We start from the raw sequence: 288,358 nt of genomic DNA on the forward strand, positions 1-288,358 counted from the left end.
TAAAGAGAGGGAAATGCAAAAACAGTTTACAGTATAGGGTGATTACATTGATGACTTCGAGAAAATTACATTTCCTGGGTGATGATGCCTCATATTTTTTTTTTTTAAATGTGGGAAACAAGAGTGTGTCTTAGCTAGTGGCTATTCCTAACCAGATAGACTATTAGACAGTAACCGTAGATTGTACCATGGCTTAGGCACTTAGAAATGAATAGCATTTTATACTTGACGTCGCTAGATTGGGTATGGTAGGTAGGTACATCCACATGACTATGTATATGCTAACTGGGTCATCGCTGTAAACACATAAGTAGATGAAAATCCTATATTTGCATATAAAAGCTGTTCTCAACATGTGCTCATAACAATTGCTTTATCGTCTTCACATATAAATCTCGTGAGTTTGCTCTAGTGCATTGCTTAGCCAGTCAAGTGGTCTAAAGAATAGTGCAGGATTATGAAGGGTTGTAGGCCCGAGTCAGGTACAAGATTAGTAAGTCAGGTAGTGGTCATCGCTTCAGTGTTATGGGGTAAGTACTATTGTGAACAGGCTGGTCGAGTTATGTTCCTACCGTATGCCCATAATTGTCAGACCTTCACAGTGGCTGAGTTGAGCCATGTGGGCTGACCCGGTGTGGTGTGTCCTGTTCTGTGTACGGTAAGTCAGTGGCTAGTATGCACGGTGTGAGCATAGTCTGGACCTCTCGCTAATGATTCCGCAGGGTATACTTCTGTGTGGTTAACTCTAGTGATGTATTTCTGATGGTGCAAGTATGCTGTCAGCGGTCTAGCAAGATATCATAAAAGAGGGCACAGTATGCTTGGCATTAGTACTCATCAGATGTAGCCCTGCTGTTTAATGTCCACACCAGGCACAGCATGCACGGGTACGACAGTGGCATAGGATTAGGTCGCATCGGTCCCACATAGTGTTCGCTTTCCCGGTTCCTCTTGCGGGCGCTGTGGGCATGTGTGATAACGCCGGATTCCTTGCCATGGCTTCTCTGCGTTCGAGGGCCGCCCATCTTCGGCCTGAGGCCTTAATAGGTGCTCGTGCCCTCTTGCCATTGGACCCATCATCAGGACCGTGGGCCCAGGGTTCCACCGGTTCCCAAGCTTCTCCCTGGGTGTATGGCAAGCTGTGGGGGGGGGGTTTCCTCCCGGTGAGCGCCCAGCTCAGATGAAGGGTGAGCGGGCCTCCCCGCAGTAGTAGCCACGTGTGTGGCGGTTGCTGAGCGCCATATGCCAGGGGTGTCTCCGGGCTTGTGAACCTTATTACACCATGTGCAGGATTAGATGGTGGTTGTCGGTCTCCCTGTGCTCGAGATTGCTGGTCCTGCGCACATGGTCTCCGCCATCTTGTGATCGGGTCTCGGGTCTGCTTGTCATCGCTTCCACAGGGAGCTGCATAGCGTAATTTGGCTTCGCTTGGCTTGGACCGGGATCACCCCCCCGGTCCAGAGGGGGGGGAACAGGACTGGGCCCGCTTGTGATCCACGCATGTCGGGCTCCGTCGGGCAGGATAGTGTTGCGGCGGCCGTCCGCTTCACTCACCGCCAGCATGGGTCCCGCCTGTCGCAGCGGGCCCCAGCCTCCGAGGGACTTAAACTTTGAGAGCAAGCCTCTCCTCATCCTAGGTAGCCCGGTTCCATCGAGGATCGCAGGTAGGTGTCGGCAAATCTCCCCCAAAATCTCGGTATATAGGCTATTTGTGCCTCAGTTGCAGGAGCCGAGCTGTCTTGCGACCGCTCAGCTCGGCGGCCCGGCCCCGCCCCCAGAAATATATATTTAGGTAGACGTGACTAAACTATATAAAATAAAATCGTCAAATATCCTGCTTATCAGTATTTTCAAGGAATCTCATGGTATTTGTGGGAATGAAGATTTAAAAAAAACAAAAAAGTTATCAAAATGTAAAGATAACGTCTGTTTGTGGGCCATTGCCGTATGTGTTGTATATCAGGATTTATCTTTACAATGTACCCAGTGTGCTCAGAGCCTTGTCTCTTCTTGTTGTTCTTTGGTTGCTGGAATGCAGCCATAAAGTTTGACTGACAATCTTTGCAGTAAAATATGTGTGGATGGCTGTGTGCTGTTGTTACCAGTCATTCTACAGAGATGCAGAGGGGCAGAACAATGACCTTGAAGATAATTTGTTTTTCTACAGGGTGAAAACTAGTGCTGGAGCAAAGGGGCAGGTACGTGAGGTTTACATGATAAAACTAAATTTAGCAATTTTGCATAATTTACTAGTATTAGTATCAATAAGGGGGGGGGGACCTATTGATACTAATACTAGTAAATTCCCCCTTAAAAAGGGGACCCCTTATCGATATTTAGGGCCCCACCGCCGCTCAGGGGTTGGGGCCGGGGGGGAAGGACAATAGAGCCCCCTTATTGATATTTAGGGCCCTCAGCCGCCGCTCAGGGGTGGGGGCCAGGGGGGAAGACAATAGGTCCTCCCCCCTTATTCTAATTTAGGGCCCCCACCCACCACTCAGGGGCAGGGGTCAGGGGGGAGGACAATAGGTCCCCCCCCCTTATTCTAATTTAGGGCCCCCACCCACCGCTCAGGGGTGGTGGCCAGGGGGGAGGACAATAGGTCCCCCCCCTTTATTCTAACTTAGGGCCCCCACCCACCGCTCAGGGATGGGGGCCAGGGGGGAGGACAATAGGTCCCCCCTTATTGATATTTAGGGCCCCTACCCGCCGCTCAGGGGTGGGGGCCAGGGGGAGGAAAATAGGTCCCCCCCTTATTGATAATTAGGGCCCCCATCCACCGCTCAGGGTTGGTGGCCGGGGGGAGGACAATAGGTCCCCCCACATTAGTTTACTTTAGGGCCCCCACCTGCCGCTCAGGGGTGGGGAAATGTTTTTTTTGTTTGTTTTTTGTTTTTAACAGTGAGCAGCAGCTGGTGGTCCACAGGTAAGAATTAAAGAGGAGGGGCAGGCAATTCTGCAGGTTGTAACTCACATGTCCTCCATAAATGAAGGTTTAATTTTCAAACTCATAACAGAGCAGGAAATAAGAACTTAAAGATGAAATACACCACAATACAAGTCATTTAAAAATGAAAAAAAAAATTCAGGGTTTGATGTGTAAGTCACATGCAGGGAGGTGTGACAAGGACTGCACAAAAAATGTGATTTGACTCCTAAATTGTAGAGAATTGAGCAGTGAGACTGCTGGGGCATGACCTGTACACCAAAACTAGTTTATTGTTTTGCTGCTTAAAGAATTCCTTCATGTTTATTAGTGTCTTGCAGCAGGATGCATTATGGGAAGAAGGCAGGCCACCTGAGTCGGCTGTGTTATGCTCTGTGCAATGTTCTGCTGGGTAATCATGGGTCCTGGCATTCCTTGACATGTACCACCTACCTAGAGATTCTTGCAGACCACACACTTTATGGTGTGGTCTGATCGAGGTGGTGCGTTGCACTGGAACATCTATGAAAACATGTCAGTTTACTCAACTTACCCCAAGGCGAAAATTTGTAAGCTTTTCTCATCTCTCCTCCAGTCTCTTTTTCCACCTTTTAGTTTTGTTTAATTTTGTATTTCAAAGTCTGTCTTTTTTAAACCGTATTTCCACTTTCTTCCAGGTCTCATGTTTAGATTTAATTCTTGGTTTTTTTCTATTTATTTCTTAAAATAGCTGAAACATTTTACAATAGCAACAATGTTCCCACATTTTCTTTCAAGAAAAGAGAGGAATTTGTTCTAATAGTAAATAGTGGATATATTGAATATAAATGTAATTCTCCCCCCCCCCAGGTCCTCCATGTGTTTTTCCCCCCATTCCATGTGTCTCAATTCCCTCCCTAGCCCCTCCATGTCTCAATTCCCCCCAGTCCCTTCCATGTATCAATTTCCTCCCCCTACATTACCTTCCTCATGTCAATCCCCCCTCCCAGGTCTCATTCTCCCCCAAGCCCTCCATCATGTGTATCATTATCCCCTTCCATGTGTCTCAATCACCACCTTCAGCCCCTCCGTGATTCTCAGTTCCCCAACAAATCCCTTCCATGTGTCAATTCCCACCCCAGTCACTTGCATGTGTCAACCCCTCCCAGTCCCATCCATGTGTCAATCCCTCCCCACCTTTGTCCCTTCCATGTGTCATTCCCCCCCTTGTTCCTTCAATGTATCTCTCCCCCATTCCTCTCTGTGCCTGCTCTCCTAAATGTAGAGTGGCCAAGTGAACTGTAGTGCCTGGCCTGACAGGAAGTGCTCTCAGTCAGCAATTCCTGTTAGACTCTGCTTGGCCACACTACAAACTGTGATCGGCATATGGGGAAAGCTGTGCTGTGCACTCTCCTACTGCCGGACACCTGACGACCATGCGACCCCTGCGACCGTAGTAGGTACACCACTGATTCCACTAAGTGTAGGCTCAGCGATGTTTTTGACCAAAATGAGGCATCTTTGTCAAGCCTGAGTCAATGCATGCACATAAATAACCAATCAGTTGGACATAACTGACATACATGTCCAAAGGTGGAGTTACATAGTGATATGTGTGTATTAACCCCATATATAAGCATTTGAAAAACATGAATGCAAAGAAACCTAAATAAATAGCCAAAATAACAAAGAGAAAAACAACTGTCATTGCAAATGAGTTTACACATAACTAGAACTAAACTGTACTATGGTTACTACTTCTTAATTAGAAAAGTGTCCATGTTATAAGAAATACATCCTGCAGGTTTTACACAAATCACAAACTGAAGTTCCTTGTATTACACAATTCAACAAGCAGCACTGTCAAATAGCTGTGGCCGAAGTAACACAGTAACATGTTAATTGCAACAAAGGAACATACTACAAATAGATACAGTGCACAAACATACCCAAAAAGACAGGGAACCAGCAAAGGCCAGTAATAAATCTATAAAGAAAAGAGAAATAAACATTAATTAGACAAAATACATCACTCTAAGCACTATATGTAGGAAACCCTGACAATTCATCACAAGAATAGAGTTAAAGGAATACACAGGTGTAATCCTAACGCTATGTCCTTCTAAATAATTAGGTAACTGGTGACCTCTGCCAATCCAATGCTTTCCAAGAGAGCCTTGGGAGAGTAATTAGCATGCGTGGCAAAACAAAGCACCACGCCAATCAGTTGGCCATTTACGGAGTTTCACTCAGAGTGATAGCTATTAGAGGCGTTTAATCCCTGCAATGGGAACATTGCTGTTCCTGTAGAAGTGCAGTAATTTACAATGCAGGGTAAAAACAACAAGGACATGGCACCCAGATCGCTTCATTGAGATACAGTGTGTCCCTTTAAGGCAAACGCTCTAATTCAGGGCCGGCCTTAGGGCTGCGAGCTGTGCGGCCGCACAGGGCGCCATGGAGCAGGGGGCGCCGTGCGGCCGCACAGCCGGCCAGGATTAAAAAATATATATATATTTTTTTTTTTTTAAATTTGCGGCGGGGGCGGAGCTTACCGTGCGGCGGGCGGAGCTTACATGCGGTGGGGGCGGAGCTAAAAGCGCCGGAAAACTGCTGCAGGGGAAGCAGGAAGGAGTCCCTGCTTCCCCACCAAACAGTCACCAGGAGCTGCACTGCCTGAACAATGAACTCCACAGGTAACTGTGTGATTGTCAGGTGAGTGTGACTCTCTGCCTGTGTGTATTACTGTCTGTGTGTATGACTGCCTCTGTATGTCTGTGTGTATGACTGCCTCTGTGTGTCTGTGTGTATGACTGTCTGCCTGTGTGTGTGTGTATATGACTGTCTGCCACTGTGTGTATTACTGTCTGCCTCTGTGTGTGTGTCTGTGTGTATGACTGTCTGCCTCTGTGTGTATGACTGTCTGCCTCTGTGTGTATGACTGTCTGCCTGTGTGTGTCTATGTGTGTGTATATGACTGTCTGCCACTGTGTGTCTGTGTGTATTACTGTCTGCCTCTGTGTGTGTGTCTGTGTGTATGACTGTCTGCCTCTGTGTGTATGACTGTCTGCCTGTGTGTGTCTGTGTGTGTGTGTGTGTGTATGACTGTCTGCCTGTGTGTGTGTGTATATATGACTGTCTGCCACTGTGTGTCTGTGTGTATTACTGCCTGCCTCTGTGTGTGTGTCTGTGTGTATGACTGTCTGCCTCTGTGTGTATGACTGTCTGCCTCTGTGTGTATGACTGTCTGCCTCTGTGTGTCTGTGTGTGTGTGTGTATATGACTGTCTGCCGGTGTGTGTGTGTGTGTATATATGACTGTCTGCCGGTGTGTGTGTGTGTGTGTGTGTATATGACTGTCTGCCACTGTGTGTCTGTGTGTATTACTGTCTGCCTCTGTGTGTGTGTGTGTCTGTGTGTATTACTGTCTGCCTCTGTGTGTATGACTGTCTGCCTCTGTGTGTCTGTGTGTATGACTGTCTGCCTGTGTGTGTCTGTGTGTATGACTGTCTGCGTGTGTGTGTGTGTGTGTGTATATGACTGTCTGCCTCTGTGTGTGTCTGTGTGTGTGTCTGTGTGTATTACTGTCTGCCTCTGTGTGTGTGTCTGTGTGTATTACTGTCTGTGTGTGTCTGTGTGTATGACTGTGTGTATGTGTGTATGACTGTCTGCCTGTGTGTGTCTGTGTGTGACTGTCTGCCTTTGTGTGTCTGTGTGTGTGTGTGTATGACTGTCTGCCTGTGTGTGTGTGTGTGTGTGTGTATAACTGTCTGCTTGTGTGTGTGGATGTCTTCCTGTGTGTATGGCCGTCTGACTCTGTGTGTGTGTGTGTGTGTATCACATACAACCAATACACGCATATCACACATTGTTAATACACCCATTACAAATATCCCACATAGCATACATATCACACACATTACAGCATACATGGATGACGGGGGGGGGGCGCTGTGAAGATTTTTCGCACAGGGCGTCTAAATGCCTAAGGCCGGCCCTGCTCTAATTAACCCTTCACGTTCTAAACCATCAAGATCATGTATCTAAACTGCTTCATGTTTCTTTAAGTGGTAAAAAAGCAGAAGGTGACGCTCTCAGACTATCATTATCCATCCATTGTAAGTAAACGTGTGAACATTGTTGCCCTGGATCACAATGGGAAGCCATTGATAGTCTGAGGATATCATCTGACGCTCTCAGCCTACCTCGATCGCCCTTTCGCTACTCTAGCTAATTAGCCAATTAGGTCACCCCTCCTTTTGACACTGAAGGGCCGCCGCTCATGGGTCGCTCATGGGTCCCCTTTTGTCACTTAGAGGCCCCCACATGCCACTCGTGTGGGGGCCGGGTGGGACACTAAGCCCCAGTTTAGTTTAAAGGCCCACACTCGCAGTGCACGAGTGGGGGCTCGAGGCGGAATACTATGTCCCCCCTTTAATTAGTTTACTAGGTGCACTTTATCAGATTCGTCGGTGGTCTTTTTTTGGCGGGCTGCTCATGGATTAGTAGACATACCCCTACGGCATAGCGAGTAGGGGCATTAGGGAGATTTTTAATCTCCCTTTTTGCTAAGTCATTTTTACTTAGTATTGGTAAAGTTGGCTGAATTTTGGTCTTTCAGCTTTTTAGTAGATAGCTCCCCAATACTGTGGGAATTATGGGGCTATCTACTAAGATGCAGTCACAGCACGGATCGGAATTTAATTCGAATGAAATTCCACCCCGAACAAAATGCCAGAATTTCGTCCTTACCACGAATGGATAAACTGTACTCATTCAATGACAGGACGTTCGAATGGCGAATGAAGCAATGAGAGAGGAGTGAATATTGTGGGAAGATTTCTCTGACCACAGGAAATGGAGCTGACTTAAGCTCCTCCTTTGGTCAAAAAAGGTAAAACGTAGGAAAAATACATAAAACAAAGCAGTCCCTACTTTCTATTATCTTTTAAAGAAAACTAAATCAGATAGGAAGAAAAGAAGAACAGATTCTGAGAGAGGGAGATAAGAGGAATCATTAGGAGAAAGGTAAATTTGGCGACACAGTGCCGCTTTAAAGGGGATCTGTCTCTTCCAGGACTATCATGATTACTAATACCTATATTTAAAAAATATGATTTAAAAAAAAAATTAAATCTAGAAATTTACACATCTTTTCTCACTCCATCTTAGTTCTCTGTCAATCATTGTTATAATCTCTGTCCTTTGCACTTTGCAGTCAGCATAGAGAAAGTGTACAGAGAAGACGAGATAATTATCTTTTCTGTTTCTTTTCTTCATTGGCAATGTTTGCCCAGGCTTTGCCTTGTCCAGACTGGATTGCGATGTCATTTTCTAAATCTTTAAATACAAATACAAATTTAAGAGAAAATAGAGCAGCTCATGGGAAACCGGTTATAACAAGTTATAGATCATTCTCAATGTTTTGATAGATGGTGTAAATTCCAGAGACAAGACAGTTTCCCTTAAATTACACTTAAACAATGGGTTACTTACATCACTTTCCATTTGAAGGATGGTTAACCCAGCTAATACCATGTGTGACACCTGAATTCCTGAAAAAAAGTTAAATCCACTGCTAAAATCCTAGAAATCTGACTGTCTGAGGATTAGGCAATTTAACAACAGAGAGTAATTAACTGATAAATAAACTGAGTCAATTGTTTTGTGTTGGAAAAAAAAATCGGAAATAAAAATAGGTATAATTATTATTTATTGGCATAGGTACCAATTGTGTCTCTAGTTTAGTGTGAATTTACTGTGTGTTATATCAGTCTGTCATTTAATTAGGTGTAGTAGTATATATTGTGGGGACTGTTATTACATGTCTACATACTGTTGTATTGCCCTGCATGTTATATATTGAATGGGGGGTGTTATGACATGTCTACATACTGTAGTATTGTAGTTTTACATTGCCCTGTATGTTATATATTGAATGGGGGCTGTTATTTCATGTCTACATACTGTAGTACTGTAGTTTTACATTGCCCTGTATGTTATATATTGAATGGGGGCTGTTATTACATGTCTACATACTGTAGTATTGTAGTTTTACATTGCCCTGTATACTATATATTGAATGGGGCTATTATTACATGTCTACATACTGTTGTATTGCCCTGCATGTTATATATTGAATGGGGGCTGTTATGACATGTCTACATGCTATAGTATAGTAGTTTTACATTGCCCTGTATACTATATATTGAATGGGGCTATTATTACATGTCTACATACTGTTGTATTGCCCTGCATGTTATATATTGAATGGGGGCTGTTATTACATGTCTACATACTGTTGTATTGCCCTGCATGTTATATATTGAATGGGGGCTGTTATGACATGTCTACATGCTATAGTATAGTAGTTTTACATTGCCCTGTATGCTATATATTGAATGGGGGCTGTTATGACATGTCTACATGCTGTAGTATAGTAGTTTTACATTGCCCTGTATGCTATATATTGAATGGGGGCTGTTATGACATGTCTACATGCTGTTGTATTGTCCATGTTATATTGTTCTGTTATTCCCCTCTCTGCAATATGTTACTGCCTTGCTGATGAGCTGGGCTTACATTTCATCCTTCTGATGTCAGTACTAGAGTTCAGCAGCTGCACCTGTAGTCCAATCTCTCAGCTCCTTCATGCATATCAAGTATTTTGCCTCCACCTGCACAATATGAGCAGCCAGCCCGTCTGGGCACTGCAGGGTTAAACCCTCTACACTGAGCAATACGTGTTCTTACCACACTCTTATTGCCCCCTCCCCATACAACTCCTATATAAAGTGGCAGAGGGCAGAGAGAAGGGATTCTTACAGACATCTCACCCAGTGCTCACAGCTCAGCCATGGCTCCACTCCCTCTAACCAGAATCCTGCCTCCCAGCTTCCTAGCACATCTACTGCTATTCTCCCTAATATCACTTTCTGTGTGTGTGGAGTTCACAGAGGAAACGGGCAAACTGGGCAAGATCAACCTGCTTCAGAGAGGGGGCAACCAGTGGGCTATTGGTGAGTAGAATGTTGATATTGGGGATCTGTGGGTCACATCAGAAGGGGAGTGGGTCTGTGTGGTGGGCTAAAGGTTCAGCTCTACAAAGTCATCAAATGGTTGTGATAGGTCTCAGGTAAAAAGAAAAACAGTCAGTTTGGAACAAAAGGGACATCTTATTGTCACCCAGATTAGGGACATGTGTAATGTGAATGAGGAGGATTGTAAAAACTCTTTTTGGAATGTTCAGTGGGATTAAAGAATCCTTAAAAGAATATGTCGAAGACTAATTGGATTATCAGGTTAGTAAACACCTTAAATCGCACTGCTGCTACCAATTTCCCTTTTACCCCAGCGAGAATTAGCAGATCCATCCTGTATCCTGGACAAGCATCAATTAAAGGTTGTTGGCTTTATGTAGAATTCTTATAAGGTGCAAATAAAATCATTTCATTATACAAAGAAGTTTCCCAAAGACACTGCCCGATTAGTAGATTGAGTTTGATCTTGCAGCATATGAATACCATAGACATGCTACTCGTTTCAACTGAAATAATGAAATATGAAGATGTGATATGTGTTCAAGAATGCTATGTGGTTCTATCAATACTTTAACCCCAGCAGTAATACTGTATTCAAATATTTTGTTACAGAGACAAGTGACCAGGTTTCATTTGAGGTTTCATTTAGTCCCCTCTGACGCACGTCACTCATAAAATGTGTTAAAATGTCGCTTCCTAGTGAAAGTAAGGAGGTCCAGTGAAAGCCAAACAAAAAAATGATTAATCGCTCAAATAAATGAAGAAAGTGAGCTAAAGACAGCTAGAAATAGCAGAAAATATGGACTTATTCCAATATCAAATAACAGACTAGCCCACCTTTAACCTAAGGAGTCCAGTTTGTTGTCCAGGATGTATCCCCATATATTAACACATTGCTTAACCTATGGAACGGGTCATTCTGATGTACGAACATTGCCCCAAATAATTTATAAAAAAAAATGCATCATACATTTTAATGACTGATTGATTATAATCTAATGTATACATAACACCACTAGACAAGTGTTAAAATGACCTAATCTATCATGGCCAAGTATCAGACACTTTATATGTAGAACTTACTTCAAGTCAGATTATCTCTCTCTCTCTCTCTCTCTCTCTCTCTCTCTCTCTCTCTTTATATAAAAGTTGTCATATTTAGTGTGTATGTGTTTGATGCAGTGTGAAACGAATAGGTACAGGATTTTATTCAGATTTTTATTTTTCGCCTATTTGTTATGTTTACAAGATTTTATATAGTCATATTTATGTTGAAATATTCACTCAGGTCTACGACCAGGGAACATCTCTAAATTGCTTTCGTCATGTTAGTAATTATTATACACATTAGAGAATAGTACATAAAAAATGCTATTGATTTTACATGTAATCAATATTTTAAAATTGAAAGACAGGGCAACAATATTGATTGCCCTACAGACTTGATCAGTTTCCTTACAACATATTGTAGTTTATTTAACAAATCATGGTGTTATTGGTGTTTTATATGGTGTGTACTCATGTAGTGACACAGAGGTGAGAAGCCATGTTAATCACTGCAAACACTAAATTCAAATACATTAAATGAAGGGGATGCTACTGCATTATTTATTGCACCTGTATAACAATGTCCGGTACTGTGAGAATTAACCAGCTATAATTATGTGGATTTGTATATAATGTTAGGGATGTGCATGGCAAAATTATTCGGTTCGGTTCGGCATTTCAAAATTCGGGACTTTGGCAATTCGGCCATTCGGAAGCATCCGAATGTCCGAAATTCATCCAAATTTCCATTCGGACCGAACCAAATTGCACACGTCTATATAATGTTAATTTTTAGAGTAATTTCATTATTATAGAAGATGTTTCACACTTTATATTTCTCTTTCAACTGTTAGCACAAAATATACAATTATTTTGACATATAAAAAAAATTCTCATATAAAAAAGGGTAAGAGCTTATATGATGATATATCTATAAATTCCATATCATTTTTTAAACCAATAGTGAAGTTCTTTTTGTATCTGTATTAGGCTAGTAATGCAAAATTAATATAAAAGTGTATTGCGATATATATTAATGTGTTTATTGGACTATAAAGAAGTATGAAATAACATGCATTTAGGAAAATTTCCTTTTATCAAGTCTAAAAGAATTAGATAAAGAGAGCAAATCCTGAAAATATTTTTTCCGAAAAAAAGGAAATTACAAGAGTATTCAATACTTTATATTAATGTATCGATATATTAAGGTATTAAGTAATCCCAATCATACAGGAGATATAAATTTTATATGTGCTCGGCAGGTCTGCAATAATTCAATTACGCTAACACTTAAAAATAATGGTGTTTAAATGTTTTGTGTGTTTAATTAACAAATGTTTTTCAACATCAAAGTTATATTTGGCGGTGCAGAGATACAGATTATCTAGTAACCAATGTGCAAAATCATGAACTATAGATGAAGAGATAAAATAATAATAATCATTATTGCACCTATGGTTTGCCTTTCATCTGGAGATTTCTGATGTACAATCTGTTTTTGCGCTATAGGGCAAGTTAGTAAATTAAATATACATGATTTTTTTTTCTTTTGTGTGTGTCAGATTTTCATTCAAGGGCTGGAAGTCTGAACCCAATGGAGAAAGGAGTCCAGGGAGATTGCATTTTGGGTCCAGAGTGAACCAATATTTCTGTGTCTTAAAGGGATGTTCACTAAAGTAGGAATTGTTGGGGATTCACAGTAAATTTTAAATTTAAGGGCAAAGTAATGTAACTGCAAGCCTAGATTTTTTTTTTTTTTACGGTTCAGCTAGTTTTGCTTTGAATGTGAAATTTACATTGGATTCACAACAATTCTCACTTTGGTAGAAAACCTTATTGGTGTTGAATGCGGTCCGACAATGATATCCTCTTAAAAGAACGCCTTAGCTTTAGGAATTCTAAACTGTATTCCTAACACTATAGTGTCTCTCTGCCTTAAAGTTATCGTCTACCCATTCCCCCCACTTACCACTTTTGGCCCCGTCTCTGCCTCCTCCGACATTACTGTGTACTGTGAATTTAACGTGCATGCGCTGCGTTTACCAATGCGAGCATTAGGCCTCTCTCATAGGAAAGCGTTGACTCAATGGTTTCCTATGGAGCTTTTCAAGATTCTGGACGTTCTCATGCAAAGCGTGAGGAGGTCTATCATCATTTCACAGAGTTAAACTTCATGAAATCGCAGGAAGTGCCTCTAGTAGCTGAAGGAAGACAACCACTAGAGGCAGTCTTAACTCTGAAATGTAAACATTGCAGTTTCTCTAAAATATATGCAGACAAGAATGATAGGCTCCTAATTGGTGGAGCCTCTTCCTGGGAGGGAGGAACCTCTCAGCTTTTTTAAGACCTCTGAAGCAGCTGTTTAATAACTCATCTATATAAAGTAAATTCCTGCACATTGTGTTCATTTAAAGTTATAGATCATGGCTAGGCAACCTTCGGAACCCCAGTTGTCGTGGACTACATCTCCCATGATGCTTTGCCAGTATCATGGCTGTAAGAGTATTATGGGAGATGTAGTTCACAACATCTAGAGATCCTGCCTAATGTTGCTTGTGTTGTTCATGTACATCAGTCCTGGCATCTTACTATAGCAGTAACCACACAGCTGATATAAATTGACAACAATTTACTTTTAAATGAAGTACTACATAATTACAATTTTATCCATATATTATGCAGTAAGCTTACTTAAAAATGTACAGCTAAAAGCTATTTCCATTAGATATTTTTTTCTGGCAGCAGCCGTGCAAGACCTCTTACAATCCCCAAATCTGCCAACTTTGGGGTTGGGCCAACTAGAGGTGGCCTGTCTTTCCTGTGCCCGGGGTGAGAGGCTGTCCATACACCAAACACAGCAGAATCACTTGTGTATGGCCTTTAAAGACATGTAAATTGTAGCAAGTTTACGGTGTGAGTGTACTAGGTATTGGGGCTGGCTTGCATACTGGTGGAGAAATCTGTTCCTATAGGGTGAAGACAAGAGTAGGAGCAGCTTTACATTTGTTTTGTTTTTTTGTTTTGTTTTTTTATATATTCTTTATTTTTCGTGCTGACAGGTTTCAAAAGAACATGAGTGGCTTGCGCAGAAGCCTATTCTGTGGTTCAACGATAGGGATGAATGTATGCAATACAGTGTTATTGGTGCATTTTTTTTTTTTTTTTTTTTTTTTAAATTCTTTATTTTTAGACGTGCAATGTTGGATACAAGTTTTGTCAAGATGTATTGCACTTTTTTCTTTTATAAACATAGAACTAGCTTTTCGCAGAAAGCTTAAACACATCAAGGTAATAAAAACATGCAGTTTGTCAGTGCAGTAGTCTGAATGCGTTGAGCATTTAACGATGTAGTTGGTACATAGGAGCATTGATATGACATAATTGGCCTAACATCCATTTGCTAGCCGTTCCTCCAGCGTGGTTATAACAAAGTGAATGCTACTAGCAAGTGTGTGTGACAAGGAAGGGAAAAATCTCCGAGTCGTATTCGCTTTCTTTTCCTGTGTAAATGAATGTGAGTAACGCATATATATAAAACCAGTAATGCTTATCTACGCTGTTTTCCGGACTCAATATTTATGTAGTGTCATAAGCTGAGCACGCCGCTGCCTTCCAGGGCGTGTATGGTTTATTCTGGGTACGGGTACGTTAGTGTCTGCTTTTGTAAGGGCGTTAGTGACCATAAGTGCGGATGGAGAAATTAAGAGTCAGGTTGTGTGATACCATGCTAGAGTGGCTGCACTCGTGTTGGTAAGTCTATTTGCTGGGTTACGTGCCAATTGAGTTACCTGGTGGTCGCGTGTTTATATGCTGTGTGGTGGCTCATGTAACTTTACCTAGCTGTACCTTTGGTGTGTAAGGATTGGGTGTCAGGTTACCCGTTGTTCGGGCAGGCCTGTCTACGGATCATTAACATTTACATAACATTTACATAACATTTACAGAGACCGTGCGCTTATCACAATTTCAAGCAACATTTCTGAGGAGGAATTGCACATAACGTTGGCAATAAACGACTGTATATAACTGCTGCATATACCAGATACGAAAAACAATTGCATAAAATGTATGCTAAGTATAATTGTCTATAACTGGTGCATAGTGTGGTTGCATAAGGTATATACCTATAGAGGTTGCCCAGGCCATATGTACCCAGTATTTGTCTATAACGGTTGGCTAGTGTTTGTATTGAAACCCTTGCTTTTACCTGTCACTTAAGGTCGTTGCATGTGTGATTCGTATTGATCGTGTGCACATAGTGGTTACTTATAGTGAGTGTGCTGGGAGTCTGCATAAAATAATGACATGTTTCGATTGCGCTGAATTGATGAATCTGGAGTTTGTATATAATGTGTGTAGAGACCGTTGTCTCTTGATGTATGCCTGCGGTAGTCGTGTGAACCGTTTGTGTGCATTGTTTGCATGTCACGGAGTACCGTGGTGGTCTAGTGTCGCTAGGGTAAGCCGGGATAGAACTACTTACATGCAATGACAAATAGTTTACCAGTGGTTAGCCAAATATAAAAGAAATCTATAACGTTAAAAACAACAGTATTGAACCTCTGAATAAGTCCTAAAGAACTTGTAGGCTGCGAGTGCGAGGAGCGGGCAGCCGCACACCCAATTACGTTAGCCAGGGCTGTGCTGGGGTGGAAGTTCAGTGCGCCTTTGGCCGGAGGAAGAAGTCGGAGGCCAGGTATGTCTTTTTAGACAGAGTTCGTTCCGGACCTGGTCTGGAGTATCATATAAAACGGGCAGCGTGGCGGGCAGTTCCGCCCAAGTCCGGCGTTGGCGAGTCCAATGCGGTAAAGAATTCAAGATGTGGCCGCTGCATAGGCCCCAGTGGCTCTCTGTCTGGGTTGGAATTCCGCTGCATGTACGGGGTCCAGGCCTCGAGAGGAAGGAGGTGCCTCTTGTTCCAAGGAGTCCGAGGGGAGGTCCAGGCCTCTTAATGCTGCTGCAGCTTCTTGTAGGTCGTGTATGACATGTGTTATGTCCCCTTTGGCAATAAGCAGTGTGTTGGCTGGGCCCCATCGGTACTGCAGTTGATGTGTGCGCAGTAAGGTGGTGAACGGTTTCAGCGACCGCCTCCATGCTAGCGTTCCACCAGAGAGGTCTGCATAAAAGGAGAGTTCCATCCCCTCGAAATGATAGGTTGGCTGGCCTCTGGAGGCTGCTAGTACCGCGGCTTTATCTCTGCGGTTCATGAACTGAATCACCAAGTCTCCGGTGGCTGAAGCTGGTGCCTTTGCTGGTTTCTGCAAGCGAAATATGCCCGTTAGTTGGGTCGCTTTGGCCATTTTGGGGGTCAAAAGTGTCGTTAGGAGCCGCCTGGTGAAATGTGGAAGTTCAGCTTCCGTAATGTCTACCGCTACTCCCCTGACTTTCAAGTTGTTCTGGCGCCGTTTATCTTCCTGGGCGTTGAGCTTGCGTTCCGCGAGGAGACTCTGTTGCTTAAGCTCCTGGACCGCTCGTTGCAGCTCTTTGATTTGGGCCGCCTGGGTGTTGGAAGTACTTTCCACTGCTCCCAGTCTGCTGGACAATCCGCGTAGGTCGCCACGAATTGCGGCCACCTCTGTTGAGATTTTCTGGTGGTGGTCCGCCATTAGCTTGCTAATTGCCTCCATCGTGACCGGCGTGGAAGTTGCTGTAGGCGGTGGGGGTGCCTGTCGTGCCGGCGATTGCCTCTGTGGTACCGGTAGGTACTCCCCCTCCGTTTCATCCGACATTTCGTCGTCGAAGTCCGAACAGCCGCCGTGCAGGGATGCCATGTTGGGGCCTGGTGCGTTCAGGGCCTGCTTCCAGAGATCTCCGATGCTCATGCCCGGCCGGGGTTTGTCGGGCTTTTGTTTTTTAGTCTTACGGCCCATGTGGTTCAGATGAGGTAAGTGGTCCCTCCGGTGAATGTCTGAGGTGGCGTAACCCCTTTTCTCGGTTGTTTTTCGATTGTTTTTTAGTTTTTGTCCCGGAGCTCTGCGGCCATGCGTCCGATCGCTTCAGTGGTTAGACTCCGCCCCCCCATTGGTGCATTTTTGAGTTGCATATCCTGTGACCTGCGCAGAGGCCGGTTAAGGTATCTATTACTGCGGTATCTGTCAGCTTTTTCCTTTTTTATATTTTCAGATACAGTGTAACATTGCATAACATAATAAACCATATTAAAATAAAATAAAACAAAGTAGGTCAAAAACACGAGTGAGAGTTCGCTATCCAGGTTCTGTCATTTCTGTTTGTCTTTAGATGTCAAATTGTTCCCATGTGGCCCAGACTTTCCGGAACGTGTTGGTGGTATTTCTCACCTGAGCTGTCATTTTATCCATTAAGTAGTTGTCCCAAATTTTTGTCTTAACCAGGGTGAGTGGGGGTGTTTCTGGGTTTATCCAGTGTTGCGCTATCGCTCTTCGAGCGGCTAGGTAGAGCATATTTAGAAGTCTTTGGTCGTGTTTGTGGAGCCCGTCCGTGGGTCTTGAGAGGAGGCATGCCCATGGGTCCGGTGTCAGTTGTCATTCTAAAATTTGTGAGCACAAGTCTACTATCTTTCCCCAGTATTCCTGTATCTTAGGGCATTGCCACCACATGTGGATGTATGTGCCCCTCTATCGGCACAGTCGCCAGCAGGTGTCTGTAGGACTCTGTTTCATATGAAATCGTTTCACTGGGGTGGTATACCACTGTAGCATTATTTTGAAAGCTTGTTCCTGCAGTGTTATGCAGATGGACACCTTTGCATTTGCCTCCCATATGTCCTGCCAGTCTGTCCCCTCCAATGTTTCCCCCAGGTCACCTCCCATCTATCCGTGTATGTTTGAGCTCCCCATGTTCCCGATGCTGTGCATATGTGGTTATATAATTGTGAGATTAGTTTCGCTGGCATTTTTTATTTCAGGCATATTTGTTCAAAGAAGGTTAGGGGTTTTGCCACGGCTGTTTTAACCTCTTTTGTTTGCGTGAAATCTCGTAGCTGTATGTATCGGGAGAAGTCGCGGGTTTGTAGCGGGGCGAGGGATTGTAGGTGCTCATATGAGACTAAGTGGTTGTCCATGTAGAGGTGTGTATATCTCTGTAAGCCTGTTGCTTCTATGCCTTTGAAGTCTTGTGCCCTTATTCCTGGGGGGGAATGCCCTATTGCGCAGTACCGGTGTCATTGGTGAGGGGATGTCCGCTATTTTATATTTCTGTGCAAATTGGTCCCATATGCTAATGGAGTTGAGAATGGCTGGACACCTGGTCCTCAGGAGCACTCTGTGTTCCCTTGGCGTCCAAATGTGAAACTGCGGGAGGTCCGCACCTGTCATTAGTGCTTCAATGTCCACCCATCTACGTTGTTCTATGGGGCAGTGCCAATGTGCTATTTGGGCTATCTGTGCCGCTACGTAGTAGTGGTGGAGGTGCGGCAAGCCCAGTCCCCCCCCTCCATTTCGGATTGTAAAGTGTGGCTCTGGCTATCCTAGGTCTTTTCCGCTGCCATACAAACCCGTCCGCTGCTCTCTGTATGTCCTTTAAGTCGCTTTTGGTGACTTTAATTGGGAGCTCTTGAAATAGGAATATCAGTCTGAGTAAGATATTAATTTTTATCGAATGTATGCGGCCTAGCCAGGAGATGGGTTTATCTGTCCAATTTTCCAAATCGGATTTTAGTTTTGCGAATAGGGGTGTATAATTTAGATGGAACAGTGTGTTGGTGTCTGCCGTTAGCTTCACTCCCAGGTACGTGAGAGCTTCCATGTTAATTTTGATTTGGTGCGTGTGCCAGATATGTTGTAGGTCTTGGTCGGTCATGTGGAAAGGTAGTGCTATGGATTTGGTGAGGTTGATCTTGTATCCTGACACGTCCCCATATTGTTTTTTTTTCTTTTCTTTTTTGAGTTAAATTTGTCAGGATTGAATTTGCAACTGTGTCATTCTGCAGCTGAAACACTACCTGGAATTATTTAGATTTTTTTATTATTTTTATAATAAAAACATAAAATTTCAAGCGACACACCATGTACCATAAAAGAGTAGACAACGGTTCCACAAATCATGTTTGATGATTGGAATTGCTGCCCTTATTGCAGAAACTACATTCCCCATATAACCCTGTGAGATGAGTTAATATGTTGCTTTTTATTTTTGGGAAAAAAGAATATATATCACCTTTAGCATGCAGTGTAAGGAGCACTTGCATCATTTTTACTCTTTCAGTTTTATTTTCTTATGTTCCTTGTATCTTCATAATTATACCACTCCTTGCCACTTGCCTTTATTTGTATTTCTATAAATCTATATATATATTTTTGTCCCTGCACTGGTTGTCAATATCCAGGTTTCACAATTTTGTTTTCCTCTGTCTGCAGTTTGCCCTTCTGTTGCAATGATGGATTGTGGGTAAACTAGTTTAGCACCTGTAATGGAACTTTGTTTAACCTCGGTTTATAACTTGCCAGAGATCATGCCACTCTTGGCTACATCATTGTCCCTGCTCCGCCCCCACCATGCCTATTCCATCCTTCAATGCGTCAACCAGTTCCCCCACAGGGAGCCCGCCATCTTGGATGCGGAATGACCGCTGCGGGTTTCCCAGGTGCTGAGGCTGCTAATTGGGAACAGGAGGCACAGACACAATGACTTCCACAGACCAACCTCCAGGGCGTCGCCGTAAACTAGGACATAGGAGTACTGGGAGTTTTTTGTGACAGTCCATGACGTCTTCAGTTTGCCCTTCTGTGGGATTATTTTGCCTAATGGATTATGGGTAAACTAGCTTAGTACTGAAATGGAACTTTGTTTAACCTCTCCCTTTTGTCATAACTTAACAAATATAATGAAAAAAACTAGAATAATTATCCACCTATCTACACCCTAAAGTGCAAGGCGAAAAAAAACCAAGTGAAAATCTGCTTTGGTCCTCCCGCCCCACCACCTGCTCCCTTGATCCTATTCTCTCGCATCTCATCCATACCATGTCTCCTTCTCTTGCTTAGTCTCTCACAAATTATCAATCTCTCCCTCTCCTCTGGCATATTTCCATTACCCTTCAAACATTCAACTGTAACCCCGATTCTAAAAAAAAGCCCAACCTTGACCCTAACTCAAACTACCGCCCTATCTCGCTACTGCCTTTTTCGTCCAAGATCCTTGAAAGACTTGTGTATGTGAGCATGGTCTTAGGAACCGGGGGGGATGGGCGGGACGCATCCCCCCAAGCAAATCATGCAGGGGGGACAGGTTATGGGGATATCCCCCCCAGCTCCGCCGGCCCCCCTCATGCTGCAGCCGCCCGAGCGCTCTGCAGAGAGCCTCAGGCGGCTGCGGCTTTGCCCGGGCTGGTGCGTCCATGAGGGCGCACCGCCCGGGCACAGCATGAGGAGAGGGGCTGACAGGAGGTAAGCGCTCAGCGCTCCCTCCTGTCACTCCCTCACTGTAGCGTGGCCGAGCCCTGTGTGGTCAGCGGGTACAGGGAGCATCTGTCTCCTGTACCCGGCCAGACTAACAGGAAGTGCACACTGAGTGTGCACTTCCTTTTAGTCCGGCCGGGTACAGGAAACAAAAGCTCCCTGTACCCGCAGACCATACAGAGCTCGGCCACGCTACAACATAGGTAGGGGAGGGGGGAGGAAGAGAATGACAAGGGAGGGAGGGGGGAGGAAGAGAATGACAAGGGAGGGAGGGAGGGGGAGAAAAAAGAGAGTGACAAGGGAGGGAGGGAGGGGGAGAAAAAAGAGTGACAAGGGAGGGAGGGGGAGAAAAAAGAGAGAGTGACAAGGGAGGGAGGGGGAGAAAAAAGAGAGAGTGACAAGGAGGGAGGGGGAGAAAAAAGAGAGTGACAAGGGAGGGAGGGGGGGAAAAAAGAGAGAGTGACAAGGAGGGAGGGGGAGAAAAAAGAGAGTGACAAGGAGGGAGAGGGAGAAAAAAGAGAGTGGGGAGGGAGGGAGGGAGGGGGAGAAAAAAGAGAGTGACAAGGGAGGGAGGGGGAGAAAGAGTGACAAGGGAGGGAGGGGGAGAAAGAGTGACAAGGGAGGGAGGGGGAGAAAGAGTGACAAGGGAGGGAGGGGGAGAAAGAGTGACAAGGGAGGGAGGGGGAGAAAGAGTGACAAGGGAGGGAGGGGGAGAAAGAGTGACAAGGGAGGGAGGGGGAGAAAGAGTGACAAGGGAGGGAGGGAGGGGGAGAGAGTGACAAGGGGGGGAGAGAGTGACAAGGGAGGGAGGGGGAGAAAGAGAGTGACAAGGGAGGGAGGGAGGGAGGGGGAGAAAGAGAGTATCCCACGCATGCTTAAACTCCTTTACGGTGTTAAGTGGTAGAGGTTAACACCGTAAAGGAGTTTAAGCATGCGTGGGATAGGCATAAGGCTATCCTAACTATAAGATAAGGCCAGGGACTAATGAAAGTATTTAGAAAACTGGGCAGACTAGATGGGCCGAATGGTTCTTATCTGCCGTCACATTCTATGTTTCTATGTTTCTATGTCAAACTTGTCTGGTTACAATATGTTTGTTAGTCCACCCATTGTAAAGCACTGCAAAATGTTTTGGCGCTATATATATATATCAAATAGTAATAATCTCAACATAAAAAATAACTTATAAATGTACAGCTTTCCAAGGTTGCCTTCCCGGTTGGCTTCCACATGGTTACATATACACAAATGTAACTATATGAGCAAAATATGTATAAATGTATGCAGATACATTGTCATAACTTGCCAGAGATCACAAGAACATCAGAAGCAGTAGTCACTACATTTTCTTATGTATAAGGAAAACCCAATGTGAATTTCAAAAACAATAAACAAAGTGAAGAAGGGATACAAAAAAATATTAAAGGGACAGGCTATAGTCACCAGAACAACTACAGCTTATTGAATTTGTTCTGATGAGTAGAATCATTTCTTTTCAGAGAAAATGCAGTGTTTACATTACAGCCTAGTGATAACGTCACTGGCCACTCCTCAGATAGCTGTTAGAGATCCTTCCTGGGTCATGGCTGCCTAAAATGCATCCAAACATTTAGTGTCTCCTCCCTCTGCATGCAGACACTGAACTTTCCTCATAGAGATTCATTGATTCAATTCATCTCTATGAGGAGATGCTGATTGGCCAGGGCTGTGTTTGAATCACGCTGGCTCTGCCCCTGATCTGCCTCATTGTCAGTCTCAGCCAATCCTATGGGGAAGCATTGTGTTTGGATCAGGCTACCACTTCTGATGATGTCAGCAGGCAGTGGGCAGGTTTATAGTGCTCCTTTAATTTGAAAACAAAACCCACAAAGTGAGAGAGACGCTTTAAGCTAATGATCACACCCGTCATAAGGAAAAGTAGTCCCTATTAATGTTTAATCCCTTAAGGACCAAACTTCTGGAATAAAAGGGAATCATGACATGTCACACATGTCATGTGTCCTTAAGGGGTTAATGTATGTATAGATCAAAACAATACCTCTGCTAGCAAAATTGGTAGCCAACGTATACATAGAATTGTATCCGCTTTAAAAATAGCATAAGTTATCATAGGCATCACAGGTACTCTTTTAGGATTGAAGGGAGCCTATAGTCCTGAAAATAACATTGTTTAATATTGTTTGAATCATTAATATAGGTTTGCTTGTTTTTCGGTCTATAAGTTATCTTTAATCTCTGTGACCATTGTCCACCCCCATTTTATAGTAAAAGTTAGAGTTAAAGGATCACTATAGTGTCAGGAAAATAAAGCGGTTTTCCTGACACTATAGTGCTCTCAGGGTCCCCCTCCCGTGGCGCTGAAGGGGTTAAAACCCCTTCAGCCACTTCCCTTATTCCAGCGCCGGGCTCCCTCGGCGCTGGTGACCTCTCCTCCCCCGCCGACGTCAGCTCCCCTGTCTGACGTCAGCAGAGCCGAATGCGCATGCAGGGCAAGTGCCGCGCGCACATTCAAAGTGTCCATAGGAAAGCATTTCTCAATGCTTTCCTATGGACGCTCTGCACGATGGAGGCATAATATGCCTCCAGCGTTGTAGATTCGCCTATAGTGGCTGTCCGGAAGACAGCCACTAGATGCTGGCTTAACCCCAAATGTAATCATAGCAGTTTCTCTGAAGTGGTCTGGGTGACTATAGTATCCCTTTAACCCCTTAAGGACCAAACTTCTGGAATAAAAGGGAATCATGACATGTCACACACGTCATGTGTCCTTAAGGGGTTAAAGAGACACTGTAGGCACTGTAGGCACCCAGACCATTTCAGCTCATTGGAGTGGTTTGGGTTCCAACTCCCATCACCCTTAACCCTGCAAGTGTAATTATTGCAGTTTTTTACCAGACAGCTGGTCGTCTAAACGACACTGGACATCCTCACGCTCTGCATGAGCATGAGGACCTCCAGCGTCGCCGGAAAGCACTGAATAATACTTTGCTATGGGGAGGTGTAATGCGCATGCGGCCATTGCTGCGCATGCGCATTAGGTCTCCCCCGCCGGCGGACGTCGGCAGGGGAGGAGCGTGGGCGGAGCCTGACCCAGCGCCAAGGGACATCGGCGCTGGATTCAAGTTAGTGTCTGAAGGGGTTTTAACCCCTTCAGCAACGTGGGATGGGGGGGCAGGAGGGAGGGGGCACTCCTGGATCCTCCAGTGCGAGGAAAACTGGTTTGTTTTCCTGGCACTGAAGAATCCCTTTAACTAAAGATTTCTCACCTTGTGAACGAGATATGCATGCGCATCAAACTCAGTGTTTCTCCAAACAAATGCTGTTGTGAGCAGCATTTTATTGGAGGGCAGAGTTTGACTTGGTTCTAGGGTTAAAACGTCTGTAGTGGCTGTCAGGAAGGTAGCCACTAGAGGTGTATCTAACCCTTCAATGCAAATATTGCTGTTTCTACAAACTGTTTTAGAACTGAAATTATGTAGTGTGGGTGACTTTAGTGGTCACTTAATATCGGAGTCCTCTACACTTTTTTTCCCCTCTACACTTTTAGTTTCTGTCAACTTTACATTGTCTGTCGTATTAAATACCTCCACTGTATAATTGTACAACTTTAACATAATTTTTGCCAACTTTAGCTGGCATGACAATGGAGAAGGAGGGGTAGGGTAGAGTATGCCAACGAGTCAATTAGAGTCAGTTGTGATGTGCCCAAGGGGTGTGCCATCCCTGCATGCATGAATACCAGGATGACAGTCTGTCAGGCAGAGCTGCCAATACCCAGAGTACTGCCGAGGTCTCGCCTATAAACTCCGATGCCCTATGATTCTTGGTTAGTTCAGTATTTAAACACGCTGCACTGCACTTAGCCTTAATCCTTCCAACACATTCTGACAGATCTGTGCTGCCAATTCATCAGGAAGGTTTCTGTGCTGTGTAAAACACAATTATGTGACTTTATATTTCTTTTTAACATTATTTATAGTTATTTTGTTTTCATATAATAGAGACAAAATAATAGAAAAGATGCATTCGAGCACAATACAGCAAAGCGTCAACCATTGTTACAACAATAAACAGATATTGCGAAACGAGTCAGCCTGATACAAATTGCACCAGAACGTCTAGTGCAGTTGACAGTGTCATAAGCAAGGTACTCAAATTCGTTTGGTCAGGCCGTGCACATTATCTAGCGTATTAAGTTGCTTATACTTATTGCTACTCCTTAAAGTGACGGGTTATGCAAGAAAAATAAATCAAACACCAATAGGGAAGGGTAAAAGGGTAATGGTCGTGGACCAGCGAAACTAGCTTTAAAATTAAGTGTTTGGCACTCAATGGCCACTCTGAATCCATAAACTGGTCCAATTGGATATTGAGAAAGGGTATATTTCTAAGAAAAAATATATATAACATACATAATCTTGCAAACAATAAACTTCAAAACCCACAGGTTTAAATTGAAAACCACCTCTTGTGGGTCCTTGAGGGTCCTATTTAAGCTTGTACTGCAGAACGTCCCAGGATGAAGAAAGGGCCATTTTCAATCTTGTTGGTAAAAACAGCCACACACTGTCATCATTAACAGCCAGTATTTCTCAGCGCTAGCTATTTACCAACAGATTTCCAAACTTGTTGCTATTTTTTTTACCACAACCTCGGAATTCTGGTGCCTTGGAGACATATATGAACCACTCAGCCTTTGGTCAGATAGTTTATGATTTCCTTATATACATCATATATCGATCTGTAGATTGTTTGATCAATTGAAAGATATCTATTCATTTATAAAATATTTTACCAGGAAGGATACATTGAGATTTCTCTCGTTTTCAAGTATGTCCTGGGTCCACAAAACATTGCATTGTTATAATAGGGTACAATAAAATACAAAAACAATATTAATACACAATATATACAAAATCTAACATAGAACAGGTAAGAACGTATAATCAACCATAACATGTGCATTCTGTAGAGAGGGATCTCTTAAAGGATTTTAGGCCTGGGGAAGATTTGAAAGTGTGCGGGAGGTCGTTCCATAATTGAGGCGCTCTGTAGGAGAAGGAGGATCGGGCTGCTTTCTTTTTGTATTGAGGTAGACTAAATAAAGTGCTGGTACTGGAACAGAGGTTATAGGAGGTGGGAACACGCGGGGAGAGCATTCTGCTCAGGTAGGGTGGGAGCTTCATAGAAAAGCTCTTAAACACAAGGCTGGGAAGACGAAGGGTGCCTCTGGATTCCAGCGACAGCCAGTTTAGTTCTTTTAGCATGTCGCAATGGTGGGTCATGTAATTACATTGTAGCACAAAGTGGCAGAACGAATTATACAATATTACTAGATATTACTAATACGATATTAAAGATAATCTTTACAGAATTTATTGCCACCTTGAGAATGCACAATATCAGAGGATGCCCTATATTAAATGGAATGATTTGGTATTGAAAGCATGCGCTCATAATTGATAGTAGTTTGAAAATGTGACACATTTGTAACTAACATATTAGCTATAGAACGTATATCACACTAACCATAACGTTTCTACTGGATTTTACCAGGACATTTCATGGGTAAGAAGAGCCTACAGGACTCATACAGTTTGAGTGACCAAGGATTAGAAGAGTCGGCCATCTTTCCTCCACGCAACGTAGATAATATGAGAACGGCCCTACTGCAAGATCAGCGCAGAGCACAATCATCCAGCCAACTGCAAGGCCCACAGGTATGAATGTGAATGTTTAGGTACAGATTATATGGAAGAGGAGAGGTCTGTGGAGTGTTGATCATTATTTAATGTGAAGTTTGCAATATATATATATATATATATATATATCTAATATGAATGTACATTTAGCTGTATAAAATAGGTGTATGAAATATTGCAGGCCCTTTTGCTTAGATTTGAAAAAGTTAACATTTCAATGACATCCCACAAGGTTAACAGCTAAAAGGTTAAAATTTAATTAGAACAAACACATGTGCTGTCAGTCAAATGTATACAAAACTCGTTGTAAGCTAATTACAGGCAAGAGCCTTCTAGAGAATATTCCAAACTTAGATATGCAATACATTACATCATGTAACAAGTTGGAAAACCTTTTTAGGAAAATCACACCGGTGGGGGCTGCTTTATAGAGGACAAAAAGACTATTTAACTAAAGGAGAAAGGATAGGACGTTGTCATTCTGTAACATTCATTCACTCAGGCATACATTCATTCATTCAACCATTATTCCATTCTTACTTGCACACGGACACCATACACAAGGACATATGCTGTAGTCATTAATACTTTGGTAAGATTGATTATTTACTGACTATTTTTGCATTCTGTTACATTCATCCAATACACTTTTATCTTATATTTATTTGAGTCATTGTTTCATTTATTACAATATTTTTACAGTGCCTTTTGGGTCTTCAGACACTGAATTATTTTAGTGATAAGTCAAGTTATCATCTAGAATGGTTAAGGAAAACATATAAGTAATTTGGGAACGGAAGGGTCTACTCCGTATACAGCTATAGATTGCATAAAGACACGCTAAGCTTAGAATGACCCGGAGTGACCTTTTGTCGGTAAAGGTCCACATCATACCTGAAGTGAGCCATAACTATCAAAATTGAAGTATCACCGAAACCGACAAGGTCTACCTAGGGTTATTTGGCACCCACTCCATCACAGCTGTCTGAAGACATTGGAGTTGTGACTGTTCAATAATATTGTTGTGTGTTTGGCTTCATTCATAAAATCATGAGTCAGTAAGTTGGTGTCACGGGTGGCGGTCCGTAGACCGGGACCCCTGTGTGCCTAAAGAAGATAATAGGAGTCTCAGTGTGGAAATGGACAATTAAGGTCTGGTGCAGGGAACCACACGCCCCCTGGTGTTGAGCACCAGGGTTTGTGTGGCCACGTACCAGAGCCCTGATGCAGCTTAAGCGGATGCCAGGAGCTGATATAAAGTAGATATGTATCCAGTACTAGAAACACGGTAAGACTAGAATAGGCACCAAACAAGATAAAACAAGACTAGAAGAATCCAGAACCAGAGCAGGACAGAAAGTAGAACCCAGAACATGTACACAATACAAGAGGGAAACATGGACAGGACAGGACTGTACATGAACTGGGAATAAAAGACAAAATAAAACAAGACAAGAGACACAAGGCAAAACAAGAGGAGACATAACTAAGTACTATATATGTAATAAACATTGGAGATTTAGACATACATGTAGATGTATGCAGCCCACCACTGCGCCAAAGCACTCCAATTACAGTGGGTCCTAACTGCCTAGATATGCATGATTAAATGTACAACAATAAAACACACACAGTACTTACATCCAAGGATTGGAGCAGAGGAAATAAGACCACTGCTAGCAGGAACAGACGGAAACAAAAAGGATTAAATGGAAAAGGAACGGGTGTGGCAACAAAAAAACAAACATTTAAAGGAATCCAGGAGACTGGGAATTCCAGGAACGGAATAAAGGAATGAACCCAGAAAACCCAGCGTAAAGAAAACCAGACATAGAATAGAAAACCAGACAAAAACAAGAAAAACTAAACAAATATTGTAAAAAGAGTACTGGATACCAAAAGCTAGGGCCAGACATCTCCACAGAATGGAACAGGGCGTTATAGTTGGTAGCAGCTGCTTGTTACCAAACATTTTCTGGTAAATGGAACAACTGCCAAGTCCTAGTCTACATATCCAACCTATCCTTACATATCGGAAGCCTTCTCGTATGGGCTCAATTCCCTGTCTGTACTTTGTGCAACACAAGAACGTCTAAATACGTGCTCATGCAGTAGTTTCTAGGGCCGTGATTTCTGGTGTCCCCAGAAGCAGGGCATCATATAGGGAACACAGGGCACTTGGAAAGAACCCCCAAATCAGGACTGTTTCTCTGAATCCAGGACTGTTGGGATGTATGTGAATGTATGTATGCATTGGATAGATCAGGGGTAAGCAACCTTCTGCACCAGATGTGTGGACTACATGCTTCTACAGCCAAAATGATGTAAAAGCATCAGGGGTGATGTAGTCCACGAAATCTGGAGTACCAAAGGTTGTCTAAAAGATGGACGGCTAGATGGATGGCCGTAGTGCCAATGTTAATTAATACTGGGCCCTTTATGTAAATGCTACAGGTTTGCTTGTTAACAAACAGCTGTTGAGTCTGAATTTCAACCCCATGCTAACCAGTATCTATGTTTATTTCTTTTCCAGCGAATATTAAGGAAAATCCTGGAGCAGTATTTTAAAACTTACCAGAAGTAGTGAAGATATCGACCCTCCTGTACATACAAAAATAATATATATATATATTTGTGGCTGAGATACAGGACTTATTTCAGACATCCCAAAGGCTATTGTTTACAAATGAAATCATTAAAAAAAAAAAAACCTAATGAAATGGAAGTGTTTCCACTCATATTTTTAATGTAAGATTCTTTTTTTAATGTTAATGTAATAACTATCATCTCAAGAGTATGTACGGAATATTTTTCTGCCATTTTATGGAGTGTTCTACACAAACCTGTGAATAAACGACATTCTTTGCACACCAAGCGCAAACTCATTTTCTTACTAAATGGAAAAAAAAAATATTTTATTTTTTCATAATCATGGAATCATATTTAATTTTTCCCCAAAAGTTATTTTGAAATCTTCATTTTTCACTAATGGACTTATGTTCTTAAAGGTTTCACTCTCTCATGTGTGCTATCGTTTTTATAACTTCGACAATATGGTTTTTGTAAAACAATACTGGTTACTGACCATAAGGAACTGCAATGACTGATTTGGAGAGTTAACGGTGTCACGTACACCATGGAAGCAGAGACACTGGAAGGACATATAGAATAAGATGCACAAGCATACAAAGCCAGAAAATATCAACTATAGTTACTATACTGTACTTTCCAAACAACATATTCAATAAGGTTTCCCTTTACAATGTTACATAAAACGTATTGGTTACAATGTCACATTGGCAAATTAGCCCAGTGCTCTATTCCAACTATTGCCATCTGGGTTCGACAAAATCCCACTTGATAATGTTGATGTGTAGTTTACACAATTTCAGTACAATTGAGAAGAAGAGGTTATAGGTGCTGGGGAGAGTCTCATTTCTTTAACTGCTCTATAATAGTTTAACAGAAAGCTGTACTATCACCGGTTATTCTCTGTATTATTGCACATATCTACAATTATCTGAAGTCTGGACGATTACCAGCCAGGAAATTCCCAAGCATTTGTGGACTTATTGAACTTTGTAAGAGCAGTCAAGTGCCGACCCCGCCCCAAATTTGGCTTTCCGTTGATTTAAATAGGGTCTACATACATTGTGGTTTTTCTCCCCCCTTGTAAAATTTTCTGTGAACACCTGTGGGTTAGAGTGCCATACATTGGCTTTATGTCATTGAGACTTGATGTAAACTTCAAGGGCTGAACTGCAGGTAATTGAAAAGGGAATTGCAAGTTAAAGGTCAAAATAGAACCAATTTATTTTTTATCTTTTTTGATCTATAATTTGCAATTCCCCGGTCAATTTTCCACCCTTCTTAAATTAATAAATAGTACTGGTGATATCTCTGAAGACTTGTAACATGACATTTCCATTTTTTTTTTGTCTAGCTCCCATTGGCTTAAATACCACATTCAATGTAACCTGTGTAATATAACTTGTAAAGATCCAATAGTACCAGTTAGGGCTCTATAACATATACAAGAGCTTGTATAATTCCTTATTAAAGGGACACTATAGTCACCAAAACAACTTTAGCTTATTGAAGCAGTTTTGGTGTACAGATCATTTCCCTGCAGTGTTACTGCTCAATTCTCAGCCATTTAGGAGTTAAATCACTTTATTTATGCACCATAGTCACACCTCCCTGCATGTGACTTGCACAGCCTTCCTAAACACTTCCTGTAAAGAGTCAGCTAATGTTTATACTTCCTTCATTGCAAATTCTATTTAATTTAAAATGTATTATCCCCTGCACTGTTGATAGCTAGCTAGACCCCACAGAAGCATTCTGTGTATGACTAAAGTTCACTTTAGAGAGCAGGCAATACGAACTTTCAAAGTAAGTTACATCTAATTGAAAGTGAAACCATTTTTTTAATTTTTGTTTCATGCATGGTGTGTGAGTCACAGCCAGGAGAGGTGTGACTAGGGCTGCATGGACAGAAACAAAAGAGATTTAACTCCTAAACTGCAGAGATTTGAGCAGTGAGACTGCAGGATCACGATCTATACACTAAAACTGCTTACTTAAGCTAAAGTTGTTTTGGTGACTATAGTATCCCTTTAACCCCTTAAGGACACATGACATGTGTGACATGTCATGATTCCCTTTTATTCCAGAAGTTTGGTCCTTAAGGGGTTAAAGTTTGACGTTTTCCGCTTGCTGCATGTAATTTTTTAGCTTACAGCTAAATGGCACTTGGAAATAAAAACACAAGACTGGGGAAATAGAAGGAGCAGAAATGATCACATTCATAGACATGCTGCTGTGAAATGTTTTTTTTTTTTTTTTTTTATTCTTTATTTTTTGATTCGACAGGAGCAACAAATATGCAGGGTAGGGTTTGCTTGCGCAGAAGCCAACAATAGTATTACAATAACATGCGAAAATATACCGCAAAACCCCCCTGAGATTCTATAGCAACACATCTGTGTCTTTCGTCTCCCATCGAGGGTTTTATATGTCTCAGGCATACGTCAATTGTCCCAAAGGAGGTCAAAAACGGAATCTAAACGGTCAGCTCTAGGTAACCTCTCTCCCGTATCACGTCGATAATGCCTGAGAAGATTTATTAAAAGAGAATAAAAAATAAAAATAAAAAATAAGAATGAAAAGATTAACAAAGTAGAGGAAAGGTAGAAGGAAGAGAAGAGACCTTCCTTTTAGAATAGGTAGAGGTAGGAAAGAAAGTGAGAGAGAAGAGAAAAAGATGTGGTGCAGAGTCCGGGACGCGACGAGAGGAGGACGGGCAGCGGGGGAGGCCCAGCGCTACCGCCCCCAACAAGAGATCCCCAAACCCTTTATTGCTCTATTCTATATTATCTGCCTTCCGCGGAACCCACTACGCTATCATCCCACGGCTCCCAAAGTATCTGAAACTTCTCTGTCGTCCCCCTAACCCGCGCCGTCAGGTCGTCCATTATCCGACATTCACGGATCCTGGATATCATGCCCGTAAAATCCGGACCTTCAGGCGAGAGACACGCGGTGGCAATAGTACGTCTCGCCCCAAGAGTTATTTTATGGACCAGTGTCTGCTCTCTTTTGGTCCAGCCATCAAGGGTCCTATTCAGTAAGTATACCCATGGATCCAATCGTAGGGGTTTGTTAAATGTCTGCAGCAATAATCCCTCCACTGCCTTCCAAAAGCCACGTTGTTTCGGGCATTCCCACCACATGTGGAGGTACGTTCCCCGGGATCCACAGCCCCTCCAGCAATCATCCGTGTCCAGTTTGCGCATCTTATATAGTTTGATGGGAGTGGTGTACCACCGGAACATGGTCTTCCACGTCTGTTCCTGGAGCGTGACGCAGATAGAGGAATTTTTTTTCGCTTCCCATATTTCTTGCCATTCCACGCCTTCTAAAACTTCCCCTAAATCTGCCTCCCACTGATCGGTATAAGTCAACTGTCCCCATTCTTTGCTCTCCGTGCCAAGATGAGCGTATATGAGTGTTATCATGCCCTTGGGGAATGCTCCATCCCGACATAATTTCTCATAAAAAGTCAGTCGTTCCTGGGCAGCTCCCTTTATGTGGGTTTTGCCCGCGAAGTCCCGGATCTGAAGGTATCTAAAAAAATCCGTCTGGGTTAAGTGGGAGTCTCGCTGGAGTTCGTCAAATTGGACGATCTGCCCATTACGGTATAGTTGGTGGATCCGCTGCAGTCCTGTTCCCTCTAAATTCCGGAAGTCTCTGGGGGTCATTCCCGGTGGAAATTCCCTGTTCCGAAGTATCGGGGTCATAGGGGAGGGGGATGTTGCTAGTCCGTATTTGTGACGATTATCATCCCAAATGCGAAGCGAGTTGAGTATGGATGGGCAAGTCACTCGTATAGCAGGTCTATGTGCCGTCGGGACCCACATGGTGAACTGGGGGACGTCCCAGCCCACCATCATGGATTCTATTTCAACCCATCTCCTTTCTTCCGGTGGAGAGTGCCACATCGCCACCTGCGTCAGCTGAGCCACGAGGTAGTAGAAATAAAGGTTCGGAAGGCCCAAACCCCCTCTATCTTTGCGTCTGTAAAGAATCTGTCTAGATATTCTGTGTCTCTTGTGCTGCCAAATGAACTCACCGATGGATCTTTGTAGCGGTGTCAATTGGGTTTTAGTAACGCGTATAGGCAAGGCCTGGAATAAAAATAGGATGCGTGGGAGGACATTCATTTTGACCAAGTTAATCCGCCCTATCCAGGAAATGGGTTTATCCGTCCATTTTTCTAAGTCCCCGGTTAAGATTCTAAGCAAGGGACCGTAGTTAGCGGAATACAGACGTAGAGGGTCAGCTGTGAGATGGATACCCAAATATTTCAGTGTGTCCCTTTCCACCCTAAGTCGGAAGGCCACTCGTATGCGATTTACGTCTACCTCTTGCATATGGATCGGCATAGCACTGGACTTTTGCATGTTAGCTTTATATCCCGACATTGCTCCATACTCCCGTATGACGTCCTGCAGCGCCACCATGGAGTCCAGGGGGTTCGTGATAGTGAGGAGGACGTCGGCGGCGTAAGCCGATACAGTGAATTCGCCATCTCCCACTCGCACTCCCCTAATTCCTGGATGTTGCCTAATAGCTTGCAGCAAAGGCTCCAACGCCAGTACAAACAAGAGGGGAGAGAGTGGGCACCCCTGTCTGGTTCCATTAAAAAGCCGAAATGGCGTCATTGATGCTCCAGTAATCTGCACCTGTGCTCGCACTTCATGATACATCGCTTTCGTAATCGTTATAAACTCGTCAGGGAAACCCAGGTGTTTCAGTACCGTAAACAGAAATTGCCACCGCACCCTATCAAATGCCTTTTCTGCATCAATGGAGACCACCAACGTGGGCGTCTCCGAGGTCACTTGTTTCCAAATCAGATCAATATTCCTCCTAGTGTTTTCAAACAGTTGTCTGCCCTGAATAAAGCCCACTTGATCGGCGTGGACTAGAGAGGTCAGCAGCGGATTCAGTCTATCAGCTTGAATTTTCGCTAAGATCTTAAGATCATGATTGATCAGCGATAGAGGCCTGTAATTTTCTGGTCCGAGTGGATCTTTGTCTGGTTTGGGTATCAAGATAATAGTAGCGAGGGCCATATTTGTGTCTAGCCGCCCCCCCTGTCTCAGGTTGGAGAAAAGTCCTGTCAGTTGCGGTGCAAGTTCTTCCTTGAAAACTTTATAGTACGAGCTGTCAAAACCATCCGGTCCCGGTGCTTTGTTGCCTTTCAAGCTCGAAATGGCTCTACATACTTCATCTTCTGAGATGTCCGCTGCAAGAGTACCCACTGCCTCCCTCTCGAGTTTGGCCATCCCAAGTGTACCGAGATATTTGAGGATATGTTCTTCTTCCTTTTCATCAGCAGCATGCGTACCCGGAGTATGGTTGTATAATTGTTTGTAGAATTCCTCGAACACCTGAACAATCTCGTCAGGTCTCGATTTTGTCGTGCCATCCGGGTGTCTGATGGCTGTGATATGAGACCGGTCCTGTCTGGGACGCAAAGTTCTGGCTAGAAGTGAGTCAATTTTATTGGACTTTTCGTAAAAATTCCGCTTCGACCAGACCATAGATCTCGCTGCATCATCCAGTAGCAAGGTTCGAATATTCCTCCTGACTGCTTCCAATTGTGCGTAGGTCTCCGCATCCGGTGCCGTTTGGTGTTTCAGTTCCAGGGACCTCAGCCGACTCAGCAAAGCTTCCAATTGAGAATGTTTCAATTTCTTCCGTCTGGTAGCCAGCTTGATTAGGGACCCCCTGATCACAGCCTTATGGGCCGCCCATATCGTGCTCGCATTGACGTCCGGGGTAGTATTAGTAGCAAAATATTCCAAGATTTCCAATCGTATCTGTTCCCGCAGCTCGGGATCTTGCAATAGGGACGCGTTGAGCCTCCAATTCCACGGCGAGGCTACGCACAGGTTGCCCAATGTAATGGATACGTCGGCGTGATCTGACCATGAGATGTTTCCAATCGCTGAGTCTACTATCCTGGGAATGCCCGACACGTTGGTCAAGAAAAGGTCAATCCTGGAATATGTACCATGCGGCGCCGAATAATAGGAGTAGTCTTTATCTCCTGGGTGATGTGCGCGCCAGATGTCCACTAAGCCAGTGTCCGCTAGAAACTCACGAAGTAATCGATCCTGTCCCCCCCTGCCCTGAGACCTCGGTGTGCCGTCCCTCGTGCTCCTATCCACAGCCGGGCATGGGGTCGCATTAAAGTCCCCTCCAACGTAAATCAGACCGTGTGGTAACGCCGCTATTTTCTCTCGGAGCACCCTCCAAAAAACAGGGTCCGGCTGGTTCGATGCATATAAGTTAATGAGATGGACAGTATGTGAGTGTAGGATGCCCGAGACCAAAATATATCGACCCTCTGGGTCAGCCTCCAGGGCCGTCTTCCGGAAAGGGCAGCTGTTTCTGATAAGAATAGCTACGCCGTTGCGTTTCCGAAGCGATCTAGCCTTGTGTGATCCCTTGAAGACGTGGTCTTTCAGACCGAACTTAGCCTGTTTTGGTAGGTGTGTTTCCTGTAAGAATGCTATATCGGTGTGTAGCCTCCTCAATTCCTTGAACAGAATGCAACGTTTCCTTGGAGCATTGAGGCCCTTTACGTTCAAAGTAGTGATTTTAAACGTCATTGTGTGTCGTGGAAAATTCCGCTACCGGATGCCTGGTTACCAAAATCATTCCGCCCCATGTCCGCCTCTATTTCCAACAACCCTCCTGGGGTCCCCCCGCACCCCCCCCCCGCGCCCCCCGGTCCGCACCGCTAGGAAAGAAAGCAAAGAGAAAGAAGGAAGAAATACAAGAACCAAGGCATCCAGATCCATCTGGAAGCAAAGAAGCACTGGTCTCACCAGTAGCCAGTGTGTTGTGGGAAGAATGTTTCCTCATCTCCCACCACGATCAACGCAAGAAGGGAGCAAGGATCCCAGAGCTCCGACTCCTACGCGCCCTGGACAGATTAAGTGGACCTCTATGGAACTTGTATATGCTATCCCCACTAGGTCCCTCCCGGCAATAGGCCCCATTCAACTTCCAATAGTTTCCCCCGTTCCCTCCGTCCTGAGCTAGGCCAGGTTCGGTATGACCCGAAACACTGAGTCGTATCGATTGGGAAGTAGAAATAAGCCCTCAATGGGGGCCATACCCAACCACCCCCGTCTACAAGAACGCCATATCAACATCTGGGAACGTCAACTATATCAACATGAGAAGAAGATCCGGTTCTCACCCAGCACCACAAAATTGGACCATAAAGCACACAGGTGTAAACATCACAGAACAAGGGTATACACGCAGGAAATTAGTAATTACAAGGCACATAATGTAGGCACAAGAAATATAAGGAAGCCTTCCTCTTTTCGATTATTGGTCTCATACTTTTCACTCTACATATATATATATATAATTTTTTTTTTTTTTTTTTTTTGGGGGGGGGCTCCCCATATGTTAGTCGCTACCTCCCCAAGTTGGGGGGTGAGGGGGGGGTCCGTCCCGCCTGCCGCCATGATCCCCAAGGGAGTCATCCATGACGACAAGCAAGGGACCCGGAGAAAAAGGGAATAGGAAATGTTCCCCTCCACACATATTGATGCCATCCGCCCAAAACGTGTACACCCAGATGAAGTATGTTGAGGCAAAAAAGTAAAATAAAAACTACAAGACACAAAACCCAGGGCTGAACCCTTAAACTTAAAGAAGAGACTCGGGGAGATTCTACGTTGTCACTCATTCTCTACAGTAGGGCATGACCATCCACAAGAACTCTTTACAGCGTTATGGGCCACGTTTATTAATTGCACAGCTGTCATTTCAATTTTACCCCCTGTCATATTTCACGTCTTTATGTATTCTGAATCAGGAAGTCTCTCGCCATTCAACTAAAATTATCATTTTTATGAGTTTTTTTTTTACTGATATAATTTTATTCATTTATTTATTTATTTTGTGAAGTTTACCCTATCAAAGCATAGATAAGCTTAAGTGCCACACATAAAAGGGGTATACTACGTGGCGAAAAGTAATAAGTTGTGTCCCCATCCAATAGGGGGCTAGTGTGGAACGGGATGAGGGAGGAGGGTCTAAGGGGCCCCACTTGGCAGAAATATATACATGTCAAACAACAACAACATTCTCTTGGGCACATGCAGTGTTTTTTTTTTTTTGGGGGGGGGGAGGGAGGGGTAACTTGCGAGACTAAGGGGGGGGGAGGGGAAAACAAGGGGGTGGGAAGGAGGAAGAAGAGGGGGGAGGGAGGGTGAAGAGGAAATGGGATGGGGGAGGGAGAAGAGGGAGAAGGGGGAGGGAGAAGAGGGAGAGAGGAAGGCAACTAAGAAGGCTCGATAACATTAAGTAACCAGAACGGCCGACCTCACCCTGTGAACACCCACGGACCCCCTACCATCAAACATAGCATCAATAAGAACAGTTGTCACATGCGTCCCAAATTTACAGGGTGTCCAGGTTAAGTGGAGCTGGGTCAATTCTGCCGTGCTGTCGCAGAATAGACGGCAAGTTAAAGTAGCGTCGAGTGACAGAGGGAGATGTGATGCAAATGCTACCATCGCACGGCAAATAGCGACGGCTCATAAAAACCCAGGCCCCAGGGGACATTCACCCCTACCCCTCCCAAACCAATCGGGGAGCTACCGTAGACATGAAGATATCCCCTCCACTTCGTTAAGAATATTGCATCCCCAAATAGAGGCACAGGGAGAGAGAGAAAAAAGAGAGAACCGGGAAAAAAAAAAAAAAGGCCCAAATAAATAAATAAATAAATATCAACGAGAAAGGCAGCCAAGAGGGGTGGCTTCAACTCCCAACCCTTGACTCCACTCTGCACCCCAAGCACTCGAACAAAAAACAAAGTGGATATCACCACGACCCACTGAGACCCCCTGCCCCCCACCCCAAGGGGGATGCAATACAAAAACCCCACTGTGGAAATTACCACAAGGCAGGAAACGGTCGTGATCGGTGAAGCAGCAAATACGATACCCACTGCGCCTCAGCGATGGCTCCTGGCTCCTGCATCAATCCACTCGGTCGGCAACTGCGGAAGATCCTCCAAATATAGGGAGATATCCGGAAGCTCGGGGGGGTGATTGCAACCCCAGGTTCCGAAAGAAACGTTGGGGGTCGCCTCCAGGTGTCAAAACGTGTGCCCGGTCTCCTCTGAACACCAGCAATTTAAAAGGGAAGCCCCAGGCGTACTTTAGGCCCGCTCCTCGCAGGGCCTCCGTGATCGGCCGCCATTCCCTCCGACGTTGTAATGTGGATGGTGCCAAGTCGTGATATAGGGAGATCACGGCTCCATCGCGTCGGATGGGTCCCTCGCGACTCTTCCTCATTAAGGCTTCCTTAGTGCCAAAGTGCAGGAACCGGGCGACAACGTCTCGCGGGGTGTTAGCATCAGACCTTCTCAGGGCTCTATGCACCCTCTCTATGTGCCACTGCTCTTCAGGTAAGCTAGGGAGAAGCGGCCGGAGGAGGGAAAGCAGGATGTCCCGCAAATTTTCGTCCTTCTCCTCGGGGAGGCCCCTAAGGCGGAGGTTATTCCTCCGTGACCTGTTCGCCATGTCTTCAAGCGCCAGGTCGGTTTCCGCCATACGGGCAGTCACCCGATTCACCCTTTCAACCATATCGTTGTGGGCTCGGGCGGTGCACTCCATACGTTCCTCCAAGGCTGCAGTGCGCACACCTAGGGCCCCGATGTCCGCCTGGAGTACGGCTGTCGAGGAGTACGGCAATTTCTCCCGCCAAGAAAGCCCTGACCTCAGCCAACTTGGCCAGCACGGTATCTTGTTCCGTGGACGAGGCCTCTTTGTCGGCTTGAGGCGAGGTGCGAGGGGATCCCCGTCGCCATCTTGGCTGCCCGTCCGACCATGCCGTTGCAGAGTGAAGTGATGGAGGACGGAGCCCCCAGGATCAGCGTTTTTTTCCCCTGCTTCTTGGGTATCCTCTTCTCCATAGTGGGGAGCCCTGTGTGGGGTAATTAAGTGCCAAAAGAGGTCGCTTTTGTAAGCTTTATGGCGCGGTTAGTGCGGAGCTCTACCAAGACGCGTCTAGGTTCATCGACGGTCCAGCCACGCCCCTGTGAATTTTTTTTTTAATAAACTAAAACAATAAAAAATACAAATAAAAACTTTAGTAAGATAATCAGCCAATTAAAGATGAAACGCATCCATAAACACAATAATGTGACAATAAAGTGGCATGGAAACAAGGCTTTTCCTTCCATTGTAATGCTAAACTACATGTATACCACTATATGTTAAAGAATGATGCCGCAGTTTGGAACCAAAACGCCAATGACTTAGTCAAAGTGAGATCTTAACCAAGTTTCTGTGATAAATGAAAGATAATTATTTTATTTGACCTAGTCATTAGCGGTACATAATGTACATGCAACCTTGTATTTACCAACACTAAATCAAGAGGGGGGAAAAAAAAACAAACCTCTACCATTCTTCTGAAATGCTGTAGTTTACCGTTAATAAGCTTTTATCAAGAGTTGTGGACACTGGGACAAGGAATAGGGTCTGTAAAGATTGTGTATAGCTGTACTTCATGATAGCACCTTAAAAAGGTTAGTGTGACTGTGTTCCATTGAAAATGTTAAGTCACCACCTGAAACTCAAGTTAGGACTTCTTGGGTACAATGACTGAGACGGAGCTATTGTACGCAGACATTGTACCGCCGCCAAAGACAGGATAATTGAATTAACTCCCAGACAACAGGGCACCTTACAATATTATCTCCAAAACATGATGTGTCCAACACATAAAATAGACAGGTTTTACATCCCCGTACAGGGCTAACTCCCATGAAAAAAAAACTGTTCAAAAAGCGCTTGGGTTAGAGGTATACAGTAAGAGTAATCATCGAATAAACTTCCAACAGGATTCAGCTAACCTCTGATCCGAGCACAGAGTTCTACGCTGTCGCAGAGCCAGTGCAGGTCAGAAGAAAGGGAGTCACTGGCTTTGTGTTTTTTGGTAGTCCTCCACCCTGAGTACTGCTCTCATCGGTGACCTTGTTAAGGAGCGGTGCGTGGTGAAACGTGTACCGGGTAGCTGTCGGACCTCTGGCCGACAGCGGTCGGCACGAAGCCCACTGGTGTAATCAGGTTTAATCAGATCCAACTCAGTTAACATGAAAGGATACACAGAGTGGCAAAGGGCGCTTTGATGCCTGGATGGTAGAGGGACATAGAGGTGGAGGTAAGGGAGTGAGGTAGCTCTTTGGGGGGAAAGTAGACTAAAGCCCTACACCAGTTTGTGCGGTATGAGCAGACTCTTTATACTGTGAGCCATAGTTACACAGTATAAAGGCCCACTGGATCCCAACGTCTCTGCAGCAGCAATGGATCGCAGGGTTATTATATACCATGACAAAGACATCAAGCAAAAACAGGCAAGAACAAAACATACCAGGCATGAGCCAAATGTCTGCAATAACCTATCATTCAAGCGACTTGACCTGAAAATGATATGAAAAAAAAAACCTCCACGTTAAGCCGTTCAAGGCAAAATGTATTCGCATATACATGGAACTGAAACCTGCGATGCACAGGTTCTTCAATTTAATCAAGAGAAATGAAGTAGAGTGAGGTAAGAGATAACATGTGAGTGGTGAATGCATTGTACAACAGGATGCTGAGAAGATGATGTATTTGGTTGCTGCCACCCAGTGGTATGATATGATAAGTGATTTCAGTTTGGGCAAACGATAGGGCTGTAGGTACACACAGTATACAAGGCAAGCTAAAAGCTGTGTTAAAGATTACTGTTGCATAAAAAAAGGATACTTTAAAGCAGGGGTCCCCACAAGTTAGATCCCAGATGTTGCTGAACTACAACTCCCATGATGCTTTGAGTGTCTTTAGAATGAAAAAGCATAGTGGAAGCTGTATTTTTGAAACATCTAGGGATCTACCTAATGGCCACCCCTGCATGAAATTAAGGAAGGGGGGGGGGGGCGTGCTGCTATTGGCCATCTGTCAAATACTATAAATGTCGATGGTGAATGCCTTTGATGCACAGAACTCATAAGTCTTGTGGAACGCTCGGTACACGCTGCTACTAGAATTGCTCGAGGTGGACTTACACCTCCAACAGAAAAATGAAATGACTATGTATGTGCAGAGTTTTTACTGAAACGCTGGACATACAGACTCCAAGCATTATGATCACTTTAAATCTCTGAAGTGGTTAAAGTGCTCGGAGTAGCCCTTTAGAAGTACCAACAACTGCAATAACTGAAATATTAATGTACTTTTTTTTTTTTCCATGTTTTCACACATTGCTGAAATATAATAGTTGCTTGAAGGTCCAGGCTTGGAAAATCCCTAATTTCTTTTAAATGTATTATGCAGATGAGGTCATATAAAACAGCAGCAGTGAGACTGTTTTCTGGTCTGAGGGGTATGATTATAAGAGAAAAATTCCAGGCCAGCCAAAGTGAAAGCATAGCTAATTTAGAGTATTTTCCAGTTAAGCCTTAAAGGAAAACTATACCATTAGGAATACCAACAATCAGAACACTATAGTGATCCCCTACCTATGTAGGTGTCCGCCCCCTCCCTTGCAGGGGTTTAAAAGTTAACAGGTTACCTCAACCTCCATGACCCCTTCAGTGATATAAAGTGGTTAGGGTGTTTGGAGTCTGGATGTTCAGAGTTTCTCCTTGAAACACTGCATGTGCAGAGTAGTTTTTCCCATTGTGGGTCAGTGGCTAGTTACACCACCAGCACACGTAACTTAGGCAGTCTGCAACTTTGTTCAAGGACAATTCTGTGCAAATTTTACGTCTGTCAGGAGCCTGCACTGCACGCTAGTGATAGACGTAATACTCTTCCAAGGGGAAGCTAGCTCCCGTCTCCCTCTGTCACTTAAATAGGTTTTAATTAAAGGACCACTCTAGTGCCAGGAAAGCATACTCGTTTTCCTGGCACTAGAGTGCCCTGAGGATGCCCCCACTATCAGGGACCCCCTCCCGCCGGGCTCTGGAAAGGGGAAAAGGGTTAAAACTTACCTTTTTCCAGCGCTGGGCGGGGAGCTCTCCTCCTCCTCTCCGCCTCCGTTCCTCCCCGTCGGCTGAATGCGCACGGGCGGCAAGAGCTGCGCGCGCATTCAGCCGGTCACATAGGAAAGCATTCATAATGCTTTCCTATGGACGCTTGCGTGCTCTCACTGTGATTTTCACAGTGAGAATCACGCAAGCGCCTCTAGCGGCTGTCAGTGAGACAGCCACTAGAGGAAATAGGGGAAGGCTTAACTAATTGATAAACATAGCAGTTTCTCTGAAACTGCTATGTTTATAAAAAAATTAGTTAACCCTAGCTGGACCTGGCACCCAGACCACTTCATTAAGCTGAAGTGGTCTGGGTGCCTAGAGTGGTCCTTTAAGTAAAATAAAAAATAGACACCCCAGCCCCCACCACTCGCCGGCTCAGATTGCGCACATATGCTATGAATTGGCAAAACTGTGCCAGCAACATAAATGGTTGGATTAACACTTTAGGGTCAGGAATATATATTTATATTCCTAACCCTATAGTGTTCCTTTAACTATATCCAGTTCCGTACCTGTTAGGACAAAACAGAAAATTCCACATAAGAATTTAGTTGCACACAATCCCAAATCCCTATTGCATGTTTTAATAACTGGTGTTTTTTACCATCAATCCAATGGCCATTCAATGATAAGCTCACCTGCCACGTCAAGGCAAAACCTCTTAAGTGAGTCCTAAATTAACAATTCACCTTGCTGCTTTTAGCAAAAAGGTAAAATCTCTAATGAGACAGAGAAGGATATTTTTCAAAAGCTTTACATACTTATTAACCCCTGACTAGTGCCGTGTAATACAAAAGCAAATACAAACATATACTACTCAAACTCCCACTAATCCTGGGCGGCAGCAATGGCTATATTACACATCTTCCCCAATACATACAACAAAAACCAATGAAAAAAAAGTTACTATCCCAAACCTCTATGCACATTTAAATAAATAGAGAAAAATTCACATATTATGCAGATATTACTGACAATAAGATTAAACTGCTGCGTGTTTCCCTATATTAAAAAGCATTATTATTTTATTGTGGACTTGAAATTAATGTGTTTCAATAAATTGAATATTTTACAGACCTAATAAAATACACATATCCCAGACACAATTTTTCTCCAAAAGATTCCCCAGTAATTGCAGTATCTGTAAATGTAGAATATTTAAAGTTCCCATTAAGGTTAACAGATGAAAGCGCCCAAAGTCTGCGATTACAGAACTCTCTGAATTATAAACCATTAGGTTTACCAGACTAATAACAGGTGTCCATTTGGTACATTAAAGTAATACTGTCATCGAAATACAATGTCTAAACACCATTATGCAGCTCTCTAAAAACGGTCTATATCACGTTTTGGATCAATTTTAAAGCTATTTAGCATTTTTTTTTTTATAAAAGTGGAATAAAAATTGTTCTAGCTAACACATGTTGAGATGCACCTTAATGATGGACACACTTTCTTGGAGATACAGCCAAGCCGGTTTGGCAAAGATATCCAATATTGTCTTCAAGAGGACAAACCACATTTACAATCAACTAGAATTTGTCTTAACCATTTTTTCGTGTTTTTTTTAATTTTATTTTTATTATCATATTAAAGGAACACTATAGGCACCCAGACAACTTCAGCCCAAGTCCCTTAACCATGCAATGGTAATTATTGCAGTTTTTAATAAAGTGCGATAATTATCTGCCAGGGTTAACTCCACCTCTAGTGGAGGCAGGGCCAAGGATGCCAGTTCCCAGGGGGCGCCCTGACAGCTTTAACAGCGTCTGGGTCTGTCAAACACAATAACGGATGGTAATACTGGCCACAAACACAAGTAAAGGATGCTTTCCAGATTGCAGCTGGTTGCCAATTGCTGTGGTTCAGTCATCACTCACTTGCTGCACCCGATTATTTTAATTTAAGCAGTCCGAGGGCAGCACATCCGTGTCCTCCCACAAGCTGCCCCCTGTGCTTGGGACAGTCATGTGTGGGAGGGAGGGACCATTGGGGCTGAAAGGAAGTGGAGCAGGGCAGCACAGGTCCCGACAGGTAGCAGGACAGACAGAAGTGGGAGTTCTATATAGGCTCATTGCAGTGCCCCAACACCTCCCACATGCCACAACCAACCGACAGAAGAGCCCTGGTAAATGGCAACCAGAAGTATGAGGCAACGTTCCACAGTCCACCATCAAAGTATTACTAAGTGTAAACTGGCCAGCATGCAGTGAGTGGCAGTGAATGTGTTTGTGCCACTGAGCTTGTTTGTAGTGAGTTTATGTATGTCAATAAGCATATGTCTGTATGCGTGCATCAATTAATTTGTCTGTAGTGAGCTTGTATGTGTTTGTGTGTTTCAGTGAGCTTGAACATGTAGTGAGCTTGTGTTTGAGTGTCAGTGAGCTTGTTTGTAGTGAGCTTGTGTGTGTGCAAAAGTGAGCTTTTCTGTGAAGTTGTGCGTAGTGGACATGTGAATGCCAAGTGTCACAGCTTGTGTGTATGTTTGTGCTAGTGATCTTGTGTAAGTGTTGGTGTCCGATGATATGGGTGGGACACACCAAGGTGGAGCATACAGGGGCTTGGTTCAGATGAGGTCACAACATAGGTGATGCTCATGGGGAACCCTTTTTAATGCCTAGGGGGGAAAAATCTGCGTGTGTGTGTGTGACTGTCTGTCTGTAACTGTGCCTGTGTGTGTGACTGTATACAGGCAACTTGGTGGTCCGGGGGGGCGCCCTGAAGACATTTCGCACAGGGCGCCTAATGGCCTAAGGCCGGGCCTGATTGGACAGCGACAGAAAGTCTGGGTGGGTTTAGAAGGGGAGGGCTTGCAAAAACTTCAGACAAGAGAAGTGCAGGTTTTACAAGCTGTGTTTAGATGTACCCCCAATTGAAAAATGCATATATACATGTTTTCATTGGGGAGTGTCTCTTTAAAAGTAAAGAATGAGTCCAAGTGACAAGTTTATTTAAGGTGAACTAAAATTGAATTTTATATTTTGGCTTAATACCCGGACTTGAAGCATAGCTGGAAGATAATGTTTTTTCAACTTGTCAATTTTGGCCCTAAAAATGAAATTCGCTTTAAATTCTCATTTTAATTAATTAATGTTGAATTCTCACTTTACTGAATAATGCTATAGTTAGGAACAAAACCCAATATGTGTGTTCATAGTTTCCCTTTGGCTGTATCCTATATTCTTTTTCAGGATTTGTCTTGCTGTTTTTCATTTTCGGATTATAAATCTCATTATAGTTTACCTATAATCACTTTATTAAAATAGATCAGCAAGTCAGACGCAATCCCTAACTGATTCACAGTAATAAAAAGTGGACTACAACTAAAGGATATTTACATCAATCACTGGATATATATATACCCAGGAAAAACAAATGCATTACAGTCTTTGGTAGATATTTTTGCAATCAAAGGCAAATTTCAAGTTTTGCTGATGGAGTTTCGATGGCAGTACATAAATTGCGTGAAAGGTATTTGTATAATCTGCTAAACCTTTAATACAAAGTTTTAAATAAAACAGAGCGCCACATGAAAAAGGTTTACACAAGTTATAGGCGTCAGTTTTGCACCGGGGCTCCATGGATTGTGTGTACTCCACTGTTTACACATATTCGATCTGTGACTGGATTGATGCACAAAATAAAAATTAAGAATAGTGATCGAAAGTTTTTTTGTTTGTTTTTTTGTGCCAATCACCATGGAAACCAGCGAAATCAGCAGCACATTTCATTGTAGACTCTCCCTTTCCCAACGTTTCACAGCAGAACACTCACATCATATATATCAGACCTGCTACCCTGTGGGTGGTAGACCCCAGGGGAGAAAGCATTCTTTTTTTATTATCGCCATTTATATAGCGCCAACAGATTCCATAGCGCTTTACATTATTATGAGAGGGGAGGGATTTAACTATAAATAGGACAATTACAAGAAAACTTACAGGAACGATAGGTTGAAAAGGGCCCTGCTCAAACGAGCTTACAGTCTATAGGAGCTTACAGTCTATAGGACTGCATTGTATCATTTGCAGTTATGATACATTGTACCCAATAAAGTTTTTTTGACCCTGCACAAATAAACTTATGATGCCAACTTGTCACCTCCTAAAAAGTTCATTTTAATCTGAATGCATGCTACCTGTGTGGGGACATGGCATAATTTAGCTGGAACGCAGTACCCCCTATAAGAGACCACATGGGGGTGCTACTTCTGTTTAGAACAAAAAAAATAAAATTAAAAACACCATCACCACTGTATACTCAGTGATCCCTGAGCTCTGTGTTACCCTAGGAAGAGTTAAATCAATCTGATCCCATACTGTATCTGGCTGCTGCTGCAACACAAACCAGCCAAACTTTTACTAATCACTGTCTAGCAACAACATCTTTTCAGCAGCACTGCACAGCCTGCTGTCACATGACCAAGCCCCGGTGGCTGATGGGTATTGAACATGGCGGCGCCCTGCTCTGAACATATGGACTATAAACAGGAGGTTTAACCAGGTAATAGGCAGAATGAGGGTTCGTCTCATTACTTCCCATTCCTCTCCCCCCCCCACCCCTGCAATGCTTATAAAGAGCAGAGGTCCAGAAATAGTAATAAAACACATTATTAGCAGATCTGAGTGAGCTGAAAGCTTAAACATACCCTGGCAGCAGTAAATGTGAGATTTATATGTCAGTGGTTTAAATGGACCTGGATAAATGCTTAATTAAGCTGTCATTAGCTGTAACAAACAAAATAAGGAAATTATAGAAGCTCTGTATGCTACAGAAACGCCTGGACAAAAGCAATTTCTAAATCACAATATCATGTATGATTTCCATACATATACTATTGCCCAGCCCACGTGTTACTTGTGCATTTTATTTTCTGTTTTTTATTTAATTCATGAACTAGATAGAATATTAACACCCGCAGGGTTACTTACTAAACTGTGAATTTTATAGCATGACAGGAGGCTTCATATTTGCTTAAGTCTCTCTTTACTAGAACTTCACAGCAGCACATTAACATAGAGAGATAAACACCAAAGACAAAAACCTAAGGTATCTATATAAGGCTCCTCCTAAGCCACCATTTCCTCTTTCTTTGCTGCTCCGCAGAACAGTACAGGTCAGAGTACCACTGCCTCCTGTCTTTACTTGGGTGGCTGTGTGTTTATTACATATTTATTTGGGCTATTTATTGCGGTGTATATTCATTGCAATTCTTGTGTTTTCTTCCATTATTTATACAGTTTTTTCTGTTATACAGTTTCCCTTCTTTCTACTGTTTTTTTCCACCCCCTTTACTTCGGGTGTCCGTGTTTTATGTTTCCTCATTATATGCTTTTCTCCTGTTCCCTTTATTTTCTGTATGTTTATTTTCCTTCTTTGATTTTTTTTTTTGTGGCTAGTCGCCGGAAAGCGGTCATCCGACCGCCTCCGTGCCGGCCGCCGGGGCCGCGGAGAAAGACTCCAGCGGCCTCACGTGTGGATTCCCGCCCGCCGGCTTTTGCCGCCGAGCGGGATTCATCTCCTGCCTCCCTGTCCTGTCCGCTCGCATTGTGCTCTCCAGCGGTCGGCGTGGAGCGGGTACAGGGAGCCTCATGTTCCCAAAGAGCTTCTGCTCGCGAGCGCATTTCCCAGCGTCCACGTGGTCTGAGCCGGGGCGCACGGCTCTGGGCTGGGCATGCCGCGGGGTTTCTCAGCGCTTAAAGGCGCTTATCCCCTTCTGTGGTTCCTGTTGTGCTGGCATAGAGCTAACTATTCAGATGGCTTGCAGGTTGAATATGTAGTTTATGGAAATGCTTAAAGGCGCTTATCCCCCTGTTTGTCCCTTGATTTCGTCTGCCCAATCCTTTGCCCCATACCCCTGTTGTGGGTATATATTTCAGTTTTTTCTTTTCCACAAGGTTTTCTCAGCGCTTAAAGGCGCATATCCGCCGAGTTTTCTCAGCGCTTAAAGGCGCATATCCCCCTGTTTTTCCCATGGTTTGGGCTGCCCATTCCTTTGCCCCATCCCCCTGGTGGGGGTATATATATCTCAGTTTTCTTTTCGCTCAGTGGGGGGATAGCTCAGTGGTGCCGGTATCAGGTTACCCCACATGGTGGTTTCCCATGGGGTCCCTGGTTTCAGATCAGGGTGCCCTCTACTGGTACCATTTCTGGTTTTTGTGCAGGTTTCTCCTATTCCAGCGCATGTTGCACTGTACTATAAATTATCCATGCTCTACTACATTCTGCCTTGATGGCTCTAGGACTGCTTGCTGCAGTGACTTTGCATGCACCCTCCATGGGCCCCGTTGTAATTACCCTACACCACACCGACCTGGTACTTATCTGGGGACCCTGTTTCAGCTGTACCCTACACGACCTAGTGGCCAGGTTGTTTCTGCATGCCTCCTAGAAGGATTTCCTGCCTCCATGAACCACTGGGCCGGTGCCTCCCGTGCCCATATATTGGCCGGCTTTGTCCGTGCCCCTATGATTGGCCTGCTCTGTCAGTGCCCCTTGATTGGCCAGCCTTGTCTGTGCCCCATGATTTGGCCTGCGTTGTCTGTGCCATATTACGCATGCTACTGGCCTGGCGGCTCCATTCCTGGACCCCTGTTATTGAGCCGGCATGCGTTAGGACTTGCCTCTGCCAATTATAGGGGTGCGGCCCCTACTGCCTGCTGGGGATACCTGTTATCTATCTCCTTAGGTATCACCTACAATCATCTCGGACATTATGGAGGCCTTCTGCGCAGGAGCAGAAGTTGCAGGCATTGATTAATGCGGCGGTGTCCGCCACTGTGGAGACAGCCCTGGCTAGGGCCCTCCCGCGATCACAACCGGACAGGGGTGCGAGAGGATCCCCCTGCTTGGCAGACGACTCGGCTGAGTCAGACTCTCACGAGAGAGAGCAGGCAAGTGCGCTCATGCGCTATTGGAAGGGTGAAGGCCCTGAACCACGCTCCCGGAAGGACAAGGCTCCGGCGAAGCGACATGGTTCGAGGTTGTCGAACCTCACCGGCCAGGCGCCCCCGCCTTTCGGGCGCAGGGGAGGTGGCTTCCTTACCCCCCCCCCCTACATTGGCCTGCTGGAGGAGTGGCGGGCAGACCAGTCTCCCTCGGATGAGGGAGATGATTGGGATGAGGTCCGTGGGGAGGGTCCCGGTTGGCGCTGAGTGGATGAAGACGCGCCGGCGACAGATGCCTCCACGGCGATGCTGGGAGACGATGTCTATTGGACGCTACAGGAGTACATCTGTTTAACCCTCGGTCTATCAGACGCCACAGACCCTCGGAATGGTCACTGCCCGGCCACCCGGCACATTTCGTGCACTACTGGATCCGCAGATCCCTTAAGGGGAGGCCCGCGAGAAGCTGCGGGCGGACTACCCCAGGCCCATCCTGCCGGACGAGGTGGCAGCGGCCCCGGATTTTGACCCCTGGTGGCCTCGTACTTGACTCCTATGGGTCGGGACCCCAGGAAAGCCTCCGCTAAGCGCAGGATAGACAACGGGATATGCTGGGTCCCTTGCGCAGGATGTTGGTCCTGGCAGACGAGGTCTACATGGTGGGTACGAACCTGGACCCAGCCATCATGCGAGATTGGGCACTATGCCTCATGTGCCTTCTAGGCGATGCTAATGCGGTTCTGCACCGTACGCAGGTAAACGGCTCTGTTCCGTATGGACGCCAAACTATCGGAGCTAGAATCTAAAGAATTGGGCCCTCTGGCAATAAGACCTACTGTTCAGGGCACCTCTCATTAGGGAGCTACAGGAACGCATCAATTCTGCTCCTCTGGATAAAGCGCAGTCCTCCATAATGAAGGTGTTTCACTCACTATTATCCCGGCTGGTCTTCGGACCCCACGGATCCCGGGGCCCATCCTTTTCTCCCACCTTACCAGCCCAGACCTCCCTACACTTGGAGAACGGGGGGGAGGTCGTGGAGACTGTGCTAGAGAACGGGGTACATCTCCTGCCACTTTCAGCTCACCCCCTATTACATACAGGCGGATTGTTTCCCTGCAGAGACAGATGGCAGGAAGTGTCTTCAAATGCATGGATCCGTCAGACGGTACGGGGTTAGGCCATGGACTTCCCCTCCCCACCGACGCAGGTGCGGACTCTGCTCGCCCCTGGCGCTATCCAGCGAGCCCCGGATTTGGGGGGCTTTTTTACCAACTCGTTTTTATAGTAAAGATGACGTCGGGGGAGTTCCGCCCGGTGGTCAGTTTTTCGGGACTGGAACACCTTTGTTGTCTGCACCCACTTCAAGTTGGAGGGCATTCATCTGGCCAGAGGGCGTCCGTTTCCTGTTATTTCTGGATGATTTGCCGGTCCTATGCGAAGATCCATCCAGGCTCAGATCTTACACGCGTTCGGCGACATCCCTGTTGGAGATCCTGGCATTCGTAGCTCATCTGAGGAAACCGGTTTTGGTACCTTCCCAGGCGGAGTTTCTTGGGTGTCGTGGTCAATGCGACGGATTACGTTCTCCGGCTACCTTTAACACTGATGGCATACGCCCAGGAGGTGATGAGAAGGATATTACGGCAAGTCCGGATTCCCCGTCATATGCTTGCTTGTATGGTGGGACTTCTCTCAGCCTCGATACAGGCGATATACCCGGGCCCGCTACACCACGGGACCATGCAACGGCTGAAGACCCCTGTTCTACGCTTGTGACCCTCTTCAGACTGGAGGGTTTCCCTTTTCCCGGACGTGAAGGCCGGACTGAGCTGGTGGCTTCTGCACATGGCCGCATGGCACGGCAAGGCAATGTTCAGACCGACCCCGGATTTCGTTCTGGAATCGACTGCAAGCCTTGGGGTTGGGGTGCCACGTACACGTCCGGGTCCGCGGGTGGCCCGTAGCCAGACAAGGAATCGGAGTCCCACGTCAATTGCCTGGATTGATTGCGGGTTCGTTGGCAGTTCGGAGCCTGGCAAGTCACCTTTCGGGCTGTTGAGATCTCGGCGGTACAATATACCGACCGCTTGGAGGCGCTCGGTCTCGCACACTGGAGGTGACAAAGGAGATTTCCGGCTTATGCTTCCAGCGCAACTCCGCATTACAGGCAGAGTATCTACCGTGTGAGTCGAACCTGACGGCGGATTCGTTCTCCAGACTTTGGAAGGATGCCAGCGTCTGGGAACTCTTTCGACCCGTCTTCCTCATTCTCTGGCGTCGCTCGGGTTTGTTCATGGTGGGTCTATTCGCCTCCAGGACGACCATCGGATTCGGACGTGCTTTGGTTGGCTCCCGGATACAGCGTGCGCGGTGGTGGTCGCGCTTCGACAGGTGTGGTTGTTTTTCTCAGGAAGCATAGGTGTTCCCTCCGTTCGCCTCTATCCCCCGGGTGTTACTTCTAGTTTGTGGTCGACGGGTGTCCTTAGTGTTGCTGACTCCGCTATGGCGAGATCGGTCGGGTTCACGGAGTTTCTGGATTTTTCCTGTCGGGATCCTCTTCTCTTACCGTCCTCTCGAATACTCCTCTTGGACTCTTTCGGGAGTGCCTGGTATGTCGAGGCGTCGTCACTATCGGCCAGGGACCTTCTCCCTGAGCTCCCGGGACGAGGAGATGTTTACCTCTCGGCATGGATTTCATAGTGTCGTTGGTGCTTAGGACAGGATGCTGAACCCTTTTTCCGGCCCGTGACCAACTTGCTGAGTGTCTTGTCCCCCCTCGATGATTTGGGACGGTTGTGTCGTCTGGTTCTTGTAATTAGTCATTTATTTAGACGGCACGTGTTCCATTTGGAGGTTTTTTCCCATCGGTCAGGACCCGCTGGTCTGCAGATTTCTACGTGGGATGAGGCTGGCACGGCCTCCGGCGCCTAAATACTCTTCCCTCTGGGAGTTAAGTATGGTTTTAGCGTTTTTTCCCTTCGCCAGTTTTCTACTGTGTTTGCCCTCTTGTTGTGTCTGGTTTCGTTCAGACGTGTTTCTGACGTCCGTTTCTTCGCCCCTGTCCAATCTCGATGGATGAGATGATTATTGACACTGGCAGGGGTGAATGCGACTCTTGGAGTGCATTCGGTTAGCGGCGCTACTGCTTCCAAGTTTTTCCTTGATGGGCGTTTCTCCTCGGGACGTTTTTGTATGTGGCGGTCCGGGCCCGTGAGAAGTTTTTGCGTCAGTTTATTTTGGACCGTCGGGCTATGTTTCTTTTGCTTTGCTGTCGGAGCGTTAAAACAGCAAATATGAAGCCTCCTGTCATGCTATAAAATTGTAGATTATACTAGCTTTAGTGTAACTATAATCTTAATTTTATTAATGACAGGAGGCGAATATTTCCCACCCAGTTTGGTTTCACACCCCCTTGTTTTGGATGGATTGCATTGATTGTGTTTCTGTTGATTTGTCTGATTATCTGGGCTAGGTTTGGTAGTCTGGGGTTATGTTGTGGGAAGTGCATATTATATTGTATTGACGGTCATTAGTGATGGATTTCATGTCTTTATTCTATCAGTACTGGATCGTGGGATTTCGGTTTTATCAGTACATTTCGTTCACTAATCACTTTCGACTCTGTTTATTTCGTTTCAGTTTAAAGGTTCGACTTCAGTTCATAGAATCGGCTGTTTGGCAGGATGAAGATCAAGTTCATCCATTATCCGAAGTTTTTTCCAGATGGCATTCTTTGTTATGTTAAAAAAATGTCTTTATTTAGTAATTGTTATTGTTGTGTTACTTTGTCGCAGCGTGAAAGAGGAAATGGTGGCTTAGGAGGAGCCTTATATAGATACCTTATGTTTTTGTCTTTGGTGTTTATCTCTCTATGTTAATGTGCTGCTGTGGAGTTCTAGTAAAGAGAGACTTAAGCAAATATTCGCCTCCTGTCATTAATAAAATTTAAGATTATAGTTACACTAAAGCTAGTATAATCTACAATTACTGGTCAGTCAGTCACAAGGGAGTCTGAATTAATAGGCAAGGTTTATTTATTGGTTTGTAAATGGTCAGGAAATCACCTGTTACGTAATTATTGACTAAATAGGATTATTGTGAAGTTTTACTAATGCAAGTTAAATTACAAATTTAAAGTGACAGGCTAAGCACCAAAATAACTTCACTCTAATTGAGTCATTTTGGGACATCTATGTTCCCCCAGTAGTCTTGTTTTTTTAGAAACTGCATTGTTTTCATGTACAACATAGTGTACATTTTGCTATAATGAAGCCCTCATTGGCTGTAATTAAGACAAGCACTATGGACGTCATACTAAAATAGATTCAGTAGTTGTCACTAGCTGTGCATCCAGTGCTCTCTTTAACAAGAAGCATTCGGTTGGCACTGTGGTGGTATACCCTCCAGAGGATGGGTTACTACAGCCTAGGTTGTCCGTTCCCGGTGTTTGTAGCTCCAGAGTGATTATACCCTCCTGCGTAACTTACAACCATCTCACCCAAGCACTAATCGAGACTTAGTGAAGAATAACAGTTTTATCAGATCAAAGCACACAAATTTATACACAGACCCTCAACATGGGGTCTCCATTCACTGTAACACAAGCCCGCTCAGGTGCCTCTGTGTCTGGGAGATAATTGAGTCAGCTCTCAGTTAAACTAATTATCTGTCTCAGAAAGCAAATGACATACAGAATATAACCAAGCACCCCCATATGTCATATATCCCCATAAAGGTCTCTCTGGAGCACCCATTCTGTCAAAAAAACACCCGGATCCAATATGGATAGCCCGAATTAGATGGAAGTTCAAAGTTCAGCATTACGCTAATAGCCTCCAATCCAGCACAGGGCTCCAGAGTGCTGGGTAGAGATCCCCGTTAACCTAAAAACAGCGCTTTCTGTGTGTACATGGAGCTCCCCCAAGTCCTTGGTGTCGTTTGATGCCTCATCACCCCCTCTGCTAACCCTCCAAAAAGCACCCTGTTTGCTGGTCCAGGGGCAGAGAGATCTTTGATTTGATTTAAGTTTCAACTGACCATGGTGACTCCTCAGTTCACTTTAGAGTTCCAGAAGAGTTAATCCCGGGCAGGCGCACCGTGTCTCAGCGGCTCCATGGTTGGTAAAGGGTGGATCTGGGACAGCGGACAAGTCTGGTTGGGTTGGGAGACATGGGATAGAGGGTCAGCTCATTGTAATAATAGTCATTTTAGAGAGGGTGAAAGTTGGGCAGACATGTATCTGAATTAGGTGACCGGAGGGTCCGTCACAGGCACAATTTGCCACAGCCATTTGGTATGCAGCTGTGGATCCCATTTTTAACTATTCAGGGGCAGTACCAGGGCACTCTTCCCCACATAACTAGCACAGTGGCTTAAGTGGCTATGGCGCTTTGTGTTATCCCTAATGTGGTCCCAGAATTTTAAAATATTAAGAAATACAAGGAATAAAAAAAAAACCATAATTTTAAATAGTGTTGTCCTTTAAGACCAAAATTACTGAACTGAAAACATTGCAGGCTTAAAATTAACTTGTAAAAAAAAAAATTAATTGTGACTAAATTAGCCCCAAACGCATTGAATACATCATATATCATAGAGATAAATTATGTATTCAGTGGAAAATACTAGATTTATCCGCCATACCTCTTCGTGTAACACACATCCTTGGCTCCTCCTCTGGTCTTTTTTTATTTGACCTGCTTAAGAACACTTCCCCAATCAGAGCAAACCACCTTAGTGACACCAACATGCTGACCTTGACGTCTTAATGTATTCTCTAGTCAACACAAGCAACGCTGTTTATGGAATTTCCATAGCAACCACAGAGCATGCGCTTTGGTTGCTATGCGTGGGAGAGCCGAAGGTCCTCCTATGGAAGTGCATGTTTCCTCTCGATTGTCCGTCAAATCATTGGAGCAAAGTCTATGCAGAAGATTTGACTGAGAAGTGAATGTAAAACCTATTTTTAAATAGGCCTTTCTCTCAAACTATGAATTTGCTAGCACAATATCTAAACATCATCATATGCTTTTTAAAAATTGCATAAGTGAAAATACAAGAATATAATTAAAAAAACATGTATTTAAATAGGTTTTTTTTTTTTTCCATTGGGGGGTGTATCTAAAATACCTTGCAAAAGCTGCAGGTCTCTGAAGCTTTTGCAAGCCTTCCCCTTCTAACTCCTCCCAGACTTTTTGAGGCTCTCCAATCAAAGGCTTCCCAATGTAGCTCAATGAGAAGTCTTTGCAAGCAGGTGATGTGAAATGTAAGATCTGCCTCTCTGTTGTTAATTTTTAGTAAGTCATGGTTTAGTGGAAAACTGTTTACATTCATGTCTCATCGTTTCGCATCCTGCAGCAGACTATTTGTAGCAATGCCTCTGGTGGTCCTTTGTGGATTTCCCTGCAGTGGGAAGACTCGTAGAGCCCAAGAGCTGCAGAAACATCTAGATGAAAGTGGGAGAAAAGTTCATATCATTGGGGACTGTATCCTTGAATTGGAGAAGAATGCCATTTATGCAGGTACAGGGAGATGCTATGAATGTTTTATGCATGGTTATATAACACTGCCATTGTCTGTACAATCATAGTCACAATATGGGCATTCTAATTCCATAAAGGGAATTATAAACCAATTTTACCTTAATCTACCAATTCCCTAAACTGCTTGCTTCCATAATCTATTGTTTATTCACTTTGTGTGAATACAATGCTTTTTTTTTTTTTTTTTAATTCTTTATTTTTGTTGTGCGGGAGGTTACAGACATATCAACAGATGCCACAACAGCGTATCTCAGGAGTCACATAGGTTAGACAGTGCCGTGATAATTTGCACATTTTTTTTTTATGTGTAAGCTTAGCTAAACATTTAATCCAACAAAGTGAGATTTAGCTAAAATAACTAGTGTAAAGAGAAAACATATTGGTTATTGACACACGTTTAGTTAAGGACCCAGAATCTGCTCGCGTTTGCAGCCACGGTTAGCTATATATTAAATGGCGTCCAAAGACATCCGTGTGGCTAGGCTAACTAGCTCTGCATCAGGATTTGGAGCAACAAGACAGTCCTGCATCGCCTTTATGCCATGCTGGTCAATAGAGGGCTTGTGTGGGACCGCTCGACTAATGCCCTTTTTCGGCAGGTTATTTATTCTGAATAAACTAGTGGCATGGTTGTGGCTGAGATAGTGATTCCAGCACGTCTGAGAGCTGGACTCATGCATTTGTGCTCAAAATTAGGGGACTATTTCTGCTAGGCTTATGAAATACAATCGTAAACATTGCAAGTATTAGCTAATAGAGTACCTTCTATGACTGAGTTACTGCACGATTTCCTTTGGTGTAGATTATATTACCCAAACCCAGGGCCGGTGCAAGGATTTTTGTCGCCCTAGGCAAAAGTAAAGTTTGCCGCCCCCCCCCCCCCCCCCCTCGTGACATCACAATGCCCCACCCATATGACCTGCCATGTTAACTAACGCTAGTGCCGCCGTGTTTACATTAAAAGGCCTGCAGGGACAGGCTATAGACACCAGAACCACTACATTAAGCTGCAGTGGTTCTGGGGACTATAGTGTTTCTTTAATGTGAGGTAAATTAGAGATTAGTGCCACGAATAATATCCTAGATTGCCTACTTACAAGCAGATTAGGATGATGATGGGCTCTAGCTGCAGTCTGGCTCCACTGGTCTGCTGTAGAACAGGATCTCTGGAGGCTGTTTGTAACTGTGGTCACAAAAATCAATGTTCTGGGAGAACGGGAAGCAGCTCCATTTTTTTGGGGCCCTTTACACAGCTCAAGGTCTGGGTCCCAGGGTCCACCTTCATGTTCCACCAATGAGTTTGTTCACAGGGTGTGGAGTGTGTAGGGGATGTCCTGATATGTGTGTAAGGAATGCATTGTGTGAATCTGTGTTTGTATGTGTAAGGGCTGCAAGGTGTGTTTCTGTGTATGTAAGGGATGAAGTGTGTGAGTCTGTAAGGGGTGCTTTGAGTGTGTGTAAGGAATGCATTGTGTGTAATGCATTGTGTGTAATGCATTGTGTGTTTTTCTGTGTGCAAGGGGTTCATTGTCTTTGTGTGTAAGGGGTGCATTGTGTGTGTGTGTGAGATGGATGTCAATCTCTCCCCCCTCCCTTGTTACTCTCATTCCCCCTCCCTCCCCTGTCACTCCCCCCTCCCTGTTAGTTTCCCCCCTGTTAGTTTCTCCCCCCACCTCCCTGTAAGTTTCTCCCCCCCACCTCCCTGTAAGTTTCTCCCCCCCACCTCCCTGTAAGTTTCTCCCCCCCACCTCCCTGTAAGTTTCTCCCCCCCACCTCCCTGTAAGTTTCTCCCCCCACCTCCCTGTAAGTTTCTCCCCCCCACCTCCCTGTAAGTTTCTCCCCCCCACCTCCCTGTAAGTTTCTCCCCCCACCTCCCTGTAAGTTTCTCCCCCCCACCTCCCTGTAAGTTTCTCCCCCCCACCTCCCTGTAAGTTTCTCCCCCCCCTCCCTGTTAGTTTCTCCCCCCCCTCCCTGTTAGTTTCTCCCCCCCTCCCTGTTAGTTTCTCCCCCCCCCCCTGTTAGTTTCCCCCCCCCTGTTAGTTTCTCCCCCCCTCCCTGTTAGTTTCTCCCCCCCCTCCCTGTTAGTTTCTCCCCCCCCTCCCTGTTAGTTTCTCCCCCCCTCCCTGTTAGTTTCTCTCCCCCCTCCCTGTTAGTTTCTCCCCCCCCTCCCTGTTAGTTTCTCCCCCCCCTCCCTGTTAGTTTCTCCCCCCCCTCCCTGTTAGTTTCTCCCCCCCCCTGTTAGTTTCTTTCCCCCCCTCCCCCCTGTTAGTTTCTTTCCCCCCCTCCCCCCTGTTAGTTTCTTTCCCCCCACCTCCCTGTTAGTTTCTTCCCCCCACCTCCCTGTTAGTTTCTTTCCCCCCACCTCCCTGTTAGTTTCTTTCCCCCCACCTCCCTGTTAGTTTCTTTCCCCCCACCTCCCTGTTAGTTTCTTTCCCCCCACCTCCCTGTTAGTTTCTTTCCCCCCACCTCCCTGTTAGTTTCTTTCCCCCCACCTCCCTGTTAGTTTCTTTCCCCCCACCTCCCTGTTAGTTTCTTTCCCCCCACCTCCCTGTTAGTTTCTTTCCCCCCACCTCCCTGTTTCTTTCTTCCTCCTCCCTCCCTTCCTCACTCCCTGTTTCTTTCTTCCCCCTCCCTCCCTTCCTCCCTCCCTGTTTCTTTCTTCCCCCTCCCTCCCTGTTTCTTTCTTTCTTCCTCCCTCCCTCCCTCCCTCCCTGTTTCTTTCTTCCCCTCCCTCCCTCCCTGTTTCTTTCTTCCCCCTCCCTCCCTCCCTCCCTGTTTCTTTCTTCCCCCTCCCTCCCTCCCTGTTTCTTTCTTCCCCCTCCCTCCCTCCCTGTTTCTTTCTTCCCCCTCCCTCCCTCCCTGTTTCTTTCTTCCCCCTCCCCTACCTGTGTTGTAGCGTGGCCGAGCTCTGTATGGTCCGCGGGTACAGGGAGCTTTTGTTTCCTGTACCCGGCCGGACTAACAGGAAGTGCACACTCAGTGTGCACTTCCTGTTAGTCCGGTCGGGTACAGGAGACAGATGCTCCCTGTACTGGCGGACCATACAGGGCTCGGCCACGCTACAGTGAGGGAGTGACAGAAGGGAGCGCTGAGCGCTTCCCTCCTGTCAGCCCCTCTCCTCATGCTGCGCCCGGGCCTTGCGCCCTCATGGATGCACCAGCCCGGGCAAAGCTGCAGCCGCCTGAGGCTCTCTGCAGAGCACTCTGGCGGCTGCAGCATTAGGGGGGCCGGCGCTCCTGGCGGCGCCCCTTCCCAAGGGGCGCCCTAGGCGGCTGCCTAGTCCGCCTAACAGGTAGCGCCGGCCCTGCCCAAACCTAAGCAGACACATAGTGGGGGTATTCAATGGCAGGCTGCTGATCGCAGGTTAATCCTGCTGAGAAAGGTTATGGGCACTTATTCAAGTTGAAGCGATGCAAGAAAGAAAAAGTGCTTATGAAATCATAACATGGCTAAGCTGGTACATACAAAATTAAAGCAAAAGTATGAACGATGTACACACTAATTGTGGGTATCTGAGCCTTATTCTGCTGACTGTTACAATGTCCCGTGAAGAGGTTAATTGTATAAAGATGGGCCCAGCTCCACATGTCACTCGGGTGGATCTCTTTCAGCCTATGCCCACAGGGTTTACCGGACTGTCCAGCATGGTGGTGACCTGCCAGGCGGCGGCTCTGTTGTTTGGTGAGGAGACGCCTAGCCCCGGATGGCCTGGGGAGCAGCTCAGAGGTGGCTGCAGTGGTTTCTCCATGTTGCCCAGGACAGGTGGTGGTACGTTGGGGTTCGGTACTTCATGGCAGCGGTGAGCAGGACGTCTGTCCGCGACTCGCTGTCTCAGCCAGTTGCCTTATTTCCACGGCTTTCGTCGCTTTAGTGTAGTTGGATTAGTGTGGGGTAGCTGTCGGCCCACAGGAGGCCTTATTGCTCCTTATTGCATGCTCGGTCTTCCTTATCGGGCTCCTGTGTGACCGTTGCTTGCTTTGCACGGTTGAGCAGCATGGCCCAAAACTTGTCAAATATGGCTCCCAGAGTGTCCGTTGCATTGGCCTCAGGGCCTGCTAAGACAGGTTGTGGCAGTGTCAGACCTCGTGTTGTGGAGCCTGGTGCTTCCGCCATCTTGAGCGACTCCTTTCCCGTGTGGCTGGGGAGTTTCGCAGGGCTCATAGAAGCGTCCGTGACTGAGGCAGCTTGGGTCCTTGAGGACCGTGATAACCCCCACCGGTCCGGGGGGGGGGGGAGGGAGGTGATTTGGGAGTGCCCCCTTGTTAGCCAGAGAACCAGGAGAGCGGCCGTCTCTCCTCGGCTCCCACCCGCAGGTCTCGATTTGGTCCGCCCAGCCCTGGAGAGCCATGTGTCGGGTATCTCCAGTTGCAGTGCAGTCTCCTTGTCACGAATATTGCGTTTAGCAGTCGATGTGATCGGATGGTCAGGCGTTAGACCCAGAATCTTGGCTTCAGACTCAGGAGCTCTCGACATGCACGTCTAGTCCGCTTGGTAGTCAGGCTCCGTCCCCCGAAAATGTTAATTTATTATTAAATAACAATCACCATCTGTTTTATGATTTGGTTTATGCAAAAAAAAATACTATATTAATATTTTTTGAGAATGATATTGTTTATACATAACATTTCTTGTGTGTGTAATTCACAAAGATGTGTGTGCACTAATATCGGGAATATATTTTCATTATTTTGCGCATTGCATAATGCTTTATTTGGGTGTTCTCTGTTATTGTGACGTTTTTGGGAAAGAGAGTTTAGTTCTGCAATTTCTTTTAAATAATTTGATGTTTCAATTCACTTAATTTTTACTTTTGTCAATACTGGTAAAATATAGGAAAATAAAAATGAGCTTGCCTCCTTACTGTTGGCCCTGGTTTCTACAGTTTAGGCAAGCGTGTTGAGGTCTACTCTATATACAATCACTGCTGTTTAAAGGGACACTATAGTCACCCAGACCACTTCAGCTCAATGAAGTGGTCTGGGTGTCAGGTCCCTCAGGTTTTAACCCTTCACATGTAAAAATAGCAGTTTCAGAGAAACTGCTATGTTTACATTGCAGGGTTAATCGAACCTCTAGTGGCTGTCTTCCTGACAGCTGCTAGACGCGCTTCTGTGAAGCTGGATGCAAAGTTCGCATCCAGTGTACAGAACGTCCATAGGAAAGCATTGAGAAAGGCTTTCCTATGGACTGTTAGAATGCCCGCGCGGCTCCACTCGGGAGCTGACGTCGGCAGGGGAGGAGAGGTCACCAGTGCCGAGGGAGCCCGGCGCTGGATATAGGTAAGTGGCTGAAGGGGCTTTAACCCCTTTAGCCCAGCGGGAGGGGTGCCGTGAGGGTCCCCCAAGGATGACATAGTGTCAGGAAAACGAGTTTGTTTTCCTGACACTATAGTGATCCTTTAACTTTATTTGTGTATATTTGAAAAATACAGCGGGGTCAATACCAACTGTAGAAATAATACAGAAGTAGAAAGAGATCATAGTTTAGTTTTATATGAAATATTCATTGTAGATATTTTCTTTTCCTCTTACATTTGTGTGTACTATGATAGGTACACTTTAAAGAAATACTATATTGTCAGGAATACAAACGTGTAATCCTGACACTATAGTACTCATGTGGCATTTTAAATAACCTGCCCTGCTCCTGTCGCACTGAAAGGGTGACTTTTACTCACCTTTTCTCCCACGCCGCACCAATCTTGCAGTGTCTGGCTCCGCCTCCATGGCTGAGATCATCAATCTTCATGATTTCAGCCAATCCAATGCTTTCTCATAGAAAAGCATTGGGAGGCAATTGTGCATGTGCGGTAAAACGCCACACTGCACCAATCAGCATCTCCTCATAGAATTGAGTCAGTGCATCTCTCTGGGGAATGTACAGCGACTCCATGCAGAGCGTGGAGATGCTGAATGCCAGTCCTGCACACTGTTCAGCACTGAGATAGGATGTGCTTCTAGTGACCGTTTGAGTGACTGCCACTGGAGGTGTTACAAGACACAAATGTAAACACTGTCCTTTATTGAAAAGGCATCGCTTACATTGAAAAGCCTGCAGGGTCAGGATATTGACACCAGAACTACTACATTAAGCTCTTTAAGTGTATCTTTAATGTTATTAAAAAAAAAAAGACATTTAAATTGCTCGGTGAGGTGACTTGCATTGCAGAAAACATAAATTATGTGTCCACATATCACTCTTAGTTTCATATATTGGACTTAGAATATTAGTTATATTAAATGTAGACCTCTTTTTGTTAGATCTAGGCCACTAATGACTTGAATATATGTTTCTATCATTTTTACTGGCTTATCGTTGAGGATGCTGGATGCTAAATAGGGCTCTCTTTACAGGAAGTGTTTATGGAAGGCTGTGCAAGTCACATGCAGGGAGGTGTGACTAGAGTTCATAAACAAAGGGATTTAACTCCTAAATGGCAGAGGATTGAGCAGTGAGGCTGCAGGGGCATGTTCTATACACCAAAACTATTCATTAAGCTAAAGTTGTTCAGGTGACTATAGTGTCCCTAAATGCACTTCAAGTGATGCAGAGTTTAGTCTTTGGCGCCCAAGAGCTTACAGTCTGGTACAATAGATTCTCTTGGGATCTAGTGCAACGCTAGTACACTGATCTAAATACGTCTTCTTAAATTTATATAAAAATTTATAACTTTTCTGATCAAAGATTGTCCCTTGATTCTGAAAACACTGGCAGTTTGCCTGAATACAATTCAAGTCCTCATCTAAATAGCTTTTTACTGTGTATGGTATTGCACTTTGTGTATTGAAGTTACTGTCTTCCACGTCTTTGTGACACAGAAATTTGTAGGTGGGAGAGTGGCAGTGCGGCTCATTGTTGCTAAGAGATTCATAGGAGTGTGAAATGTCGTTGGCTCATGTGACAAAGCTTAGCGTGAAACGCAGTATTGCAGAGTTTGAAATACTAATTACTCCATCCGGGTAATGTTTGTACTCTTTCTGCATTGGATTACAATAGGGCCCGATTTTGATCTCGTGCACTAAATGGGTTTTACTTGGTCTAAATTGAAGAATACAAGAAACCCAGAGTATATGGTTTAAAAGCCATTAATTGTGAACATGGCACCTTCTATTTAACGATATAATATATGTGCAGTCGTCTTTCCAGATTCCTAACCACTCTTTCTTTCTCTTAGAACGGTTTTTCTCATTATCCCAAATTTATTTTTGTTACTGTGGTTAGGGAAAATAGAAATATAACCAAGAGTAAGCAGCAAACAGGAGCTTAACATAATATAGAGGCTTGGTGCTCTCTCTATACATCGATTAATTCCTTCAATTACTCCAAAATTCGAATCAAATTCATATTTAAAAGAACATAAAAAAAGCTCCACAAAATCACATATTAATGAAATCTTTAATTAGTGCAGATATATGCAGACACACTCACTAGAGACACAGCCCCTAATAAGGACAACTGTCACCTCCAGAACTATTTTTTTAATTCAATACTTTCATCAAGCTTTGAAAAGAAAATAGATTTTTTTTTTTTAATGTATTACATGACCGGATCCGTCGGCCATATACATCCACCTTGGGTCAGACAGTGTTTACAAGCGACAGTTAGTCTCTATGGTTTTCCCTTGTTCTATGTAGGGAGTGAAGTTGGGTAGACCATAGAGACTAACTGTTATTGAAATATGTATACAGATTTGGGATATGCAGATGTGCAGGTAATTATTATTGTTTATTAATTTTTGGCTTTCATTTATATTTTCCATGTACAAAGTTAGCATACCATAAACAGTGCCTTAGTAAAAAATATTTTAATTGATGTTTTCCTAATCTTGTATGTTATTGTAGCGGTACTTACCCTCTCCAGGGGCCGGCCGGGGTCCTCCCTTCTCGCCGCGCGCGGTCCTGCTCCTGCACGAGCCGCGCGCGGCTCAGCCAACGATGGGATCAGTCAGGCGGGCAGTGACCGCGAGAAGCAGTCACATGTCCCGCCCGACACTAAGAGCGCGCCGCGCGTCTCGGGCGCGCTCTTAAAGGGACAGTGGGAGACTAAATTAGAATCAGTCTCCCATTGGCCCCTGTCAGGCCACATTCCCCATACACTCACGTTTTGGGGGCGTGGATATGACAGGGGCCAATCAAAGTGAACCTTAAGGGTATTTATACTCACCTGTTTCCCTTGCTCTTTGCCCTATCGTGGTTTCTGTCCAGTTCCCTTTAGTGCTTGTATCGTTCAGTTGGTTTTTTGGTGCTTGACCTTGGCTTTGTTCCTGACTCCGCTCTCTCCTTATCCTTGCTTGCTTATCCGCTGTTTTGTCCTCTGTGTACCAGTCCTCGGCTTGTTCTACGTTACGCTGTCTCTCAGTTCCCTTGACCTCGGCTTGTTCTGACTCTGTCTTTCTCTCGTCCTAGTCCGGCCATTCTAAGGTCCGGTAAGACGAACACTGTTTCTTGTCTCTTGACTGTGAACTATTCCTGCGTGTTGGGGTATATTACCGTGACATTACGATAGGGCCATGGACCCCGCAGGTTTAGGTCAACAGATGGCCACTCATGAGGCTAGATTCGCAGAACAGGATCACCGTATGGATCAAATGGCTCAAGCCATCCAGACACTGTTATCCAGATCTGTTCCGGTACCTGTACCTACGCCTCCTGTAAACCCTATACCGGACACAGCTAATATGTCTAATGCTTCTGCACATCTAACCCTGCCACCTAGGTATGGAGGGGACGCTAAGACATGTAGGGGATTCCTTAATCAAGTGGAATTCCACTTCGAAATGTACCCACGTTCATTTCCCACTGACAGATCTAAGGTGGGTTTTCTTATGCACCAGCTTACGGATAAGGCACTAGAATGGGCAAATCCTATTTGGGAGGCTAATGGGCCTATGGTACACGACTTCAATAGCTTCCTCACAGCGTTCCGTAGAACATTTGACACGACTAAAAGGTCAAAAAATGCCGCCAGGGCATTAATGAGAATAAAGCAAGGATCTAAATCTGTAGCCGATTATGCTATTCAGTTCCGGACCCTTGCCTCACAGGTAGATTGGACTAATAATGGCCTTACTACTGCCTTTATGGAAGGTCTGTCTGATACTATCTTAGATGAGGTAGCAGCTAAGGACCTCCCTGTACCCCTGGAGGACCTGATTGACTATCTTATCGATATAGATAACAGGATCCGTGACAGGTTATATACCAGGTCCAGAAATAGACATTTTGTTCCCTTTAACTCCCCTAGAGCTGAGACTCCCGAGGGATCTAAAGGTTCTGAGGAGGAACCTATGCAGTTAGGGGTTGCTAAACTTACCGACGCTGAAAAGCTTTATAGGAGAAAGGAGGGACTTTGTCTTTATTGTGGTAGGAGGGGTCATATGAGACAAGAATGTCCCGTGCGTCCGGGAAACTATCGCACCTAAGACCGTATAGAGGACTGGCCTTGGGTGTGACATCACAGTCCTCACAATTGCCTCTTAATAAGTTACTTCTTCCTGTTTCCCTGCACCTTGATAGTGACTGCATAGCAGGGAATATACTAGCCCTGGTTGATTCCGGAGCGGCCGAAAACTTTATTGATTCCAGTTTTGTCAAGGAGAATAACATACCCACCAGAGAGAAGGAGACACCCTTGGCCGTTGAGGCCATAGATGGTAGACCATTATGCTCTCCAATTATCACACATGAGACTGTTCCCCTACATATGTCTACAGGGGTGTTACACTCTGAGACCATTCGGTTTCAGATCATTACTTCTCCTACCTCTCACCTCGTGTTAGGGTATCCTTGGTTACGTACTCATAATCCCACCATTGATTGGGAGTCAGGACAAATAGTTTCTTGGAGTGATTCTTGCCAAGAGTCTTGTGTTGTTAAAGTCACCCCTTTGAATTCTACTCATATTCCTCCCGTGCCTACGGTCATACCCTCTCAGTACCTGTTTCTTAAATCTGTTTTTGATAAAAGGGAGGCTGAAAGATTGCCACCTCACAGGCCTTACGATTGTGCAATTAATTTATTACCTGGTACGATGCCTCCCAAAGGGAGAATATATCCTTTATCTCCTCAGGAGAATCTGGTTATGGAGGAATATATCAAGGAATCTCTAGAGAAGGGATTTATAAGAAGATCCTCTTCCCCGGCAGGGGCTGGGTTCTTCTTTGTGTCTAAGAAAGATGGCGAATTAAGGCCTTGTATTGACTATAGGGGCCTTAATAAAATCACCGTCAAAAATGCGTACCCCATACCTTTGATCACAGAACTTTTTGATAGGCTTAAACAGGCCACAGTTTTTACTAAATTGGACCTTAGGGGTGCTTACAACCTCATACGTATCAAAAAGGATCACGAGTGGAAGACTGCTTTCAATACCAGGAGTGGCCACTACGAGTACACTGTGATGCCCTTTGGTCTTTGTAACGCCCCAGCAGTTTTTCAAGAATTTATTAATGATGTCCTACGTCAATTTATACATACATTCGTTATAGTATACTTGGACGACATATTAATTTATTCTAATGATTTACAGACTCATCACATGCATGTTAAATTAGTATTGAGAACTCTTCTGGTTAACGGTCTCTATTGCAAACTCGAAAAATGTTCATTTGATCAATCTGAAGTCCAATTCTTGGGTTATATAATCTCTGCCAAGGGTTTTCGTATGGATCCCAAGAAACTGTCTGCCATTATGGAATGGCCTCTGCCCCAGGGTTTGAAAGCCATTCAGCGTTTTCTGGGGTTCTCTAATTATTATAGGCGTTTTATTAAAGGATTTTCTGCCATTGTAGCGCCTATAACCAGAATGACCAAGAAGGATGGTAATACTCATGTCTGGAAACCAGAAGCACTCGAGGCCTTTGAATTCTTGAAAGCTACATTTGCCTCTGCTCCTGTTTTACAGCATCCTGTCCCTTCACTGCCCTTTATTCTTGAGGTTGATGCTTCTGAGATAGGGGTAGGTGCTATCTTGTCTCAAAGAGATTCACCTGAAAAGCCGTTACACCCTTGTGGCTTCTTTTCCAGACAGATGTCCAAAGCAGAGAGGAATTATGATGTAGGCAATCGCGAACTCCTTGCTATCATTTTGGCGCTCAAGGAATGGAGACATCTGCTAGAGGGTACCAGGGATCCTATCCTCATTTTAACGGATCACAAAAACCTCTCATACCTTAGTGAAGCAAAAAGATTGTCTTCTAGGCAGGCCAGGTGGTCTCTCTTTTTGTCTCGTTTTAATTACATAATCACTTACAGACCGGGTGATCGTAATACTAAAGCTGACGCTCTGTCCAGACAATTCGAGACTACTGACAAACTCGAGGTCGATGTTACCCCTGTCATTCCGCCTGACAGAATAATAGCGACTACTGTTCTTTCTATTTCGTCTTCTCTCTTACAAACTATTCAGGCTAAACAAAACTTGGCTCCTGAGGAGAGGCCTGCTGATAAGCTATTCGTTGATATACCAGAGAGACGAGACATCTTGTCATTATATCATGACACTAGAACTGCTGGACACCCTGGTATTTCTAAGACAGTCTCAGCAGTTTCTAGATATTTCTGGTGGGCTTCCTTGCGCAAGGACGTCACCGATTACGTTAATGCCTGTAGCACTTGTGCCAGTATGAAGTCCTCCCACAGAGTTCCTTGTGGGTTGTTGCATCCGTTGCCCATACCCGAGAGGCCATGGTCCAATATATCCATGGATTTTATTGTTGAATTACCTCCCTCTAATGGTAAAACTGTCATCCTGATGATTGTGGATCGTTTTTCTAAGATGGCTCATTTTGTGTCTCTTCTCAAATTGCCATCATCCAAGGAACTTGCCTCTATCTTTGCCAGGGAGGTGTTTCGGTTGCATGGTATTCCCACTTCGATCGTGTCCGATAGGGGTAGCCAGTTTATTTCCAGATTCTGGAGAGCGTTTTGTGCAGAGATGGGTATCTCCCTCTCGTTTTCTTCAGCCTACCACCCCCAGTCTAATGGAGCTGCTGAACGTGCCAACCAATCTCTGGAGCAGTATCTTCGCTGTTTCGTGTCCCACCATCAGAACAATTGGGCTGACCTGCTTCCTTGGGCTGAGTTTGCTCGTAATAATGCTGCTCATGAATCCTCCGGTAACAGCCCTTTTTACGTTGTTTATGGCCGGCATCCCGTGGTTCTTCCAGCTGCATTCTCCTTACAGGGCATGCCAGCTCTGGACGAACATTTGGCTAGTCTACGTAATACTTGGGAGCAGGTTCAGTGTTCTTTGGTGGCCTCAGCTGCTCGCCAGAAGGTTCACGCTGACAAGCATCGCAGGGCGGCTCCATCCTATGCTGTGGGAGACCGGGTTTGGCTTTCTACTCGCAATATTCGTCTTCGTGTGCCTTCTATGAAGTTGGCCCCTCGTTTTATTGGTCCTTTTCGTATCTTGCATGTGGTTAATCCTGTCTCATATGCATTGGATCTTCCAAAAAATTTACGCATTCCTAACGTGTTTCATACCTCCTTGTTAAAACCCCTCCTGTGCAACCGTTTTACTCGGTATGTCCCCCCTCCTCCTCCGGTTTCGGTGGAGGGCCATGAGGAGTTTGAAGTGGCGGCTGTAATTGACTCTCGCTTGCTTCGGGGTCGCCTCCAATATCTGGTACATTGGAAGGGCTATGGGCCTGAGGAACGCAGTTGGATTTCCGCTGACGCTGTTCACGCTCCTCGCCTTGTGCGTTCTTTCCACGCTCGTTTTCCTGCCAGGCCTGCTCCTCCCCGCCCGGTGGGCGTGTCTTCAGGGGGGGGTACTGTAGCGGTACTTACCCTCTCCAGGGGCCGGCCGGGGTCCTCCCTTCTCGCCGCGCGCGGTCCTGCTCCTGCACGAGCCGCGCGCGGCTCAGCCAACGATGGGATCAGTCAGGCGGGCAGTGACCGCGAGAAGCAGTCACATGTCCCGCCCGACACTAAGAGCGCGCCGCGCGTCTCGGGCGCGCTCTTAAAGGGACAGTGGGAGACTAAATTAGAATCAGTCTCCCATTGGCCCCTGTCAGGCCACATTCCCCATACACTCACGTTTTGGGGGCGTGGATATGACAGGGGCCAATCAAAGTGAACCTTAAGGGTATTTATACTCACCTGTTTCCCTTGCTCTTTGCCCTATCGTGGTTTCTGTCCAGTTCCCTTTAGTGCTTGTATCGTTCAGTTGGTTTTTTGGTGCTTGACCTTGGCTTTGTTCCTGACTCCGCTCTCTCCTTATCCTTGCTTGCTTATCCGCTGTTTTGTCCTCTGTGTACCAGTCCTCGGCTTGTTCTACGTTACGCTGTCTCTCAGTTCCCTTGACCTCGGCTTGTTCTGACTCTGTCTTTCTCTCGTCCTAGTCCGGCCATTCTAAGGTCCGGTAAGACGAACACTGTTTCTTGTCTCTTGACTGTGAACTATTCCTGCGTGTTGGGGTATATTACCGTGACAGTTATTATGTTATAACCAGTAGATGCCACGTCAGAAATTCGTATTTCTTCTGTCTGTGATATTATTTATATTTCTAATATTTTTATATCAAATTATGTTTTCCTCCCACCTAAAATATATTGACCTATATACTGTATGCATTTCCATACATTCAGAAAGTAATCCCAATACAAACATGGGTATTTATGAATAATTTTTTTTTAACTTATTAAGCAAGCAAAATTATTATTATTTTTATTTATTTATTTTGTAAAAGAGTACCGAGATCTGTCTTAAAATAAATTAAAATGATTGGTGTTAAAAACAGGAACAAATGTAGAATTGAGAAATGGTCCATATAGCCAAGTTCAAATATTTCCAGTATCACAGATCTTGTGTCCTTGTCCATGTTCTAGACCAGGCAATCTGGGCAATGTTCGTTGGTACCCATGAGCATTTTCATTGTCTTTCTTTATGTTTTCCTTCTCCGTTAACATTGCATGTCGGCATTGCCGCGCATGCGCATTGGGTCTCCTCGGCCGGTGGGCGGGATCAGTCTCGCCCACTGGCCGATGCAATGAAGAGGAGGAGCGGCGCAGAGGAGGAGACAGCGGCGAGGGACATTGCTGCTGCCTCAGGTAAGTGACTGAAGGGGTTTTCACCCCTTCAGTAACCAGGGATTGGGGGGTGGGAGGGAGAGGGACCCTCCAGTATCAGGAAAACGGATTGTTTTCCTGGCACTGGAGATTCCCTTTAACTACTAAGCACTACCCATACGCCCGTCCCTCCTCCCGCCCACCTTAGTTCCTTCTAACTATACAACATGTTCTTCCAGCTGTTTAGAGTTATTCATTCACCTCCTCATTTCCCTCACTTGTTACCAGTTACTGCAATTATACTATTAATTCTGTCTGCCATCACTTCCAAATTCCCCTGCTACCTCTTGTCTCATCTCCCCAGTTTAACCTTTAGATTGTAAGCTCATGGGCTATCTAGCAAAGTAATCTGTATAAAAGCTCTTCAGGTGATAGATCTTTGCCTACAGGCCCTCTTTACTTTTTGTATTGCTCTGTTTATAGTGTATTATCTTTTTCACAATTGTACAGCGTTGCGGAATATGTTGGCGCTTCATAAATGCCAGTAATAAAAAAGTAAATACCAGAATTTGTCTGGCTCCCTCTCCTGCATTGAACTTTCTGGAATTCAGATATAGAGGGTGTAGCTGGGGTCTCCTATTCTCTGACAAAAGGGGCAAAAAAGTGTTAATTTACAAAAATGGCATAAAACATTATTACACGGTTTTATTTATTTATTTTAACTGATTTAAGCCCATCGATATTGACGCACTCTGTTAAAAGTGGTCGGCTTAAAGAAATACTCTAAGCACCAAAACAACTACATCACACGCAGGAGGCTGTTGAAGGCTCTAGCATGCTATTAACGGAGCATAAGATATTCTAGGAAGAAAAAAAACAACAATATGTTTAGCAAATTAATTTTCCATTCTTTTTAAAGGCAGTATTAGTGAGGCTGTGTGAATCTCAGACAGGAGAGTTGGGGCTAGGGCTGCATAAACAACATGATTAACTACTAAATAGTCAAGAATTGAGCAGTGATACTGCAAGGACTCGATCTATACCCCCAAACCAGCTTATTTAGGTAAAATTGTTGTGGTGCCTAGACTATTACATTAAACACCATATAGCCATATGTGTCTAAATCCCTATACTTTAAGTATGAAATTGAGGTCTTTAATATATAGCCTTATATTAAAAACAGGTGTAAAAATGCTTGAAAGATTTTCTGTGTGTGCAGTGAGACATATTTGTGTTTTCTCTTTAACCTTCCGGCTCTAGTAGGCTCTACCTAATGGTGCACTTGGATGTGGCTGAATTTTCAGGATTTCCACTGCATCTCGCTCTGGCATATGTCAAGCTGAAGGTAGACTGGTAGAACTGGTATTTAAAAAAATAAATAAAAAAGGATTAGAGACCAAGACACCAAATACAATGCATAAAAAAGCAAAAGGGTGCTAAAAATGTAACTGACCGTTTACACTGTAAGAAAATATTGTAAATGACGCCGTTGGAAAGAGAGGTACATGTAAACAGTATACTTACCGAATAGCAGTGAAGGTGGGCTGGCAGGTAGGGATTCAACAACTCATGGCAGGTAGCCAGATTTTGCCAGGTCATTGTACCGTGAAAGTAATTGAAAGTACTACTTGATGTAAAACTGTCCGATGCTCTATATTGCTCCATGCTCAATAAATAAGCGTTTTTAGTAAAGTGTCTGTTAGTCCATTGACCATCATTATCTTCTCCAGACACTTCGTGTACCGGTTCCTGTCCTGGAGAAACTGAGGGATCCTTGGATCTGTAAGCATGGCACTGTTTTTAAGATGGTCTATGTCCTCGTAGGAAACCTTTCCCAATGACATTAAAAGATTGAAATCTATGGTATGCCTGTGCTTTAGAATGTACAGAACTCCTTCAAGATACACCTGATCCTTATTGCAACCGCCTGGCTGAGAAGTGTCTGTCAAGCCCCCCTTTGTCCCTTTACAGTAATGCCACCTGGTATGTGGGTCTTTGACAAATATTTCCAAATGCTCAAATAGTTCACTGAAGGACATAGAGCTAGCTTGGTAGTCGGTCAAGTACAGGAGGGCATGCTGGCACAAAGAGAGAGCAGGGTAAAATAAAAGGCTGTGGATGCAGCCTTCTTCTGCCAGGTTTGCTGATTTCAGACCATATTTTTCACAACCTTTGCTGTTACTCCAGGGTTGGAGGCTGTTGTTGAATGTTCTAAAATAATGAGTTCCAATCCCTTGTAGCCACAGATCTCGTGCCATGCAGGCATTAATTGCCATTGTTGGTTTCTTGTTCACATTTCCCATACTGCCTTGTGAAATGACATCTTTAGTGAGATTAACAGCAATCTCGTCATAACATCCTTCACTCTTTTTTTCCCACGATGATTGATCTTTCTTTGGTAGAAGATTGCATCCAGTAGCTTGTTCAAGTATGTCAGAATTGCCATATTTCTGGAGTGTTTCCTCTACAATATCAATAGCAACTCCAACAAATCTGTTGGAAGTTTGGCGGTGCCTGGATAAGATAGATGCAGGATCAGTATATTTAAATTGAGGATTGTATGTAAAATGTGATTTGAAAAATGCATTCTTACCTTCTTGCAAATTTGAAAGCTTCATTGTTATGGGTATAAAACACTCCTTCTTAGCAATGTGTTACTTTTCTGGAGGTGTAGAGGCCAGCGACACTTTACCTTCCGTGAAGCTGAGTAAGAAGTGTTTCATCTACGAATATTTTTGGGGTTTTTTGTGTGTGAGATTTTCCTGTATATCATTAACCAAAGTATTCTTTGAGGAGTTACTGGGATTCCTTGTTTTTGAGGTAGGACTCAAAAGGTTCATTTTGGCAGAAGATGGGCATGTGGAGACTGACACATTACTAGGTGTCATGCTGGGTAAGACGTGTTCCCTCTCCAAATTGATTTACGGTTTGTTTGTGAGCATTGTCTGTCTCTCATTGACTGAAATATTCTTTGAGCAGTTAGTGCTGGGGTTCCTTGTTTTGGGAATAGGGACCGAAAGGTTGCTATTCTGGAAAGATGTCAGACTATGGAGAAGATCATTAAGGTTCTGTGGTTCCCCCCCCCTCCAGCGAGATTTTGGTAGCATTACCTGGTCTCTTTGCCAGGTCTCCCGCTTGCCCTCCTGCACTGCACATTGTGTGATGGGAGAGGCAGGGAGAGGAAGTGACATCACTTCTTGCTCTCTCCCATCACCCAGAGATCTCTGGCAAGGAGTGTAAAACTAACGTGCAATATGTGAAGCAATATAATTTCCCACTCTTTTTGAGGAAGTATTAGTGAGGCTGTGTGAGTCTCAGACAGGGGAGGTGTGGCTAGGACTGCATTAACAAACTAACTCATTAATAGCCACAAATTGGGGAATGAGACTGCAGGGAAACAGTCTATACCCCCAAACCAGTTTATTTTAACTCAAATTGTACAGAACACTGGTGAGACCTCACTTGGAGTACTGTACACAGTACTGGAGACCCTATCTTCAGAAGGATATTGATACCTTAGAGAGAGTTCAAAGAAGGGCTACTAAACTGGTTCATGGATTGCAGGATAAAACTTACCAGGAAAGGTTAAAGGATCTTAACATGTATAGCATGGAGGAAAGACGAGACAGGGGGGATATGATAGAAACATTTAAATACATAAAGGGAATCAACACAGTAAAGGAGGAGACTATATTTAAAAGAAGAAAAACTACCACAACAAGAGGACATAGTCTTAAATTAGAGGGACAAAGGTTTAAAAATAATATCAGGAAGTATTACTTTACTGAGAGGGTAGTGGATGCATGGAATAGCCTTCCAGCTGAAGTGGTAGAGGTTAACACAGTAAAGGAGTTTAAGCATGCGTGGGATAGGCATAAGGCTATCCTAACTATAAGATAAGGCCAGGGACTAATGAAAGTATTTAGAAAACTGGGCAGACTAGATGGGCCGAATGGTTCTTATCTGCCGTCACATTCTATGTTTCTATGTTTCTATGTTTCAAATTGTTTTGGTGCTTAGAGTATCCTATTAAACGCCATATAGCCATATGTGTCTAAATCCCCATATAGTGAATATAAAATTGGTGTTTTTAATATAGTCTTATATTATAGATAAATAGTCTTATATTGTATATAAAAATGCTTGAAATCTTTTCTGTGTGCGCAGTGAGCCATATTGGTGTATTATGTTTAAACTTTGGTTTGTGTAGACTCTAGCAGCACCAGTGATAAAGGGACACTATAGTCACTAAAACAACTTTAGCTTAATGATGAATTGGTTTGTGTATAGATCATGCCTCTCAGGTTTCACTGCTCAATTCACTGCCATTTAGGAGTTAAATCACTTTGTTTCTGTTTATGCAGCCCTTGCCACACCTCCCCTGGCTGTGACTGATGCAGCCTGCATGGAAAAAATATTTTATTTTCAGTCAGATGTAACTTAATTTAAAAGTGTTTATCTCCTACTCTGTAAATTGGACTTTAATTACATATCCGAGGCCCCTGCAGGTTCTAGCAAGTTATTAACAGAGCAGGAGATAACAAATTTTAAATTAAACGGAATTTGCAATAAAGGAAATGTAAACATTAGATGACTCTTTACAGGAAGTGTTTAGGAAGGCTGTGTAAGTCACATACAGGGAGGTGTGCCTAGGGTGCATAAACAATGTGATTAAACTCCTGAATGGCAGTGAAATGAGCAGTGAGACTGCAGGGGCATGATCTATACACCAAAACTGCTTCATTCAGCTAAGGTTGTTTTGGTGACTATAGTGTCCCTTTAAGTAATGCATGTTCTTTTTGTAAGGAAGGTAGGGAGGGGGACAAAAGATAATCGCTCACTGGAAGCCCCCTTTTCCTAAGCCAGGAACACGTTTTCACTGACTGGCCATTAGTGGCATAAGCCTGGAACACTGCACCGGATCGGGATGTAGCCTCAGCCCGGTCAAACTTTACTTGACGATTTCTCGGGCTTGGTACATCCGATCCGATCTCTTTTTGGACACATTGCTTGGGGGAGCAAGACCTGTTCTGGGATATATAATTTGTGTGTATAAATTATATAAAATCTATGATTTCTAATGTTTATACGACACCCCGTTTTCTGGGGATTTAAGCCAGCAGTGTTTTATTGAATTATCGCTCAGACACAGTGGTGCTGGGACTGTAACCTTTTGTTCAAGTTGTTTACCCCTTTGTTGTTGTCCCTATAAGTATGGCTGGTGACAATAAACTGTTGTTGTTGTACCCTATACTATGTGTCGTCTAATTTCTGGGAAAGGGCTCTAATCCCTGACATGCAATTTTCTCCAGATGAAGGGACTACAGATGGAGGTACTCAGCCTGAGCACTGAGCTCCGCAACACTCGCGTCCCCACCGAATGCAATTTCGCCAATGGACCGAGGTCATCATGGGCACTCTAACCAGCCTGCAGCTGCGCAGCCCTATATGCAGCCAACTGCGCTGCACTGTGTGTTTTAACCCCTTTATATCATGGCCAGCATTAAGCTCTCCTGTGTGATCAGGCCAGACAGACTAGCTTTCACTGCGCACATGCATCAATGAGCGTTGGGCAAACATGACCCTGATGCCGTTTCATCGATTATAATACCTTGCACCACTTTTCGTAGGTATTAACCACTGCATACTGGGAACACCCTACAAGATTTACCGTTATGGAAATGTTCTGACCATGTTGTCTAGCCATCACTTTTTGGCCCTTGTCAAAGTCACTGAGACTTTTCCAGCTTTCAACACATGAAATTCATGAATTACCTGTTCACTTGCTGCCTAACATATCTCACCCATTGACAGGTGCCATTGTAACGATATAACTAATGTTATTCATTTCCGCTGTCAGTGGTTTTATCGTTGTGGCTGATCAGTGTATGATGGAATACTTGAGAAATTATACACCTGGTTGTAGAGAAATATATTTTTAAAAAGCTGTCTAAACGGCATTGATGTATGCTTGACCTACCACTTAAGATTACCTATTGCTATATTTGCCAAATATTTTTAAATGTTATTTCATATTATTAGCACCGTAACCTTTTGGTAGGTATATCATTCACCATTAATATTTTTGCAACACATTTAATTATAGTTATTAATAAATGTGTATTTTAGCACTAGGTCGTTTCCTATTTGCATCACTAAAATTGTACCATTTATCGATCCTGCAGTGATCAGTCAATTTTTGTGTTGGCTTGAGAATATCCTCTTCTATTAAATAAAAACTGGGCAGTCTATACTTCTGATATCATAGCTATTTAGAATACTAACTCTCATTATTGTTTAAGATGTATTGATATACAGAATGTTCATAACTTTTTTGGGGGTTGGTTTTTAACATTTGTATAATTCATATAACAATTTAATTTGTTATATAAATAAATAATTAAAAAAAAAAAAAAAAGTTAATTTATTGATTTATATTCTAGATTCCAAAAAAGAGAAGGAGATCCGTGGAGCTCTGAGATCCGCCGTTGAAAGGTTAGACCAATAATTACACATCTGTTTTTTACTTTAAGGAATTCAACGTTTCCTGTTAAATTCTCGATATGTGTTTGTTCAACTGTAATTTTTCTGTACTGTCCACCACAATAATAATATATACCGTATATACTCGAGTATAAGCCGAGTTTTTCAGCACATTTTTTGTGCTGAAAAACCCCAACTCGGCTTATACTCGAGTCAGAGTCTGTATTATGGCAATTTACATTGCCATAATACAGACAGTGGGGGCTGCAGAGAGATGTTACTTACCTTTCCTGCAGCTCCTGTCAGCTCTCTCCTCCTCCGTCGGTCCGTTCAGCTCTTCTGTCAGCTCACAGTGTAAATCTCGCGAGAGCCGCGGCTCTCGCGAGATTTACACTGGGAGCTGACCGAGGTGCTGAACGGACCGGCGGAGGAGGAGAGAGCTGACAGGAGCTGCAGGAAAGGTAAGTAACATCTCTCTGCAGCCCCCACAGCCCCCTCCTACACAGTGCCCATCCACTGGACCACCAGGGAAGGAGAGCCCCCCTCCCTGGCCAGCTAGCAAGCAGGGAGGGGGACGAAAAAATTTGTATATATTAATAATAATAAAAAAAAATAAAAAAAATAATAAAATAAAAATAATAATAAAATAAAAAATAAAATAATAATAAAAAATGTAATGAAACAAAAAAAATATTAAAATAATAATTAAAAAATAAAAATGCCCACCCCCCACCAAGGCTCTGCATCACACTCTGCATTACACACACACATACACACACTGCACTCATACACACACACACACTGCATTCATACACACACACTGCATTCATACACACAGCATTCTCATACACACACACTGCACTCATACACACAGCATTCTCATACACACACACTGCACTCATACACACAGCATTCATACACACACACAGCATTCATACACACACACTGCACTCATACACACACACTGCACTCATACACACACACTGCACTCATACACACACACTGCACTCATACACACACACTGCACTCATACACACACACTGCACTCATACACACACACTGCACTCATACACACACTGCACTCATACACACACTGCACTCATACACACACTGCACTCATACACACACTGCACTCATACACACACTGCACTCATACACACACTGCACTCATACACACACACTGCACTCATACACACACACTGCATTCTCATACACACACACTGCATTCTCATACACACACACTGCATTCTCATACACACACACTGCATTCTCATACACACACACTGCATTCTCATACACACACACTGCATTCTCATACACACACACTGCATTCTCATACACACACACTGCTCTCATACACACACACTGCATTCTCATACACACACACTGCATTCTCATACACACACACTGCATTCTCATACACACACTGCATTCATTATATACACACACTGCATTCATTATATACACACACTGTAAATAAATATTCAATTAATATAATTTTTTTAGGATCTAATTTTATTTAGAAATTTACCAGCAGCTGCTGCATTTCCCACCCTAGTCTTATGCTCGAGTCAATAAGTTTTCCCAGTTTTTTGGGGTAAAATTAGGGGCCTCGGCTTATATTCGGGTCGGCTTATACTCGAGTATATACGGTATATAAATATAATTAAAATTGAAACTGTCCCCTAAGGCCGAAGAAAATAAACTTTAAGTAATTCTGTCCTGATTTATGATTGTTAACTGCAAAGGATAAGTGGTTATAAAAACAAAAATGAACACTAACTTTGGTCAGGGTTTTTGCCCAATTGGCTGCTAAACAAGACTGGACATTCCCCAGTTTGATTTCCCTGGGTTGTCTATTTTTGCAAATTGGGCAGACTAGATGGGCCGAATGGTTCTTATCTGCCGTCACATTCTATGTTTCTAAATGGTATGTTATTGCAGTGTTTTGGCCTTTACAGTTGAAATGTGGGTGCACTTAAGATGAAAAGACGTATAGTAAAATTTTTGGTTTGTTTTGATCAGAACTTGTACAGTTGACTCCGTCCGGGGTTAATTATAATTTTAAAAATAAATCAATAATAGTAATAAAAAAATATTACACGCTTGTTATTTGAAGCAAATCTCACATTTTAAATGTTTAGTGTTTTAACCTTCCTGTCTGTTCTTACTGTAATATACTTTGTGGATCACCACAATCATTTTTTTTATTTTATTTTCTTGTAATATTTCCAATGAGTGGACAGGGTACTATAAAATGCATGTTTTCTGTTGCAATATTTGTCTCTTTTTGCAAAATTGGAAAATATATGCTGAATATTTCATGCATTTGTTTTTCCTGTTTGTTGCAGGCAGTTAAATAAAGAAGATGTTGTGATCCTGGATTCCCTTAACTACATTAAAGGTGACTAGTTGTGGAAAATTGTAGAACATTAACCATTCGGTACAGGGTGAGAATGGGGCTGATGGGGATTAAACCATTATACTTCAATATTATCAGTGTGAATCTCTCCACTCTGGACAGCAATAATAGTCTGATAATAATCCACCTTCTAAGGAGTTTTTTTTTTTTTTTATAATTACAGTATATACATATTTGTGCAGTATATAACCTGTTAATATAACTTTAATTTCACTGTTTTTGGTCTAAGAAAACCGTATTTCAGCTGGACAAATTACCCGATGTAGGTCGATACATTGCTTTGATATCTATGCATGCACCTTATAACTCGTGATATTATATTTAACAGTATCTTAAACTCTGGTTTTCGGGCCTTGTATATTTTTTTGTTATATTTCTTTAATAATTGTAAGTTTTGTTTTTTAATTGCAAGGAATAGGCGTGTAAAGGCTTTTCAATGTCATTCAGTGTTTTGAAGTGATCTAGTCACCATAAAGCATTTATCTGACCTGGCCTACGTTTTATAGCAGTAAGGCAGTGATAATGGAGTCATATCCTTTTGGCAAGAGGTCTAGACATCGTTTCTCAATAACGAGCTTTGCCTTATTCTAGACAGTAAAGGACGGCAGCCAGTGTAAACGAATATCGTATATCTACTAATTTATTAGAAAAGTCTGACTCTCCAGTCACGTATTCAAGTACTGCTTTGAGGAATGATATCCCAGCACACCACAGCCATTTCAGCTTCTTTATCTTGACAAAGACCTGAATGTAGGTTGAAACATTGCTCGTTTTCTGATACCTCCTTAAAACGGGAGTGCTTTAATTACTGTGTCGGAGCGGTACCAACTTTCCTTATTCTATTACAGTAATATTAGTATTAGATTTATTTATGTCCCATTTTCATAATGGCTTTTGATCTTTGCTTAGTTCTTATTTATCCAAAGAGTTTTTTAAAAAGTTTTTAAATGTCCCCCCCCAAATTCCACCCTGTAATATCTTCCTGTGTGTTTATTTAGTTGAATAAGTCTTTTATATATATATATGTATATATAGTCTTGGGCCAAATGCTCGCCACAATAATATATGTCTATATTATTGAAAAGTATTAATACGCAATCTGACGTTCTTTATAAAAAATAAGTATTTATTCTACTTCAATAGCAAATCATAATATACTTAACAGATGGTATGTCTTAATGGTTACAGAGTCGTCTTTGTATCAGCAATTCAGGACATCGGATCGTAGCAGGAAAGGCAAGAGAACGTGGTCCTTTGTCCTCTGCCCTTTATAGCCCAAATTACGTCATAACCTGTAGTTTAGAATAGCCATATAAGGAAATTCCCCATATAAAGACCACCCCAAATCTCTTATACAGCAAATTCCAGAGACCTCATGGTACAGAATAGGAAACACCATCTGTTCTGTTTAACCCATTATACAGCCACACCTTAATATGTATTTGAATAGGAATATACAGAATATGCAATATTCTACATTTCCCTCTGTTTATGGTTTATTTATAAACCATAACAAAATGTTATTTACCTGTCCATTCATACATCATTCGTATCACATTTCATATCACATTCATTGGGTATAAGAAGAGATGTGTTCATAGCTACCCAGTATCTGAGATTCCTTGGAAGTATTGTGTATTACCCTGTTTACAGTTTTCTTTAGTGTATCCTCCTTCTGTTTAACCTTTTCATTTACGAGTATATACATTTTTCTAATTCTACATTGCATAATTACTTGTAAAACAATACATATTATAGATACACATATAACAATAATAAATGGATGAAATAAAATATTTACAATTGCTGATCCTACAGATGATTTAGCAAGTGTGTTTGTACTTTTAATTATGTCTTTCCACCAAGAGGAACTAGAAACAATTGACCATTCATGTTCGATCACCTTTAATTTACCCTGTTCATGTTCAAATTGAATTTCTGTTTCTTTCAACTGTTTTTGTAACGAATATAATAATATCTTGTCTTTCCTAATCTCATCTGCCCATTTTCTCCATGGAAACTCATTTGTTTGTGAAACATTTAATTGAATAGGCATGATATCTATGTCTTGTATAGGACTCTTCGATATGTTAACTTGAGTTCCTTGTATATGTATTATCAGTGGACCCCCATTGATACAATATAAACCTTTCTGTAATGTTTCTGAATGTGTACATTCTGAAAATGTAGCTCTTACTAACTCATTATTTGACATAACCTGTACACATACTTTGTCTTTTTCTATGGGAGTTACAATTTCATGAGGATTTTTAACTGTTTTAATTTTACCGGAACATGAACTTTGGTTATGAAAACATGAATGATAAATGGTTTCAACTTGGTTATTTAAACATATTATTTTGGATGCAAAATGTAGACAACTAGAAAGATCTACCTGTTCAAGTTCAGTAATGTCATTGTAAGATACAAAATCAGGATATTGTAATTTATAAAATAATAATTGTGTGTTACTAATAGGAATTCCTAATACCGACATTGAAAATAGTGTTTTTTCAATACCAGAAATTGGTATTAAAGAAGAACTTATACATATATCATTGTTGCATCCCAACCATTTGTTAACCCATAAATCTGTATGATTTTTTGCGAATGCAAACTGCTCAGGTAAACTACGTTTGAGTTCTATAGGAGTAACACCACCTTGTAATGCTTGTGCCATCACCTTAAAATCTGTAGAATATTCAACTTGTATCTCTAAACAAGCTTTGGCTACCTGGGATGACTCTGCATTTCTCATTAATGCCAAAGTAGCTTCCTGTAAATGTTGAACAGAGGGTGCAATAACAGAGGCTGTGTTCATAACCATACTTTTCAATATTTGATTTAAACCTCTTTGAATATGCAATCCTTTTCCCCCTATTAACCCTACAGTTCCCAAATCTTTCTTTAATGTTTGAATATCCATAGAATTGGTGATACTTCCTATAGTACCAAATCCAGCCATAATACCTTCTACAATATCTCTTTTTTTCCTGTTTGATACTTTACTTCCTCCAAACCAATGTTCTAAGCCTCGTTCCATATTTAATAAATGTTCCTTACATTGTGGAAATTTAGTTGAAATTTTCCACTGAGAAACATTAAAATGCCAAACTATTGTTGCAAATTTCCCATCTAATAACAAAGGCTTTGATTGAAAATGATTCAATTGAAAGGGACTTGATAACTTAAAAACCTTATTTTTGCATTCTACCATTCTGGGAGAGAATACATTTACCTTAACATCACCACATCTCTCGTGATGATTTCTTAACATTATACAACATTGATAGTTTCCACTATCACTGTAGGTAGGATTGTCTAAATAGAAAACAAACATTTCTTTCGACCAATCCACCTTTCCTAGTACACCTCTGTGAATAACATTTGGCGTTGTATGTGACATACTACCCAAAAACATTCCTTCCCTTTTCCATGTCATTACAGACTCAGGGGGTAAACTTATATGTGTACTACATGTTAATCTAAGTCTTTCCTTTCCTTCCTGGATATCTACAAGACTAGGCTTCATTATAATATCCCGCATAACATAATCAGTTACCAGAAACATCATGTTAACTCTTACTGTCAACGATTCCCTAGATGCTCGTATTTCCCATATCCAAGGTATACCTGGAGTATTGTTTTTTAAGAGGAATTCTGGCTCTAAATGTATAAGCCAATATTGTATTGTATAAAGTACCTCACCACCTCGTCCTCGTGTTGTTACTGAAGTTTGCGCAACATTCACATACATGTCACCTGACCAATTTACCATTTCCTCTCCATTAACTACAATCATGATATATGCATTTTGTAATATGTTAAGTTCCCATGATCCCGTTTTTACATTGTCTTGTACAAATGAACCTTTAGTCCAACTAAATAAATCATTAGGACCTATTGTAATGTTTAAATTAATAACACTATCTCCTGTGAAATTAATTCGCACATTGCATACTTGTAGATAGCCATCTTTTGTCCCGAAACAAACATGGCCTTTCAATACTTGTTCATTGTCTCTCTTTTTTCTAATATTTCCCAATAAGTCATTCTTTAATTCCTGATTGAAAGTCGTTTTGTTCATCTTAAAAATAACTATTACAAGAACTGTGGTCATCAATGTTAGCAGGATGCTGACGAACAACTTCTTTCTGCTACACGGTTGTCTTTGCGAACACATCGTCTGTCACCGGCCAACTTTCGTCTGTAGGTCTGCTTACAAATTATCTAAAATAGACCAAGAAAAACAAAGCAGTATCAATATATTATCAGATTATGTTGTAGGTTTATACAATTTGCACTGATCTGCATGAACCCAAAAACAATTTTGCCTCCGTTTATTCCGTGAACCATCAAGAGGTCTTTGCACTTGTACCATTGTTTGTCCCATTGTATCTGTTATGTTATAAGGACCTTCCCAGTTTGCCTCCCAAGGTCCAGTTTTCCTAAAAGTTTTTATCATGACCATACCCCCCTTTAAAAACTTTGAAAAATCAGGAGGTGCCATTTTGCACATACGAGTAGCTGCATGTGGAAGAATTTGCTCCAAATTTTCCTGCATCATTTGCAACCATTTATTTTTAGCAATTGCATCTTTCTGTGGGGTAGACAAATATGGTTCATTAGGAAAATTCAACTGCATTTTCCTACCTGTCATCAATTCAAATGGAGTGTATTGTGTAGTTGAAGAAATAGTGCCTCTAATACCCATAAGTACAGCAGGAAGTGCCTGTACCCATGTGTTGCCTTTCTCACGTAACATCTTTGAAAGTCTAGATTTCAATGTTCGATTCATACGTTCCACAATCCCAGCAGATTGTGGATGATATGGAACATGAAATCTCTGCTCTATGCCTAGAATAGCACACAGTGCTTGCATGATTTTCCCTGTGAAATGGGTACCTCTGTCTGACTCTAGAAGTCTAGGGAATCCCCATCTTGAGAAAATGTGTGTCCATAATGCTTCAGCCGTTTTTTGTGAATCATCTTTAGTCAGTGGAATTACTTCTAACCATTTAGAGAATACATCCACAACTACTAACGCATATTTTAATCCATTCTTACCTTATGGTAATGGCCCAATGAAATCAATTTGTAAAGTTGACCAAGGACCATTTGCAGGTGCTATACGTTGTATAGGTGGTTTTTGTCCTTTAGGTCTGGGATTTATTTGTGCACATATCAAACATGATTGTACTACCTGTTGTACAGTCTTTTCCATGTTATCCCAATAAAACTTATTTCTGAGTACCTCTAATAGTTTCTGCTGTCCAATATGACCTAAACTCTCATGATTATATTGTGTAAATAACACTTTTAGATGTTCTGGCATGACCGGACACAGTTCTCCGTTTTGGTCATGACACAAAACCCCGTTCTCATGAACAAATGGAGGTTTTGGATCAACCCGAGAAGCCGCAAGGGACGAATCCTTTGCCTGTTCTTCTGCAAAAGATGGAGGCTGTGTGTTAGTCTTTCTAACCACTGCTACTGACATAGGCTCTGTCTGCAATGCATTTTCACCAGTTAAAGCTGCTCTTTTTGCTAATTTATCAGCTATTTCATTTTCTTCACTAAGTAAATCTTTACCTTTTTGATGGGCAGGAACTTTAACTATAGCATGTAAACATGGTTCTTGAGACGCAATTCCAAATATGGTCTCTAGTGTCTCTTTGTGTGCTAACACTTTATTTGAGGCATCTACGAACCCTCTTCTTTTCCATATAGCTAAATGTTCTGTTAGTGATCTGACCACATATGAACTATCACTATATATCACTAGGGGACGCCCTTCTTTTTCCTCAAGTGTTAGTACTGTTTTTAATGCTTCAAGTTCTGCTCTCTGTGCTGACAAATGACCTGGCAATTTATGCTCTACTGAATATCCTCGTTTTGGATACCATATAGCATAACCTGTATAGTACTTCCCATCTGAACAGAATCTGGACCCGTCAACAAACACAGGTTCATCAGATTCACTTGCTTCCTTTCTGAAAAGAGAAAGAAAATTCTCTTCAACTTCTGCTAAACATTCATGGGGTTTACCCTCATATTGCATTAGTTGTGGAAGTACATACTTTGCCTTATGTTCTACCTTAATTTGCTTTGGTGATAGAGCTATTAACCATTGTGAAAATCTCTGATGTGACACACCTGGAATTCCTTTTTCAAGAAGTAATTTCAAAGGTGTATGTGGTGTTTGCAGAATTATGTCTTTGAATCCCACTATGTGTTCCGTTGCCATTACCGCAAAATGTACTCCTACCAAATGTCTGGCACAAATTTCTAGCCCTCTTTCCACTGGGGAAAGAATTTTAGAAAAATATCCCACTACTCTCCATATCTCTTGTTGCAATTGTAATAGTACTGCGGAGACAGCCGTCTCTGAAGTATGTACTTGAATTGCAAAAGATGCAGTTGGATGTATTGTCGCTAAAGCAGGTGCAACCTGTAAGTCTCTTTTAAGTACCTCAAATGCATTCTGATGTTCATCTGTCCATGGTCCAAATGAAGATTCACTATTTTTCAAGAGATCATATAAAGGTTTAGCTTTTTCAGCGAACCCTTCAATGAATTCTCTGGAAAAATTCATTAATCCTAGGAACTGGCGTAAGGCCTTGTGTGAAGTCGGTACAGGAAGAGAAGAAATAGTTTTGATTCTTTCCTGCACTGGCTTCTTGTGTCCTGGACCAATGTGTACACCCAAGTATTGTACTTCTGGTTGCATCAGTGTTACTTTGCGCGTGTTCAGTTTTAAACCAGAATCCTGCAAAAGGAAAAATAATTCATTTAACAGAATCAGGTGTTCTTCCTCAGTTTCAGTCTGCAAAAGCATATCATCAACATATTGTAACAAGCATTCTGGCCTAGAAAACTTAGACAAAACTTTTGCCAATGCCTGATGAAAATATGTTGGAGAACTGTGAAAACCCTGGGGTAACACAGTAAACACATATTGCTGATTTTGAAATGTAAAAGCAAACTTATATTGACAACTATGCTTCAGTGGTACAGAGAAAAATCCATTACTTACATCTAGTACTGAGTATACTTTAGCCGTTGACGTCAATCGTGACATCATATCTGGGGTTTCTGCCACCACATGTGCAGAAGGTGGTGTGTATTTATTTAATGTTCTTAAATCAATTGTTAATCTCCAGGAATTTGATTCTTTTTTTATCACTGGCCACAGATTATGGTTGCATGGACTATTTCACCATCTTCATCATTAGGGGTACTTATGGGTGGGGTCAGTCTACGTGCAATGTATGTTGGCAGCCAAATTTTGAATAGTCTATTTCTTTGCTCGTCGTTCAAATTATGTTTAGATAAATTAGACTCAAATATGTCTGCATTACCAAAGGCATCCATTGATGGATTATATGGGGGAATATCTTTGGTAACTTTCATCAGCTGCTCTTGAATTTTTAATTTAAGTTTTGCAGCCTTATCTAACAATTTTCTACGTTGCAAATCAGACTGGGATGATATTTCTGTGACATCAACGGTCTCGGGTATCAAATTATGATCGCTCCTTGTGATTACACACATTTGTTTATTTTCATTTCTGAGCTTACAGATCAATTCAGATTTAAGATCCAACTGTTCTCCCAAATCACAAATACTTGCCTGTAGTCTATCACAGTTAGTACATTTGATTTCTGTTACACATACAGATTTCTCTTTAATGTCTGTCTGTGTACTTTTTAAATCTTGCACCTTTACTTGCAATTTTGTAGGAGCTACTCCTGTTCTAAGAATCATTGTGTCAAAGGTTTCTACCAATTTTAAAACATTTCTAATTTTCTTTTTTGTTTTATTTAAACATAACAGTTTATTATCAATAGCTGCATTTGCTTGTTTACATTGCTCATATAAACTTGCCCACAATTGACTATCTGTATAGCATTTATTAAACACAAAATCAAGTTTACTTTTCTCTGCAATTTCTGTAACAAAATCCATTATTACTCACCAGACAATTTGATCTTTACTGCACGTCCGTCTGCTTTTAGTCTGCGCAGTTTGATTCTGGATGCTTGCCAATCTCTTCCACGTGCTTGCTTCTAGAATACACGTTGTATCTTGTGCTGCTTTCTTTATAACACGTGCTTTTGTCTGTTGTAGAATATAATCTTGGAACAGTCTTTGTGATTTGAAAATCTTTGTCTTCTGATTAACACACAGAAATCTGCACACAGTTTTTTTTAAACACGGTGCTTTGTCTGAATTTCTGGCTGCACACACTTGCAATACAGAGTAATTCGATCCGTCCTTTCTCTCTCTTCCTCTGATCAGTAACCCCCCTTGGAAGTGTGGAATGCCAGAAAAACAGTCTGGCTGGCTCGTCAATGTAATATCTTCCTGTGTGTTTATTTAGTTGAATAAGTCTTTTATATATATATATGTATATATAGTCTTGGGCCAAATGCTCGCCACAATAATATATGTCTATATTATTGAAAAGTATTAATACGCAATCTGACGTTCTTTATAAAAAATAAGTATTTATTCTACTTCAATAGCAAATCATAATATACTTAACAGATGGTATGTCTTAATGGTTACAGAGTCGTCTTTGTATCAGCAATTCAGGACATCGGATCGTAGCAGGAAAGGCAAGAGAACGTGGTCCTTTGTCCTCTGCCCTTTATAGCCCAAATTACGTCATAACCTGTAGTTTAGAATAGCCATATAAGGAAATTCCCCATATAAAGACCACCCCAAATCTCTTATACAGCAAATTCCAGAGACCTCATGGTACAGAATAGGAAACACCATCTGTTCTGTTTAACCCATTATACAGCCACACCTTAATATGTATTTGAATAGGAATATACAGAATATGCAATATTCTACACACCCTCCCCCCCCCCCTCCCCTGGCGAGTAGAAATTTACCCGTGGTGAGTGTGACATGGACCGTCCAGTCGTAATACTTGACATTTTAAGCTCTATAGATAGATGGATGGCTGGATAGGTAGGAATATACATACATACTAATAGATGTGTACATATTCCTCTGATTTTGCTATGACGTGGTGTTAAGTAAAAGGCAGCATGTTTCAAAGTTTGAGGTTTCTCACTGTAAATTATTTAGAGGGATGTGAAAATGTCAGGTTGTCTGCCAAACAAATGTCACTCGGTGCGTACTCTTGACATGTCATGGGAAATGAGGGACTTTTTTGGGCTTTGGAGACGTAACTTTTAGCAGTCATTGGATGATACATGTTTGGCTCCAAATTGGCATTTTGTGCATGTTTTTACATAAATGAAGTGTGACCTTCGGTTTTTAATAATTTAATATTCCATTTCCTTAGAGCAGGAACAAGATGTACAACATAATTTAAATCATCAACCATCAGTCTAGTAGAACGTCACAAGCCTGGGGTACACATATATTGCGTGATTATACAAAGGGCTTGAAAATACCAAGATCATTTGTGAATCATTCGACAACACACAGCATGAAGATTAGAGACCCGCTGATATCTTTACTTTACAATCAGACTTTGGTGCCTTCGTTTCTACAGACGTACAGCGCTAAATAATTGAGCAGCACCCAAGGCAAATTTATATCATGGTCTGTGGGTCTGCCACAGAATGAATGAGAGTGACGGATAGACTTTCTATTATTTTCACACATTGCAATGGGGGGTTTTGGTAGAAACAACCTGTAAGTTAGACTTTGCTATTTATATATCTCTTTTAAAAAATAATAACAGGAAAATGTGTGTTGGGAGGGGGGGTTCATTCATAATCCCCCCCCTCCCCCCCCCCTCCCCCCCATACCCCACACATGTCATGTGTCCTTAAGGGGTTAAAGTTAGTGACCGGTTATAGTGCCTGCTAGTGCATCCACTCAAATACACAAACAAATGACACATCAATAGCAAAATATGTGTTAACAGTATTTTTAGAAGGGCCCACACAAAATCTGGCCCGGACTTCTAAAGAGAGTAGTATTCACCAGGCAAAGATACTTGACTTTATACAAGAAAAGAAGCCCCCATAATTGTAATGCAAAAATGATTTGAATTATACATCATATAGCAATAAAATGGAATTGATAAAGTGCATAATGCAAGTATACAAATATCACTACAAAGAGTGAAATTTGTTTTTATATTATACACACATAAATACAAACAAAATTAAAACATGTGCATAAACTATAAACCCGCAATGTTTAGTGAGGTACACTGACCAGAGACTGCAGACCAAAAAGACCAACGTTTCGGCTAGATGCCTTTCTCATGGAGTGTAGAAGATTAAAGAACAGCGCGCACACAAAAATTGAAAACTGTATTTTTGTGTCCTCTGTTCCTTATTCTGTGGTGTGATTTTTTTTTTTGTATATACTACGTAGAAATGCATGTTCCGGATGTGCCCCCAATTCCACTTTTTCTGAGTATCTTTGGAATCCAGACAAGATTCCTATTGGGCTGAGTACCCCACCCATCCACTATAGGTGCACCTTTGGAGGTGACCACAAGAAAGCATAAATTGGGGAGTGTCTCTGGAAGCAGTTTAAGCAGTATTGTAGTTAGCATGCTAATCTCTCATTTTAAAATTAGTGTAAGACCCACCGATTTATGGGTACAGTACCTCCCTGGAAATCTTAAGGAAGGGAGGACATGACTGCCTGCAGGGATAAGGGGTTGGGTCATAAGGGGATACATTGTGGCACATGGGGGACATTAAGTTGGGGAAAAAGGGGAGGGTACTCACCAGTTCCCGGGCAGAGGTGTAGTGTTGCTAGCTTCCCCTGAGACTGTATTTAAAAAAAAAAAAAAAAAGATTCTATTATTCATTTTCCTTCAATTGCTTCCATTTCTATTTACCTACCTTTCTCTCATCTGGCATCGGTAGAATGGCTTCAGCTGTGTCCAAGAATGATGTGGTAGCCTTATTGCAGGCGTACCTTGAGTCTCATGGATCCGGAGCGTTGGAGGAGGTGATAGCCGGGGTGGACACCCGCCCGACGCCTGCTGCAGCTTCAGGGACTTCGCTGGTTTTGTCGGATGGTGGTAGGAGGGCCAGGCGTTCCAAGCCTCCTACGCGGCTGTCCCCCAGTCCGGTGTCCAGACGACGAGGTCGGCAGCGGGGTAAGCGGATCAGCACAGCCAGGACTTCCCCGGTGAGAGTAGGAGGGAGCCAGAGGTCGGTGGATGCCTGCATCGTTTATGGACAAGATGGCGGCGTGGCGGGAAGATCTCGGAATCCGCCGTCTCTTCCGGTCCCAACGGTGGGAAGAGAGAGGACGCCGGAAGTGAGGGTAAGCATCGGCGCCCTTGAGCACGTCGTACGTCAGGGCGCCGGACGTCACCGGAAGTGACGCACACCGGCGGCGCCCCGCACCCGGAAGTGACGCGCAACGTCGGCGCCCTGTCCAGGACACGGAGTTCCCAGGGCGCCGGGCGCAGAGGACGGTCGTCAGGGAGGAGAGGAGACAACCGGAACTCCCAGGCATCCGGAAGCAACCCCCATCACCCTGAGGCAGCCGGTTTCGGAAATGTCCACCTGGAGCACAGCTCAGGTCCTGCTGCAGATGTCCACAGGAGGTCTTGGTCGGATTCTGCTTCAGAAGAAGAGGTGGTTTCGGTGCCAGCAGTTCCCCAGCGGTCCGGTGAGTTGTTACATTGCGCTGGCGTGCCGGGGACTGGGGCCCAAGATCAGTCTAGTGAGTGGTTGCGCCTGCTTAGGACCCTATTTGCTAGTTTCCCTTCACAGCTTACTGGGCAAAGGGTAGTCGCAGGGCAGGATAATAGACTCCCAGTGCAGGCTGAGGTACAGGTACAGGGATGTTCACAGGACCCTAAGGGTCAGCCTGCCGCAGGGGCTTTTCGTGCGTGTTCGGTGGGATGCGATCTTGCGCCGTTAGGTTTACATGTCCCTATGGACATACAAGAGAAAATATGGAGATGTGAGTACGTGGATCTGCTGTCCTTGGTCTCTCCTGACAAGGATTCCGTGGACAGACCGCGCCGGGGGGATGTTCCCGAGGCAGAAAAAGGTAAGTAGATACCCAGAACCTTTGGCAATTGGTTGCAAGGGTTTAATATATTTTCAAGTACGCCGTTTCCCAGATAAGTCTCCTTTTCTCATCGGGTACTTAGACCTAATTTGGGGAGCCTATAAAATCTATGGGGGGCAATGCTGGTATCACTATGACCAGCAATTCCGACAAAAGATGGCGGTGTGCCCGGGTATGGATTTCGGCGTTCAGGATGGCAGTCTCTGGCTGTTAATTATGACTCCCAGTAGACCATCCCCCTTTCCCGGGCCTGCCAGAGGGACCTCCGGCTCCTCTGCAGGGCAAAAGAAAGGTGTGTGTGTTGGCTCTTTAACGAGAGCCACTGCCGCTGGTACAGCTCCTGTAGGTTTCGCCATGAATGTGCACACTGCGGGGGAGCTCACCCAGCTGTGCGCTGCTTCAGAAAGGGGAAGCCAGTGTCCGGGAAGGGTCCCTCTCGAGACGACATACCTAGGGGAGAGGACGCCGGTGGACGCCCTAAGGTCAAGGTGCTTTGTTGGCGAAATCCGACATAGCATCAGCTTTCTGTCTTTTGCCTGTTCACCCCTCCTGTTTTCACCTATTAGGCTGTTCTTTCCGGGGGGCTTTTTACTACGACATGTGTTTACCCATGGGCTGTTCTATTTCTTTATTTTTATTTTGAAATGTTTTCATGTTTTCTGGAATGGGTAACGAGACAGGAGGCGGGTTTGGAATCGGCTACTCATTAATTGGATGACTTCCTATTCGTTGGCCCACCAGGTTCGGGTGAGTGTGAGCGGCTTTTACAAACGTTTAGGGCAGTCATGGGATATTTCGGGGTCCCCGTCGCGGAGGCTAAAACGGTGGGCCCTGTTCAGGTTCTGTCGTTTTAGGGATAGAGATCGACTCTGTCGGTATGGTTTTCCGGCTGCCGGAAGAAAAGTTGTCGGTCCTCTTGCGACTGATTGACCTGGTTCGCGGGGCGAGGAAGGTTCAGTTGCGACAAATGCAGGTGCTTCTGGGGCACTTGGCCTTTGCGTGCCGAGTTCTTCCCATGGGACGGGCGTTCTGCAGGCGCCTTTCTCTGTCCATGGTAGGGGTTCGGGAGCCCTTTCATTTTATCCGAGTCACGCGGCGTCTGCGCATGACCCTTCAGGTGTGGAGTTCCTTTTTGGAGCGCTACAATGGTCGCTCCTGCTGGTTGCTGGAGACTGCGTCTAACTCAGAGTTGAACCTCTTCACAGACGCGTCCAGCTCCGTGGGGTTTGGGGCATACTTTCAGGGCAAATGGTGGAGGCATGGCCAGCACAATGGCTGGGTTTGGATGTGATGCGCAATCTGACGTTTTTAGAGCAGTTTCCCATCGTGGTCTCCTTGGAGCTCTGGGGGGAGGCGCTAGGCAACAGGACAGTTTTTTTTCACACGGACAACATGAGTGTCGTCCATGTGATAAACCGTTCCACCGCCAGTTCCCCTCCGGTTCTTGCGCTGTTGCGCCGGTTGGTCCTCCTTTCCTTAAAATGTAATGTTGGGATTAAAGCATGTCATGTCCCGGGTGTTCATAACGTGGTAGCTGACTCTCCTTTCTCGGTTTCAGTGGGACCGTTTTCGGGAGTCGGCGCAAGCTGCGGAGGCAGTGGGTATCAGATTTCCGGTTTCCTTATGGGAGATCGATTTGGAGGATTGAGAAGCTTGGTGTCGGACTCCTTAGCTGACTCGTCCTGGAAGGCATATCAAGCCGTCTGGCGGACATGGCTGTCCTCGTTCTCGCAGGGCCTGGTGCTGGGGTCGGAGTCCGGGCGATTGGAGGCGACTCTGATAATGTTGGAGACGATGTTTGCGCAGGGTAAGTCCTGTTCTGCAGCCGATAAGTCATTGACCGCCCTATCTTTTCTGTGTCGGTCTATGGGTTGGCAAGACGTTTCTCGGTGGTTTGGTATACAGCGAGTTATCCGGGGTTGGAGACTTAGGAGGGCCCCAGACCGCCGCCGCCCGGTGTCAGCCGACTTGCTGGGACGGATCCAGGCGGCTCTGGGGGCAGTTTGTTTCTCAGACTACGAAGCCTCATTATTTCGGGTTTCATTTGCATTTTGTTTTTTTGGAGCTTTTAGAGTGGGCAAGTTGGTTGCACGCAACCGTAGGGCGTTCGGGCCGCTGTTTCTGGCAGATATCCGGTGGTCCGAGGACTATGTAGATGTTTTCATCAGGCGTTCCAAGACGGACTAGGTACGTAGGGGTTCATGGGTACGTATCGGCGCCACGGGTGGCAGGTTTTGTCCAGTCCGTCTTTTCTTGGATTATTTGCAGATTAGGCCGGTGTGGTGTCTCTCCTTTCTGGTTCATAGAGACGGGTCCCCCCTCACACGCTATCAGTTCTCAGCCAGGTTCCGTGCTGCCTTGGCTGCATGCGGGGTGAATCCTCGCCAGTACTCGGCTCATTCTTTTCGGATAGGGGCAGCCACCCAGGCTAGTTTGTGGGGTTTCTCAGACGCAGCGATTCAGCGCTTGGGTAGATGGGGTACACACCGCTAGAGGTCCTATGTCAGACCTCACTTACTATAACGTATTTTCTCCGTAGGTCCTCGGCCCGCTGCATTTGGATACTGGGACATTCATACGTGTATCGGGCAGCGCGGCGAGCTGAGGAGCGTCCCTATGGGAGAAATTTGGGTTTTCCCTCCGAGATAGCCAGGGTAAGGTGGAGGGGCATTAGGGGTATGTTATGGCAGCAGCTGTATTCCGAATGCGTATCCCTTCGTAGGTACGTGTCGGGCCAGTGACTCTAGTTATTCATGCAGGGGGAAATGACGTAGGGCGCAGCAGGTCAGTGGACCTCCTGCATGCGATTAGGCACGCTCTGGCTCGGTGTATGGCTCTTTTCCCCGAGTTGACCCTTATTTGGTCGGACATAGTGTCCAGGCCGTGTTGGCGTTCGCTGCCTCACGCAAAGGGCGTGGAGCGTAGTAGGCGCAAGCTAAATGTGGCCATTGGAAAATTTGTCCGCCGGATCGGCGGTTTTGTCATTAGGCACAGAGAGCTGGAAGGGGACAATTCCAACTTGATGCGTAAGGATGGGGTACACCTCTCCCTCATAGGGTTGGATATCCTAAGTGCGGGTCTACAGTCTGGTATTGAGGAGGCGCTGGCTGCAGGGGGGCGCGGTCCCTCCCAGGGGAGTAGGTAGGGAGGAACCGCGGTGGCCAGCGAAGAGGTTTGGAAGAAAGTGCCCAAGCGGCTTTGGGAGTCGCAGCCTGCTGAGAGCTGATGGCGGGGGCAGGCTGCTCCGGACTCGTGGGTCATTTGATAGAGCTGTCTGTTGGTAATCCCCCAACAGCTGACAGGTTGTGGACGCTGGTGATAATCTATGATAATTCTGTTAATAAAGCTGTGGCCGTTGCCCTTACCCATACAAAAGGTGTTGTGTATTTATTGGGCAACGGGTGGTGGGGGTTTTGGTCCGGGGTCAGCAGTCATGCGATGTAATGGCTTGACACAACATGGCCATATGGTAGAACTGAATCCCATTATCTGTTTGCTAAGATAGGTGATTTTAAATAGCCTTGTAAAACTTAACTGTATTATCTTTATGTGTGTGCTGTTACTTAATCTGTTTTTATTGTATATATTTTGGTTTGTACGGCAGCACCACTACACGTACTTAGAAATGAATGTTCCGGCAGTGCTCCCAATTCCATTTTTTCTAAATTAACAAACGTCAACAGCAAAGGCTCTGACTTGTCAGCTTTTGGCAACCACCTGCTCAGCCAATAAGACAAAGCAGGCCTAACTATTTCTAATCATCTTTAGATTGTGTTCAATTGTGCAATTCCCAGTGCAGTCATCGTAAGGATTTCATAAACATTTTATCTTTATGAAAAAATTGTGTAGTGGAAAATCTCTTCCTTATTCTACTGCCTTACACATGTGTGTCAGGCATTGAATTATAAAGTGTTAAGCATTTATTATTAATTGAATTAGAAGCTTACTTTCTGGGTCTATTTAACAATAACCAGACATTGTGTTTTGCCAGGATACGATGAAAGGCAATTTCACAAATGTCGGCATTTATATGTTGCCCACAGCTCACGCAGACCTCGCCATTTATTATTTAGTGCAATTAAACATTCAGAAACAGGAAGCTACTTCTCTGCGGATTATGACAAGGTGGTCATTGACATGCTCGTTGAGCGTAATTCAATTATAAAAAGAAACGTCAGATAGTGTTGGCAGAGAACATGTTGTTATAATATTTGTTCGGTGGTCTCGAAACCTGATTTGGCAGTGCTGACATGTAAACCATAATCGCTACAAAAGGAGGATAGTTTTAATATGTCTCACCAAAGTAAAATCTTATTTCTTCAACAGACCACAAAGGCTATACTCACAAATTGCTTACTGGCCTCTGTAGTTGAGGTACCCACATATGAACAATAAAACAGCACCAAGTTCTCCTAAGAACTCGTGCAAAGACTAGTGTATCCCACATCTTTTATTCAGTCTCTTTTAACCGAATGTGTAGCTTTTGCTGCTAGCCTCTCTTCCTTCTTTCTCCACTTTTTTTTTTCTACTCTACCCTGGCCTTCTCACCCTCCATCCCAGCAAGGGACCTGCCAGGCCAGCAGCAGCCTGCCTTACCTAGCCCAGCGGCCATCCACTTATGCCCACCAGTATGTCTGCATGTTAGTATGTCTTCACAAATATTCACTTCACAAAATTTGCATTCAAAAATAAAATACTTTTAAATTGTGTGAGTGTATCATGCGTGTGTGTATATATGTAGGCATGTTAGTACACATGGACATGTTGGTACACATATTGATATATGTGTATTAAATTAATATTTTATATGTACTGTATGTGTATATATTATAAGCAGAATAAAAATTACTATAACATACATGCCTTAATATACATGTATAAATGAAGGGACAGTTTGGGACGTATTGAGGAATCTGCCCCATGTCTCTTGTCTGTCTGTCTGTCCTCTCTAGCTGCCAGGAGCCCACGTCAGCGTGCACAAGAGTACACGACTGAGGTCTATGAAGGATCTGCAAGACTGCAGGATCCTAATTACATAGAGCCTTCTGTCAAGTGTACAAAAAATACTAAGACACAGAAGTTCCTACTCTGAATTTCAATTAAATAAAGATTTTATCTTTGTGACATACTCTGTGACAGTGTCGCTTTAAGACTTAAAGTACATGTATGCCACTGTGTTTTTCAGAACCACCTAAAACTTTTAAAGAGCTATTTACTAAATGCAGAGTTGTGGAGAATTGACCAAGACATTTCATTTTCTTTCAGTCCAAAACTGGGGGAATAAAACAGCCACTTGACCTATTTTTTCAGCTGAGTTATTTAATTTGAAAATGTGCAATACCCTGATAATTTTTTGTTTTTTAGTAAATAAAATACATGAAATATTTGTGAGTGTGCAAATCCATAACATATGGTAACAAAAGTTAAAAGTGCAATGTTTATTATAACACCAGAACTTTTCCCCAGTATACTGCTAAATATATAATACAATACAATATCAACACTACTATGGTTAATAACCGTAGTGGAACGTATACAAATACTTAACTTAAAAGTTATAATGCAGCCTCCCAAGATCGTTACCCAAAGAAGACGACCTTTTCATATATAGACAACCACAAAACTTCGGGATATGGCTGAAAATAAATAGGATTATGTAGAATATATCGCTCATAGGGTGCCTCCCCCGATGAAAATGGGGGGGCTAGTAGTCCCTTGGTTCCTTGTGAAGTTTCTTAATAATGCTCAGGACTTCAGACGGGTAATGGTAGGAAAAAATGATGCTTTTTATTGATAAATGCTTAATAATCGCCATCAATATAAAATATAATATAAAGAAAAACGGTATGGTCCTACGCGTTTCGTTCTGCGAAGAACTTCATCAGGGACGCAATTATAAATAAAATCAATGTACAAATACAGCAAATGTACATTGATTTTATTTATAATTGCGTCCCTGATTAAGTTCTTCGCAGAACGAAACGCGTAGGACCATACCGTTTTTCTTTATATTATATTTTATATTGATGGTGAATTTTCACCTTTAATCAATAAAAAGCATTGTTTTTTCCTACCATTACCCGTCTGAAGTCCTAAGCATTATTAAGAAACTTCACAAGGAACCAAGGGACTACTAGCCCCCCATTTTCATCGATATATTCTACATAATCCTATTTATTTTCAGCCGTATCCCGAAGTTTTGTGTTTTGTGGTTGTCTATACTGCTAAATATGCATGCATTCCTATTATAAATAATTTCTGAAATCTGGATAAACATAAAGAGACAGGAGATGCGGTAAAGAGAGTAAGTGTGAATTTACTTCAGCGTGCACGCAACTTTATTATTTTTAATTTGGACAGGAACAGATAGTCATTCAAACTTATTGGTTTGCATAAAATAATCTACTACAGTTTTACCCTGCCTATTTCGGGTTTAAACAGTGAGTTTACTTACCTTTACTCCCTCGCCATACTAATAATTGTTTCAATTTGTTTTAAAAATCACACATCACCTATGAGTAGGAAAGCTCACTCTCCCTAACAATTATGTCTATCAGCTATTATTGTTTTCATCATTTGTTTTCCTTGTTTAGCAAATATCAAATATTCAGTATCTGTTATTGATCCGCACTCCTGGATAGTCTTTGAAATGAGAACTGTAGATTTTAGTAGACATTCTTTAATATTCCTCACTAAATGGTCACAGTGTCAGTAATTATGGACAAGCGAGGGATGATGTATATACTGTAGCATTGCACACAGAACCCTGAGAACTCTGCAGTGGGGAATACAGGGCCATTACTGCACTATTAGTGGCTTACTGCTTGAATACTTATCACGGCAGGGAAACTGGCGCACATTAAAGGTTTCTTTTTACCGCAGCCAGGGCCGGATTAAGAGCCCAGTGGGCCTGGTGCTGATAATTATGATGGACCGAATTACAAAATCTTATTGACCAAAAACACTAAAACAGTCCTACCTCCTAAGCGTCATGTATCTGATGGAGATGGTGCTGGAGGGAAACTCATAGGATGCAACTATGAGAAAACACTACCCTTTGTTAATCTCACGCTTTCATCTTTCAAGTAAACCCATACCCCCTAACAGCAGTGTCCAGTAAAGCAGGCAGTCTATGGAAGCGGTAAAAGGGTGGGCCACTGACACAAATCACAAAACCAGAACGTCCGAAAGGGTGAACATACACAAAAAGGGGGCATGTCTGTGTCCCCACGTCTCCCAGCCTCTTAGTGTCTGTGTCCCCATGTCTCCCAGTGTCCCCATGTCACTAGGACACAGGGAGACATGGGGACACAGATACTAGGGAACACTGGGAGACCTGGGGACACTGAGACTCATGGGGACACTGGGAGACAGACACGAGGTGACACTGGGAGACATGGGGCACTGAGACACTGTGATATATAGGGGACACTGGAGACTTGATAAAGACCTGGGTACAGGTCAAAATGTTGCGGTGTCCAATAAACATGCTTAACCCCTTAAGGACCACACTTCTGGAATAAAAGGGGGATCATGACATGTCAGACAGGTCATGTGTCCTTAAGGGGTTAAAGTTATCACAGTGAGCGCCTGAGATTTTTTTATTTTATACTAGGCACTACGGTCACAGAGACACTATAGGGCACTGAGAGACATGGGGCACTGAGAGACATGGAGCACTGAGACACTCTGATACATAGGGGAAACTGATACATGGGGGACACTGATACATAGGAAACGTTGCGGTGTCCAATAAACCTGCCTAAATCTATCACAGTGAGTGCCTCAGATTTTTTCTTTTATACTATGGGACACTGAGACACTAGGAGCCATTGGGAGACTAGGGGACTTTGGGAGACTAGGAAACACTGAGACACTAGGGACACTGGCACACTACAGACACTGAGAGACATCATGGACACATGGGGATACTGAGATACTAGGGACACTGGCTGGGAGACATGGGGAGTGCCCCATGTCTCCAAGGTCTCAAAGTCGCCCAGTGTCCCAATGTCTCCCTGTGTCCCCCAGTGTCTCCATGTCTCTCAGTGTCCCCTAGTGTCTCAGTGTCCCCATGTCGCCCAGTGTCCCCTAGTGTTTGTATCCTCATGTCTCCCAGTGTCCCTTAGAGTCTGTGTCCCCATGTCTCCCAGTGTCCCGATGTCATGAAAGACATGGGACACATGGGAACACTGGGAGACATGGTGCCACTGAGACACTAGGGACAGTGGCTGGGAGACATGGGGACACACACTAGGGGCCACTGGGAGACATGAGGCCACTGTGTCCCTAGTGTCTCAGGGTCCCCATGTTCCCCAGTGTCCCAATATCTCAGCGTCCCTATGTCTCGGAGCTGCTGTCTGGACTTTCTGTGCAGAGCTGCTCCCTCGCGGATCAGTGAGTAGAGAGAGGCAGTGAGGGAGATGCCGTAACTTCTTATCACTGCCTCTCTCCACACAAACAGTGACCCCTACTGTCCAGCACTGGTATTGCAGAATAATCTCTGTTTATACTGAGACAGACATTTGTATTGTCGGTATTACTGCAATACCGGCACCGGCTAGGCAGCCTCAAATACCTGAAAAAATACTTCTGAGAAATACCTGGCAACCCTAAGAAATACGTGAGAAATACCTGGCAACCCTAAGAGTAGTGTGTAAAAAAAAAAAAAAAAATGTAAAAAAAAAAATTTTTTTTTTTTTTTTTTAAATCAATGGGCCTATTCCATGGGCCTGGGCCTGGAGCTGCAGCTCCATCAGCCCCTATGTTAATCCGGCCCTGACCGCAGCAGGTTTTTCATGGCCTTTCAAGTCCAATGTAATTCTGAGATGCTATCAGGGATTTTAAAAAAAAATAAGTAAGCGAAAATAACACCTTGCTTTCCAACCAAATCATTCCCTAAATTCCGTTTTTTTTTTTTATCTTTTCAGGGTACAGATATGAGTTATTTTGCCTGATTAAACATACACAAACTCCACATTGTCTGGTATGTACTAGTATTTTCACCATATTTTATACAGCATGAAATCTATCTGTGTTGAAATGTTTTTTAAAGCAATATTAAAGTAAACAAATCATTCATTCTTATTTCAATAGCCATATCAGCAGAACCGTAACTTGAAACCACTGGGCCCTGGTGCGTTGCCCAACAGGCATAACGCTCTTTGTGCCCATTCACGCACCATGTGTGCGTCAAAATTGCCTCCTGCTAGCGTCTCATCAGCAATTATAAAAATCTGGATAAGCGGGCCTGCTATATCCATCAGCTTGTACTGGGTGGCTTTTAAGCCAACTTCGATTCCCTTGCGGGGATCTTTACCCGTCTTAGTTAGAAAAGTGACCAGGAGTGGGTCAAGTTCAGGGGTGACAGCCACCTTATCAGGAATTATAGGCCGTGGACATTCTGCTCTTAATTTGGCCCTAATCTCCTTTTCTAAAGGTTTACGAAGCCATAATCTGCAATATTTGGCAATGTGATCAGGGGGTGTCCATTCCACTGAACGAGGGTGTCTGATGCAGCGTGGGTCAAATAGAGGATGACCATTGGTATCCAATAGGATATCGTCCTTAGTATTTTCTAAATTAGTAGTGGACATAGGATCAGTGTCCTGAAAGGACTGGTTTTGAGGTAGGAGAAAAGTCTCTGTTACAAATTCAGAAGAGGAAGGGTCACCTGGGAGATCCTCATCTGGATATGCATTGTATTCGTCTATCACTCGTAGGTTATAGCCAGAGGTTGAACCCTTTAAGGGGTCAGATTCTGAAGTCAAAGTGGGTTTGGCATGAGACAATTTAGCTGTCTTTGCTGGGGCTTTGCCTTTGCCAGCAGAAGCACTGTTACCTTTCCAAGGGCGCTTACGTGGGGCTTCGTCATGGTCAGAGACCCTGGAATCATTAGAGTCTGACAATTGCGTGATGGTGGCAGTAGTGGCTGTCTGGTTACGAAACGTTGCCATGGCTTTGGGGATAGAGTCTGCAATTGCAGCTTGAAGCCAGGCTTCTAATTCTGCTGACATTGCAGGTTCTGGTTGGTCCAACATGATGACCAGTAAAATAGTAGTGGGTTCACCACAGAATCAGTATACCAAAAGGTATATTAAACAACTTTTATATAAAATACTCATGGGAGTAAAACAGACAGGGAAAGTTAATTAAAGGAGTCAAAAAATATATGGAAAAACAAAATAAGGCAGGTCAATAATATATATTAGAGAGCTATAATTGGAATAGACTCACCTGGGAGGAAAGCAGCAAAGAAAGAGGATTTGGGAGGAGCCTGACAGACTGTTATGTTCTAATATGTGTCCTGATTGGTTGATTTTTTCTCTCTATATGTTTAACTATTTCTTTGCTGCTGGGAGGTTCAGTAAAGAAGGTTAAAGCAAATATGAAGCCTCCTGTCTTGCCATAAAATTGCCTCTCTGTACTGACCTGTTCAAACTCATTGGACAAGATGTGCTTCTCACTTGTTTAGATTTTTTCCATGACCTCTACACACACCCCCACAGCAACCTTTCCTTTTTCACTTACCATTCAAAAGTGCTTTTATTTTCTCTTATCGATTTAATTGCTTGTGAAAGGATTTACCTGTGAAAAAAAAAAACCAAAGCAAATTTTCCAGCTCTTTATATTTCATTACATTAGAAGAATACAGCAGATGAATGCAAAGGTGCAGCTTTGCGGGTCCTCCTTATCTCACAAATGTACTCGTCTTAAAAACTACTGTCTCAAAACTTTTCTGCTATCTTTTAATAAACCAAAACGTTCCAGTGCTAGAAGTTGATGACTAATGACATCTATGACCTTCTCTGTACAGGCGAATACACTGTAGTTGTTGTCATTAATTTGTAGAGGTTAGGAATAGAGCACGCCTAATAGATGTAATTTTTGGTTTGCATCCGTCAGTAAAACGGTTGAACTGGCAGCAGCCTTGGTGAACCTCAGTGATTCTATTTTGCAGTCTGAGTAAGCTGGCTGCTCTCATTATCACCTACTGTTTGTGTTTGCCAGCGTCCTGAGATGTCACCATGTCCATGTGTTGGATTTATTCCTAACGAGGTCTGGTTTATATCCTCACACTGTGTTCCTGTACTTGAGGACCTTTCTCACAGAACAGACTAAGGGGTGATAATGAAATGTTACAGAGTAAACTGAATATACTGTTATTGTAGATTCATTGCCTGACGGCCCCTGAGACCAGCTCCAAATGGAACCAGCAACGAGACCAGAGTGAGCAGTACACCCAAGAAATGTGAGTGTAGAGAAGTAAACCCTTCTTTAAAAAAATGTATATGTTTTAATGGTCAAAGGGTTTGTATATATACACTTACAGTTCTAGTGTACCTGTCATGGTACACACGTACACACAGCTTTACATTAAATTATAATAGAACTACATTTTCGATATACCTTTTCTAAGTAAAATTTATTTTAAGTGTATAGATTTAGCATATAATTGCATATTGATGTAAGAATACAACCCTTTTCAATCATTTTTCTTGATACTTTGTGACAACTCTACCTACAAGCTGTGTTTTAAATAGCATAGGAACTCTAATGCTGGGACACAGGCAGTGGTACAGATCATGTTAACAAGTGATGGAACTCTCTATAACATTTGAAAGTGAAATTTCTGACTTTCCAAACCAGTGGCTACTGAATCATAACAATCTAATCCTTGAGGATTCCTCACTGGAATGGAATACCTTGCTAGTGATAGTTGTTACAGAACTACTGGAGCTAAATAAGTTGACCAATTAGTGCTGGCATAGCGTGTGCATGGATCAAATTGTTATGACGTCAAAAAGTCCTATGGGGACACTATAGGCACCAAAACAACTTGTAGTCTGATTGCTCAATTTTCTGCCATTTCAAGTGAAAAATCACTTTGTTTATACAGCCCTAGCACCACCAGCCCTTGCACAGCCTTCCCAAACACTTCCTCTAAAGAGACATCTAACATTTAAACTTTCTTTATTGCAATTTTATAGCTAATCTTGCAGGAAACCCCTGTGTTTGATTAAAGTTCAATTTGCAGGACAGGAGATAACACCTTCTGAAGCAAGTTAAAGGATCACTATAGTGTCAGGAAAACATAGCGGTTTTCCTGACACTATAGTGCCCTGAGAGTGCCCCAGCACTCAGGGTCTCCCTCCAGTGGCGCTGAAAACCCCTTCAGCAGCTTACCTTATTCCAGCGCCGGGCTCCCTCGGCGCTGGTGATCTCTCCTCCCCCGCCAACATCAGCTCCCTCTGCTGACATCAGCAGAGCTGCATGCGAATGGGCGGCAAGTGCCGCACGCGCATTCAAGCTGTCAATAGGAAAGCATTTTTCAAAGCTATCCTATAGACGCCCTGCATGATGGAGGCACTAGAGGCTGGCTTAACCCCAAATGTAAACATAGCAGTTTCTCTGAAACTGCTATGTTTGCATCTGAAGGGTTAAAACCTGAGGGAAATTACACCCAGACCACTTCATTGAGCTGAAGTGGTCTGGGTGACTATAGTGTAGCTGGAAATAACTAAATAAGATTGTGCTGCGTTTATTCTCCCCAGCCATGATATATATAGAAATTACCCCATTTGTTTATGGTAAGTTATATAGTCCTGATATAAGTCGTTATAATAATTGTTTAGTATCTTAAACCAACTGAAACTTAATTTTATCCCCAAATAAAGCATTTAATTCTTAAACCATATAAATAGGTAAGAATCTCCCAATCTATGTAGTTGGCCAATCGGGATACTAGAATGAATTACTTGTGTATTTTTTAAATTTAATTTATAGTTAGAGATTCTACCAAAATTATGAATGCATTTCAAAACTGCCAACAGAGATGTTTCTGGATTAGAAAGTGTCAGAACTACATCATCTGAATATAACATGATCTTTAAATTCTGGTCGCCATAGCGAATTCCTAGGATTTCCTCCTCATGTCTTATATAAGCTGCCATGGGTTCTGTTGAAAGTGCATACAACATTGGGGCCAATGGGCACCCTTGTCTTGTCCCATTAGCTACCCCAAACCATTCTGAGTTGAACCCTTTTCCCGAGAGCCTGGCAGATGGAGCAGTAAAGACTCATAATCCTATCCAGTATAGGCCCTGTGACTCCGAACACCTCCAAGACATCCGACAGATCGCACCAGCTAACTCTGTCAAAGACCTTTTCGGCGTTCAGAGCCACAAAGGCCACCGGGGAGGAAATAGATTTGCAGATATGCATCAGATTTTACAGTTTGCGAATGTTATCGCCTCACGGTCCTTAACAAAGCCGTTTTGATCAGGATGAACTAATTTGGGAATGAAATCCTTTAATCTCTCTGCCAGCACCTTGGAAAATATTTTAATATCGGTATTCAACAGGGATATAGGGCGGTAGTTAGTGACAAAATTATGTTCTTTGTCTCGTTTAGGAATCGGGGTAATACAGGCTTGTAGCATCTCCAATGGGAACGGGCAACCCTTATCTATTTCTCCAAATACTTTTAGTAAGATTGGAGCTATGGTAGGTTCCATTATCTTATTGGAACAGGCTGTGTAACCATTCAGCCCTGGGGATTTTCCCTCCTTAAGGTCTTTAATAGATTTAGATATCTCATCCAGGGTCAGAGGAGAACTCAATTTCTTCATGTCATCCTCGCCGAAGCTTGGTAATTTTAATTTTTTGAGAAACTAGCGGCTTGCTTCTGAGGTTGCCTGTTCCGATGGGAGATTATACAGAGCCCTGTAATATGAGGCAAAAGCTTTACCTATATCTGATGGAGAGATATTAACTTTGTCTCCCTCAATTAGCTTCCTAATTATTTGGCTTCTTTTTTTAAACTTAAATTTGTCCGAAAAATGCTTGCTAACTCTATTATCCCCTTTGTACCAACTTTGGTTCAATTTTATTATGGCGTTGTTATTTTCTATTTCTAATTTATTTCTTATTTCCAATTGGGTCTTCCTGATTTGAGCTGATTTCAGATCTGTTACCATTTTTCTATTTTCCTGCTCCAATTTAGCTAAAACAATATACAAATCATTTAAATCTTTCCCACTGGATTTATTGCGTTGGGCCCCCAACTTAATTAGAATACCTTGCATATGAAGCTTTTGAAGGCACACCATAGTGTGCTTCCACTAGCCTCATTATTGTCATTATTCAAAAAGAATTCTTCAGCCTGTCCGGGTTTCATCTGAATGTACAAGTTCTTTATTCAACCTCCAGGACGTTATGCCCTCCCTCTGCCCTTTTTCCACTATCTGTACAAGTATTGGGGCATGATCAGACCAGGTAATTATAGCAATTTTGGATTTCTGAAATTCGACCAGGTTGCAGCTTTTAGTTAAAAATGTATCAATTCTTTAATGAACTTTCCGGAAAAAAGTAAAATCGCGATCGTTAGGGTGTTGTGCCCTCCAGATGGCAAACAGGCCGAATTCATGCAGAACTTCCTGGAAGGAAATCTTATTCCTCTTACTCCCCCTTTTTGACTCCTTCATGCAATATTTCAATGTTTTATCTGCTTTTATATCCGGTACCATATTGATATCCCCAATCCCCAATCAACAGGATTCCTTCTTGGACCTGATCTAGTTTAGAAAAACAGCAATTTTACTTACCGTAAATTCCTTTTTTCTTTGTATAGTGGCGGTACTCACAGTTGGGATGTTCCTTCCAATCTGGGACAAGAAGCTCCCCCTTCTTCCGGTTTTTATGCCTGTGCTCTGCCTGCTGCCTCCATAAATCCTGTATGCCCTGTACACACGCCAGTAATAAAAAAGAACCCAAACGGAGACCGAATCATGCAAAATTCATTTAATCTATACAAAAAGTGGAGGGAAAGCCAGTACTGCCACTATACAAAGAAAAAAGGAATTTACGGTAAGTAAAATTGCTGTTTTTCCCTTCGTATAGTGGCAGTACTCACAGTTGGGATATATCAAGATCCCTGTAAAAAATAAAGGGTGGGGACTCAGCAGGCCACAGCTTGCAACACCTTCCGCCCAAAATCAGCCTCAGATGATGAGAATATGTCCAGCCTATAATGCTTGATAAAGGTATGCAATGAAGACCAAGTAGCCGCCTTGCAGATGTCTTCAGGCGAAGCCGCAGCTCTTTCAGCCCATGAGGTAGCCATAGCCCTAGTTGAATGAGCCCTTAATGGGAATTTAAGGGGAATCCCTTTGGAGCGATAGGCCAACCCAGAGACAGCATTACCCGCACATTTGCCTTGAAAGTAGATGAAAAGATGATCTGAGGATCTAAACTCCTGAGTTTTCCGAAGGTAGCATTTCAGGGATCTCCTAACATCTAGGAGATGCCATTTCTTTTCTAGCTCAGATGTGGGTGATTGACAAAAGGCTGGCAGAACAATAGGCTGGTTGATCATAGCACTTGAAATAACCTTAGGCAAAAATGAAGGTCTGGGATGTAGAACTACTTTTTCTTGATGAAAAATGGTGAACTCCGGCGAAGATGATAGAGCTCGGATTTCCCCTATTCTCCTAGCGGAGGTAACCGCCACCAGGAAGGCCGTCTTGAAGGTAAGGAATTTGGAGACTTGAAACAAGGGTTCAAATGGTGGTTCACAAAGGGTCTGAAGAACCAGAGACAAATCCCATGTAGGAAAGGAAACCAGCCTGGGAGGCCTCTTCAACCGTACGGACTTAATAAACCTTCGAACAAGAGGGTTAGATGCAATATCCTGAACCAGGAAGTGACTAAGAGAAGAAATCTGGCCCTTGAGTGTAGATACCCCTAGGCCGGCTTCAAACCCATCTTGCAAAAAAGAAAGAATTTTCGGAACTGAGGCTTTGGCCGGATCAGAATTCCGGAGATAACACCAGGTTCTGAACTTCATCCAAACCCTGAAGTAGATTCTTGAAGTGGACGAGCGGACAGATGACAGCAAAACGTCACAGAGATGGTCAGAAAGACCCTGACCTTGGAGTATCATCCTTGCAGCAACCATGCCGTCAGGTGAAACATTGCTAGGGTTTCTTCTGGAAGCTTCACGTTCTCTAAAATGTGAGAAGAGACCGGGAGGTGCCAACGAGAGATGGCCATGTTTTCCACTTCCGAAAACCAACTTCTGTTCGGCCAGAAGGGCAGGACTACCAGAATTCTTGCCTTCTCCCATCTTATTTTCTGAACAATTCGTGGTATAAGGGCTATAGGAGGGAAGACATAAGCCATATCGAAAAACCAAGGGATCGATAGACTGTCTAGGACATCTGGGTAATCTCTTGAATGAAGTGACGCAAATCTCTGCACCTTTCTGTTTCTCCTTGTTGCCCACAAGTCCATCTCTGGCCTGCCGAAGCGTGCAACCAGCTCCAGAAAAACTTCGTTTGATAGAGCCCAGTCTGCTTGAGACCAATGGCTTCTGCTGAGGTCGTCTGCAATAACGTTTAGAGACCCTTTGATATGGGTAGCTGATATTGCGAGAAGATTCGCTTGGGCCCAAGCCATTATGTGGTAGCAAAGATCTTGAAGAGCTTTTACCTTTGTGCCCCCTTGGCAATTCAAGTAGGCCACCGTAGTGGCGTTGTCCGACTGAATCCTTACCGACTGATTGGCGATGAGAGAACCGAAGGAAATCAGAGCTTCCCAAACCGCTTTTAATTCCCTGAAATTTGAGGATGCGCATGCCTCTTCTTTGTTCCAAAGCCCTTGATGGAAATGAGAGCCTAGATGAGCGCCCCAACCCGTCTGGGAGGCATCTGTGGTTATCGTAATCCACCGTTTTAGTGCGAACGACAGGCCTTTTGAGATGTTGTCTTTTACTTTCCACCAGTTCAGTTGTCTTTTCACCGTGTCGGATAGGCGGAAGGGAGAGTCCAGATCTTCCTGTTTCCGCGTCCACTGGGACAGAATGTCCCACTGTAACGGTTTGGATTCCGCTTTTGCCCAGGCGACGGCCGGTATTGTCGCAGTTAGGAGGCCTAGCAACCTCATAGCATCTCTGATTGAGCTTAAGTTTCTTTGCAGCTTTGATACTGCTCTGAAAATCCCCACTTGTTTCTTTTCTGGAAGAAAAAGAGATAGGGACTGTGAATCTATCCGAAGCCCCAAGAATACTAAACTCCGAGACGGAGTTAATTCTGACTTTTCCAGGTTCAGGATCCAACCGTGATCTTTTAAAACCTTCCTTGCAATCTTGATATGAAGTTCTAGCAGTTGTCCTGACTGGGCTTTCAGGAACCAATCGTCCAGGTATGGAACAATCGCAATACCTTTCAGACGTAAAACTGCTGCTACGGGTGCCAGAATTTTTGTAAAAACTCGAGGAGCTGAAGATAGGCCAAAGGGAAGAGCCTTGAACTGCAAATGGAGAATCCTTCGCCTTCTCGTTAGAACTGCAAATCTGAGAAACTTCCGGGAAGATTCTGCCACTGGTATATGCAGATAGGCGTCTTTTAAGTCCAACTTTGCCATGAAATCTCCCTTTTGTAATAAGTGTGTTACAGACAGAATGCTCTCCATACGGAACTTCTGGTATGGTATGCAGGTGTTGACTTGCTTCAGGTCTAGGATCGGACGAAAGGATCCATCTGGTTTTTGCACCAGAAAAAGGCGTGAGTAGACTCCTTGAAATTCCCAACCTTTGGGTACCTTCTCCACCACATTTTTTCTTAAAAGGATGAGTGCTTCCGTAAGCAGAGCCTCTGTTTTTACCTTTGAAGGATAGCTTGACAGAAGGAAGGATGGCCGGGGACTTGATGAAAACTTTATCCTGTAACCTTCTGAAACGGTTCTTAAAATCCACCCATTTGAAGTACTCTTTCTCCATTCGTGGGTGAAGAACCGAAGGCGTCCTCCCACTCTTTTGGCGTCAAAACTTCCTCTTTTTGTCTTGTCTGTTGGATTCATTCCTAGACCACTGGCTGTTGTTGCCACCCTGTTTGTGGAACCTGCGAAACCGCCCTCTTAGATAGTTGGGCAATCTGAATATCGACTTTAGGAAGATCTTCCCACTTTTCCTCAGACTGTAGTTTGAACAGCAGTTTAAAATGCTTTGAAATGAACGCCCGTCTTTCAGGATTCTTCCATTCTCTGTGAAGGAGATCCAATATTTTTGGAGACATAGGGAAACCTTTAACCTTCACATTGGTAGGTTCCATCTCTTGAAAAGCCGCACTCACTTCTTTAATGAATCTTTTCAATTCTTCTGGTGGAAAACCCTCCTCCACACTAGAAGCCAGGCTGGAAATATCCGAAGAGGAAGAAAGGGAACATTCTCCAGAAGAGACGTCAGACTCAGAAGGGGATCTATTCCTCATACGTTTTTTAGGCAATTTCTCTTGAATTGCTGGGTCTTTCTTCATCGTATCTTTAAAAGACTCAAATGTCTGGGACAAATTTTCCTGAAACCAGCCCAGGAAGGATGCCATATCTGGTAACGAAAGGACCGCTGGCCCTTGTACTGGAATCTCTTATATCCCTGGGCTCTTGGTTCCAGCGGAAGGGCTTTCTTTGTATCTGACATTTGTTTAATAATGTCTTCCAACGGAGTACCAAACAGCTTGTTCCTCTCGAAGGGTAATTCACATAAAGCTGCTTTCGATGCTGAATCAGCTGTCCATGTTCGAAGCCAAATAGCCCTCCTGGCTACTGATGATAACCCCATAATTCTTGCTGATAAACGAAGAAACTCCTCAGCAGCATCCGAAAGGAATTCATTGGATAGCTTCAGCAGGAACATGAGATGGGAAGGGTCCGTATCGGATTTTCCCATAAGGGAATCTTCCAGTGCTTGAAGCCAAACACTCTGGGCTCTGAGCACTGCTGAACCCGCAACTTCAGCTCTGCACTGAAAACCTGCGGCCTGGTATATTCTTCTACATGAAGTTTCGGCTCTTTTGTCCATAGGATCTTTGAGGCCTGAGACTTCGCCAATGGGTATAGTGGTTTTTACATGTCTTTTTGCGACATCCGTCAGGTAGAGGAACAGCACATTCCAGACAACTTAAGTGCTTAGACTTGCTTGTGGCTTTTTTGGGCACAGAAGTAGACATCTTGTCCTTATCTGCCTTGTCCGGAGCTATAGGGCTGGACATATCTGTGAACCAGAATAAGGAAGCAATTAATAATAATTTAAATAAAATTAACGCATGCATTATAATAGGTGATAAAGAGGAGAGTTTAAATAGTTAAACCTCACCTTTATCCACCTGAGATCCGTGTAGGAGGGCTGGTGACACGGAGAAACCGAACTGTACACCCACACTTGGGGTCAGAAGGGTTCAGCACAGCTTAAATACCCATTTTGAAATTTTGCGCCAAAACTCCGGATCGCGCATGCGCAGTAGCGCGATACCGGGTTTGGTGGAACGCAACGCCACCCGGGCGTGCGTTCCACTGCTGTACGCATGCGTAAAGTCCCACGAGGAGGACCGCCCGGGAACTCCTGAAGAAAAAAACACATAAATAGCCCTACCTGGTCGCGTTCCGTAACGCCAGACCGGAAAAACTCTCTGCCACTCAGCTCCCGCCCGGGGAGCTATCGGGCGCACACCTCCTCGATCAGCAGCCTGTGCTGATCGCACCTTCTCCACCAGACTGGGGAACCTGTCCGTCCCGTTGTCGGGACAAGAAGAACTGGCGTGTGTACAGGGCATACAGGATTTATGGAGGCAGCAGGCGGAGCACAGGCATAAAAACCGGAAGAAGGGGGAGCTTCTTGTCCCAGATTGGAAGGAACATCCCAACTGTGAGTACTGCCACTATACGAAGGGAAAATATATTTTTAAAGAACTTTTGAGAGTATACGTTTGGAGAGTAAGCATTAACAAGGGTGTAGCAGATATAATTTATATTACATACCAATATCAAGTATCTTCCATTGTGATCTTTTAATTCTTCAATCAGCTCAAATTTTAACCATTCTGCGAGGATAATTGCAACTCCACTTTTTTTCTTTTTATTTGGAAGATCCGAGCAGAAAACCCTAGGAAATCAGGAAATCTGGTAAAACGCCATCGGTGTGCTCCACCAGTCTTCCAATGGGTCTCCTGCACAAAGCATCAATCGGATTAGTTTTTTACTATAGAGTCATATAAATAGCCTCTTTTTTGAGGTGTATTGAGCCCCTGTGCGTTGATTGAAAAGACGTTTAATGTCATCTATACAGAACCTGCCGAAGCCCCCCTGCCAACTCCTCACATAACCGGGACAAGACGTACACATACACAGACAATCTTACATTCATCCTTACTGTCTTAAGACAATGTCTAAATAGACAGAATCCTAGCCTATATTTCTATCTAGGCTAAATCACAGTTGCTGACAGCCTGATAAATCTTAATGTTAGAATTCTATTTTACCCCTTTCTCATCTCCCTTCTCCGTATAGTCCTGTATTTAGTGAGAGCTTGTACTTTTTAGTAAAAAATAATTTCTAAATACATTTATTCAACCGGCCTCAATCAGGAAAGTCTTCATTAACCTGTTGAATGTAGACGCTGCATGAGACTTGTCCTTAACCCAATAAGTGCATGATTGTAATTAGATCGCTTTATTCCTATAGAAGTCATCCCTTTATCCTATTACAGAAGTCAGTATTAGGTCGTGTCACTTATTCCCGCAGTTCACAATTTGGTTCGTTAAATATGAGGCTCGTTAAATCTTGAAGCACCCTTTATATTTACATTTTTCTTTCTTTTCTTGTTCAATGCGCACACCCTCTATTTGTTTTCCAAGACATATTAAAATGAAAAAAAAACAACAACTAATTTTCCCTTGTAGGCAAACAGAGAATAATTCATTAAAGTGGGTTTAACATGCAGAGCACTGCACGTATCTCTCAGGGGGTACTGATATCTGAATTGCTTAGTTCAAAGCTCCCGTCGTCGGCTGCAGGAATACTTGTTAGTCTTTTATTTCAACAAGAAACGCTTTGAATTGCAGATGAGGGAGAAAGATTTTCAGATGTTTAGGGATTAGTTTGAGGCGACTAGCATACCAAGTCATTTTCTTTGTAAAGCTGCATTTGCTACAAACAATTATCTTTTTTTTTTTTTTCTTAATAATTTAATATTGGTAAGTTATTCCACTGAGTGCCAGAAAGACTAGACACCACCTATTTTTTAAAAAATATTTTTCAAATAGGAGCCATATATCTACACTATCTTCACGTCATCTGTTACTGATCATATGTATCATGTCCAAAAAGTTTATTAAACACGTTTTATGCGCGTTGGTATATGGAAATATGTGCAAATGATCTGCTCCCTATACACGGTTGTGTACTGGTAGTCAGCAGTCCTGATCTGAGTGATGGCATGCAGATTACGTCTATACATTTTCTACAGTATGCATAATAATGTGTGGAATGTCAGGAAGTCATAAGGAATGTAACATTTTAGGCCAAAGTAGTTAAAATGAAAACAGCGGATTCTACTACTTTGGCTGAAAAACTCATCTTAAATTTGTGACCATCACACTATATGTACCTTGGCACTCCACTCTTCCTGAAAGTCTATTTCAAAAGCCATATGGCGCTTGGAGAGCTGGAGATCCCGTGCTGGAGGCAACATTTTGGGTTAAACCATTGGAGAACAGTTTAACCCCTTTAGGTAAGAAAACGCCTGGGAGCCTCCTGGTACCATAACTTAATTTTGATGAGGTTGTTATGGTGACCGGTAAGTTTCTTTCAGATGGCTGCCCCCATACAGCAAAGGTAAGCCACGAGACGCAGTGAAAAGAGATATTTACTTATATGTATACTTGACACATTAATTCAAATAGAGACTGTAATGTCAAATCTTTATTTTAAAAATCAAATGATGACTCTATTCTTTTAAGGACTTGTACAGGTATAAGGTCCCAGAATGGCAAACTGTGTTAAACAAATAAAAAAATAAATGGTCTTCCTTTCCCCAGGTGTACTGTCTTCAATAAAAGCAAAGAAAAAGAAACATTTTAAGAATGATGATTTAATATTGTGACCTTATCCAGGGCTTTATGTTAATTAGTATTTATGCATTCACTAATGAGAACATTAAACATTAGACTTGAACTTGATTAATACTGGAATCTCTAGGAAGAGCTAGTAGAACATCCGTATGTTGATGGGACACGGGGGGTATAACTCGGCATCTAATGAGGTCTTTATTATCTGTGGGACTGATAGGTCTGCAGGGGTTGGCAAAGGGATGGGAATATAAAAATGGACAGTCAGAACACATATTGGCCATGGATAGTGGTGTTTTTATTGTAACACCATTGAATATTATTTTCTTTAGATTTGATGCTCTAGTTCAGAGGTTTGAAGCCCCCGATTCCCGCAATCGATGGGATAGTCCCCTCTTTACAGTACACGTCGACGACGAATTGCCATTTGAACAAATCTGTAATGCCATCTTTCACCGAAAGGCACCACCACCCAACCAGTCGACCCAAACTGTAAGTAACCCGATGTTGCATGACCTCTTCTTCTTTTACTTTTCCATGCTCTGTATTTATTGATTTTCTTCTCCTGCTTTATCACCTCACTTTGACCCATTGGTTCCCATCTTGAAGATGATATCAGTGTTCCGACACTAATCTTCTTTCTCTCTGCACAGCAACCACTCTCATCAACAAACTTTCTCCATGAACTGGACAAGGTCACCCAAGATGTCGTTACAGTGAGTGTCAGGCGATATTGTAAATCATAAAAACTCACTACCTGCTGCCCTTTGTGATGTGTCCGTTTCTGAGAAATGTTAATTGGCAGCCATGTTGAAGTCACAATGTTTGGTGCTTTTATGCTCCAATACAAAATGCAGTTGCAATCGATGGTAACTTTGAGCATCCTTATTCTGCTCGAAAAGGTGCCTAACTATCTCTTAAAATCTCTGTAAGTTGTATTTTTCTTTTCTTTTGCGAGCATCATTGTTAAATGGAAGATACGATTTAATACATAGATAAGACAGAACTACTGTAGCGTAAGCTTTGAGTCCTACTTCCAAGAGTTTACACTTTAAATAGATGTGAGAGTGTTTGCGAGAGAATTTAGAACCATTACAGTCTTATTGAAAATATGTCTAAAAAGAATTTCCACTTATAGGAAATTAAATGATAATAAAGTGATACCATTATAAGCCTTGCTAGGGTTAAGGTGGAGCAATTAAATCTAAAATTGAACAATTAGTAACTACATTAATACAAATTACATGATGTCTTTGTTCACAGGCTATCCTAAATGCCCAGAAAACCAGTCTTCCTGGAGATGTCATCGTGGTACCTGGAGCCAGCGAGAAAATATCCTTTACAAATAATAAATCTGTCCAAACAACTGTTAAAATCTTGTTATGGGAAGTAAGGCATACATCCTACTGCCAGTCCGTATTTACAATGGACTGGCAGTGGGTACTTACAAAAAAATGAGGTCTTGGTCTGACCTTCAGAACAGAACCTCTTTAAAGGTCACAAACTTACCCTATATGAAATTGCATGCAACATTCTGATTTAACCAGAACCTTTCCTTCACCCTCCAAACTATGTGTCCACAAATGTGGATCAGTGGGCTCCCTTTATCATTTGTTGTGGGAGTTACCCTAGAACCTTTGGTGTGAATGGTTTATCTTTATATCCCAGGAAATGGCCTTCAGGAACCTAGAGTCACTTTGTGGGGCTGCTAAATTTCAAATGATTTAACCAGATCTGCCTGGTAGCCAGATGCAGTGTGTCCCGGCCTTCTGTCTCCTAGGTGTTCTGCATAATTTAATTCCTTCCTTAAATGAGATCAATAACTGCTCATATATTTTCTAGCACAAATCACTTTAACAAGATCTGGTCATTATAGCTCCTCAACACTAATCTCATAACATAATGGGATTATGCTAATAATGACCCATCTGGGTTGGAACATTGCTGTTTTTGCTCCAATAAAGCTGCTATTTTGGCTGTTATCTTGATATGTTTTACATATCTACAAGTGGGGTTTGGCCATCAGCTGTGGTGCACCTTGGTTACATCGTAAGTGCGGTATCCCCTACCTTTCCACAACATACCCATAGTTGGCACTTTCAGCACTTTGTATATAATGATGGAAGAATCAATCTAAAAGTAGTCCTGATCCTTAATTGGAGGCCACAAAACTTTGGTTCATCTTTTTTCCTAATTTGTGACTTACCCCTACCTGCTGCCTGTTTTGAGTGTTTTGGCTCATCTCGTATTAAGTTATTGCTTCTGCTGTTTTTTAAAGTGAATATTTGAGTTTTGTTTTCTTTCTTCATTAAATCAATTTATTTAAATGAGCCATAACAGTGTTGCAGAAAAAATGTGTGGATTGCTAGGGTGGGGAATGCTTTAAATAGGGCTTATTAAAGCTATTATTAGTTTTATTGAGGGAATGGCCAATTATTACAGTGTGTCAGGTCAAACAAATATATTGTTTGTCGGTTGCTGAAGAGATGATGAGCTTCGTAGTGTTACATAACAAACAATTCTCAATCCACTCCCCCACCTGTCATAACTAAAACAACTAATCAGTCCCCCTACCTATAGAAAGGCCATACTCTATACATTGTGCTTTCTGTCATACCATCTTCAGAATATGTATATATACACATGAGTAGCCAATACCTGCCATGTTTAGTCTGGGGAAAAAAAATCACATATGTAGATGTTTATATACATGTTCTGTATGTTTAGTCTATCAGAACGTACAGATGATTAGAACACACAGGGATATGAACAATTTAACTCTATAGTTTCCAGAGAGGTGATAGATTCTGATATGTGTAAATAAATAAATAATTCCTGATGATCGCTTCTCAACCTCACAATGATATTGAACTCAGATAAAAAAAATGTCTATGTATCTAATTATACATTATATCCCAGGAATTACAATATAAATATATAGAATGGTCACTCAGACTGATAATGCTCAGCTACATTGTATTTTTCTTCAAGTCATGTAGTCGAGCCAGCTGGTTAAATAACAAGTGGAATGGAGACACAGTAAAAGGAAAAATTACAACAATGACCGAAACAATAACATCACCATTTGAAGAATATACATTTGGCTGGCTATGTTACAAAGTTCTCTTTTACGGGCAGAAGACCCGTGTAAGAATGTAGAACCATTTAATATAGAAATACCAGTGATTGGGCATATCATTAAATCTGTTGGGTGTCTGTGTCGTGGGTGTCTGTGTCGTGTCCATGTGTATTAACATTGGCTCAGCCACCGTGACATTCTCCTTGACATTCTCACATAGAACTGCCACGGATCTTAAACATGTCCGAACTGCGAAGACTTCGCCATCAGTTCATCAGCTATACCAAACTGCACCCCAATGAAAACATCTCCCAGCTTGCAAACATGTTTGTGCAATATCTGAATAAGAGTATCCACTGATCGGAGACCGGGATTGGATTCTGAAAGCGGAATTCAGTTTGGCTGTATTTTAAAACGATGGCTGACCGTGGCAACTCCGATATTTCCCAAGATGTTTAGCCAATGTTGGAATATAATGCCCCAGGGTGGTTGATGTTTTTTGTCAAACTTTTATTGACAATCCTGGATACACACGCCAATGGCATTGCTGTATATTTTATGACTTTATAGACTGATAATATGTACATCCACCATCAACTCTAAAACAACACTTTGATTAATAAATACACTGCTACATTGTGAAAAACCCCATTTTGGTCTCCAAAGCCATATTTATTTCTTTTAATACTGTCTTTTATAAAGTGCCAAAATATTCTGCAGAGCTGTACAATTGGGAAAATACAGTACAATATAAACAGACGAATACAAAAGGTAAGGAGGACCCTGCCTCTGAGTGGAGAATTTTTTTCTACTATTATCTGACCATCTGCTACTCCGTCTAACTTGCCTGATCAGGGGGGGATATGATAGAAACATTTAAATACATAAAGGGAATTAACACAGTAAAGGAGGAGACTATATTTAAAAGAAGAAAAACTACCACAACAAGAGGACATAGTCTTAAATTAGAGGAGCAAAGGTTTTAAAATAATATCAGGAAGTATTACTTTACAGAGAGGGTAGTGGATGCATGGAATAGCCTTCCAGCTGAAGTGGTAGAGGTTAACACAGTAAAGGAGTTTAAGCATGCGTGGGATAGGCATAAGGCTATCCTAACTATAAGATAAGGCCAGGGACTAATGAAAGTATTTAGAAAACTGGGCAGACTAGATGGGCCGAATGGTTCTTATCTGCCATCACATTCTATGTTTCTGGTGCAGGTTCACACAGAGCAGTGACATTAGGTTGAGCAGCAGTTGGTCAAATAACATTAAAGTCTGACCCAACATGGCTGCTCAGCCATATAATAAAAAGTGACATATATTCTCCAACAAATCAATATACCTCATAAAAAAAATACAAATGCTTAACGTTTTAACATAAATCATTAAAGGGGCACTATAGCCATCAAAACAACCATAGCTTTATGAAGCAGTTTTGATCTCACTGCTCAATTTTCTGCCATTTAGGAGTCAAAGGAACACTATAGGGTCAGGAACACAAGCATGTATTCCTGGCCCTATAATGTTAAAAACACTACCTAACCACCTGATTGTCCCTTGCCCCCCTAAATATGGTAAAAATCCAACCTTCATTCCAGTCTGGTGGTGCTGACTCTGCCCCTGATCAGCCTCCTTGGCTGACCTTATCAGAAGTGATGATCTCAACCAATCCAATGCCTTTGGAGGCGTGCTGGGGCGGAGCCAAACGCCACCCTGACCAATCAGCATCTCCTCTTAGAGATGCATTCAATCAATGCATCTCTATGAGGAAAGTTCAATGTCTCCATGCAGTGGGTGGAGACACTGAATGTGCAGCACTGCCCCAGAAAGCACCTCTAGTAGCCATCTGAGGAGTGGCCACTACAAAGGTTCCTAGGCTGCAACATAGGACTTGCACAGCCTTGCTAAACATATATTTGTTAATAGCCTTTGAGACCCTGCAGGAGCCTCCTGTGTGTGATTTAAAGCTCAATTTACAGAGCAGGAGGGAAAATTTCAGAAGCAAATAAACATCTGATTGAAAATAAAGTAATTTTTTCATGCAGGTTGTGTCAGTCACAGCCAGGGGAGGTGTGGCTAAGGCTGCATAAACAGAAAAAAAGTGATTTAATTCCTAAATGACAGATAATTGAGTAGAGAGACTTCAGTGGCATGATCTATACACAAAAACGGCTTCATTAAAGTTGTTTTAGTATAGTGTTTAGTATAGTGTTCCTTTAAGTTTCATTAAATGTACTAAACTTTTTAAAAATGGGAAATGCAAATTTAAAGACTATTGTCCTTCAACCCGTAAGGACAAATGACATGTGTGACATGTCATGTTTCCTTTTTATTCCAGAAGTTTGGTCCTTAAGAGGTTAAGCAGCGTCACAGAGGACAGCGACCATTGGCTGAGAGTGTCACCTTGGTGCTTTTGGCCATAGATCATGGTTCTTAATTGGCTGTGCTTAGCTGCAGTGGATGCAGCAGATGCAGCATGGGCACCCAGGGGACAGAAACATAGCCCCCCTGAAATGCAAATGACAAAAATATGGGTCAAACTAGTAGCATATTATTGCTATCATAAAATATATTGATACAAATTTCCTGTCCAACTGGTACCCTTTAAATGGTCACAACCAAGCCCCATTCAATGTATACTCTATTAAGACTTTTGACCTTAAATATGTGCATTTGTGGAGGGTCTTTTATTAACTCAGCTCTAACGACGAGAAAGTACACCCAACACGTCATTACCTGGTCCAGCCTCTTCCACCAGGGAATTGTCCCCAACAATCACAAGACAAGTTCATCATTAGACTTGCTCACATTATGATGAATGGTAGCAGTTCATGCTCAGAGCTCTTAAAAGTCCTCTATGCATGGTGTATATGCCACACTGTATACAGATCAGGATTGACCATAAGAGGACCTTAGGTGGTTACCTAGGGCCCAGGGTTTAGACAAGCGCCCTAGAACCATGATTTGGCTTGGCTCCATTATCCATCTGTATGAGAAGAAGGAAGTGGTCCCCAAACCAGCAACCTGATGCATATGCTCTGAGTTGGTGTGTATGGTCCAATCAAATGCTTCTTTGTAGGAAGCATTGGATTGGACCTCAGAGAGGGAAGGAGTGTTGTCAGATGGGCTGTGGAGACCAGGTACGTTTATTCTTATTTATGAATGTGTATATCCTTTTTTTTCCCAGCATTGCTGTTATATATGTACAGCTCTGTTGCTCTTATCTCTTAAAGTTTTAATGTTAAAGTTTTAATGTTATACTATGTAAATACATTAAAGGGCAAATCCACTGCCAAAATAAAAAACATAAAAAAACAACAACACTGTTTAGTGCATATAACCCCTATAAAAACATACATGCATTTATTTACATATTTTGTCATTGGGGATATATCTAAACAGCTTGTGAAAGCTGCAGATCCCTTGTCTGCAGCCTTGGAAGCCCAGACCTTCTATCCCTGCCCAGACTTTCTGTGACTGTCCAATCACCGACTTCCTATTGCAGCTCAATGAGAAGTCTTTGCAAGGCAGGTGCTCAGGGCGATTGCTGCCTCTTGAATTTAGCTCAACTGAGCTAACCAAACCAGGAAGTAACAGGACCGGTTGTCTGATTGACAGCCAGACAGATGTAGCAAGGTTAATTTCTAAAAGTGCCAGTTTCTTGTAATGCTTTAAGGGTCTGTTGTGTCCCATTAACACAGGCTTCCCCAAACTCCGGCCCTCCAGATGTTGCTGAACTACAACTCCCATGATTCTCAGCCTATCTACTTCATTCATAGAATCATGGGAGTTGTAGTTCAGCAACATCTGGAGGGTCGGAGTTTGGGGAAGCCTGCTAACATGTAGAAAAGATAAAAACGTAGTAAAGTCACACACATGGAGATGACTAAGACATTTATTCAACAAACATTAAATGGTAGTGAATTAAAGGGACACTCTAGGAACCCAGACCACTTCTGCTCATTGGAGTGGTCTGGGTGCCAACTTCCACTACTCTTAACCCTGCAAGTGTAATTATTGCAGTTTTTTATAAACTGCAATAATTACCTTGCAGGGTTAACTCCACCTCTAGTGGCTGTCTATTAGACAGCCACTAGAGGGAACTTCCTGGTTTCTAGCACAGGAAACCTGTGCTAGAGCGTCGCTGGACGTCCTCACGCTGTGTGAGGACCTCCAGCGTCGCTCAAAGCCCCATAGGAAAGCATTGAAATGATTTTTGCAATGCTTTCCTATGGAGAGACGTAATGCGCATGCGCGGCATTGCCCCATGCGCATTAGGTCCCCTCGGCCGGTGGGCGAGATCAGTCTCGCCCACCGGCCGACGCAATGGATAGGAGGAGCGTCGCGGAGGCGGAGACAGCGGCGAGGGACATCGCCACTGATACCGGAGAAACTGACGGAAGCCAAGCACAGAGAGATGGACACAGGTTTCTTCAGGAAGGAAGAGATTCTTTATTGGATCACCGATCGGGACTCAGAGGGATTAGCGTCACCAAAATACCACAAGTTCTGAGTCCCGGACAATAGTGCAGGCTCCTTATATAGGCACATAACTCCTCCCATATTAAGCTCCACCCGCACATTCTCTTGACCAATCAATACAAATAAGAATTAACTTCCTGCTTGACCGCATGGCTTGTCCAGCACAATGGAGGAGGGGGAATACTACATCCTGTATTCTTGCACATGCTCCGTACACTACTGATCGTATCTTGCCTCGTGCAACCAACTGATCGATACGTCAGCATATGCACGTACACATGCCACGTGGTAATCTCGGCCTACTAAATTTATTTTTACCGAGATTCCACCACATTCCCCCCTTTGATGCCTCTTGATATTTCACAATTACTTGAGGCATCACTTAACCTTGGTTTGCATACACCGCAAGTTACCATGAACCAGACCAGACTTATCTTATGATGTGAATCTTCAACACTCATCTTCCTGCATTGGTTCTCCCTGATCTAGAGCCTTATACTTATAAATCGCCATTATCTGTGCAGCAGCCTTCCTCTCTGCTATATTTTCTATCAGGCTTTGCACAGACCTAACTACTAAGGGTATAAGACACGGCAGGAGTAGACACAACATTAAAATCAGTAGGACTCCACCTACCACTGCCTTAAGCCCTCCAAACCACTCATACCAGCTACCAAACCAACTACTTGGATTATACCCTTTCCATACCTGAGTAGGCACATGCGCTAGTTTAACCATATGGCTAGTAAGCTCAGCTATTGCTTGCCCTTCGTCATCTATTTGAAGACAGCAATTGCTCAGGTTAAACTTCCCACATACACCTCCCTCTACTGCCAAAAGGTAATCCAAGGCTAATCTATTTTGGTAGACTGCTGTCCTCATCCTGGTGTTATGCTTCGCTAGAAGATTGAGCGCTTGTGATGTTTCGTTAGTAATAATCTCAACCACCGCCTGTAATCTTATAATACGGTTGAGCATATAAATAGGGGTTCTGTAACCAAAGGTACCATCCTCTGCCCACGTGGCTGGCCCATAATAATCTATGATACGCTGGGGAGGCCATTCATCATCTTCCCAGGCGCCTATCTCTATGGGTCCCCTTTTCTTCCTATGATTCACATCATACACTTTAACACCTAAAGTCTCACCTGTTTCAATCGGTAACAAGAAGAAGGATGGTTTGAGCATACCCAACACACATGCCCCTTCCCAGTCCTGTGGCAACTCCGAATAGGCTTTCTTACCACAGATCCAGTACAAATTTGCTGGGGCTCTCCAGGTAGATGTGATGGATAAATCAAACCACACATCCTTTAAATTGGCGTATCTAGCAAACGGGTTAGATGGTTCTGAGACATTTGAAGCCGACCACCAAGTTGTATTCTTTGTATCATCATCATAAGCTTTTTGCCCTAGACAAGTTAATTCTCCTACAGAAGTATTATACATTATTCCTTTCCTTGCTATGCAAACATAACCTATGATGGAGGTCTTTAATCTCCACTCAGATTTACCTCTAACACTCATATGATAATCGGCTTGTGTAGATATTAGTTGGTCAACTGCCTCAGAACCGGACATTACCTCCTTTGCTTCCCAAGGCCATTGGTCTCCCATGTTAGTACCTCCACACACATAGCAGTTGGTAACATTAAGACTACCGGCAATACTTTCGGATAAATCGATGAACAGGTTTTTAGCATTATGGGGGATTGTGGCGAAACCGACCTCGCCACGTGTCCTTGGAGGGGGCTGATTGCCCGCCTCTTGCCTTTGGACTATGGACCAGACTTTATGGGAATGTGATACCCCAGATAGCCATACCATGGAGCCTATTCATATAATGAAAGACTATGGGAAAGACTTTAGCTCCATGGCAATTGTACTGTGTGAGTAGGATCTGCGCGCTATTCGGTAGTTTTGTGCGTGCAGATCCCAGCTATCTGGGGATAGGTGAAATGTCTGTGTGTTATGTGTAAATGTGACTTTATGTATTTTAAAGTGTTTTATGTTGTTTTGCAACCATGTGGTTAATGGAGTCTGCCTTTAGTCCTGGGTAATTGGATTACTTCTCCAATTAACTCCAGGGAGAAGGGAGGAAACCAGGGTGCATTGTGGGGATGTTTTTCTGCCAGCCAAAAAGGAACAAAAGATACTTTTAGTAACATTTGAACCCCTGGTCGGATTCATGCCATTTTTTAATATGTTGTTCCCCTGAATGGATTGATTGTGGATATGTATTTTTATGTGAATGTGATGTATGGTTTTATAGTTATGAATGTTGTGTAAAAGTATATTTTACACTGTATGCATAATGGGATTATGTGTCACACTAAGGGGAGGGGATGTGTGGGAGGTAACATCTATGTCATTGGTTCTTTTATGCCTCCCCCTGGGTGTGGCCTGTATGTGTGAGTTGGAAATAAAAGCCAGGCTGGATGAGCCAGTCCAGAGTTCCTGTTTTACCCTCAAAGTGATGTGTCGTCTCATTATTGGGGGGAAGGATTTATTGCATGCTGTTCCAGTTGACTGCTAGGAGTACAAGCCTATTCGTATGGTTCCTATTCAATGGTCTACAGCATTCATATGCTTGGGAGAATTTAAAGGTTTCTCGGATTCGGTGATTGTGGTGTCTGCCAGAGTGCTTGGAGTCCTCAGGAAGCGCTAGGAGCATCCATTAACGGAGGTACCCAGTCGGGGTGCCAGGTGATCCGTTACATTGGTGGCAAGCGGTGGGATGGCGTCCTAGTGTGAGGTAAAGCAGCTCGGAGACACAGTTCGTTTGGATTACAAAGGGAGGGCAACGCTAGTACCCGTACAGCGCCCCTATCTACAACAGAAGCAACGTCGGCAGGGCAAGCATGGCGCCCAGTTACAGTCAACAGGAGTTTGACGCTATGATGAAAATGCTGCTGGCTTTCTTTGGACCAGAACCCCCGGAGGAGAAATACATACAGAGCACAAGGAAAGTAGCGGCAGCGTATCTGCAGGGTCTAGCAGACAAAAAAAGCAGCTGAAGGTGTCGTCCTTCCTCCCCAGCGGCAGCTTAGCACACCAAGGGGAGATAGTAAGCCCCTCACCAGCGCAGATGGGACCGTGGTCTCTGCGGCCAAGCTACAGGGAGCTGAAGGAGCCGTCCTTGCTCCCCAGCGGCAGTCTACGGTTCAGGGAGAGGAGCCTCTTATCCCCTCTCCCCAGCGGCAGCTTAGCACACCAAGGGGAGACAGTAAGCCCCACACCAGCGCAGATGGGACCGTGGTCTCTGTGCCCAAGTTACAGGGAGCTGAAGGGGCCATCCTTGCTCCCCAGCGGCAGGTTACAGTTCGGAGAGAGGAGCTTGTTACACCCTCTCTCCAGCGGCAGCCTAACCCACCAAGGGGAGACCGTAAGCCCCACACCAGCGCAGATGGGACCGTGGTCTCTGTGCCCAAGTTACAGGGAGCTGAAGGGGCCATCCTCGCTCCCCAGCGGCAGTGTGATTTGTTGGGAATTGGGAGCCCAGTCTCCATTCCCCAGCGGCAGAGTATCCAGCAGGGAATGGAGAGCCCAGCCCCCTTTCCCCAACAGCAGGACTCTGTGCTGGGAGGAGAGACAGTCGGTCTCCCTCCGCAGAGACTGGAAGTATGTATGGGAGAGGAGATTGTTACCACCTCTCCCCAGCGGCAGATTATTAATGTACAGGGAATTGGGAGCCCAGTCTCCATTCCCCAGCGGCAGAGTATCCAGCAGGGAATGGAGAGCCCAGCCTCCTTTCCCCAACAGCAGGACTCTGTGCTGGGAGGAGAGACAGTTGGTCTCCCTCCGCAGAGACGGGAAGTATGCATGGGAGAGGAGATTGTTACCACCTCTCCCCAGCAGCGGATCATTAATGTACAGGGAATAGAGAGCCCAGTCTCCATTCCCCAGCGGCAGAGTGTTCTAATGGGAGAGGAGCTGGTTACCACCTCTCCCCAGCGGCAGCTTAATGTACCAGGGGGAGACTGTAAGCCCCACACCTGTGCAGATGGGACCGTGGTCTCTGCACTTCCAGCACAGGGGGTAGGGACGGTCGGTCCTGCCCCCCCACAACAGGGCTGTTTAGCCAAAGGGGAGACAGTCTGTCTCCAGCAGCAGAGCTGTGTAACTAAAGGGGAGACAGTCGGTCTCCAGCAGCAGAGCTGTGTAACTCAAGGGGAGACAGTCGGTCTCCAGCAGCAGAGCGGTGTAACTCAAGGGGAGACAGTCGGTCTCCAGCAGCAGAGCGGTGTATTTAAAGGGGAGACAGTCGGTCTCCAGCAACCAGGCTCCAACCAGACTACTCCCGTGGTAGTGCTGGCAACAGGACAGAGTACCGCTGGTCTCTGCCCCCTCAGCAACCTACCAAGGCAGCCTACCAGTCCCCCACACAGCCGTGGTGAGGCACCTGAACCTGGACAAGATTCTCCCTCACCCAGGTGTAGTAACTGTTTATTGTGGGTGGGCTGCTCTGCTGTTTCTGTCTTGTGGGTGGGCTGCTGGACTAACAAGGGCCCTGACCGGCAGGAGGTCAAGTACCCTGTTAGTCTGGGGGGTAAAGGGGAGAAGTGTGGCGAAACCGACCTCGCCACGTGTCCTTGGAGGGGGCTGATTGCCCGCCTCTTGCCTTTGGACTATGGACCAGACTTTATGGGAATGTGATACCCCAGATAGCCATACCATGGAGCCTATTCATATAATGAAAGACTATGGGAAAGACTTTAGCTCCATGGCAATTGTACTGTGTGAGTAGGATCTGCGCGCTATTCGGTAGTTTTGTGCGTGCAGATCCCAGCTATCTGGGGATAGGTGAAATGTCTGTGTGTTATGTGTAAATGTGACTTTATGTATTTTAAAGTGTTTTATGTTGTTTTGCAACCATGTGGTTAATGGAGTCTGCCTTTAGTCCTGGGTAATTGGATTACTTCTCCAATTAACTCCAGGGAGAAGGGAGGAAACCAGGGTGCATTGTGGGGATGTTTTTCTGCCAGCCAAAAAGGAACAAAAGATACTTTTAGTAACATTTGAACCCCTGGTCGGATTCATGCCATTTTTTAATATGTTGTTCCCCTGAATGGATTGATTGTGGATATGTATTTTTATGTGAATGTGATGTATGGTTTTATAGTTATGAATGTTGTGTAAAAGTATATTTTACACTGTATGCATAATGGGATTATGTGTCACACTAAGGGGAGGGGATGTGTGGGAGGTAACATCTATGTCATTGGTTCTTTTATGCCTCCCCCTGGGTGTGGCCTGTATGTGTGAGTTGGAAATAAAAGCCAGGCTGGATGAGCCAGTCCAGAGTTCCTGTTTTACCCTCAAAGTGATGTGTCGTCTCATTATTGGGGGGAAGGATTTATTGCATGCTGTTCCAGTTGACTGCTAGGAGTACAAGCCTATTCGTATGGTTCCTATTCAATGGTCTACAGCATTCATATGCTTGGGAGAATTTAAAGGTTTCTCGGATTCGGTGATTGTGGTGTCTGCCAGAGTGCTTGGAGTCCTCAGGAAGCGCTAGGAGCATCCATTAACGGAGGTACCCAGTCGGGGTGCCAGGTGATCCGTTACAGGGATCTTATTATCTATACTCATCTCTTCATAAAAGGAATGGTATACTTGATGAGTTTGGGAGGATACCGTATCAGTCTCTATCCCTATAAACAATACTGTCCCAGGATCTAAACCCGTCCCGTATATCTGAAACCCAAATAAATTGCCATATTTGTCTAAGAATTTATCGGGGTTATTTATAAGTATATGGATGGGATTGCATTCCATAGACTTACAATATGGGCTGGTAGGCAACTTAGTCACTATCATGTCTTTGTCTACTGTCTGTCCCCAAGTTGCCCACCCCACACAAGACCAATATGGGCAAAAGTTATAGTCTTTATTTGGGCATCTAGGACTCACATATTTATTTTTACTACTGGGACAAATATATTTATCATTAGACCCATACGTCCTCTCCCATCTAAGATCCCCACATACATTCCACGGCTTTCTACCACTTGATATCGCTTTACACGCATCAAATAGCAGAACACCCGAAGAATGTACGGATTCTAACACCGTCTTATTAATTAGGGTCCCCTGAGGATCTCCATTCCTGAGAGTCAACCAAACTGTACGGGGTTGATACTCTGGACTGAAGCACTTAGGTTCTCCTACTCCTAAATGGCACACACTATAGTCTATATTTAGGTATCTACATCTCGATACATCTCCTTTACACTCGTATTGTGAATGCCAAATTAGGGTTTGGGAAATATGGTTACCTGTTCTTGTAGTCTTAATGCATACCTCACAGCTAGGAGTGTCGGTACCTCTACCTTCCTGAATATAAAAATACACATAAATAAACACTATCATCAACACATCTTTCGCCGTCATCCTCAGTCTTCGTCCGTGCGAAGGCACCTCAGCTTCCAGGATGTAAGGGCTGCAGGGAATGGAGTTCTGCTCGTCTTCACAGGAGTCCCTTCGAGACTTTCCCTGGCTTATAAACTATATGTCGGTAAGCGGACAGGCTTTATTATGGCCTTCTCACTCACGCACCAAATCCCAAAAATAATAAAATTTGTAATCCACAATAATTCCTCGTTACTCCGACTGAGTAGTGCGTTTTAACCGGATCTTGCAGGGATTCTCTGGATCTGCTATAACTTGCCAAGAATCGACTGCTGCTGGTTTAACCCTGGAGTGATGTATCCACGGAGTCACTTCGGCTACTTTTATCGCTGTAGGGGTAGACAAAAGAACAACATAAGGACCTCTCCACTTGGGCCCTAACGGTACATTATTCCACTCTTTAATCCACACTTGATCTCCTGGATGATAACTATGAACAGGGGGATAAATATTCACAGGTAATCTATCTTGTACCCATTTCTGTACCTCCTCCATAGTCTTACCCAACTCTACAACCTGCTGCCGGGTAATTCCTTCTCCCAACTGACTCAAATCCCCCCTTAAGTTACCAAGTACGGGAGGTGGTCGCCCATACATGATTTCAAAAGGAGAGAGGCCCATCCTTCTGGTAGGGGTACTGCGGATTCGCAATAGAGCTATGGGTAAGAGAACGTTCCACTTAAGTTGGGTTTCCTGACACATTTTAGCCAACTGGTTCTTAATAGTTCTATTCATTCTCTCTACCTTACCAGAGCTCTGGGGTCTATATGCAGTATGAAGCCTCCACTTTATACCAAGCATATGAGTCAGTTGTTGTAGGCACTGATGAACAAAAGCTGGACCATTGTCCGATCCTATAGAACAGGGTAGTCCATATCGGGGTATTATTTCTCGTAGCAGGAATCTCACAACTTCTCCTGCTTTCTCTGTACGAGTAGGACATGCTTCTACCCAGCCTGAATAGGTGCACACAATTACCAGCAGGTAACGATGTCCACCCGATTTAGGCATCACTGTAAAGTCTATTTGTAGATCGGACATGGGGAGTCCCCCCATAAACTGGACTCCTGGTGGCTTTACTGGTCCTTGTCTTGCATTATTTTTAGCACACGTTACACATCTTCGTACAATGGCCTGAGTCAAGTTGGACAATCTTGGTATGTAGAAATGTTTTCTGAGAGATTCTTCAGTACTGTCTCTCCCAGAATGTGTCCCGTTGTGATAATTTTGGACAATTTCTACCGCTAGTGATGCTGGTATGACTATTCTTCCATCTTCTAGCTGATACCACTTGTTCTCCAAATACTTTCCTGGTTCAGTCTTTAACCACTCCTCTTCTTGAGCTGTATAAACTGGAGTCCATTGAGACAGTGGAGTTGGTATAAGAGCAGCTATATGCCCCACATACTCCTGTCTTCCTGATTCAGCAGCACGCTTAGCTGCACTATCTGCCATCCGATTTCCCTTGGTTACATCACCATCTCCTCTCAGATGCGCTCGACAATGTATGATACCGACTTCTTTCGGCTCCCACACTGCTTCCAATAGTTGTAGGATTTCAGCTGCGTATTTGATTTCTTTGCCTTCTGAATTCAGTAGTCCTCTTTCTTTATACAAAGCTCCGTGGGCATGAGTGGTTAAAAACGCATATTTGGAGTCCGTGTAGATGTTCACTCTTAAACCTTCAGCCAATTGTAACGCTCGTGTCAGTGCTATCAATTCTGCCTTTTGTGCTGATGTTCCTTTCGCCAGTGGCCGAGCTTCTATCACCTTGTCTATTGTTGTTACTGCATATCCTGCATAGCGGATCCCTTCTTTCACATAACTACTGCCGTCGGTATAATATTGAACATCGGGGTTCTGGATGGGAAAATCATTACTTCCAAACAATCATGTTGACTTTCAGTAGGTTGTGGCAAAAGGGTAGCTGGATTTAAGGTATTTACAGTCTCTAAATGCACTCTTGGGTTTTCACACAACATTGCTTGATACTTGGTCATACGGCTGTTACTAAACCAATGATTTCCTTTGTAATCCAACAACGTCTGTACTGCATGTGGGACTCGTACATAAAGTTCTTGACCCAGAGTGAGTTTATCGGCTTCAGCTACTAGCAGGGCGGCTGCAGCTACGGCTCTTAGACAAGGTGGAAGTCCGCTGGCCACTGCATCCAATTGCTTAGACATGTAGGCAACAGGTCTTTGCCATGATCCCAAGTACTGTGTCAATACTCCCACAGCCATTCTTCTTTGCTCATGTACATACAGGTAGAATGGTCGTGTGTGATCAGGTAGACCTAATGCTGGGGCACTCATCAAAGCCTTCTTCACATCTTCAAATGCCGTTTGTTGTTCTTGAGTCCATAAGAAGGGGTCGTGCTCTGTACCTTTGATAGCTGCATACAGAGGTTTTGCCAGTATCGCGTAGCTGGGAATCCATATCCTACAGAAGCCTGCTGCCCCCAAGAATTCTCGCACTTGTCTTCTATTCTTGGGTATCGGTATTTGGCAGACAGCTTCTTTTCTCTCTGGCCCCATAATTCTTTGACCTTCAGAGATATGGAATCCCAGATATTTGACAGTTGGCAAACACAACTGAGCCTTCTTTCTAGACACCTTGTATCCTGCCTTCCAGAGAATGTGTAGTAGATCGTGCGTTGCTTGCTGACAGATTTCTTTTGTAACTGCTGCTATCAACAAGTCATCTACATATTGTAACAATACACACTCTCCTGGGATGGACTCGAAATCCAGTAGATCTTGACTTAGGGCTGAACCAAATAGGGTAGGTGAATTTTTAAACCCTTGGGGCAGTCTTGTCCAAGTCATTTGGCGTTTTGAGCCCGTTACAGCGTTCTCCCATTGGAAAGCGAAAATACATTGACTTTCTGCGGCAATTCGGAGGCAAAAGAAGGCATCTTTGAGGTCTAAGACTGTAAAGTAAGTAGCCCCGCCCGGAATTAAGGCAAGCAGGTTATATGGATTGGGTACAACTGGATGTATACTAACAACCGCATCATTGACTGCTCTCAAGTCCTGCACAGGTCGATACTCATCTGTACCGGGCTTTTGAACAGGCAGCAATGGGGTGTTCCAGGGGGAAGTACAGAATTTTAGGATACCATACCATATGAACTTATCCAGATAGGATTGGATGTTCTTCTTAGCCTTCTGCGGGATGTGGTATTGTCTTAGGCTCACTGGATAAACCCCAAGTTTTAGTTCAATTTTTATAGGTGGAATATTGCGGGCCAGTCCTGGTGGGTTGTTCTCTGCCCAAACTCCTGGTATGTTAAATAATGTCTCATCACTCCTAGGGTTTTGGCTAGTCAACGCTGTATAAAGTCGCCACTCTTCTTCCTTTGGTACGGATAATGTCATGATACCTGAAGGTCCATTAAACTTTAAGGATGTTGTTCCATTTGGTAGGAACGTAATCTGCGCTTGTAATTTTGATAGCATATCACGTCCCAGCAATTGGACTGGACATTCAGGCATATAAAAGGAATTGATGTTTTACTACGTGGCCTCCCAATGTACAGAGTCGACTTTTAAGAACCGGTTTTTCAGCACTTCTTCCAGTTGCTCCTATTACAGTAATAGTCCTTCCAGATGGAGGAGCAACTAGATTAGTCACCACTGAATGTTCAGCACCAGTGTCGATCATGAACGCACTCCTTTTTCCCCCTATTGATACATCGACCATAGGCTCCGCTCGACCAAGGGGGATGGAGCCCGGTCGGTATCAATAGTCCTCCATGACCGTGTCAGCCAATCCTACAAAGTCCCTACCTTCTCTATCGCGGGACCTTTGCGCTGCTGGAAAATACCTGTCTTCCCTAACACTTCCTCTGTTCCCATTACTCCCTCTATTACCATTACTCCCTCCGGGGCCTCCTCTACCTCTCGCTCTGCCTCTAAAGTTTCCATAACCTATCCTAGGTCTGTCTTTCTCACACTGTTCTCTTCGAGGACACTCATTTCTCCAATGCCCTTCTTCCCTACAGTATGCGCACTGATTTCTACTTAGAGGTTCCTCATTCCATCTACTATCGCCTCTATCTGGGCCCCGTCTATCTACGCCTGCGATCGCTACCGCTAGCATGTCTGCCTTTCTACGCATCTTGCGCTCTTCCTCTTTCTTACTTTCTGTTTCCCTATTCATGTATACCTTATTCGCTACCTCCATTAGTTGGGTGATGGACATACCTGCAAACCCTTCTAAGTTTTGTAGCTTGCGCTTAATATCTCCGTAAGCTTGGCTGACAAAGGCGGAGTTCACCATTCGGGAATTGTCTGCGTCTTCCGGATTAAAGGGGGTATACAAGCGGTATGCCTCCAATAATCGGTCATAAAAGACACTGGGCGCTTCATCACTTTTCTGAATCACCTCAACTGTCTTCGACATGTTAATGGCTTTCTTTCCTCCGGCTTTCATGCCAGCAATTATAGCGTCTCTATAGGCTCTGAGTTGAACCATATCAGCACCATTTACATTCCAATCGGGATCGGTGTTGGGATAATGTGTTGCGGCCCATGCTGATGGATTGGCTTGGTTTAAAGTACGGGCTTTATCCTCTAGTGCTTTAATGGCCGCTTGATTAATTCTTGTCCTTTCCTCATTGTTGAATAAAGTCATTAATAACTGCTGGCAATCAGCCCATGTCGGGTTATGTGTCTGTACTATTGAGGTGAACAGATCAGTCATAGCTTGTGGTTTCTCAGTATACGAGGAATTGTGGGTCTTCCAATTTAAGAGATCGGTTGTCGTGAATGGGACATATACAAAGACTGGGTCAGCATGTGCCATTTGGCCTGCGGCATCGATATAGGCTGGCCCAGGATTCAGACGAAGAGGCATCTGATAGTGTTTTAATTGTTGGGCACCGGTCAACTGTCGGGTCTGTATGGGGCTACATGGAGGGGCGTCAGTCATAGGTTCCAGTCGGGGAGAAATAGGGTATGGGGATGTGGGAGCTTGGTTTTGGGAAAAGGTTGTAAATAAAACACTTCGAGCCGAGCTAGATGAAGCTTGACCGGAAGTCTGAAGTGGCGCCAAATCAGGATATTCGTTTTTAATGGGGGTTCGTTCTGATTCCGGAAGGGGAGATTTAGTACGAGGGGGGGTGGATCCTGTACTGGAGGAGGAAGCGGAAGTGGATGAGGGTAATGAGGGGAGGGTTGCAGGACTTCCTGCATTTGCGTCACTTCCTCTTAACGGAAAGTAAGGGGGCGGCAAAGGGATCTCGGACTCAGGGGGCGTGTCCAAAATGGGCCTAACACCAGTCCTAGTGGACGAACAAGTCCTAGCTACCATGAGGCGACATTGCTCCTCGTGGCATGTCTGGAGCCAATTTGGCGAGTCATTTACGGCCTGTCTCCAACAATCAATATAAGGAAACTGGCCGTAAAGTTCAGGCCTACCCGATACAGCCACGTGTAAGCGCTGTACCAGAGTTGGATCCAAACTGCCACGTGGCGGCCATGCCGCAACCAAAGTAGGCCACTCCCTAGTACACAAAGTGACCAAACGTACAGGAGACATTTTAACCCCAAAATCACAAGTTTTGAATCCCTTTTTAAAATTCTTCACCATACAACCTAAGGGATCCGGAATCGTTGACTGCGACGCACCCATACTTAACAATGGAACGTCGTCGACAACGAATACTATACACACGTACTATTCAACAGTCACACCCGTTTCCTCTGGCAACAGCACCACGTGGTACGGTTACCAAGTGAAACGTATACAATAACACAATAAACACTCAGGGAATTCCCGTACACACACAGCTGTTACACCAGTCACTAAATAATCAATATTATGCCCTTTGGCGTAACTATACAGTCACCCACGCTATAATTCTCTATATACGAATTACCCGTCTATAACACACCCCAGTAACATCGTCTTTTACAAATAGCGGTTACAGTACGGTTAGCATAGGTCAAAGCACAAGTTAAGGTCACAATACAATTATTAGTGGTTATGGTGTTAAACATGCAATGGACGACAATGATTAGTACTTATATACAGTGTCAGTAAATATACAGGGTTATGGTACCGTGCACTATGATACAGCAACACACTATTAACACTCTCGCTAGACGGCTGAGCTTGCGCTATCTAACAAGATATACACTTTACTAAACAATCTTTATCACATTTACAATTCCCAACTAAACTATTGGCCAGTACCTTGAATGGACTACCTAAAAACAATCTACATACGTTTTGGTTAGCCACGCTGCCCAATCACCATATATAGCGAGCTAGAGGACCGAATTTACACAGACGCCTATCAAAAGTCTAGTGGGTTCCAAATTTACACGCCTTCCCACTTAGCCCAGATAGGTTGAGAGCTAGCGAACCGAATTTACACAGACGCCGCTTAGTCTCCCGGTCCCTCCGACCTAGCGAACAAAATATACACCCTAGAACGCTAGTCTAGACAAGACACCGGTGTCCGGCTAGGGCTATTTACACCAGAGCCCCGCCTGACTAACAGAATCAAACGGTCTGACTAAAGAGCGTTCGATCGAGCGGTGCGCCTTCGCTCCTTCCCTCCGACAGAGGGGGCAGATACACAGATTCAAACCCCTTTGGGCCTACCGCACAATCGGTATACCCCTAGTGCAGGGGCGGACTGACCAGTCGGGCACTTCGGACATGGTCCGAGGGCCCGGCTGGGAGGGGGGCCCGCCGCCAGAGCCGCCATCAGGGGGCCCGGCGGCAGGGCCGGATTGCCCCACCGCGGCCTCGGCATCTGTGCATGTAAGTGCCACCGGGTGGCCGGTCCGGTGGCACACTGAAGGGGCCGGCCGCGGTACATGCTGGAGCCGCCGGGCCGGGTGGCAGCCTCGCCGGTCCGGCGGCACTCCTGTCAGGCTGTCGGTAACGCTGAGGACGGAAGGAGGGGAGGATCATGTCTCTCTCACATGCTCCTTTGCGGTTCCCACAATTCCCAGCACAGGATGTGGGAACCGCAAAGGAGCATGTGAGAGAGACATGATCCTCCCCTCCTTCCGTCCTCAGCGTTACCGACAGCCTGACAGGAGTGCCGCCGGACCGGCGAGGCTGCCACCCGGCCCGGCGGCTCCAGCATGTACCGCGGCCCCTTCAGTCTTCTCTTGGTAAATGGGAGGGGGAAAAATAAAACAGAGAGGGGGAAAATATAGAGGCAGGGGAAGAAACAGACAGTGGGAAAATAGAGAGACAGGGGGAGGGGAAGGAAAGAGACAGAGGGGGGGGGGGGGGAGAGAGTGACAGAGAGAGTGACACAGGGAAAGGAGGGAGAAATAGACAGGGGGGGAGAGTGAGACTCAGGGGGAGAAAAAAGGGGAATAGAGGGAGGGGGGAGAAAGAGACAGAGGGGAAGAGAGATGTGGGGTAGGGAGAGACACAGGGAAAGGGGGGAGAAAGAGACAGAGGGGACGAGAGATGTGGGGTAGAGAGAGAGACACAGGGAAAGGGGGGAGAAAGAGACAGGGGACGAGAGATGTTGGGTAGAGAGAGACACAGGGAAAGGGGGGAGAAAAAGACAGGGGATGAGAGATGTGGGGTAGAGAGAGACACAGGGAAAGGGGGGAGAAAGAGACAGAGGGGAAGAGATATGTGGGGTAGAGAGAGACACAGGGAAAGGGGGAGAAAGAGACAGGGGACGAGAGATGTGGGGTAGAGAGAGACACAGGGAAAGGGGGGAGAAAGAGACAGGGAACGAGAGATGTGGGGTAGAGAGAAACACAGGGAAAGGGGGGAGAAAGAGACGGGACTAGAGATGTGGGGTAGAGAGAGACACAGGGAAAGGGGGGAGAAAGAGACAGGGGACGAGAGATGTGGGGTAGAGAGAGACACAGGGAAAGGGGGGAGTAAGAGACAGGGGACGAGAGATGTGGGGTAGAGAGAGACACAGGGAAAGGGGGAGAAAGAGACAGAGGGGACGAGAGATGTGGGGTAGAGAGAGAGACACAGGGAAAGGGGGGAGAAAGAGACAGGGGACGAGAGATGTGGGGTAGAGAGAGACACAGGGAAAGGGGGGAGAAAGAGACAGGGAACGAGAGATGTGGGGTAGAGAGAAACACAGGGAAAGGGGGGAGAAAGAGACGGGACGAGAGATGTGGGGTAGAGAGAGACACAGGGAAAGGGGGGAGAAAGAGACAGGGGACGAGAGATGTGGGGTAGAGAGAGACACAGGGAAAGGGGGGAGTAAGAGACAGGGGACGAGAGATGTGGGGTAGAGAGAGACACAGGGAAAGGGGGAGAAAGAGACAGAGGGGACGAGAGATGTGGGGTAGAGAGAGACACAGGGAAAGGGGGAGAAAGAGAGAGGGGATGAGAGATGTGGGGTAGAGAGAGACACAGGGAAAGGGGGGAGAAAGAGACAGAGGGGACGAGAGATGTGGGGTAGAGAGAGACACAGGGAAAGGAGGGAGAGAGACAGGGGGGAAGAGTGAGACACAGGGGGAGAAAGAAGGGGAATAGAGAGATGGTGGAGGGGGGAGAAAGAGACAGAGGGGACGAGAGATGTGGGGTAGAGAGACACAGGGAAAGGGGGGGGAGAAAGAGACAGAGGGGACGAGAGATGTGGGGTAGAGAGAGACACAGGGAAAGGGGGGAGAAAGAGACAGAGGGGACGAGAGACACAGGGAGAAAGGAGAGAGACCCACAAGGGGAGGGGGAGAAAGAGGCAGAGGGGGAAGAGAGACTGGGAAGGAGAGGGGAGACATGGACACAGAGGAGCAGTGAGGGGGAGAAAGAAACATACAGAGGGACTGGGGGAGACAAAAAGGCACACAGTAGGGCTGTATATATAATTGGTGGATCGCCCCAGCCGATCTCTCTCCCCGGTCTGCAGGCACCGTGCGGGCAGCTGGCAGGGAGGGAAGAAGAGAGGACCCGGGAGCTTAGCCTGCAGCTTCTCTGGGTCCTTCTCACGCAAGCACAGAGCGTTGCCGCAGTTACCACGGCAACGCTCCGGCTCTCGCAAGAGTGAACTCTAGCCCTGGAGCTACGGGCTAGAGTTCACTCTCAACACTGCAACCACCAGGGATTCCTGGTGGTCGCAGTAGTGAGAGTGAACTCTAGCCCCATACACACACTGCCCCCCCACACACACACCATACACATTCACTCACTGCCCCCCATACACACACACTGTCCCCACACACACCCTACACATTTACACACATTGCCTCACACACACACACATACACAGACCCCCATACACAGCCCCCCATACTAACATTGCCACACACACCCTATATGTTCACACACACACACACACACACACACACACACACACAACCTTTCACACACACTGCACCCCTCACACATTGCACCACTGCTCCTATACCCTACTACAGCCCCATATCCCAGCAGACCCCAGGTAAGTTTTCAAACTGTTCTTAAACGGTTTGACTACTTACTCTGGGCGGGGGTCCTGGCCCTCCTGGCACCATAACCACTACACAGAGCAGCAGTGGTTATTGTGCATGGATTATTTCTTTAAATAATCTACAAGTGCCCCCGTAGCCAGCCCACAGGCCAGCCAGCCAGCCCACAAGCCAACCAAGCCACCAGTTAGCCAGCCCACAGGCCAGCCAGGCCAGCAGCCAGCCACAGGCCAGTAGCCAGCCCACAGACTTACAACAAGCCACAGGCTTACAGCCAGCAAGCCCACAGCCTGCCGGCAGTAGCCAGCAAGCCCACAGCCTGCCGGCAGTAGCCAGCAAGCCCACAGCCTGCCGGGAAGCCACAGCCTGCCAGCCGCAGCCAGCAAGCCCACAGCCTTCCAGCAACAGTAATTAAGGTAGGAGGAGCCAACTTGGCCTAGGTATCAGCAAGCTATGTTGTGTTGCTATATTGTAAATAGGAACCAGAGTGTTGGAGAGACCCCCCTCCAGGCCCCCATTAGACTCCATTGTAGTCTCTAATGGGGCTCGAGTAGATACTTTCTAACACTCTCTAAATAACACTGAGAGAGCCTCTGCTAGAAAGACCCCCCCTTCCATGGCCCATTAGCCCTCAATTGTAGTCTCTACTGGGGCCTTGAGGGGATTATTGCACTTTTGTTCCTTGTGTCTAAAGATTGTGTAGGGTGTGGCTGGAGGCGGGACAAGGGTGGGGCTTGCTACGGAGCATGGGTGGGGCCTGTAAGGGGGCCCTTGATTTATTTTGCCCGTGGGCCCTGAGGGTTCTCAGTCCGCCCCTGCCCTAGTGGGTTCTGCCGTCTAAAACAGCAGTTGTCTTACCTCCTCGTTCCTGAACCTGAGTTCACACTCATCGACGGGGACACCCCAGCACTTCTCACGTAGAGGCCGATGATCTCCTGGACAACAGACCAGTGGCGCCGAGACGAAGGGAGGTCCACGCAGAAGTTCAGGGGTGCAGCCGTAGAGAACGTGGGCAAAGATAGACCGTCTCATGCCTCTGCCTCTCAGCTACCGTTGAACGATGAGCTTCCCGGCCAATGCACCAAATGATACCGGAGAAACTGACGGAAGCCAAGCACAGAGAGAGGGACACAGGTTTCTTCAGGAAGGAAGAGATTCTTTATTGGATCACCGATCGGGACTCAGAGGGACTAGCGTCACCAAAATACCACAAGTTCTGAGTCCCGGACAATAGAGCAGGCTCCTTATATAGGCACATAACTCCTCCCATATTAAGCTCCACCCGCACATTCTCTTGACCAATCAATACAAATAAGAATTAACTTCCTGCTTGACCGCATGGCTTGTCCAGCACAATGGAGGAGGGGGAATACTACATCCTGTATTCTTGCACATGCTCCGTACACTACTGATCGTATCTTGCCTCGTGCAACCAACTGATCGATACGTCAGCATATGCACGTACACATGCCACGTGGTAATCTCGGCCTACTAAATTTATTTTTACCGAGATTCCACCACACCACTGCCTCAGGTAAGTCACTGAAGGGGTTTTCACCCCTTCAGTAACCAGGGATTGGGGGGTGGGAGGGAGAGGGACCCTCCAGTGCCAGGAAAATGGATTGTTTTCCTGGCACTGGAGATTCCCTTTAATGTAATACTCCAAATCTGCTTGCTGTAGTGGTTATGGTGCTTGGAGTTTTTTTTTCCATTTTTATATATTAATAGGAAGTCCAGGCGTCCTCAATTGTGTCAAAAGAAGCTATTTAAAAGGAATAAAGGACAAATATTTCTATAGTTTATTATTATTATTTATAAAGCGCCAACAAATTCCGCAGCGCTGTACAATGGAGTTTTTAACCTGGAAAAAGCAAGTGTTTTCAGCTTGACATACAGGAGAAACTTCGGTAATTTTCTTATGCTTGATAAATATCCAACACCTATACATAATTTTTTTTGAAAAAAAGACTAGTTACTAAGCAGTGGATTGACCAGGAAACTTAAAAGGCCATTAAAAAAAAGTCCATCTGAAATAAAATTGGAATTTAAGTATTTTCCTATTCAGCTAATATAATCTAAAAAAAATATATATAATAATTGAATCCCATTGCTCAATTACTGCAAGCAAATTATGACTTTACTCTGCTCAATATAGGGCTTGGCTTTTCACAGGTAAAAGCACTTTTATTTGTTTATTTATTTTTTTGGTTAACAGAGGGAAGGGATGGGAAGTGCACGCACAGTCACTCGGAACCAATATGCAGGTGCCTCAGTTTGCGGGGGAACTTTACAATAGCGGACAAGGTCGCTCTGGGGGAAGAAAGTGCAAACGAACGCTGTGTTCCAGGTGGGTGAGTCCTGTAGACAGTGAGTGGGATGTACCCTATTGGGTTACATAGTGTTTACATACACATGGCAGAGGCTGTCTGTGTATACATACTATTCCTTAGTCACCTTCAATGGTACTTTCCTAATGTCAGCAGGATATTTGGGGAAAAAAACCCAACATTTTTGAAATGCAGTATTTTTTTAAAAATCTATTAATAATAACAACAAAGTATTGTGTTCCTAAAAGCCACGAAAATGACCCCAGATACAAACTGTGTAATCCTACCAATAAAGGGTCCTATATCGTTGTTTTAAATTCAGGATTTACATAGTCTTAAATTATAGAGGGACAAAGGTTTAAAAATCTCAGGAAGTATTACTTTACTGAGGGGGTAGTGGATGCATGGAATAGCCTTCCAGCTGAAGTGGTAGAGGTTAAGCATGCGTGGGATAGGCATAAGGCTATCCTAGCTATAAGATAAGGCCAGGGACTAATAAAAGTATTTAGAAAATTGGGCAGACTAGATGGGCCGAATGGTTCTTATATGCCCTCACATATATAACTTATGGTTTATTTTCTCAAAGAAAACCAAATCCTTCCAATCAGGGATGCTAATAAAAAAATAATGTGTAGGGTTGTATATAAATATATATATATTTATATAAATATAATATATATTGCACTCTAATTTATTTCTTCCTTAAACTTTTAACGAGGTGGTTTGGTTAACTATAAAACAGGGATTATAGTTGTTTACTATTAATATCTAATATCATATCATATTATATCATTAGGTTTTGTGATGAACAAGTACATTGTATAGATTTTTTGCTCCCATTGCTGATAGCCTGCGTTCTTTTTATTTATTTGCAGCACACGCTTTTGTGTCTATAGGTAAAGAACACGCCACACTTGGCAGTGATCATTTCTTCTCACGTACTTTCTGGCAGTGATTTATAACATAAAAAGAATAAAACTGCCAGCTAAATTATTCTTGCATTAAAACTGGGGACTAAAACCTTCAGCTCGCTGTACTGTGACTGTAAAAGTATAAAGTACAACATTACAAGTCCTAGCACAAAACTTTGCTCAGCGGGCACTGCATTCTCTTAGCTCTGTTAGCAGAACGCACCCATGCTAACATGCAAACAACTTGCCACTACAAGCTTTTGCTAACTGGCTTCAGGCAGCTAACACTAAGACAAAGTATCTGTCCCGTTGGCAAATGAGTGTCTGAAAAATAAAATCAAATGTTGAAGATGACACCTCGTTCTCTTACTGCTGAGCTAAACTATCTTGACTCCCTGTCAGTCTTTGTTATAAGCTCTGTCCTTTGTACATGGCAGTCAGAAAAGAGGAGGAATTAAACGGGAACTGTCACTTCTGGATTTGACACCATTAAATAAAACATTTAAAATGACCTATAACTCGTGCTATTCTTTTTTTCAGAGATGCTCAGTTTTGTTTTTACATTTTTATTAAAGATTTAGCAAATGACATAATGCATTTCAGACAAGGCAAAACCAGGGTAAATATTTTACGTAAAGAAAAGAAGTTAAGAGACGCCCATTTGTAAGATAAAGAGGTGTGGACATTTACATTTAAAATCATTTTTTACACCTCACAAAAACCTCAATAAAATCACTCAGGTCTCTTCATATCAATGAAGTGGTGCAGTGCCCTTTACTTTTTAACCATGCAGTGTTTCTAAACCGCTATTCTTAGCTGTTTCCACACTGACAGCCAGTTAACCATCAATCCATGCTCAGGTTTAAGTTGTTTGGTTGCATCCCAACAGGTTGAAATCTGCTTTACATTTAATCTAGTTCTGAGACTGTAATTGGTGGATTTGTCTGGATATTGCAGTCCAAATGCCTCCAGTACCATGGTAGCCGATTCATTTTGATAATCTGGATTTTTGGGGGGCTTTAGATCCTTAGTGCACATCCCCGCAAGTGCATTTTGTTCATACGCAAAAAATTTTACACACTATTTAAATATCTGCGAAAAACGTTTATCCATGCAAAATAATATTTTTGATTTTTGACTAAATATTTGAAATAAAATAAGAATTTTTGGGGACTTTATTGCTGTGAATTATTATTGGTCCTGGTTTAATGTTTATATTTTTACTTTCTAAGTCAAGACTATTTTTCATTGTCTGTTAATAAATAAAAACATCGCATGTTTTTATACATTTCTGTCTTTTAATACTTTCACATGTAGCTTTATCCTTTCTGAATTACGTATATACAGAATGTGTTACATGTTTTAACAAAACTCCTCACCAACACACCTTTACAGGCCACCTGATGTTATTCATGTTTTATAATTTAATGGTTATTCCAATCATTGTATCTTTAAAAAGATTCTGTCTTGCATTGATTTGATCTTAGGGGATCATATTGTTACCATACTTCAAAAATAGTGATGTCATGTAAGTTACACAGTGAAGAGAGTAATATAAGTTATAGTACTGCCAGTTAGTACATTAGATAGCCATATCATTGTCTATTGGATCTAAAAACATGAATAACGGCTGTCTAATATTCAATTGTGTCTAGGTAAGAATGGCTGAAAGTGAAGCAGCAGTTGTCACTCCTCTTCCAGTGAGAGAACCTAGGGCTGAGAGTCACAAAATAGTTCCTCAACAACAGTCTCAACGTTTATGCAGGTTTTTTTCCCAAGGCCGGTATTGCCATTTTGGAAAAAAATGTCGCTTTTTGCACCAATATGTGGATCATTCACCGGTCAAGAAGAACCCAGAGGCTCGGTCAGCTGAAATTCCTGACCAAAACAAGACCTCTGAAATAGCCAACTCCAATGCATCAGACCCTAGTCTAAATCTCAAACAGGGGGCAAATCCACAGAGGAGGTATCGCCCAAGGAAACTGTGCCGTTACTTTGCATCTGGGTACTGCTCCTTGGATGGTAATTGCAGGTTCTTGCATCCTGCAACTCTTCCCCAAGTCAATGATGAACACCTTCCCAACAAAAAATCGGCTGTAAGAAAAACTGAGGAAAGAAAGCCTGTTACTCGTCCAACTATAGTCCCAGAAGAAGTTAAATCTGCAGATTTAACTCCAGAATTAGCCAGGCAGCTACGGCAGACTGAAATTTCGCAACTGTTGAAGAGATTTCCAAAGGATAAAGTCATCATTCAAGAAAGAGAAGATGGGAAAGTTACTTACTACAGAATCTCTGTCGAGCCCACCGATCCAGACTGGGTGAGTCAAAGGCTCTCTACATGTTGTTAAAATAAATTTGTGTTTGGGGTCACTTGTAAAGACAATTCTGGGTCAAAGTTAAAAAATGTTTTCAATTGGCTGTAACATTGCATTGGCTCCCGTGATCAATGGACCAGTTGTAGAATTATGGTTTTCTTTGTAATTGCTCCACTTTTAGAACTTTGCCGCAGAACTGAACTTTATAACAGAGCTACATTGGGTTTTTCTAGATAATGCACATACATTTCATACAGCTGATTTCATACAGATTTGTTTTAGATCTTTTTATTCCGTTTTGGTTAAAATGGCAACATATTTATAGGTTTTGCTATGAACTTACTCTCTGTATTCATTCAGGATTAAACTGTGTACAATGGGACAATTTTTATTCCAGTAGTTGTAGCGAAACAAAGATACTTCTTCTGAGATGACAAGCTAGAATAATTTTAACAGAAACTAGAAATCCCTATGTACATTTAAATAACTGTAGTTTTTTTTAGTATCACTTCAATGGCCATTTAAGTGTAAGCTCACCTGCCACATCAAGGCAAACCTTACGCTAACAATTTATCTTGCTACTTTCAGCTAAAAGGCACAATTCTGTAATAAGACAGAAATGGCTATTACAAACCCCTTTATATTGTAACTGGGACACTGTAGGTGCTGTGACTGATTCATCTCAATGTAACGGTTAAAGTGTTTGGATTCCCCGAGCACAATCCTTCCACTCACAGTGTTTCAATGATTTAATTCTAAATGCGAATCCCCAGCATCCCTCTGTGCTGCTCAGGCTAATGAGACATTAATCTGGTTATGATTGGTTGAGAGTGTCAGCTGACCTCTTTCAACTTATTACAGCACCCATTGCTATTATGAATTGTTATTGCTAGAAGGAAGTGTGGGATATATGCATTGGGCATAACTCCAGTATGGGCATAGCTGTGAGCAGCCAAGTACTTTTATTTAGAGTTAAACTTCTCAAAAATGTCTCAAAGGATTACGCCAACCATCATAACCACTTCAGTGATTTGAAGTGATTGTGGTGGTAGAAGTCTGGAGGGGGCAATGCTGCTTGAAACACTGCTCATTCAGAGTTATTTTTAATAACTTGTTTATGTGACTTAGGCAGCCTGGAAGTCTGTACCGCGCTGTCTAATGTCAATTCTGTGCATATTTTATGTCTGTCGCCAGTGAGCACAGTGCGCTGGTAAAAGGCGCAATAATCTTCTCCCCTCCATCCTACGGTGTGCTTTCTATCGCTTTCCCTCTCAGCTTGAATTGAATTATTATAATTTTTTTTATATCCTGCATATCCTATAAGGATGAGCTTTCCTGTGGTCAAATAAATTTTCCCACAATACTCGCCTCTCCTCCTCTGTTCTTGCTTTGCTTCATTTGCCGTTCGAACGTCCTGTCATTTAGACTATGGCGCAGTCGAATTCACATAATTTTGTTCTAACAGAATGTCACAGGTTTGTCCATTCATGTTAGGATGAAATTTGTGTATTTTTTTCCGGTCGAAATTTCATTAGAATTAATAAACTTCTGATCCTGTAAGTGCATCTTGCAGCCGGTTAGTAGATAGCCCCCTAATTCCCACTGTATTTTAAATTACTAAATATTAAAAATTACTTAGTATTGGTAAATAAACGTCCTGCCCTGCCGCGAGTAGAGGATGTCTGCTGAACAGTGAGAGGCTTGTGGCTGCCTACTGTTGGAAAGAAAAAAAGAACCCCCCCCGCTCCAATAAAGTACTCCATGGTGGGGCACATATTCAAATAATTAACAGCGGGGGAGGGGGAATTTGGTATGATTTTAATACTAACTCATACCTATAAAACCCTAACCATCTCTAGCCACTCTTACATTTCTTCACTGATTCATAGGTATGTCCCCTCGGTCTCTCTGCTCTACTGGTGACCTTCTCCTGCTGCTCGCACCCTTACTGCAAATTCATGCCTGCAAGACTTCTCACGGGCGGCTCCTTTCCTTTGGAACAGCCTGCCTTCCCCTAGTCTTAAATCCTTTAAGAAGTCCCTCAAAACCCATCTTTTCAGGATTACTTATGGCTCCCAAGAGTAACTTCTATATCTCAAACCTTCCTCTTGCTCTCTCCTAAAAGGCCACACTCCACTCTCACTTCCAGTTCTTCTACTTTCCCACCATGTCTATTTGCTGTCTCCCCCAATACCCTTCCTATTGTGTTTTTATACCCCCCTCCTCTAGATTGTAAGCTTGTTTGAGCAGGGTCCTCAACTACCTATTGTTTCTGTTACATTTTATTATGGTCTCATTTGGTAAATTCCCCTCTTATTTTAAGGCGCTGTGGAATAAGCTGGCACTATATAAATAATAACCAATAATAATAATAGATCCCCCACCATGGGAACAGGTGGAACTCATGGTAGGTCCCACTTTAATGTATTCGGGAGGTGGGGGTCTTCTTTTTTTAGAACAGTGAGTAGCCACTGGCTGCTCACTGTTTAGTAGACATGCCCCTACTCGCGGCATAGCAAGTAGGGGCATTAGGGAGATTTTCGTCTCCCTTGTGCTAATATGGGGTCACATTGACCACCTAGAATGACGGGGGCACTGCTCCCCATTCACTTCTATTTTTACGTATTACGAGGAGGAAGTCGTGAGCCGGTAGCTCGCTCCTTGTAATAAACTAAACGAACGAATAAAGACCGAAATTTGAAATTTCTCTTCATTCATTAGCTTCTGACGAATGAATAGACGAAATTCCCGTCCGAATGCCCAAGTGTTTAACTGGGCATGCACAGGAATTTTACAGTGCAATCTAGTATAGGCAGATGACGTGTTCTGCATGGCCTTCATATTCCACACAAAGATGGCCGCACCTTGGACCTAGGTCCGGGTATGAAATAAAGTGTTAAAAAAGGTAAAATGGGGAGCCTAGACGCATTTGTGAGTGACTAGGGATATAATAAAATGTAGTGGAGTCGGGAGGAGGGTTAAAAAAAAAAAACAACTGATGCAGCCATGACAGTGCCGCTTTAAGTGGCCTTGCAGGATCCTCCAAGGACAACAGTGTTGTATTATCATGCTTAATAGACAGCAGTGTTGTGATTTAAACACTGATGCAGGCCCTATCAGATAAAGTACCAGGACTGGTAAATTGAAAATTATGGCACTTATGGAGATAAATATACCCACCTTTGACTTTACCCCAGCCTTCACACCTGAAGCAGGGATGTAATTTTCATGTGTCCTATTGTCTGAGAGTGCCAGGGACAATTTAAACAGTGAACCTGTCATCTGATTTCCACATTTCCTAGTTTAGTGGTATATTAACCCGATTTGCTTTTAGATGTACTCTAAAAGCTTAGATTCTTAAAATGTCTGTCTGAAAACTACCTCCTTTTTTCCATAATGGGACACTAAAAGAATCTAAAACAACTTTGGCTTAATGAAGCAGTTTTGGTGTATAATCACGCCCCTGTAGTCTCACTGCTCGATTTTGACCTTTAAGAAATAAATGACTTTGTTAATGCAGCCCTAGCCACACCTCCTTGCATGTGACTTACACATCCTTCCTAAACACTTCCTGTAAAGAGTCATAATGTTTACTTTTCCTTTATTGCAAATTCTGCTGCATTTAGAATTTCTTATCTCCTGCTCTGTTAATAGAATTAATTCTGTGGAATTTTGCTGGCGCTTTATAAATAATAATAATGATCTATACACAAAAAACAGCTTCATTAAGTTGTAGTTGTTCTGGTGACTGTAGTGTCCCTTTAACAAATATTCACTGACGTGGAAAGTTAATCGCTTTTGTAGTGTGTGTGTGTGAGGACCATCACCTGCCTCACCTCACCCTTGGTATGAGTAGATAAAACATGGTGTTAGCACGAGGTAAATTGATTTGCATGGAGTATTGCAGAATTTTTTTTTTTTATATATTTTATCCATGTTCTAATGAGGTGATGAAATACAGTTACTAAGGAATTTGAGACAATCACTGTGTAGATAGTAACTTTGCTTGGTACAGAGATGTACTGCACTGAAAGTCATTGTTCGATAAGGCATATTGCACGGCATGTACTCATCTACCACCTGCATCCTTTATCCCGCTTACTAATCACTAGGATCAAAAACTAATTTGTTTATTTATCTTCCTCCTTAGCCTTATGACCTGAAAGAATTGGAGATCATGCTGGAGTTTCCTGACAATTACCCATTACAGGTAATCTATCATTTTGGAACTTATTCTAATCCTTTGTTTACTTTAGATGAATTTGTGTAACCCCTTGGGTACCAGAGCAATATGTAACCCTCTCCCATCCACAATGTGGAAAGGGACATAACAATAATTGACATGGAGCTAAGATGGCGCCCAGCTGCAGGATATATAGGTGTGTATTTCTAAACTGAATATTTTTTTTTATTTTTACACATTACAAGTGTAAAGCTGTGGTGGTTGCGGTAACAATGGTGCCCCTTTGAGGCCAGAATAGCTAAACTGAAAAACTGAAAGCCGTTATTTTTTTCACCTAAATTTGAAATCCAGTTTAAATTCACCTTGAATGCCACTTTAGTGCATAAACTTGTTAATGACATAGAATGAGAACACATTTTTTTTTTGGTCCTGACCCAGAGTTAAAAACCACTGGTCTAGTGCTTCAAGACCTGTTTATTTTCAAATATCGTGTGCATATTTTAAATCTACACCCCTTTTATATTCTCATATACAGCCCCCTACGAAAACCTGACTTTTAAGTCATCATTGGTGGAAACAAAATGTAGACACGACTGGACATTTATCCTCAGAAATCTCATTACTGAATTGGTTCCTTACTAGGATTGTATGGGTTAACACGTCTACAAATGAAAATACATTATATATGAATTCTCCTTATCTTACAAAATCCGTCATTCTATTCCATGTTCCTCTTTCATCTCATTCTGACGGAGAGCTGGGATCGTTCTAACAACTTTGTTCAGCGCAATTAATTCCACCTCCTCTTTTTTTTTTTAACAAGATTATGTTCAGGAGATTAAAGCCATCCTCACACTGTCTCCCAAAGAGGATTTAATAAGACCTTTGTTGGCTGGGAGATGACGTTTGATGTGTTTCTGGAGTTTGTGTACGTCCCAGCACCTCTTTTTTGTAGATTTCTAAAAAATACGTAGGTTGTTAGAAGATACTTATGCTTGGTAGTGCAAACCCCTTGTTGCCCTTCTCCCCTCTAATCTACAGCTTTCAAAACGTGCACAATTCTTTCACTTTGGGGCCTCAATGAATTAAAATGTCTTGAAGCTGAACTATAACGTGATATTTTGAAACAACCAAATAAATTACTAAAAGTTAACTTTCTGCTTGTGCAATTTATTTTATCTAGCCCTCCCTCCCCCCACATTACTGGGCGTCACGCCATCTCTGGGGAAACTCCACCCACCACTCCTTTATTATTACTTTAATAGGTGGGACGTCTTTTACTTCAAGCCTATCTTTTTTCGTAGGTGTTGGCACAGCACAACAGACTTTTTCCCAATCTGTATTTTGTTTTGTCCTTTTCTTCTGTCTGCATGTATGTGCATGTTTTCCAGAGCACTATGGAAGGAACTGTTAAAATACACAAGCACAAAGTGAGAACTTACAGTGATTTTCAAGGCCAGAGTAGCTGAATTGAAAGCATAGTTGACTTAAATACATTTTCCGGTTTGACTATTTTCATCTTACATTTGAAATTCACCTTGAATTCACATTTACAGATTTAGATTCAATAAACGCGTTCGTGTTAAGAATACAAAGCTAGGGGGCGGGGCCTGGCTGCTGGTTGAACAGGACGCAGGGTGAGGGAGCTCCTCAACCCTACAGCCCTTTTCTGTATAAAAAAGGACAATTAGCCCCAAAATATCACCCAGCAAGGACATATCTCGACTCAGAAGCACGCAGGCAACATACGGGTGAGAAACCCAGATGGTAGATCATACCCGTGGTGAAGAGGGCACCTTGCGGCCTACCAATAGATACCGGGCGGGAGATGCGGCCGGTCTCCTGTCCACTAATCGACTCGCAAGCAGCCTGGGTTTTGCTTACCCCCCCTCTGGGCCGGTGGGGGTTATCCCGGCCCCCGCTGGGACACACGCTGAGGTCTTCCCGGGTCATTACAAGCTACTCACACAACAACCAGAATGCCGCGCCATAGCGCCCAAGATGGCGGATCCGGCTACAACCCACATAACGACGCAACATCAGGCCGACCCCACTGAATCACTCGGCCACTTTGAAGCGCGCCTGGACGCAGCCTGAAAAATTTTGGGCCAACCTAATGAAGCGGATGAATAGGGTGCCCCCTGCGGCGTCGCCACAGGTGAGAACGCAGACACTCAGCGAGAGGAGGCGCGAGAGACCCCCAAAAGGCAGCCCGACCACATTAAAGGCACACCAAGTTACCTTACGCCCTCCTGGGCCTAGAGCCAACCGGGGAACACCCCCAAAGCACAAACCACATTTGCAGAAGGGAACAACACGCCAAGATCAACGTGACAAAGCTCTCTGCAATCTTACGGCTGGGAAGAATTTGGACTCAAGGAGGACCCAAGTTCGTGGCACCATAGTGCAGGTTCTGAAACAGGCCTGGGGCAAGGGGAGTACCTCGCTCACGATACTCTGCATGGCTCACCACTGCGGACTTTACAAGTATGTGAGACAGATGCCTAGCCAAGGTATTGGCTAACTATGACCCCCGGAGCTGGCTACAGGTCAGGAAAAGTAACCAGACAGGGACTCTGATCCGGGACTGTGGACCCAGCGGCATAAAAGGCGTACATGTTTTACTCTATGCTCGTTGCCCTTTTAAGCTACCTAACTCCTAAACGCAATAACTAGCTGCCAACTAGCAAAGCTAATGTTAATGTATAGCCAGTATATATACTATGTTCCAAGCGAGGCCTTAATGACAAAAAATGTGCCGACATTGCATGCCACGAAATGATTTACCTGTTCTTCTCATCGATTATATCTGTTGTTGTGGTAGCACAAGCGTATTGTTTCATGCTGCACTGCAAAATCTTTGTTAATTTACTTTATGCTAACTTAGATGACTAATCAGCTTAGTTAAGCTATTTCTCCTGTAAAAACATCGGTACATACGCTTGATCTTCTTATAATTTCATTAACCATATATTATTGCAACGATCTAACTTAATTACACTTTCAATCTCTGTTTAACTACAATTGTTTAAGCCTGATATACATAAAAAAAATTGTGCTTGTTATCCATGTGCCCCACATGTTCCATGTGGGAAAAGCCAGAGGACTGCTTTTGGGGCACCTCTTGCCAGCTTGTACTATGTATCTGCACAGCAAAAATAAAGATTAAAAAAAAAAAAAAAAAAAGAATACAAAGCTGTATGCCTAACACTATAGTGTTACGCCCCCATGCACCAACAAACACACGCGTCTATCAAAGGGTTAAACAATAATTTTTTCACTTGCCTAACTCCAGTGTTGAGGTCCTTCTGTACTGGATCCGTCTCTGCCTTCTCCGACATCATTGCAAGGGGGAGACCAAATGCGCATGCACAATTGCACCATTAGGCTGGCCCTGTAGTAATGTACTAAATCCATGATTTCCTATTCGGATTTAGAAAACGCTGGGTGTTCTCATGCAAAGCGGCAGAACGTCCGTAATTGTCTCACGGCGGTAAAGTCCATATAACAGCAGGGATAGTGACTGTCTGTTAGGCAGTCCTAACCCTGCAACACAGGACAGGGCCACTGCACCCAGACCATTTCAATGAGATGAACTGGTCTGGGTGACTATAGTGTCCCTTTACAAGAGTGTTCAGTTCCATCTATAGATCGTGCTAGCAGAAACGCTACCAAATGTACAGATTTTAATTTAATACTCTTAAAACATTTGACTTTTTCCACTCATGTCAATAGGCAGCAGGTACCGTATATACTCGAGTATAAGACGAGTTTTTCGGCACATTTTTTGTCTCGAGTCAATGTCTGTGTTATGGCAACTTACATTGCCATAATACAGACCAGGACCGCCAGGGCTCATTACAAGCCCGGCGGTCCTGTTGGGGGCTGGCAGCGACCCTTCTCCTCCGTGCCGGTCAGCTCCCACTGTAAGTCTTGTAAGAGCCACGGCGATAGAGCGTTTGTGGCAACGCTCCGCGTGGCACTCAGACCGCGAGACTTACAGTGGGAGCTGACCTGCACGGAGGAGAAGGGTGTTGACAGGAGCTGCAGGAAAGTTAAGTTACAGCTCGCTGCCAGCCCTCCTCCTGCATAGTACACACCACTGGACCACCATGGAATAATATAGCCCCCCTCCGTGGCCAGCTAACAAGCAGGGAGGGGGGACGAAAAAAATAAAATAAACATTTTAATAATAATAAAATAAAATAAACATTTTAATAATATTAAAATAAAATAAAAATGTAATTAATATTAAAAATAAAATTTTATATTAAAATAATAATAGAAATGCCCCCCCCCCCCACTTAGGTTACACACTCTGCATCACATACACACACTCTGCATTCATACACACACACTCTGCATTCATACACACACACTCTGCATTCATACACACACACTCTGCATTCATACACACACACTCTGCATTCATACACACACACTCTGCATTCATACACACACACTCTGCATTCATACACACACACTCTGCATTCATACACACACACTCTGCATTCATACACACACACTCTGCATTCATACACACACACTCTGCATTCATACACACACACTCTGCATTCATACACACACACTCTGCATTCATACACACACACTCTGCATTCATTATACACACACTCTGCATTCATTATACACACACACTGCATTCATTATACACACACACTGCATTCATTATACACACACACTTCATTCATTATATACACACACTTCATTCATTATATACACACACTCTGCATTCATTATATACACACACTGTAAATAAATATTCAATTAATATAATTTTGGGGGATCTAATTTTATTTAGAAATTTACCAGTAGCTGCTGCATTTCCCACCCTAGTCTTATACTCGAGTCAATAAGTTTTCCCAGTTTTTTGGGGTAAAATTAGGAGCCTCGACTTATATTCGGGTCGACTTATACTCAAGTATATACAGTAAATAGAAATATACAACTCAAAGCCAGTACATTTTTTAAATGTATTAATATGATAAATTAAAATATAACGGCTCCCCCGGCAGTAAATGTATAAAGGGAACCTATTATGACAGCTTCTCTTTATATACTTACATATGTTGCACTTCTCACCCCAGTAAGTGTGTTAATAAGATTTTATCAGGTTAGCCTTTAATACCTTCATACCACTTCTGGGTTGCATATATCTCTTTGCGATCTAATCCAGTGCTCAGTTTATTATATAACTTTGTATTCTGAATATTTGCTTATTTGTTTGTTTTATGTCTCACAGTTTTATATATATATATATGCCAAATAATAGCTGCTCACCGGTCTTGTTAAAATCCAAAAGTTTTATTAAATCATATTAAAATCTGTGACCCACAGGTCACAGATTTTAATATGATTTAATAAAACTTTTGGATTTTAACAAGACCGGTGAGCAGCTATTATTTGGCATTCTATGTATCTTTGGAGTCCAGGCTTTGGCACCCGGCACATGAGGAACCATAAAGCGTGAGTGCTTGGGATTTTTTTCTATTTTATTTATATATATATATATATATATATATATATATATATATATATATATATATATATATATATATATATATATATATAATAGGTGGCAGTATTTTATTGTAAAGTTTGTGATTTTTTTTTTTTCCCTTCCATTTTCCTTATATTTTAATTTCAATTATAATATTAACATTATAACAGTTATACGTTTTAGTACAGGACAGTTTTGTAGGATTGTTAACAGATACTAACAATACTAATTGTTATCATTCAAATTTTCAGGTTTTTACACTCCAGATTCCAGAGGATCAAGTATTGCCTTCAGTTATGTCCAGGTAAAGGTGGAACAATGTAGAATATTGAACATCCTAGAAAAATAGTGGGTGACTGTTGCTAACAGCGGCAACCCCAAGTTACAGGAAGGTGCATAAAATTGTAGCGGAAAAAAATGAGTCTGGTGGAAAATATGAATTTGGTAGAAAACAAAAAATCTTTGACCTTTTTATTTTTAAAATAGGATTATGTAAAGCTACATACTTGGTTTGAAATTGCCTTTTATATTCCCATATTGTTAGTCTGCAAATGTAGTTGCCATGTGAAAGGTAAGTGAATGGAATCTAGATGCGACCAATCTTGACTCCATTATTGTATTTTGTCCTGCCGTAACAGATCTTTTATTGTTTCACTCCACACACACACCACACTCGAAAAGCAACAGAGCACCTTGCTACTCCTAGAGCTCCACCAATCACGTTGTTGCTCCTACCTTAAATGTACCAGAATAACAATGTGATGAAGAAATGCACGTCTATTGTGAGCCTCAAAATTCTCATCCTCCGGTATTGCATTTAGTCCTGCCATAACAGATCTTGCATCCAATCGAAAGCCTCCTAAATTCTTTTATGGACACTTTTAGTTTGCGAAATATTAGCAGATGCTGTTGAATGGCCTGGTACAAGAGATACATGCACTTACATAGAGAATCCAAAGTTTTTTTTATTACTCCATCGTTATTTCAAACCTTGAGGAGATAAAATAGATTTCATGCCATCTTTATTTGGAGAATATTTTATTTATTTCTTTTTTTGCTCTCTGCTTGACACCTGCACAGGTAAATGATTAGAATGCAAACCATTTAACTATGCAAGTGCCAAGCTAGATGAGTTAAATTTATTATGATTTTGATAATGAACTTTGACCAAAATCACACAATGTGGATAAGCCAGGTACCTCATTATAGGAACCAGGAACAAAATGTTAAGTTGTTATTTGTACTTTATCTGTAAGGTTTCTGGTAAGTGTGTACTCCTCTAATGTAAAAGAGGGCTGAGGATTGCATTGCATTCCTCGATCCATTTGTTGAATTGTAACATGGGATGCATTAGAAGCTTAGACATTACACTGCTTTTTTTCTTCTCTTTTATTCCCCCCCAATGATTTCTGTTCACTTCCAATTCTTCTATTTATACCTATATCATTCACTTTGACGAGCACTTTTACATTCCACTTCACAGGTCTAGTTTTATGTTAAGCTGCCTTGTTCAGTACAAACCCACACTTTCTGGATGGTTTGATGTGTGGAGATAACGTTGAATAATTAGAGAAACTAGTCTTTGAGGTTTTTTTTTTGGTCACTACTCATTAAACGATTTTACGAATATGGTTTATTGTTATTCTGTTGGAATTTTCATATCCAGCCTTGACTGTGTATTAAATATTCACAATGATTGATTAGAACATCTAGAACCAGAAGGTGCATAATAAAGGAATTGCTATACAGTCACAAAGGGCAAGGTGTGAAGCGGCTGAGATCATGTATAAAATGTGATCGCTTAAACAAAGTTTCAGCTACCTCGGTTCAGTTATATTTCGTTTTTTGGAATGACACACTGTTCCCATATCAGATTTGACAATGAGGACTTCTCATGCCTTAGGTTTCTTAGCGTCTCCTCCAAATGCAGGTAACTTCAGTGCAGCCATTGGAAGCTTGGGGCTCAGTGTTCATTATTTAAAAAAAAAAAAAAAAGCATTTTTGGTGCATGGTTAAATTTTAATTTATTTCAGGCTTAGGCAGCCTTCGGTATTCTAGATGTTGTACGCTTCATCTCCCATGATACTTTTCCAGCATTATGGGAGATGTAGTCCAAAACACCTGGAGTGCCAAAGATCCAAAGGTTGCCTACCCCTAGTCTAGTTCATGCTAGCCCATTCACTGTTGAACGTTGAACGGCACGCCAATGTTGTCATGGATAAAACAATTCCAGAACTCCTATTGATAAGCTAAGGTTATTTTCCTAAAATGAGTGAGCTATCTTATAGCTTGATCCTCATTTAATGTAATAATACGACCCAGTATTTTGATGCAACCTATTATTAGACTTCTTGGTGGATTGTTGGTTTCATTCTGTTGAACTTTGTTTCAGACACGTGCGTGAGGAGTCGGAGGCATGGCTACAAGCCAAGCATGCAACCAATCAACTCATTGGAAAGATAGAGCTTCTGTTCCGCCCCTACTTGCTCTGGCTTGATCGTAACATGGAGAGACTTTTCACAGAAGGGGCTCGAGTGGTAATACTATCATTTTTAGTCTAGCAATTGTAAAGGTATAAAAGGTATTTTGCATGCTACTTGGGATCTCATCATAATATCCTTCTTTTATTTGTTTGTGTTTTTCTTCATCCTGTATGTGATCAGTTAAAAAAAGATATAGATGCAGAGAAGGCGGGGATAGAGTTTGTTCCTTATCAGCAGTTGCAAGTGGCAGTTCAAACAAAATCCAGTGACAAAGAAAATCCTGAAGAGCAAACAGAGCTCCAGCACATTTCAGATGAGAATCTAGATGAGGATGACGATGATGATGATGATTCCGAGAGTTGGATAAGTTGTGATGATGAGGAAGATGAAACTGCTGATAATTTACACGGAATGCGTCAAGTGAATGAAGGTGCGGGACAAATAAAAAGGAAGGGGACAGAAATCCGGTTCCTGGGTTTACAACTGGCAGGCGGAGTGGCAACTGTGATGGCTCATCGCATAACTGTTTCCCTGCAGTGCAACAGGTGAGGAGAAACCAGTTAGACAAACAAACCAATACCAAATTAGATAAATAGTACAGTCCTTATTGAAGGACCACTAAAGGCAATCAGACCACTTCATCTCACAAAAGTGGTCTGGGTGCATTGGTCCTGTAGTTTTAACCATTCAATGTAAAACATTGCCGATTTGTAGAAACAGAGCCAAGTCAAACTATGTCCTTCAATAAAATGCATTTAAATGGAGGAGCGTGGCTTTTCCCATGCATGCATGTCTCGTCCCCACTGCTTTTCTATGAGAAGCATTGGATTGGAGGAGAAGATGGAAAAAATGAAATATGCGGATAGAGGTGGAGCAGGCGGCTGATGCGGAGGAGTCTTTGCGCTGCAAATGAGGTAAGTAATCTTAGTTAAAATTTTACCAGCAAAGAGGGTGGACAGTGGTCACAGTGATAGAAGGGATCCTACAGTCCCCAAACATGATTATTTTGAGGAATATAGGTTCCCTTTAAAATGTCAATTGACACACAGTGTAGACATGAAATGAAGACAATTGACATACAGTGGTAGGCAAATGAAAACACAAACAAGAGGGGGGAGGGGGGGTGGTGAACCATATTCTGCTGCAGTCCATGGCTCAGTAGCTCGTCATTCACAAAACTGCTTGAGAAAAATGCGTACGTTTCTCAAACCTATCAATACTCTCAGCCTATCAACATCCTTCAGTCTGAGACCTCCTGATTGAAGCCTTGGACTGCAGCGGATGTTCATGGGCAGAGCGATTGGGTGCCAAATTTAAGGTAAACTGGTTCCCGGGGGCCTCCTTGTACCATAACAACTTCATTAAAACGACATTGTTATGGTGCCTAGAGTGTCCCTTTAAAGTATTCTTTTTTTCTTTTTTTTTTTACCCCATTAATAGTAAAGTCTGTTTTTGTCTAGATGTAAAGAGATAGCAGACTTGTCCATGACCGCGAAGCAACCGTGCATTGCCCAGTGTGAGAGATGCATGAGTCGTATCTCTGGGACATTCCATCCTACCATTATGCATCAGTACTCGTCAGTGCTGGGCTTTGTTGACATTCAGGGGGCTGTGCCCAAGGACCTCATCTTACATGATTCTACCTTTGTGATTGGCTGCTTAGAATGCTCACAAGAGGGACCATTGCAGGTACTATTCAAGAACATACATATAGTTATCTGATGCAACATATATTACTAATTAATGCTCTAGTCGTTTTTTGTTACTAATGATGCGTAGTTACTTGCCAGACATTGCAAGCCTGGAGAGTCTATAGTACACTCTCCAGTGGTGAATTTCAGAAATGTTTTGAGCCCTGGTTGTGTCACAATAAGCTTCCTGGTTTGTATACACCTTAAGGTTACTACACGCTACAATTCTTGTTCTTATTTATGAATAAAATCTATATCCAAGTTAATTGTATTTAATACAGACACAAAGTCCTTCAAGCTTCCTTTTCAAGTTCCCGGATTTATGGTCCTTAAAAAAACAAAAAAAAAAACACTTTTTAGCTTTCTACATCCACAGTAGTTCCATCTCCTCTTACAATGGCCAGTGAGGCTTGAGTGAACTACCATTAACGTATTCTAAATGAACACATTATGGAATTGTACACTCTGCCTCAAAGGGAGCCAGATGGGTGACAATGCTGAAAGAGTAAGTCCCAGTTGTAAATGTTCGGTGAAGTGACATGGCAACAGTAAAGTTTCAGAAGTGATTCTAATCCACCATCAAAGATGGACCTGACAACATTTCACCCCAGATGGTCAATGTTAATTCTTAGGTTCACATATATAAACAATAAATATTGTAACAGAGGAGTTGATAGAGGTGGGCATTGCTATGTGATGATTGCTGACTTAGTGCAGGTTTGAAAAATAAAGTGGTGCGTTGTGGTTGTTGCCTGCTTATTACATCTATTGTGTACCATCTGTTTATTCTTTTTTGCTCTCATGTTGTTTATTTTCTTGTCATTGTACCTATATATGTTCTATCTTTCAGAGTCTCTCGTATGGAATCACTAAAGATATGAATTGTCTGAAATGTCACAGCAAACTCAGCATATCTATTGAAACCACCAAATTCCAAAAAGTTGAGGGCCTTGGGAAAGCTAATGGTATGCTTACAGTATCTTATATGGAAAAAAACACCATAAACAAACACAGATAAACTTTATAAGATTTGCTTATTTTCTGTTTTGGACAAAGTAGTTCTCTAGCTATGAGAACTAGAGGGAGAGAAAAATAAAATTGAATTTAAAGCTTCATTCTGGATAGCTGGTTTCCGTCAGCCAATCCGAATACAGCTGTACTTAAAATCATGATCATGAATGCACAGATTTAAATCAAGCCCCATGTTGCTATAATTCTGTAACAATAAAATTAAATGCACGTTCCTAAACTTGTTTACTACACTTCTAACCTTCTCAGAGCATATTCTTTCACATAAGGTCACCCTAACCACCATCACAATGATAAATTATTGCAAAGGTAACGGTGCATACTGCCAGAATGCTCAGTTTCAGCTGTCCAATATACATTTATTCCTACATGTGTAAACTACATACACAGCGTGGGCTGATCTCTCTCTCCTACCACACACTTGTAAATTTACACACTTGTGAAACTGCTCTTGGGGGATTACCGCTAATCCCATAAACATCTCCTGGGGTTTATGGGATAAGATCAGACCCCATGGATCAGAATGAGATGCTACTGGTTGGAGGCCACTTCTTGCTGAGAGAGGGGTCTGCCTGTAGCTGTGGGAATTACTTGTATTGTTATTACTTTTTAGCAAATCACATTGTGAGGGTTGGCCAACTTCGGGCCCAGTTGCACCCTGGGATCCAGGAGAGTGCGGTATCCATATTGGTAATTATATTGTAGCTGTGGGAAGACTTGCTAATCTGTGCATCTGATGCATACTTTGAAGGTGTTTTATTTATTTGACTATCAAGTTAATGCGTTTAGCATTGCTATTCTATCTACAGCACTCTAATGATGGAACAATATGTAGTGTAAGCTAGGATTTTAACTGTAAAGCTCCCCATTCTCATCCCATCATATTAAACATGTATTCAGAAACTGTGAGATTAAGAATGCTCAACTGCTTTATCTGGATTTGTTTGAAAAGCAGATTACAGCACTGCTAACACACTTAGCAGACTTTTAAAGTACATCCCTTACATGCACACTTTCCTTTGTATTCATTTATTAAAGTACACCGAAATCTACCCTACGGCAAGAAGAAAGTGAGAGACCCAGCTATCCAGCCAGGGAAATCGCTACCTGACAAAGGCACGTGCAAGCACTACAGGAAGAGCTGCCGCTGGCTGAGGTAGGTTTGTCTATGGCGGAATCCTGAGTACAGATTAAGGAACAGCGCAGACAAAAAAACATAGTTTGGATTTTGGAAAACCAATTTAAAACTGTGTGTGTGTGTGTGTTTCCTTAATCTGCATTTTATATATATTTTGGTCTTTACAGCAGAATTACTACTTAGAAATGCATGTTCCAGGTGTGCCCCCAATTCCTGTTTTTTTCCAAGTCCTGAGTACACCTGGCCCAGCCCCGTACATCGCAGTGTATTTATCTTGTTCCTGGTGAAGGATCTAATGACAAGGTGAAATCTCTGTTGGTGCAGGCTGTAAATTGCAGCTGTGGGGTTCTGCAGCTGCAGGGAGTGAGATTAAAGGGACCACTATAGGCACCCAGACCACTTCAGCTTAATGAAGTGGTCTGGGTGCCAGGTCCCTCTAGGATTAACCCTTTCTGCTGTAAACATAGCGGTTTCAGAGAAACTGCTATGTTTACTTTAGGGTTAATCCAGCCTCTAGTGGCTGTCTCATTGACAGCCGCTAGAGGCGCTTCCGCGCTTCTCACTGTGATTTTCAACTAGTGTTAATCCAGCCTCTAGTGGTTGTCTCCCTGACAGTCACTAGAGGCCGCTTCCGCGATTCTCACTGTGAAAATCACAGTAAGAAGACGCTGACGTCCATATGGGCGGTTTGAATACGCATGCGCATTCGGCGCTGACATCGTCAGGAGGAGCTGGAGAAAGGTAAGTGGCTGAAGGGGTTTAGCCCAGCAGGAAGGGGGTCATGAGGGTGGGGGGGACCTAAGGACTACACAGTGCCAGGAAAACAAGTTTGTTTTCCTGGCTCTATAGTGGTCCTTTAAGCAGTTATTGCAGATGCCAATCTGAAGCAGTAAAAAGATAGCTGCCATGTTGGTTTCCATCTGAAAGCCCATCCAAGGGGTTTGAGATACTCTGGTACTTCACACAATGGACAGAGGTTTGTGACAAGGAATGGCTATTCGGACACTTGAATCAAGCTTTCCTATGGGGATTTTGAAGACACTGGACATACTTATGCAAAGTGTGAGTACATCCAATGCCGTTTCACAGAGTTAAACTCTGTGAAAATGCAGGAAGCACCTCTAGTGGGGTTGTCTTACCCCTTTTTCTGAAACTGCAATTGTAACGGAGCTCCCTGTACCCCTGGCTGGGTCCTCTGCCAAGGACCGCTTTCTAGCTAGAACAGGGGACAAACCGCAGTACTTCTGCCCACAGTCGCCGTGGCTTGACTGGGGTCCTGGAACCGCTACCTCCTGGAGCCGAATGGGGAATTCGCTCTAGACAACCCCAGGCACTGTACGACACTCAGTCCTGGAAGCTCTAGTCCTTACAAGGACTTTCCCCATTGAATCCTCCACACTGGAACAGTGATTAACGAATAGCCCTTTCCCCTCCCAGTAACCAGACGACACATAGTTCTGGGAGTACAAGTTAGAATACGTTTAATGGCAGCCACAACTGGACTTATATGCAGGTCCCTAAGCAAGGTGCACTCCCCTTTAGACCTGAGAGTAGACTACAGTAAAAACATCCACACGATTATATTGGCTCTCAGTTCCAGGATACTCCCATACAAAATAAGATAATCCCCCCCTGTGCCTAGGAGATAATTGAGTCAAGCACTGTATTAAACTATCTCCAGGCACAAAAAAACGCACATTTCACTAACACCCCAAAAGTATCTTAAAAATACATAAAACCCCACAAAAACTCTCATCCCCTGATAGCCCCGATCTGGGTGACCAACATATCCAAAAATAACCCAGATCGGTTCAGGGGTTCAGAAATTTCCTGGATAGTGTAATTTGACTGCCTGCACGCATGGTCCCCTAGCCGAAAATAGTTCCATAGAATCGTGGCTAGGTGCCGCTGTGGACCGACCGGGAACCGCAAAGTCTTCATGCTGAAAATAGTTTCAGGACTTTCGCAGCTAAGTCCCCCTGAAGTCTATTGGTGGTTTTGGTCCAGGCTAGTGTTCGCTTCTATGTGTATGAATGGAAAGTGCCGAACCAGGGGGAAACAAATATGGGTCTTTACAGTCGCTGTCCTGTAGTCGGTGGGCAGGAGGCTGGCAAGCAGGCTCCTCCAGGAGCTTGTGGCAAACTCACAAGGATAGGGGAGTTTGTCACAGCAATGTTTTTGATTGCAGGGTTAAGGGGACAGAGACACTGTGAGATGAACTGGTCTGGGTGCCTACAGTGTCCCTTTAAACCTAACTGGTCTACTTTCAAATGCAATATGTTCTCTAAAATGAGCACTTATTAAAAGGGACACTCCAGGCACCCAGACCACTTCTGCCCATTGCAGTGGTCTGGGTGCCAACTCCCACTACCCTCAACCCTGCAACTGTAAATATTGCAGTTTTCATAAACTGCAATATTTACCTTGCAGGGTTAACTCCTTCTCTAGTGGCTGTCTACTAGACAGCCACTAGAGGGCACTTCCGGGTTTCTAGCACAGATTTGTGAGGAACTCCAGCGTCGCTAAAATCCCAATAGGGAAGCATTGAAAGCATTTTCAATGCTTTTCTATGGGGAGGTCTAATGCGCGTGCGCGGCATTGGCGTGCATGCGCATTAGGTCTCACCCCGCCGGATGACGTTGGCAGGGGAGGAGCGTGGACGGACCCAGGACCAGCACCGAGGGACATCGGCGCTGGACTCTGGTAAGTCACTGAAGGGGTTTTTACCCCTTCAGCAACCTGGGATGGGGGGTGGGAGGGAGAGGGGACCTGCAGTGCCAGGAAAACGGTTTGTTTTCCTGGCACTGGAGTTTCCCTTTAAGGTTGTTCAAGGTAGATACAAAATAGGGGAACTGTTACTTACCTTGGTGTAGCACTACTGAACAGCAACCCTAGCACCAAACTTTGTATTACTATAAGCCTTGTCTGTGCACGTGTCTCCCATCTATTTTGCACAGAACGATAACCCTATCTTTGTTTACAGGTTTCCATGCTGTGGAAAAACGTATCCATGTGACATTTGTCACGATGAAGCAGAGGACCATGAGATGGAACTCGCTACCCGCATGGTCTGTGGTTATTGTGCAAAGGAGCAGGTTAGATTCTCTGTTACAGACCTCAGAAAAAAAATGTGGACCATGGTACATGCAGTTTTCCCCCACTTCACTTTTTATATTAATATGTTTCCACTACTTCTACTACTCTGTGTCTGTTTTTGTTCTCACCTTATAGTTTGATCAGATTTTTATCTATTGCTGGTAAACCCAATTTCATTGTACTTTCCTTTAGTAAACGATGTAACTCTTCCTTTTTCCTGCTGTTTCCATTTCTGCTTCTTGTTTGTTTTGGCTTATCACCACCTTTTACTGAACACTGTGTCTTACATGTCCCTTTGCTGCGTTGACAGCCTCCTCCCTCCGTTCTACTGCTAGATTCTCCATTCTGTGTTTTAGTAGGCTGACATTTCCTGCAGCATTACACTTTTTGTATTTTGTATTTTCTCTGTCCTTATTTTGTTGGCTTCATCCCTTTCCACCAGCCCTATACTAATTTGAAACCATGCATTTCCTGTGGGAACATGTTGAGTAAAAGCCTTCATTCTATCCACTGGGAGGGAGGCCGAGGCTGCAGGAGCAGAGTGAAAATGTCCAGGTAGGAATTCCATACAAAGCGTTTGTATAGGGTGCTGGGCTGGCACCTGCTGCTGTTGCGAATGCCCACAGTAAAAGCTAATGCAGCCATGCCACTTTGTTTCCTTCATCCATCTGAGTTAAAAAAAAAAAACACCCTCCTTCTGGTTTTTTACATGCAGGAAGGATAAGCAGAAGTACTCAAACACCGCAAAAACTGTGTCCCGGAAAAAAGTTGGCAAGAAGTGAGCAGCGTCCGAGATGAAGTGGGTAAGACTAATTTGCTGTAATACTTTTCTTTATAGGCATTGCACAACAGAAATCAGAAGCAAAATGTATAATTACAATGCCGTATAGGGATTCCACCCTAGTACAACCTAACTAAGCAATTAAAAATAGAGTACTCACTTTTTAAAAAATTCTCTGAGCTGCTTGAAATACAGCAACAAATTCTGTGCAGACCAGGACTGGGCTCATCCAACTAAAAGTCTTCTGTTCTTGTATTCAGGATCCTGTCTGATGCCTTAAGTCTGTGCCCTGCAGAGGTTTATGGGAATTGTAGTTCAACCTCGAAGCATTTCCATTCATTTTATAAGATGAGTAGGGCTGCTCAGTAAGCTGATATTAATGTTCGCACTTACAGGTTCTTTATCAGATAGTGAGGTGAGCTTGGGGTAGAATGGTGTGTGCCAGACGTAAAACAAATTACACAGGTAGAGGACAAAGTATTATCTCCTTCTCTGGCACGTGGGTGGCATTTGCAATTTACTGCAATTATAAGCAAGTGAGCAACCTGTGCAATGAGTATTGGTTGTTATATTGCTCAGGAAAACCCTTTTAATATGTTTTACGCCCTAATGCTGAAGCATTGGTTTTCACTTACGTGGTGTCAAAAACGTGCTTCATGATTTCAAATTGCTGTGCCTCTTTTTTTGTTTCTTAGGGTTTGAACTATTGTGCAATTGTTTTTTTTTTCCTGTACTATTAACCAATAGAATCATTGATTTAGTATTTTAAATACAGGTTTAAAATTACTTAAAAAAAAAAAAAAAAAAAAAAAAAAAAAAATTATTATATATGTATAGATATTTTTTTCAACATATTGGAATATTTTCAAAATCTTAAAACCGTTTAAAAGGTTATCCAAAAATATTAAGTCATGGCCGTACTTTGATAACTATTCCTAATGTTTATTACTCTGGTCTGACAAATACTTGTAATCTTTCCAGTGTCTGGCGACTCGTTCATTGCACTGCTGAATACAGTGAATGACATCAGAGGAGCAGAACCTGTGGTATTGTCCAAACCAAAGAAGATAGAACACACTTTGAAGAATGAGCACAGCGCTCTCCATTATTAACCTGCATGGTACTGCCACTTCTCTAATTGTTCTGGTGGGATGCAATGAGGCTAAACAAAAAACAAAGAATTTAAGTCTTGGATGTGTGACATTGTTAATAAAGTTCACATATCTTATGAGTACGCATGACATTTGGTGATCTAAGAACCTTTCCCAATGTCCTTTACCTTTTGCTTCATAGATTAGATTTTGATCTTTGCTTTGCTATGTTGGCATCATTAATTTAATATAGCTCTTAAATCGAAAGGTATCATAATTTTTTTTTTTAAATTAAGATAATGTAGACAGCTGCTGAAACCAAGAGAATTGTTGGTGTAATTGCATTTTTCTCCTAAATTTAGATTTTTTAAATTTTTTATTTGACCACAATTGATTATTACAAGGATCAAAGACCGCTTGCATATATAGAGCATTATTTTTGATAAAAATGTATAATCGTTCTAAAGTAGCCTTCATTTGCCCTGGGGACTTGTCATGTTAAGCTACCTGCGATACACAATTTAATTTACCTTCACACGGCTGACTTCAAGTTACAGGTTGTTACTATACATGTACAACAATTGCCTGTAACCCATTTGAAATCCTGACCATCTCCAGTGCACAGACCCTGTACCGATAACGCGGCAAAGGGAAGTCGGAGGACTTCAATAAGTAACAGGGTCTTTAATGTGAACATTCACACGTGGGTAGGGGTTTATTCAATAATATGGAAGAAATGAAGGGAACTACTCTAGGCCACAGTAGCCTTGGTAGAAACTATTCCCATATCTGCTCTATTAAATCCTAAATTCTGCAATTCCCGTGACAGTTTAATTAATAAAGTCCCCCCTCCCCATATTAAGAAAACAGGTGCAGTTTCCCTGAGTGATTGGGCTCTCCTTACTGAAACACCAAATCAGAGGACTGTGCACGTACAAACTTATTCAAATTCCTCCTAGAAAGATTTTATCCTGTGCACATAAATTTACATACATATTCAAACCTTGACTGAAGCAAATGTAATGTAAATTTCAATGATTGCATCTGTCTGGAGACGTTATTATTTGTATTTTATTTTCTGTGACCTGGTTAAAATGGCTACTGCCATCTGCACCGTTACTAATCACCTTTACAAAGTGTTTTTTGTTTTATTAATTCAGGAAGTTGTTTTTTGTAGGGCTGAAAAATGAGGTCCCCCAAAATATAGTGTTGGCAAAGATTCATATGGCCCTAGCTTTGCCATTGAGATGAGACAGACACAATGAAATGAAAAGATAAAGTAATGCATAATGTGTGGAGGACAGCTAGGTTTAAAATGAGAATTAAATAACAATATAAAATTGCCTTTATGGACTAACGAAAGCAAGATATTTTGCAAGCTTTCAGGACACTAAGGTCCCTTCATCATAATAATTTAATTCATTCGTTGCTAGCAAAATCAACAAAAAAAAGCTTTCTGGTTACCACAGTGGATCTAAATTGGCAAACTTTTCCTGGATCCTCGTTGCAGTCTCCTACAATGTTCCATCTTGATCTGCAAGCTAGATTTGTGTGATGCTGTATGTGCATTGCATTTATGCAAATCAATTTCACCTTTTATAATTATTTACACAGCATTGACAATGGTGTAAAGGTAAGAGGTAAAGCCTTAATATTAAAAAGCTGTACCTATGCATGTGCTAGATACAATTCTATTTCTATAAAATCAACTCAGCCTTTTAAGGTTAAATCCCACAAATAAGCACTAGATGGCAGCGTTGCTCAGTAAGTTGAAGGTACTTCCATCAAAAGTTTTTTGTTTTTTTTTCCCCACAAGCAAAATCAAGGGTCTATTATACACAAACTAAGAGTTCTAAAACCTTTGCTTTATTTTGTTTTGGTCTGATATTCCCTAAATTTAAGGACATGGCCTTTAGTTGTGCAAATTATCAATCAGACTATGATGACATCACAGAAGACAATGCATGAAAGTATACCAACAGTTAATCTCTTTAAGATTTGCTAAAGAGGTTTTTCTTAAAGGGATATGCATCACAACGGTCATATTCAAAAGCGTTTAGCTTTGCAGGCTGAAAAAAAGATACGTGATTTGTTTTCATATTTACCTGCTTCTTCTTTCTTATGCTTTCCACACCTGCTCCAGGGAGGGATGCTGATCTAATCAGTGTCCTATCCTTAGGAATGCCTGACAATTTTACACATTTGCAGTCTGAAGATCTCTTCACTCTGCAACATCCTGACAGGGGGGAAGAGAGGGATTAGTGTGATCACGCAGAGCAGGCTCCGGTTTCAGTTTTTTTTTTTCTCCTGCTGCTATACCATGATGCCATGTTTCTATCACTAGTGAATTGTTCTGAAATTGAGATTGATGGGTAAGAGCGGAGAGGCTGAAGAAACTCCGCTAGCAGAGAGGCGTGCCCGACAATGCAACATGAACAAGTTTATTGTATGGTTATAAACATTTATGACATACTTTTTCAAAGTCCTTGCTTTATTTTGCTTTTTTTTTTATATCTATATTTTTTAAAGTGTTTGATAGCTGGTATAAAAAAAAGTAATCCTTTTAAACACTCTCCATGCTTTTGAGGCAAGCTTGTATTTGGATAATTACATTGTCCGGACTCAAGTGAATTATTGGATTTTTGCTAGTAGCATGATCACTTCTTATAGCGATACCTAATTTCCCTATAGTTTGCATAGAATTTATTTAAAAAGAAAACATTTATTTACATTTTTTTTTAATTTGCTATAAATGGTATCTTCCTCTGCAATATTCTGCTAGCTTTTTCGCAGCTGCTGCTTTTTTTTGTTTTGATAATGTGAGTTAGTTGAAATAGACATTGATCAATAAAGCAAATGACAAGTTCCAATATTTTCATTGCTAATTCATTGTCCAGACCCTTTGTGAGTAAAATTAAGAGACTGCTTTCCAGACACGGTTAAAAGTTACGGTCCCCGAACCCCCGTTGGAATTCCTTCTTAATTGCCTTTTCTCCCACACAGTGCTGGTATCAGTGCTGCAGTCATTAAGACTGATGATCTTCTGTGCTACTTGTGCTAATCAGGAAGCATTAGCCTAATCCGCAATGGGTGGTTGTGATTGGTGAAGTTGACCACATTCAGCCTATCACAGTACTACTGTAGGTATGAATCGGTATGACTACAAGGAAGTGTGTAATCTCGTCTTTAGCCACACCTCCAGTGGAGGAGGAGCTATGTGATGCCAGGGATCCTCATTCACTGTTAAACTGCCCGAAAATGGTTTAACACTAAATAGAGGCGCAGTGACAGGAGACTCCAGGCATTATAACCAATCCAATTAAATCAAATTGTTATAGTGCCTACAATGTCCCTTTTTAATAAACTTTATAGACCTGAACAAGCTGGGGGAAAAAATCATTAGAAATTAGATCTTTTCTGATTGGTTTCTTGATATATTCAACTAATCCTGAACAGAAATAAATGCCATCTGTCTACTATAAATAAGATTCGTATTTCCTTCTGCTCTCTCTTACTTTTGTACATTTATGTAAATGTTAATTTGCATAAAAATCTGTCTGTGTATGTATAATATGTATTCCAGGCTCAGAATTTTCACTAGTAGAATTAAGCCCTGGTGAGTGTGCCTTGAACCACTCCACTGCCTGTGCTGCTACGTGATTGGCATAGAGATAATACAAATATGGAACCCACAGACAGCTGTACAAGGCATCGTGGAACATTCAGTGTGCACCCACATGCCAGGCATTGTCAGAAGCGATGGTGAGACACCATGTGTGGTGCTGTCCTTTTTTTAATTCCCAAATGTCAGTCCTGACACCAGCCCCTAAATTAATCTAAAATATTTATAGGTTTCCACACAAAAATCTCTGGGAAGGTCCAAAAAAAGCTTCATAGTTGTTTTTTTGACCCAAACTTCTTGCAAATCCATAAATAGATCAATTGCTTTATTTATGTAATACAGAGTTCTTCTAACAGTATTCCAGTTAATATAACACACACATGATTATTTTTTTGTAAATATGGTTTTTATTGACGAAAATGCAGATGTGTATAAGCATGCAAAGTCGGTGAGGAGACACGCAGATCTCGCGCGTAATATTATATATCAATGCATTTAACTTGACATCATAATCCTATGGGCTCGCAGGCCTCGTTTTCAGTAGGTCGTGTTTCAATACATTTGCCAGCTTCCCCTTATCCGTTCCGTTGCAATTCCCCTTATCTGATTTGTGTACCTGTGCTCAGGGTGTTGTGCACCTTCTGTCTGGGTAATTAGGATTATCTGGTTATAACCTGGGAGACTCTATATTTAACCCTTGGTTCTTGTATTTAGCGGTGTCTTCCCCATGTGTGGTTTGTGTCTCGGGATCCTGTATTTTATTTTATTTTTTTTCCCTTTTTCTTTCTTGTTGGGTGGGGATTAGTCATAACCACCTAGATGTCAGTATTGTGCGTACCTTCACACACATGATTATTCACTAACGTGAGAATTCAAAGTGGATTTCAAATTTAAGGTCGAAACAGCCAAACTGGAAAAATTCTCTAAGCCAACTGTTTGATTACTCTGGCCTTAAAACTGAAATTCACTTTGAATTCTCTCTTTAGTAATTAAAAACCTCTTTCTAAAAACACATGCAACAACCTCTTCACTGACGAGTACTTTTTGATTAAACACATATAACGTGTTTGAAGCAAGGGATATATGTAAACATATATATATATATATATAAAAATACCAAAAAATCCTGCACTCCACCCAAAATAAAATGGTATAATGCCCGGTGCTAAATCCAAACATAAAATTATAAAGCAAAATGAAGATGGAAAGCACTCCAAGGTCTTCTTTAAAATATAACCTTTATTTAATCCAAAAATAAAACGGTCAACGTTTCAGCCCGATATACTCAGGCTTTCCTCAGGACACATCATACAACAAACAATAACCCAATATATAGCATAAAACATAACGCTTACTTACCCCCACCTGTGTTGCATCCGACTCTCAGGGCGACCGGAACGAGACTGCCGCGGGCTGATGACGCGAGTCGTAAGCCACGTGGTGTCGCGCTCAATGACGCGACCCCGGAGACGTTGCCATGGATACCTACATATACAAATCGTAAAAAACTTTAAAAACAACCCTCTAAATGAAATCGTAATGAAAAGCTGCAACTATATTGTTGATAGGGATCCTGAATAGGCATATATATATTCTCAGATGGCAAAATTAAACCTTTAAACATACTCTGATTCAGAGTAACCACATTCTAATGCTCATCATTGAAGATCGTCATAGTAGTATTATGTGGGCAGCCATAACAATTAATGCCAAACCAGATACCCAAATAGATTAAATATTACTTGGATACACTACATAGATAATTAAATAATACAAGAGGAAACTGGCAATGCTTTATAATGACTGCCATGATGCTGCAGCCAGACCAAAAAACGGACTCCTACTCCCATAATTCCCATCCTATCAAAAAGTTCTAATTAACTGCCTATTAATGATCCAACAGTTATCCTTTAACCAAGAACTAAACTTAAACAGTGAATGCAGACTACATATCAGTGACGGACATTAGTCGTTTCCGTATCAAGGAAATACCCTTATACTGCACAATAAACACAAACAAATATAAATCGTGCTCGATAATCTACTCCAATTTAAACAATTTAAACAATATGGAGGATTAATCATTTGATATGGTCTCACAGGAAATATGGCCAGAGATGACTTGATAATAAGATTATGTTGCCTTAATCCAATTAAAGGTCAAAATTTCATGAAGTCTATCCCCCTGGACTGTAACCAAACTAGACCCATATTTGCAGTTCTATAGATTGGGAGCCTGACATAAAGAATAGTGAATATACATAACACACATTCCTAATTCCAAACAATAATGATTGGATACCATCAATACCAAGTCACTAAAGGTAAGTGATCGGCCTCTCCCCCAGGGTGGGCTCATAATCACCCCTCACTCGTGACCATCAATCCCTATATATAATACAAAAATGGTACAGTGGAGATATTTAAACATGTATGCCTATCCCCCAGGGTGAGCATCACATGTTATCCACATATTATAGAAATGCCGATAAACTATATTTCTCATTGAGGCCGTTTGGATATACAGTTCTCAGAGTCCTTATCCAAAAAAGTTCACGTTGGAGCAACATTTTTTTCCTGACCCCTCCTCTCCGTGGAACTGGAACATGATCAATGGCCATCAATTTTAGAGTTGGTAACGTATGTCCCTGTTCCAAAAAATGTTTTGCCACAGGAAGGTCTGACTTCTGGTCCCTATATGCCACTCTGATGCTTGACCTGTGATTCCGAATACGCTCACGTAGGGGTAGGTCGGTTTTCCCAATGTACGTTAGCCCACACGGGCAGCTTAATTTGTACACCACAAAATCAGTGGTGCAAGTCAATCGATGCTTGATATTGTACTTTTTTCCAGTGTGTGGGTGAGTGAAGAATTTCCCAGGTAGCATGTGTCCACAAGTGACACATCCTAAACATCTGTAACAACCTGGGTTCATCACTTTATCTTCTTGTAGATAACAATGCGTAGGATCCGTTCTGACCAATAGGTCCTTAAGGCTTTTATTTCGCTTATAACACATCATTGGCGGGTGCCGAAATTGCTCAGGCAGTGTGACGTCATTTGTCAAAATTCTCCAATTCTTGTTGATAATTTCTTTAAATTGTAAGGAAGCCGTTGAATAGGTTGTTGGAAACACCAATCTCTCCATGGTTGATTTATCCGATGTAGGACAAATTTGTTGGCATTTATCCAATGCCTTTTGTAGTGTGTAATTGCTGTAACCACGTTGTCGGAACTTGTCCCACATATCACTCAATTGAGCTTCAGCCTTCACTTTGTTGGAATTATTCCTCAAAACCCTAAGGAATTGCGAATACGGTAAAGATTCTCTCAATGCCTTGGGATATATATATAAAAGCAATGGATATATATATAAAACACCAACTTTGTAGATTGCCTTTCAGACACACTTCAAAATATGTCAATTTACACCATTTATATTTTTCATTTATTCATTGTTCCTTTAAAAACAAAATGGTGAAATTAAAAGCTTTATACAGTGTCCTTCATCTTACAATATTTCACACAGGATCTAAAATGTTAATGTAAAAGCAAAATTGATATTTGTCTTACATGTATGACAACAATGAAAAAAATAAAAATGGTCAGATACGTTTGATAACTATTTGTAAAGACCCTGAAGGCACTAATAGCAGTACAGTTAACAAAAATTTGCAACGGAATACAAAAAAAAAAGTCTACATTTGAGCATAATCCCCACATACAGTAACAACTGTTAAAATCCTTAATCTTTTGTTAAAATAAAGGTATTCAAAACTCCTACATCAATCCTAATCTATTTCTGAAATGTAATGCTATCTCATATCCCTCCCTAACTATAGGAATGATATGACCTATTGAGATTTACTGTACTGTTTAAAAGTAGAGGGTGAGCAACATTTTAGCAAACGCACAGGAATTCAATTCATGACCAGTGGCTTCTGGCAGACAGTGTGTTCCTCTACAGGCTGCTAATAATTTCTATACTATAAATGAGGGTGAGTGAGGCTTTGTGGACCAAATGTATTCTGCAAAATAAAGTAAAGTAAAAAACGTTTATATTCTATTCTGCAAGTGAAATGGTTAAAATATTAATGACAATCTATAATGCTGAGTAGGTGATCTGTCATAGGTGGCACAGTTTTGTTCACAATAGATTGTGAATGGCAATGAAAATGTATGATATAATCTGAGATATTTATATTTGCATTAAATGCATTAATTACTTTTGTCGGCAAGGGTGGAAACAAATGAAACAACTGCATAATAAATATAAGAAATGACTTCTGGTTTTAGTCTGTGTCTGATTTTTTTATATTTTCAGTAGTTTCATTGGTCTTTGTTTGGAGGAGAAAACTAAAATCCTACTTTTCATTCATATCTTATGGAAACCTTGCAAGCTAAAGATAACAAAGCAGTTTAATAGTGGAATAATCTGTCTCCTATTAATTTTTATTCCCATTGCACACATATTTTATATCACTTAAAGGGACACTATAGTCACCAGAACAACTACAGCTTAATGTAGTTGTTCTGGTGGCTACTGCCTGCCACTGCAGACTTTTTAATGTAAGCACTGCCGTTTCAGAGAATCAGCAGTGTTTATATTACTGCCTAGGGACACCCCCAGTGGCAGTCCCCTAGACACTAGAGGTGCTTCTTGGGTCAGTACTGCACAATACTGGCGTTCTGCGTCTCCACACCGCATTTTCCTACGCATGCTCAATAGCACCCACATTGGATTGGCTGAGATCATCAAGTTTGATTATCTCAGCCAAGGAGGCGAGGGCAGTCGGATCTGCGCAACGCTGGAAAAAAAGTTTATTTTTTTTATAATTCTTTATTCTATAATTCTTAATTTTTGATGTGCATGTTTATATCAAGAGTAATAGTACAGACATTGAAGATTCTGCATAGGAGGGACGTTTCCATCAGTAAGTGTGTAACTAAACAAGAGGAACACAAGAGGTAAGATAAAGAAATAAACACATAGCACTTGGCACTGTTGATTAATTCAAAAAGATAAAATAAAAGGGAAGCCGCCATAATACCAAGAGTAAATAAAAAGTGAATAATTGCAGGAGTCCACCAGATGGTAGATAGACCTCAATCCAACTTTTGTTGGTTTCCGTATGTGTCAACCGCCTTCACCCAATTCCACAACTTTCAAGGGAACAGCTGTGTTTTTAGAAGAAAATTCCTCATGAGGATGTAAGCACGGAGCATGAGCACAGGTAGGGAGCTTGCATGTAGTTGCCGCCAATCTTCTGTACAATACCGCCATCTAGGGATTAAGATTACCAAAGACCCAGAACTCCCAAGTCCTGTCTGGGCTCCAAACTGCTACAGACTCTGCTTCAGGCTCTCTGGGTCCCGGTTGCTTAATAGCGTTGTGGTGCTTCTGCTCTGTAGGAAGAAGGATTTTCTGACCCGGCAGGCCATCAGTAGGCATCAAAGATGATGTGGACCTTTGCAGGTAGGTTGTGTTTGGTGGAGTATGCCCCGATGGTGACGTTGACCTTTGCAGGTTGGTGGAGTGTGTCGGAGGAGTAGTTGAGGCATGCAGTTGGGCTGTCAATTCTCACTGCTGCCTCACCTCTAAGATGGGCCTCTTGGTAGCATACTTCGAAAAGGAATTCCAAGATCTTAGCTAAAAGCTAGAGTTGCATTGTGCAGTACATCATTCAGTCACAAGCCTTGCAGTGATTTAACTGTGTCATTATGACGCCAAACATGAAAAACTTTATATTTCTCTAAGGTGACTGCCAGTGCAAAGGACAGAGCTTATAACAATGATTGACAGGGAGCAAAGATGGTGGCACCCAGTTACAGGATAAAGAGGTGTGAATTTCTTCATTTACACGTTTATTCAATAAAGTGAGAATTTGAAGTAAATTTTAAATTTAAGCCCAAAATAGCCCAACTGGAAGCATAGCTAATTGACTTTGTTTCCATTTCGGCTACTTCTGCCTTAAATTTGGAATTCACTTTGAATTCTTAATAATGCTGTTAATTTTTTTTGAAAAACAAGTTTTTATACCTCACAAATGCATATCTGTTAAACACATGGATAAGTAAACCTAATATTAAAATTCCAGGAAAGGGAGCGTTCCCCTTTAGGAGAGTTGTCCCCATGCACATTCTGTTTTCCTTTTTTGTTTTGTTTTCAGAAGTACTAGGTATGTGACATGGCCGGATTAAGCTGATTTCTACGGGATCTGCATACTTGGACATTTTTGCATCTTACCGCTAATGATTGTATACAAGGCTTCTATTCTGTGCAACCTTGTTTTCTTTTTTTGAACTGGAAAATCTAATTAAATAAAGAAGATTGACTGAGAGCTGAATAAGAAAATGTTTTTTTTTACTAAAGAAAATTAATTAGAACCATCTGTCTTTAAAATATGTAGAAACCCTTTGATCCACCCTTCTTTATTTCATAGCTTCAAGTCTTGGTTGGTTAAAGGAACACTATAACATTAGCAGTGCAAAAGTGAATTCCTAACACTATCCTGTCCCTCTGGCCATTCTCTCCCACAAGCCCCCTGCCAATAAAGGGTTAATAAACCCTTACTTTACTAACCCGTTTTCAGCGCCTGATCCGTCCCCTCTGATGTCACCCGAGAAGGGGAGCTATTGCATATGCACCGCGAGCAACTCAAGTTGCTTTCCTATGGTGATTTCAATGCTTCAATGCTTTCCTATGGTGATTTAACTGACTGTCAGTTCGGTGAACAAAAGTCTCCTAGAAAACAGGAAGTGCCTCTCGTGGCTCTCTGATTGACAGCCACTAAAGGCAGTCTTAACTCAGCAATTTAATTATTGCAGTTTCTCAGAGACTGCAATAATTAACATTGCAGGATTAATTGGGCTGGGGCACTGCGTGCAGACCACTTTAATGTAAAAAGTGAATCTATGAAAAAAAAATGCGTTACTTAGTGTATTTGACATGCCAAAATTTATAACAATAAACTTAAATTATAAATATAGTGATAATGTTAAACGTACGCCTTTACTCCCAATCCGGTGTATACACCAGAGACAGGTCTTCAACTTGCCACACGCACTGTGTTTACACTTGTTTGGTGCCTTTTTGCATTGCAGTGAAATGCAATATGAATTAAGAAAATAATGAAAAAAAAGCTTCTCTTAAAATGAAAGGGATATTAAAGGCTTGATTTGACAACCATTTTCACACATTGTACAAATGATATAGGCAAACGTTAAAGGACCACTACAGGCACCCAGACCACTTAGGCTCAATGAAGTGGTCTGGGTGCCAGGTCCATCTAGGATTAACCCTTTCTGCTGTAAACATAGCAGTTTCTCTGAAACTGCTATGTTTATATATGGGTTAATCCAGCCTCTATTGGCTGTCTCATTGACAGCCACTAGAGGCGCTTCCGCGCTTCTCACTGTGATTTTCACAGTGAGAAGACGCCAGCGTCCATAGGAAAGCATTGAGAATGCTTTCCTGTGGACTGGCTGAATGCGTGTGCGGCTCTTGCCGCGCATGCGCATTCAGCTGGTGACGTCAGAAGAGGGAGGAGAGTCCCCAGTGCCGAGGAAGTCCGGCGCTGGAGAAAGGTAAGTATTTGCCCCATTCCCCTTCAACCCGGTGGAACTGGGACCCTGAGTGTGGGGGCACCCTCAGGGCACTATAGTGTCAGGAAAACGAGTTTGTTTTCCTGGCACTATAGTGGTCCTTTAATATAAAAACTGCTTGGTTGTACCACATGCAAATTGAGAGCTGTAGGCAGGAGGAGAGAAATGGCCATCCAAGTGGTCCTTGTGGCTGTGTGAAGTAATATAATGAGTATGAATGGTTATCAGCATCATTGTTCTAACTAGTCTTAGTCATCTGATGCATGTGGGAGTTTAATGTACGCAGCCAGCTGTGCCCTTAGTATGACAGACTCTCTCATTTGCCTTTCTTTCAAACATTCTAAATAAAAGGAAGGTAGTGGGCTGGGATTAACAGCTCGTAGCTCTCCAGATGTTTTTAATTATCGTCGGTCTGAATATGTATTATTTATGGTGCTACTGGGCTGGATACATAAGGAATCGGGTACAAAATAATTACTTTATTACGCAGAAACAAAATCCATACAACAGGTTTTGAGAGCGATCCAACCATTACAAATCTTTGTCATTTAAAATATTGCAATCGAAGGCAGGTAACTTTTGTGGATGATAGGCATTGCAGTAAATTGACAGACAGAGGCCATTTGAACCATTGTTTGACAAGTATTCCACCAACATGCTAGAAGAAAAACCATCAGTTAAATTCTAAACTAATCAAAATTTCTCCTGATATAAATAAATGAACATAGAAACATAGAATGTGACGGCAGATAAGAACAATTCGGCCCATCGAGTCTGCCCAGTTTTCTAAATACTTTCATTAGTCCCTGGCCTTATCTTATATCTAGGATAAAGATACGGTTCCTCTATGTTCATTTTGTGGCAGCTAAGAGATCTAAGCCTTTTCTGAGTCCTAAGACTTAGATCCTATCTGCGAAAGTAGATTTGTGAACAATGTGCTCTGTTGATCAATAAGTCTGCAAGTGAAACCACTGTTTAAGCTTCCATTACATAATGAGCTTTTTATAGGCGGACCAGAAAAAAAATCAAAGTTCGTTTTGGGACATGTTTTGTCTTTGCTTCTGGATTAACTTGCAGATAAATTAGGCACCAAAGGCCTCTTGGTCCACAGAAAGCAGAATGTGTGCATCCAACAGCCAACAACGTCTATTTCTCCAGCCATTTTGGGATTATATTCTTGATAAATTTTATGACCGAGTGGGCTCCCCATTTTTCCCAGTCTTGCTGGCCTTTTCTGGCTATGTTTTGTTCAGTTTCCCCTTCGCTGTTGCCGATCTGTTGGGAAAACGATGCCACTTCTTTTACCAATACAAAATCCAGAAGAAGAAACACCCAACCATAATGATGATGTGTATGTGTATCTGGAAAGCTGTTTCCAACCACCTCGTCTATGTTTTCCCAGTGGTTACGGTGATTTGGTTATGCATGCCTCCACCACCTTTGCCAGACACTGCTCCCTCTGTGTGTACTCTTCTTGGGGAAGTTTTTGGTTGTCTTCTCTTGTTTGACTTTCAGTATTTTGTATGGCATATACTACACCATAAAAACCACTGGCTCTACAAGAAGGTCCATGCTATTCACCACAAATATATTGCCCCGTTCTCCTGGTCAAGTCAAAACCTTGGAGGCTATGAGTTGATGACCGTTGGCTTCTGGAGTAGCACCAATCCCATTATGTTAGGGTGCCATCCACTTACAGCTTGGGTATGCAACCTGATTAGCATCTGGATGTCTGTGAATGACCATATTGGCTACGACTTGCCCTGGTCTCTTAGCCACATGTTACCTTTTGGGTTATATGGTGGAGCCCTGGCACATGACTTACATCACCAGAAACCAGAAACAAACTTTGCTCCTTTTTTTGGCCACTGGGACTTGATTTTTGGAACATCTAGTTATGAGGATAATAGAACATAGAACCAGCCAATACCCATGCTGGTAGATGCCAATAACTGAATTCAGGATAAAACATCACCAACACAGAAATAATGAATTATATAACTTTATTACATGTATAATACAGGTATTGCTGTTAGCACTATCCCAACCTAATGATGACTGTTGATAACCTTGTAAACGTGGTGTATTTGGGGGTATCAGTGTGCACTCTTATTATATCAGATTCTGTCAAATGTTACATTGTTTGTCAGTTTGTATATGAATTTCTTCATGTCTCCTGTAGTTGTACTGGTATGTCTGTCAGACAGCTGTGTGTGTCTATGTGCAATATATGGTTCAGTCTACTCTCCAAGTGTGGGTATTCATTTAATTTGCTTTCTTTGAGTGTAGAGGTATGTGAATGTGGATCTGTTCATTCATGTTCATTTTATACAGTGTGATGTTTTCGTTCAATGCAGCATTAGCAGTATGCAAATGTTATACGTAACTGAATGTCAGTACTGTAGGCTTGCAACAGGCACATTGAAAACAAAAATCATGATAAATTGTTGTTTTGTCATAATGTTGTAATATTTATTTATCCCCCACCAGATACACCATTGTGTATCTTATATATTATTATTTTTCTAAGTAAGCTAAGGGCTAGAATTTCTTTTGTAGAGTCACCCGAGAACATACCCCATTTACTTGAGTTTGGTGGGAGTTAAATACATTAATACATATCACAGCATTGTTCAATATTATACATTTATCTTACTAAACACACCATTTCATTTGTGACTGTATCACTTTTTGTTTTATTAGATTATATGTTGTTAAGATGTAGTGTTGTATCTTCACATTGTGTCTTTAAACTTGGGATACGTTTTCAAGAAGTGAAGAGGTTAAAAGGCTATTTAAAGAATTTTCCTCTTTGATGTCTATGACTGACAGTGAATTCTAGTACTAATAAAGAGTTTACTAAATGAATCGAGACACATTCCTGTGTATGGCCACTTATGTTAACCTATAACTTCCCCTTGTGTCTGCTGCCTGTGTGTCTCTTGCGGTCCCTTTAAATCAGTCACATTATCCTCCTGGAGCCAGGCTGCGTTGTCAGGGAGCTTAAAGGGTTTGAATTGTTGGGTTTGTATGAGATGCTGAATGGGAGGGGGAGTCAGCTCTGCGCCATCCAAATGAATAATAAAAAGGAATAGAGTATGTTGCTTTTCCTTTTGAAGAGTTCAGCTGAGCAGGTGCTGACAATGGAGGGGATCTCGTGCCTGTCTCATATTTTGGATAATTCTCTTTCCAGCCAACCGGTGATACAGCCATTGTGGGATTACCTACGGCTTTATTACTCTGATACTTTGAGGTCTCCACTCTTTCCTGTGATCCTCACCGTATCATCTTATGTTATTTTCTGCATCCCTTATCTGGTCTTCAACCTCATGGGCAGGAGGTGGCCTTATATCCACAAATACAAGATCCAACAGGAAAGGAACCCTACAGGAGCTATGATCCTCCACTGTCTTGGGGTTACGCTGTACAATCACCTGTTCTTCATATTCCCTGCTGCAGTTGCCCAGTGGTACTGGAGACCTCCATCTCCTCTCCCAGAAGAGTCTCCTACCATCCTGGATATAGTATTTGGGGTGGTGGGAAGCCTTCTCCTGTTCGATTTCCAGTATTTTATCTGGCACATGATCCACCACAAAAACCAATGGCTTTATAAGACTTTTCATGCCATTCATCATGAATACATGGCTCCTTTTTCTCTGGCCACACAGTGTCTTGGTGGTTGGGAACTTGTGACTGTTGGGTTTTGGACCACAATCAATCCCATCATATTCAGGTGTCATCTTCTCACGTGCTGGATATTTATGGTATTCCATGTGTACGTCTCAGTAGAAGACCACTGTGGATATGATTTCCCCTGGTCCACACCCAACCTGATACCATTTGGAATCTATGGCGGGCCAATAAAACATGATATGCATCATCAAAAGCCCATGAGCAACTATGCCCCTCACTTCACTCACTGGGACAAAATCTTTGGCACCCATGCTGAGTTTAGCTCGGTGAAAGGCATCTTGGAGCTTGCAACCCCTAATAAAACCTGCTGTGCCAGCAGGGAAGAGGACAGCTTGTATGACGAAAGCGTTTCTCCTACCGAAAGGGTGGCCGAAGAAAGAAGTTGAAGTCTTCAAAAAAAAAATCATCCACGATGTAAATGTGTAATTTGTATAAAAAATTGTTTAATGCGTTTGAAAGTCATTCCAATCCTATCGCATTCCTTAATCGTTTTCCTTTCTTAATTCAAGCCAGGTGGTCAACAGAGCACTACGGTGAGATAGATATATATATGTACGTAATGTGACAGATACTATTACAGTAGGCTAGCGAGATCCAGGGTGCTTTTAGAAAACATTAACCTCCTGCCGTACCAACTTCTGTTCCCTTTTTTTGCCTTACAAAGCATCGCAGTGTACAGATCTAAACTGCAATGTCAACAGATGGAGCAACAGAGTTCCGATTCTGATGGCAGTGGGACCGTGGGTATATTTGTAATCCACGCTGCCTCTGACATTAAAGCTTTAATTAAAAGGAGGGGAAATAAAACAGAGGTGTTTTGTCTCCATTGCTTTTAAAAGCAATTGAATTGTAATGCATTAAAAAACAGATTGAAAAATGAAGGCTACGCTGTAACCATAGCTGAGTTTTAGAATTTTGGCCTCAATTTTGGAATTTCAGATTTAAAGGGACACTCCAGGCACCCAGACCACTTCTGCCCATTGGAGTGGTCTGGGTGCCAACTCCCACTACTCTTAACCCTGCAAGTGTAATTATTTCAGTTTTCTATAAACTGCAATAATTACCATGCAGGGTTAACTCCTCCTCTAGTGGCTGTCTACTAGACAGCCACTAGAGGGCACTTCCTGGTTCCAGCGTCGCTCATTTCCCCATAGAAAAGCATTGAAATGCATTTTCAATGCTTTCCTATGGGGAGCGCTAATGCGCATGCGCGGCATTGCCGCGCATGCGCATTAGGTCTCCCCGGCCGGTGGGCGTGATCAGTCTCGCCCACCGGCCGACGGAGTCAGAAGGAGGAGCAGCGCGGAGGTGGAAGCAGCGACGAGGGACATCGCCGCTGCCTCAGGTAAGTTACTGAAGGGGTTTTCACCCCTTCAGCAACCGGGGATTGGGGGATGGGAGGGAGAGGGGACCTGCAGTGCCAGGAAAACGGATTGTTTTCCTGGAACTGGAGTGTCCCTTTAAGTTCACTACAATTCGAAGTTCGGGAAATTAAGCCCCATAATTATTTAGGGCAGTTGGAATTTTTTGAGTATTCACATTTTTGTTTATAGTTAGGCCAAAATAGCTCCATGTCAGCTAGGTTTGTAATTCAGCTATTTTGCTAAAAAAAAAAAAAAAAATGAAAATCAGTTTGAACTTTGAAATTGTTTTGAATTCCGGTCAATTTTCACTTTACTGAATAACCTGTTAATAAACTCTTAGTGAGCTAGAGAGCTAGTACAATAATAGGCTGGTTTTCCTTATCCACATGGATATTGTTCTCTCTTTCATTATTATATTTAAGTAATATCAATTTTATTTTTTTGTTTTGTTCGAATCGATTAGTCCAAAAGTATATTTTAGTTTTGGGCAATTTGGGTTTTGTCCCTATGATGTTCAGGTTCACACTGGCACATACACACACTGACACATATACACAGATACACATTGACACACACCTACACACAATGACACGCACGCACACAATCTGACATATATTTCTTAGCTTATCTTTTGGGTCCTGAAGGGTAGGTTGCTTGGGGTCTGGGCTGAGGCTGATGGGAGTAAACATGCAGCAGCTCACTCCAGCCTCTCCATGCTGCCTATGGTGGTGTTGCCTCCAGCTTCCTCCTTCCCGCATGGCTATCTTTTTAGCTGGGAAAAATTTCAGGATATCACTTACTCCCAGCCGGCAGATACGGCCGTACCGTGACCCTGTTCAGAAACAACACCTGTCGGGTGGATAATCAGTAGGGTTCATTTATTGAGGCCATTTATCATAAATAATATCCTGGAAATCAAACACACACAATCTGACATACATCGTAGCCGCATTAAAAATGCAGGTGTCTCCCGGAGTTACTGGGAGACTTGGGATGTCTGGTAGGGTGTGTGGGGAAATAGGGGCTGAGGTGTCAAGGAAAGTATCAAAGTGTTGCTGTGGTAACCTGCGGCTATGCTCTAACTTGGAAGCCAGAGCAGTTCAGTCTCTCTCCTCTCCCTCGACCCCATTGGCATTAGTGTGGGCTGGCCGGTGAGTGAGATCTCTGGGTCAGCTGAGGAGATCCTTTGATCCATCGCAGCCCCCTAGGCATTTGCCATGTTTGCCCAATGGCCAGCCAGGGCCAATGTAAGAGTGTCTGAGAGTATATGTGTTGTCTTGCAATCTGCTTGGCATTGTGTATATGTGGGTGTGTATTTTGCAGTGTATATACCCGGGCGTGCATCTGAGAATGTGTGTCTGTTGGAGTGTCCGGTAGGGAGTAGTTTTGTGTATGTGTGTATGTGTATCTAGCAGTGTGTCTCTGTGAGTGTGTATAATTACCAATATGGATACCGCACTCTCCTGGATCCCAGGGTGCAACCGGGCCTGAGGTTGGCCAATCCTCACAATGTGATTTGCAACAAAGTAATGATGATGCAGGCACTCAAGTTCAATCCAGTGGGCAGATTTATTGGAGCAAAGTAGAAACAACGTTTCGGCCCACAACAGGGCCTTTGTCAATCTGCCCACTGGACTGAACTTGAGTGCCTACACCATCATTACTTTTTTGCCAATCTGTGAGTGTGTATGTCTGAAAGTCTGCATCTCTACGTGGAAATGTATTTCTGTGTGATCAACTGCGAGCATGTTTCTTTTTTTTTTTTAAGTGTGTGTGTGTGTGTGTGTGTCAGGTATGGTAAGGGTGCACCCAGCCCGTGGTTTTTATGAATGGTCCCAAAGTTCCGATTTTTCCATCCACATTCTGTAGGTCACAAGGTCACATTAAAGAGGTAGTGTCACTGCTCTGGAAAATACTCAGTTTAATAAAAAATAAAAAAACTTCTGTAAACCTTTTTTTTCAAAGTGATGTTTGTTTTTCTTTTAAATTAAAATCAAAGATTTAGCCATAAGACACATCGTAAATGTATGCTTTCTCTATGCTGACTGCAAAGTGCATTTAAGGACAGAGTTTATTACAGCGATTAACAGGGAGCTAAAATGATGGTGCCCAGTTGCAGGATATAAATATGTGAATTTCTACATTTAGTTTTATATTTCACACCTCACAGGACACGGTTAACCGGAAGATGCCCTCAAGTGGTCACCTTGGGTCCAGGGTCTCACTAGTTTGGATCCACTCCTCAAAACTAGCTTCCCATATAGAGCTCACTCGTCAGCATCTGTTTCCTGGGGAGAAGGCAGACCTCGCTGTCTCCCCGGAAGCCACTATGTATGTAGAGAGTATTGTAATGGACCCTCTGGTCACCTAAGCCCGATACATGTCTCTTCAAACCCCCACCGCTTCACAAATGACAATCAACACTATGGACTAACCCTCCAGCTCTTGTCTCCCATCCCAGCGCCCCTTCCCTTCAGCCCAGAGCCACCTTTCATCCACCAGGGGTGCCACTAAGACATGATGTGCCTGATGGGGAGCAACCCCAAAGCGCTCTAGCACTCTAAAGCGGATTGCAGAGTCATCCGCTAAAACTTTAACCAGAGCGCTCTCAGTGCCAGGAACATCAAACAGGGCACTTTTTGGAGGGTTAACAGAGGAGGTGGAGAGGCATGAAATGACACCAATGACTTGGGGGAGCCCCATGTACCCATGGAAAGCACTGTGGTTTTAGGTGACCGGGTACCCAACACTCTTAAACTCTGCACCAGATCCGAGGCTAGCCGTGTCCAGCTAAACTTTTGTACTTCCATCCAACTCAGGTTAGACTCATCCGATCTGAGCACTTTTTGGACAGAATGGGCGCTCTAGAGAGACCTTTGGGGGGTGCTCTGCTATATTGTTTGTGTTTTGGGGTGTTTTCTGTATTGTGCTCTCTGTATCCAGGAGATAATGAGTTTTACTGAGAGATGACTCAATTATCTCCCAGACATAGAGGCGCCTGGGCAGACTTAGGTGACAGTGAATGGAGAAACCATGCTGGAGGCCTGGTAATAAATCTGTGTGCTTTGCTCAATAAAAACAGTTTTTCACCCTTCAATAAGTCTCGACTAATGCTTGGGTGAGACAGCAGTAGATCTTGAAGGAGAGCATAATCACTCTGGAGCTATACACACTGTGAAGGGACTGTGAAGGGACAACCTAGGGGGTAGTAACCCATCTTCTCAAGGGTATAGTGTCAGAAGTATCTAAAGAATTGCACTATTTCCTGAGACCTCATAGTGCCTCTCAAGAGATGGGTTTCTCGGGGACCTCACAGAGACCATCCTGAGTCATGATTATTGCCATACATTCCAAGTGTTGATATTTCAGTTTCTGCAACAACTTTTCTCAGGTTATTTTCAATAAGGACCTTGGGAGGCATTTTTTGTGATGCCCACTTACTTTTATAAGTACTGTTTGTCTGCTGGCAAGTTGAATCAGCAGTGCGAGGGTTAATTATGTTGATTGCTAGCCAGCTGCAACATTAAAAAAGTTTTTAAAAATTAAATAAATAAGAAATCTTATGGGGGGGCGTCAATAGGATTACTGTTAGGTGGGTTAGTAACCTCTCTATGCCCCCAACTGCCATTCAGGGTGCATATCTTGTAAACATTTAAAGCTGGCCACTGTGCGGCCATTGATGCCCATGCTAGGACACGTGGTCAGATGTTCAAAACTTTTAAATTTACACCGTTAAGGTAACATACCATATATACTCATGTATAAGTCAATTTTTAGTCTTAAACTTAATTTAAACTTCGACTTATCCACAGGTCAATGCTAGTTTCAATAGAATTTTGTACTGCGTTCGGGAGTTGAATGGCGTTCGGGACTCAAATGTGAGGCAATGTCAACTCCCGAATGCCGTTCTCCTAGCTGGTCGGGAAGTCGAACAGGCAGGGGTACAAGTTTCATTGAGGTTCGCAGGCTTGCATAGCTTACTCAGAGATACATGCCATCGACGACCATGTAGCGCTGACTGCGTTAGGGAGACAACACGTGTGTTCGTATATATGAATGGCGGTCACCCAGGGAATGCTTGTTTGTTATTAACAGCCAGGGGTGGTTGGTGATTACAAGGTATTAACAAGGGGGACCACACAGAGTCTGTTCCATAAACGAACAGAAGCCGAACAGTTCCATTCGAAAAAAGTACCCTCGACTTATCCACGAGTCATAGCATATTTCACAATTGTTGGTCAAAAAACTGCACTCGAGATCAACTTATACACAAGATCGAATTAAAGACGAATATATACGGTAGTATACCCCAGCCCCGGCCCAAAACATGGGTGACAGGTGGAGGCAATTATAATATAACTGGGGAGAAGGTAATGTCCCCACTCCTGTCCCATCCCATTAGCAACAGGTCGGGTGCTTAACATAATTCTATGGAACGGGAACTGGTGAAACACTCAGGTCTGGATTCCCGCCATCTTGTGGAGGTTTGGTTGAAATCCATATCAGAATCACAAAAAGCCTAGGGGGTTATAACCTTGCATCAATTAGGGGAAAATACACAAGAAAGTGGTTATGTAATTATGTTTTCATAAGGAAATTCTAGTGTACCAATCACTATACGAAAATGTGCTAATCCCTCTATAGCTTAAAGGGACACTACAATTACCAAAACAACTTTAGCTTAATGAAGCCGTATTTGTGTGTAGATCATGCCCCTGCATCCTCACAGCTCAATTCTCTGCCATTTAGGAGTTAAATCACTTTTGTTTCTGTTTATGCAGCCCTTGCCACACCTGCTCTCACAGTGACTGACACAGCCAGCATGAAAACAAAATGGTTTAGTTTTCAGTCAGATGCTACTTAACACATTTTTATTTCCTGCTCTGTAAATTGAACTTTAAGCAAATAAATTAGGCTCCTGCATGTTCTAACAAGCTATTACAGAGCAGGAGATGAGACATTCTAATTTAAACAGAATGTGCAATTGAGGAAATGTATACAGGGTGGCTCATAAGTCCCTACCCATCCAGCACACATATACACTAGATACATAAGATATATGGATGGGTAAGGACTTATGGGCCACCCTATACATTAGTTGACTTTTTACAGGAAGTGTTTAGGAAGACTGTGTAAGTCACATGCAAGGAGGTGTGCCTAGAGCTGCATAAACAACGTGATTTAACTCCTAAAAGACAGAGAATTGATCGGTAAGACTGCAAGGGCAGCAAAGCTGCTTTATTAAGCTAAAGTTGTTTGGTGACTATAAGTGTCCCTTTAACAATCAAATCTGATGCAAAACCAAAAAAGGGCCCAATACGTGGCACTGTTCCCATGAGTGAAGGATAAACAAAATGTGCATGCTTTAGCTATATTATGGAAAAAGACAGCTCTTTGTGCTATGGCCACTAGGGGGCCAGAGGCTACCTTACATAAGGTCAAGACATACTAATACTAAAAGTGTCACAAAAGCATAAATATTAAATGGAACAGTTAATTCATAAATAGAACTCTAGAGGGCGTAAAGAATCGGAAGAGTAAAACAAAGAGCTTGATTAAATAAGCTTTCTAAAATGATTCAATGCAATTAGAAAAAATGCTAATTTTTCATTTATTACTACATATCACAGTCAATGTGTCTATTAATAAATATCACAGTCAGTGGGCTGATTAATAAATATCACAGTCAGTGTGCTCATTAATAAATATTGCATGCTTGGTTGTATAGGGAGAGGTATTAGCAGTAGAAAGAGGGAAGTGCTCGTGCCATTGTACAGAACACTGGTGAGACCTCACTTGGAGTATTGTACCCAGTACAGGAGACCGTATCTCCAGAAGGATATTGATATTTTAGAGAGAGTTCAGAGAAGGGCTACTAAACTGGTTCATGGATTGCAGGATAAAACTTACCAGGAAAGGTTAAAGGATCTTAACATGTATAGCTTGGAGGAAAGACGAGACGGGGGGGATATGATGTTCGAATTGCCCGAAATGCGTCCGAATTGACATTCGAAACGAATTGCACATGTCTAAATTTTAGATTATTTTATTGTTTTTACTTCTTTGTTAAATACATGGCTACTTTTTTATATAGCTATTTGTTTTTTGTTTGCTACCTGGTACCAGTATATCCATAGGTGGGGATTATACCACCCATACTGTTTTAACTAGAGCAAGTCTTGCTCTAACAAATGTACGGTAAGTACATTACTTATTTAATTTTATTTATCAGTACTTACTATACCATTGGAGTTTTCTTGCTTTTTCTTGCCTCCATATATAACGCGCATACCTGCACTTCATTACTAAAATTCTCAATCTCTCTCTCTCCTCTGGTATATTTCCTTCGCCCTTCAAACATGCAACTGTAAACCCAATTCTAAAGAAGCCCAATCTTGACCCTATCTTGACCCTATCTCCCCATCCAACTATCGTCCTATCTCGCTACTGCCTTTTGCATCCAAGATCCTTGAAAGAATTGTGTATGCGAGATTGACAGACTTCCTCGAGTCCAACTCTCTGCTAGACCCGCTTCAGTCTGGTTTCCGTGCTAAGCACTCTGTGGAAACGGCACTGACCAAAGTATCCAATGATCTACTCGCTGCAAAATCTCGTGGTCACTACTCTATCCTAATTCTCCTTGACCTGTGTGCAGCTTTTGACACTGTTGATCATCAACAGCTGCTTCTCAACCTCCACAATATCGGTCTACAAGATATTGATCTCTCCTGGTGCTCCTCCTACCTCTCCCAGTGCTCTTTCAGTGTTTCTTTCTCTGGCTCTGCTTCTTCTCCCCAACTCCTCTCTGTTGGTGTCCCCCAAGGTTCAGTCATTGGTCCCCTACTGTTCTCCATCTATACTGCCTCCCTTGGTAAACTCATTAGCTCAATTGGCTTCCAATATCATTTCTATGCAGATGACACGCAAATCTACCTGTCCTCTCCTGATCTCTCCCCGTCCCTCTTGACTAGTGTCTCTGACTGCCTCTCTGCTGTTTCTAACTGGATGGCTGCCCACTTCCTTAAACTAAACTTGACCAAAACTGAAATTCTGGTCTTTCTTCCCTCAAGTGTTGTTACTCCTGTGTCTGTCTCCCTCCAAGTCAACTGTGCTACCATCAGCTCCACCACGCAGGCTTGCTCCCTAGGTGTTCTCTTTTACTCCGACCTCTCCTTCAAGACTCATGTTCAATCTATCGCTAAATCCTTTCACTTCCATCTAAAAAGCATTGCGCGCATCCGCCCCTACTTAACGCCAGATGCGACTAAGGTGTGGGTCCATTCCACTGTCCTTTCTCGCCTTGACTACTGTAATCCGCTTCTCAGGGGTCTTACGTGCTCCCAACTAGCGCCGTTACAGTCCATAATGAATGCAGCGGCGAGGGTCATCTTCCTGTCTGCCCGCACCTCCCATGCCTCACCCTTCTGTCAGTCTTACACTGGCTTCCTATAAAATATAGAGCTCAATTTAAAATTCTGGTTCTTGCTTTCAAATCTCTACATTATGCTGCTCCCACCTATCTATCCTCCCTTACACAAGTATGTCTCGTCTAGGTCCTTACGATCTGCTGAAGACTTACCTATCTATCTAGTCTATCTTCTGTCCGTACTCCAACCTCTGATGCTCGCCTTCAAGATTTCTCGAGGGCTGCACCGTTCCTGTGGAACTCACTTCCCTCCTCTGTTAGATGCTCACCCAGTCTCCACTCCTTCAAAAAATCGTTAAAAACCCATTTCTTCATAAAAGCGTATCAATTAAACTGTTAATAGCTCCCAACTGATTCCTCTTCTGCAACTGTCACTAGTCTAATACTATCCTTACCTTTTTGTGTCATTTTACCCCACTCCCTCTAGCATGTAAGCTCATTGAGCAGGGCCCTCAACCCCTCTGTTCCTGTGTGTCCAACTTGTCTGGTTACAACTACATGTCTGTTCGTCCACCCATTGTAAAGCACTGCGGAATTTGACGGCGCTCTATAAATATCATAATAATAATAATACCATCACATATCCTTAGACGGGGATTATACCATCCACGCAAAATACAGCAGCGCTCTTAGATAGCTCAATCAAATGTGAGTGGTTTTCATATAGCTGCTGTTTGTATAATCTGCACCTTATCATATTGTACTGCACCTTTATTGTCTTTTTTATTATTCTGAGGTCCAAAGTATTGTACCCCCTGAAGATCTATGTACGTATAAATCTTGGGCGCAGTATACGCAGTACTATTTTAAGGTCTGGGAGCCCTGGTTAACACAGTGGATAGATCCCGTATAGATAAATAATCGCTTTTCTAGAGGTTAATGAATATCAGCAAAATAGGCAATAGGCAGCTGTTCCAAAATTCCAAAATTGTTAATAAAAAAACAAAAAAACAAAGAAGAATGCCTACACAATTCAGGAAATTCCCTTTGGCAGAGAAATGGATACAAATCATATGATTAGGAGATGTTAAGATCTTAGGACATATGACGGAAATTTTCCATCTGCTGGCCTGTTACCATAGGCTATTATTAAAGATAATGGTGTATTGTTTTCTCTTAGTTCATGTACTTAGTTTATTTGGCATAAGGAGGCAATCCTGACCCTATCAAGACCAAGCACCTACTAAAGGCCCCAATGGCCTAGAACAGGGGTAGGCAACCTTTTAGCAGCACTGTGCCGATATAGGATTGTGATGTCCCGTAGCGTGCCGCTCCTCAGGCCCGTCGTTACCAGGCAAGCTAACCAAGCAATTGTCATGTCCATTTTGCTTGGGGCCCCCAAATTCCTTTAAACGTCCCTGACGATCCTATTTTTTTAAATTGAGGTGTGCATGCTGCCGTATTCTGCTTGTGTTATTTATATTGTAATTGCTTTGTATCGTTGTATTTGTGCGTATATGAGCTATTATATTGTATATGTTCGAGTACGCGGCGCGCGAGGGAGCTGAAGAGGAAGCACTCAGGGGAGAGTGCTCCCTCGCGCGCCCGCCAGCCTGACTGCCCGCCGGGTGACCGGACCCCCAGGAGCCCAGCAGCACCACTGGACCCCAGGGAATCCCCTCAGCACTCCAAAAGGTTTGATGACACGTGGAACGTTCTGTGCACATCCAGTTCTCTGGTATGAGATCGCATGTTAGAAAGAATGACGTCGGAGGTGGAGGAAGAAATTCGGCTTCTCGGTGGAGGGGTGTCTGAGCCACTTGTCATACAGGAACTCCTCGATCGGTTGAGGGAGGTAGAGGCTGAAAATTCTGCTCTCGCGCAAGCCAATGAAACCCAGAGGGAAACTTATGAGCGTTGCCTTGATGAGGTTGCAAACCATGTTGTACAGGCCCTTTTAAATCAGAAGGATCTCAGGGAGGAGTGTATCAAACTCAAAAAGAGAGTGTTTGACCTAGAGCGACAGAACAGGGCTTTGAGCGACCTCTTTCATCAGAAGCTTCAACGCTCATCAGGATCATCCCCCGAGCTGCACCCGCTACAGGTTTTTACAGATACACAAGTAGGGGATTTGGAGAGGCTGTCTGGCTCCCTTCCTTTGGGACAATGTGCTGTGCAAAGAGAGGAGAAGCAGCGAACCAGCCGTGCCCAATCATCTTGCCGTTCTATGGATGCAATGTCTCCATTTCTCAGGAAAAAGGCACAAATTCTGGAGGTCCTAAGAAGACTTGAGACCACAGGATCTCAGCCTGGACTGTCCTGCACTGCCCCACCAATGCTCTTAGGGGGTCTCTCATCAGCAGGTGGGAATGGACTGCGTTTGGGATCAGAGCAGAACTTGGATTATTTAAATGGTGAAGGACTGATTCCTCCAGAACTTGGAGGCGATGAGCCCTGGACATCTTGCCTTCTTTTGGCTCAGAGTGGGTGGGAGGAGTTGTTCAAGTGGAAATCTATCCAACGTGAGCCACCAGCTGGAAGCCCTGGTGAAGGAGGAGGGGAACGTCTTGGACTGGCAGCAGGAGAAGAAGCACCTCAGTTGGCACGACAAGCTGAAGGAAGTTCTTCATCCTCAGATGATGACATTGGGGAGCCTCCTCCTCCTCCAAGTGACATCAGGCAGAGACTGCCATTAACTGACTTTCCTCAATGCTTAAGTCCTTGTATGTGCTACCGTGGGACTGGAGAGAAGAGGGCTTCCATTGAAGGAACCTCTGATGGAACAGGTTTAAGTAGGGGACATATTGGGCATCTCCACTCTTTAACCTGTTATAGTAGAAGCCTGCGTGATTTAGTAGAGATTCAGCAGGTTTCAGGAACACAACCAACTTCTACAGAAAATATGGATCCTGTGCCTCGTTATCAAAGTAAGCAGCTCATTCCTGATACCATTTCAGATGGACCTGCAAATACTTGCCCTTCCTCTCCTAGGACCTCTGTCAATCTACAAAGAGACACTACTGTATTTGTCCACAAAAGTTCAACCCAGGAAACGTTAGAGGAGTGTTCCCTACCCTCTTCAGTGGCCTCTAACCCATCTTGTGCAGAACCGCAAAATGTGCTTACCCCCTCTTGTGAACCTCGGGCACCACACATCCCCTCCCCAGCCAAATTTCTTAAGTTCCTTAAGCTTCCTGGGTCAGGTGAAAGATTGCAGAGCCCCAACCCCTTAAGACTCAGCCCCCAGCTTACCCAGACCTCCAAAATTCCATGTCGGAGCAATAATTATGAGGCCTTCCCCTCTCCACGTCTTGGTAGGAAGACTGTGGAACAGCCACCTGGCCCAGCCACGGACATAGATCCACCTTCCCCTTCAGATTTTCTCCATTCTGACACAAACAAACTAGGATCAGGTGAACAATCCAATAACAGCATCATCACCAGATCTGGGACACAGTGCTGCACCAAAAAATCTCATGATTACGAGAATATCCCAGCTATGTCTGGTAGAAATTCTGATCTTCCTAACACAAACCAAACTGCTGAGACTATTGAGGCTCCTTCCCATTTAGTTGGGGGAGTGTGTTCACCTAGCTGCTCCCCAGGAATTTGCATGCACTCCCAAGTGAATTGTATAGAGGAGCCAAATGCTCAAGTGATCACACCTTTTATGAAAAAACCTGTAATTTCTAAGAAACCACCAGAGATTAGTGGACATCATCCTTTCAGAGAAAGAATGGGAAAATTGAGGGGCTCTGATAGCCAACATGCAGACATTACAGTTGCAGGGATTGATAGCAATAGAGTGGTGGGTGACAGTTCTGACCTTCGTCCATCTATGAAGAGATCGATTGCTGTTAGCAGCCTAAAGACTCCTGAACCTGGATCCACAGAGAGTTACCCACCAAGATATCATGGGCAAAAATTAGAGTCTGCCCGGACTCGTCAACCTGGTGCTCACTGTCCACCTGGATCTCCACATGGTGTTCGTAACCAAACTCGAGCACCTCCTGTTCCCAGCAAATCTCCACGGAGTCCTCATGGTAGCCCTACAAAATTACCTGCCAAATCCCCAAGTAAAGCAACTGCAAAACCTCTGGTATCTCGACCCCTAAGTGAAGAGCTTAGGCCAAGTCCCCGGCCTTCCCCCCACACTAATGAAGACAAGCAGAGGATTCAGTCCAATGATATGGGCAAGAAAAATGGCACTTGTCCAGAATATGCGTGTCCTCGAACTGCAGGTCCACAGGGTTCTGAAAATATCCCTCTCAGTGCGTTGCACTCAGCAATTGAAGAAAAGGTGATGAAGGGCATCAAAGAAAATATGCTTAGGCTTCAGGAACAACACCGTGCACCACCCCCTGATCCAAAACAACGTAATTCAAGTGGCATTGCCAGTTGGTTTGGCTTAAAGAAAAGCAAGCTTCCGGCACTTAGCAGGAGGCCTGAAGCTGGGCGACTGAAAGATGAGAAAAGGGAGAAAATTGGTTCCCCACGTTCCAGAGATGTAAAGGGAGAGAGCCTAAATATTTCTATGCTGATGGAGAAAGCTGAGGATCTGCGAAAGGCCCTGCAGGAGGAGAGAGCCTATATCAATGGAATTTCATTGGACAAGACTTGCACAGCAACTTCTGTGGACCAGGCACAGAACCCACAGCCGTTGACTGCTGACAACTTTATGCAGCAATTGTTGAACCGGGTGGATGGGAAAGATCTTCCTCATGAAACCCAACCAGAAGGGAAGACACCTCTTAGGGAATTTCCTCGATTGTCACCAGAGAACAAAGATTCCCGGCCCTACCGCCCCCCACGGAATGGACTGGTCACACATATTCAGCGTTGTGAACAGAAAAGCGTGGAACAGAGCAGGGAGGTGGCTCTACCATCTGATGACCGGATACCTGAACCAGTTGCCACTCAACACTTTGCAGCTTGTGACTCGTTAACTAGGACATTGGACAGTGGCATTGGAACGTTTCCTCCACCAGATTACTGTGGTGGAACACCAAACAAAAGTGCTCCCAAGTTAAAGCCCAGGCTTGAGTCGCCATCTGTCACCCCAGTGGGAAGGTTTTCTGCATTCCCCAAGGTACCAAGGAGGGCAAGAACTTTGGAAAGGGACATGCGAGGTGTAGAGGAGATGTTTCAAGCTGTTCAACACCAGAGTGTCCTAGCCTTCCATGCACTACTGGCCCAGCCAGAGCCTGCCTTGGGAAACAGAGTATATGTAGAAGAGTCCAGTAGGGATCGCATTCGTCCTCAGCAGGGCAAGAATTGGACCTTTCCAAATGCCAAGGTCAGCACAGGGTCTTCAGATGCATTCAGGTCTAGAACGCATGACCTAGAGGAGATCCCATCAGAAGGGGACAGAGACTGTGATGTATCTGGTTATCAGCATCCGTCTCTCTGTTTCCCTGGCAGCGTCAGCAGCCGCACTCCAAGCACCTCTGAGGTTGGAGAAGAGGGAACAAGTGAAGCCAAATCTCGGGATAATGAACAGGGTCAAACCGGGCTGGAAAACTCTGAATCACTGAGCGACTCCCTATATGACAGTCTATCATCCTGTGGGAGCCAGGGCTAGCGGCATCCTTAGTTCTCCTGTAAACCTTTATGCAACCGGTCAACCTTGGCAACTTCACAAATGTGGATGGACAGTCTTGGTTGCCAGCGGGTGCTATTCTATGTGGAGTCCTTGTCCTTTCAATGACATTGTTGGTTACTCCTCTAGAATTACACTCTCTCTATCTCTCTCTCTCTCCCTTGAGCCTCCGTAATCCCAAGTATTAGGAACAGGCTAGAGCCTTGTTGTTTCTGAACTTACAGATGAAGGTCACGAATTTCCGTTTCTGCTCCATCCTCACCCAGAAGTCCAGATTCTGGATTTGCTCCTGTCCTTCATAGATTGCCATTTTTATTTGTGTCTACTATGGCTTACCCCCTTTTGCTATGCATTAATGCCACCAGCGGGTTTGATGTCATTCAGAGCAGAGAGACTGGTCAAGGGGAATTCACGGGTTTTTAGAATACCTCACATGTCTCTTTGATCCATTTGCCAGTAGTGTGCGAAAGCTCTGATCCAGATACAGAATTCCACATTTTCAGTTAGATTTATGTTTTATTTTCTTTCAAGAAGAAAGCTGGAGAAAATGCAATGTATTAGCTGCATATCTGGAAGTCTCCGTAGTAAGGAGTATTATTACGTTTATATGATTCATTGGTGTGTTTTTGTTTTTATCCTGGTTTCTCCTTGTGCCCTGTTTTTATTTTTTTAAATATATAATTTTATGTCTCTTCTTTTTATTATTGTGTAAGATGATCCATTTGTTATTTTACATCTTTAAGTGTCATTTTTTTGTTTTGTTTTTTATATTATTGCTGTTGCTCTTAAGATGGTGCTAACCAGGAAAAATAATCCTTGTAAGGTTTCTCCCTCTTCTTCTTTGTTGTTTTTTTGTTGTTGTTTTTTTTTTTTTTTTTTTTTTTTTATACTGATGCTTTTTATTTTATTTATATAAGTTATTGTGACTGTTTTCTGCCTCACTTTCTTTTTAAGCTAAAAATAAAAAAGGTTTAAAACATTATATTGTATATGTTCATTAGTAGTTTATGGTATCGTGTATGATACATATGAATGTCGGCTGTGTATGAGGGCTGCTTGTGGAATTGTGTGTAGATGGATATGTCACATTGTGTGTTAGGTAGTGTATGGGGGCTGTTTGGGGTTTGTATGGGGGCTGTTTGGGGTTTTGCACGTGAGAGGCTGCATGTGGGATTGTGTGCATGTATGTAGATTGTTAGTGGTGTTGCGTTTGTGGGGATTGTGTGTATGTTTGTGTGTGGACTGTTCGTATTATTTGTATGAGGGGAGGCTTATTCTGCAGGTCTGTGTATATCTAGCAGTGTGGGTGGCTTCCCTGGGTTCCAGTGGGGACCAGCCTGGGCAGGTACAGGTCAAGGACAGGAGCTGCAACATCAGCTGTGGGCCATAGGCGTGCGCACGGGGTGTGCCGGGTGTGCCTGGGCACACCCTAATCAAGCCTCAAAATTGAGGCTCCGCCACCTCCGTGCTGCACTGCCAACTTTTTTCCTCCCATTCGATCCTTCACTATGCGAGAGGTATTGCTGCATAGTGAAGGATGGACTTGCTCCTCCTCCAGACCTCCCCAGTTGCGTACGCGGCGCATTACGTGACGTCACGCGGAGGCGGAGTCACAGCAACGCTAGGGTGAGGTGAGGCCCGGCCGGGTCATAGCGCAGCAGCGTCTTCTCCAAGAACGGTATGTACAGTTTATGTCTCCTCCCTTCCTGAATCCTGCAGCAGGCCTTATTATGGCATTTACAGTTTCAAATGTTTATTGTAATGAGAAATAAATGAAAGACTTTCATTTATTTCTTACTAACTACAATAAACATTTGAAACTGTAAATGCCATAATAAGCCAATCAATCGTCCGGTCATTACATCGATATATGTTCATTGTATTATTGTCAAAAAGTAAAAAAAAAATGTTGTGTAAATTAATATAAATTCTAATAATGCCTTGGTACAATATATAAGTAGCCTAATATATTTAATGAATATAATGTATTTGGGGGGAAGGGTCATAATTGTGAACTGGCAGCATCCAACATTAGATGAGGGGATTATGTGGGTGCCTACCCTGACTAAAAGAGACACTATGCATCATAACCACTGTTGTGTGCTACAGTGGTTATGGTGCTATAAGTCCCTGGATGCAGTTCGCTGGTAATATGAAAAACTGCTTATGAGCATTTTCACCATGGTCCTTTGGTCTAAGCTGATCTGATAAAGCAGAAGATGATTCATCTTATATGTCAAGAACCTTTCATCAAAATAAACATTATTGCACACGGGACATTTTACATTTCTAACCAGAATCCATTTTTTGTTTATTTTTAAACTGTTACAAAGATTTTGATTGCTGACTGAGATATTAAGGAAAGGATTTAATTTCACCTAAATATTGCAATGGATACATTATTAGCATATCTTTAAAGGAACACTATAGTGTCAGGAACACAAACAGGTATTTCTGACACTATAGGGTTAAACTAACTATTTAGGTTACCAGCCCTCTCTGATTGCGTGTGTGTGTGTGTGTGTATATATATATATAAAATCCAGTGCTTGCACTCCTGTTAAGAGATAATCGGCCTGGTGCTGGTCAGCAATAAATATAAAATAAGTAGTGTAAAGATAGCACTCCAAGGACTTCAGAAATATGGTGAAAAAAATGTATCTTTATTTAGGCATCAGCCTAGGGGAATCAACGTTTCATCCTGACGAAAGTTCCATTAGTGAACTGAAACGTTGATTACCCTAGGCTGATGCCTAAATAAAGATACATTTTTTTCACCATATTTCTGAAGTCTTTGGAGTGCTATCTTTACACTACTTATTTTATATTTATGTATGTGTGTATATATATATATATGTGCGGCGGGTGTTTGTGCTTTAGGGTGCACACTCTAATGCAATAGGCTGCGCACGCCTATGCTGTGGGCTGCTCTACTACAGTGTGGATTCCCATTCACAAGTGCTGCAATGCATAAATTGAGGATTGTCCTTCACTACCTCTTTGTATTAGCAGATATCTGAAGTTTCACTGAGACTCCTGATAGGCCAGACCCTGTTTGGCTCTAGCAGCCTTGAGTGCCGTGGAAAGACACCTCGAGTGCCGTGCATGGCACTAGCGCCGTAGGTTGCCTACCCCTGGCCTAGAACATGTATTCTATATATCTGAAGTAATCACAGTATCTGGATGACACAGAGGAGGGGTGAGGCTAAAACCCCTTGTCATGTCTCAGTTTGCCACTTCGACCGGCCTTTTGTCATTTACAGCAATGTTTTATCCCCCATTGAAAAGCTTTCACAATTTCAATGTACAGTAGAAGGCATCTTGTATAGAGTTGGATAAGGTCTAAACGTTGTAACTGAAGTCCTGGAAGTAGGCCGTTTAGCCTTCTGTAGTATCTCCAGATGAATAAGCCTCTATAACACACAGTGACCCTTTCTTCCTGACCCAGCAAGTCCCGGGAAAGCAGTAAAATGCCCACAGTGTTTTAGAGAGAGGATATTTAGCTTCACTAAGAGAATAAACCCTATTTAAATGCGAGCTGCAATAAAATGCACCTATACGTAGTTAATCATCTGTAACGGAACAATCTTTCCTGACCTTTCCCTTGCCTTTCACTGTAATTATTAGAGCGATTATTAGAAATACAGCAAACTGTGCAAAGTTTGGGGAGGGTATTTTAGTTGTGAATATAAAGGATAAACATGTGAATAAAGTTTAAAATAACATTATTCGGCTTCATGCTAGATTGCTGACAAAGAAAGACCTCTTAATAAGGCCTCTGTTTTTAGAAGGACATTGTGCCTGAATCCACAGCTGTTTGCTTCGAGGGAACTTGAATCCAAATAGAATCAATCATTCCTCCCTCCTTTGCTCAGTGAGAATGTCCTTTAATGCATTTGCACTCACACAATACACCAGGTGATGGCTCTAGCTGGGCAGCTGCAATAACAACATGGCAACGGGGGGGGGGGGGGGGGATCAGTTTTGGCACCTCATTATACTATAACCAAATATGGTATGGCCCACTGGGCCACAAATATAGCTTTTTTTTGCTGGGATTAAAGTAGCATCATCTTGCACTTGCTGCCAAGGGTGTTTTTTTTTGTGATATATGTTCAACACTTTGCAGTTCTGTTTATAACGCAAGAGGAAGATGCATCCAGTAAATTAATGGACTTTATCAAGACTTGAAAAGTGTGTCTTTCACTAAAGTAGCATGGTAATACCTTGATAAGATTTTGTGCCATAATAGTACCAGGCAGACTATAACAGGGGAGAGATTTGCCAAGTCATTACCATTTAATAAAAATGCACGTTATCAGATCTTGCATTAGATAATAGGTTGCCATCATTAATAGGTCAATCTTTAACACATTTCTTCCCGCATCATGTGTAGAGTGGAAGCTGAGCCTAATGCAATAATCAAACATAATGCTATATGCTGGTGCAAATTTATGTACACCACAAAAGGTATTTTATAGTAATGTTAAAGTAATGTTAAGACTGTTCCGAACATAGCTGCCATCGTTACCATTTTTCTCAGGGCAGTCCTACGAGTGGGAAAGTCAGCAGACAGTCACAGGGCACAGAGAATAGCGCGTCTGGAGAGTGACTAGAAGACAATGGGTGCTCTATGCATGACTGCACCCAAAATAAATTACCAATCGTTGGTCCTGCACTCCCAAAAAGATGCAAAAGGCCGAGTCTTGCAAGTCCCTTCCGCACTATAATGAATCAATGGATGTTGTAACATTGGACTGTATTTTGGATTGGGGCCTGGGGGGTACAGTTAGGTGGGGCTCCTGTGATCACTTTTATCGGGTTCATTGTACAATTTATGACGGGTATAAATAATATTTACATTACCTGTAATATTGATGTGTCTATAGCTACTGTGCACATGTATACAATATGTAAAAAACAACTCATGTCATTTGTACTGCTCTGCAAAAATAAAGAATTTAAAAAAAACAAAACTGTAATTTACTTATACTTATAAATGTAGAAAAACGCGATAATGTGCAATGTGATAAGAGGCTGCCAAGATTTCTGTGATGGTTGGCCGAGTGGCATACTGCCTTCCGGTCTTTCACGCTGTTATAGGTCAGGTGCAATCTGCCGTTACTTGGTAATGTAACAAGACAAATCCAACAAAATACGGTGTATATAAAATGGGTATGTGGTAGTAGACATGACCTGGTGATTAAACATAAAAGCAGGAAATTTAGCTATTTGGATATTGCACCATACTTGTTTAATTAGGCATCGCGCGGAGGCAATCAAACCTTCTTGAGCTGTTGAAACAAATAACAAGGCTTTCATGATTGTGTTTTGTTCCACATGTTGAAGTGGTTTCTTATTTCTTTACAGTATAACAAAAATCAGAAAAGAATGGCCTGTGTTCACATTCATTGTCTCACTGTGGAACGCGTGTATATGTTTTGCAGGTTGTACCAAAAAGGGCAGGTGTTAAATATTAGCACAAACATACACTTATGAGAATGGTGCAAGTATTAAAAGAAGGTACGGCAAGAAACTGAGAAACGGGTGGCGGGTAGAATGGGGCAGAGGGCAAGTTTTACGTTCTAAGCAGGGACATTACTAGAAACTACATGGTGGTAGAAGTCTATATGTGCAGCATTTCTAATTACAACACTGCACATCCAGAGATATTATTACTATTGACAAAGGGTGTAGGCAGAAATGTTTTCACTTCTGCCTATTACTATATGACATTCTAATTGTCATATAACTAACCTCTTCCTCCCTCCCTACCCAGAAAAAAAAGTCTGTAGGTTATCAGTACTTGTTTTCTGGGGAGATAAACATTTCAGCAATAACAACTATTTTCATAAACAAAGGTTACCATGCGCTGCGCTTCTGAATATGACAGTAAGTTGCTGTGTGCTAAGAGCTGTCACTGTGAAAACTTGTATAATAACTTCATTGTTTTTTTTTTTTTTAGGACAAATAGACTTTTATAATATTTTATTATTGTTAATACTTTTATTATATTTTTAAAAACCGCCACATCTTAAAAAAAAAAAAAAACGCTTTCGAAATATTGAAATTAGACGGGCGATGGCAACTTCTCTGGTGTCTAGTGGTGGTTCCAGTTTGCATATGGGCATATTGCTGACGCATGTGCTCATTTGGAAGCTCGTTCAGTCATACCCTTGCATTACAAATTGGCAGATTTTTTTCTATTTCCAGGGGAATCAGTGATCCAGATTAATTGCAAACTTGGACTATGTTGTTGGACCTTGGGAGATATCTATTTCATCTGCCAGCATATGAAGTCCACATATTGAAATGCAACACCATTCATGCACCAGTCAACAAAATGTGGGAATGTTCCACATACATTTTGGTGGCAAATATAACTAGGCCACCAGTTTACATAATATTTTTTTTAATTCTAAATAGTTAATTTCACTTGTTTAGGTAATATTTCCAGAGTCATTGATTAAATCTTTAATTACCTGGAATCCATCCATGAATTTTAAATTGTAGGCAAAATTATCAGAGTTGTCTATATTTTGCAACCCATTTATTTTGGTCATAAATGAGCACTACCCTTGTGAGTTCAAAACAGTTCCCCGGTAAGCGAATAACCATGCATGATTTTAATATTTACATTTGACATAGCCATTGCTAATAAGGACATTCACAATCTCAAATTAAAAAGATACTCCAAGGCACCAAACAACTTTAACTTATTGGAGCAGTTTTGATGTATAAATCATGCCCCTGCAATCTTACTGCTCAATTCTTTCAGGATTTAAATCTCATTGTTTATCCAGCCCTAGCCATACCTCCCCTTGCAGAGAATCCCACAGCTTTCATCTAGTCTAAATTGTTTCCCTTCCCTTATCGCACAGTGTGTTTAATTTAGAATTTCCTATCTCCAGCTCTTTTAATAACCTGCTAGAGGACGCAATAGACTAATGTTCAATTAACAATGCAGGAGACGATAACTTCTAAAGTAAACACACTGTGCATTCTGAACGTATTGAAAATGAAACCGTTTTCTTCACATGCAGCCAGGGGATGAAATGCCGGCAGGGACTGACTATACTCACCAGAACAACTACATTAAGCTGTACTTGTTCTGGTGAATGTAGTGTCCCTCTAAGTGCAAAAATAGCTGAATTGGAAAAATTCTCCAGGTCAGCCATGGTTTTATATATTTGCAGTTCATTCATTAAAGTCACTCTGATCACCTGGCAGCTCACACTGTCCAGTGAATAATAATAATAATAATAATAATAATAATAATCCTGTAAAGAGAGCCAGGGAGAATCTGCCCTCATCAAACATGGCGGCGCGCGCTCCACGGACGTGCGGTCAGGGTAAAGGGATGTGACGTGCGCGCGTCACGTGAAAGGGAGCGAGCGAGAAAGAACCAGCCTGTCAGCCAGCCAGCGCGAGGGCAAATTCTGGTTGCCGCGGGACACCGCCGGTGGTAGAGGCCGGGAGCTGCGTCACACAGCGGGGGGGCCGCCATCTTGGAAAGCCAGCCATGGGGCAGTGCGGGGTCATCTCCTCCAAGACCGTGCTGGTCTTCCTGAACCTCATCTTCTGGGTGAGTCGCTATCGGATTGTATAACCTCCATACAAACGGTGTCTGGGGACTACAGCTCCCATGATGCTCAGCCAACCCTCCAGCTGGACGAGCATCATGGGAAATGTAGTGCCCAGCTCTGTGCTAGTGTCAGGGTCTGCCAGCACCGCTTGATATGATCCGCAGCGCTGTGTGAGCCTATGCTGGTGTTAATGTGAGGGCCACGTAGGCTATGGAGCAGAAATGGCCAAATGTAGAGTGACAGCTGTTTGGACTACAATTCCTATAATGCGCTGCCAATTCTAAGACTGACAAGGCATCACGGGAGTTGTAGTTCTAGAACAGGTTGGTATTTTTTTTCTCCTTTTTTGGCCTCCTTTGTTATGGACTCTGTGATTTTGTGTGCCTTATGAGCTTGTTGTATTGTGTTTTTTTTTTTTTTAATTTAAGGGGAAAGAAAGTTGTTGTTGTTGTTGGCAAAAGAAATGCTCATGCTGTTAACTAGATTACCCCATAATAGCAGTGAAGGGGTTAAATTAAGCAACATGTCAGGCTAGGGGGGGGGGGTTGATCCCTGGCCATTGATTGGCCAACCTGCCTCTCTGTGTGTTGTGAATGGCATTGTGAAGTAGGATGTGCCTTTTGTGCTTTGCATGGCTAAGTGTAATTCCAGATTGTCGGCCTGGAGGGGATCAGTTTCACCAGATGATCCACACTGAAATCTTATCATCTCTGTTCTCAATGCACTCCAGCTTCAGGTTTTCTGGGACAGGTGAAGTGAAAATTCTAGAACAGTCAGTCCACTGTCACTTAGACACATTGTAAGTCCTCAAGCAGAAACAATGTGTGGAGTGATATGTTGCACTATAAAAACCTTGGCTGGAATTTACCTTAATGCTAAATTCTATAATGAAAAGATACACTTGGTATTTTCTAATCCTTTGCATCAATGCTCAGGTGTTGAAACTTAACTGTTTCATGGTTAGGAATTCTTGTGTCCGTATATAACTTCATTGCTTCTTTATTTTCATACTTTGTCAAAGCCACGTTTAAACATTTTTGTACCCAATATAGTGAAAATTATTAGAAGTTAGAAAACTTAACATTCTACAGATTTGTACAATGGATGTGTGAGACCTAAATTTATATTTCAAGACGAGTGATTTACAGGAAAAAGAGGCGATGCGGTCCCTCCTTCAAGTCTTACCATCTGAAGGAAGTGGAGTAGAATTACACAAACGGTAACACTAATGTCCATTATATTCAGAATGGTCTGTAAACAGGGTGAGCTGGGAGTAATGAAAATAAAAGGGAAAGAAGTTAGATGCTTAGCTGATATGCTGCCTAAAAGCAGTGTTGGTTTTTCTTTTTCTAAAGCTTTCTTGATAGATTGGAGTTTAGGGAGAAGAGAATTCAATGGTGGGTGCAGTCCGGTGAGAGTTTTGTAGGTGTGAACAATGCAGGAAGGCAGTCATGCTACATGTATGTATTGTGGACGATATGTAGATTTTAAACTGTTATAGGTAACAATTTGCAGGGTTATATACAATAGTAAGAAATACCAGTAATTCCACATAGTTTATATATTAATCCCGAGGAAAAAGTGGATTTGCAGTTTTGCATGTTTTACAAGTTTATCTTCCTATTTCCATTTAAAGGGACACTATAGTCACCAGAACAACTACAGATTTATGTATTTGTTCTGGTGAGTACAGCCAGTACCTTCAGGCTTATTTGAAGTAAACCTTGTCTTTTCAGAGAAAAGGCAGTGTGTACATTACAGCCTAGGGACACCTCCAGTAGCCACTCCTCAGGTGGCCGCTAGAGGTGCTTCCTGGGGCAGTGCTGCACTGACATTCAGTGTCTCCGTGTCTCTACCCTCCGCATGAAGACGCTTAGCATCTCTATGAGTAGATGCTGTTTGGCTTGAGCTGGTTCTGCCCCTGCCTCCTTGACAAGCTCAACCAATCCAATGTGAAAGCATTGTGATTGGCTCAGAACACCACTTCTAAATATGTCAGCCAAGCAGGCAGATCAAGGGCAGAGCCAGCAGTAGCTGACTGGAATAAAGTTAAGATTTTACTATATTTAGGAGGACAGGGGGCTAGTTAGTGATTTTAGCACTATAGGGCCAGGAATACATGTTTGTGTTCCTGACCCTATTGTGTTCCTTTAAAGGGACTCTCCAGTGGCAGGAAAACAAACCATTTTCCTGGCACTGCAGGTCCCCTCTCCCTTCCACTCCCACTCCCCATCCCAAGTTGCTGAAGGGGTTAAAACCCCTTCAGTGACTCACCTGTATCCAGCGCTGATGTCACTCGGTGCTGGTTCAGGGTCCGCTCACGCTCCTCCCCGCCGACATCATCCGGCGGGGGAGACCCCCGGCAATGCCACGTATGCGCATTAGACCTCCCCATAGGAAGCGTTGAAAATTTGCTTCAGTGCTTTCCTATGGAAATTTCAGCGATGCTGGAGGTCCTCACATAGCGTGAGGACGTCCAGCGACGCTATAGCACACGGAATGTGTGCTATAAACCCGGAAGTGCCCTCTAGTGGCTGTCTACTAGACAGCCACTAGAGGAGGAGTTAACCCTGCAAGGTAAATATTGCAGTTTATGAATATTTACAGTTGCAAGGTTAATGGGCAGAAGTGGTCTGGAGTGTCCCTTTAATGTTTGGGTGTTTGTACTTGCTAACCTTACAGCTGTTTTATAAAATGTTGCATTACCCTAACTTTTGAAACATATCTTGGAGAGTATTCTGTTTTACCAGCAGCCATAAAGCACATGAGTAACTTGTGTTTTTTTTTTTTTTAATGTAATGACAATATTTTGTCGTTAATGTTTTAGTTGTTCTGTATATGCTTGTTCTAAAGGAAGACTCTAATGTTAAATACGTGTTGTTTTTTCTTTTAATGTTACAGGGATTCCATTTTTATTAGAAATATGTATAAATCCACATAAAACCTCTTGTTTATAGCAAGTTAATTCGTATCAGTTTTATGAAACACTTCAATAGTCACACCAGTGGACTGAAAATAATTCTATTTAGTATGTAATCACTGTCCAAGGTTTTTAGTTAGGAAACCTTTGTAATTCTCAGTAACTGAGCTTGGCTAAATAATTCATTAATTCATAGGTCAAGAAATGTAACAATTACCGGGGGTGCTTTGAGCAACATAAGCCGAATAGCTCAGTGCATGGGGCTAACCCGCTCCTCCACTCTGGGCCTGTCAATGTCCTCCATGGTGAATGAAAAGGACATTGATAATGTGAAATAATTTAAGGAATACTTTAAGCACAATAACCTCTATAGCACACTTTAGTGGTTATGGTGCCAGGAGTATATTGACATCACAATGATGGTACCATTGCGCAGGGGGGAGGATTATTAGGTGTCCTATAATGCAGTTATTAAACGTTTTGACTTCTTGCATGGGTGGGCATCAGGGCGCTCCTGGCACCATAACCAATACAGTACGCTGGAGTAGTTATGTTGATTGCAGTGTCCTTTTAATTCTGCATTATCAATCTGACCTTGATTGGATATGTCCCTGCTTTCCATAAGAATTCCAAGCTTATATCAAACCATCTTTAAATGGCTTTACACTAAGCCAGCGGACAGTGCCGAGGCACTCAAGGCAGCATGACCATTACAGTGAATTGTAACTGTTAATTTGTTTAGAACAGGGCTGGACTGGGGGGAAAGAACTGTCCCGGACATTTTCAAATCAGAACGGCCCAGTGGGAGGATGCTAGATGTGTGGGCATGTTATGCCATCTCCAAGCAGCAATTACTGTATTATCATGAACTCTAATAAATGGAAAATAAAGCGATTCATGTGTTGCATATTCTCCAGATGTTTGATAGATGAATGATGCCACACATGAATCCAGTTTCTATCATCACTTCTGCAGATGTGCCAAAATGTCATACAGATAGTCTGTAAAATCTCCTTTCTAGTGTTTAGATGACCTTGTATTCCTATTTTGTGTGCGCTACGACATGCATATTGCGTACTGCGAAATGCATTATGCTTCGTGTATGTTTTATCTTTATAAAGGAGCAGAAAGCAGGTAGTTTATATGTAGTTTGTCCTGAGTTATACATCACGGTGATATCTACCTCTTCACTTGCTTTATATAAATGTTTAGTGCTTTTCTGTGTTTGAGACACCCTTGGCACCAGAACCACTGCATCTGTTTGAACTGGTTATGATGCTATGCTATGTTTCTGTGTACCGTACCCAGTTTACATTTTTTTTGTTAAAAATTCATTTTCCCGTCTGACTGGTGGAGCTCCTTCCTGGCCTGGGAGGGGTCTGCTAAACGCCAGGTCTACCTGTGCAGATGTTACATTTTGTTGACTTTGCAGTTTTTTTGTTACGAAAAAAATGTTCCTATTAATGTGGTTGTTTTATTTATATATGGGTCCTCCTATATACGTTTTCACATATATGAGCAAATAACCAATAACTTCTGGATACAGGTGAGTCACTGGAAATGAGATAAGTGTGCGGCACGCACCAGTTGATATATCTGTATTGAATGTGTTTGTACAATTGGGATGTGGCAGGATGTGGTTGGGCCAGAGTCCTGTAGGAGAGATTAATGTATTGAATGTCTATTCAGTAAATGGTGAAGCTTTCTGTTTAGCAAACCCTGAACAATGTGTGTGATTGTACTACCACAGTACCTGCTCTCTGTAAACAGACTTACCTTCCAAACGCCCGAGGGAAAGGTTCTTGTTAATTAAATGCTAACCATCATATTATTTTATAGCGTAGAACCTCCTGCCACTGTGTTCTATGCGGTGGTGGGGTGGTTTAATAGACATGTTTGTTTGTTTGTTTATGTATATAAATATTGCAGCACTCTTTTTGGTTATTGCCGACTCCAAATGTGCATCGGGCACGCGTATGTTGCACATTATGCTTGTTTTGGGTTCACTATGGTGATGTGACCCTTGATACCTTTTATTCTTAGTTAGGTTGCTTTAATTTGACATGGGTAAGTAGGATCTCCAGTGAGATTTATCACTGAGCTCCGAGGTAACAGTGTCGGTTATCTAGAGGCCATTTGGAAGAGAAATTATTTGAAGTGGATAGACCTCACATAGAATAGTTAAATGGTCACTATAAAGTCACCAGAACAACTTCAGTTTATTGTAGTTGTTCTGGTGAGTATAGTCCTTCCCTGCAGGATTTTTGCTGTAAACTGTTTTATTTTTCCTGAGAGAATGCACTTCTCAGATGGCTACTAGAGGTTTTTCCTGGGGTGCAGCACTGACATTCTGTGTCTCCTCCCTCTGCATTGAGACACTGAAATGTCCTCATAGAGATACATTGATTAAATGCATCTCTATGAGGAGATGCTGATTGGCCAGGACTGTGTTTGGCTCCGTCCCCTGCCCCGCCCCTTTGGAAATCTCAGTCAATCATATGCTTTCCTATGGAAAGCATTGTGATTGGCTCAGATCATCACTGCTGATGATTTCAGCCAAGGAGGCGGGTCAAGGGCAGAGCTAGCACTAGCAGACTGGAATAAAGGTATGCTTGTACTATATTAAATGGGGGGCCAGGAGAGGGCAGAAATGTATTCCTGATCCTATAGTGTTAAAATCACTGTTTGTGTTCCTGGCCCTATACTTTCATACTGGAGCAATCAGACTGAAGGGGGTTTTCTGTCCTTACAAATATCTACCATTTTCTCTCTTTTCTGCTCTTTAGGGTGAGCATAGGAAATATACTGTATCTAGAAAACAGTACGGTGTATCCCTGTTTCAATACTTTTGTGTCAATCTGTTTGTTAGTACTCTAGAGATGGTATTATGTAGATATTTGCAGAGGCTGCATGGTTACTACAATACCCAAGTGATGACAGATGCCAAATATGCAAAGAATTGACACCAAGTTAGGAAGTCTGGATCTGGGCCGGCTAATGACACACTAGTGATGCTGCTTGAAGTGAATCGTGGAAGTGGTTATGGTTCTTGTAGTAACACTTTAATATATGCTGTGTATTACAGCATAACAAATATCAGTTTGTGGTGTTGGTTTCTGTTTAACAATACCTTTTGCCAAAAATGGTTGGAAGATGTAAAGCATTGTGGGATCCACAATCTTGTCTGGTTTTCTTATGAAATCTGCCTAAACGCCATCTATATATGCCGTGTCAAACTTTCTCGGTGATTATTGATACATTGGGAATGATCCACCCTAGTCTGGATGCACTGCGGATAGAATTTGTAGTCACTCCACTTTATGCATATTGAAAAAAACTTTAACAGTCACTAATTGGTTATGTCAAACATGTCACAGAATTCTAAACAGATGTATAGGAGTAACAGTATTGCGAGTATTGTGTCTCAGATCTTTATTAAGTGTGCTTGAGTTTTTTTGCAGACATTCACTGGCACGTTTGTTGAGTTCTGGGACCGTCTTTTCATGCAGCTCCAAATGCAGGTTTCCATCTTGTAAAATAGTAATTTGCATATGATGTCTCCAGGACTAAAGTAACATGTTTTATATCTCCAGATCTATACATTTGCTTGGATTTCTTGTGACAATATAATTGAATTCATCTATTTTTGATCATAATGCCATAAAACATTTTGAGCTCCATGAAAGTTCTGTGTGATCTGCTTCGAGTCATGACGCTAGATTTTTACACTATTTTCTCTAATTTCTTCGCAGGCAGCGGCAGGCATTTTATGTTATGTGGGAGCCTATGTTTTCATCACCTACGATGACTATGACCACTTTTTTGAAGATGTGTATACCCTGATTCCAGGTGTAATAATCATAGCTGCAGGAGCCCTCCTGTTCATCATTGGTTTGATTGGCTGCTGCGCCACAATTCGAGAAAGCCGCTGTGGATTAGCAACAGTAAGTACATCACGCCTCTATCTAATGCCTCATCTGTTCTGCCATACTTGTCAGTTCGATTCATTCACATCTTAACGTGCAGTTGCAACATGATGAGTAGTGCACAAGAAATGGACTGTTCCAATTTTAATGAAATCCCAGCACTGTCTTTATTCTATCTTTATGTAAAATGTGAGTGTTACTTTATAATGACATGGCTCCATTATCATTCTGGGACTGAGCTCACTGCATGTTCTTCAGATCTCTATTTACACACCAGAATTCACATTTCAAATACAAATATATTTTGCTAACACACTGTACATTTTGTATGTTTGTTTTACTTACCTGAAGCTCACGTAATCTACACAGTTGTGGGTGATTTGCCCACCTTATGTGACCGGAGTAGTTTTTAATGTATTACCACCAACACTTGATGTCCCTGTCCGCCCACGCTCCTTGGCCGCGCTCGCATTAGGATTTCCCCATAGGAAAACATTATCTGACGCTGGAGGTCCTTATGCAGAGCGTGAGGACGTCCAGAGTCAGATAACGGACCAAAGGACTGTTTCGATTCCGGAAGCCCTCTAGTGACTGTCTGGTAGACAGCTACTGTGGGTAGACTTAGAGCTACAATGTAAACATTGCAGTAAACATTTTACATTGCAGCACTAAGTGCAAAAGGGACACAAAACCCAGACTACTTCAATGAGCTGAAGTGGTCTGGGTGCCTACAGTGTCCCTTTAAACAATTCTCATAGCTCCATAACCAGTTCACATTTATGAAATGGTATTAGTGCATAATTTTTTTTGTTCTTCTTTTTTTTTTTTTTTTTTTTTATTCTTCTGAGAAATTAACATTATCCCTAAACCACACCTCTAATGGCCAACACACTGACAACCACAGGAGGTACTTCCTTATTGAAAACCATTAAAAAGTAAAGATCTTCACGTTCAGCATCATCATGCCCAACATGATGATGTTGGAGGCTGGAGATGCATTGTATTGGAATAAGATAAGGGCCGAGCAGCTGCCAAAAGTTGGGTTTCATTTTTTTAAATAAGCCTGCAAGGGAATGCTTGAAGGTTACAAATATATTTATTATTAACTTTAGGCTGTTCCTTTAAACCAATATAGATCTGTTTTTTTACTTCTCTTTTTTTACGTTACCTGTTTAATGGAAAATTAAATATTTTCTGTTAAAGAGCTTACATGGCAAGATAAAAGTCAAGTTAAACTTCAGCTGTAAAAGTAATAATTTCAGTGTTTGTGAGCTAATTAAAGCAGAGCTGTGGAATCCCCCCTACCAGTACTTCACGTTTTAACATCGGATTGTATGCTTGATGTCCCCCTCAACAGCAGGACAAAGAGTGCCATATTTTATAACAGAAGGATGCCATGGTGTTTGTTTTGGCTTTGAATTTTGCCAAGCAAGCTATACAATAAAGAATGACCATAACCCCGGGGCCGGACGGCTTTCCAAATATATTTTACCAACAGTTCCAGGACGTGTTGGTAACACACCTTGAAGATCTTTTCAATAGCATAGCTAGAGAAAAAGATTTGCCCAACGAATTACTATATGCTAATATAATTCCCATACAAAAGCCAGATAAATCGACGGAATCAGTGGGGAATTATCGTCCTATATCCTTACTAAATTCCGATATAAAAATATATGCAAGTATTTTGGCAAAGAGATTACAAAGAGTACTCCCGTCCATAATCCATGGAGACCAGGTTGGATTTATGAAGGACAGACAATCAAATAATAGTATAAGGACAGTGATTGACATTTTGGAACACGTTCAAGAATCAGGCACTCCATTGCTGGCCCTGTCATTGGACGCGGAGAAGGCCTTTGACAGGGTCAGATGGGACTTCCTTTGGGAGGCATTAAAGGCCTTTGGTTTCGAAGGCTGGATTCTGAGCGCTATCATGGCCCTGTATAGCTCCCCAATGGCAAGAACAATCGGTAGGGGAATAACCTCTGAGTGGTTTAACATAAGAAATGGGACAAGACAGGGGTGTCCTCTGTCCCCGCTGCTATATTTGATATATATAGAACCCTTGATTTGTGACATCAGGTCTAATGAGAAAATAAAGGGAATAACAATAGGTCAAGAGGAACTTAAAACTTTACTTTATGCAGATGATGTCCTAATCACTATATCAGACCCTATATTATCAATAGACGAATTGTTAAAGGTGATTTATGAATTTGGGTACTATTCCAACTTTAAGTTAAATGTAGATAAGACAACTATTCTTGCCAAAAATATAAAGAAGGAAGAGAAAATATATATTAAAGCGAAATATAGTTTCGAATGGGCAAAAAAATGTATTCCCTATCTAGGCATTAAGATTTCCAGTAATCCTTTTAGGATTATGGAATATAATGTTCTACCTCTAATGATGCAAATTAATAAACAACTAAAGGACTTGAGAACAGCAGAGATATCATGGACAGGTAGAATTAACATTGTAAAGTCTTATTTGGTTCCTAGATGGAGTTATATATTCCGTATGTTACCATTGAAAATGCCTAAACCATGGCTCATGATGATTCAAGCTGCTTTAGATAAATATATATGGCTGGGGAAAAAACCCAGAGTTAATAAAAAAATTCTGAATTTAAAGCCTAAATTGGGAGGGATGGGAATCCCTGATATTATGGACATATATGAAGCTTGTTCATTTGCGCATGTTATTTCCTCTATGAAAGAGAGTTCTTGTGGTGAAACATGGGAAAAAATTGAGGCTAGGAAAGCGGCAGTTCCGGACCTAACGACTTTATTCTGGAGTATAGATAAGTTTGAGAAAGATGATATGGGTATAATCCTAGCTAACCTATTGGGTCAATGGAGAATCTGGAAAAAAAGACTCAAGATTGAAGATAAAATTATCATTGATCTACCACTGCACGTATTGGCCAGTAATATGGAGGATTTAAATCTAGAGCCATGGTTAAGCAAAGGTATTAATAGAATAGATCAGCTATTCCAACAGCAACAAATTAGACCTTTTGAGGAGATTAAACAAATTTTTTTGCTTTCTTATAGAGAAAGTTTTGCGTATTTAAGGATAAAACATTTTCTAATGAGACACAGAATAACTGAGATTTCCGAGGGATTACAACTTTTTGTAGACTTGATAAACATCAGACATAATAAAAATTTAGTTTCTAAAAGCTTAAAACTTTTTAGTAAGTATAAGGCAATCCCTGAATTTCCAGCCCTAAAAGCATGGGAAAGAGACTTACAAATTATAATTACGAGAAAGGAATGGCTTAAGGCCAATAAAGCGGTATTGAAAGCTTCACATTGCCTAAACCTAACGGAAAGTCATTATAAAGTCATCAATAGATGGCATTATGTTCCAACTAAATTAACAAAAATATATCCAGGATCTCAATATCTCTGCTGGCGTTGCGCTTCATTGAGAGCAGACTACGTCCATATATGGTGGTCATGCCCGATTATATCTTCATTGTGGCAAAAGGTAGCGAAATTCTGCAGGGAAGTAATAGAGGTAGATCTTGATTACACCTGTAGTTCTATGATATTGCACTTGGGCTGGCCTATAATTCCAAAGGATAAAAAAGAGTTAATAATCCACATTCTCATTGAAACTAAAGCTACTCTTGCAAGATTCTGGAAAAACCCAGACCCCCCGACTTGGGAGCTGATAAAACAGCAGGTCTTGAATAACTGTAAAATGGAAATAGGGATATTAAGACAAGAACACTACTTTAATCCGAGAATTGAACAATGGCAGAAATGGATTATAAAATTAGGTAGAGGAAATGATTCTTAATTTACACTAAGATGTATATGCTATGGATCTGTGGCTGGGGGTGAACCCTGTGCATTCACCTTTAAGATACTTGTGGTTATGAGAAACCTGATTAGTAGTTAGAAGGATGTGTGTTGCCCTTCGGGTTCTTAAGACTGACTCGGGACTGACCCTCGGCGGGAGTGTGATTTTCTTTTTTTTTTTTTCTCCTTTTTTTTTTTTTTTTTTTTTTTTTTCCCCCCCCTAGGTTTTGTTAATAGAGGGCCAGGGCAATAGGGAAATCTAGGGCAAGGTAGAAACATCTAAGAAAGGGACTTATAACCAAGAGGAAGGAGGAAAGGGGAATTAGAAAAGGAAAGGGCCTTAACAAATTATTACACATACTTAATACCATCTTCTTCAGAATGAAAATTGCCAAATTATGACTGAAACGTAATACGTTTCATAGAGTCTTCCCCAGTCTTTCTCTCCATGACTCTTGCAACAACACATGATGTGGGTCTTAAGGTTATGGGAAAATAAGAACGATAGACCGATAGGTATACAAATATAAGGCTCTGTAGTATAAAAGGACGGTTGGAGACAAGCATCTCTTGAACCCTGGTTATTGTGCTTCATAGCGCTTGAAAAAGTTTGTTCCCCCTAACCCTCTCCCCCTCGAATCTTGGTATAGCGAAAGGTGTGTGTGTGTGTATTGTTGTTTTATTGGGAAAAAAATTGACAGAGACCTTGGTGCTTCTTAGTACAGGCAGATGGAGTCTGACCACCTCATTAAGATAGGCTGTGCAAGTTTACAGAAAAGAATTTTTATTCTTATAAACTGGACATTTGGGGATGGGGAATGATGGTAGAAAACGGAACCGAATACCCAAAAATCCATATGTAATGTCAACATCGGAGAATAAATGTTTTGATTTTTTGTATTTGTCTGTTGCATGATATGGAATTATTGTTAGAAAAGAAGGGGAAAACACAAAAAGATTGGTTCTGAATAATAGAATTTGTACTGCAATCGAAAGAACTTTAATATGCAATTTTTGTACCATATCTCTTTGTAAAATGACAATGTCTTTGTATGAATGTTTATATATATCTATGTTAAAAACTTAATAAAATATTATAAATAAAAAAAAAAAAAAAAGAATGACCATAGTCTACCCAAGTAGTCCCTTCAGATACAGTTAGGATGACTGAGAATGATTTATACTATAGTCTGCTAGAGTGTGGATCTATAAGTAAGAATCAGTCATATCAACACGTTTATCTTTAGGAAAGTTATTTCATGAACTATTGAGCTATTCTTTAACACATGGTAACGTCTGTAGCTGACTGAACTGTAACCTTGTTTTGCAGTTTGTGATCATCCTTCTTTTGGTGTTTGTAACGGAAGTTGTTGTAGTAGTCCTTGGATACATCTATAGAGCAAAAGTAAGTCTTATCAGCCCTGTTGGAAGGACGTAATGAGATATGTGCACATATATATTGTATAATAGAAATACCTTATTGCCGATTTCAAGCTTTTTTTTTTTTTTTTAATACTTTGCTTAAAAAATACAATGGTGTGAATTAGCCAAAAATCTAATTTATGAACAGACAAAACTCAGTAACTTGTCCTTCAATTAGTCCCTGCTCAGGATCCATCCAAGTCTTGCTCACTTGTGTCATTATGGAGAGAACCTATAAGACTATCACACTGATCCTGCCATAAATAACAGACCCATACAGAAAGGCTGGCTAACTTATAGTCTGTTCTCACTGTTCCAAAAGCTTTTGGTTTAGGCGATATATACCATTGCTATCTGTGCTGTACACTGTACCGGGATACTCCAGCTATGCTCTGTGTTTACAGGTGCAAGATGAAGTTGATAAGAGCATCTCAAATGTATTCCAGCAGTACAACAGCGTATCCCCCGACTCAGCCAGCCGGGCCATCGATTATGTCCAAAGGCAGGTAAGGTTGTCATTCACAGTAGGTGATCTGTTTTTCAGTAAGTGGCCAGGAATTATGAACACACAAAAAAAGTGCAGTGCTAATTAAAGCGGTGATAATGTGTGGGATGAAACAATTTGTCTGAAATCTAAAAGCAATGTTATATAGCTAAGTGAAAGAAATCGTGTGGTTATGACATTTCTCTCCTTTTCGCAGTTACACTGCTGCGGAATCCACAACTTTTCAGATTGGGAGAAAACCCCCTGGTTTATTGAAGCAAAAAACAACAGTGTTCCTCTAAGCTGCTGTAAAGAAACAGCTTTCAACTGCACAGGAAGCATGAGCAGGCCTGGGGACCTGTACTCCGAGGTGAGCGGTATGCACACGCACCCCTGTTCTCAGTCAGATTTATCTACTGTTATAAACCTAGAACATCAACTGGCAAAGCACTATGGGTTCTGTGGCTCAACAGTCAGGAATCCACCCTTTGGTCAGTCTGCCCTAAAAATATTAGAATGTGCTGTGATCATTATGACGTGGCCTTCAGATACTTCGCTGAAACGTCACTGTAAGCATGTTCTCAGCTCACTGTAGCTCTGGCTGTGCCACTCCAGGTTTGGGTTGCTTGTGTTAATTGTTCTCCTATGCTGCACACGCAAACTTGAGCGGAGTGCTCTTCTGCCAGGAGAGAGCCAAGCCATGGCTGTGCTGATAGCCATATTTACTAAAACATATGTAAACACATGGCTACTCAACCCTCCTCCGTCGTCCCCCCCCTCCTCTTTCCTATTCTCCTCCCAGCTGTAAATACTTTCATATAACTATTCAATCTCCATCTCTGTTCTTCAGTCTCATCTCACACCCAAACTCAGTGAAGCTCTGCATTTTTTCTCACCACTTCCCACCCACCCTCCCCTATTACATATATAGCATGTTCCACCAGCTGTTTGAGATTCTCACTCAATTACCTTTTCATTCCCTTTGTATTTTACCAATAGCTGCTTCTCTCTGTTAACTCTTTTAGCCATCACCTCCAAATTTCCCCTACTACCTCTTGTCTCAAATCCCCACGGTATCCTTTAGATTGTAAGCTCACGGGCTATCTAACTAAGCACTTTGTATAAAGAGCTCCAATGGCTAGATATCAGCTTACGGGCAGGGCCCTCTCTACCTCTTGTATTTGTCTGTGTATATTGTACGTTCTCCACTAATTGTACAGTGCTGCGGAATCTGTTGGTGCTTTATAAATACTAGTAATAAATAAATAAAATGACAGCCATGCTACAGGTACTCTCAGTTTACAGAGCAATTCTACTCATCCAAAGTGATAAGTGAAACCGCTCTTTATGGATGAAGTACTTAAGAAGGAGGTTTATAAAATAAGAAAAGACTAAACAACTGATTGTAGGTCTATTCCTGATGTTGGAGCAGTCCTCTTACAGGCAGACCTACTATACTATGATTTTGGCTGGGAACTATTAAGGTATGTATCTTTAAATAGTTTTGGGCTTTTACATTTTTATTTTTTTTTATTTTTACTGCATTTCATTAAATCTTTTTCAACTGATCTTCCTTAAACTAAAGTTGTCGTTCTAATGTCCTCAATTCACAGTTTAATTAATAAAACCTATTTATGGTAGTTTGATAAGCTAAGTGGACAAAGTTTGTTATCAGATCACAAGGCATCCTCCTTTGTCTGTTTATATGTATATGAACCGATTTCTATTTTAGTTCTCTGAGTGATGCCATTTCTCTTTTCTGATTGTTTCCTACTATAGGGTTGCGAGGCACTAGTTGTTGAGAAATTACAACAGATAATGATGTATGTGATTTGGGCAGCACTGGCATTTGCTGCAATACAGGTGAGTTCTGGATGGAGGTTAAGGGTTCACATATGTGAGTATCTTTTTCCTTTTCATTTTAGACAGTACAAGCATGTATTTAAGTTTTTGGCTGCCCTCGACTCAGCCAAATCTGTGTGTACTTTATTGTCCTTGCACATAAAACTACCTATTCACCCAGTATGCAAGCATACACACACAATCAAATACATAAAGAAGCAGTTACATACATACATACTTAGAAGCACGCCAGCATGCAAAATCAAATACATACATACAAGCACACTAGCATATGCAGTATCACACACATACTTGTCTAGAAGTGATTAAAGTGTTAGGAATACAAAACTATATTCCTACCACTACTGTCCCTCTGCCTCCGTGGTCCACCCCACGCCTGTCAAGAAAGGGTTAAAAAAAAAAATATATCTTTCTTTGATTTACCTGATTCCAGTGCCGAGGTGCTTTTCTATGGGGTTTTACAAGACGCTGGACGTCCAGCGTCGTTTCACGAAATACCAGGTAGCACCTCTTGTGGATGTCTGGGAAAACAGCCGCTAGAGGACAAGTAAACCTTGCAATATAATTAATGCAGTTTCTAAGAAACTGCAATAATTAACATTGCAGGGTTGAGGGGGCAGGGGCACTGGTGTCTATAGATTCCCTTTAAGCAGGGGAGATGTGCACTGGCTTGCATAATCTCATTCCTGCTCCTCCCCAGATTGCACAGTGACGGCCAATGGATGTTGTTATATTTTTTTGCTTCGTGACATAAAACAGGACCCAGAGGTTACTCTTTAGTGATGCCGTGTGCTGCAATAGTGCTACACTGAGAACAGTCAATTCCCTTTTAGCACACCCAAATAGCTAATTAAAAGTACGGCATGTGCGTATATGGAAATCCTCTGTGAGATTCCTGAGTGTGTATGTACCATCATAGCGTGGCAGAGGTAATGTTGTTGTTTTTTTTTTTTTTTTCTTACCTCCTTTGCTATATTTACAACCATTAAGAATGAGAGTTTCCATTTGTTTATTTGTTTTAGAAGACAGCAGCTGCACAAAACTGCTGCAAAGTTGCACTTTATAGAAACTAAACTTAATAATTTAGTGGTTTCTGTTGGCTTTCTACACAGCTGGTCTCAAACCTAGAAACATAGAATGTGACAGCAGATAAGAACCATTCGGTCCATCTAGTCTGCCCAATTTTCTAAATACTTTCATTAGTCCCTGGCCTTATCTTATAGTTAGGACAGCCTTCTGCCTATCCCACGCATGCTTAAACTCCTTAAAGGATCACTATAGTGTTAGGAAAACAAAGCGGTTTTCCTGACACTATAGTGCCCTGAGGGTGCCCCCACCCTCAGGGTCCCCCTCCCGTGGCGCTGAAGGGGTTTAAACCCCTTCAGTTACTTACTTTAATCCAGCGCCGGGCTCCGATGTCAACTCCCCCGTCCGACGTCAGCGGAGCTTTCCTATGGACGCTCTGCGCGATGGATGCGAAATTTGCATCCAGCGTCGCAGATGCGCCTTTAGTGGCTGTCCGGAAGACAGCCACTAGAGGCTGGATTAACCCCAAATGTAAACATAGCAGTTTCTCTGAAACTGCTATGTTTACATCTGAAGTGTTAAAACCTGAGGGACATTGCACCCAGACCACTTCATTGAGCTGAAGTGGTCGGTGTTACTATAGTGTCACTTTAACTGTATTAACCTCTACCACTTCAGCTGGAAGGCTATTCCATGCGTCCATTACCCTCTCAGAAACGTAAAACTTCCAATAACTAGTATTTATATCATGCCTTTCTCCCAGTGGGACTCAAATCACTTTTCAGTGCACGCTCTCAGAATTAACCAAATCGGCACCTGAATAGTAATTAATGGTACTCATTTTATCGACCTTGGAAGGATGAAGGGCTGAGTTGACCCTGCCAGGATTTAAACCTGTGACCTTGCAGTTTTGAACAGGCTTTGTAGTCAGGGAATTTACCAACTGAGCTACCTCAATAGTGCTAAAAAATTCGAACCGGGGTTGCTGCAACCACGACGCAGAGTACTAACCACTATATGATCACAGACACAAATGCCGAGCCAGGTAGGATTTGAACCTACAATCTTCTGATCCGTAGTCAAACAAGTGGCTAGTTATCACCAGTGTTCTAGTGCCTTGTAATTCAGTAAGATTATATGTAACCATACCTGTTTCCATTGCTTGAATAGCTTAAACCTGGCATCTTAACATATATTTAACAATTTACACATATAACTTGATGTGCTTGGCAGTCGTCTTGAGTAGCAGTTCGCGAAGTGCTTTTATTTAAAGGGGCACTCCATTCACATAAACATGTTGGGTGCAATCTGTGGGTTGGGTTACATTTCGTTATGTAAGCTCGTTTGAGCAGGGCCCTCCTCTGCCTATTGTTCCTGTGTCACTGTGTAATTGTCACATTTATTGTAAATTTCGCCCCCCTTTCATAATATTGTAATGCGCTGCGGAATTAGTAGGCGATATATAAATACCAATAATAATATTAACTGTGAACGTAATGTAATGACGGTTTCTGAGAGGTGAACTTCAGCTGTTAGCTTTCTTCTATAAAAAGTGGACAACTCAACCACAAGCTCCTTTAAGACTAGTGCTCAGCAGTGCTATAAAAATGAAGTGAGCAACTGTTTTAGTGAGCGCTCAGTGTAGAATATGCACAGCCTGTGGGGGTTTAAAGGGACACTATAGTCACCTGAACAACTTTAGCTTAATGAAGCAGTTTTGGTGCAGAGAACATGCCCCTGCAGCCTCACTGCTCAATCCTCTGCCATTTAGGAGTTAAATCACTTTGTTTATGAACCCTAGTCACACCTCCCTGCATGTGACTTGCACAGCCTTCCTAAACACTTCCTGTAAAGAGTCATCTAAAGTTTATCCTTTCTTTATTGCAAGTTCTGTTTAATTAAGATTTTCTTATCCCCTGCTATGTTAATAGCTTGCTAGACCCTGCAAGAGCCTCCTGTATGTAATTAAAGTTCAATTTAGAGATTGAGATACAATTATTTAAGGTAAATTACATCTGTTTGAAAGTGAAACCAGTTTTTTTTTTCATGCAGGCTCTGTCAATCATAGCCAGGGGAGGTGTGGCTAGGGCTGCATAAACAGAAACAAAGGGATTTAACTCCTAAATGACAGTGAATTGGGCAGTGAAATTGCAGGGGAATGATCTATACACTAAAACTGCTTTATTTAGCTAAAGTAATTTAGGTGACTATAGTTTTCCTTTAAATGTGAGTATTTAATAATGTATTGTTTTTGGATATATTTTTAACTCATCACCTGTAAAATATGCTTAAAAATGTGTCAGCTCCAACCGGGACTGTCTCATTTATTCAAAATGAGTAAACTGCTTTAATGTTTTACGTTTTTTTTTGTTTGTTTTTTAATGTACTTTTCTATAGCTCCTGGGAATGCTGTGTGCCTGCATTGTTCTTTGCAGAAGAACTCGCGATCCTGCCTATGAACTGCTTATAACTGGCGGTACCTACGCATAAGATACACCAGGCTTTCTTGACCCTTGTGCTTTGGATCCTTAACCCTACCTGTCCAAGAGGGCACTGCAGTGGGATGCAGGCTCCCCTTGTCTACCTTGACTTCACACAGCTGATGTTATCTTCAAACTGACTGTTTATCTCTGCCCTCGGCCTGTCACTTTAGTAGAGTTTTTATTTTATGCTGATTTTTAGGTTTTAGCATTGGTAGTTGTTGTTAGTTGTATAATAGCAAAGGAAAGCAGCATTGTGGCATAATTATTGCTCTGTGCCCACTCTAAGTAAAAACCTGAGCCAGCGTTCAGAGCAGTGCCTTACAAAATGCTGTGGAGTGTGAGTGCTTGCTGCACTTACGGCTCTTCTGGTATTACTTATTGATGTTTGTCACCTGCATCATTCCCTTGTGTCATACACATAGAGGGCCTCTCACACCGCAGACAACATCAGTATTGCTTAAACCACCTGAATGGGACTGGAAAGGTACGATATGTATTGTCGACAACTTTGCCTGTTACTTTTAGGATAATGAAGAAATGTTTAATCCATATATGGATTGTATGATGTGAATTATCTGAGATAATTGGGTCTCGTTGATGTCTTATGGCTTATCCATCATGTGTGATGATACTACTGAAAGAGTCAAATTCTCTCTCTTTGACTCCTTTATGGGGAAAAAAGTGTTTTCAAAATGCTATAAAACACTGTCTACATCTGTTTTCCTTGTGATAAAGACTGGGTTTCAATATACTTTAATTTGCAGTGACCTAAGAGGTTTTGATAATTGCTTTCAATGTTCCAGAGATTAAGTCCTCTCTTTTAACCCTTTAAGCATTCTGTGGTGTGCAGTGAGGCGCTCGGAACACTTGGCACCCAAAGAGTTAATATGCACCAAGTAGTTAATGCTTTTACCTGCAATGCTGCTTTAACATATACCTGCAAACAGGGTAGGAAGCATGTGTCCCTTTACTAAGAACCTTCGTAAATAAAGCCCCGTTTTATTTCTCTGTCTCCAATTTAGTTTTAATATAAAACATATAAACTGTTGCTTCATATGAAACAAGCCATTGATTTTGGCTTATTTATCCAGTACTGCAAGGAGGCCGTTGTAAACTGAAATTGGAATACACACAGAGAGGAGGAGAGATCCTTGGTGTAAGGACCTGCCTTCTCTAACTGGACTGCACACTGGAGACTATTAGCACTCTATATTGAGATAGAACATTCTATGGCTTATCACCATGCTTTTGAAAATTATTCCCCCCCTCCCTATTTAAAGCTGAGCAGGTCAATTTCCAAAACCTAATTTTTCTGCAAATCATATGTACTACTGTTAATGTTGTTTTTTTCCCTCCCTTACCTTGTTTCCCACTGTACTTCGGATGGTGCAAACATTAGAAATGTAGATATATCTTGATACATTTTCCGTAACTGGAACTGACCTGTAAATAGTGACTGATTCAATAAAACATCCACCCGAAAACAAAAATTGTCTGGTTTATTGCCATTATTTTTTAACAAATTGAGGTTTGCTTTGGTCCTAGAACTTTAGTTTAAATAAGTCCCTTTATTTGGTGTGTGTATACAGGATACAAACCCATAAAACTTTTGTATAGTGCAGGTGGAGAAGGGGCAACAATAGCCCAAAAATGAAACGAGGTACTGAATTTGATGATAATGCTGAAAGTTAAACAAGTGTTTAGGTAGGGAAGCAGTGGGCTTTTCTCCCCTGTTAGAATATATTTACGGAGTAATGCCTTACAACGTAACCTTGAAGTCTATCAAGATTCAGCATATGAAAAGTTCAAACATACATTTAAAAGTTTGAAAGAAAGCATTACTCCAGGCTGGATTTGATCTTTGTTTTTTTTAATGTACAAAAAAATATGCAAAAAGAAAGCTAGTAAAATAAGATATCTTCTGAATTTTCTGCAGGAAAATCACTCAATTTTTGCATTTTTTGTAGCGATATCTTGCCAAACTAGGAAGGGCAGCCACTTGTTTTTTAATGGAAGCTGAATATCTTCCTTAAAGCAACACGGTCACCATCTGGGGACTTTGCCAATGTCAGTTCTACTTACCTGAACCTGTCTACTTACCCTGCACCAAGAGCCAACATCTCTGCCGAAAGCTAGAGTACAGCATTGAGGTCTATGGACGATTTTGCAAGATCCTCCATAATAAAGCTAATTCCCTGCAGCCGTCACTGGTGATGACGGGAGGGATTGATTCTTATATTCTATGTTGTCTCCACCCAGCGTTTAGAAGTGTCAGGCGTAGGAAAAATAGAAAGACAAAGTAGTCCCTATTTTGTCTAAGTATATCTTGGCTCGGTTGGAATTTCAGTGAAGTTCCAAAACAGTCTATACATGTATTTCATAACAATTCTATTTTTGTGGGTGACCATACCGCTTTTAACCCCTGCCTATCAGGGTGGGTTTCTAGCCGCAACAATGTTTACAAATAGTAATTATTTGAATGGAGAGGAATGGGGCATACAGTGTTACTGTACTCGGGAGTGTAACTTTACCATGCTTATTTTACTGACATTGTTTCAAGTCATTGGATAGTCCAGGGGTAGGCAATCTTCGACACTCCAGATGTTGTGCACTACATTCCCCTTAATGCTCTTACACCCATAATGCTGGCAAAGCATCGTGGGAGGTGTAGTCCAAAACATCTGGAGTGACGAAGGTTGCCTATGCCTGTGAAAGCCCATCATTAGAAGTTGAGCAACGGGCTTGGTCGTAAAAACGTGTTTTTCTGGTGTGACTGGCGTTGAATCAGATTGCTATATGATGATGTAGGAGTTGTTGGAGCAAATCGTAGAACAATTCTTCAAAGCACCAAGAATTATCTCCTGAGGGGCTGTTCAGAGTCTGTAATTTGATACCAGTTTGATGTCTATAGGGTCATTCCGAGAGCCAACACAATTTGTATGTATTTTATAGCTTTGGCCTAAATAAGTTATGCATGAAAATTGAGAATGGAACAAATTCAGCTAACATAAACTATACATTGTACCTATTGTGCAGACCCATTGGGTGCCCTTTTAAGAAGCCTAAAGAGATTTCAGATTTCTCTAGGCAACTCTGATCTAGAATGCAGGAGATCAGGTTTTTACTTAAGTTTTTAAATCATGGGGGCGTTCCCATAGTATGGTCTTTGTTCACATTGCAGAATCACTCAATAGTTGTACCAAAATGGAGGTCAAAGGTTTTGTTTTTCCCAAGGACAATCTGGTTCACGCATGAACGGGCATTTGAAGATCTGCTCATTTGGAAGACAATAGAACAAAGGACTAATGAATCCTACAGAGCCTCACATCAAGTTAGTAAATATTCTGTAACAAGTCATGGTCCATTCAGTTAGCAGAAGTATATAATTATAGAAAAATGAACTAAACAACGGAAAAAACAAACTTTATGAGAAATGTAATTGGTGGTACACACACGCTTTTTTTTTTTTTAATTTTGTTATCCACACTTGATCACATGTGCAAGTATGGTTTCACTTATTCTTTGCAGTCCTATTGGTTTATTGATATAACCAATAAGTGTGGACGATTCGCTAAGAAACTGCAAATTGTGGACCGGCATGCCCACTAACAGGTTTAGAAAATGGTAACAATTCTGCTATTGAGACATCAATTCCTGGTTTGGTGAATTCATTTTTGTGACTTTAGCAGGACTGACTGATACAGGCTAATTTTGTAAATGGAAGTTCTGCAATAGAACATCACAGAATGGTGACCTTATAATGCAAACTAATTACAGGAGGCAGGCATACAAGGGTGTGCTACTTAGAAAGCCTGTGACAGAATACTCTGTGTGTAGTGTCTGTTATATACACACACTCCCTCTCTCTGACAGTCAGAATCAGAAATATCACTACACGTCAGACATGTTTTCTGTAGATTTATTCTTCAAACTAAAGATTATATCCATTCACGTGAACACAGGATAATTGGTAAATGTTTGACAGAGAACTTTGCTTAGGCAAAGGAAGGCAAAATGAGAAGGCTGCACCTCCATAAACCTTAGTGTACATCAGGGCCAGATTAACGATGCTCAGGGCTCCCTCATAGAGACTTGGGCTTTGTTCTGTGATGTGGGTGGCGGCTGCATTTGTGTGCAGGAAAGTTTTGAGTGAATGTGATTTATTTTATATTATTTATTTATTCATGCTTACATTTCCTTGGTGGTCCAGTAAGAGAGCATTTTGGTTTGCATTACTGTTGGGTGTACATTGCATTAAGAGCTCTCTTGTGGTTCATGCTCTCAGCTAATGACTCAGAGCTCTGGATGTGGTGCCCTGAGTCACTGAGATTCACCAAAAGGACCGCTGTGGACCTTGTAAATTGATCAGCACCCAATGAAGGTACAGACCATGAAGCTCCCTTAACCCCTTAAGGACACATGACATGTGTGACATGTCATGATTCCCTTTTATTCCAGAAGTTTGGTCCTTAAGGGGTTAAACAGGTGAAGGGCCAAGCAGGATGGCCCTTTTGATCTCCCTGCCAGCTCAATAAGGCCCCCAACACGGCCAATTTCAGAGCTCCAGGCCTAGACAGGGGCTCACTGGACTCCTGTCTGAGTGAGCCTCTATGCTGTGTTAAAGGTAATCCAGCTCTGGTGTAGACAAAAGCATTTGTGATGACATCCACACCTTTTAGCGATCATTTGTTTTATAATAGTTGCATACTGTCACACCGACACACCGTAGATTCATATAAAGTATGAAATAGTCATCAGATACCGCATAGGGAGTTCGTTATACAGTAATAGGATATCTACCAGCTACACAGCATATATAATCAGTGTGGATCCAAAGGTTTTCAGATTATAATTATTCTCATAATAAATAAAGGGGATCAATTGTGGAGCATATATTGCGTGTACACACGTCCTACATTTTCATTTCATTATTCTCAAATAGATGGGAATTCCATGCACCAGAAAAACTGCTATGTTGCCAGAGGCTTAACGTAACAAGTTCCTGATAGAATTTGGAACACTATAATGTGTTTTAAAACAATTGAGTATCTGAATTTACAGTGCTGTCAACTTTCTACAATATTGTATTTTTTTCTTTTGTATATATGAGAATATTGGCAACCATTATTATTATTATAGCTATTAACTATTGATAATGTTTCCCTGCTCCCCCAGTCCATAGCGCTTATTTATTGTGTTATATGTATTTTTTCCTGTGTGGTTCAAGGGGAACACAGTTTGTAATATATATTGGCAGCTTGAGCTGTCCATGCACAAAAAACGGGCTATCTGGTTCAAATCCAGAACAACCCAATCTGAGAGAGAGCAGAAACATTAATAGTGGCCAAATCAACAATTGGTCAATCTCAAAAAGAAGGAATGCGTTGATGTGCTCCGGCTTAAACACCCAAATGCGTGGACAACCACGGGAGACATCTGGTGGATGATTATAGAATTATTTTCTTGGTGATGAAAAACCCCTTAACCAACATAAAACATTCTGAAAGTAAATACAGAGAATTTCCCAACCTCTGCTAAGCTTGAAACATAGGAAAACCAGATTAGACTTTGCCAGAAAATATATAAAAGCCTACCACGTTCTGGCACAATATTTCATATTTGCAAAATCCAAAAATACTCATATAAAAAAACAACAAAGCTGGGCCATCTTTGAATATTTTCTTCATCTGTGTGAATTTATTACCATTTCATTTCAAATAATATATATATATATATATATATATAAATAAAGCAATATTTCCACCACATTAATATGTTGCCATAACACGGCGGTTATTTGGATATCTGACTAATATTTAGGATGGGGTGATTATCTGGGACTCGTATTATATTTCTTATGGTCAGCTTTTAAAAGGATAAATGATGATGCACATGCAATTTTTAATGCCCACGGCTGGCATTGAATATAAATTCTGAGGGCTTAAAGAACAAGCTGTCCTGGAACTCAGAGGGTTATTCAATAAAGTATACTTTTTAAATTGTAGGCCAAAAAACCTGCAAAAAAAGAAATAGCTGATCTTTTTCCAAATCGGCTATTCTGACCTACAATGTTCCCTTTAAATCATACTTGACTGACGAACCTGCACATGTTTTTCATGACCATCAAATGGGAACATAAATAAACCATAATCAAGATGCTTGAGAACATAATGAAACTTGGTATATTACGTTCTAAATATACTATAAAACAAAACGTGAGGTTTTCTGTTTAAAATACAGGATCTCCAGCTACATTTATTTATCTAATATTCTATCTCATACTGGCGTTATGTTTCATCTGAGTTTGATTTTTCTTACTTGTCAATCAAGCAGATAATACACAACCTGAATTTTAAGTGTTGCCTCAAGGAAATACAACACAGTGAGTTGGTTGCATTAGATTACATTTTTGTTTTTGAGAAGTTCGCAATCGTTACTTCCTTATCCTTGTCTGTCTGCTCATTACATTCTGTCTATGCATAAAGCACTGGACAACTGTTGTTTCCCTACTTAATATTTTAGTTTTATCTTTGATTTGTATTTAATTTTTTACTTTTCAATCTTATTTTCACCTTATAAATCAAGTTGTAAAGTAAACTGATGTATTATTTATTTTCTGATTTTTAATTTTTTTTTTTTAACAATTTTTTTTTTTTTTTAAATATTTAGTTTTTTTTGTAGGGGTGGGCACACTGTATTGAGTCTTTATTTTCTATTACTGTACAAAAATGTCAAAATTTACTTGAGAAAAAAACCAAAAACCAATTATGTGTGTTTTTCCTTCAATACATGTTCATTGTACCTACAGATGCATTTTGTTGCCCCAGTCCTAAGTGCAACCCAAAGATTATCTTTCTTTGCTGTAATGTTGTATTAAGAGAGAAAACACAGTCAACAATGGCAGTTCCTTTGGACTCCAACCTGGAACAATGTTCAATTTGTTTTGTTTTTTCCCTTCAAAGTTTGTCTATATAGGAACCCGGTACAAATCCTACTTCTCCATTTTTTTCCACCGTCCACCATCCATCGCTACCTTCTTCGATTACCCTGACTACGTCTCCTGCCGTAATACTCAGCTCATCAGTGCTCTAAAAGAGAATAAAGGACTAGTGAGTGCACATGTTTCAGCCACTTGTTATTTTTGTTTTTTAACATACTTCCAAACTCTGCCGGAGGAGGAATAATTGTCATATTGTTCCTGATTTGGTATCATGTTTACAAATCATAGTAAAGGTTGTAGGTGAATAAACCACTAAACACTTAAAGTGGACTTCAAGAAGTCAGCTTAAAAAAAAGTTAACCACCTAAAATACTTACCCACTGAGATTGCTGAAACCTTACGCACATATTACAGAGATTTGTCCCTACCTACCCAAGAGACTGACCGGAACAACCACCAACGAACCGCACAAATTAGGGAATAATTAAAGAGAAACCTACACAAATGTCTCCAAAGGAGGAGATCCAAAGACTAGAAGAACCACTCACCATGGAAGAATTAGTTACAACCCTAAAGACCACTACGACTGGGAAATGCCCTGGCGGATTTCTGGTAGGCTAATACAAAAAATATACAGACATATTTTCCACCCGATTTCTAAAGACCTTCAATGCCATTAGGGACGGCCATGCCATCACTGTGCAGCCTCTAGCTGCCACTATATCCCTGATCCCCAAAGAGGGCAAGGGCACTGAGCAATTTACAAACTACTGCCTACTTTATTAAACTACTACTTTCTTTATTAAATTGTGATTTAAAATTATTTTCTAAAAGCTTTGTTTGCAGTGCTCCAGTCGATGGGCATGGGCCCCTACGTGTCTTACACCTGTTTCAGGCCCTGCCAATCAGCTTCCTTAAAGCCGTTTTACCTTACTTGCACGTTGATTCTGAGGTTCATTTGGCGTAACTCCACACCAAGCATCAGACCTGATGTCCTCACGCTGCCAAAGTCTAGGAGGGGGAGAGGTGTATCACTGCCAGACTTTACACTTTACTATCAGGCCACCCATATAAAACAAGTAGTGGAATGCTCCAAACAGGGAGTTTTCCAAGCTATGGAAACCGGTGGAGGCAGCTCAAATTGGAAGGCCCATGATAGTGAATGAGACACTGGTTGGACCCAATCATTGGATCCAGACTGGTGGCCCCACACCTATTTTTCAGAGCAACACTTCATATTTGGCACATGCATGCACCTCAACTAGAGCTCACCTCCTTTCTCTCTCCCCTCCACTCTGTGACCCAATCTTTCCACCGAGATCTCACCCCTCTAGAAAGCGCATGTATGGAGGAAGATCCCCTCGAACACGGTATTTCTTTCCGATACAACCTGATTCTAACACAGAGAAGGTTGCCACACTCTAGCTTTATGGGGAAATGTGAGACATCACTAGGAGAAACATTTACCTGCACACAATGGCTACAGATATGTGATTTGATACACTGATTTATCTAGTAATATTCAGGAATCTGCATACATGTTACTAACCTTATAGTATAGAACCCCCAAGTGCTACACACGATCGTACCAACCATTGATGAGGGATTGTAACTAACTGTGTCAATATGACTGTGTCCCGCAACAGAGTGCAGCCCTCCCACTTCCCTCCACCCCTTTGTCCCAGCCCGGGCTTGCCTACCCCAAAGAGTGCTCTCCCTGGTGCTACCCACATGGAGACATCCACCAGAGAGGTGCGAGCCCTAGCTGACACTATGAAACTAGCAGTCGACTTCACAACCGCAGAGACCGTGCCCACCAATGAGAGAAGCGCTACCATTCAAATTGGTTTTGCGCCCTTTCTCCCGATCGGACTGCAAAACACCTCCCCTCCCTGAATGCTGATTGGCTGTTACGTGTTCACCGCCGCTTTCACCGGCCTAAACCAAGTGATCTTGTGGAACTGTTTTCGGGTATGTACAGAGCCTCGAGCCCAGACTTTACACAAAGATTTCCCGGGCTCTGTACATTCGGTCACTCCGAAATTTGCAAGGAACATAGCTCGGATCAGGATGTAGGGCATGTGGGGATGCATTACTGTGTTCTGTGTATTTTGTGGGTTTTTGTGTGTCGGCTTCCTGTGTCTGGGAGATACCATTGGCTTATATTTTACATTACTGTGGATTAAGAGACCCACTGTAGGGGTCTGTGCATAAATACTGTATATCTGGCCTTCAATAATCAGATCCTGTTGTACCCTTCATCAAGTCTTGGCTGATATTTGGGTAACCAAGAACTGTCATCACTGCTTCGCTTGAGTCGGAGTATAGGGGATCCGTTACAGGGATGTTCATAGATACGGATACGGCAATCTTCTACACCTGTGGTGGAATTGTGACTTGATCTGTCCATTCTGGAGAAAAAGTTACACAATAATTCAGAAATTCTCGGACAACTGAACCCCCTTCCGCCTGGCTACACTTCTGCTGCATTATATGAAACTTCAGCCCTATGTATACAAAAAGTCCTTAATGATAAGAATCCTGAATGGGGCCAAGAGCCTGAAAAAAATAGACTACCCTCCCCTCACTCTCTGGTTCCAACGCATGAAAGTACTGTGCTCCATGGAGAAACTTATCGTCCAATCCAGCGGCAGATCCCAGCTATACCTAAATATCTGGATATTCACCAGGGCATGACTTCCTACCACTTATACGATAGAGCACAGACCCTGACCGGCAAGACAGAACAGATTGGGATTTTATTTTACTTTGTTATTCTGTTACCCTGTATCATAAACAGGGAATGTTATGTCATATATGTTCTCTTTAGTTCTCTGTAACATATTACCCTAAACTAGAGACTTTCGTGTCTCATGTGATGTTTCATAACAGGAAACCTGCAAGTCTCCACATACGCCTTATCATTACGTTTGTTATTTACTTTTATACTGAGACCTGTGAGTCTCACTATTTACCATAATGTTTAATTTTCTCTAGTGAATCCCTAATAAAACGATATAAGAAAAGTTTTAAAGGGGCAATCTAAACACCAGAATCACTACAGTTTAATGTTGTGGTTCTGGAGCAAAGAGACTGTCTCTGCAATATCAGAAATCCACTGCCTTTTCTGAGAAACTCTAGAGTCAATACATCTCTAGAAGTAGATGCTGATTGGAGCAGTACGGCTATGTCCTCAGTTCTTCCCTATGGAGAAGCATTGGATTGGTTGAGATTTCAGCCAGAACCGAAGTGGCGGCTGTGGTGTGCCTGCACACCCTGTGAAAAAAAAGTAAGTAAAAATAGGTATTTTTCTATTTCTGGGGATGGGGGCAGGGGGTCCATATCTACATAGGTAAACAAGCACTTTTACTATAGGAATACTTGTTTAGAGTATTACTTAAACTTTATGTGGCTGGATATGGCAGAATGTTAATATTAAGATAAAGGCATAGCTGGGCTAGCTTAGCTTTAATTTATGAATGTGACTTATGTGACTCACCTGGAGTTTCATATGGACACTTTATGTAGGACCCTGGACTTCTCCTATGTCAAAGTCACCCTGTGCCCATTATAGGTGCAGGGTGTGTATAGTGTATTTGTGTATTGTTCGTTGTTTTGTGTGCTCTCCTGTCCTGCTGATGCTTGCTACCAACTTGATGGATTTGATTATGGAGCCTGTATAGCGGCCTCTGTTGGTAGCAACAACTATATGCACTTCCTTAATAGCAGGTCTTGTTAATTTGCATATTCAGTTAGATTTGCATATTGCGATATTTTGTGTTAGTTATTGTCTCCTCCACCCCATTAGAAATATGTTAATATAAAGTTCTGTATGTTTTCTGATATGATTTGGTTAATTGTATTTTATTGATTTTGTCACAGCAAGCTTGCTGTAACAAACATATGGGCTAGTCCCAAGTAAAATAAAGTATTGTATGTCAGTTCCAATTGGAACTCTGTGTCCTGTGTTCAGAGATCCCAGTAACAGAGTCTACGGACCTGTTTGCTGGCTGCATAGTACCTGTAGCCCTGGACAAGTGTTAAAGAGCTAGGCAAGAAGGGCTGCAGTGGAATAAGCAGAGGGGATGATACCTGGAAGAAGAGCAGCCTGGTCAGGTAGAAACCTCCAGAGAGACCTCAGTCAAGCTTCAGCGACTGGGGTTGAAGCACTCCAATGGCTAGGAAGCGAACTGGGCGGAGGAGGTACTCGATAAGAGTTCAGGACCCCCGCCACAACTTAGTTTTCTAAAACTCAGAGCTTAGAAAATAAATCTGTAAACAGGTGCAATCCCAGACAGAACAAGATATTATGAGATACCTCACCTCAAACACCATCTGATCAAAAGTAAAACTGAAGGAAAATAATAAGGACAACATTCATCAGATCTGTGCACTCATTTTCTTGCCTTAGTTACAAAATGCTGATAGTCTGTAAAAATATTACATGGAGATAATCTATTCATTTTCCAATTCTACAGTGAGATTGCTCTGTACAGTCTACTTGAGTTACCTGAGCAGTGTAGTCGTAGAGCACAGTATAGTCCGATGGACTAGAGTCTTGATTCTGTGATGCCACGACCTTCGCTACAGGTATGCTTGCATACTCCGAATCTTCTTTCACTGGAAATAAGAGGATACAAATAGTTCAATGACCAGGAGAAAACATGTCTTACTTGTTTCTACTACGGTAGATGTCAGTTGGTTCCAGTTGTTAAAGACTGCTAGAGGTACTGATGGACTCACCAACAGGGGCTCCTGGACTAGTCCCTACGTCTGCCAGGTTCCTGGTACTCCCTCCACATCCTTGCAGTAAATGTGAGATCCTTCAAAGAAATAAAAATGAATTGGAAACCAGAGCAAGCTTTGACCAATTACTCTTCATTGTGATCCATGAGGAATATCATTAAAACGCTACACCCTCTCATTTACCAAGCTATAGAAATGGTCATTGTGCCGAAACTGTTAGCACATTTTTTAGCAGTTGCTAACACATTGACAAATAGCAGATATCAGATTGTAATTTACCACACTGTGCTTTCATTTAATAGAATCCTCATCCACAAACACCCAGTAGTCTTGTTCTTCTGTCCCTCATAATTTACCTTTTTATCATTTTGGAACTTCCTGTTGTACTGCAACCATTTTTGCTACTAGGAGAAAATTCGCTGCAGTAGCCTTCATACACGACAGGAGCTGGGAACAGATGGAGAAGATGTATCAGTGGTGTATGATTCATGTATGTAGATTTATCATTCCAGGATAATGTACGATGATTGTTTTAGACCCATAAAAAAAAAAAAAAGGTTATAAAGTTTAAGGGTTACTCTAAGCGTCATAGGCACTCTAGCCTTCTTGCTAATAACACAGTTGGAGGTGGAGTTACACTTTTTTCAGCAAAGGGAAGAGCTGCACATAGATACGTCAGGCACCATAACCACTTCAAATCACTGAAACGCTCATGGTGCGTGGAGTAACCCCTTGTAAGTGGCACGACATGCATAGTAAACCCTACACCTTATTGTGTTGGCTATCGTGCTAGTAGGCTAGTAAATGGTGCTTTGCCTTCCATTTGTTGTCAAAATGTCTTCATTTGACATCCCGCTTAGGATGTCATTACGAGAAAGTTTACCTTATTTTATAAAATATTTACACAGATATGCAATAGCACCTATTCGTTTTGTGACACAAAGATGGTGTGAAAATAATTCTTAGAATTAATATGAACATTTAAATATAGATATAATGGTTTTAACTTATACAATGTTGATCCAGAGAAAAATCAGGCTTTCAGTATGGATATTGAAATAATATTTGATAAATAAAATATAAATTTTTGTTCAGTTTTAAACTTCAAATTTTGTTCTCCTAGCAAATGATATAGAAATGAACAATTAAAAAAATGATCGTAGACACACCCCTTTTCAAGTAATACATATTCAAATCAAGTTATGTCTGTCTTTAAAGTAGTGATTTGTAACTAGCAATAATAAAAGGTAAATGTATTTACAAGGAGGCATAGAGCCGATAGCTTTCGCTTTGATAAAGTAATCGAGTTCTTCGTTGATATCACATTGTTCCAGGCACAATCTGACCTCCTCCAACATCTGGGGAAAATAAGACCATGCGTTAAGAGAATTCCTTCAGGGAATGATTTATGTTCAGGAAAAAAAGCTAAAGTTTCATGTTTTTTCCCCCAATTATTTTTGTCCTGTTAACAGGTTACAATATCCCCCCATGAACATGAGAATAAACATAAGGTGAGAAGAGAAAAATGGAAAAGAAAGAGACAGAAAAGTGAAGGAAAAAGGAAGGTGGCAATGGAAATGCGGAAGTCACCACAAATTTGATAAATGCATAGGCAGCAAGTCAGAACTGAAGCTGACGGTAATGTGGCTCAATGGAGCCAAGACTTTCTTAGTGAGAACTTGATTTTTACAACAGGCATCTTCAGTGAGTATATAGAATCTCTGGATATAAGTATGTATTTATGGAAGCATAGACACTAACTCTCTTGCAGTTGTAAAGTGTTTGGGCTCCTTTGAGTTCCATGTTGAGTCTCCAGGTATGTGTGTGCCTGAATGACACTCCAGGTATGTGTGCTTGAATGTGATTTTGAGTACGTCTGTTTGAATGAGAGTACGTGGTATGAATAGTTTACAAAGTTATTGTGTTCATGAGCAGAATTAGAAAGTCTGTTTTAGATTTATGACGGCAAAAAACAAGGGATTGTCCATGGAGTAAAACAGGATTATGGACCATCTTTGTTTGCAAGCAACACGGTCACCTGGTGTAGGTTGTGACTGAATTTACCAAAACACAAAACATGTTTGGAGTCTGCTATGACCAGCTCATGTATACTTTGTTAACAGGGAGAATAAGGAAGACATAGCTGTATATTTTTGTGGGTTCAGAAAGCCTACTGGATTTGTGTACATACAGAGGTGTAACTGCAAAAATTGCCCTGGTCCCCCCCCCTCCCCCCCCTCCCCGACACTCCATGTGTCTTATCTCTCCCCAAGTGTTGTATATCTTCACACCCAGCCCTATATGTGTCTCATCCCCCTCAGCCTCTCGATGTGTCTCATTCTTTCCCTTCCCAGACCTTCAATGTGTCTCATTCTTTTCCTCCCCAGCCCCTCCATGTGTCTCATTTCCCCATGTGTCTCATTTCCCCCATGTGTCTCATTTCCCCCATGTGTCTCATTCCCTCCACCCAGCCCCCCCAAGTGTTGTATTTCCTCCCACCCAGCCGTATATATGCCTCATTCCCCCCAAGTGTCTCATTTCCTCCCCCCAGCCTCTCCATGTGTATCAGTCACCCCCCCCCCAAGCCCCTTCATGTGTCTCATTCCACCCAAGCCCCTTAATTTGCCTCATCCCCGCCAAAGCCCCTCCATGTCACTCATTTCCCCCAGGCACCTCCATGTGTCTTTCACCCCCCTCCACATGTTTTATTCCCCCCCCCCATGTGTCTCATTACCACCCAAGTGTCTCATTTGCTCCCCAAAGCCGCTCCATGTGTCTCATTTCTGCCACAAGCCACTCCAAGTTTTTCTATCCCCCTCCCCCCACTGCAGTCCCTGAACTTTTCTGTCCCCACTCCCCTCCATTTCTCCCCCCCCCTGTACCTGTTGGCTGCGGTCGTGGTACCGTCTGACAGGAAGTGCTCTTTCAGTGAGCACTTCCTGTCAGACCGCTTGGCCACGCTACACACACCACAGGCAGGAGGGGAGCAGCACATCGCACCCCTCCTGCCAATTAGCCTCCAACTGAGGCTCTGCCCCGGCCCTAAATGTATGTTCAGCTGCCCACAGTTGCAGGGTTCGCAGCGTCGGACGGGTCCCCTAGAGTGACGGGCCTGGTCGCCACTGTGACCGTGGTAGTTACGCCACTATGTACATATAACCAGACATAAGAAATACTGCCTGGTATGAATGAGTGAGGTAAGGTGTTAAGATAAAGTGTCTGGCATTTTGTGGGCACACACTGATAATATACAGAGGTTCAGCTGTTCACGCTCTGGGTGCCTCGTTACCTCATCGTCCTTCACACACTGCATTGAGAAATGGTTGCAATGGACCCATAGTGAGTTGCGCAGGATGCTGATTCGGTCACTCTCCTGCTGTTGGAAAGCCTGGAACACACAGAGCATTGAGGGAACGTCAGAGAGAGATCTTAGTGTTTGCTCAAACCGTAATGTAAGGAAGGATCATTGTGAGAATACCTCGCACGTGTTAACATGCTCTGTCTCCCACTCAATACGGGCTTTTTCCAGCATCACAAGGTTGGATTTATATAGCTGGTCTAAAAAGCAAAAATACAATTAATAAAATAAATAATGAGGTACAACACAGCTACTAACACTGTCCATAGTTCATATATTTAATGTTTTATTAATATATGTAGGTCTTACAATAGAATAACTTAATTACAATTTTAACTCTACCTTGTGCAAGGGCATTGCAAGTTGGTAAAAAAAAAAAAAATTACATTTTAGGACCAACCCTATACCACATTCTATGTCCAACTCCAAACCCTGACATTTTACATAAAGCACGTTGTGAAACCAAATACTTGATTGAATTGAGGGTATTACATAAAACCAGTATTTATAAAAATAAAAAAAAACACCACACCTATTGCATTAACCCTATGCCATGCTATATCAACCCTGTCCACACTGCATTAAAACCCTGCTCACACAGTACTGTATATACTGTTCTCTAATTAAAGGCTCACTGTAGGCACTATAACCTCTCTGTGTATGCCGGGAGTCCCCTGGGCTCTGTGATAGACTAAAAAAAGACCAATGACACTCAGCCAATCACAGCTGCCCATTGCATACTTCCTCAAAGCAGCACAGATGCCGGAGACTGTCGTTTGGCATTAAAACATTAAAAGCCGTTGAATGCTGAATGAAAGGACCGTACCAGGGGACTCGGACACTATAACCAGTTCAATGAGAATAGGCAGATACAGTGTCCATTTAACTACATTTTGCACATGACACTGTCACACACTATGTCATTGGAGAGGTTATTTTTTTTTCCAATATTACAGGGACTCGGGGCAAGCAACGAAAGGGTTCCATATTTACACCTGAGACTTTTCAGAACATTACTTGGGGTTCCAGCCCAGGTCAGCCCCACTGACCTGGCGTGTAATGATACCGAGATCTTTTAGACATTGAACTTGTTTGACCTAAAGGAATGAGAGGTGACAAGGATGCTGCTAAATTCCTGGATCATTTAAGTTACAGTACTGCAGAATACGTTTTACTGTCTGCCTCATTCTCCATTAAATTACGTGTAACGTTATGTGTTTCTATTGCTGTGCATAGTGTTCATCTGCCAGGCAATATGTTGTTTTCCTGACTTTCTATTTTAACCCTCTAAGGGTTATTCATCAAACTGATAATTCAAAGTGAATTTGAAATTTAAGGCATAATAGCTGAACCAGAGAAATTCTCTAAGTCAGCTATCCTTCAAGTTTGGCTACTCTGGTTTAAAGGGACACTGTAGGCACCCAGACCACTTCAGCTCATTGGAGTGGTCTGGGTGCAAACTCCCATCACCTTTAACCCCGAGCATGTAATTATTGTGGCTGTCTACCAGAGGGACTTCTGGGTGCTTAGATGACTTTTAACCCCTTCTGCACCATAGGGGGGGTGGGGGAGAAGGGGGCTTTGACAGAGGGGAAAGCTATACTTTCCCTTTAAATCTGAATTCCATTGTGAATTGTGAGAATTAGTGAATAACCTTGTGTGTCTTTTCGTACAGCTCAGATGGTGATGGCTATGATGTTGTGATATGAATACCTAGACGTAATGTATGTATGGAGTAAGTTTTGATATTGTGAAAAGGGTGTTTTTTGTTGTTGTTGTTTTAATTCTAGCACCCTATAGTACTTTTTTTTTGGAGTTTACTAAAATCATATAATGTTAATTTAGTTCCCAACCACTTTAGATTAAAGGTACACTATGGTCACTCAGACCACTTTATCTCAATGAAGTGGTCTGGGTGCAGTGTCCCTGTCCTTTTAACCCTGCAATGTAGAGAACATTGAACATTTTTAAAAATTACAATGTTTACATTGCCATACTGACAGCCACTAGAGGCGCTTCCACTACACTGACAGAGTAATACTTGGTCATGTGATGTGGAAGCCCATAGGAAAGCATTAAATATAAGGCATTCCTATGGGGAAGCGTGGATGTGCATGCACCTCAGGTCTGTTGCACCTCATTTATTGGAGCATTGGATTGGACCATTGCGGAAGAGGCCATGCTGTTGCTGGAGGAGAGGAGGTCAGCAGCACCAAGTCGATCTAGGCGCTGTTAAAAGGTGAGAAAAAAAGCTTTACTTTTTTCAATTTTAAGTTTTTAACTAAGGAAAGGGGTACAATAACGTTAGGAACAGAGGTTTGTATTCCTTTAACTGGTGATATAAGACCATGATAATGGATGATATACATGTGACGGCAATGAGAAGAATATTAGTGATATTGCAGAAGGTCTTGATGGTAAGGTGTGTCTTTTTGCTGATGATACTAAGATATGTAACAGGGTTGATGTTCCAGGAGGGATAAGCCAAATGGAAAATGATTTAGGTAAACTAGAAAAATGGTCAGAGTTGTGGCAACTGACATTTAATGTGGATAAGTGCAAGATAATGCATCTTGGACGTAAAAAGCCAAGGGCAGAGTACAGAATATTTGATAGAGTCCTAACCTCAACATCTGAGGAAAGGGATTTAGGGGTGATTATTTCTGATGACTTAAAGGTAGGCAGACAATGTAATAGAGCAGCAGGAAATGCTAGCAGAATGTTTGGTTGTATAGGGAGAGGTATTAGCAGTAGAAAGAGGGAAGTGCTCGTGCCATTGTACAGAACACTGGTGGGACCTCACTTGGAGTATTGTACACAGTACTGGAGACCGTATCTTCAGTAGGATATTGACACTTTAGAAAGAGTTCAGAGAAGGGCTACTAAACTGGTTCATGGATTGCAGGATAAAACTTACCAGGAAAGGTTAAAGGATCTTAACATGTATAGCTTGGAGGAAAGACGAGACAGGGGGGATATGATAGAAACATTTAAATACATAAAGGGAATCAACACAGTAAAGGAGGAGACTATATTTAAAAGAAGAAAAACTACCACAACAAGAGGACATAGGCTTAAATTAGAGGGGCAAAGCTTTAAAAATATCAGGAAGTATTACTTTACTGAGAGGGTAGTGGATGCATGGAATAGCCTTCCAGCTGAAGTGGTAGAGGTTAACACAGTAAAGGAGTTTAAGCATGCGTGGGATAGACATAAGGCTATCCTAACTATAAGATAAGGCCTGGGACTAATGAAAGTATTTAGAAAATTGGGCAGACTAGATGGGCCAGTGGTTATCTACCATCACATTCTATGTATATATATTATATTTATATTATATTTGCTTATATTTGCTCTGAGAACTATAGCAAGGGAAAGCCATCTCTGTTTGTCATGAAAGGATTAAACGGCCTAGCAATGATGTTTAGCAAACAGTATTTATACCTGGAAACTACATTTGCTAGAGACTACACGTCACAACCAGTGAGCTGGCTCGCCTTATGAAATTGGGACTAATTAGGGTCGAGCTGTGTTAAAACTGTGAGAAGTTATGTGATCGAGGCAATGCAAAAATAAGTTTGTTATTTTAGGCTTTTTGTTTTAATCTTTAATTAGCATTTTCAGTACATACAAAAATACTATAATAACATGGAAAATGTGAAACACTTAGATTAAACAAACGTGAGCAGGGAATCTCCCTCACTGCACGGTTTATAAACATTAAAATGGGTATCTTAAAGGGGCCTCCCACAACATGAACCCTGGCCAGCCGTGATTGCTGATTCCTGCCCCAGTTGTTTTGATTTTCTTCTCTTTTTTATCGTTACAGCTAGGAGTAAGTCTAAGCAGGAAAAGAGCTAAAGAAAAGGGGTCACCACGGGTCAATACTTAGCCACTAAGAACATGTTATCATTTGGGGCAAGATTCTTATAGAGACCATTATAGGTAATAAATCTAAGTAGTCATATGTCACGTAAGTGTAAGAGCCATTGACTTAAAGGGACACTATACCGACCAAAACAACTTTAGGTTGAGCTGGCGTGACTGACTGAGCCGCAATAAAGATGTGCATCCGTGGAGCTCTATTCCAGAGCCAAGAAGACAGCTGGCAAAACTCCCTAAATACCTCCAACAAGCCTTATTTCTTGCATCACCCACCCTGCTGACACTATATGGCAAAAAAACTAAAAATGTCGCTACCTAGAGGCTCAAAGAATGCCCAATATTCAACTATCATGTGAGAGGCCTACCCTGTGGGCTCCCTATAGGATGGTGCCTGCGGAACAGAGCGAGGGGGAGGCCTCGGAGGAATCCCTCCTCGCCCCCAACAGGTGATCCCTACAGTGAGTCGGATTCTGATTAAGACTCATCGCCAGCGACAAAGAGAGATTTTAAGAAACCCCTGGATATGCAAAAGGTGTGGAAAGAAGACCTATTAGAAACACAAACAGAGCTGGGGACCCTACACCAAAGAATTACAGAATGGAATCCAGAGAACAATGGCTGAAAAACACCCAAGACAAAACCTCGCTCAACAGGTCCAGAGACTCACCTGCACAGTGACGGTTTTGGAATCTCGACATAGGAGGAAAAATACAAATATCGCGGTTCGGTCCACTGCAATGTCCTGCTCTAGAGAGCTTGGACATGTTCACTTTGAGGACTGCACCATGACTATATATATATATATAGAGAGAGAGACAGAGACCTTCCATTCACAGTGCTAGCAACAAAGAGGCAGCTGACACCTATTGCAAGATGGCTACGGGATGCCACAATTAAGTATCGATGAGGGGTGCATGACTCACTAGTGGTCCAGCAGGGCGATAACAAAATAACACATTGTCCTCCCTGGGGGATCAGGTGACTTTCCTTCAGAGTCATAACTTACCAACCGAAGACCCAGCGGGGGTCCATAAGGACGAGACTCTAACCCACAATACCTTAGGCACAAGTACCCCTACTTACAGGACAAACCTTAACCACTGAAATTTGAGGTGATACAAGCTGGCTTCAGCATTTGCATACATATTTCAAGGGTTGCATTTTTTTCTTTCTGTGACCTTAGATTGTTATAGAGCGAGAGCCCTCCTATGTTTTCTGCTTTATTTCCTTTATTATCTACTTACATCTTACTGTCAGGTTAAATCCTAACCAGAAGTAGCTAACACTAGTTCATGATAATTGACGTTTTAGAACTCTCTTGTATTACGTGTCTTATCAACTAGTTGGGTTCACAATTGTCATAGGATGCGTATTGCCTCACAAATGACTTTGTTACAATAATGTTATATTTTTTATTACTCTTGTATGTGTGCGGAAACATCAATAAAATACAAATTGAAAAAAAAAAAAAACACTCTAGCTTAATTAAGCAGTTTTTGTGTATAGATCATCCCCTGGCTGTGATTCACACAACCTGCATGAAAAAAAAATGGTTTCATTTTCAATCAGATGTTTATTTACTTTAAAAGTTTTTATCTCCTGCTCTATAAATTGAATATTAATTACATACTGGAAGTTCCTGTAGGGTCTAGCAAGCTGTTAGCAGAGCTCTATATAATACATTCTGAATGAAACAGAATTTGTAATAAAGGAAATGTAAACATTAGAGGACTCTTTACCGAAAGTGTTTAGGAAGGCTGTGTAAGGCACATGCAGAGAGGTGTGACTAGGGCTGCATAAACAAAGTGAACAAACTCCTAAAGTGAACAAACTCCTATAGTCACCCAAACAATTCGGCCCATCTAGTCTGCCCAATTTTCAAAATACTTTCATTAAACCCTGGATTATCTTAAGTCTAGGATAGCTTATGCCTATCCCACGCATGCTTAAACTCCCTCGCTGTTAACCTCTACCACTTCAGCTGGAAGGCTATTCTGTGCGCCCACTACCCTCTCTGTAAAGTAATACTTCCTGATATTATTTTTAAACCTTAGCCCCTCTAATTTAAAACTATGTGCTCTTTCTGTGGTAGCTTCTTCTTTTAAATATAGTCTCCTCCTTTACTGTGTTGATTCCCTTTATGTATTTAAATGTTTCTATCATATCCCCCCTGTCTCGTCTTTCCTCCAAGCTATACATGTTAAGATCCTTTAACCTTTCCTGGTAAGTTTTATCCTGCAATCCATGAACCAGTTTAGTAGCCCTTCTCTGAACTCTCTCTAAGGTATCAATATCCTTCTGGAGATACGGTCTCCAGTACTGCGTACAATGCTCCAAGTGAGGTCTCACTTTAAACATGGTTCATATAACCCTTTGATGGACTGTAGCAAGATGTGACATACTACATCCTGTCTGTGATCTATTTATCCATTTGTGGAGTGACATTTAGTATATAACGTAACAGAATACATACCTGCTTCACTAGCTGTGTCCTTACACTGCTTCATTTTATTCTGACTCTGAAAGTGAAAATATATATATTTTTTTATTTTGTTTTATTTTTTTTGAGTTTGTTTTATATATACATAAAACGCAAATCATGACGAATGTTTGGATTACGGTGTGCATGTAACTGGTTATCTGACTCTCAATGGTAATACACAGAAGCAAGTGAACAGCTAAAAGGAAAGTGGTCAGGATGCAGAGTGGATTGAAAGAATTAGCCACAGATAGGACAGGCTGATGGGAAATGAGATCAAGCAATCCACATGCATGAACACCCACCCTGCCCATTCATACACAGCGCGCATAGCCGACACTATAGATAAAATACACGCACCATACCCCACGTATTGTAAAATAGAATGTCTGGACACACGCTCATATCACATTATTATATGAGCTAAGGTAATGTATTACGTGGCATAATAAAAAAAACTTAGCTTATACAATAGTGTGAGTGTGTGTCCAGACATTCTGTTTTGTAATAAGTGTGGTATGGTGCGTGTATTTTTATTGTTTTCATGGTAAGGCCTAATGAAAAAAATTGTGTTAGAATAATAAAATATTGTGTCTGTCATGATTAGTTCTGCAGATTTTCTCCCCCTGGAGATATTTAGAAGAGAGGGCGAGCAACTAATCATGTGATGATTTTAAGACATCTTTACAAAATGCCCTATTTTCTGGGTATACACACCTTAGACGTGATTACTCTGCTCTAACAGAATCTGATGTTTCCCATCGGCATTGCATCAGCCTGCGTGTTGTCCTGTGTGTTAGGATTACCACTAAGTAACAGTATCAAAGGGAGATAACATCTTTAAAGTGCTTGTTGTTTCCCCAGTATGTGTATCTATAGGTTTACAGTGTAGACACGTCATGACCTCTAATTGGATCTGGGGAGGAGAGCGTGCAGAGTTATTCACCAAAGTGAGAATTGTTAGGAATTCAAAATAAAACAGGGGAACTGGACACATTATTTGAGTCAGCTGTGCACCTAGTTCTGCTTCTTTGGCCTGAAATTCTAAATTTAGTTTGAATTCCTGACAATTCTCACTTTAGTGAATAATCCTGATAGCTTTAAGAGGCCAGAGTCTAAGGATGAGGGGATGAGTGAAATTTGAGGAGGTAGAGTTTAGGACTCCATCATCTTTTAACATTACCAACCGCCACATAATTTGTTCAAGGGAAAACCCAACATCCTTTCTGTCCTGATTGAAGAGTTGGTGTCCTGTTGGCAGGTCTGTGTCTCTTTAATGCCTGTATGGCCCATTGATGTATGTCAGTCTCTTTAACTCAGGAAAGGACATTTGTCCTTCAGAAGGTCATTTGTCCTTCATGAAATGTCTAACCTTCTGAAGGACCAATCTACTAACTTCCTGCTGTGAGCAATATTCTGGCCAATCATTTAAAAAGATTGCAGTGTTTTTGTATATGATAATATAACACTACTTTACAAATATCTGTAGACGCTCCAGATCCCATTATTTCCCTAATGTATCCTTCATTATCTTTTATATTACACCCACACCCATCCCTTTTTAAATATTGGATGTCTGATCACAATTTGATTTCTTACTTTTTCAACTTGCTTTGGATTTCCGATTGGCGCCAATCGCTCATAGTTTTGTTCAGCTTCTTCAGATTCTTTGCATTTCAGCTCATAACTCTTCTTGGACTAAACAAGACGGGAGATGAACAGCAGGAGTCAGTTTTAAGGATTTTATAAAATGCAGGGTTTAAAAATACAGTAAAAATGTTTTGGGGTGTTCAGACTGCTCCCTCCTCTGCTGAGGATGAGCAGGGCTGGATTAACATAGGGGCTCTTACTTACGTCTGGAAACTTAAAGGAACACTATAGTCACCTAAATTACTTTAGCTTAATAAAGTAATTAAACATAACTTGCAATAAAGAAAGCCTAAATAGGGCTCTCTTTACAGGAAGTGTTTATGGAAGGCTGTGCAAGTCACATGCAGGGAGGTGTGACTAGGGTTCATAAACAAAGGGATTTAACTTCTAAATGGTAGAGGATTGAGCAGTGAGGCTGCAGGGGCATGTTCTATACACCAAAACTGCTTCATTAAGCTAAAGTTGTTCAGGTGACTATAGTGTCCCTTTAAGAGGGATGTAGGGGAACAAAACTGGTGTGGGCTGGCTGACAATGAAATTATTTAAAGGGAAGCTGACTTTGCGCACTATGCAAATGCTCTTGCTGATTCAGTCTCTCTAACACTGTGACATGTTCCCTTTCTTCTACACTCACTACATACACCTACCCTCTGTCCCAGACTGTATAACAGGAGCTTCTGCCTGCTAGTAAAAAGGTTAGGAGAGGAGTGGGCAAGTGAGTGCTAGGGGACAGTCATTAGAAATCGTGGAACGAGCGCATCATTAGACACATTTATGCCAAGCTCAGGGTGGTGGCTGCATAGTTTGCCCTTTATTGGCCAGCATGCATGATTGGCAGGCAGCCTATCATGGATTTGCACCAGGCTGATCATCTAATTCTTTGGGGCAGACGCCCCCTTTTTGGGCATGTTCACCCATTTGGGCGGTTCTGGTTGCGTGACTTGAGTCAGTGGCCTACCCTTTTACCCACCAACCGACATTCGGCTTTTAGGGGGTATGGATTCACTTGAAAGATTAAATTGAGAGATTAGCAAAGGGTATGTGTTTTCTTATAGCTATATCCTGTGAGTTTCCCTCCAGCGCCATCTCCGCCAGATACATGACGCTTGGGAGGTATGACTTTTAGTGTTTTCTGTCGATAAGATTCTGTAATTAGGCCCATCATAATTGTCAGCACCCGGCCCAGTGGGCTCTTAATCCGGCCCTGAGTACGAGAGTTATGTTGATGAGTTGCTGCTACAAAAGAGGAGCAATGACAACATTATTTATATATTCACACATGTAAACTTTGCCACTGGGAAGCACAACCAGGGAGACCGAAGAGTCAAAATATAAAAAAAGAGACTTCTGCATTTTTATTTATTTTTTTGCAGTTCCTATATTAAGCTTTTTTGGAGACCACTTTACACTTTAGCTTATCATGCCAATGGTATTGCAATATGTATAGAAAACATCAAGAGGAAGATACTTCATTATGATCGTGTCTTAATTTAATCTCTACTGGGTCTACAGAAAAGACTGGAGCTGAAAGCGTTGTGCTATATATATTTGGAGAAATGTTATGTTAGTATTTTTATGAGAGTTCATTGGTATTGGAGATGCAAAATAATGAAGTATTGCAGTTTCTTAGAATACCTTTTTTATTACTACAAATTTCTGTTAGTCTGATAAAAAAAAGGTAAGCTGACAAAACTTCCTCATTTTGCATCTACATTACCGAACTAATATGGCAACTCAAATAATATCATGACTACATTGTTTTTTTGGGGAAAAACTGTGGATCCATGATTCTTTCACAAGAGCTAACTCATATCTGCCACAAGAAAAAAAATATATTCCAACCAGGACCCTACCTGCGGCAGAGGTCCTCACATTGGCATTATACCTCACCACACTAAGTTGTCCCACAATTGTTTGACATTCATTGTGATAAAAATAAGGCAGTCAAAAAGTATCTATATTTATAACTATAGTGTGGTTATAGCTCCCCCTGCTGGTCTGCTGCTATGAATACACATTCAGATTACATGCTTTAGCTTTTCAACAACACACTGGGTAGGTAGTATGATGGGTAGGTAGTCCTAACCTGTGATTGTGACCAAATGCAATTCGTAAACCAAGACCTCTGTATAGCCACTATCCCTGTTATTATATCCTAGGTACATGCAGCCATACCCAAACACAGCAAAGGATGCTTCTGTAAATATATTTTTGTCCAATATTAGATAAAAATAACTACATTGGGAAGATTTTTCAATTAGTTGTTGTGGTGTAAAATGTACAATTCCTCCGTTAAAGGATTACTCCAACCATCATAATTACTATAACCAGCTATAGCGGTAATGATGATGGGAGTCATCATTTTTTTTAAGTACAATTTAGTGAAAATATTCCAATATCTCAAACAATCCTCATCTTTTAACAGCTATAGTGTGTGAGTTCTACTTACCCGAACCTGTCCCTCGCCGGCGCTGGCATCCTTTATTGTTGTGTCTCTTCTTATGAGTGTCAATGCTGTACTCTTGCGCATGCATGAGATTACAGCATTGAGGTCTAATGGAGGATCCCACGACATTGACATTTCTTGACGGTGGTAGCTCTGCCCAGTGTCAAGAAGAGTCAGGTGGAGGAAAAATACATAAGACAAAATAGTCCATAGTTTGTCTTATATTTTTGAAATGAAATAGAAGAAGAAATTTAATAAAATGAAGGACAGTGTGGGAAATAGGAAGCGATTACAAAGAAGTAAGTACTACGTGACAGTACCGCCTTAAAGCAGCACTGTCAGTTTTGTACTTTTTCATGAAAAAGTCTGTGATGGAATTTCACTGAACCAACACCCAGAGCCACCTGTAATTGATGCCCATGATAATGTAGAAGTGTAGTTTTTGCATTATCAGTGTGGTTGTAGCGGGAAGGTGTATGGATGCACGTAAGAGTCACAGATTTTGCCAAACTGCTCCAAAATGGTTTGACAAAATACTGAGGTCTGCCACCCATAGTCTTAGGCCACCATAACCAGTACAATCACCTGTAGTGGTGATGGTGCTCAGAATGCCCCTTTATGACGTAGCTGTAATATGCCAAAATATGTAATATGCCAAAAATACGATCTGCTTTTTGTTTTTTTAAATCTTTATAATCTTTCCAGATAAGAATAGGAAAGTAAAGATAATGCAAGATATTGCCTCTGTTTATTGAACGTTAGCTTACATCCATTGTCTTCTTGTACAGGGATACTTTGTTCTTTTGCAGACGATCCATGGCAGTCTCATACTGTGGGTCAAAACACACTAATTGTCAGAAAACATGTATAATAAATACTGTTTAACATGTGTGCCATTTGTATCTTATTCTAACCCTGACTAATGCTAATACACATCTTACATATAGAAAGTGTGCGAAGGACTATATGAGTTGTACCTCCATTCAAATCCTAATTAACTAGGTGTTAATAGCTTTTATACATACATATGGCCTTACTCCAGTCCACTTTGTCTTTGCCCGTTAAAGTAACTTTAGGATGATTAACAGTATTTTTTTTTTTTTTAATCTGGAGTCAAGGATAGGACTATTAGGACTTCTGCTGAAGAAGTGGGCTATTTTCAAAATTAGGTTTTGTTAAAGGATCACTATAGTGTCAGGAAAACAAAGCAGTTTTCCTGACACTATAGTGCCCTGAGGGTGCCCCCACCCCTAGGGTCCCCCTCCCGCGGCGCTGAATGGGGTTAACCCCTTCAGCAGCTTACCTTAATCCAGCACCGGACTTCTCCTCCCCTGACGATGTCAGCGGAGCCGAATGCGCATGCGCGGCAAGTGCCTCGCTCGCATTCAAAGTGTCCATAGGAAAGCATTTCTCAAATGTGCCTCCAGCATCGCAGATGAGCCTCTAGTGGCTGTCTAGAAGACAGCCACTAGAGGTTGGATTAACCCCAAATGTAAACACAGCAGTTTCTCTGAAACTGCTATGTTTGCATCTGAAGGGTTAAAACCTGAGGGACCTGGCACCCAGACCACTTCATTGAGCTGAAGTGGTCTGGGTGGCTATAGTGTCCCCTTAAACTAAGCTAGCCAATATGCACAGGTCTATGTATAACGGGGCTGAACATTGAACATTCTAAGGTATTAGCTGGGTGACTTTTGATTTAATTAATAGACATGTGCATTCGTTATCAGACAAAAATGATTTTGTCTGAAGTTTTGGACTTTTTCGTATTTGTTTACTATAACATAAACGAAAGTCCTTCATTCGAATTATATACGAAACGAAAGGTCAAATGCCGAATGCATTAACTTTTTGTTTCAGTTCTTTCTTTTAACCCCTTAATGACACACCTTCTGGAATAAAAGGGAATCATGACGGAATATATCCGTCGTCTGTCCTTAAGGGGTTAATAGACTCCGTGCTGCAGGAGAATTAACCCCGACAGCACTGAGGAGAAACAAAAAAACCTGGATCTCCCTGCAGCAGGAGACAACCCGTGCGTGTAGAAGTCTCCCTGCAGCCCTGCACGGGTTAAATCTCTCCACACTGGTGGCTAATGCTATTACGAGCTCTCCCTGCATCAGGAGACTTAACTGCTGGTACCAGATCCCCCCTTATTGCACTAGCGACTGGGCAGCAATAGCAGGGGAGAGTATGGGGGAGGATTTAACCTCCCTTTTATTAATATGGGTTTTAATGAGGGGGGGGAGGAGAGGTAGGAATTGTTAATATTTATTACAAGGAGGGAGCTGGTACTGCTGCTAGCTTGCTCCTTGCTTTTTTTTTTTTTTTTGCACACGGGCAGTGTTATTTTCATCCTAATGGGCGAAAACAAATTATTTTTTACCGAATTTCCTCCTTAAAACTAATGTTTTATGGACAAAATTTGGAATGGACGAATGAAGTTTGTATTTAGTACGAATTCATTTTCACGAAATAAAAATGTCACTGGTGCACATGTCTATTAATTAACCAATTTGTAATCAACTTTCTTGTGATTATACATTTTTCACCTTTTCAAGTATACCTGTACATCTACATTTATGAGTGACAGAGAGGAACTTAATTATGATAACTAATTTTTTCCACTTTATAAAATGGGAAGGTACGCAGGGAGGTTTGTATTTGAAATACTGAAAAACCTACACAGTGCCTTATTTGGATGTGCATGATGGTTGATTGACAGGTTTTACAGGGCTCTAAAATGCCAGTGCCCAACTTTTTGCTCTTTAATGCCACTTTTGATACCTGCAGACATCATTCATGTAGCCAACGTTTCTGTTTTTAAATAGCACCAAGGATCTTCACACACAGTGGGGGATCCATGGCACACTTACAATTGTTGAATTTTCACTTGCTCCAGTTTAATTTCTACTCGCCAATGGGTAGTGGGCTAGTGGAGATTTTGAACCCAATATAGAATATATATATATATATATATATATATAAATGCACAAGTGAGGGCAGGCTTGGGGGGCAAGTACAAGCAAATGGTCAATTTTGCAACCAACTCAACTCCTTGCTATCCATACAGAAATTCTTGTTACGCTATACTCATCCCCAGTGGATGCTTCAGCTCAGTAAACATGAGTTAGATGTACCACCTTCTTCCTTAGCTCCTTTTGTCGTTCTCTGAAATCCTCCAAGCTCCGTAGCTCCTCCCGTAGCGTCGCTGCCAGCTGGATGTGTGAGTTTCCTATATTCTCAATTTCTATGACAATATACAGGTAAATGTAAAAAAAATGCCACATGTAATAAAATACATACAATCTACGATATGAGTTTAAATTATTGGATGTGTAGATTTCTTTCCTATATAACCCATTGCTAATGCAGGGTTATTCACTAAAATGTGAATTCTCACGAATTCAAAGAAAAAATTCTAATTTTATATAGGTAAATTGGAAAAAGAAAATCTCCAAATTTGCTATTTTACAATTTCAGCTATATTATCTTAAAATGTTAAGTTATCTTTGAATTCATGTTTCATTTTCGGACAATTCACACTTCAGTGAATAACCTCTTGATGGTATCTACTCCTATAACCACATCCCGGTCCCCAGTGTAAATATTCCTGTACTAACTTTTTCTATAAGCAATGATTATATCTCTTTAACCGCTGATAAAACTATTTTCTATAAACTGTAATTTAGCAGCCATTGTAATCACATATTTTAAATTCTCATCTAATCACTCATACACCACTTCCAAAGTGAATTTCCTACAAGCTCCTGTGAACTCTTCTTAAATCTCCCCAGTAACTCTTCTTTCTTTACTGGGGGCTGTAGTGATATCTATGGTTATACTGTTCCTGTAGAGAACAGGTACTGATACCGGTATATCATATCATATATTAAATGTGAAGAACCAACAAACGTTACATGGGTACTTTATAACTCTGCAGCGCCCTCTTCTGATTGATTAGAAGTGTGTACATTTGCAAAATACTGGTAAGCAGATGAAGGCAACGACATAAGTAGTTAAATGTATATGTTATTGCTGTTTAGTGTGTTACTTGCATTATATAGTTCATGTATTAATTATAATTGCCTGTTCCTCAAAGTTCTATATATTTGTATTTTTTATGGTTGTCACCACATGTTTAAGGACTACTCCCCAAAGACTAGTCCTTGTTCAAAAATAATTAATAAATAAATAAAGAATGTTATGTTAGTTCATTTTGGAACTGTGTGCCCTGTATGGATTTTTAAGGATCCCAACAACAGTCTTAAGACCTATTGGCTGGCTACATGAATCCCTTTAGCACGGGACAAGTTACAAAGAGAGCTAGGCTTGAAAGCCGCAAGTGTCTTTGTTAAGATAGGAGTTATCACATTGCAGGCAGAGGGGACGATACCTGCTTGGAAGGAGAGCTCCAGAGAGAGACTCCAACTTCAGCTGAATGGTTTTCACGGTGAAGTCTCCCTATCCTTACTATGTCTTCATTAAGTCTACATTCCTCCAAAATTGACAATATAAGAAGCATAAAGAACACAGTACTTCAAATCACTGCACAATAAGCTCAGACAAGTATCAAGACCCCACAGGCCGTATGTAGATTACCAGTTTGGCTCCCTGTGTAATTCTTCATGTAGGGATAGTTAATGGGGCCAACAAAATATATGGTTCTGGGACCCCCATCTAATCCCTGGGGAGCTGCCTAGCACTGCCTTATGGTAATTCTTGCTCTGATGAGATGCACACATCTAATTATTTTGTTTGCTTGTTTTAAGCCCTTTAAACAATACAAAATATGATCACCAATGACTGATCTACACAGCAAGACCCCCTTGTCCCATGCCTAATTATTACATAGTTACATAGTTAGATAGCTGAAAAGAGACTTGCGTCCATCAAGTTCAGCCTTCCTCACACCTGTTTTTTGCAACTATCCATTCAACTATACAATGTATCTTTAATGCACGGCATGGAATGTCAGTCTACAAATGGAATGAGTCCAGAAACTAACAAGTTTACAATATTAACAGAGCTTAATAAGAGTAATCTAAAAGCAGAAAGGTGCTACTTACGTTGTTTTAATGTATCAAAGGACTCTCGCAGTTTACTGAAATTAACAAACACAGATTATGGTTATAGAATTACAGTTGCCATCACACCAGGTTAAGTTTACAATGGTCAAGTATAAGCCATCAATATTTATCCACCATACATTATAAATATTTAGTGTCTTGTTTTTTTCCTTCATGAAATTGCTTTAAATTATCTGAAACTTGTTCTAACCAGATCTACTGCAAGAAAAAAACCCATAATTGGCTTCATATCAAAGGTAACAAGGTCCAGATTTTCAGTGCTCCAAAACAGACCTGAGTTTGTGGATGTCACGTAGACGGTCTGTCATCATTGGAGCCCTGGTCATTTGGCATCATTCATGAAATATGTGGATGAAACATTGTTATTTTGTCACTTATATGTGGGTGTGTGTATATTGTATTATTATGTTGCTCAATGGTACTCATTTTATTGGTATCTTAAGGATGAAGGCCTGAGATGATCTTGCCAGAAATTGAACCCAAGGCTTGATTCAATTTTATTGCCGGTACCTTGACCAGTTGTGCTATTTCACCATTAACAATACATAATGTATCTGTAATAAAACACAAGTCACATTTCAGAATAATGAACAGGAGAAGAGACTATTGAGCTGGGTCACCTTGTGATTTCAGCCGGTTCACCATGACATTGAGAACATTATCGGGTTTATAAATGAAATACCAAATTGTAGTGAACTTAAAATTGATTTGCAAAATGTAGTCTAAAATGGATGATTTTGAAAAAAATTCTCCAACTCAGCTATAGTCTAAATTTTGCAAATCGAATTCAGCTCCGTGCTCAGTGAATAAACCATTATATATTTATAAAATATTTTACCAGGTACGATACATTGAGATTTCTCTCGTTTTCAAGTTATCCATTGGTTAACAAAACCAAAAAAGCAGTGATACATACATTAAAGCGACTCAAACACATTCAAGGGCATTTGCATATTTTGCAAAGAACCCCGGAGGTCACAAGTTCATTTGGTCTGTGGTTGTCTTGTGGAGAAGCTAAATGGAGATATACCTACCCAAAGCTTTCCCCCGTAGATGGTGCCATCTTTCGGTTCTGTCTTCAACCCTTGGTGGTCCATACTGCATCACTGTTATATTCTTCTGTGTGCTCTATGGAATGTTGGATCCTCCATAAAACTATTTGCACGATTCAAGTGCGAGAAACAAGCCAGTGAAAACTCTTACATTTATTTGTGTGATTGCATTATTTCAAAATGTGGATTTTCTCTTACTTGAGCTCAGTCTGGCCTCCAGCTTTCCTGGCAATTTGGACTAACTCCTTCCCGTATTTCTCTTCTGCATGGGCTCTGGTAACAAAGGAAAGGTACAGAAAATAAGTTAGAGCAAAATTGGCATAAAATGTTTAATTAAAAACTGTGAAACTGTAGTAATATCAATAATGAAAATAGTTATAGTTATAGTTAAGTCATACACAATTTTTGCACTCTCTGTCACAGAATACTAGCAGAATTTCTGTTCACAAATAGTAGAAATAACCAAAGAGAACTTTATTGATATATAATTTTGGATCTCTCGATGTGAAAAATTGCAGAAAAAGTTATTTTTTGCCAGCAGAGGGCGACACACTTCACATTCAATTCCTGTGAAAATCCAGTTTCTGTTGGCTCTTAAAATGTGGAAATAACTAATGAAAGTGCCAAATAAACCCATGTATGTACATACCGAGCATATACCTGTCTATGTTAAGCACTGTATATTTCAAATGCATCATATTTCATTAAGGTATGCAGACAATGATTTTATTTTTATTTTGTTAAAGGTACACTGCCAAAATAAACAAAAACAAAAAAAAACACTATTTAGTATGTGTACCGACAAAGAAAACATGCATGTCTTTAATTATGAATTTTCTTTTATTGGAGCACATGCAAAAACAGTTTTCAGACACTGGAGATCTCTTGTCTGCTACCTTTGCAAGCCCTCCCCTTCTAACCCCGCCCAGACTTTCTGTGTCTGTCCAATCACAGACTTTCCAATGCAGCTCAATGAGAAGCGCCTTTGCAAGGTAGATGCTCTGAGCAATTGCTGCCTCTAGAGTTTAGCTCCACTTTGCTAACCGAACCAGGAAGTAACAGGACCTGTTGTCTAACTGACAGCCAGGGGATAATTAACAAGAGGACACTCTTGTTATATAAAGCTTTTCAGCAAGCTAAAGTGCTTTAGGAGTCTGGTGTGTCCTTTTCATTTACATACAGTATTAAAGGCACAATCTCTGAAACAATTCCAAACCGTTTGATTTCCAATATGAATTAGAACTGAGACTGACCATCAAAATGTATTCAAGTTTGTAAAAAAAATATACTATATAAAGTGAATAAGCATGAAGGAGCACTGTAAAGCAGATGGACTTCTGTCGTGGTTCTGATGGGTAGATGGAGGTAAAAATAAATAAATAAGTAAGCTGAATGTAGAAGCTGGAGTTAAGAAAGAGTGAGATGGATGGAGAAGGGTCTGGAATACAAAAAATGGGAAAATACGTAGAATATTCAAATCTTCGAATAATCTCAGCTTGCAGCCCTACCTTGAAGGACATCGTATGACAGTATAATTATCTCACCTCTGTTTCAGAAGATCTTCAATATCTTTACACATCTTCCTCCCATCCAGCAACCTCTGCAGGATAACTTCATATCCAGTATTGAGGGTAAGGTCAGTGCACTGAGAACAGAACGACAGACAAGAAGATTAGTGTTCTGTAGTTATATCCATGGTGTATTGGATCCAGTAGCGTTTCCACTTTACGTGCAACAGTGTCCATCATTCCATCAAAGAAAGATGGCAACCGGCAACATCTACAGTGTACAGTCACTGGCAACACATGGTAAAGGAATAGAAATAAGTTATTTATTTCATAAACATACCAATGTGATACCCAGATCTGGGGAGAGAGTTGAAAGATATACTCCTCAACAGAACCCGGAGATATTATGGAAACAGAGAGTTTGAACGTTAATCAAGCTTGGTAAGGATATCGGAATATTGTGTACAGTATGTTAGAATAAATGCAGTATTCCTGCAGACAGCAGGGGGCAGGTTTCCCAAGGGGAACCCAAACACTGGCATTATTCTGTATGGCAAGGAAATCCACAGTCTGGCATAGCACACCGAGCAATGCTGAATGTTTAATTAAACTCGATTTTTGTATTCTCTAAACTGGGAATTATCATGCTTTGACAAGAGAATTTCAGATTAGTAGAAGTCCAAACCTCTTTAATAAATCTTTAATACATCCCCACCTAAGGATATGATGGAACCAGGTAGTCAGCAGGATAGCTGACTACCTGGTTCCATCATATCCTTAGGTGGGGATAGTACCACCCATGCTGTAATCACTAGAGCAGGTCTTGCTCTACAAATTGTAAGTACAATACCTTTATTCAACTATCCCGGATTTACAGTACTTACTACACTATCAGAGTGTCTCTCCCTCTTGTTTTTTATATATTCTCATCTGGAGGATCAAAATCATCTGTACCAGCTTGTATCCTTAGACGGGGATTATACCGTCCACGCTGAACAAAGTAGAGCTCTTTTATAGCTCTACCCTATGTGAGTGATTTTCCTAAAGTTACCCAGCACTAATACTTGCACTGTTACAAACTGTATTGCACTATTATTTTCCTTTGTTTTTATTTTGAGGTATTTTACCAACCTTCCCCTCAGAGGTGTATGTACGTATTACCCTTGGGCGCAGTATACGCCATATTTTATATGTTTTTTGTTTCACTAATATACAAGGTTTTTGGGAATACTTGTATTGTATACAGCAGCCCTCACTGATTCACCACGTTATAGCGAGCGCCTATACACTCTGTTTTTTTCCCAGTTCTAAATCAGTGATCTTACCACTGTGCTAATCAGCTGTTTATTAGGAGTAATGCTTTTATTTTATTTCTGTGTTTTGTAGTTTTTCTCAAATGTCCTGTTGTAACTTTTTTTTGTAAGTTTAGCGACTATACTTTAATGGCTTTGTTTCCTGGTTGTATAAGTTGCAATTTAAAAAAAAAAAAATTTCTGAATCCCGACCAGATTCCTATTGTGCTGAGCAACCCACCCATCCGCTATGTGTGCCCCTTTGGAGGGGACCACAAGAAAGCATACATTGAGCAGAATCTCTTAAATCTGTTTAAGCAGTAAGTATTGCAGTTAGCATGTTAATCTCTAATGTAGGACCCACTGATGTTGGAGTACTATGACGTAGTGGTGGGCTTCACACAATATGGCCATATCCCCATATTCGTTTGCTTAGTTAGGTGATTTTAAGTAGCCATGTGAAATTTAAAACTGTGTGATTTTTGCATGTGGCTGTTCCCTAATTTGTACTTGCATATAAATTGCAATATCAGGAAACTAATGACTGACTGTGTGCAATATGAGCGCTCGCTGACTTCCGCAATCAAATTACTCAACAAAGGATACCAAAAGATATCATGATATTGCAACCAGGTAAAGAAGTCAATAGGATTATATAGTCACTACATTTTACACAATAACTAGAAAGTAGAACACATTGCAAAAAAAACTTACAAAATTAAAGGGACACTCCAGGCACCCAGACCACTTCTGCCCATTGGAGTGGTCTGGGTGCCAACTCCCACTACCCTTAACCCTGCACGTGTAATTATTGCAGTTTTTATAAACTGCAATAATTACCTTGCAGGGTTAAGTCCTCCTCTAGAGGCAATCTATCAGACAGCCACTAGAGAGACTTCCGTTTTCTTAGAACACGAAAAGTGTTTTAAACGACGCTGGACGTCCTCACGCAATGTGAGGACCTCCAGCGTCGCTGAAATCCCGATAGGAAAGCATTGAATAATGTATTGTGGCCTGGTTGCCATTTATGTTGCCGGGCATCGAAGGAGGCAGGGAGCCCATTACTTACTGTGCTCTTTCTGCACAGCTCCCTCACACACCCTGCAGTGAGCTGGCAGCTGGGATATCATATCAGGGTGGCTGGGTGGACCTCTTAATTACTATATGTGTGTATATGAATGTGATTTTTGTGTCTGTATGCCAGTAATTATGCGTGTATGTGATTTTGTTTGTGTATGACTGTTATTATGTCTGTGTATGTGCGTGCGTGTATGTATGTTTGTAATTGTGTGTATAGTTCTGTGTTTGTATGTGTATGTGGGTCTGTGATTGTGTGTGTATGTATGTCTGTAACTGTTTATATCTGTGATTGTATGTGTGTATATCTGTGGTTATGTGTATGTATATACATGTGTTTGTGTTTAGTAGTTCACTCCCTAATTTGGTATCCTTAAATATGGCAATCCCACATAAGGATAACAAATAAGGGAGTTATCTACTAAACAAATGAAATATCAAAATTAAGAAAAGGGCTTTTGAAGTTTTATTATATAAAGTAACGTATTTTTCCACGTATAAAACTTAAAAAAAAAAATGTAGTCTAACATTAGGGGTTGTCTTATACACAGAATGTTACTGCAGGGGTTAAAAAAACTTGTGTGTGGGGCCTAAGATGGCGCCTGCAGCTACCCAACCAGGGATGCCACATCCCAACCACGACCCCCCCATTAGGACACGTAAACGGACAACTCGAACAATGAGGTTGAACCCACGACCCCTACTAAAACACGGTCCTCAAGTGACGGTATAGAACATGATAACAAAACCGAAATGCCAGATTTGCATGCAAACAATTCAATGTCGTACCCTGTTATTGTTGTTATTAACAAATGTTCATATGATATTTAAAAATGAAAAATAAAGAATCTTTAAAAAAAAGATGGCTCCTGCTGCATTTCAGTGTGCCACGGCCCACACACATACCTGGCCTCTCTCCCGCTGATTGTCCAGATACACACACACTAACACACTCACTAACAGACACACACATACTAACACATTCACTAACAGACACATACACACACACACAGTAACACACTCCCTAACAGACACACAGACACACTAACAGACACACACACACACACACTAACCTACCTTTGGGAGTGCTGGGGTGGATTCTCGCTTTTCCTGCGGTCCAGTGGGGCTGCTGGCCGGTCACTGCAGTTGACGAGGGAGGACTGATCCTCCTGCTCGGCTCCCTCGAGCACCGGGTTTGTGATGCCGTGGCCGGAGTGGCGTCATTTTCTGTCTCCGGCATCACTGCGGTGCACTGAGGGAGCTGAGCAGGAGGATCAGTGCTCCCTCGCCGCCCACCCGGAAAGTGCAGCCGCAGCCGGCCACGGGGGGTGGCTTTTTTTGCTGCCTCCAGAAAGTGCCACCCAAGGCAAATGCCTTGTCAGCCTCACAGTTAAAACATAAAACCTAAAGACTGCAGATCTAGCTAATAGGATATCCAGGCCTATTCCTTGTGTAACAACTTCTTGAACAGAAAAAGTGCAACTATTGTATAGTTGTATATGGCAACTGAACACAGTTGCAAGTACTAAAGAAACAGTTGCAGTTGGTACATTTCTCTGCAACTGTTTCTTTAGTACTTGCAACTGTGTTCAGTTGCCATATACAACTATACAATAGTTGCACTTTTTCTGTTCAAGAAGTTGTTACACAAGGAATAGGCCTGGATATCCTATTAGCTAGATCTGCAGTCTTTAGGTTTTATGTTTTAACCCTTGCTATTTTAGGGTGATAGTGTGTGTTTTTTCATGTGTGTGTGTGGGATGTTTATATATTTTTTGTTTCAATAAAGTTTATCAGTTTTTAAGCTATAATTACTTGATACTTAATTTGGGGGTAGTGGTGGTGAGGAGAAGTACCCCGGTTTCACGAGGAGCTCTCCAAATATCCTGTGATGTCTGCTTTATATAAATATATACTTTTGTGTGATAATTTTGTTTTCTGGAATGGCTATTAAACTTACAAGACAAACATATCAAATCCTAAAATCACTTCACAATGAAATCTTATTTTACTCATTGTATTTTGTGTCATGTAATTGCCAAAAATAAACTGATATCCTAGATATATTATGTATTCTGTAAATCAGGACATATACATTAATTTGTTTTAAATTACTTTTCTTAAGCTGCACTAATCATGCAGGTATTATTATCGACAAAACTGAAAAAAAAAGTTTTTTTATTTTGTTGCATTAATGTGTATTTTTTTAATATAAAAAATAACAAATTTACATTTACAAAGCCCTTTTTTTTTTTTTAAATCAAAGAAACAGTTATAATTTGTGTTGGTGTAGTAAGTGAGAAAGATGGAAATTGCGGTTGAACACACACAGAGCAAAAATGCAAAAACTGCTTTGGTCCTTAAAATAAACAAATTAAGCTTGGTCCTTAAGCAATCCCTAGTCACCTTCAATTTAGGTGATATTTAGAGCTCTGTTGCATTATGGAGCTCTTCAAAGATTTAAGGCCAAACATTTGAGAAGGGGTCTTTCCTATTCGAACATCTCGTGAAAAATCCAAAATAAAAAATGTAAAAAGTTGATTTGGTGTATAAAGGAAAATTAAAGTGATAGGAATACGAATGTAGTTGTTGAAGTAGGACGTAGACGCTATGATTTGATGAAACAAACTGGTTGCTTTCAAAACTCTCAAAACTATGTAAAATTTTTCTTGACAAGGTAAACTATAGCAATAAAAATAGCCAGGTAATTGGCTCAGAGATTTAACTGCCCATGGAAGTCAATAAATATCCCAAGATGTGCACCTGCAATCAGTAACATCTACTAAGCTGACCACAGACAGTTAACAAAAACGTATGCCGATCTTTAGATCAGGTTAAATTACTTGTTATTTGTATTCGATCTAATATAAAAGAAGCAATATTAACGATTATTTGTTTGACAAAAAGCTCGCTATTTTGGTAGATATTTGTTAGATCAGCTAGCTGTTTGGTTAGATCTCTCATAATTACTGAAATATTAGGTATTTAACATGGGGGGCTATCAACATTCTACAATATTAAAGTTGATAGATCTCTGTTAGGTTATGTAAGATCAGGTGGTTTCTACATGAGATCACATAATTAAATAACTATTTCACAGAATTACTAAGATATTAGGCATTTCATATGGGGGAGGGGGGACCATTCAGTCTGTGCACTTGCAATCGGCAAGATATATTAAGGTTCAACAATGCCAAGTAAAAACATCCAGTTATTTAAATGTACATAGGGATTTTGGATAGTGGGCAGGTAACTTTTTTATTTTTATTTTTTATTCTATGTTTTGGGGCTAATGAGTATTATAGTCATTACTGCTGCTCAGGTGTAGTGGGTGTATGAGCGCAGGGCTTAATTTTGTATGTTTAAACTCACATAGAGCGTATAGTGGAAACATATACTGGGACTACATCTTCACACCAACTCATAGATAGAGCATATAATGGACACATTTACTCCCGATGTGCTTCACACCAGCTCATACACAGGGAAAATACCAGTCACATATACTGAGGCTGTGTATTCACACCCACTCATACAGAGAGGCTATCTTGGTCCCAAATGCCGATTTAGATAAGCTAGAAGACAATATATTACAAAACAATATATTACCTTCCACGTTCTGAAAGAAGCCTGCTAAAATAGGTAACAGGTAAAAGCAAGCCTTGATAGAATAAACAAGTTCTATACAGGTATGTACTTCAGTCACCCAGGGAAGCTTTCTCTTACCATGGGTATTGGCCTTTTCTGTTTCTTTATCCTGTGATATTCAGGGAGTCTTGATACAGAGAGTATATCCATTATCAGGACTCTTTTGCTAAATGCATCATTAGACGTATAAACATATTTAACTGCTCACCAAAAACCTCCTAAATGTGACCTATTTGTTAGACGGAAGCCCAAATGTAAGAAAGTGGGAGGAACTGAAAGAACAGAAACCCAGGTACTTATACTGGTCAGTAATCTAAATTACTAGTGTACTTACCTGAGGTGGGAAAACAAACTAAACAGCCTGTATTTTGGCTGCATATGGGTATTTGTACAACTGACAGCCTATTAAACTGGTTAAACTAAAAGCTTATATATGTACCGCCATATGCCATTCGTCATCACCAGTGGGGTGAGGACCTCCAGCGTCGCTCATTTCCCCATAGGAAAGCATTGAAATGCATTTTTAATGCTTTCCTATGGGAAGCGCATTGCCGCGCATGTGCTTTAGGTCTCCCCGGCCAGTGGGCGGGATCAGTCTCACCCACCGACCGACGCAATGCAGAGGAGCAGCGGCAGCGGGGGAGGAAGCAGCGACAAGGGACATCGTTGCTGCCTCAGGTAAGTTACTGAAGGGGTTTTCACCCCTTCAGCAACCAGGGATTGGGGGGTGGGAGGGAGAGGGGAACTGCAGTGCCAGGAAAACAATCTGTTTTCCTGGCACTGGAGTTTCCCTTTAAATCTCCCGATTTTAACCCGAGTTGTCATATTAGTACGAATGTGATTTAATGTTTCAAGTTCGCTTTCAACGTGTATAAGCTGTCAAATCATTCTAACACAGTTTTTACATGTTACACAGGGAGGGCTCCAGGGCACATCTGGCGCCACAATCACTGCAGAGGGCTGTAATGGTTAGGGTGCATGGAGTGTTTCTTTAATTTGTTTTAAGAAGAATTTTCTCATATTGCTGAAATTGAAAGATTGGACTGATTCTTGTTCATGGAGATCGATATATGATCTCAATTCCCAGAATGTTTTTTTTTTAATACAGTTTTTATTTATTAAAAGAAGACCGGAGGGGGGCGGAGCCTGCGCTTGAGCTGTATGGACGCATAGAGACGGAGCTCCCCGGCTAACGGCTTCTAAAGCAGCGTGAAAAGCATTTAAACAGCCCAAAATCACGGCAGGAGTACGGTACCTACAGCATGGCACAAAGAGGATCAAGGAAAGCGACGGAGACCAAGGAAAAACACTCCTTCTTCGCCGCGAAACAGGCAAGTCAAAAGCCCGCGGCCCCATTACAGCAAGATGGCGACGGCAGTGGAGACGACAGAGAAATGTCGAGGCCACACTCCCCACAGGACACCATCCAAATTCAGGGAGATCAATTCCAGAAAATGCTGGACGCTGTAACTGTTAAAATCCAGAACACAGTGCAAGCAGCTATTGCAGACCTGAGGAGGGACATCCTAGACCTTGGTAACCGCACAACCCACATGGAGAGCAAAATGGCTGACTATGCTGAATCACACAACAGCATAGTAACCAAACTAGATGAAATGGAAGATCGGCTAGAGCACCAGGAGCTAAAAAATATCGATTTGGAAGATAGATCCCGACGCCAGAACCTACGGGTAAGAGGAGTACCTGAAGACGTCCCAGCCGCAGACCTTGTGGCCTACCTAACGGGATTGTTTCAAGCACTAGCTCCTGATATCCCACACAGCATGTTGCTCCTGGACAGAACCCACAGGGTGGCGAAACCGCAACACCTACCGGCATCTACAGCTAGGGATGTCCTCACGAAGCTACATTATTATCATGTCAAAGAGGCGATTCTCCGATCCAAACGCTCGCCACAAGACATGCCGGAAAAATACAGAGCCATTCAAGTGTTCGCTGACCTCTCCGCCGAAACCCTGAAGCGCAGGAGAGCCTTTAAAGAAGTAACATCAGAGCTGAGAAACAGAAACATCCAATACCGCTGGGGCTTCCCAATCAAGCTGCTTATAGCCAGAGAAGGTAAAACTCACGCAGCGACGGATGTAGGCACTGCGATCCGCATGCTAAGAAGCTGGGGCATCAACATCACGACAACCGAGCCCGAAAGATCCAAACGACCAATGGAGATACAACCGGAGTGGAAGCAAACCAGACATTCCAAGTCCTCCAGATCGGCGACGGACATGTAACAGGGTTGACAGGCTGCTAATCATCTTCTATTTGGGTAGCCTACCCTAAAGACGAGACAACCTGGATATTATGACCCAGGGGACTTGTGAGAATTGACTTATTTCAAACAAGATCTGAAAATGGGTAATATAACTTAATTCTGCGCTACATATGGTACTCTATTGCATAGTGCCAGAGATTAATAGGGGATATGCTGTAGCAGCAAGAGCCAGCAACAGGGGGGAGGGGGGCCGAGGGTTCTGTTTTGTATACTACACAGGGGGGGCGGCTTCACCTCTGAGAACCACACTGGGCCCGCTTTACCCCTATCCGGGCAGGGCAAGTCGATGTCTTACATGGCACCCACCTCCTCCCGCCCAACGCCCAACACCCAAAGAAACACCATAATATGAGACCCATAGTTAGTACGGGGTAGTATCGTTATAACTTTATTTAGCGGCCCTAAGCCCTGCAGTGATTTCCTTAATCGGACTAAGCATATAACTCACAGGGGTCACTTACCAGAGCCGGAGGCTCGGGGGCCAAGGTCGGCTGGGTATCCAAGGTCTCGACCTGGTTCCACGCACCCCCGCGTAGGGCATAGCTAGTGGGAGAAACTAGCAGGAATTAATCTATCCGCGCATTCCCGTAGGGCGCACTACCCGGGAAAATGTTTTGGTTATGGTTATGTTTATATGTTTACTGTTATCGTTATTTTTTTTTCTTGGCAATGTCTATGATCGAATATACTGATACCTATAAAGATCTTGAGAGGAAAGAATTCCGAATGCTACACACACACAGACACCCTCGCACGCACAGACTTAACTGGGGCCACACAAGACTCCTCCAGAGACCCGGATACCTCCTGGGGTTTACACTTAGACGTCACGGGACGGACAACATAAGGGGATCCAATGGTCTAAACTCGAGCCACAAAACAAGATCAGCACAACCGCCAGTCACTCACATTCAGTCTTAAACTATATTCCCATAATGTGCAGGGTTTGAATATCCCCTTCAAGCGTCATGCACTAGAAAAGGACATACGCAAAACGCAGGCGGATATCGTATATCTCCAAGAAACGCACTTCAGGGGCGACACTCACCCATCCCTGTGTACCCAAAAATACCCCCACCAAATCCACGCCACAACACCGCACAAATCCAGAGGAGTCTCCATACTCCTAAGTAAGGACCTGACTGTCTCACCAAACACACACTTTATAGACCCAGGGGGGCGTTACATCATTTGGCAGGGCGCTATCAATGACTCAGACTACACCTTGGTCAACATATATTCCCCAAACGCTAATCAAAGGAACTTCCTTCACGGGGTTCTCACAAAAGCAGTTTCAGTAAGAAAAGGCACCCTGATACTTAGCGGAGATCTGAACCATGTTCTTGACCCAACAGTGGACTCCACCAGATCTCCCTCTACCCCAAATTATGGCACCCTTAAAAAACAAAGCAAAGCAATTAGAAATCTGTTAGCCACGTTCGGCCTACGAGATGTGTGGAGGGCCCTTCATCCGAAAGAAAAAACATATACCCACCACTCCAAAGCACACAACTCCTACTCGAGAATTGATGGGTGTCTAATGCATGATACATCCATGTCCCAGGTGATGGGTTGTGAGATAGCGCCCATTCATTGGTCTGATCATGCCCCAGTCATAACAACAATTACAAGCTCATACGAATATAAACAAAGAAGCCCCTGGCGTCTGAATGCACAACTCCTAAAGGACACAGATTTCTGTACTACACTAGAAAAAGACCTACAGCACTACTTCGCCACAAACACTGCGTCAGTCCGAAACCCACACGTGCTATGGCTAGCCCATAAAGCTGTAATTAGAGGCACACTAATAAGCAGATCATCATACCTTAAAAAAACAGCCGATAAAGATTTGTCTCAAACTACACAGCAGTTAGAACAACTACATAGGGAAAACCAAACGTTTCCAAGTCTAGACCACAAACGACGAATAACTGCCCTACAAGAGAAGCTCAAAGAGATCAGATTACACAAATTTGGATTCATGCTCAACAGACTAAAAATGCACACATATGTACAAGGCAACAAGGCGAGCAAACTCCTGGCCCAACGTTTGAGAGACAGACAACAACAAACACGAATTGCGCACATAATACATAAAACAGGCACTAAACTACACCTACCCGCAGAGATATGCAAGGAATTCGCACAATATTATGGCCAGCTATATAATCTCAAAGAGGACCTAAACACCCCAAATCCCTCAGACACTAGTATACAAGCATACCTAGCAGAGATTCCACTACCAGAGGTAACTGAATCCCAAAAACAGATTCTTGCATCCCCGATCACAGTACACGAAATAATTGAGTGTATAGAATCGCTCCCTAAAAGCAAAGCCCCGGGACCCGACGGGTACACCAATGAATATTACGAAAGATTCAAACACCTCCTGGCCCCGCAGCTCGCACTAGCATTTAACCATGCACGACAGACGGGGTCCTTCCCCCCTGAATTTTTAACGGCCAATGTGATAACCCTACCGAAGCCAGGCAAACCCCCAACACTCTGCCAGAACTTTCGCCCTATTTCACTATTAAACGCTGACACCAAACTCTATGCCAAGATTCTAGCCACACGACTTAAAAACATACTTCCATCAATTATCTCAGACGACCAAGTGGGATTTGTGCACGGGAGACAGGGATCGGACAACACCCGGAAAGTAGTAGATATCATTCAAACTATTCACGCAGACAACATGCAAGGCCTCATAGTCTCCCTTGACGCCGAGAAAGCCTTTGATAGACTAAACTGGCGGTTTCTCGAGGCAGTACTAACGAAATTTGGGATCCCACAACAATATCTAACAGCAGTTAAAGCCTTATATAGCTCTCCAAATGCAGTGGTGACCACATCGGGGTTCCAATCGGACCCGTTCGCCATTACCAATGGGACAAGACAGGGGTGCCCCCTGTCACCTCTTCTATATGTAATGGCCCTGGAACCACTAGCTGAAGCAATTAGACGCAACCCAAACATTCATGGAATCCAAATAAATGACCAAAACTACAAAATCAATTTGTTTGCAGACGATGTACTACTAACTCTTTCCCAACCAATCATCTCCCTCCCCAACCTCCAAAAAGAACTACAGAAATACAGTGCACAATCCTATTATAAACTCAACACCACAAAAACTCAAGCAATGGGAATAGGTATAGAGAGAGACATCATGGACAGACTACGGACAGCATTTAAGTATGACTGGAGACAGGACTATCTTACTTTTCTGGGTATTAAACTGACGAGATCCCATAATGCCCTTTTCACGATGAACTATCAAAAACTGCACGTAGAGATAGAACACACTCTAAAGACCTGGGAGGGAAAATATATGTCTTGGATAGGGCGGTGTGCGGCTATTAAAATGGTGATCCTGTATCTATTCCGCTCACTACAAATAAATACCCCCCCTAAATTCCTCAAGGCCCTACAAGCGACGCTTCTCAGGTTCAGTTGGCAAGACAAGAAGCCAAGAGTCCCATGGAAGCTCCTATCACGCACAGTGAAAGAGGGAGGAGTGGGCTTCCCAGACGTCAGGGAATATCACAGAGCCACACAATTAGCGAATGTAATAGGCTGCCACGCCATAGCACAGCCCCCACAATGGGTGGCACTGGAATCAGCCAGACTGGGGGGGAAACACTTGTCACACCTATTGTGGGCCCCTAGAGAATTACGACCCCAAACACCTAAGATGTTACCGACTACTAGGTTGATGCTCTCGATCTGGGACAAGAACAGGTATAGGGTTTGCTCGCCATCCAGATGGTCCCCAGCGACCCCACTGAGGTCCCTACATGTGTTGAACCCGTCATTCAACTATAAGACGTGGGCCTCACATGGGATAACCCACCTACATCAGCTGACCCATTCAGGGGTCCTGAAGAGTTTCGCAGAATTACAAACCCATCATAAAATACCACAAACAGCCCACTTCTCATACACACAACTCCACGGCACAATTGGGGGAGAGCACCATAAGACACACGAGACCCAAGCGACGGGACAAATGTCACGTTTTGAAAGCAAGTGTCTCAGCACAAGACACCCAACAAAAACCCTCTCATTCTGCTACAACTCTATTGTAGGAGAACCGAAAACACAGCTATGGGGTTTCCAGAGGGAATGGCACAAAGACCTAGGGAGAGACCTGACACCCCAAGAATGGGCCAGAGCATTTACAGCTCATAAGGGCTCATCACAGTGCGCCTCACACCTCGAAGTAGCGAGGAAAATATTATACCGGTGGTACCTGACACCCAGCAAGTTGTCCAAAATGTACCAATCAACAAGCAACGTCTGCTGGAGATGCCAGGAGACACCCGGGGACATGTATCATATTTGGTGGTCGTGCCCACGAATTAGGCCACTCTGGGTTAAGGTAGAAGGAATTATTCACAAAAGCATGGGGACACATTTGCCGCTAACAGCAGAGGCCTACTTACTTCACATTATCCCTCTCAACCAACTAAAACACGTCCGTAAATTAATGTTTTTAATAATTATAGCAACACAAACGATAATAGCCAGGTATTGGAGATCAGATGTAACCCCTCCCATAGAAGAGGTAATCGGTCTGATATCCACAAATGTGGCATATGAAAGGTTCGCTACACCTCAGGTGCCCACAAACGTACAGTCGTATGACCTGTGGCAAAACTTTAGAGCGCACCTCCCATCTGTCTACGATGAGACATGACATTACACGCCACATATTAAACTCACCAATCACACACAGAAAGACAGACATCACCGTGCAGACCAGGCGGAGTTCGTCGAAAGATAGACACACAACCCAATGGCAACTTTCCATAGTACTTGCCTTTCACTGTAAATAAGTTTATGTTTCCACCTATATACCTTATCTTGTATTTTGTATTTCTTAATTACATTATATACATACAAATTTGGGTACTTCGCAAACACAACACTTTAAGGGACAAGCTTACCAGCAGGTGAAACAACCTCAAACATAACAGCTAACTAGTACAAAATGTAACATATGAAAATAGTGTATAATAGAACAAAGCTGTTAATTTCAAAAAAAATGTTATGTAATGCAAACAAAAATGTTATGTAAAGCAAAATGTCTACTGGGCCATGTGGCCTCTTTCTCCTTATTTCTTCATTCTGTATCCCCCCCCCCCCCCCCCCCCCCCATTGCATTGCTTTGCGTTCTACTACAAATAAAAAACTGTCAATTATAAAAAAAAAAAGAAGACCGGAATAAGAGACAGGAATTAAATAAAAATCGATTGAGGAAAGGCAGGCCCGCACTGGCCATTGGGTATACCGGGCAAATCCCTGTCGGGCTGCGATGGCCATGGGCCGAGGCTGACAGGGTAGATCACAGGATTTCCCCTGTCGGCCCATGCAGAGCCGGCGCTATCTGAGCACTGGCCCTGCTGTGTGCCTTCATGGGCCGATGGGGAGATCAAAGATCTTCCTCACTGGCCCGAAGGCTGTGAAACGCGGTCGCTGGTGGTGGAGGGAGGGAGAGAGAGAGGACCCGGTGGAGATTTTACCTGCAGCTCCGCCGGGTTCCTCTAGCGAGGTCTCTCATCACTAAGACCACCAGGGATGGCATCACAGTCCCCCGTCCCAGGCATAAGGCAAGAAGGGAGGGGGGATATAATTTTTATTTTTTTTATTAAATACATATATGATATAATTAAATCTACCCCTCCAAACACCCAATCCCAAACATATTCACACACACAGCACCCTCAGACACACACACACAGCACCCTCACACCCTTAATATATAAAATAACCCTCAGTGAGTTAACAGACAAAGTAAATGAGAAACAAAGAATGTAACAGCAGATAAGAACACCCTCACACACACTGCACCCCTCACACATACACACAGCTGTGATTGAAAAATGCCCGGGCTAAAAAAATTTCCAGTCCGGCCCTGAGGAAAGGTAAATATGCTATGGCAATGCCGCTTTAACTCTTGACGTGTTTCTATTTAGTAAGGGTAGCTTCTGCAGATCTTCTCCTATTGTTTATGTTTACTAAACATTTGAGAATATTAAAGGAGCACAATAGGGTCAGGAACACAAACATGTATTCCTGACCCTATAGTGAAAACCCACCATTTAGGTGGCTTGCCCCACCTTAGCTCCCTCAGAATAGGTTAAAACTCACCTTATTTCCAGTTGTCTACAAGTCTGCCGGCGCTGGCCTTGGTGACATCATCAGAATTGCTGATTTTTAGCAAATCCAATGCTTTCCCAAGGGGAAAGCATTGGACTGACTAAAATCGGCAATGGGCATTGCCAAACGCCATTTTGGCCAATCAGCACCTCCTCATAGAGATGCATTGAATCAATGCATCTCTATGAGGAAAATTCAGCATCCCCATGCAGAGCGTGGAGACGCTGAACGGCAGAGCTGCCTACTGTGCAGCACTGACCCAGGAAGCACCTCCAGTGGCTATCTGAGGAGTGGAGGTGTCCCTAGAGGCAATGTAAACCCTGCCTTTTCTCTGAAAAGGCAGTGTTTTGCATAAAAATGCCTGAAAGCAATGATTATATTCACCAGAACAAAAACATTAAGCTGTTGTTGTTCTGATGACTATAGTGTCCCTTTAATAAATGACAAAAACCATGACTGGTGGATTATGTATTGCAGATTCTAGATTGTTTGTCAGTTGATGTTTGAATTATACATTTAGAATTTAACTAGATGTTAGTATCTCCATCTGCACTGAAGGAAAGCTTCCCATTGTGAACTTATAGCTGCATGGGTATATATGCGGAAGTTTTCAAAACTGTTTTGTGTAGTCTCCCAAGACCACAATTACTCATCGGTCCTCTAAACTGTATGACTAACAATACCGCACCTAACATCCTTTTTAGGAACCTATATTTAGAAACGAGAAAACAGATGTCGCACTTAAAAGCACAGTAAGTGCCATAATCATAGTTTGATCAATTTTCCAAGATTTAATTTGTATGAAGTTCGTTAAGAACATTTATCTTCAAATTCCCTCCTGTATAATTCCATTGAGTGGGGGAAAAAATAGACAAAAAAAGCATGCTTCCAATAAATTAAAAATAATGGTTTACTGGACTACTGAATGGAGCGGTCGCAGGTTGCAGAGGCTCCCGAGCAAAGCGACAATACTGACCATATTAGCCTGAACCAAGACAGATTTAGGGTCCCTGGGGGCCATATACTGCCGGGGAAGCTCGCAACGAACCCGCAGACACCAAGCATGACGGGGTCCCGAACCGTGCGAACCGCTAACCGCCTGAAGCCACGAGGCGAGGGCGCCATGGGAGAGACGGCCGCTCTCATGCCGTCACGACCCTGTGTGGACCCTACACAGAGCCCCTGTCCCCCCCCCATGGACCGTGGGGGTTATCCCGGTTCGCTTAAGCACGACAGGTGGACTATCGGAGGCTGAAGGCAGAATGCATGAGGGCAACACGGGGCCTAGCAACATGGCGCCTGCAGACCACGCTGCTGAGCCTGACCACACCCAGCCCCTACACGAGCGCTTAGACCTGCTGTTTCGTCATTTCTGGGCACAATTGGAGCAGAGACAAGCCCAACATCTTATCACTTATTATAGGGTGGTGGAACCGGAGGAGAGCATATGGCAAGAAGGGCAGACCCCGGGCAAGGCAGCCTCACACCAGTGGGCTGAGCGCCCTTCCAGGCAAGGGGTCAACAGGAGACAACCTCCAAGACACAAGCCACCTCGCAGGAGGGTTACCCGCCGCTGGCGGCGGAAGACCACCAGGACCCATCGCTGCGCCCAGAATGGGAGAGACCCGGCCCCGAGTAGGACCCGAGTCTGTGGCCACAGGGTGTCGACCCCGCACGAGACCTGGAGCTGGGGAGCAACCCCCCACCGCACGCAAACCTCCCCCACACCACAACACCCACAACCGCTGCTCCAGGAGGTGCCCAGTGACGGGGCTACTGAAGCTGAATCCCGGGACATTCCAGCACTGGGTATCGGATGAAACACCCGACGCCGAGCCTTACGGGAGACATGCCCTGCGAACGAACCGCGAGCATGTTACAGCTGAAGAGCGGTGAGGTATACGCCTTGGGGACCTTACACTTTGCCGATACCCTCACTTCTCCACTCCCCTGATATTTTCTGCGACCCACACCCGGCTGGAGTTGGGTCCAGCGTAAAAATGGGTGATCTAGTGACTTTCTGGACAATTTTTGGCGCATACCTGTATTGATAGTATTGTTTCAGCGGACTGCCGCTAAAATACAACCTCTATTGAGGGACGGTCCATATAGTGTTTAGCTAGCTCGACTCACGAGACTGTATGCATGTATAGCCTAATAAGCATGTCTCTCTTTAGCAATGGGAGCGTATGGACCGCCCCTACACATAGTCTGATTGTTTAACATTATTGAGAAAACTAAGCAATGCAATCCCACCAATGCTATCACTAAACATGCCCATCCGATATCTCTTATTTTGTAACATATCTGGGCCGGGACAGCTATCCCTAAGATAACCCTAGTTATATTCTTGTTATTAAGCATGGCACTAATACCCAGCCTGGTTACACCCGTGTTTAACTTTCGTAAAAATTGAGACTGTAACTACTAAGAGTCTGCCTTATTAAGTAATGGATGTCATACGATGTTTCTTCTGTCTAGCGTTTGTCTCCTTTACTTTAACTCTGTCGATGCTTCCATTTAAAGTATAGGCATAAGCATTATCACACCTTAGACCAACTTTACACATCCTGTTTAGCTATGAACACCAACTTGTATATGAAACCTGTCTACACTATTTTGATTACTTTTGTTTCTTATCCAAGCTTGTATCACTCTGTTTACTTGAATGTTTCACAAAAAAAAACAAAAAAACATGTCAATCTTTCTTTGAGGTGCATTGCACACCATCTTGATATTATTAACTCATGTTATCCCTAAATGCCTCCTCTTTCTCTTATGTACCCCATTACGCATCTGCCATAATAAAAGAAAGATTTACAAAAAATAATGGTTTACTGGTGACCACAGTGAAAGTCTATCCATGATTACGGCAACAAGGTATGTCAGATAGCAAGTCCTTATATATACAGACACCTCTTAACATTTCAAATGGACAAAGAGAGACACTTTCATTTTAGGAATGTGAGTGGGGGCAGGGCTTTTCTAGTGACTTACTAATAACAATTTATACAATAAAATGTAATTTAGAACAAGAACAATGTATCTCATTCACACAGACTGGTTTCTAAACACAGCGATTGCAGTATAAAGACACATTGCTGGGAGTATTATTGCTTTGGAGCTCTGTTATACACTCAGACACACCAACAATATAAAGTTCCTAGAAAAGAGGGACAGAGGGATTTGGGCTCCAAAATAGGGACTGTTCCTCTCACAAAGTGACGGTTGAGAGGTATTGTATGTGGTTTGTTACTGTAAATCACTGACAAATTACATTAGTCCAAAGTTGAGCTCAGGGATTGTGCATGGAATGCAACGCCCCACAGGTACCTCACCAAGAAAGTCAGATTTACTCTGTCTGTAGCTCCTGTGGATTCTTTGTAGACAGACCCACCCAACTAGCTTGTTAGCAGCATGTGTGCCTAAAACATGAACCCACGCAGCAATCATTACAGATTGTAGGGGGGCAGTACGGCTTCTGGGGAGACCAATTAGGAGAGAATTACAGTAATACATGCAAGAGATTACTAGAGCGTGAATACGCTCCTTGGCATCTTGGGTAAGAAAGGGACGTATGCGGGCAATGTTTTTAAGCTGGAATCGACAGGTTTTAGCAACAGACTCGACATGAGGCGCAAAAGGTGAGGCCACGGTTAAAAATGACTCTGAGACAGCAAGCTTGAAAGGATGGGTAAGGCAGGTATCATGCAGGGAGAGTGAAGGAGGAGGATCAGTGTTATGAGGAGGAAAAATAAGAAACTCAGTTTTAGAGCAATTGAATTTCAGAAAGCGGGAGGACATCCAACCAGAGATAGAAGAGAGGCAATAGGTGACACGTTGTAGGACAGCAGGGGAGAGGTCAGGGGAGGAGAGATATATCTGGGTGTCATCAGCGTACAGGTGGTAGTGGAATCCAAATGAATTAATGAGTTTGCCAAGAGAGGCAGTATGGAGAGAGAACAAAAGGGGACCAAGAACTGAACCTTGAGGGACTCCGACTGAGACAGGACGAGGAGAGGGGGTGTCGTTGGAAAATGAGACACTGAAGGAGCGTTGGGAGAGATAGGAGGAGAACCACGAGAGGGCTGTGTCACAGAGACCAAGAGATTGAAGAGCTAGGAGAAGGAGGCCATGATCAACAGTGTCAAAGGCAGCAGAGAGGTCAAGAAGAATTAGTATGGAGTAGTGGCCTTTGGATTTAGCTGCAATTAGATAATTTGTAACTCTAGTCAGAGCAGTCTCTGTGGAACGGAGGGGGCAGAATCCAGACTGAAGATAGTCAAGGAGAGAGCTGGAATTGAGGAAGCAAGTCAGACGGGTAAAGACAAGTCTTTCCAAAAGCTTTGAGCAGAAAGGTAGCAGGGATATGGGACATTAGTTGGAAGGGGAGGTAGGATCAAGAGATGGCTTTTTGATGACAGGTACATATGTTTAAGGAGAGCTGAGACAACACCAGAAGAAAGAGAGCAGTTGAAGATGTTAGTTAACGACTGCACCTGACAAGGGACGAGAGAGCTGATGAGGTGGGACTGGATGGGATCAGGCGGACACGAGGTGGGACAAGAGGAGAGGAGAAGTGCAGACACCTCCTGTTCAGTAGCTGGAGAGATGTCTTGGAGGGTAGAGATGGTATGAGATAGAGAGGAGAGAAGGGGAGATAATTCATTCCTTAACTGTTTAATCTTGTCAGTAAAGTAACATGCAACGCTATCAGCTTAAAACTCAGTTTGTGGTGTGGCGAAAGCAGGGCGAAGAAGAGAGTTAAAAGTATTAAAGAGATGACTAGGATTGCGGGAGCATTACCTAATGAGAGAAGACAAGTAGGACTATTTTGCAAGGGTGAGGGCTGTGCTGTATGAACGCAAGACATATTTATAGTGTAGAAAGTCTAACAAGGTGCGAGACTTCCTCCAGAAGCGTTCAGCTGAACAAGAGCATCTCTATAGGTAGTGTGTTGACGGTTGGAGGCGCGCCCTCCTTGAGGTGAATGTTTGGAGCGGACCTGCAGCATCTAGGGCAGAGGTGAGGGTAGCGTTTTATGAGGAGATAGCCAGAGAGGGACAGGAGAGGGTAGGGATGGATGATGGATGGTAGGGATGGAGTTCAGAATGAATATCAGTCGAGAGCTGCTGGAGATCAAAATAATTCAAATTCCTCCTGAGTTGAGGGGGATTAGGTTGAGGATATTGGGTGTGGGGACACTCAAGAACAAATGATAGGAGGTGGTGGTCTGATGGAGGAAATTGAGTTTTACAGAGATTGGAGACTGAGCATGCATTTGAAAACATGAGACATAAAAAAAATAAGACACAGTCACTCACTCTATAAGATCTTACACATCATCTTCCTGTTCACACACACCAACCATTTCCTACATATATGATGTACACGCTCACAAACATACATCCCATATATCCTTAAACGGCACAGGGAAGTTCTGCGCAGATTTGCACAAGTGAAAAGGTGGGGAATTTTTACATAGGAACATGCATCAGACTGATACTCAAACTATGTATCATAAACATACAACAGGTGGAGAGAACAGCAGAAAGACTCTTGGTATCGAGTTCCGCACAAGGGTCTCTGTGGAGAAGCAGGACACAAAAGTGTAGTTGATTCTGCTATTATTGTCTCCAGATATCATATACTCAGGATTAAAATTTATGATATAGGACAGAGAAAACGTCTGGCAAATGAGTTCCGCAGCAGAATAAAGCTTTCATTTCACATTCCCACGTAATGTGGAGTGACCTTTCTGAAATTCTCATAAATAAGAATCTTATACTTTCTGCCAGTGATCACATAGATAGCAGTACAGATTAATTGTTGAGCTGCTGTTTGACGATAAATCCTCACAACGTGTTCTGTTTTCATTTTATTATGTGTGCTTGGTTATTATGTGTGCTTGGTTATTATGTGTGCTTGGTTATTATGTGTGCTTGTATGTTGCAACAAATACATTTCACACTTATTTACTTCCTTCCTCTTAACCGTGGTCTTGACACTTTTTTGTCTTTATAAAATTAGTCAACACGCAAAAAAAAAAAAGGAAAAATGTAAAATTAAAAATCAGTTGTATAAAAAACAAAAAGAAACATAGACAGTGGCAGCTAACTAACAACAAAGAGTGGAGTTTATAAAATATTTTGCATTCAAACACGGGATCCAACAAGTCGCAGAGAGGTCCATGACCTTCTTTGAGAGTTTATGTGAAGCGGAGAAGGAGGGAAAGGACTATCTCCACCTTATACAACGCTGTTAGATCTAAAACCACGGGCTGGGGTGACTTGACATACACGACACAGTGGGAGGCAGAGCTGGGGAGGTTCAGGAAGGCGAAGTGTGGCTTGACATATGGGGGGCTACCAGCAAGGTGTCCATCAGCGTTGGATTACAGGAACAAGTCTTAAAAAAACGTTACGCTGGTACACTACTCCGACCAAACTATATTGCATGGGCACAGGTTCTGGGAATGCAAGAAATTAAAGCCACTATGGGGGAAAGTACAACTGACATGGACCCTTGGACCTTCTTGTTAGCTAGGCCGGTTGGTGGGATGACTGCTTGACATCAAAAACTGATAAACAGAATCAAACTGGCAGCCAGACGAGTGATAACTCAGACGTGGATCGGCACCACAATACCTACTCTGACAGAGGTGACACAAAGAATTAAGGGAAACTTTCTGATAGACAAGCTGACAGCGATAGTACACAACACAACTCAATTCTTTGAAAAGCTGTTGCAGTCTTGGATTGACTAGGGAGGCGTAGGGGAGGTCGGGGCCTTGCAGCAGGTCGCTGACGGAGGAAGGAGGTAGCGCAGTACATAATACAGTTGACGCTAGTGTGGAATCTGATGACATGCTTTAAAGGAGCACTTTAGTCTACATATAAAAGCAAGAAATACAGGTCCCCTAGCCTTCTTTCTTGGTTTTATATTAACTTCCCCTTATTAAAAAATATTTTAAAGTCCTTATTATAGATCAAACTGCGAGTTAGGCAGCCTTGAACTCGGAAGTCCCTCTAGTGGCCGTCTGAGTTACTGCCACTGCAGGTGTTCCTAGCTTCCAAGGTAAACACTGTATTTTCTCAGAAAATACAGTGTTTACATAAGAAAGGCTGCAGGGAGCTATTGTTCTCACCTGAACAGCCTCATTAAGCTGAAGTTGTTCAGGTAACTATAGTGTCCCTTTAAGTTAAATGTATGTTGCTTTTTATTTTGGGTTTTTTTAATATAAAAGAAAACAAACGGCTTTGCAGCACCTCTATGGACAACTTCAGGGCAGGATGTGGTGATAACGGAGGTCATACCTGACAAACGCAATGGGAACATATTTCTGTCTTCTCTGCCATGTATACCACGCCTGTCTAATAGTATCTGTACCTTGCTATTCTCTGACCATGTTTAACAAATGTTGTACCTGCCAACTGTATTTTACCATGGCGGCTCTAGAATAAAGTGTAGTTTATACTCTATATTAGAATCTTATGAACATTCTTGTAAAATTCTGAAAATTTCATCCGAAAAGCACTTAGAATTGAATTAGTTAATGAAACACTTTAGTGTTAGGAATACTAATGTCTATTTCTAACACTAACGTGTTCGTCTGATTTTTAAAATAAATGGTATAATGTAAACATCAAGAATGCACACCGCAATGCTTTATCAAGAGCCGTGCACAAAGAAGAAATTAACAAATAATTTACTGCCCACGCGTGGTGTCATGGCTGGCTGAATTGGTTAGGAGACCTAAATTAGCTGTAACTGTCAACGTGTGACTGGTTCAAGCAGAGGAAACCTCATGTATGTGAACACACTCTAGATCTGACAATGTTGATAAAATTGTACAGTACAATAAATAATATGAGCTTGTGAGAGAGAACTCTCAGAACGACGAAAACTGTTCTGGGAGATTACGAGAGTGTCTAAAAAAGGGATACTACAAAAGAAACAAAAAAAACCCATATACTGTAGCGTACAATAAAATATACCACCTTACCAAAAGTTAAATCGTGAAAACAATTTTATTAAACTGCTATAAGGTTAATTAACACAAAAAAATACTCGGAAAAGGAATATCTGTAGCTATATGCCATCTCTGAGTATGTATGTTTTCGATTGACTGTATATATACATATATCAGTGTGGAGTTTCCCCTTTCTACACTAGCAAGTGAGGTAGACAAGAAAGTGCTGTGCACACTGAGGTACCAATTTGACACAGTGCGTCCTGCTCCTCTGTTTCTCACCACTACCAACATTATAACCAAACAGATGTTCTACTGGAAGTCACTGAAGAATTGACGAACAACACTACAGTAAAAATAAAATATAGTTAACAGTGTGATTGTTGTGGCACGAGTATATTAGCATTATTTGGAAAGAGCCAGGTAGCATTTTTGGGAATGCAGAATATCAAAATACCAGAAGAATTCACACACTATAATATTTACATACATTAAATGCCGTTTCCAAGCTGAAACCATTCACATTTACTATAAAGAGAAATTGATGGTATCAGTTGGATGTGGTATTTAAAGGGAAACTATAGCTCCCTATAGTGCTCCTCCCCGAGGTGCAGAAAGGGTTAAAAACCCGGATTAGGAAAACCCTAATATGAGCGAGCATTATACAATGCTTTCCTACAGGGATTCGGGTGACGGTGGACGTCCTCATGCATAGCGTGAGGACTTCCAGCGTCAGTTAGGCAACCCGGAAGTCGACCCGGAAGTCCCTCTAGTGGCTGTCTGCAATAACTAGCATTGTAGGGTTAAGGGACCTGGGACACTGCACCCAGACCACTTCAATGAGCTAAGGTGTTCTGGGTGCCTATAGTGTCCCTTTAAGCCCTACAGCTTCCCAGAGAACTTGATTTATTGCTTCACAGAAGGTCCCCCTGTAGTTTAAAGTAACATTCGCTCCTGTATAGTGTGTTTATTTGTGTATGGGGATGGGAATTGAAGTGTGCATTCTCAGTCCTGAATATTGCATTGAAACTAATCAACGTTATATTGGATAAATGTGTAAATGTGTGTCTTCCCTGAATGAACAATGCTATAGTGGAAGGGGAGGTTAGGTGGGATTTTTTAGTGAAATAACTAATAGGGAGGTATTGCAGTTTTGGTGTCAGTTGCCCATTTGGCCTTGTCATATCAAATAATAGAGTTGAATCCACAGTTCCCTCATTTTTTTTTTTTTTTTTATTCTTTATTTTTTCAGTGCATGAGATTGGTACAAGCAGGTCTGAGGTGCCCCGAAAGCAGTCCTCAGGCATTCCCTCACTTAACATGCGGGGCATAAGAATAACAGGCACAATTTTATATTTTAGGCATGCTCGGTTCAATAGATAGTTACTTAAGCTATTCAGTCGAGTCTGATACCTATCGCTATGAGATTTAACTAACGAGGTATACGAGCAGGTTTGTAGCTTGCATGGCTAGTTAGACATCAAACAGGTTATGATAGCATTATGATAACATGTCTAAACATCACATGTTGACAACAGTTCGGGTAATTCTTAAGACTGTATTTACGTGCAGACTTGGTTACATCCTATTATAAGTGAGCCCTTGATGGCCACTGCCGCGTGGCACACATGTCAGCTAGCTCTCAATGGTTAACTTAACTCAGGGGACCAACGCAAAACAATAATACCAGGCAGAGTCCACTGTAGCTGCATAGACGTGGTGACGTGGCAGCAGGCCCACCCGCAGTACAGCAGCGAAAGTCAGCCAACTCCCATAGTTGGCGGGAGCGTTATGCTGTCCGAGGAGTCCCATGGAGCCTCGGTGCCATCGGTCAAGTGAGCTGGTGGGGCTCCGTGAGTACCTCGAGTGGAGGGGGTCTGGACTTGGCGGCAAGTCGGCCTCTTTGCTCCCCATGCAGATCTGTAGGCTGGTGTCACTTTTTGTACTCCTGATTCAGGGGTAAGTCCTTCTGGGTATCGGTAGCGGCTGTGCATCTCCGTGGGCGGCCGATGCGTTGAGTGACCCTCTCAGCTCTGCTGGCCATGGGCCCAGCATAGACTCTCCGAGTGTGTCACTTTGGCTTGAATAGCAGTGGGCCGTGTGTGGTGGGGTCTCCGAGTATGCCGGGACCTAGGCTGGCGGTGTTGAATGCGTGGTCCGCGGCCCTCGAGTCTGGTCACAGCCCTCTTTCTATTCTGCTGCTTCACACCGGTCGGTGGCATAGTTGTGCTTATCGGAGCCGGTTTGTGTGCAGGTGAGGTGGTGGGTAATGGAGAGACCGTTGTAGTCACCTGGGTCCAACCCAGTGTGGCCGCCAACCGTGCCCAAAAATGGTCAAAGGCTGCTGCTATGCGGTTCTTGTGGGGGATCCCGCTTGCCTGTCGCGCTGGTAGAGGTTGGGTGGGTGTAGGCCCAGAAGCCTGGTCGGCAGCCGCCATCTTGGTAGCTGAGTGCGGGATGCAGGTGGTCGCAGAGGCTTGTAGGGTCCTGTGGAATGTGGACTGGGATAACCCCTGCCGGTCCATAGGGGGGGGGGGACGTGGGCTCAGCAGTGAGTCAGCCGGGTATGGAAGCGGTGGGAGAGCGGCCGTCCCTCCCGTGCCGCCCGTGTGAGTAGGCCGCATGTTGGTACCGAGCGGGATATCCGCGTTTGAGGTATCGATCTGTAGGTCTCGATGTCCTCCGCTCGGTAGAAGCATTCAAGGACCCGGATCGGGTGTCAATTTGAGCAGATTCTGCGTTTATTTTCTGTCGGCTCAGGAGCTGTTGCTGCTTGCATCCGCTCGGCTCAGCGGTCAGGCCCTGCCCCCCAGATCCCTAATTTTTTTAATACAAACAGTTATTTGTTTGCCACTGTTTCAATGTATCACATATTTTTACACTTAACCATCCGAAAGATAAAAATTAAAACAGGTAAAAAAAAACTAAAAACATTCTAATAAATAAGCCAACATTCATACAGTATATGTCCTTTTTCCATTGTCTATTCCATTTTATAGGAGTGACTCCATATATGGAAAAAAATGGTTTAAAAATACATATTAAATACCCGAAGATGATACACAGGAAAATCTTACAATGCTTGGTATAAGTATTACGGTATCATAGCAGTCATAGCAAAAAATCTCCCGGAAAGATACAACACCGTTAAAATGTTTCCACTGAACATTTCTACAGATCATTCCAAAACTATTGTCGTTTCATTTTTATGATATAAGACCAACTATTACATTTAAAAAAAAAGGAGGGGTGGACTTCCCAGTGCGCCCCCCCACCTATGGTCAGTGGGTTAAAGCTACTAATTTTATAGAACAAATGGGGGAGAACAAATTTGCTAGGGTGGGTGAATACATTAATAAACAAGGGGGGCCCTAATGACCCCCCCGAACACATGGACGGCAGATTAGCACTCTAATAATATTAAGGGAGGGCTTAATGTTCCCACTCCAGCCCCCACCCATTAGCAGTAGGGGAAGGATCTAATTATAAAATTAGGGGTGTGTAAACATGCCATTGTCTACCTGTCCCATAATTTCCATTGTCATCCTCCCCCAAGTGACTAGGGGTCCCCAATTCCCACAGCAAGTTCTGAGAGTTGTAAGATTTGCCTCAGAGCACTCTAATGAGAATTCAAAGAACGGGAAAGGCTTTATAAAGGCTTTTCCACAACTGAAGCCTCGTTCGGTGTGGAGCTCGCGCAGGGTGAAGATGGATTTACATTTTTGATTTGCAGTTTTACATTTTTCTGTTGGCCTTCTTAGCTCCTTTTTTATTTGCATTGTGGAATTGTGGATTTTTTTTCAGAGTTTTCTGCTAATGCTGCTGGTGGGTAAATAGTACTTTAAATGATCATTCACTTGTAAAAAAAAAAGCATGTGAACGATTTGCGAAAATGCTTCCTGCCTGATGTACTTGTTCCAAATACAGATAATATCCGTGATTTGTGAATATTCTGAATCCTATGCTTGTACATAGTTGACCATTCTTTTATGCTGTTGATCCACAAGAAGGCAAAAAAACTAAATTGTGCTCATTTCCAATTATGCCACAAAAAGGGAAAAAATCCTTTTCGACTTCACAATGGCAATCAGATTTCTCCTTGGATTAGTCACCTGTTTACAAACATATCCTTGAATATTCTAAAGGATCCAAGTCTTTTTTAAATTATTATAATATATAGAATCTGATAATGAACAGGTTAGCACACAGTGGTTTGTACAGATCCTGCTATCATCTCCCCTCTGAGGTGCCTTTTTTTTTATAAAAAAAAAAAATTCCAGTTTTTTCAGCATTTATTCATAACTAATGTTTTCCATTCCTCTTACTAATTTTGAAGCCCACCTCTATACTTTTAGAGCTATAGCTTTGCAAAATCTGTCTTTTAAAGTTGGTGCCCAAAATTACACCGCATATTCAAGGTGTAGTTTTACCATTGATTTGTAAAGAGGCAAAGTTACACTTTGATCACGTAAATCAATACCCAATGTTATTCACAAAAGTACATTACAAGCTTTTGCATCAGCAGACCAGCATTGCATACTGTTGCCTAGTTTGTGATCTATAATTGTTACCAGGCTCTTTTCATTTAATCTTATCCTTAGTTCAACTCAGTTTAATGTAGAAGTAACTTGTGGGTTCCTTATTCCAAAACTCATGACTTTACATATATCTGTATTGAATCTCATCTACCACTTGCGACCCGTTTTTTCTCTCCATAAGTTTAAAGGGTAATCCAGACGTGGACCCCTTGCTCACGGTGCCTAGAGAGATATTAGCTATGCCTCACTGATGATGCCTAACAAGGCTGAAACGATCGTCTGGGGTTGCTGTATCTCTCGTGCAGAGAGAACTTGCTGGCATTTCGGATCTGGACTACCCGTATGGGTGGGACCAGTCTGATATGCTTCAGATATGTTCTCTCTGTAATGGCACAAGATGAGCTAAAACCAGCTTGAGTTCTGAGCGGGGACCTTCCGAAGGGCAGGCTATTTCAGTTGCTGTCCGTTCTCAGAATACTCTTGCGACCCGTTTTTTCTCTCCATAAGTTTAAAGGGTAATCCAGACGTGGACCCCTTGCTCATGGTGCCTAGAGAGATATTAGCTATGCCTCACTGATGATGCCTAACAAGGCTGAAACGATCGTCTGGGGTTGCTGTATCTCTCGTGCAGAGAGAACTTGCTGGCATTTCGGATCTGGACTACCCGTATGGGTGGGACCAGTCTGATATGCTTCAGATATGTTCTCTCTGTAATGGCACAAGATGAGCTAAAACCAGCTTGAGTTCTGAGCGGGGACCTACCGAAGGGCAGGCTATTTCAGTTGCTGTCCGTTCTCAGAATACTCTTGCGACCCGTTTTTTCTCTCCATAAGTTTAAAGGGTAATCCAGACGTGGACCCCTTGCTCATGGTGCCTAGAGAGATATTAGCTATGCCTCACTGATGATGCCTAACAAGGCTGAAACGATCGTCTGGGGTTGCTGTATCTCTCGTGCAGAGAGAACTTGTTGGCATTTCGGATCTGGACTACCCGTATGGGTGGGACCAGTCTGATATGCTTCAGATATGTTCTCTCTGTAATGGCACAAGATGAGCTAAAACCAGCTTGAGTTCTGAGCGGGGACCTACCGAAGGGCAGGCTATTTCAGTTGCTGTCCGTTCTCAGAATACTCTTGCGACCCGTTTTTTCTCTCCATAAGTTTAAAGGGTAATCCAGACGTGGACCCCTTGCTCACGGTGCCTAGAGAGATATTAGCTATGCCTCACTGATGATGCCTAACAAGGCTGAAACGATCGTCTGGGGTTGCTGTATCTCTCGTGCAGAAAGAACTTGCTGGCATTTCGGATCTGGACTACCCGTATGGGTGGAACCAGTCTGATATGCTTCAGATATGTTCTCTCTGTAATGGCACAAGATGAGCTAAAACCAGCTTGAGTTCTGAGCGGGGACCTACCGAAGGGCAGGCTATTTCAGTTGCTGTCCGTTCTCAGAATACTCTTGCGACCCGTTTTTTCTCTCCATAAGTTTAAAGGGTAATCCAGACGTGGACCCCTTGCTCACGGTGCCTAGAGAGATATTAGCTATGCCTCACTGATGATGCCTAACAAGGCTGAAACGATCGTCTGGGGTTGCTGTATCTCTCGTGCAGAGAGAACTTGCTGGCATTTCGGATCTGGACTACCCGTATGGGTGGGACCAGTCTGATATGCTTCAGATATGTTCTCTCTGTAACGGCACAAGATGAGCTAAAACCAGCTTGAGTTCTGAGCGGGGACCTACCGAAGGACAGGCTATTTCAGTTGCTGTCCGTTCTCAGAATACTCTTGCGACCCGTTTTTTCTCATCTACCACTTGCCTGCCCAGTACCCTAATTTATCCAAGTCCTTCTGTAGTGCTCATACAGTTCACACTGTATTTTTTTTTTGTCATCTGCAAATACCGACAAATTACTTTCAATACACACATCAAGATCATTTCTAAACACCTTATAGAGAAGTGAATCCAGGACAGAGCCCTGAGGCTTACCCCTTTTGTCCAATATGAAAAATTTCCATTTACAACTACTATCTGCACTCTGTCTTTATGTCAGTGTTCTATCCAAAAAGGCAATTTTTGTTCTAATCAAAATGATTTCAGTTTTACTAGTAACCAACATTGAGTAGGATCCACTGATTTTAACCTGAAAGCACTGATTTTAACCTGGACACCGGTTGCAGACGGTGATTGCTGCAGGTTCGCTCAGCCCGACTGAATTCTGACCTGATTTGACCTTAGTAAATATGTGAATTGTCGCTGCGGTTGGAATTCATTCATTTTTTTCCAGATACGCACAGGCGTATCTACTGAAGTTGTGCAACTCGTGTGCCCTTATCCAAACATCTGACACCCATCTTTTAGAAAATGTTACCGTAAAATCAGCTCAAACATTCAAGCTGTATGTAGTGTGTGTGTGTGTGTGTGGTGTGTGTGTGTGGTGTGCAGAGTTTAGGACAGCACGGAACATAATAAAGGAAATAGACGTTTTCTGGACCTTAGGATGGCCAGACTTAACGTTAGACAGAGAGAAAAGCGTAGTCAAGATACAAGCTAAGGTCAGGGTAATGAAGAGACAGCGAAAACATGAACCAGCTTGAGTCAGTGAGTCGGGTACATGGTAATGAGACAAACAAGCAAACAACACAGGAAAGGGTTAAAGATAAACACAGAGTCAGTAACAAGTCAATGTCAATACCAGAAAATACTCAACAAACCAAAGAAACTCACTAAAGGGTAGTGGGAACAGAAACTACAATAAGGCACAGAAGATAGGACCAGGAAAGTTTAAATACCTTTATGTTACATTTAGTTGGTCCCCATCATGCTGGCAATCCCAAAATGTTTGTAAATTAGGGGCGCTGGAATGATGTGGACCAATGGGAGACGGAAGTGACTTGTGGCTCCCATTTTCCCTTTAAGAATGTGCTGGTGATGCGAGCAGTGTTCTTAGTGGCCTACTCAGTAGTAGTGCTCAAGCAGCATGCAGCTTGAGCGAAGGACCCAGGCTGGCACGAGGACTGGGTAAGTAACGGAACACCTCCAGAGGCGTGTTCTGACCCCCCACCAAAGCAGCCCTGTCATGTACCCATAGTAGGGCTAAAATAATAAAACAGCCTACCCAGCCACTGCTCAATGTGAGTTTGTGAGAGATACTATTTTATCAAATTGTTGTATTTCTCCTGAATGGGACCAGAGCCAGATTACGGTTGCTTAGGGCTCTAGGCAGGGTGCCAGGTTGGCCCCACTCCCAGAGTTCTGTGATCTGTGTCTGTCAGTGTTGTGTGTGTGGTGGTATTGTGTGGAGTAGGCTGTATGGGGGGAGCTGAGTGTGCCTGTGTGTCTAGCATTATGTACTTGAGTGAGTGTGTCTGTGTCTGTGTCACTGTGTACCTGTATATGTGCCTGAGCATCCTTGTGTGTGAATGTGTGTCTCTATTTCAGTGTTCATGTGTACATCTGTGTTGTCTGGGATCTTATGTGTGTAGGATAGTTGGTTACACTGTGTTGTTTGTAAGAGGAACTGCTTGTGGTTTTGTGTACATAGACGTAGGGAGTGAGTTTGACAATACGTGGGGGTTGAGTATTACAGGAATAGTATGGTAGAGTGAGTGAGTGTGGGATAGCGAGTGTGACAACAAGGTGAGATAGACCAGCACTGTCATTGGTAGCTATGGATGGGTAAAGGGACTTCTCTGTGGACATTATCTTATAAAAGACATCAGGGTTATTCACTAAAATTAGAATTCAAAGTAAAATATTATCTAAGTTAGTTATGCTTTCAGCTCGGCTTCTCTAGTCTTACATTTGAAATTGACTTTGAATTCACGTTGCGTCCTCACTTTAGTAAATAACCCTGTATATGTGTGAGAGACAAAGAAGGATTAACAATAGCGCCGTGTTCATCTTTTTAGTTCTAAAAATACTTGTCCTATAGCAGACCCCTTAGCACAACTGATCTATCATTCCAATATGAAACATATGCTTTGTGTGATGTGCTTACATAAAGAGGTGACATGCTAAAGTTCACATGCAAGAACAGATGTACATCTCAAGTGCCTGTAGGAGCAGAATTCACATGTGTGCACCTACATCTCCTAAAAAGTTCTCTATTGTTTGCTCTGAAGTTTGGAGGACACGCTATAAAGAACACCTGTGCATGGGGCATAAATGTAGTTTTTACATTAATTTGGTCGAAGGACTTTTAGATCAGTCAACAGCATTTTGTTGCATCCGAAAATCATCCATGCAAACGATGCAAGGAAAATTATTTGGACCAACCAAAAGGGCACAAAAAAATGAGCCTATTACTGTACAGCAAAATATATTCATATATTCGTTGCACTCATAGTTAATTTATAATTGTACTGTATATATCTATGGCATGTGTAACAATGCAGCTAGAATTTTATTGTATACAAAATGTTTCTTATATACGTAGGATGTCCAGGATATATTTAAAAATGAGAACAAGGGGGGCAGGGCCGAACCGCCGAGCTGGACGGTCGCACACGAGTTTAGCTCCTGCTACACATCCTCGATTATATAACCAAAACATAAAACAAAAACAGATAGGGGGCGCTCCAAATAGTAAATCAAGGCAAAGAATACTTATACAGACTGGTTCTTCAGTTCATATGTACACCACCTAAATATCAAAGATAATAGCACATAGCATAATACTGTATGGTGGAAAACTGATTTTATTAAAGACACGGAGGCTCCTATTATGCATATCTCTTTCTTTATTTCCTCAGCAGCAAAGATAGAGGAATATAAATATTATCAAAAATGAAAGAAAAAACTGTACAGGCATAACAGGTAGCCAATCACATAACGGAGGAAGTAGCTATAAGTCCTGTGTCTCCCACAATCCCCCTCTTTCTTTGCTGCTTCCTCAGACAGCTAAGTATTTTACTTGAGCTCTCCTACTCATTGCATTTTTGTTTACTTGTGCTCATGTTTTGATTATGATTTGTTTCATTATTGTCGTTTTTATTCATTGTTGATAACTATCTGGTACCTACATCGTTGGTGTATTTGGGGGTTCCCCCGGGGGCTTTGCCCGCCGCCGCGGGCTGTTTTTCCCCTCCTACCGTCCCTATTGCCGCTTCTCGGCGCTATCTCAGCCGCGTGGCCCTTCTCTGTGGCCGCGGCTGAGTGTGCTCGTTTTTTCTCTCTCGCGGGCTGCCCACGCGGGTAGGTGCACGCGCCCCTTCCCCCGCCTGGAGCCGGTCCACGGGCACACCCTGACACGTGCGGCGGCCATTTTGGGCGGTCATTCGTATCACCCTGTTCTGCCGTGCGGTCGGTCCCCTTTGCTCCGGGTCCCCTTACTACACCAACGATCAGGTTTCGCATTTCTGTTCTGCTGGGTTAATCAACCCATTTCTAGTTTTTGCGTTTTGCTTTTATTGTGCCTCATTATGCAGGATAGCAAGGACGGGCCTACTGACCCCTCTGGGGATTTCCCGATAGATACTCCTGAAGGTGCTATGGCCTCTCAGGAACTCCAGGCCTTATTAGAAGCCACTATGGCTTCCTCCCTTCAGAAGGCTATTGCCTCCGCTATGGGGACTGTCTCATCCTCTTTTGCCCAGTCACTTCAGTCTGTGTTTTTGCCTTCCATGGCTGCCCCTAACCCCCTGGGTGTGGGGTCCCCTTCCCCTGCCCAAACTGTGCCGGGTGCCCGTAAGGCGAAGGCAAAATCTAGACATATCGGATCCCACTCCTCGATGCAGGCTTTGCCTGCCATGATTGACACGCCTCTGGCGGTCGCAGATAGCGCGCATCCCACGCGCACAAGAGCCCCTGGCCGGGCTAAAAAGGCTAGATTGTGGAAACGGGCTAGAGCCCTGGATGATGGGTCGGATACCGACCGGAGTGTGGACAATGATTCCGATGTTATGGAATATGACTCCTATGGGGAGGACGAGTCAGGCGAGGATCAACCCCTTACGGGTGTAACCCCTTCTGGGTCCTCTGCCGTTCCACGTGGCAAAGTGCCTGACCCCGCTGGGGATAATGATAAAGGGCTTTTAGACCCACAGGGTAACCCCCTGTTTGACCCGGACGACCTGCGACACCCGCGGTCTGCTGAATGGGTCCCTCCGGACCATATCGCCCAGTATGTGGCTAAGAGGATTCGCACGCCTCTGTCAAAGGAAGGCCGCAATAAATTGCGTGCCGAATGCCCACGACCTTCCCACCCTGGCGCTGCCTGTAAGACCCCAGACGTTGACCCTCAAATTGCCCAATTTCTTAATAAGTCTGGGTGGAAGCCTAAAAAGGGTCTTGATCACTCCCTGAAAGGGTGCCAGGATAAAATTCTGGATACGCTGGGCCCCCTGTCTAAGCTGTACGAGCTCCTTGAGGCAGCCCGTAATGGTGACTCAGTTCTAGATATGGATGTGGCCATCGGGTGGGTCCAGCGAGCTATATGCCTTGTGGGGAATGCCAACACGGCTATGTCTTCCGAGAGACGCAAGGCTATTCTTCTGAAAATAGACCCTAAGTTGGCTGCTATGACCGTAGCTGAACCTGACTCAGCCGTTGAGGGGATGTTGTTCGGCACATCCTTTGTGAAGGACATGGGGTCCTATGTCAAAACCTTTACGGCTATCGACAAGGCGCAGGCAAATATGAAGCGCGTCTTCGCACCCAAGGTTTTCGGTGGGGCAGGGCGTAGCAGGAACCGTCCACCCGGCCGTGGTTTCCGAGGCTCATTCCGTGCCAACAGAGGTTCCTTTTTCCCCTCTCGAGGGTTCCAGGACCCGAAAACGCCTCCTTTCTTCCCTGCTAGAGGGAGATCGTGGGGCTCTGGATACCCCCGTGGTGGGTCGTCGGGCAGACGCCCTTATGGTGAGTACCCCTTCTTCCCTTCTCGATCAGGTTCGGGTGGCGGGGAGGCTAGCCTTATTTTACCCAAGGTGGGCAGTTATAACCTCAGATGCTTGGGTTCTGCAATGCGTAAAGGGTTACCAACTAGATTTTGTCTCCCTGCCTGTCCAAACGTATACCCCCAGGGAATTGTCCCTCCCACAGGAGCAGGACGCGATGATCTCCGCGGAAGTCGCGGAGATGTTCTCGAAGGGCGCCATCGAGGAATTGCCGTTCGCCACTCCAGGCTTTACGAGCAATCTCTTCCTTGTACCCAAGAAAGGGGGCGGTGTCCGCCCAGTGATAAACCTTCGCCCTCTCAACGCCTTCCTACGCTACCAACATTTCCAGATGGAAGGCATTCATTGTCTCAGAGACCTTCTGAGACAGTCGGATTGGATGGCCAAATTGGACCTGAAGGATGCGTACTTCACGGTTCCAATAGCGATGGAGTCCAGGGACTACTTGCACTTCACCTGGCACGGACGGCGTTGGCGTTTTACATGCCTTCCGTTCGGTCTCTCCTCGGCCCCTTGGTGTTTCACCAAGGTTATGAAGCCGGTGGTGTCGTTCCTCCGTACCCGAGGGGTTCGACTGATTATTTACCTGGACGACATCCTAATCATGTCCCAGTCGTTGGAATGCCTGAAGTTGCATTTAGACTGGACGATCAACTTCTTACAGAACCTAGGTTTTCTGGTCAACTGGGACAAGTCGGTCCTGAAACCCGCCCAGTCTATGGAGTTTTTGGGGTTCCAGGTGGATTCCGTACGGCAGTTCCTGTACTTGCCAGAATCCAAGAGCTCTTCGTGCTTCGGACTTGTCAGTCCGGCAGTTGGCGAGGATCATCGGCCTGCTGCCCTCCTCCATTCAGGCAATATTCCCAGGCCCCTTACATTACCGGGCTCTCCAGCGGCTCAAGGGGTCACACCTACGTTCGGGTCGATCGTACGAATCCCGAATTTGTCTGGACGAGGAATCCAGAGACGAGCTGGTATGGTGGTTGGCACACATGGAAGCCTGGAACGGAAAAGCAATTTTCGGTTCCGTTCCGGACGTGATCATAGAATCAGATGCCAGCTTACACGGCTGGGGGGCTCGTTGTGGCGACATTTCCACGGGAGGCAGATGGTCCGACACAGAGAAGTCGTTACACATCAACTGCCTAGAACTTCTGGCGGGGGCCTTTGCGATTCGCAGCCTTACCCCTGGAAGGGCGAACTGTTGTGTTCTCCTCAAGTTGGACAACGTATCGGCGGTCCGATACATAAATCACCTGGGCGGCACCAAGTCCAAGATGTTGGCTCTCCCGGTGAAGGACTTTTGGCAATTCTGCCTTCTAAACAACGTTTCGGTGACGGCGGAACATATTCCGGGTCTGGACAATTCAGGTGCGGATTGGAACTCCAGACATTTGAGAGACTCAGGAGACTGGCGTTTGCACGCCTCGATCTTCCAAGGCTTAACCAGGCTGTGGGGTCGGTTCGAGATGGACCTGTTCGCATCTCGACTGAACACTCAGTTGCCGAAGTTCTACAGTTGGAGACCGGACCCGGCGGCAGTGGCGACGGATGCCTTTCTTCAAGAATGGTCTCCAGGCCACCTGTATGCTTTTCCCCCATTCAACATGATCGCTCGTACGATCTCGAAGCTGGTTCGTCACGACTGTTGTCTGGCTCTGATCACCCCTCTGTGGAGATCCCGTCCGTGGTTCCCTCGTTTGATGGAGTTGTCCATAGGCTTCCCTCGTCTGTTGCCGAACCTTCAGAACCTCCTTCTGGATCCGGATGGGAACTCGCACGAATTGGTGCTCCAGCACCAGTTGCCCCTAGTAGCATGGTTCCTTTCAGGGGACGCTGGCTTGTCCCTGACGTTCCGCAGTCAACTCTCTTGCTCCTCGATAACGCCTGGGCTCCGGGCACGCGATCAGCTTACCGAGCTGCATGGAAGTCTTGGTCTGATTGGTGCGTGGAACGGGCAATGGATCCCGTATCTGCCCCTCTCCATTTGATCCTGGGGTTTCTCACAGCCCTGTTCGACTCAGGCAAGGCGTACAGGACTATCAATGTTTTTCGATCGGCCATATCGGCCGGTCACGGTGGTTTGGAAGGTTTACCCGTCGGCAAACATCCTTTTGTATGCCGTCTTCTCAAGGGTATTCGCTTCGTCCGTCCGCCTGGGTCGCGGTTTTCAACATTTTGGGACGTCAACATTATGTTGCGGTTCCTGTCGGAATGGTACCCTAACCAGGACTTGACTCTTAAATAACTATCCTCCAAGATGGTTATGCTGTTTTGCCTGGTCTCTTGTAAGAGAGTCTCCGATGTTAGGGCTCTTGATTGGGGTGCCTTTGTGTTTACGCCGGATGGCGTTACTTTCACCATATCTAGGAGAACTAAGTCGGCGTCCAAATCCTTCGTATATCCTAGATTCACGTTATGTCCGGCACTCTGTCCGGTGGATTGTTTGAAGGCCTATCTAGAGGCTACACGTACGTTGCGTTCACCTGAACGCCATCCCCTATTCATTTCGTTTAAGGCTCCTCATCGCCCAGTTTCGACTCCGACGCTAGCGCGTTGGATTCGTTGGCTTTTATCCCTAGCGGGTATAGACACGTCTGTCTTTACGCCTCATTCTGTACGGGGTGCTATGGCTTCGAAGGCATCTTCAGTTGGTTGCCGCCTGGAGGACATCATGCGCGCAGCGGACTGGTCCCGGGAGTCGACCTTCAGAGACTTCTATTTCAGACCAATTGAACACGTCGCATCTCAGGTGATAGCACAGCTTTGAACTTGCATAATAGGAGCCTCCGTGTCTTTAATAAAATTCCCAGATTTTACTAGTAACATGACGTAAAGTCATGATTTTATTAAAGACACGGAGGCGAGTATTATTCCCTCCCACCCTCCCGGTGTGGATTTGGGATTAGTGATGCTTCGATGCTATACAAGTATGTTGTCAATTGGGTCTGTATTGAGTTCATGTTTTGTATCGTGTAGTTTTATCATGCTTAGATGATTTGACAGTTTTATATTGATTTCTAATCTTATATATTTTTCTATTTCAGAATACTGTTTCATGTAGATCCCTCACGTTTATGTTTGGTAAGTCTACAGTTTTGAGTTTGGAAATTACCATATTTCTCTATCTTTTTTAGCTTGAAGTTATCGTTTTGTTTCCCGTTTCCTGTTTGGATCAAGTGGGACATCGTTTATCTTACCTGGTCTTCGGTTTCGCAAGAAAGAGGGGGATTGTGGGAGACACAGGACTTATATAGCTACTTCCTCCGTTATGTGATTGGCTACCTGTTATGCCTGTACAGTTTTTTCTTTCATTTTTGATAATATTTATATTCCTCTATCTTTGCTGCTGAGGAAATAAAGAAAGAGATATGCATAATACTCGCCTCCGTGTCTTTAATAAAATCATGACTTTACGTCATGTTACTAGTAAAATCTGGGAATTAAAACAGTGTATCAATTGCCAACTCACAATCTGCAGAGCCACGTATAGTAGGCTCTGACTATAATCGCATGCTCTGTTATCTCAGGAAATACACCTCCGCTCTCAATGCCCAGAACTCGACTGATCCCAGGAGTCAGCAAAGAAAAATAATCGGTGGGTCCAGAGTATTCAAAATGCTAAAAATAGCTATTTATTCAAAGGTATTTTAAAATAAACAATAAAAAATATATTGTATACAGCAATAAACACTAACGCGTTTCGACCCGATGGTCTTTTTCAAAGTGTATTGTCCAACTGTCCGGACGTCCTTTAACCCCTTAAGACCGGAGGGCGTACTATTACGTCCTTTTAAAAGCGGCTCTAAACGCCGCCGGACGTAATAGTACGCCCTCCGGTTTTTAGTAACTTACCCGGTCGCTGGCGGTCCCACGCCGGCGATCGCGGTTCGGGGGACTCCCAGGGAGCCCCCTGCGGCACGTCCGCCCTCCAGGAGCCCTCCCGGCCATGTGAGAGTGAGGTCCTTGCGAGGACCTCACAATCACATGGCCGGTATAGCTGCCTGCTGCATTGCCAGCAGGGGGACCAACTGTAATGACAGTTGGTCCCCCTGCTGGCTGAAAATCAAATAATAAAATGTTAAAACAGTGTAAAAAAAAAAAAATTATATACTTAGATCATATATATATATTATATATATATGATCTAAGTATATATATACACATATACACACATACACATACACCGTCTAGGTGTATTTTAATATTAATATATATATAATTATATATATATATTTATATCAAATTACACGTAGACTGATACTGATTAAATATATATATAATTATTGTTATATATATATTTATAAATAATATAAAAAAAATTAATATGTAAATACGTAAAAAAATTAAATAAAAAAAATAATTAAAAATAAAATATTAAAAAATATATAGATGTGTTTTATTTCGTTCTAACTGTATTCTGATATTAGGAAACATGGGGGGATGGTTGCACTCACCTAAACATGCTTAAGTGGGGTGCTGCTGGGGGCCATATTATACAATAAATACACAAGATCCAGCGCACTCTCCTATCTACTAAACAGCAACTTCAATGTTGACAGGTTTTATTAGTTTGTAAAAGTTTTTATTAAAAACACCTAATCTAGGCAAAAAAATGGGGATTTAGTTACATT

At 42.6% G+C, this 288,358-nt stretch overlaps 9 protein-coding genes across 11 annotated transcripts in view; 7 read left to right on the top strand and 2 right to left on the bottom strand.

Annotated features, from left to right (window-relative positions):
* Nucleotides 1-9,740: 9,740 nt before the first annotated feature.
* On the top strand, nucleotides 9,741-28,938 carry LOC134601428 (bombesin-like). The gene is made up of 3 exons (XM_063445913.1): nucleotides 9,741-9,923; nucleotides 25,925-26,088; nucleotides 28,604-28,938. The coding sequence occupies exons 1-3, from the start codon at nucleotides 9,761-9,763 to the stop codon at nucleotides 28,652-28,654; spliced, it is 378 nt and encodes a 125-aa protein (XP_063301983.1). The 5' UTR covers nucleotides 9,741-9,760; the 3' UTR covers nucleotides 28,655-28,938.
* A 17,161-nt stretch (nucleotides 28,939-46,099) lies between these two features.
* KTI12 (KTI12 chromatin associated homolog) lies at nucleotides 46,100-115,714 on the top strand. 2 transcript variants are annotated; one of them, XM_063449435.1, is made up of 10 exons: nucleotides 46,100-46,201; nucleotides 54,949-55,109; nucleotides 75,585-75,636; nucleotides 77,976-78,028; nucleotides 99,016-99,071; nucleotides 101,257-101,336; nucleotides 112,317-112,476; nucleotides 112,638-112,700; nucleotides 113,248-113,316; nucleotides 115,280-115,714. In XM_063449435.1, exons 2-10 carry the CDS (start codon nucleotides 54,962-54,964, stop codon nucleotides 115,421-115,423), a joined length of 825 nt encoding a protein of 274 aa, XP_063305505.1. In that variant the 5' UTR covers nucleotides 46,100-46,201; nucleotides 54,949-54,961; the 3' UTR covers nucleotides 115,424-115,714. The 2 variants fall into 2 exon arrangements, with proteins under 2 accessions (XP_063305505.1, XP_063305504.1); XM_063449434.1 differs by having other exon boundaries at nucleotides 46,105-46,201; nucleotides 54,946-55,109.
* Nucleotides 70,424-71,759, bottom strand: LOC134603449 (putative tyrosine carboxypeptidase MATCAP2). The gene is made up of 2 exons (XM_063449433.1): nucleotides 70,666-71,759; nucleotides 70,424-70,491 (listed from the first exon to the last, which is right to left on the bottom strand). Exon 1 carries the CDS (start codon nucleotides 71,757-71,759, stop codon nucleotides 70,809-70,811), a length of 951 nt encoding a protein of 316 aa, XP_063305503.1. The 3' UTR covers nucleotides 70,424-70,491; nucleotides 70,666-70,808.
* Nucleotides 115,715-137,631: 21,917 nt separating the features above from the next.
* LOC134603448 (uncharacterized) lies at nucleotides 137,632-162,066 on the top strand. 2 transcript variants are annotated; one of them, XM_063449432.1, is made up of 13 exons: nucleotides 137,632-137,700; nucleotides 140,247-140,909; nucleotides 145,057-145,116; nucleotides 150,859-150,911; nucleotides 153,000-153,144; nucleotides 153,271-153,635; nucleotides 154,551-154,779; nucleotides 155,632-155,746; nucleotides 156,849-156,966; nucleotides 159,932-160,043; nucleotides 160,487-160,599; nucleotides 160,760-160,847; nucleotides 161,807-162,066. In XM_063449432.1, exons 2-12 carry the CDS (start codon nucleotides 140,253-140,255, stop codon nucleotides 160,824-160,826), a joined length of 2,034 nt encoding a protein of 677 aa, XP_063305502.1. In that variant the 5' UTR covers nucleotides 137,632-137,700; nucleotides 140,247-140,252; the 3' UTR covers nucleotides 160,827-160,847; nucleotides 161,807-162,066. The 2 variants fall into 2 exon arrangements, with proteins under 2 accessions (XP_063305502.1, XP_063305501.1); XM_063449431.1 differs by lacking the exon at nucleotides 137,632-137,700 and adding an exon at nucleotides 137,742-137,815.
* Nucleotides 162,067-174,263: 12,197 nt separating this feature from the next.
* On the top strand, nucleotides 174,264-175,115 carry LOC134601861 (cholesterol 25-hydroxylase-like protein 1, member 1). Its single transcript, XM_063446364.1, has one exon. The coding sequence runs from the start codon at nucleotides 174,264-174,266 to the stop codon at nucleotides 175,059-175,061; it is 798 nt and encodes a 265-aa protein (XP_063302434.1). The 3' UTR covers nucleotides 175,062-175,115.
* A 1,151-nt stretch (nucleotides 175,116-176,266) lies between these two features.
* Nucleotides 176,267-177,223, top strand: LOC134601429 (cholesterol 25-hydroxylase-like protein 1, member 2). Its single transcript, XM_063445915.1, has one exon. It carries the CDS (start codon nucleotides 176,288-176,290, stop codon nucleotides 177,221-177,223), a length of 936 nt encoding a protein of 311 aa, XP_063301985.1. The 5' UTR covers nucleotides 176,267-176,287.
* Nucleotides 177,224-187,262: 10,039 nt separating this feature from the next.
* On the top strand, nucleotides 187,263-191,818 carry LOC134603452 (nck-associated protein 5-like). The gene has a single exon (XM_063449437.1). It carries the CDS (start codon nucleotides 187,318-187,320, stop codon nucleotides 191,146-191,148), a length of 3,831 nt encoding a protein of 1,276 aa, XP_063305507.1. The 5' UTR covers nucleotides 187,263-187,317; the 3' UTR covers nucleotides 191,149-191,818.
* Nucleotides 191,819-198,538: 6,720 nt separating this feature from the next.
* Nucleotides 198,539-218,182, top strand: TSPAN3 (tetraspanin 3). The gene is made up of 7 exons (XM_063449438.1): nucleotides 198,539-198,751; nucleotides 205,425-205,616; nucleotides 210,745-210,819; nucleotides 211,241-211,342; nucleotides 211,538-211,690; nucleotides 213,100-213,183; nucleotides 216,607-218,182. Exons 1-7 carry the CDS (start codon nucleotides 198,689-198,691, stop codon nucleotides 216,697-216,699), a joined length of 762 nt encoding a protein of 253 aa, XP_063305508.1. The 5' UTR covers nucleotides 198,539-198,688; the 3' UTR covers nucleotides 216,700-218,182.
* A 5,205-nt stretch (nucleotides 218,183-223,387) lies between these two features.
* PSTPIP1 (proline-serine-threonine phosphatase interacting protein 1) overlaps nucleotides 223,388-288,358 on the bottom strand; it is an 87,235-nt gene continuing 22,264 nt past the window's right edge. The window contains exons 2-15 of the mRNA XM_063445916.1: nucleotides 249,883-249,983; nucleotides 248,537-248,611; nucleotides 247,266-247,300; nucleotides 245,340-245,446; nucleotides 242,964-243,026; nucleotides 239,700-239,798; nucleotides 238,095-238,140; nucleotides 231,857-231,936; nucleotides 231,668-231,766; nucleotides 229,640-229,736; nucleotides 228,735-228,825; nucleotides 228,376-228,455; nucleotides 228,143-228,252; nucleotides 223,388-223,780 (exon numbers count right to left, since the gene is read on the bottom strand). Coding sequence (XP_063301986.1) covers nucleotides 223,649-223,780; nucleotides 228,143-228,252; nucleotides 228,376-228,455; nucleotides 228,735-228,825; nucleotides 229,640-229,736; nucleotides 231,668-231,766; nucleotides 231,857-231,936; nucleotides 238,095-238,140; nucleotides 239,700-239,798; nucleotides 242,964-243,026; nucleotides 245,340-245,446; nucleotides 247,266-247,300; nucleotides 248,537-248,611; nucleotides 249,883-249,983 — 1,215 coding nt within the window. The 3' untranslated portion in view covers nucleotides 223,388-223,648. The remainder of the gene's footprint in view (nucleotides 223,781-228,142; nucleotides 228,253-228,375; nucleotides 228,456-228,734; nucleotides 228,826-229,639; nucleotides 229,737-231,667; nucleotides 231,767-231,856; nucleotides 231,937-238,094; nucleotides 238,141-239,699; nucleotides 239,799-242,963; nucleotides 243,027-245,339; nucleotides 245,447-247,265; nucleotides 247,301-248,536; nucleotides 248,612-249,882; nucleotides 249,984-288,358) is intronic.

This window comes from Pelobates fuscus, chromosome 3 (assembly GCF_036172605.1).
Source record: "Pelobates fuscus isolate aPelFus1 chromosome 3, aPelFus1.pri, whole genome shotgun sequence".
In the NCBI taxonomy this organism is placed as follows: Eukaryota; Metazoa; Chordata; class Amphibia; order Anura; family Pelobatidae; genus Pelobates; species Pelobates fuscus.

What these genes read in the sequence shown, in the direction of transcription:
- LOC134601428 (XM_063445913.1), top strand. Translation starts at nt 9,761, where the DNA reads ATGGCTCCACTCCCTCTAACCAGAATCCTGCCTCCCAGCTTCCTAGCA. An exon ending in GGGCAACCAGTGGGCTATTG is followed by an intron (nt 9,924 to 25,924) that starts GTGAGTAGAATG and finishes GGATTTTACCAG; the next exon opens with GACATTTCATGGGTAAGAAG. An exon ending in GCCAACTGCAAGGCCCACAG is followed by an intron (nt 26,089 to 28,603) that starts GTATGAATGTGA and finishes TTTCTTTTCCAG; the next exon opens with CGAATATTAAGGAAAATCCT.
- KTI12 (XM_063449435.1), top strand. Translation starts at nt 54,962, where the DNA reads ATGCCTCTGGTGGTCCTTTGTGGATTTCCCTGCAGTGGGAAGACTCGT. An exon ending in CTGAGATCCGCCGTTGAAAG is followed by an intron (nt 75,637 to 77,975) that starts GTTAGACCAATA and finishes TGTTTGTTGCAG; the next exon opens with GCAGTTAAATAAAGAAGATG. An exon ending in TCACCCAAGATGTCGTTACA is followed by an intron (nt 112,701 to 113,247) that starts GTGAGTGTCAGG and finishes CTTTGTTCACAG; the next exon opens with GCTATCCTAAATGCCCAGAA.
- LOC134603449 (XM_063449433.1), bottom strand. Translation starts at nt 71,759, where the DNA reads ATGAAGCTTTCAAATTTGCAAGAAGGTAAGAATGCATTTTTCAAATCA.
- LOC134603448 (XM_063449431.1), top strand. An exon ending in CTGACAATTACCCATTACAG is followed by an intron (nt 145,117 to 150,858) that starts GTAATCTATCAT and finishes TCAAATTTTCAG; the next exon opens with GTTTTTACACTCCAGATTCC. An exon ending in TCACAGAAGGGGCTCGAGTG is followed by an intron (nt 153,145 to 153,270) that starts GTAATACTATCA and finishes GTATGTGATCAG; the next exon opens with TTAAAAAAAGATATAGATGC.
- LOC134601861 (XM_063446364.1), top strand. Translation starts at nt 174,264, where the DNA reads ATGTGTGCATCCAACAGCCAACAACGTCTATTTCTCCAGCCATTTTGG.
- LOC134601429 (XM_063445915.1), top strand. Translation starts at nt 176,288, where the DNA reads ATGGAGGGGATCTCGTGCCTGTCTCATATTTTGGATAATTCTCTTTCC.
- LOC134603452 (XM_063449437.1), top strand. Translation starts at nt 187,318, where the DNA reads ATGTTAGAAAGAATGACGTCGGAGGTGGAGGAAGAAATTCGGCTTCTC.
- TSPAN3 (XM_063449438.1), top strand. Translation starts at nt 198,689, where the DNA reads ATGGGGCAGTGCGGGGTCATCTCCTCCAAGACCGTGCTGGTCTTCCTG. An exon ending in TCCTGAACCTCATCTTCTGG is followed by an intron (nt 198,752 to 205,424) that starts GTGAGTCGCTAT and finishes ATTTCTTCGCAG; the next exon opens with GCAGCGGCAGGCATTTTATG. An exon ending in GATACATCTATAGAGCAAAA is followed by an intron (nt 210,820 to 211,240) that starts GTAAGTCTTATC and finishes CTGTGTTTACAG; the next exon opens with GTGCAAGATGAAGTTGATAA.